The 288,358-nt window shown below is 37.3% G+C and overlaps 1 protein-coding gene across 1 annotated transcript; it reads left to right on the top strand.

Moving 5' to 3' along the window:
- The first annotated feature begins 74,836 nt into the window (after positions 1–74,836).
- On the top strand, positions 74,837–265,085 carry KCNH8 (potassium voltage-gated channel subfamily H member 8). The gene is made up of 16 exons (XM_054191617.1): positions 74,837–74,912; positions 136,558–136,791; positions 152,448–152,579; positions 166,678–166,805; positions 169,629–169,869; positions 188,400–188,557; positions 194,212–194,419; positions 218,235–218,432; positions 222,965–223,164; positions 225,183–225,432; positions 229,943–230,157; positions 245,126–245,164; positions 246,888–247,243; positions 251,160–251,266; positions 252,306–252,382; positions 264,375–265,085. The coding sequence occupies exons 1-16, from the start codon at positions 74,837–74,839 to the stop codon at positions 265,083–265,085; spliced, it is 3,330 nt and encodes a 1,109-aa protein (XP_054047592.1).
- The last annotated feature ends 23,273 nt before the right edge of the window (positions 265,086–288,358 follow it).

Raw genomic sequence — 288,358 nt, 5'->3', positions numbered from 1 at the left:
CACAAGACATTGATCAGAGACATCTCTGCAGGTTAACACGAGAGCAGTATTGTATGACAGTGTAAAGGAGATTAGAATAAGTCTCGATGTGTTTACGTGTAACGGTCTCTTCTTTACCTGTTACTGCCTCTTAAGATAAACTTCAGAACTGATGTGAAATTATTTTGACTGTGATGACATTGACTTTGTGATTTTTAAGGAAGATTTTCATTAGAACGTCTCCAAACTGTGCAAAATGCTATACTTTGTGGTGGTGCCAAACCAAAATATTAAGTTTTTGATTATTCAAGTGAGTGGTGTTATTAAGCAAAGTAAATCTATAATCTGAGTAAATATTACACAGTATTATTAGAAAAGCTTAAAAAAAGAAATAAAAAAGAATTGTACTAGACTTAATTAAGGCTTCAAGTAAAGCTTGCTTTTATTGGCAATTTTTTTGTTGCAACAAGAAAACTAAAAATTAAGAGGATGGTTGGCAGCAATATTGATATGCTAATGGATAAACATGCTAATTTAGAAAAAAACTAATCAGCAAAGACATTACTAATGGAAATGTACTGGAAAATGGCTAATGCTGTATGCAGACCTGGTATCTACAAAATTAAGAAGAACTCATTTTGTGTTTATAATTGTAACTTGAAAGCTAAGCCTTGATCTTCTCTCTGCTTTGCTTTGGTTAGTATTTAAAGATATTTCAGATGACCTGGCCTGGTACCATGACACCTGTTTAGCTTCTCTATAATTATGCTGCTAAAATTACATGTTCTGTTTACTGAAAAGAGAGCTAAAAATCTTATTTTTTTTCTATCATCTAATTTACCAGTGTCTCCAGACAAAGAGACCCTTCAAATTAAAGAGTATGCATGAGTCAGGTCTTCTGACTGAGGTGTGGTAGAACATCTCTGTTCACTACCTCAGGATTAGAAAGATACATTCAGGCACTAGAATAAGACTGAAAATACTTAGTGTTGGCTCTGCTTCATTTACATCATAATCAATGGCTTTAGTTGCATCTGAGGTAAACCTGTTCTAAGGATTTTCTGACATCCCACTATCACTGGTGTGGTTGGAAAGGGTTCTGTTTGGTGGAGAGGTACAGTTTGAAGGTCTGGATAACATGAACACAAGATCCAAGGGAACGTTTTAACTACTAATCCTGCATATGTACTTCCAAAACCACTTACACGCATGCTCTTAACAGCAGTGGAAGGAAACGAAGGAAATCTTTTCTCCCTATCACAGCCAACAGGTCTCCAAATTTTACCTTCCCCTAAGAGATAGCATGTTTCAAATGGCACAGATGTACATAAGTTTAGTCATACTAGTGCAGTTTTTTAAAGCTTATTTATTTTCTTTTCATAGTGTTGTATCATGTAAATCATTGAGGCTAGGCTTTCTTTAAATTGAAACACTCTTGTCTTAAGGCAATATAGATGTATTGCATAGAGTTAAATAATCTGAAATAATTTCAAAACAATCAGTATACCTTGTAACATAAAGCTAGATCAGAAGACCTGTTGACACTGGAAAATTGCTCCAGTCTATTGTTTATAGAATGCCTAAAAAGGCATAAATCCTGAATAATTTTCTAAGTTAAAAGAATACTAAAAGAATTTTCATGTCCTAATAAACCCCAGGATTTCAAGTTTTATGACCTGAAACAGCAAATCAATTAGTATAACTCCCCTGGCTCTGATTGAATGCATAGTAAATTGTCATGATTCTTTTTTAAGGATAACAGAAGATATCTATAAAATTATGAAGAACTAATCCTTTTGGCAGATTGGCATAGGGCTTAATAAAACTGAGTTCTTCAAGATTATTGTAGGTGTCAGAGATTTACTCAATCCTATATGATTAACCTATAAGCAGGAAAACTTAGGCTATAAGAACAAATGGGTCATTCACTTTGGATGTAGACATGGTATCTGAACATAGAAAGAGAATTTTAGAACCATTTTAATGAGACAGTATTTGAGGTTTGCTATTAAAGTTTACACAGCTCAGGCTATTAACTGAAAATAAGAAATTATTATTGAGTGCAGAAAAATTCTTGCCTCCCTGCAGATCCAGTGTAACAAAACCATTCATGGGTGCCTCAAGATTTGGAAATTTTACTTGCGTTTTCTCTTATTTATCAATAAAAATAATCTGGAGAAGAAATAAACAGCAAAAAGCTTGTTCCAAATAAATAAATAAATAAATAAATCATTAAGATTGATTGTGAGGAAAAATAGCCGCTGTTGTCCTGAATTGAAAATTCAGTGCTGAAATAAGAAGAATTGATGTTATTAACAATAGAAATTTAAATAAAAAAATATTAGTTATAATGAAATTACAGTGACCTTGTATGATACAATGAATATACTTGATCATCCTCAAACAAGTGATAGGACCCACAATGGATCATTTCCTTGAGCTTATATATTTCTAACTCCCACAGCTGAAACATTATTAACAAATGCACTTACATATAGCATGTTAAATGTGTGGAATAAATTATTAATTAAGTTGTTATGCTTATTTCTTTTATCACAAAATTAATTCAATTTATTTAATTCTGAATTTCCAGAGTAAAATTTTTTTGAAACAGAAGATAAATCAAATTTGTGTCTAGCAGATTAGTATCAGCAAATAATGAATGACAAGCTGCTTGGGGAATAGCTGCTGCTGGGGACTGGAGATGCAACACTATGGGCATTTTGGAGGTTTTAGTCCAAAATAGCTCTATTGTGGTCCTGTGACCTGAAGAGCCATTAACAACTGGAGTACATTAGGTGCACTCCTGAAGCACGACCACTGGTTTCATCCAGAAATAATCTATATCATATGTTCTCAGGCTGCTCATAACGCAAAGTGCAGCCTGGAAAAATACAAATGTTGTACCCATCTGAAAAAATGAAAGGAAAAAGAAACCAAGGACCAACAGGCCAGTCAGCCAAACTTCAGTCCTTTGGAATGTTATAGAACAAATCCTGTAAGCCATTTCCAAGAACGTCAAAGTCAAGAAGGTGACTGCAAACAGGCAGAATGGATTTGCCAAGGACAAAGCATGCTTAATCAACATGACTGCCTTCTATGAGGAGATGACTGGCTTTGTGGTGAAGAGTGGCAGCTAGGGAATGTTCTCATTTTAGCCAGGTCTTTGGTATGGTCTCTCACGGTATCCTTTTAGCCAGACTGATGAGATAAGGACGGGATATGTGAACAATTATATTCCTAGAAAATTGTCTGGACTGATTAGCCTGAAGACTGTTGATCATAGGGAGAAAGTCCAACCGGTCAAACTAATCGTGTCCCTTAAAGATCAATACTAGGGCCAATACTATGTAATGTAATTAATAAATCACATGGACAATGGAACAGAGCACACTCTCAGCAATTTATGGATGATATCAAATTAGAAGGAGCAGATGCTACGCTGGAGGATAGGGCTGCTGTTCAGAGGGACTTTAACAGGCTGGAGAAATGGGCTGACAGGAACTTCATGAAGCTCAATACAGGCAAATGCAACTGTCCATCCCTTCCTCCCTCCCTCCCAGCAGTGCAGGCTCAGGGCCAAATGGCAACTTTGCAGTGAAGGGCCTGGAGGTCCTAGTGGACAACAGGTTGAAGAAGTCAGATGCGCATCTTGACATCACAGGAAGCTGATTTGTATTAGCAAGAGAATAGCCAATTGGTTAAGGCAAATGGTTCTTCTCTGTTCATCACTTCTGACATCACTTCTGAATTACTACATCCATTTTGGTCTCTTCAGTACAAGAAAGACATTGACTTTCTGCAGCCATCTGGAGCACACAATGTATGAGGAGAAGATGAAAAAAACAGGTTTGTTCAGCCTTGAGAAGAGAAGGCTTAGGACGAATCTTATTGCTGTCTGACTAGCTACTGGGAGGTTGTAGAAAAGACAGAACCAGTCTCTTTGACACAATGTTGGTCTAAAAGACAACGGACAAAAGTTGAAAAGCTGGAAATTCCAACTCAATAAAAATAAGCTTTTTCTGACCATGGAAATGGTCAGTCACAGGGTCGGGTTTCCCAGAAAGGTTGTGGGATCTCCATTTTTTGAGATTTTTAAAACTTGGCTGGACAAAGTCATTACCAATCTGGTCCAAATTGACCTGCTCCAAGCAGGCACTGGACTAGGGGACCTCCAAAGAACCCTTCAAATCTTAATTATTCCTTAGTTCTGTGATTTTTGGTAAGTAAGTGGGGGACAGTCAGGACACCTGCTTCAGAAGTCGGTTTCTGGTTTGAAGTAAAATATTAATGTAGGTGCCTCCTAACTTATGTGATTTTTTTTTTTAGTGAATCATCTTTGATTTACTCTAACATTATAGTATTATAATACTATAATGAATTCCCTAAATACATTGTAGATAAATCAGGTTAGAAAAACATCAAAATTTACTTTAGGTAAGATTATAGTTTGCAATTTATTGATTATTACTAACTGTAGCTCAGTATTTCTAAAACACTTTTTCACTCATTAAGTGAATAGAAACACAAGCTTTGCTGTAGGTGACATAGGAGAATTTTCTGTTTCTTTTAAAGACAGATTCTGGTTAATTACTGCTTGGTTGGTGTTACTGCAGGTCAAGTGATTCAGTACTATGTGTTCTGTAATAATCTTTAAATTTAGAAATAGTGGATGTGTATGAATATGAAAGCTATTAGATGTAATCTTAATTCTACAAAACTATTTATTTATTTATCCACATCTGATAGACAATAGTCACTTGTCTCTTCACTTGAAATGTTCAAAGATGTATATATAAATTGTGTACCCATTCAAAGTACAAATCTCATCGACAATAGAATTGCAAAACTGTTACTAAAGTACGCTTATAGAAAGTTTCAATGGTAGTATAAAAGAAAGGATTAAAGCATGAATGGCAGCTAAATGATTGCCAAAGGATTGTTTAACCTAATCAGAGATAATGAGCCTTAGTGGATTTAAAAGTGCTTATAAACAGCCAAATATTAGTCACAAAAATTCGTACCTGGCTCTTCATTGTTTTCTGAAGTCAGAGACCAATTTTTCTCCCATTGTACACGTAGGGGTTATATTTTTGTTGGTCGTGTCAATGCATTTCATCTTTGTCTTTAGATAAATTGTTAAAATGTACAGTTGTTTGCAGTGGTTCTTCTGCAGAAATATAAGGATCATCCTCTTTGCAACTGGTTGACAGGCCACATGATCTATTGTGGATCCTTTTGGACTTTTTTTTTATTATTTCTATTGAAATGCCATCTTGTCTTTACCTCATTCTTTCCTGGAAATAGAATATTATTACACTGGATAATGAGTTACATACCGCCATTTAAAATGCTATTAAGTATGTGTGTCTCTCCCCATAACTGTAATTCTATAGGTACTTAAACAAAAGAAACACTGTAGACCTTTTTGAGGGATGATTTTTCAGGAAGGTGACACATACATTACTCAAGCATAAGAAATACAAATAGCTGTAAGATATTTATGCCTTTTACAGGCATTCTAACCTTTTTAGAAAATGGCTATAATTTGAAGATATAATGTGAAGGGAGTGTTCTTAATGCTACATTAATTACAAGGGCTCGCTTTCATTCCCTCTTTGGAGACATTTTCGTATTTTTATATGAAAAGATGCATATAATATTGTGGCAATAATGAGCTTAATGTAACTGGAAGCTATCAGATAAGATTGTATCAAAATTTCAAATACAAATAGCACCAGAAAATTCATCTGTATGCCTGAATATCTTTGTATCTCAGATACTGAAAACTTTTTTCCTTGCCACTAAGTGGCACTGTATTATTTGTAGTTGGCTGTTCAGGTCAGGTCATATTAAAAACCTTTGGGCCAAATTTATTCCTGATACAGCCTCATTATGTCATTGGAGTTACGTGTGAAAAGAATTTGGCCCAGAGTTTTAAAGGCACCTAATTCTAAAGCATTGCTATAAATTTCTGTTGTGGAGGCCCAGGAGAAAAATAAAAATTAGTTAGCGTTTAATCTTGCAAGCAGCTGACCCTTTCATTTGGTATTTAACTGTTTCATTATAATTTTTTCCTACCGAATTAGCCCTAGTTAAAAAGGATCATCTTATCTATTTCAGTATGACTGTCAGTAAATTTTGATTTAAAAATGGATGAGCTCTGTGCTCTTTGTGTTCACCCTTAATTTTCATTAATATTATATATTTTGAAATGTTTGTGAATATGAAAAAGTCTGCTATTGAAAACCTTGTTATACTCTAGCAAAATATGTCAAGGAATAAAGAACTGATCAGGTTTGTCCAGTGTCACCCTTTAGTCTCTTTCTTGTTTCCTTATAGTGATAGAAGACTAAGTAGACACATGAGAATTTTCAAAGCGATGCTTAAAGTCTCTTTTGTCTTTGACTTATCACTGTGCAGAAAACATAGAAATATGTTACGAAGTCTTAAGACACCATAAACATTTAAGCAAAACTGCTTATACCTTTGACAGAAGACAATCCTTTCCTTTGTAATATAAATTGTCACTTGCTTAGATAGCAAAAGAAAATGACAGCTATTTTCCTGAATCTTTAGCAAAGAGGTAGTTTATTTAGTCCTTTATATATGAACTGAGAGCTTTATTTGAGAATGAAGGGCTGTCTTCATATCCAAGAGCATCTGTCTCGTTGGCTTCACACAGACCAAGGATTGTGTGCATGAGAATGGAACATGGCCCAGGATCTCTGGCGGAGGAAAGGATGTCTGTGTGTCAAAATGTTACCTTTGGAGGTGGGACTCCATCAGTCCTCTGTCTGGGTCTGGCAAATATTTCCCTTTGTATCAGGCACCTACATTGTCTATTCTTCTTGTAATAGCAATACAAGTATTTATTTAATAGTAGGTCCTAGCACTGCATTATCAATATGTGCCAGGATATTTTGCGTCAATTTTGTATTTTTTTCTGATAAGAGCTAACTGGTCATTTGTAAAATGGGAGAGATATTACTCCATAATTCTCTGTGATGTTGGACTCCTTGCAGACTATTTCACTGTTACTTCTGAAAAACCTTGGGGATTTTGGGTTGCAGGTAACCGTAAAAGCATATGATTGCTGGGATTCCTCACTTTCTTCACAGTGTTCATTTTCTTAAAAACAGGAATATTTTTTTCTATATCTAATATTAACCCACGTTTAAGGATTACCATTTTTTTGAGAAGCCCAAAATGACAGAAATTGCATGAGAGTAGCAAGGCCAATTAGGAGAGATCTAACCTTTTATTAGGCCATTTTATATAGTGAGCTAAAAGAGAGGAGATTTGGGCACACAAATATCTCAATTGTACATAACCTTATTGGATATTAGAAGCAGAAACAATGGTGATTAAAAATGTTCTTGCAATGTGCATGGAAGACTTGGAAATCTGTCTTAGATTATATGACCAAATGAGGAATAGTGGGAAGATTTCAAAAGTTGCTTCTTTATTGTATCTTTAATCTGGCCTTAAAAACACAAAGTCATGGAATAAACTCAGATACCAAAATAATTCTTTCTCTGATATTAGAATTTAGAGTGCCAACAAATATACTTCTGTTTGTTTCTGTTTCAGATGTTGCATGTTTGTTTTTATTATGAATAAATATATGAACAATATATAATTGACAGGATGACGGTAGAATCTTTTGTAAGTACTTTCCTTTTATCAATGTCTGTCCACATCTGTTTTCTGTTTTAGCTGCCAGTATCAGCCAGAATAAATTCATATTCAGACATCTCAGGAAAAATGGCCTGACTTGGAGAACTGCTCCACTTCCATATTCCTCCCAGCTTTTAATCAAAACTTGAAAATTGTGAATATAAAATGAATGTAAAATATTGTAAACATTAAGAAAATTATCTGAAGAAGGTACTTAAAGGCAACAATTCTAAAAACAGCTTAAATTTGGAGTAGTTGTCTTGGTTCTTACAGTTCAAATCTATCCCCAGCAAAAAATTTGTTTGCAAAATGTGTGTTGGGCTAGCATGTGCCTACTGTGTACGCTGCCAGTCTCTAGCTGGATCCATATGAACTAAGTAACTTTGGAACTGTAATTGTGCACGGACTATGACAGTCAACAATGAGAATGGTGTAGTCGTAGCATCTTTGACACATGATCTGGTTTATCCAGCAAAAGTTTGACCGTCTCTGTACCGATGTCCATTTTAATATCATTCTTGGCTACGCTTTCTGCATGGATAGCCTCCTGTTACGTGAGGCAGTAACCTGAAGTTACATCATTACTTATCCAAGCTGAACCTGAAAGAGCAATAAATCCCATCATGATTCCTAAGTTTACTTACTGGGATGCTCTGTGCATGAAGTATCATTGTGCTTTTTCTCTTGCTCAGTACTTTTTCATATTAGTCTGAGCTACTGTAATCTTATTTCTGCAGAGCATTTTTTTATTAGGTGTCGCTAAATTGGAACGCTGACTATGAAATCACTGCAGTTTAAGGCCATTAATAAGGTCAGCCTAGCAACATTTAAGAACTGATCTGTTAGTTCTTTGCTGACATCTGTGTTCATGAACCAATTGCCATTTAAAGATCCCATCTGACATTTTCAGCTGATAACCATTATGCCATTATGATGAGTCCTATGAGAAAGTTCTATAGCCACTGTATTTATTATATTTTTGTCCTTCCCACATGTTAAAAAAAAAAAGCCTTCAGGTTCATTTTTGTATTGTTGTAAGGGTTGAGAAGAAAAAAAAATAATTTTTTTTTTTACTATGAATCTGCTTTTCTTTCGAGTGCTTCTCTTTCCCTTCTGAAAAAAAAAAAATGACCCCTCAACTGTAGCTTTTTATAAGATACTATATTTGTTTTGAAACTGCTGACTGGTATACACAGTGTTTCTAAATAAGAAGTAGGAGATAAGGACTTTTGGACTTTATGTAGTCCATGTTTTCATATAGGTTACACAGAGATGTTTTAAATTAAATAAAATCAAATCCAATATAATAAAGGGCTGTCCTTTTATAAATCACACATAAAAATACAAATAAAGTAATTTCTAAAACATATCTGCATAAAACAGTATTATGTCTCCAAACTGCCTGTAGTAAAAAGCTGCCTCCTCTCAACTGCCGTAGAAGTATTAACTTTATTCCTCCATCATCTTCCGGGAATAAGAACGGAAAAGCGAATAAAGTCTGCTGTATTTGGGTCATGGTATATAATAGTAGTAAGAATATTTATTAAAGAAGCAAAATCTATGTTAGCCAGTTTATCCAAGAATGAATCTTTAAGCTGTTTGCCCTTTGATGAGTATCTGGAGTTCCAGCTGAACTATCTGGGAAATACGAGCACAATTCTGCAGGCAGGCGATAAGTTCTGAATGCAAGAATACCACAGCTTGGCAAAAAGAAATCTACCACAAGGTCAGCTGGTGAAAGCAAGTGCAAATGCATGTCTCTGTGAGAAGATGCCTATGTTTAATATGTAGCATGAAACGTTTCTAAAAAAAGAGCCTTCACGAAGCATTTGTTTCATGTCTCAGATAGAAAGGATAATACAAGGTGTTATTTGAGTTTGTTTAGTGGTAAAGGGGAAGATGGCACACCACCTTGTCTTAAACGTTACACTGAATTAACACATCTCCGCCCTACCAGTCATCCCACATTGCTTTCTAAATATATTGTCTCTATTGACTGCACGCTACGGGTATTATCTCACATCTGCGGTAGAACATTCATTTATCGTACCGTTCGTATGTGGTAACAAGAGTTTTGCAGAGAATTCAGTACTTGCTTTCTGAGATTATGTATCTCAGAGTGCTGAATGCTGGTTCACACCAAGTCTGTGAGGAGGCTTGGAGTCATACCCGTGATTTACGAAGACTGCAGCCTACGCACACCTACAACTTACCCATACTTAGAGAGATCATAGAAACTTAAGTAGATGGCACGGTAACCTAAATATGTAGCACCTGGGGTTTTGTACGTTTTCTCAGGCTCTTTTAACTCTGCTCCTATACATTTGTTTTGCCATTCTATGGGTTGGCTGACCAATGCATGCATAAAACTGTGAGATGTGCTTATCGTTTGTATCAGTGACAGTATCTCACACACACACCTACGTAACCAGCAATGACCTACATAAATCTGCACATAAGTTGCTTTAAATTATATGTGTCAAGCTGCAGGTGTTTCTGCACTAGTCAATACAGCTTGTTTTTTCAACAGAACTTGTTTGTTTTCCTGATTCTTTCAGTTTAGAAAGCTTGATGAAAAAAAAACACCTCTCTATGATTTTGTAGAAATGAAGGGTTTTGCTTTTTAGTGAAAGTTGAGAATGTGCTGGTTCCTGATAGTGTAATGGCATGCCTTAATTATTTTTAAGCAAAATTGGGGGCAGGTTGTTGTTGCCAAAATTGATTCGCTAATGCTGTTTCTCTTAACGATTTAAAGTACCGAGCTGAGAAACTTAGCGCTGGGGCTTTTGTGACAATTCTAGATCACCGCTCAGTGTGGGTTTTGAATCTTCTTGTGTTTTTTTTTTAAAAAAGAATTTCTTTTATATAGGTAATTGTTAAAATGATAGACATTGCATTGGTTGTTTTAAACTTTTAAAAACCTCTCTGTTTTCAGAAGTGCTCTTTAGAGTCTGTGCAAATGTTGACACTAGGTCAGTCTTTGACTTGCATAGCCTGATTGGGCTACAGAAGAATTCAGAAGGAGGAGTTAGGCTTGGACACTAGTCAATACGGTGTGAAAGTGCACAGGAAATATAAAAAACACCTTCCTAAGAGCATGCAAACCTTTTTTTTTTTAAAACCAGCCTCACCACACTCACTCGCAGGCAATCTGTGTGTTCTGCCGTTTCAGCTTGTCTCAGAGGCAAAAGAATAAAAAATAGTTGTTCAACAGAAACTTCATTTAAAGTTGCGCAGAGCCTTATATATAGGAAAAAAGGTAGGAAAGACCAAAATAACCCACCACCCATTGAGAGGGTTAAAAATATTTCAGCTAGTGTTCTTTCAGGTGTGCTAGTTACAAGTGAAAACCCAGCATACTTCAGTGCTGTTCCCTGAGGCTGATCTTGAATACCAATGAATTCATGTGCTTTACTCAGGTTCACGTTATAAAACTGATTTTTATCATGGGCTTTAGTGGAGTTGGGAGCAAGAGTACAGTTGCCTTGAGTCAGATAATAACCAAAGAGCTTAAAAGTGAAAGCATACGTTATTTCAAAAGAACATTGCCAGGTATGAATTTTCAGCTTCCTGCTCAACAAACAAAAGAATAACAGCTTGGGCCTAATCCCCCTCCCTTTAAAGTCAATGGGAGTTTGGGCCCTAGAGTCTATTTTAGCAGTTTATATTATTTGAAATGAAATGTGAGAGACAGTAAAATTATCCTCCCTGACTAAACAGTCATAAAACAAAATTATTTTGAGGGAAGGGAGAGATCAGATGAGAACCGGAATTTCAGTGGTTGTGGCGCACTGAAGTATTTTCTTATTTAAAACACTTGCTCCATTTTGAGGTTTAAAATGTCAGCCCACCGTTGCCTTGTATATCAAGCAGGATACCCTCAGACAGCTGTCTTCTGATGGACCACGAGCACAGCAAGATGTGTATAGAAAGGTATTGCTCAATTGTAAATTTGAATGTTCTCCATGAAAAATTTCACTTGCTCTAGTACTTCATCTTTTCTCCCTACCAAAATATTGCATTTTCCCTTCCAATAAAGATGTTTTATAATGGCAATAAGGGTCTGTAATTCTGGAAGGTGGCATTGCTCATCTTTTCTTTGTGTTGTGCAACTCCCACTGTATTATGATAGCATATGTTACCTCTCTGTCATGAGCTATTGGCTGAGTGCAGCACATTTTTATCTATATTTAGGAAACAACCTTCTACTCTCACAAAGAACTGTGAGCAATGCTAGGTTGACCATATTGCGTAGTGGTTTCTATACTATGTAAAATAATTCCATTTGGTACTTCCTACTTGGTTTTGCTTCCTAAATCCTTAATTGGCAAATATAATCCTTAAATTCTATGGGCGTTTGAGGCATTTTGCCATGCTGTGTTGAAATAACTATTCAGGCTGTCGTTGTACATATGAGACTTATAATAAGAAAATTTATTTTCAGTCCCCCAGGAAAATAGCTGAGGTCAAATAATACCAACTCCAGAAAAAATAGAAACATTAATTTCCAGTTGCCTACTACTCCACTGTTCCACATATACTGAAAAAGGAATTATCAAAATGGCTTATCCTCAGTATTTTTAGAGCGATTTTTGTAATCTATAAAGAAGTTAAAGAAAATGGGTAAAGGCATAGTATTGATTTGCCACAGTGAAAGTTCTACAGATTCTGAATCTGTGTTCTGTGTTATATATAATACTGAAACTGGTAAAATTTTTTGTAGGGCATTTTGTATTTTCTAAATATAAGGACTCTGCACAGACAACAGGTGTGTGTTTATTTATTATCTCAGACTTCTGCCTGAGAAGGCTATAGTCTCTTGGAGTCTTCATTTTTCTTTTTACTTAATTTAAAATTAGCACGGAGTAGGATATTTAAAATTTGTTTATGGATAAACTTAAAAAAACCCACCTGCAGTCTCAATGTTACAGGATTGGAAACAGAATCATTACCTAAAGCTAAGATGTTCAAATGCACACTTTGACCTCCTCTAATGCCATCGTTCAAGTTTTCCTCCCAGGCAGTCACTGCACCCTCACTGTGTTTTTAGAAAGTTCTTCCACACTGTATTTTCAGTGTTTTTTGCCTTCTACAAAGTTATGAGTACCACTGGTAAATAATTCCAGGTGTCAAACTCAAGATGCTTACGACAGCAAGCCTCTTGTCATATAATAAATGCTCTTGTTCTCCTGGGCTACTGTTGAGGTGACTGAATGCGAACATGAATCTGAACACACTGACTGTGAGTCAAATTGTGTTGATGCAAGCCTGCACTCAGGCACAAGCTTTAGAGAAGCTTCAGAGCATGAAAACCAGGAGAAATCTTCATCCTGTTCCATCCTGAATGACGTTTCTCACTCATATGTCTACCTGGGACATAAATTTACCAGCTTCATTATGCTTGGTGTGACCATAGCCACACTTTTTTTCTGCGCTTGCAGTGCATCTGTCCTTACCGGTTGTGTCAGAACTGAAACTTTGTGAGGTCCGCTGTTCACTGGCTAGGGATTTTTGTTTAAATCATTTTGAAGCTGAAGAAGTTCATAAGTCATAGCAATTAAAACCAAGAAATACAAAAGACCTTGGGCAATAATAATTAATTTCAGAGATCTATAAACAGAGCGAAGATTTTTACAATTGGCAAGCAAGAAAAAGAGGTTCCCATCTCAAGAGTGGAAATTAACTATAAATATTCTGGGTACAAAGGAAAGTCAGAAATCTATTCAGAGAGAAGGTGCACAATATGTAACTGAATAGAAGGGTGGGTTTATTACAAAATACATTTCTGGATAAATGTAGAACAAGCAAAGGAAAACCTATTGGCTGGTAAAATTAAGAAATTGTGAGAAATTAATGGAGGTAACAGATTCTGCACAGTACTGCAAGGTAGGTTTCTGATTAAGTACGTTTGGATTTGACTTAATGGTTGGAAACAAGACAGAAGCAGAAAAACGTTAAGTTGTTTCTCATAAACTAGGACTGTATGAAATATAATGCCTGTATGATGTACCTGTAATTTCCAGAAACAGTGACAGAAATGTAATAGGAATGCATGCTCTCATTCTCCCAGTTGATAAGTAAACAAAAGTAATCTTGCTTTGTGGGTAGAAATATGATGAGCAAAACAGTAACACTTTTGAAACGTCAGTCTGTCAAGCTTGGGAGGTCAAAGGTGATACGAAAAGGAAATTAGGGTAAATTTTCAGGCTGGTCGTGATGCAATGTGTACTGAAATGTTTGAAAAGCCTTACATGTAGCTGATGCTTCCGATAATATATTGGTGTGATAATCAATGAGCTCATAGAGAGATAAGCTTTTAATTCAAGACCTGACAAAATGTCACTATTAAGAGATGAATAACTGCAAAAATGATGTGAACTGGCTTGAATTTAGTACTGCACTTAGTTATTAAATAGAATTGGCTTGTTACTGGTATATAACATTTACTGATATTTTTCTTTGTGTTTTAGTAAAACCAAGTATCTTCAGTAGTGTTCCCGGTAGTATTATATATGGTTATGGATTAATTGGTTCCCACTTTTGGGATACATACCATTGACTTCTGTCTTGGGGAAAAAATATCAGATATTTGGAAGGTAATAACCACAAATAACCTTTCAGCATCTTCTGCAGAGACCTCAAAAGTCCGACTGCTTACAGAATTGAACTGACACAGTCCCAGCCAGTTCACCACGGGTCATTTGTAAATATATAATCTAGTATAAAAGGCATTAATTTAAAAAAAAATCACAATTCTAAACTGCAATTTTTTCCATAATTATAAACCATGATGAACGAGTATTTTTAGCTATTTAAGAAAAATGAAATACCACTTAAAGTGCTGCAGTCTTTATATGTTCATTTCCTTCCTTTTAATTAGCAGCAGTTGTATGATACGAGAAGTCTAATTCCAATCTAGCAGAAATGGGTTACAATCACCATTGTATTCTTCTATTTCTAGGTAGGTTTCCAAGACACATGGTAACTTTAACTGATGCAGAGACAAATATATTCTATTTAGTTTGAAGTGATAAAGCTCATAAATTTATGTAAAGTGTAATAAAAAGGAAAAGTTGTTGCCATTATCATTAAAAGTAGATTTACCAGATTGAGCTGAACCGATTGCTTTTGACAGCCCAAAGGATATTTATATTTTCAGTGAACTTTTTATATCAATTTTTCATCACTAAACTATTTACTCTTGCTGGTTTAGCTAGATTTTGACTCCCTTGATTGTTCATATGGGAAGTAGATGATGACGTTATATTTAATTTTCATTACTCCTGTGAGTGTATAGAGTTTGAGGTGCTTGGTGTGATGTATTCTATTCATATCATATTACTTTAATTCCCTCTTATCCCAAAGTTTGTACTTATATATTTTTATTAAAAGAAGAAACCCTCTCAACAAGACAAAAAGTAAGGCATTAGGAAAGAAAAATTGATACAGATATGAAGAAAGGGACTTCTAACTATTAGAAGTTGCCTTTTCTATTCTACTGGGTGATATTAAGCCTTGATCCAACACACAATCAGTACTCAATGTTCCTAATAAATGCTATGAAGTTCCTTTTGCAAACTCAACAGACATCCAGAATAAGGAACTTAAAAGTGGATGCATTTGCTAAAGAGAATCTGAGCGTACTGCAATATGTTTTAAGCAGAGATTTTGTAGACCTTTCTAACAAATTTTGTTTGGCTATACTCCATTCACTGTTCCATTTATTTTCCCCAAAGCTGTTTTTCACACAGAAGAGTCGGGGAAAGATTGCGTATTAATCTAGCTATTAACAAAACTGAATTTTAAATTTCAAGATACAAATACATATACCAAAAATACTTACATAGTCATTCAATCAAAAAGCTATAATAGTATCAGTCGTTTTAAATAACCACTGCAGCTGATTGGATGATAAACTTCAAAGGCAATACAACCAGAAGAGCTATATGACAGCATGCAAAGCTATTCTGCCAGTCCTGTTGTGGGAGAGTATGAGAACATTTTTTATACCAGTTTCACAGGAGCTCCTAATTATACTCCTCATCAGCTTTGCCTTCAAAAGTGATCACTGCTGACCAATGACTTGTAATAAAAAAATATGGGATGGAAGAAAAGCCAGAGCCCCAGAGAGAAAGATGTCCTCATCTCAGTCCAGATATGGCTTTTAACATTCAAACAAAATTTGAGTTCGTTGGTTCAAATCCAGGGAAACAACATAACAATCTGAAGTCTTTTCTGAAGGAATTTAGCCAAAGTGGCCTGAGGAAAACTGTTAGAGGATGTTTCAGCTAGTGTTAAGAGAATGGTTTCACCATCCTAGCTAGAAAAAGGTTGACTCCTTGCTGATAGCCCAGATAATATTATGAGAGGCAGGTAGTAGGTATTCTCTAGCAGAAACAGAAGATATTTCTCAAGAAAAAACTCTTACAGTCATTCTATTTACTACCTTGAATATCCAAAACAATCAATCTGTACTGCACACGCTATGAGCAGTTGCCAGTTTCTTTGGAACACATAACCTGCTTATGTTTAAAGAGAAGATACTGTCTATATATGTCATGCAGAAAGTCATCAATAAAGACAGCTCAGATGTACATTTAGCAAGGATAACCTTTTAAATACTTCTGTGATGATTAAGCGAGACACCAAGACATCTGTAGAAAATACGTATGTATGGATATCACCTTTTAGTGTGATACTTGTGGGGCTCAGATTCTGAGGGAGAATGAGAGAGACCAAAGTATGTCTCAAAATCTCTCTTCAGGCACTGGAAAGAAGTCTGGGGAAGACAGATGAAGGACTGGGCATAACACCTGAACGAAGTAGCAGTGCTTGCTGCGGAAGGACTGCCAACATGCAGGAGAAAATCCAGATAAAACAATATTTATAGCCTGTTGGAGCAAAGGAGAGTGAGTATTTTGGCAAGAGATAAATGGTTCACGCTTTAGGCAATGATTTACAGTGTGAGGGATAGGAGAAGGATTATTTAGCCAGCGACAGATGTAAGGTTCAGTACAGGAAGTAAAGAAAAATAACTCCCAGTCTTTTATTTTTTATGTCATGCTTATGATGCTCTCATTCCTGATTTTCAAACATATCCAGTTGGCAACACAGTCCTTCTTAAAAACATCAGTCTGGTATTTCTTGAGGGGACTGAAACCTTCCTTCTGCTGTATCAATAAGGAAGAACTTATGAGAAAATGACACAGCCTGCTAACAAAATTAATCCAGTCCCTTCAGGACTGAGTAGGACTGAAGAAACCCTTTACAATAATGACATGTATCCAAGGTCTTCGCAATGCTTCTGGACAGTATGAGGTCCAATAAAATGAGGAGAGAAGCTTGACTTAGTTCGGATCTTAAGACTAGACATGTGGACTGCTGGACCAATCTGCGTTGTTTTTAAGAACAGATTTCTTCCTTTACTGGGCTTAATCATTCAGCAATGACAGAATACTGGCATTCGTAGAGGAGGCCTGATGGGCTAAGTGTCCTCTACCTCTTTACAAAAGGAAAAAAAAATGGTGACAGAAGAAAGCAAAATCCTCTTTGCTTAATGTGGACCTCTGTCTCTGGTGTGTAAGTCCTCCGTGTCCAAAGATAATTAGCACTTTATAATGCTAATTATTATAATTATGTCTGAGAAAAAAATCATTAGGGGGTAGGTCTGCTCAATGATTTTCAATTGCCCCCTCTATTAAAAAATAAGGTCATTTTTTGATTAGCAAGTTTTAGAAGCTTGAAGATGGAAACTGTGTTACAGAAAATCCTTTGATTGTTTATTTCATCATTTGAGATATTTTGTAAAGACTTAAATACAAAAAAAAAGTCATAAAATATGGCTGTCATAAAATTACCTCAAAACTTTCAGGCCTCATGCTACCAATATGAAAAAAAAACACCCCAAAGTATATATTTTTGTCTTTTTTTGGCATAAGTATATGAATCCTGTACTGAAAGAAGCTAAGAAAAGTCACCTTACAGTTTCTTCTGTCACTTATATATTTGAAATACCAGTGGTAGTAGCTGGAAATTGGAAGGCACACCTTGTAGAACATTAATAGGAAATATAAATGTGGACCAAAAGTAAAAAATCAAACTGGAACATTATACTGGTAGTTAAAACAGCCAGCTGAATAGAAATTCCTTGGGTTTTCCCCTCTCACTTGGCATAACATTTCTACAAAGATAGTTTAGTTGTTGAAAACTATGATTTTCAAACTATTTTTTAGATGTACTTTGAAAGCATTGTATATTCTTCCCAGTACTTATACGCTCAATGATGTCATATGTTATTTTTGTTCCTGAATAGAGTGAATTCATTTTTTACTGGGGAGTTAGACAGAGAGTTTGCAGTGAATGAATTTGGCTTAGTTTGATTGTAGAGCAGGGAACCAACTTGGTGGTTATTTTCCCAGGACTATAAAGAGATTATGAGAGAAGGAGGATGGTGAGGCTGAATAGGCTGTCCTGCAAATGGAGTGAAAGAGGTACTGATTTTAAAAATTCTGATAAATAGGTGACTTCTAGATGGCAACTTAACTTAGTTTTCAATCCAATAAATGAAGTCACTTGTTAAGATACCTCTGTAAGACAGTGCAATCAACTAGACATAGGGGCTAAAAGAAGGTATGTTTCGTTATTTATACAAATTCAGATTAGGGGAATTACACTAAAATGCAGCTTCTGTTTCTGACCAACACCAATTTTTTTTTCTGATTTGGGCTGATACATCATGTTGTCTTAAGTATTTGAGGGTAGAGAAGTGACTTCTGCTATATGGCTTAACTAATGTTTTGTGACGAAAGTAGCTCAACCATATGTACCATATACCATAAAAAAGGGCTGATAATTTTCCCACAAAAAAGAAGTGTTGTGAAAACTCAGAAATGCCCCAAGGGAATTCTCAAATATTCAGAGAACATGAACAAACCACTTCTGCAGATTTGCTTTAAAGTGGAACCTAGGATGAGTCCAAATGCTTTTGCAGCCTGGATCAGACAGTTCCTTACAGCTGTAGAGGCTGGCCCTGATTTGAAAAAAAAGGTTATTCAAGAGGAAAACATTTCCTTCCCAAGGTTGTGAAGAAGAAAGATCCTCACTGATAAGGTCTCCAGATGGAAATTAGCCCTTCACATGTAATTTGACATCTTAAAAGGAAAAGCTTCCCGGGAGAAAGCAAGATATTTGTGGCATAGACTGAACACTTTGAAAGGGAAAGGCTTGATTGAATTTTGAGAAGATGGCCACTTCACATTTTCAGAAGATAGGCACTGTCAAAAAAAGAAATGTAATGAAAGAGCCCACTAATTTTAAAAAACTCATTGGTTAAGGCCCTCCTTCCAAAAACATGTACTGAATTTTGTTTTGATGTAGTAACAAAATATGTTCCTCTGCAGATGTGCTTTATTTCTTTTTTAAAAAATGAAAATAAAATAACATTGTCTTAATGATTATTTCAGAAAACAGTTTAAGCAACCTAAGTATCTCAAGTTAAAGCATGGTAAAGCTTCTCCCCCCTTTCAGAATTTCCATTATTATGACTTTGTGGAACCATCAGAAATTCTATGTTGAAATCCATTTTAGTAAAGCACTCAAGCATGTTCTTTATTTTGAACACCAATGAAAGCAATGAAATTACATGTGTGCTTAAAGTTAAGCACACTCACAAGTACTTGCTCCATCCAGAGTAGCATCCCTTCATCTCTGATGAAGTCAAAGAGTCTCTTACACTTAAAAATGAGATGCTATTGCTTGTAGTAGTATCCTGTGGAGACTGAGGTCAAAAACTGATGTAAATGCATCAGGCAGTCAGGCATTCCAAATTGCCTAGAGCTACCCCTGATTCTAGGGTGCTTTACTTTTAAATAGCAATAGAAAGTAAAAGTAAGGATATTTTTTCCTTAGCTCTTTTCTTATTGTCCTTGGCACTTCTGATTTGTCTTTCTAGTGACCTTTTTCACAATGCACACCTCTATAGACAAAGAATAAGACCTCAGCACAAACACTTTCTCGCCATATGTGATGTCAGTTGCCTCACAAAGGTATTTGACAGGTATCAGCTTTAAGCCACAAAGTTTTATCATTTAAGTGACCTTGGTTCACCTAACCTATCAGTCTGGAGTACCTAAATGATTATGAATTTCATTCTTTGCATCAGAGAAACAAGATGGACAAGATTGGTTTCTTTGAGTTAAATTATAGCCATGACAGGGACTATTCTCAGAGCTAAAGGATGATTCATGAACGACTGCTATGGATGAGACCATGGCAGGTAAATCTGCACCAGTCCGCAGATTTAGTGTGAGCCTTTAACATTTATAGTTCAGCTGACAAACTGATGATAATGTTACTTGTCTGCTTGTGAAGAACTGACAGGGATCTCTTGATCCAAAGAGGGAACCTAAGGAAGCCAATTTGTTCCACCACAGACAGATTTTAACGTGCAGTGACAGAATCACAGAGTGGTTGAGGTTGGCAGGCACCCCTGGAGGTCACCTGGTCCAATCACGCCTGCTCAAGCAGGGCCACCTACAGCTGGTTGCCCAGGACCAGTTCTGGATGTTTTTTTAATATTTCCAAGGGTGGAGACTCCGCAATGTCTCTGAACAACCTATTCCAGAGTTCAGTCATCCTCACAGTAAAAAAGTGTTTCCTTATGTCTAGATGGAGTGTACTGTGCCCATCGCCTCTTGTCCTGTCACTGGGCACCACTGAAAATAACCTGGCTTCATTCTGTTTGCAGCTTCCCTTCAGGTATTTGCATGCATTAATAAGATCCTTCCTGAGCCTTCCCTTCACTAGGCTCAACGTTCCCAGTTCTCTCAGCCTTTCCTTACGTGTGAGGTGCTCCAGTCCCTTAACCATCCGTGTGGCCCTTCATTGAACTTCGTAGAATGTTGAATAAAGATAAATTTTCTGTTGAAAGAAATGTTGGCACCTAGACATGCCAGAAATAAAAAGAAAAAGTAGATTTTCAAAAGAAATGTCCATATACTTTGCTGTAAATTGGGCAACTCCAAGAAACTACTGGAAAGAAGCATTTCATACCTGAATTGAGTTCTTGGAAACATACAGTTCAGTCATAATCAACCGTCGTTTACTGGAAATACAAAGTAGAGGACATAGCCAACCTTTTTTAGAACCTTGTATTTGTGGACAGATCCTGACCATTATTCTGATCACTGTTGCTCACTAAGCAAAGGAGGACTACCGAAAGAGGTAAGAAATTCTAATACAGGCAGATGGTAGCTAGTCTGAAGAAAATATTGTTTATTCAATTTTTTTTTCTTTGCTTCATACAGTGATTCTGCTATTGCAGGCTGGTTGCCAATAATTCAGGGTGGTGACACATGGGACTAATACAAAATGTGTTCAGTTTATAGTTAGGTTAAAATAGAAGCAAAGTTGAAAACAAGCAAAGTTGAAGTCAGGCAGTTTCAACTTTATAAACTTCCCTGCTCTAGTTTAGAAAGATTACTTGTGATGAAGCAAATCTGTTGGTTCTGGTGGGTGTAGAGCCCCCAGTGCAAGCTGTGAGATCTCTAGCCCAAAGAATCAATAAATCTTCTAATTGTGTCATGCCACGTCTGTGATTCAGACTGGAATATATTCTGTGATTTGTTTAATAAACTTGCAAGCTTAAATACCATGCGTTTGTGGGATGCTCCCCTGGGATTCATCCTTAAGGTTGCCCAAATGTATCTCCTCTTCCAGTGACCTACGTAGGAAGTGACATGAGACATGTGGTGGTTTAATTAGCAAAATGTTGGCATCAGATTAATAAAGAAGAGAATATCCTTTTCTGCAGTTTCTGTTTCATACAAATATCTCTCTCAGAGCTTTAGTTCCATATGGCAATTAGAAGTACTTGTTAACATAGCTGTTTAGGTATATGAATAATGAAGGTGGTTTTTCTCCAAGCCTGTAAGAACTATGGATGGACAGACTTGTTCAGATTAAATTCAAACTCACCCATCTACACATAAATATTCATCCATTTTTTAAAACCCACACTTAAATTGGAATCTTCTAATATTCTCATTTCTGGTTGGTTTTTTTAATTATTATTTTTAATTAGTTATTTATTTCTGCATTGTTAAGGCTTGCTTGGAAATGAAAGTCATGATTCCATGAAAAAAAAAATCACCATTTCAAAGAAATACTCCAATAGTAATGGCAGATTTGATTACCTACATAAGTTTAGTTTTTAAATATAGCGAAACACTGGGTACTGGGTTTTAAATAACGCACAACTAATAAATGTAGGTTATTTATTCAGTTAAATTAACTTCTGCCTTTGGAACATCCATCAGAACATAAAAATTTTCTTGGATTTACATATTTTCGGTATGTTTCAAAGATGGTTTTTCAGCGTTGTTACTGTTTGATAGGTGAGTTGCAAAAGTCTGCATTTCACGCATAGTATTCAATGCTTTATTGATGACAACAGAAGTCATAGAAATAACATGACTGGGCACATTTGGGTGGACCAGAACTGCAAGAGGAAAATTCTTTAGGGAAACTTTAGTGTTCAGAAACCATGAATTAAGATTGCTCATGTATAATTTTTAACATTTCTTCCTGATTTGAAAAAAAAAAAAATCTTAAGCTTTTTTAGATCTAGGAAAGTATAGCAATGTTTTGTTTAATTGACACTAAGGCTGCTAGGATAAAGGACAATGGAGGTGAAACTATGATGAAATTTTTTCACTTTCTCATTAGCCCAAAAGTGGAGTTTGGGAGTATCGCAATCCTCACTCCATTAAGCTTTAAATTATCCTTTGCTCTTCCTTTTCTCATTGCAACTTATTCTTAAAAGATGGGAATAGCTCTGGTGTTTGTATGTTTTCCAAAAAGCAACTTTTGGCAACAGAAAAAGCGGACCTAAACAATCGGAAACAAATCTTGATGAGTTTCTGAGACTAAATAGCCAGGACTATTTAGAGGACTATCCAGAGGACTGAAGTTCATGACTGAAAAAAAGTCCTTTATTCTTCTCTCTCGCTAGAAAAGGGCTGCTTCGTTTCATTGGAGAAGTTCTATAATCCTCATGAAGTCATGGGCTAAAAGATTTTGGTATCTTTCCGACTGAATTCATCCATAGTTCTTTTTGATTCTCACATGATTATCAAGTAAATAAATTCTACTTAGTACTGTTTTGTGTTACTTCATTCAGAATTATATTCTTTTTTGACATTAATCTTTTGATTATAGATATCTTATTATCAGATTTATTTGTGGTTGAAAGCTCCTCAATTCTATTTATTTGTTTGCTTGTTTTTTTATTATCAGAGTATTATTCTTGTGCAGAATTTCAAATTGCTTGTGCCATGTGTCAAATGTTCTTTGCATGCAACGGAGTTGTTTTATTCTGCAAAGACTGTGCCCCAAAAAAGGGGAGGAAGCCCACTTTCTCTGTTCTTAAATGTATGTAGGTTAGCAAAAGCGTTCTTCAAAGGATTTGAGTGAGACTGGTGGGACATGTGCAACTAAATGATGATACTTGCAGAATCTTTCAAAGATTGTGCGACAGGATATGGTTTATATTGTTATCTATGTAAAACCATAAAATCAAAGAGCAACAGATCTGCAAGAATGGTTTTCTCAGAAAACATGCCACTTACACAAGTTAGAAATTTGCAGCTTGAACATTAATTTAAAATACTTGGGGTTATATTTAATGAAGATAATAGTAAAGAGTCGTAGTGTTAGTTAGTACAGACAGGCATAACATAGGCTTCCTCAATTTTTATGTCTATTCACCTTGTCCTGCTGTTCCACCACTGCTATTCCAATTTTGAGCTGTGAGAGCAGAAGCATTTCTGTGTTCTGAACTCTACCGGTTAATATAATAGTGACTCTGTTACAAAGGTAAAAGGAGAATAAAATAATCAGATTTTCTTTTTTCCCTTGTAACCTCACTCCATGTTTGAAGCCAAATTCCAGAAACGGAAAGGTTAGTATCTTCTTCTTCCAAAGAGGTCTTCATGGACTGACTCCCTTTCAAATCAATGGGACTTTGTGAGAATCATAAATGGCATTTGCAGGGAGTAATTGCAGGTCAAGGAACAGTGTGTCAGGGCACTTACCTCTGAGATATTTCTCTGTGCCTATCTGTTAGCAGCAACAAAAAGTATTTCTTTAATTTTCTTCCAGCAACTGGGCCTTTTTAAATAGATGAAGAAAAATAAAACATGAATTCATTCTTACTCAGATTTGAATTGAATGAATAGAACTAATGTATAATCTTCTTTCTGCAAAGTGATAAATATTTACAGTGTATAATGAGATTTCATGTCAAAAATTGATGGTATTTATTGTGTTTTAATAAAAGCAGATTTGAAAATGTTAGTTTTATTAAAGAAAAGAAGTGTTGAAAATATTGCCATTTTCACATTTGCTTTTTCTATGGAGACCTTATATGCAAAGACAGATTTTGAGCTAACTATATTACTATGGAAATCAGTTCCAACAGAGTAGAAATAGTATGAAATAATGAAAACATTAATACTTCTTTACACCTTGCTTCATTTATTTATCAGTTACACTCTCTATTTTTTTCCTTTGCTATTAAGGCTCACACATTTCAATATTAAAAAGGTTTTCTGTCTTTTCTCATAGTTTCTTCTCTTGATTCAAATATCCTGAAATTACAACAGGAAACAGGCATTTCATAATTAGCAGAAATCTAGAAGTTAAGGCCACTGCCATGCGCAGTGTCCAGGTTAAGTGCTGCACAGGTATTCGTATCTCAATGAAGAAATTGTTTTCAAGGACATGTTGTTGCTGGAAAGAGGCTGTATCCTCTCTCCTCAATGATGAGTCCGGTCATCAGTTACTTCCAAACTGACTTATGGCAATACCTTAACATATACTGCCATTAAGTAATCTGCTAAGTCTACAAAGCTCGCCTTTCTTGGGAGTTTAAGACACATTAGTCAAAATATCAGTACACAGGTGCTGAGTGCTTGGAAATATCTGTGTTGTTCCTTCCATTTGCATCAAACTTTTAATCATTTAATGTTTCACAAATAGATGAAGCAGGTGATCAGACTTGCTTTTAAAAGGGTAAAAACTATGAGCAAACTCTAAACTAGTTCCATAATATTTAGTTTCCAGGTCATGTAGCTGTAAAACCCTTGTTGGCTGGTAAAGTCAACAGTATTCCTGTTAAATTAGTAAACCATTTTCAAAAGGATAAATACACGAGAAAAGAAGTTTTTAATGTAAGTTAAAAAAATAAAGGAGGCAAAATGAGGGCAAAAATAGCACGAGATGTGAAATCTAACCTATTTTACAAAATAATAAATGTTTTAGACTGCATGCATGTACATGTATGTGTATATGTGCATGTGTAACTCTTTAGATAGGCATTTTTGCTTCAGGCAAACAGAAAGAAACCTCTTACAGCATCCCTTTAACTGGCATGAAGCCAGCCATGCTCATTTTCTGCAGCTGGCATGAAAATAAACTCATTTTTCCAGAAGTGACCCCCATTATTTCATTTTTCCTAGCTCCCAACAAGTTGATGAGCTATAATACAAAGCAAAGCAATTAATTGTTATATGGCATCTTTGTTAGAGTAGTAGTGGTGATCAGCAGTTGGGGAGGAGGAAATAGTCTTGAGCATGTGGTAAAATAAAGATTTTCAGCAGAATAAATGAGTAAAATGGCCTCAGATAGAAGATACGTACTATTTAGTATGAGTGGAGAAGGGAAGAGAGGTCTTATGTAAAGTGGACTAGAAATTTCTGAATGAATTGAGAAAGCTTTTTGGTTTTGCTTTTATGTTTGTTTGCTTTTTGCTTTCTAAATATCTTCTCTTTACTTGAAATGCAAGTTTCAGTTTTGGTAAGGATAGATTTCTCTTTTAAGAAGAGACATTCTCCACACCTGCACCTCCACACCTCACCGCTCTGCAACTGAAAATAACAAAACAGAGCAGGTAGTCACCCAGTCAATCAAAGTTAAATCTCCTATGGACTGACACCAGGCATAGCTTGAACTTCTGCCTTCTGGGGAGCTCCACCAAGCCAGTGAATCTAAAGGGCAGATTTTTGTTTTATTTCCTGGTGAAACCCGTTCCACTCTATATCAGTACTGAAATATTAGTTGGAGTTGTACTTGAAATTCAGTCTCTCGTCCTGTTTCGGCATTGCAAACATAGTTCGCTGTCTGTTCTGTCTGTAGCTGGGGTCTCTTCTCTCTTTGTGTCTCTCTTTTTCTCTGTATTTCCCATACTAAAAATGCACAGAAACTTCTAGGAAAATTTGACTCAAGATCTCACAGCACTGGAGTCCAACATAACTCTAGTCCTAAACTGTGGACAGTTATGGGAGGCCAAATTAGGAAGATCAAGTTAAAAGATAAGGCAATACAAAGCAAGTCAGTGAGGCAATAACACAAAACTGCATAGTCTTTGGAAGCAGAAATTATGACTCTATTGTAGACTAATGCAGAAGCTGAGAAAGGTGAAGGGAGGGATTTTATGGCAATGAATGACTAACAAGACAGACAGTGCTTCCTAGGCAGAAAATAAGAGTAGATAATAAAATTAAAAATGGAATATTGCAGATAACACATTTTGACACTTGACATTTGTTAATGTGAATAGAAGAGAAGAGCAGCAAGATGGAGGGCTGTTGAGGAAGGCAGTAAAGAGGCAATTGTGATCTGGATCATCTTCTGGATTCCATGGAAATGACTACGAATTAAGTTCACTCTCTAGGTTTCTTTAGAGGACACAGTAGAAAAGGGGCAGAGCCTGGGGAAGCAGGGATGTAATCTGAGACATTATTTTTATCAGCAGTATGACTAACAGGCTCATGTTAAAAAAACATTGGTTTTAACAGATTATTTTTGATCCTTGTCAGTTCATCACATCCCCCTTCTACTGGGTGCACAGCTGGAGGGTAGGAATGGTGTAGGAACATTAAGCCAGGGAGCCGGAGGACGAGAGGGAAGAGTCAGGCTGTTTAAAATAGTGCTACTGCCAAAATGGTGCTGCTACCAGGACCACTTCTCATCAGACTATGACTTTTCTAAGCGCTATGATGCAGTCCACATTTCTTTCCATGATGGAACAGGTAAAAAGTCTTCCTTCCCTGTACCTACACAGAGACACAGATGATCAGTTTGGAGTGTATAAGTCACTTGACGAGCACTCTGGGTCCAAAACATCTCTCCAGTTAAGAACAGGTTTTTTACTGATTAACTGTAGGTCTTTGGAAGCTCATCAAAATCTCTTAATACAAATCATATGCTAACATTTCTCTTGGTGCTTATGGAAGGAGTTATCTTAACCAGCAGTGATTTTCTTTATCTGAAGCCCTTTGTTAAACTGCAGAAGGAGCAGAGCTTCTCTAAACTGTATCTTGAACATGGGCTAGAGAGACTCTACTACAGGCATAAAGGAGATAGTTTGGTGTCTACCGGCATTCAAGGTTCTAATTATTTAAGATGACGGAACTGCAGCAGATGAGGTGGTACATACCATGTTTGGCACACCTGCCCTCTACAGGGTCATCTAAGAATGAGTTTTTTTCCCTTTTCCTACTGTATCTTTTGATATACCTGGCAAACACAACTCTGAACCATTAACAGCTTGAATGGTACGTGTACTTGTTTCCCATAAGTGATAATGTTCTCTGTCTTGCTGACAACTGTTTGAACTAACCCACCTCACTGCAGAAATGCGCAAGTTTGTAAGTGTAAACTGTTTGGTATTGGTGCATGAATGTAAGAATGACAGTCACTGTGTTCAAGTACATCAGTGAAGAAGTACCACAGCAGCAACAAGCAAATAATCTCTATTTGTTCCTTTATTTTGTGGTAGAAACCGTCTTCCTAAGGAAATCAATAAACATCTTGAGAGACAGGAACAAATGGAAAGACTGATCTTTTGGTTAGTCTCTGATAAAAAATAGTCGTTCCCTCCTATTAGAGGGTACAGCAGGAGTCTTGAAACAGAAAGGAGTCATGTGGAGATAAAGTCACACAGAAAATGCTGATGAAGGGTCAGTGATGCAGCTTCTTCCCTGTAAGATGGCACACAACAAGGAGGAAAGACCTTACCTCTATCAGTAAATCCACTTACGAGAGAAGCAGCAGCATGGAAAGCAACAATTATTCAGCTGAAAACCCGTAACAAGAACTCCGTTAATGGTTACCCAATGGGACGGCACTATAAATATTGACTGTGACCTTCTGCTTTAAGGGAGAAAGGGAAAAAGCCTGCTCTAATTGGAAAAGTAATGTCTATTAAAATGTTATTAAAATTTTGTTAGCATTGCTATTCTATTTAATAACATAGCATGCTAGATGACAGGACTTTTACAACACTACTAAGACAGACTACCTATTTTAAGGCTATACTGTTGCAAACAGTTACTATGGAGAATATATGTGACCAGTCCTCATACAGTTAATTCACAGTCTTGTGACAACAGTGACGAGAGTCAGTTACCCTTATTCATGGGATTAGTACGTCAGAAAAAACCTAGCAGCAGGACACAACAATGTAACGGTAAGTGCAGAAGATGGAGCGCGCATAAAGAATATGGTATTTGTGAAAATATTGAATGGAGTCTGAGTGCTTCTTTGTATATAAGGCAATAAAGTAGGAAGTCTTAAATTGTTAAAATATCTATGAATACTGACGTGATTTTCCACATTATTGAAGAACATTTCCAGAACCTAGTCAAGACTGTGAAACTTGTTCTTAGGAAAGCACTTTTGTAAACAGACACAGAGAAAGAGTCTGAATAAATTATGTTAAAGCATCTGTAAATTCTTTTTTATGTTCTCTGCAAAATACAGTTATGTTGACCATAGTCCACGTAGCAGCGGGAAACTGTTTCAAGATATTGTGCATGTGGCTTTACTATTGTGATAAATCCATCCTAAATTCAGGTGACAAAATTTCAAGTATGGAAATACTGCAAAGAAAAGGTTGTGAAAACTCTAGCCCACCAATGAGATAGCTGACCTACATACATCATAGTCTACTGAGTTTCTTCTCCTTCGTTATCAACCTGAGATTCGCCATTGCAGCATTGATCCATCACGTCTATCATCTTTTAACCATGGGAGCAGCTAATACCCGATAAACAGTTAAAACTAGCCAAACAAAAGGCCATTAATTTAGTTAGTAGTGCTCCCCATAGTGATTCTGTTCTGACCTTTCTTCTGATCATCTTGTCATATCATACGTAGGTTACAGATTTTGTTCTGATCTCTGGTGTAAATCAAGCGTAAGTCCATTTCAGTAAAGAACGATACAAGAGAGATCAGTGCTATGTGCTGAGACAGACAGGCTGACTGTCTCAGCTGGCATAAACTGGTGTGGTTGCAGGAGGGCTAAGTTATTTTACCCCCGATGAGAATCTCCTCATTGTGTCTCAGAAAAAGCCTTTATTGAACCAAGCCCAAGGGGCGGAAGGGAGAGAAGAATGATGCAAAGAAGGAGACCAAAAGGTATGCAGGGCAGAAGCACACAAAACCCTCTTCCCCTATCACTGATTACAAATTATTATACAAGCTGAGCCCCATATTGTATACTTCATTTACAGTAATTGTACAACAGCTGTATAATAGGTGTAGTTTAAGGTATGAGTGTTGCTCAGAGTGTAGCTTAAATGTCCACAGTGAGATGTGAATATGAATATGAATGGTCCTGACTGCATAGTAATTGGTGGTATTATGGGAGTGAATGGAAAAGCTACATATGGATGAATGGGCGGGGCTAGGGAAGGGTGCAGCACAAGAGACTAATGGTAGATTTTATTTTCTCACATAGATGCCTTTTCCTTTAAATAATTAGCCGGCGGCAATAGAAGCAAATGAAAAGAAAGAGAAGGAGACCAGTTTGGCATGCTGAAGCTCTATACTCATTATATTAAATCATTCCAATTTCCCTCTCTTCACCCCACCTACCTACCTATTGATCCATCCGCATTAAACTTATAACGTGAACAATGGAAAAGTTCCAACCTGGGGGGGGGGGGTGGGTGGAAAAAAGGGTCTTGAGAATAGGATAGCATTAAAACAAACTGTGGTTGTACAAAATGCCTTTGCACTCAGAACAAAAAAAAAAAAAAATTGGAACAGAATCATTCCTTTTCTTATGCACACATGCTACTGGCTTACGTGTTTTGCTTGTAGGGTGTTAGAAAATGAGGGGTGCATGCTGCTGTGAGGGAATAATGAATTCGGAGTCAGAGCTAAGAACCAATTCATATTGTGTCTGTTCATTTTTCTTCTTTTGTTACCATAAAATTTGGAAAGTATTGTTCTGGTTTTGGTTGGTTGTTTGGGTTTTTTTTTTCCATCCTTATTTCTTTATAATTTTTGTGAATTAAAGTGCATGGTAATCTGTCCCTTTGATACAGCTGGACATGCAGTTATTGGGCAAATTATGAAATTTAGATTACTTGGGTGATTTGAGCAGTTTATTGCTATATCCAAAATTCTTTAGGTGCAAAGCAAGGATTAAACTTCAGGACAGGAAAATGACTTAAAAAAGATTGTGAATTATTTTGCAGTATCACAGATAGCCAATTACATTGACACTTCATATGAACTCAGAGGCTGCTCCAGCAGATGTTAACACTTCAGAAAACTTGAGTTCAGTGTGATTTTCTCACCCAGTACACGTACTCATGTCCACAACTGTTTGTAGGTTCTAGCTCTAGCCAAACTGGACAAATCTAATTGTGCATTATAGATTGTAGTGTAAAGCTGTGTACTAAGAAGTATCAAATTATAAAGCAGCCAAAACTCATTGTGTATCCCGTTAGGACAGGGGATATATTTTGTGTTAAAAACTTGACAAATTGGTGTTGTATCACTGATCCTCCAAATCTTTGTCATTTTGAGAATCATTTTTTCTTTTACCAAAGAATATTTCCTAGAGAAGACATTAAAACCAGAAAGCCTAGTATTGCATCATGATACCTATTTATAAATTCTAAGGAATAAACACAGCAAAAATTAATTACAATTATTCATGTTCTTGAAAATGACAGTACATGACAAGAAAGAAGGGTCACTATTGCTCACTTCTTTTTTAAGACAATCTTTGTTTACCTAGTTCCCAAGTGTTAGGAGCCTGTACGGTACATTTGCATAGGATAACTAACATATACCACACCATTTTCACGTCTGCAAGTACACGTGAGTAACCGTAATTACACGTGACACCAATTACTCTATTACTTTGTATTAAATTATAATGGAAAATTCCACTAGAGAATTGAAGCCTAATTGCATCTTAATTTGCATAATTTTGCATATTAATTACATCTCAGATGAATAATAAATTTCAGCAGATTTTTAATTTATGCATAGACACAAAAACAAGTGGAGAAATAATTTACAAAAAAATACCAGCAACTATTACTTAGGGCATTCAACTAATTTTGCTTAGTTTAGCAAAACAAAACTTGGTTTGTTTAATATAGCATCTTTAGGCTGATTGCTGTTTATTGCTCAATATGTCAGTTTTGAAGCACAGAAAGAAATGGAGCCTTTTTAATACAAAAAATAAATGTTAATTCAGAGCATTTTAAGTTGAGGGATTTTACATTTTTGAACAAAATGTTTGGAGGACAGTGCCATTTAATTAATTTGAGAATGGGCTTAATTGTGATAGTTTTTTTACTTATAAGACATCTTATTTCGTTGCTTTTTTTTAATGAAGGAATAAAAAATAGAATATTAAAAGAAAAAAAATCTTGATGAGGAGGTTTCTCTGTTAATCAAATGCGGAATGTTTTCTTGTTTAAAGACAGCGGTTAAGCAACTGCAATTTTGATGACTATTAGTTTCAGACAAAGGGCAAAATTAAGGCCAGGAAATGTGTGGAATTTTAAATCAACATATATTTAAATAATTCTGGAGGTATTGTGTTTATTTCAGAGTCATTTTATATACTAGAAAAATAGCTGCATAATCAAAATGCACAAAAACTGTAACTTGAACCTGCAAAGCTTTTCTTAACTTTTGAGGCAAGATAATAGGAGTTGGCCCCATTATATTCAGCTGGACTATGCACATATATAAAGTTAGGCACACAGGAAAGAACAGAGTCTACAACCTTCTTTCCTCTTTTTTGCCTACCAATTTTCCTATCGACGTTAGTAAGAAAAAATTATATTTTATATGTCTCTGTACAGTTTATTTCATGAAAAAAAATTAACAGTACAAATTTCACAAAAAGACTTTGCTTCCATGAATTTCAGCCACATTATTAACCTACTTACTGCTCTTCAATCTATATCTGTAAAACTGAAGTCCCTTTATGCTGTCAATTCATCCCAGACCCTAATCTGGTATTACGCCTTTTGTACCTGGTGCCACGGTCAATCTGAGGCTGCCTGCACGAAGGATAATTCGATTGATCGTTTGCCAAATTGTACAAAAGGAATGGACGTCAACGCTCTAATAAATCAGGAGACTGTCAAGATGAATGAACACACTTGTCTTCTTTGCTCAAAAAAACCCCAAATCCTAAAGAAGCCTATATTTTTCCAACTTGTTTTGTAGTTCTGCCACTGTAGGGGCTGGGCAGAATCCAGCAGGAGACCGTGTAATCTCCAAGAGTCCACCCGATGTATCTTCTGCCCCCGTAGTCTGGATTTTGCCAGTTGCAATAGTCTGAGAGACTGTAAAAAAGAATACTTCGTAGCATATGTTTACATTGTACCAGTTACAGATCATTATTTTTACTTGTCAAGCAGGAATGTGATCTGATGAATACTGAGCTATTCTTTTTATTTCTTTATTTTACAATGACACGTTTTAAAATTAATACATCCCTGGGAAAAGTTTTCTTTTTCCTTACAAAGCACCAAACGCAGGAAATGTGTTCTTGTTATGATGTCTATTGCTATCATGTCTGTGGTTTGGTATCAGGCGCCTGTCACTTGGTTCCATCTGCACGGCACACCAAATCCCATTAGTAGCACCATCTTTAGTACACTTCTTGTTAAAAGTTAAAACAGTTTAGCTTTCAAAAATAGCATTCTAATGAGGATAGAGATTGTCCTTTTACTTTCTGAACATCCCATTTGGCAGGGTTCAGATAAGCAGAGGGAAATTGCTCTGAATGAACCGAAGTGGGGATATGAAGCTTCAACTGTTAAACAATAGTTCCCTCTCATGGACGATGTGGGCAACCGCAGTTTGTGACATGCATTCGGAGAGTCAGAGCATTTTTAAAAAAATAGATTTTACTTCTTTCCCGTACCAACCACGAAATATTTACTTACAGAAGGGAAAAGCAATAGTACCTACAACACTCGCCTTCATCAAAATCTGTTGCAAATGCAGCTGGGAATGCCAGGTCTTTTCTACAGCACTTTGCAAGGACATGCACTTTTCTCTTTTTTTTTTTTTTTTTAAGGTATTTAAACTGTAAGAATAGATACTTTTCAGGAAGTTCATAATAATATTATGTATTGTTTGAAACATTTTATTCAGTCCTGCTGATCCTAACAGAAAAACCTAGCATTTCAGTAAAGTACAAGTTAACATAAGTAACTCGGTCAAATGAAATTATGATGGATCGCGTATTTTGTAGTTATACTTACCAGCCACCTTTGACGGTAATCTTGAGATTGTGTTTGAGCCTGCAAGACAGAAAAGCCTGGGTCCCCTTTTGGGATTTGGAAGTGAAAAGTAATTCCTACTCTCTGCACTGGGCGTGGGAATTCTATTCCCGCAGCACCTTCCTTCCCTCTTGGATGCCCACTGCTGTATTTTGAGAAAAGCTTATCTACTTTTATCTTTCTTAAAGTGGTGTTATTTAGTTCTCATGCTGACTACTTCTGTAAAATCATGTTGCTTCATCCTTCTCCAGTTTGTACAGTACCACACAGGACCCTACAGAAAGTAGGAGTCAATTTATCAGTATATTTTCTGATCTGCTTGCCTTAAAGAAATTCCTTTTAATCTTCTACAAATCTGTTTGAGCTCTGAGTGTTAACATTCCTCGGCTTTGTTTTGTGAATCAAGACTAGGTTGAAACTGCACTCTTGGAGAGACGTGTTTCAAAAGCCCTGCATTATGTCTCTTTTGGAAAGCATAGATCAAGTTGACCAGTTAGCAAATACATATACAAAAAAACCGATGACTGATGACAAATGGCATTTTTCCTGGATATAATTTTCAGTATTTGACCTTATATCAAGACAAGTGGGATATGCTCTTCCTTACATTCAAATTTATCATGGTACAAGGCATTCTTGCACGTGTGTCAACAAAAATAAGTCTTAATTTCAGAATTGCAAAGGTCATAATGAAATTTTTGGAATTAGGTTTGAAACCTAGATTTTCCTCTAATGATGTTAGTATATTTTAGCATCATTAAATGTCTTTTAATGATTCTGCAGCTGGAAGACCATGAAATGCTAATGAAATGTTTAGGCTACTAAATTTAAAAAAAAACTGTTTCGGGGTTAAGAAATAGAAAACAAAAATTCCTGGAAGTTGAAGGAGCATCCTGTGAAGTACTATTGCATGCTCGCTCTGTCCTTACAGGTTTCCTGAGCTTCTGTTGCTGACTACCATTAGAGACAAGATCCTGTGCTAAATGATCTTTCAGCCTGGAGCACGATCTAACTTTTTAGAAAAATGATTAAAATTCAAGAAATTAAATCCTCCACATTTTTCAAAAAAGGTTTAAACTACTAAAGATCCAATGCAGCTATTAAAATGAATTGAGCACTGTTTGCGAGGGGGGGATTCCATTCTGACATATTGTGGAATATTTTGTTAATTTTCAAAACTGTAAGAAATTTGCACAAAAAGGTGTGCTTTTTAATGTAAATTTCAAAATTCAGGTAATGGATATCATTTTAAAATTAGTCAGTAATGCTTTTGACATTTTTAATATAATTTCATTACCAAATTCATGAAATGTTTGTAAAACGATATTGCATGTACAAAATAAGAAAATAATAGTGCAAAACCCATGATTCTGCAAGTCATGCCGTGGAGCTGTGTGCAGGTACGAGATACTGATTCAAAGGCTTGATGAATAATTTCTACTGTTTGTCTATAAAGCGTGAAAGAAGGTGTGTCAATGCTTCTCCAAACTGCTTTATCCTTGTTCTGATTAACTCAAAATTAGAAGTTAATTCTTGGCTTCTTTTCAGAAGGTGAACTATAAGTATCAGTTCCCACGTTTATATGATGTGGATGTCTAGCTTCAGGGAAATGAGTTAGAATAACAACTCATTTCACACAGGAGTATCATACATAGAACTGAATCCTAATTTCCCTCCTTTTTAACTCTAATTGTCCCATTTCACTGCACTATGCACCTGTAATACTAGAGATAAATAGGCTTCTTTCAGGCTGTAATGGTAATTTTTGTCATCCCTGTCCACCTCCAAGAGCATCATGTCTGTTTCCACTAGCAACAGGAGATGAAAAAGATGAATCACAAACCTGGGCATCCATGCCTTATGTAGGCATGATCTCACCCAAGTGACCAAGCTGGAGTGACCCAATGAGTTTCAAAATTCAGAACTTGTCTGATATGTTTCAATTCTAGGGTATTGCTGTGTTTTCCTCAACTTTTTGATGTTAGATGCCAGAAATTTGCCTGTTTTGACATTTGTCACATGCATTACAACGTTGTTGAAGGGTATGCTGTCTTTACAACACAATACATAAATCCATCTACTCTGGAGTTACGAACCTAGAACAGCAAAGAGTGCATCATACAGTCAGGGACTGGCTGCAACTCCTTGAAGCAAAGTAGATCTAGGGCATAGACCCCCAGCAGCAGCAGCAGCATGATCCTATCATTGATGTCAGCACCCTAGAAACCAGCTGGCTTTATGAAGCCATTTTGAATTAGATTAGGACCTGTGAGATAGTGTCTATAGCGTGGACTTTTCTACAGGAGTCACCTCTACCCCTTAGCAACAGTAAAACTACAGCTTTGACTACACAGGGTTCCCTTCATCCTATACGGACCACCTCTGCCTTTACCCTTGTGTTGATTTTTCCTTAGCAGGGCATCCTGGCTTTGAGTTAATCCTGATGAGTCATCTTTGGGGTTGCAAAACTCAGTATTAACTACCAGCAGAGAAGCCTGGTGGTGGGTCTGGTTAAATAATAAGGCAGTTAGTGTTACATGCTTATCCAGGTGCTGGGAAATACAGGAAACTTCTGGTTAGACATATGAGTATGAGGCAGAAAATGCTATAGAGATTTTGGATAATCCTTTGTTCTCATTTATTGTTTTGGGGCAGGGTGTTTTGCTTTCAGATGTATTTAAAACAGTTTTGGTTTTTGTTGTACCATTCTGGAAAGCTTGGGAGTAAAAAAAGGAGAAGTTTACAAGCAGATATAGAGAACCGAATCCAGGAGTTTAGCCGATTGCAGTATTTGTCATATGGTTTTCTTTTACTCTGTTTTGCTTATTTACTTGCTATGGACAATATAGCAAGAAACAACACCTCCGTCCCATTTAGTTAGAGAGTTGGAAAGAACGCTCAACGTGCAAGATAGGAAGACACTAGTATACCTCAGATGAATGGATGTTACTTCAGTCTTTAGAGACCTTTGGTCTACTCTTTTCCTTAAATTAGCCCCTCATTCCTTATTCATAACATTGCTATTTTCCATCCCCGCTTCTGCTTTCAAATCTCTCCTTTGGAAAGGCGAGATTTGCTGAGTCAGGCACTTTAACTGGAGTGGCTCAGTATTTTACTTTTTCCTCTAGTTTATTTTTAATATATAGTACCCATGAATGTTAATGAAGAAGGGAAGTTATCGGGGAAATCCTATCCTTCTTTTATATCAGCAAATTTTAGCTGCAGAAGACTTAAAAAAAAAATCACAGTCTGATTTATAGCTGCCAAAACATTTTTGGGTTACTGAGCTGCTTACCACATTCTTTGTCTCCTATCCAGTATATAAAGAGACTGTTTAAAAACTGTGTGAAAATTTTCAAAAACACCTTTAAAAGATTCCATTACTTAAAGTGATTTGGATAATTGTGTTCAATGGTAGCCATTATTTAAAAATATAATTAGTTGCTGAACTCAGAGAAGGAGGGAAATTTCTGCAGGTGTTTCTCATTATTTGCTATGCATACAAAATATCCGCATAAATTACCATTATTATTTCAATGTATACTAAGAGACAATAAAGCATTAGCAAGCAAAGAAAGATGTTGTTGACCCACAATCTGTGTTAGCAGCATAGAGTTCTGGCCTTCAGTGTTTTTGAGGCACATGTGCAACAGCATTGAAGATTGAAATTACAGTTTTGCACCTGTAACAACATTAAGTATGTAACAAAAGTGCATCAGAATAATACTGAAAATGCAAAGACATTAGGAGAAAGACAGTAGTACATGCCTGTAACTGTGCGCTACACAAAACAGGTATTGATAGGCAGAGCTTTTCGTTCCGTATTAAGGTTTCAGGCAAAGGAAGTCATCCCTTCTCATCGCTTCCGTAAAGATCTGAACTTCCAAGAATTGCTCTTGTGATTTATTGATGCTGCTACAGAAAAATTTACACATAAAGTACTGAGACCAGTTAGGACCTTCTGACTTCTGGCTCTGGTTCTGAGCAAGAGATCCTCTGAAACTTTGGGAAAGTTTCTATTTTTTATCCTGTGAAATGGAACAATAGTAATAATAAGAGAAGAAAAAAAAGCAGAGAAATTCAAGTTATCTACTAGATTGATCATTTCAAATGTGTGCAATTTTATGAATAAAAGTGAGAAAAAAGAATCGGATGACATTGAATTTCATAGAAATTCATTCAGTTTGAGAAACTTGAGGTTACTTGAGTTATTCACTGCATTATACATTAGTTTTTCAATGAGTTCTTGTAAAAATAAATTTTGATTAGTTTACTGGAATGCTAATGGAAAAATCAGCATTTACTGATTGTGATGAAAGTTTTATCTTTCCTGTCTGAATGTCTTTTATTTTTATCCTTTTGTTTCTAGAATTTTATCCCATAAAGCAGAAATGGTAACAACGCATTCAATCCATTCTCATTAATAGTAACTAAATGATTAATCTCTTATTGATTATGAATGCTTTGCATCTTTTCACAGTAAGGGGTATTCAAAGTGCCCCACCAGGTAGAAAGAACTGCCTTGATGGAAAGAGTAAGATTTCTCACAGTACACATTCAGGATGGAATGGTCTCCACACCAAGACTATTTTTACACTTTAAAGTTCATAAATTGATGATGAAGTTATCCCCTGAAGTATTTATGCTGAGAGCAGATTTTTTGTTTTACAATGCAATCCTGTGATGTTTCATTACATTAAGGAAGATGCAGTCTAGCTGAGATATGAGTCCAAAAGTGGTGAGTGAAGGATCAGAACTAGAACTCGTAACAGAAAATATTAATGACTTTTCCAAATAAACATTTGTCAGGTTTTAGACAAGATTAGAAACTTTTGCTTGCCTTTTTTTTTTCTTTTCCAAAGGATAATTGAGTGGTAAATGTCATGCATTTCTTATCAAAATAATGTGATATATGTAAAGGCAAGATAACATAATATGAATGAAAGGCCTTTGGAAGATGGAAATGATGCAGTGGCTATCTGCACAGGAATAAATTTCAATCTGTTCCTTTCCTTATTCCTGGGACAATGCAGGACCTTGAGCAAAGGTGTATCAGAAGTGGCTTTTAGCTTTTTAGAGTTCTTTATTTGCAAGGCTCCAATGTTCTTACTTGGATTAAATGATGGAAATTGATATGGGATCTTAAAGTCACTAGGAAGTCTTGATGATGACCTTCAGAATCAATTGCAGAAAATCTAATGGTTGAGTGATCTCTTATGGAACTCAAAATATTTCAGTTTTGAAAATCAATTACATTGGAAAGTAGCCATGTTGGAAACTTGTTAATCATTCACTAGTAATTTTAGAATAGCTTAGTCCATATACTCACCAGGTTTTAACGACCGTAGTCTCTCATTGAGCAATACCCTTCTATCTTTACTATTCTAATTTCCCTGTTTTCTGTAAAAATATTTTCTCTTTAGACTTTTTGAGTAGGTTGTTTACTTGTGTTTGCTTTAACTTGTAAATCCTTTGTAGTTTGGAAGGCCTGTGTGGGGTTTTTTTATAGAACATTGTTAAGAAATTATTTACAATTAGGTAAAATATCATTATCTAAAAATGTAACATTTGTAAAGATTAAGTGAAGGAAAGGCAAGATTTCCAGAGCACATGGCAAGCGTAATCCATTCTGACACTGTAATTAGGATAAGGACAGGGTGTATAAAGGTGTCTGGCCAGGATGTCTGTGCTACGTGAGAAAGACTAGAAAATACCGTGTCTTTTATTTGCCTAGAAAATAGCTCCATCTAAAGTAATGCATTTACAAAACTATTCCTCCTCTTCAAAAAAGCCTGTAACTTAAAATGCCATGTGGTATACTAATACTTTTAACAGTTCAAGAGAATAGCTTGATACTAGCCTTGAAATCTATAAAGGACTGTGATCTCCATAATTTTGGTGGTGTATCACAGTAACATGAAGGAACAGATTTATTCATTCTTTCTTCTGAGATTAAATGTAATTGGTTTAAAGAGATAATCATTCTTTTGTTTGAGTTTTATGCATTTCTTATGAAGAGCTAACACATTTTTCTGCAGTCTGACAAAGTGTACAGTCTTTTATCCTCATTTCCCAGTGGATAAATACTTTGTTAATTAATAAAGTATTATACTGGCACTTAGTGTCTGCATTTAACTGTAGAAGGATTTTATTCAGATTATGTTAATAGATTGTCCGCTTTATTTTTGCATTAATTACAACCTTTTCCTGTGATGTTGTCATAAGAGAATTGTCACTATAAATACACGGGGCTTTTTTGGATTATTTTTGTTTGACTGCTCTGAAATAATGCCTGTTACATATTGTTACTTATGCTATTAAGCTGGATGTTTAATTATTTGCTGAGAATTGTATCAATTGCAAATTCAACTTTTCTTCTGCTTCCTAATTGTTTACAAATATATGATGATATACATACATATTAGATAGCAAACATACATAGTACAGATAGCAAACAGATTTGAGAGTGTTTTGAATTTTATTGGTGCATTTTTTTTATGATGATTTGGCTTCTTAAATACCAGCTAAATCACATTGTGTAGTGCTACATTTGCTGAACAGAATGTCTGTGATTTATCTTAAACTAGATTAAGGAATGAGGAAGAATAAAAATCACCATGAAAATAAAATGGCACCATATATGTTTACCTTTGGAATAGTATTGTAATTTGGCAGTATTGCTGAATTGTGTCTGTCCAGACAAATGTGTAAATCCAGTGACAGATCTTTGCACCTAGTCAATAAGAAAATATATGTATGTGGGAAACAGAGGAGCTTCACATAATAGCACTGTGGGACGTTCTCACTTAGCCTTTGCCCATGTCTATCAAGTGAGAAGAGGAAACAGTTTCATTTTTCAAAGCTTTTGGACAAATATCCTTCAAACAGGAAATTATTGTCTTCGTCATGATGAGAAAGCAGATTGTATTTCTTATTTGTTTTCATATTTCACATCTAAAGACAGAGATGGAGAAGAAACATTTTCAGACACTAATACTAGTCCCTATCTTGCTGGACGCTTAAAACTTGTGGAACCTCTGTGGGAGACTGGTCATATCAGCCTGTACATAGAAAACACGTGACACTTGTAGATATACTCAAGTTTAGGAGAGACCTGGTGAGCCAACTCAAAATGAGCTGTGTTTTAAAATATATTGCAATTAATTAGGATTTTTTTCTTCCCCACTTCCCAGTGATTCTGCTGAATTGTTGATATATTGGTACTGAGGAAAAAGTTTTCTATTTAACCTCTTCGTATGCTGAGCTTGATGATCGTATTTTCAAATAAAAGGCTGCCTAAAGGCAGAGTTTATTTTTAAAAAACTGTCAGTAAGCATAGCAAAGATAATTATTATGTGTGCTTCATTCAAAATGTCTGAGGTACTAAAGATATGTTAGGGAAGTTTCCAAATTAGAGCTTAGCACAGGTGCAATATTTCATGACTCAGAAGGCAAATAACTACCAATGGTCTATCATTCTGCTACCCATGGCTTTTTTATAATTGCATCTACTTCCAGCATGCCTGAAAAAAAAAAATTAAAAAAATACTAATTTGCATATGTTAAAACTGGTGATCCGTGTATCACTATCTGCTACCAGGACATGATTCCCAGCACGCCTCGTGTATCTACACCATGATAACCCAGTAGATTACATGGCAACCTCTTCTCAGAGATGCCCAACCCTAGAAGAACTGAAGTTCTGCAAACAGAGATCAAGGTGCATTGGCAAAGCCACCTGCAAAAGCGTACACAACACCCGCCCGCAGTATGCCAGGACCTATCTAGACCTCTCTGTTGCTGCTTCTTATATCACATTCATCTACTTCATGTAGGAAAATAGGTGAAAAACAAAATGGTGAAAAATATGGATGCACCTGCAACTATTTTACAGCATATAACACACCTCTACCATCTAAATATTGGTATGTTTATTTGTTTTACTGACCACATTCAAACAAAACTCTGAACTGAGTGTTAGATAGGGCCAAGTAAGTTCAGGCTTGGAAAGTCCTCTCTGGCAATCCATATGATGGCAACTTTCAGCTGGTGAATCTGAAGATGTTTGCTTCATTTTTTTGGTACATCAGTCTGACTCTTGACTGCTTATAGAATTTGGGAGGCTAAAGCATGAAGAAGCTTTCAAAGGGTATGACTACACAAACATTTTTGTTCAGATCAGAAGCATGTTTTTGCAGTGTAACACCCGATAATCCTGATTTACTGTGCTTTTGTTTGCATTTTGGAGTGGTTCGTCCTTTCAGATGGAATTAAAGTGCTCCATGATGTGCACCTCATGCACTCTTAATAAATGTTCAGAATAGGACAGACCAAACCTAGTCCAACCAACCCCCTCTGAAACTTCTTATATAGTGTTGATGTCAGATGTTTAACATCAACTATTTTGTTCCACAGATCTGTTCCTAATGTATGACACCATTTGCTAATGCAGATTTCCCCAACAGCATAATTCAGAGGATCTGCTAACAACTGGATCCTCACATTGCATGAAATAATACCATCCTCACAAAACCTTGCCGCTTGCTCCAAATTGGAAATCTATATTGCAGAAAGCTCTTAATTTTCTCCTGTCATGCAAAGCGCTTAGTCATCCTTGAGAAGACGACATGTAAGATATCTCACCTGTGTTTGAATACTTCTCAGTTTCCTGGAGTACAGCTTGTGATGATGGAGCATTTCTCCAGTCTGAAAGCTGTCTGCCTCTGATGGCATCATCCGACCAGCTGCTGCTTCTGCGTCTTCTTGAAAACTCTGCTAGAGCTGTGAGGCAAAGCAGAAGACACAGGTAGGACTGACAACTACCAAGAGGGAGAACTAAAAAAAAACATGCCTGCTTTTTTTCATTAATGAAAGAAACAGGTGCATGAGGGCAACTTTACTCCTCTACATCAGTGGTATCGACTGAAGTGCTTGCTTGAAAGAAAACTAAATAAACCCAAAACTTAATGATGCAAAGGTGATCTTCTGTTAGCACAAAACCTAATATTTCTGTGGTACAGAACTGAGGAAACCAGAATGCGTTTGTTCTTTGAAATGAAGTCGTTTTTTTAATTACCGTGAAATGTTTAGAGTAACCAGCAGACCGGTATTAGCAACTTTTCTAGATAAGCAGGAATCTTTGTCATTAAGCATGTTAAAATTTGATGCTAACACATTGCTACCTTTAAAGTGGAACATTTTTCTTTACAAACCTCTAAATATTGTGATAGCTATCAGCTGCCATTCATTTAAGGACAGTGATGTAACATGGCTGGAATTTCAGAAGCAAATCTGCAGAACCTATTATATTTTTATAGTGTATTTGGAGACTTTCCAATTCACGCTGTCAGTATAAGACTAAGATGGGCAGTACCATTTGACTATTTTTTGATGATGCAGTTTAACAGTTTGTTTGGAAGGCCCTGGGCAATTTGATTAGCGCTGTTTGATGGAGCAGTGTCATCAGCATGAAGTGGAACAGTTCTGCTTGTAAGTGTCTGGCAGGAGATCCGAGTTTCTGAGCATCACACAGGCATAAGCAATAAACAACATGTTATTGTACATTCCATTTTATATTTTTATAGCTGAAGAAAATTAATAATGCATGAGCATCCAATAGGTTTCCATAAGACTCTGTCTTCAAAATAAAAATACAGACTACAGCTTGTGGTAGTATAAATGTCTGTACTTTGTATCTGCGAGCACACTTTCATGTCTCTTGAGGCAACAAGAACCTGGGCTGAATTCTGGCCTTGCTGAACTCAGAGCTCCACTAGACTCAGATGTGCCAATGTCTCACCCTGGTTTGTAGCGGTGAATTGTGGCAATGTTGCTGCTCGGGAGACTACATCAGGTGCTGCTGCTAGGCGTTGCAGATGGAGAAGCAATCTCTCTTTGTAATGCTCAGCTACCCTTTTGTTCTCCCAGCTATTGCATGGTTTCCTACATCAGAGGATATATACGAATTCAGATTTCTCTGTGACTAGACTCTGAAAATTTGCCCCTTTCTGGAGATTTCTTTTCCACCAGGAAAAGTCTTCCAGATTATTAGTCATGTGAATTTGCACTAGAAGAAGGACAGAGGTGTAATGGGGCTGTTACCGGGTAGAGGCTTCGTAGTGGCTGCCACTAACCATGCTTTTTTCTCCTGAACTGTTACAAATGGTTAACTACTGGCTGCTGAGTGTGCTGGTTTCCATACCAGGACCACTGCATGAACACTGCTTATCTGAAACTTTGGGGTAGGATTTACTGGTTGATGCATAAACAGAAAAAGAAACACCTTGGAAGTGAGCATTATAACTCAACGAACTAGTTAGTATTATTACCAAAGTAATATTCCCAGTATTTTCGACATCTTGCAGATGAATCTCTCTTTGTTTCATGAGATGGAACTTGGATGGATTGAAATGGCATGAGCACTTAAAGCCTTTTTCTACTCTTTATCATACAGCTGCAGAAAAAACTGAAATCCTAGGTGTTTATTTGCAAAACCTTGGATGATCTGCCATTGAATTACATCAAATATTGTTTTTCACTTGGCCTTACCCAGTTTCTATACAAGATTTACAGCTGTAGTTACATCGTCACAAGTTTGGGTGAAGTGTGGGCTTACTTCACAGAGTACACTTAACCAAAGTTCAGGTTAAATTGCTTAGAGTACATAAATTAATATTGGTTGTGATGGAACAGATAAAATCATATTTAACGTAACATTGGAGTACTGTACATTGATAATACTTAGTCTAGTGATGAAACCTGTCTGGAAGACTTACTTTCACAGTTTTTTGAACAAACATGAATAATCAGAAAAAGCATATTCTAGTTTAGGACTTGTGTTGCAGTTGTGGTGTTTCTACCCTACTTTGAAGTGCTCTGAAGCTTGGTTTACTATATCACATTGGCTAAAATAAGATAAATAATCTCAAAGGCAAAGCCATAATCGATAAAGTCATTGTCTCTTCCCTGCCTCTGGCAATGAGGCAGTCTTGGCTCTGTATCCCATCATTACCAGAAGTCAGGCTGAATTCAAGCATTCTTGGTGTTATATGAAAACCTTCATTTTCACTTCACAAGAGCTGATATTGGGCTCAGTGAAATTCCTTTAAATATTTAAAAAAACCCAAAGCAAACAATGAAAGCTGCGAGAGAGATTTAATTTTCATTTCTCGTGCTTGATTACATAGAGTGACACCTGATGGCTGCATAGAAGGTTGTCTTGATAACACACATTATGATACATTAACAGCTTTGCAAACCAGAGGGATTCTTCTCTCACTGTGAGTCACCTGCACATTAGCACAGACCTTATCATTTCATCAGGTGATTCTTGTCTAACACACCCTTAGTGAAACAGTGCCACTGATTGCCTGCAAAGACAGTGGAGCCTTCAACAGGTTTGAGTGTTTCTGTAAAAGGATATAAACTGAATTAATGTGGCCTTATGTCTAGGTAATTAATGGTCTAGGTGACTATACTGCTCCCTGCTTGTCTACGATTTTTTTGGTGGTGTTTTTTTTGTTTGTTTTTTTGTTGTGGTTTCTTTATGGAGATAATTTTGGATCAAAGACCTCAAGGGATAGAAAGTCTGTGACCTCTGTGGGTAAATTGCTCTGATATTTATGTACCCTTGTGGTTAACAAATATATGTATCTCATCTATTTATTTTCTCCTTCCATCAATTTTCTAATTGTGGCTCATAATTCTGGAACACAGACGTGATCATGTGGTTTTTTTGGATAATATTGCCTCCTCAAAAGGACCTTGGTGGGGGGGAGTGTGTAGGGGGAAGGAAGAAGAAGAACTTGCTAGGTATTTTCAGTGAAGACTAGAATTCCTCCTATTCAAGTAGGAGTAAAAATTTTATAATAAAATGCAATTTTGGCTCTATTCCCTTTTCACATTTGATCTCCGTGGCTGAACACCCAAAGCACATTCTTACATGTCTCTTCCCTGTGATAAACGGATAGATATTCATTTGAGACAGCATAACAATTTTCTGTCAATTTTCAGTCTTCAGTCTAATATACTAATTTCATTTCAGATTAGGGATTTGGCTTCATCAGAAGAAGAAAATTAAGCTCAAAAACAAGGGAGTAAGTTGCAAAATCTGGTTAACTTAGTTTTGATGTGCTTTGAAAACTGACAGCTTGTGTGTTCAGTAAGATCGATTAAGCTTTTAGGCTTTCAAGTATTATGTTACTTACAATAACTCTTGTATTTTATAATTGAAATAGTATTTTCTAATGTCTGTAGTCAGTTTAAATAAAGAATGATCAGAAGAGTATTTAAAAACAAGATGACTTTAAATGTAAATTGTTGAACTCACTGGAAAATACTTGTTCAACACTTATTAGCTGTGCTTCATTATAAAAAATAAGAGAAGACAATAAAGAACTCTTTATATGTAAAGTATAATATTTTCAGAAGTAGGGTCGTGCTTTTCACATCAATAGTTTCACACATTTCTTAATTTGGAAGGATTTTATAAGTAGGTGGTAATACATAGGTGTGCTATGATGCTAAAGATTTAGATTACTTACGAGTGAAACCAAACATGATCAAAAATACGAGGGACAACGCAAAGCAGAGTCTTATAAAAAGGCTGCCTTTGTAGCTCATCAGTGCAAATTTCTTGTCAAAATGCTCCTCGAGCTAAGTAAGGGTTACTTATTCATATGAACACCTGACTTATAAAATCAATCAGGCACTGATATCAAAGATGTCTGGCTTTTGCATCTATTCAGGCTGATGCTTCCATTAACTTAACTTCACACTCTAAAAGCGTATTTCATTTCTAAATATGCTGTGTATAACTCATTAACATCAGAGCCCCCAACAGTAATTGCCTGAAAGTGAGTAAAGAAAATCTGAAAAGATGAAGAGCTGAATTACCACTTAATGAAAGGGAAAAAAAAAAAAAAAATACAGACAGCCATTTAAATTGACTGTCATGCAGTAGGAAGCCTCTTCTCTATGAAAAACATTTAGTTTAGGCTTCTTTTAAGATTTTTTAGACTGCATTTATAGTTTGTGTTGAGATGTTTAAAAATGTGTTAAGTAATATTAAACACAACTTAAAACGTCAATGTGCTCCTAAATGGAAGTTTACTCAGGAATTCTGCTTGTTAATGATCTTTTTTGTGTGTTTACGATATCTTATACTTTTTCCCCTTACATAACGTTGTTATGTCAGTCTTGAGAAATGTAAGAATGAAGTAAAACTCGCTTTCGAGAAGGTGTGAAGTATCAAAAATCCATTTTTCAGAACACTTAATTTCAGGCAAAACAAAAGCATCACTTTTACTATCTGATTAACCTTCTGTAACTGAACTCTTTTGAGTCCAAGGTAGGACTAAGAGTGCGTGCTTGCATCTGTTTTGTGCTTGTAGCCACAGTGTGACAGCAGAGGTGGCCTCTCAGCAGGGTGTGACTCCACTGGCCATGATGGTCCTCACCTGGTGCAGATCAATAAGGCTCTGTTTGCCTCGGTGCAGCTGGACTGATTTCCACCAGCTGTGGATCTGGCTGGGTGTGTGCAGGGAGCATTACAGAGGCAGGCAGACTGCAGCTTTAAATATTTATACAACATGAAGGCAAATAAAGGTGAGGATAACTCTCTTTTTTTTGTCATTTTAGCAGGCTACTGTGATAAATGGTTGATTTGATTGTTATAGTGAAGCAAAAGGATGCCTCTTTGGTTTTTTTTTTTGTGCTAATAGAAGCTGGGTTGAAATATTTTGCAGGAACTATTGGATTTGGATTGTAAGCTAGTTGTTGTTAGTGAAATTTATACTGATTCCTCTGGTGCTCTTACTTGGTGCTTTGTGCCTGTGTTGTCAAACCAGTTCTTCCAAATTCCTTCAGCTGGCTATTGGGGAGAAACAGGTGATATAGCAAACTGGCATGGCTAAACTCTAATTCATTCACAACTTTCACAGGGACTCTTATTACAGGATGAATATTTGGTATTCTTCTCCTGGCAACTAACACTTCAGTTTAGTATTTGCTGTAAGATTTCTTTTAAAAACACCAATGTAGACATGATCATAACAGGAACTAAATATTTAGGTGTGTGTATCCCATGTGCTAGTAGTTCCTTGGGATGAAAATGATCACTGAAAAAAAATACTCTGCATTCGAGGTACAGAAGGATAGCATTTAGGAAGATACGTGTTTTACTGAAGTAGCTAAAGAGATTAATTTCTCCCTATAGCTTTACAGGGTGCTGTTCAAAGAGATATTTCAGGTAGCATGTTATTTTTGTTCTGGATTTCTCTCATGAGAATCAAACTCCAAGCTTGGTGGAGACGGGGGGATGGCGGGGAGGAACTTTGTATGGCTGCTGAAGTGTGTTTTTTTTAAAAAAAAAAAAAAAAAAAAAAACACAAGAAAAAAATCCAGTATTTTCAAAATAACAGTGAAATTTACCTTTTCATTTTAGCTGTGAAATGAGGAAACAAGCTATTTATTTTCACACTGCACCTGTTTCTGAGTGCCTTCCAGTCATGAGCAATATGATTCCTATCAGGCCACATGTCACTAATGGTGGGTCTTTTCTCTCCCTAGAATGAAAATTACACATAGATATTTTTTTTTTTCTTCTCCATATACAAATGTATTTTTAAGTGCGCCAAAACTGTACTGCTTGTCTTTACCAGCCTTCAACCTTCCCTTTGCTGCTAAGCCTTTTATAGGAAGAAACGGCAGCAAGAGCTTTTCGTTGTCCTTTAGACCTGCAAAGTCTCATTTCATAGTTTTCAACGTGCTCCAGCACAAGTGTGTTTTTTTCCTTGTTCCTACCCCTATTAATTCCTATTGTGCCTAACTGCCACTAGTGTCAGGGTAAGTACTGGTACCGTATATATTTAATAAACTTTCCTTGGATTTAAATATATTTTAATACTTCACTCCCTCATCCTTTTATCTCATACGTTTTCCAGAAATCCGTCTCTGGTAGTGCTGTGGTTTAATTACAGCCAGCAACTAGGACCATGCAGCCACTTGCTCGTTTCTCCCCCTTCCCCCTAGAAGGGAAGGGAGAAAGGGAGGGGAAAGGAAACAAAAAAAAAAAAAAAAAAAAAAAAAAAACAAAACAGCTCGTGGGCTGAAATAGAGACAGGAAAATAACAATAAAAATAATAGTAAAAGAATAATACAAGATAAACTTATACAACACAAGTCACTCTCACCACCTGGTGAATTGGTTGCCCAGCCCATCCCAAGCAGTGATCATGGATTCCCTCACCCCTGGCTAACCCCCATTTATATACTGAGGGTGATGTCTTGGCGTGGAATACTCTACTGGCCAGCTTTTTCTGTCTGCGCTCCCTCTCAGCTTCTCTGGGAAGCTGAAAAAAAGTCCTTGACTAATATAAACATCACCTGGCAACAACTAAAACAATATGCATTATCAACATTCCTTTCATAGCAAATATGAAACACAGCAGTCACTACAAAGACAATTAAGTCTATCCCAGCTGAAACCAGGACAGGTAGTTTCTCTACAAAGTCTTTTCAGGCAGCTGTCGAGCAGCTCCATTGTGGTAAATCAGTTTACCCATTTGCTACGGCATAGGCACAACAATGGAGGTGGTATGGCTCGCTCTGGGACCTGCACCCGCAGGTGTCCAGATCTTGGTAGCATATGTATTGTGGAATGCCATTTTGGAAGGACTTGATGAAGAGGATGGTGCTTCTACTGAGAAGACAAGACAAGCTTGTTTCCACTGCCTCAGTCATGCACTGTTTCTGGGCCTGTTTCCGGGCCTGTTTCCACTACCACAATCATACACGGGGCGTTTTTGGAGGTGGCACAGGAGATATGGTTTGTGAAAGTACTACTGTTTCTGTGCCACTGCTCTCCACTGTAGACAAATGCATGCTTGGACCTACGCTAAAGGGTACCATGGAAACACGATTTGTTCCTCACCATAACGTGGGCTTGCTTCCAAATAACTTGTATGAGATGAGTGTGAGCTCAAGCATAAGGTTGGACTCATGCTTAAAATCAGTCCTGAAGTAGCCATAGTAACCATTCAACTAGCAGGGCTAAGTTTGCAAGAGCTACTTTGTGCCTCTAAAATATAAACACCATTTATAGTACCTTTTCTTAGTTGGTAAGACTTATACGTATGTACGTGTCCTGATGTAGCTCTTTCTGAGAATAGCCTTTACATTGAAAAGCTAATAATACATTTTATGGGAGGTGAAAGTCCACAATGAATGAAAAAATAAGAATCAGCACTTTAAAAAAAAAATAAATTAATTATTTTAAATCTGCCAGTCTGCCAAAAAGCACTCTAATTATGAAGCTTATATAATTCCTTACAGCATTCATTAGTCTTAAATTGAAAATATGGGCCACAAATTTTAGTTCAGCAGGAGTCAGGAACCTGTTAACTCTTGTTTTCATTATCATCTGCTGTTTGTTTTATATGCACACATAAAGATTCTAATCTGAATGTCCAAGTGTTTCATAAGTACTTGGATAAATAAGACTTTTGCTCCAAGGAAAACATAGTCTAATTTGGAACAAAGCACAAGTAATTAAGAGGAATGAAAAAGAGAACAGAAAGGAGGCTGTAGATAACAGAAATGGGATCCTGCTGCTATCTGTTCCTGTGATATTTTTGCTTCATTCTGAAGTTGTCAAATACTAATTGATAAATAAAATCTGTTATTTCTGATTGTTGCACGAATATGCCAATTGCAGTTGGCTGGGCTTTACTTCTGGACCTACCTTTGCCATGATGCTTAAAAGGCTTTAGTTTCCAAGGGAATAGTTTTGTGGTCAATTTGGAAAGTATTTTAGAATCATGAGAAAATAAAGAAGAAAAAAGTGGAAATGTTGGAGGAACTGGTAATGGAACTTTCAAGATGTACATCATTAGTGGAGCAGTAAACATGTTCAAGTGTGCCTGCATAATACAAGAAGTAGTAAGAGTCAAAAAAAAGTGGGTTGCAGAGGAGAGAGGGACTTGCGAGGGGGCATTTTAGGTAAGGACAAAATGGAAGTAGAAGCAGTAAATGAAGGTTTGCATAGTGTATTGGGCCCCCTTTAGCAGTGGGAAATGACAGAAAAATATGGCGGGTGTTTTACTTCCCGTTCTGTGCTGAATTACTCCAGGGTAGACTCAGTTAAACGTACATAGTGTGGCTATGGGAGACTGGCTGAGACCAACTCTGTGTTAACGATGTGTTAGCCTGAGGGTGAAAGTTTAGGTACTCTGCTTCCGCAGGGAGTTGTCCTCGGATGGATTTACCTGTAGTGTGGAGGTGCAAGGCCTCCGTTTGCTACTTTGCTAAAGGCATCAGATTGGAAAGATGACCACAAGATACCAGAGACCTTCCTAGGTTCCAGGCAGACATTTTTTGCCACGTGGTAGTGATTGAGGTATGTAGTCATGAGCCACTCCTCACCCGTGCAGGACACTGTAACCAGTGCTGTGGATGCAGAGAGATTAAGAGCCAATGAATTCAGAGTTTTTACCCTACTTAATACTTCAGACACTCGCTCCCCCCCCCCCCCCCCCCCCCAGGTTATCTTCACTAGGCTTTGATTTCCACTTCTCATGAGAGAGTTGGCTGGAGGTCCAGGTGGGTCAGGTAGAAAGGTTTGTTGGTTTGTGTCGTGCAGCTACGTACAACTACCTGCCTTGGACGTTATCAGCCAGGGTCCCAGAGGTCTTTTCCCTGGTACTTGTCTCTGTCCATTCCTTGATCTCCAGGATCTTCCCTTCCTTCCAGGATCTTTCCTCCAATCAGGACCTTCTTCACCTTCTTTCTGGGCTCCCACCTCCCCCATTTTCCCCAACCTAAATAATCTATGTGCAGAAGTACAAGACATGGTCAGCCTCCTAAATGGGGGAGGTGCCACTTTTATTTGTTAGTTCAGGTGTTATCAAAATTTAGAAGCAGCTGGTACCAGTTGCAGCTAGCAAGCATCACAGAATCATATAGGTTGGAAATGGTCTGCTGAGATCATCTAGCCCAACCTCCCTGCTCAAGCAAGGTCAATGAAAGCAGATTATCCTAGGACACGTGAAGTTGGAATTTTAGTATCTCCAAGGGTGGAGATTCCACAGCCTCTTGGGGAAACTTGTCCAAGTGTTTAGCCACCCTTAAATAAAAAAAAGGTTTTTTTCTTCTATTTAGATGGAATTCCATGTGTTTTACTCTGTGCCCATTGCCTCTTGACATGTCACTGAGTACTGATGAGAAAAGTCTGGCTCCCTCTTCTTCATTCCCTCCCATCAGATATTAATAGACACTGACAAGATTTCCTCTCCCCACTCCTCCATTCCCCACCTCCCAAGCCTTCTTTTATCCAGGATGAACAATACTGTCTCTCTTGGCCTCTTCTTCCGTGTCATGTGCTCCAAGCTTGTCTGTGTTTGTACTCTTTTGCTGGACTTGCTCCAGTAAATTGGGCAGTCCAGATCTGGACCCAGAAGTGCAGGAGTGGCCTCACCAGTGCTGAGCAGAAGGAAAGAATTGCCTCCCTCAACCTGCTGGCAACAATCTTCCCAATGCAGCCCAGGATATGAAGGCACATTGCTGGCTTGTGGTTAGCTTGTTTTCCGCCGGTACCCTAAGGCTGTTCTCTGCAGAGCTGCTTCCCAGCTGGTTGGTGCTGGTGTGCACACCCCCCCACCCCCCAGCATGGAATGGTGCGTGGGGTTGTTCTTCCCTGCGTGCAGGACTTGGCACTTCCCCTTGTTGAACTTCATGATGTTCCTGTCAGTCTTTTCCTCCAGCACGCTGAGGTCCCTCTGAATTGTAGCACAACTCCCTGGTGTATCAGCCACTCCTCCCAGTTTTGTATCGCTTGCAAACATTCTGTCCTGTTGTCTATGTCATTAATGAAGAGGTTAAGGAGTGCCGGCCGCAGTACCCTGGGGTACACTCCTGGTGACTGGTCTCCAACTGGACTTTGCTGATCGCAATCCTAAGAGGTAGGCGTGTTTCTGAGAGTTCAAAACTTTAGTTTCTGATACTCACTCGCACAGCTGTACACACAATTATATGATATAGGTAAGCATTCACAGTTTAAGCTTTTTTTTTCTATAAGTTTCTAAGCCACCTGTAAAAAAGAAAGATCTTCACTTGTCTGATTATTTCAGTGTCTTTTGCTCATTCTCATCTTTCTGAAACATGAACCACCAATTTGACACGGTACCCTGTAGAGACCAAAAGCAAGACCTGCTCAGTCTTGCTTCACGCAGACACCTGGGCTGCAGTTGCATTGCACAGGGAAATTAGAGCCTTGCTGTTGTGAATCATCAGACTTCAATAATTTAATACGTTTGTGTTACATTGTTCTTCATCTGTAGTGTCTAACTGGTGACCTGTGTAACAGCAAAGCATAGACTGAGGGTTTTGTTGTCATTCCCTTGTTACTCTTGCCATTGCCACTGCCTTAAAATCAATCTTTTCTTTTTATAGCTCCCTCATCCTTCTCATGGTAAAGAGAAGGATAATCTGATGCCTACACTTCAGGTGCTAGATCATAGAATCATAGAAACTTCATGGTTGGAAAGGACCTTTGAGATCATCGAGTCCAACCATACACACACACAAAAAAAACCCAAACAAAAAACCCCCCAAAAAACCCCAAACAAACCTTACAATCTCTGCCACTAGAGCATGCCCTGAAGTGCCAAATCTAGATGTTTCTTAAATACCTCTAGGGACGGTGACTCAACCACCTCCCTGGGCAGGCTGTTCCAGTGCCTGACCACTCTTCCAGTAAAGTAATTCTTCCTAATATCTAACCTAAACCTCTCCTGCCACAACTTCAGACCATTTCCTCTGGTCCTGTCATTACTCACCTGGGAGAAGAGGCCAACACCCACCTCTCTACAACCTCCGTTCAGGTAGTTGTAGAGGGCAATGAGGTCTCCCCTCAGCCTCCTCTTCTCCAAGCTAAACATGCCCAGCTCCCTCAGCCTCTCCTCATATGACCTGGTCTCCAGACCCCTCACCAGCCTGGTAGCTCTCCTCTGGACATGCTCCAGCACCTCAATGTCCCTCTTGCACAGAGGGGCCCAGAACTGACCACAGCACTCGAGGTGAGGCCTCACCAGCGCCGAGTACAGGGGCACGATCACTTCCCTGCTCCTGCTGGCCACGCTGTTCCTGATACAAGCCAGAGTGCTGTTGGCCTTCTTGACCACCTGGGCACACTGCTGGCTCATGTTAAGGTGGCCGTCCACCAGCACCCCCAGGTCCTTTTCTGCCGGGCAGCTCTCCAGCCACTCTTCCCCAGGCCTGTAGCGTTGCTTGGGGTTGTTGTGACCGAAATGCAGGCAAAGTTACTAGAAATGATGTTTAAAAGGGCCAAATTGGAGTGAATTTTCAACTGCCTTCGCGTCGTCACAAAGCAGCCGCAGTGAATGTGCGGGGTGTGTGTATGTGTACGTGTGTACGCCTGGGGAGATAAGAAACCTGGCGTGCCGGGGGGCTGCGGGGGGGGACGGGAGCCGGCGGCGGGTGCAGTGCGGCGCGGGGGACACTAGGTGGCGATCGCGTCACATCAGCCACCGGGGCGTGAAAAACCTCTTCCTTGGCGGGTCAGGCGAAATCCTGGTGTCATCGCTCTTCAACGTTACTCGTGAAGGTGGTATGAGCAGAGGAAAAAAAGATGCTGAAAGTCTTCATTCTGGCTGAAAGAACGCCCGTGGTTACAATGAAAATATGTGGGTAATTGCTTTTTCCTTAGCCTCGTTAATCCTACTAAACCCATAAGTACGGCAACAATTTGTTCTTCCTTATCTTCACGGTTATCTAAGAGCCTTTTAGGCACGTGTGATAGAAAGTTAGTTCTTTGCAGTCGTAACATATAACCTAAGGTTTCCAACTTGAATACGTGCTAGACTTGCTGGTTTTCTATTGAACAACTTGTTTCTGTTACTGGCTTATTTTTGTGCTTACAGTGTGAAATAAGACTTATTAATCCTTGATTAATAAATAAGGCTTGCACTTCATCAAATGACTCATACAAAGAATATGATACGATAAAAGCAATTGAAATGTCTGTCCCTTTGATCTAAAATCAAACACTGCTGTACCTTTGGGGAGGGTTAGCTCAGAGCTACCTTACGCCTGCAGTGGGTCGATGCACGTTTTAGAGCGTTTGGATGCTGTTTCTGTAAGTTTAAGTCCAGATGTGGATTTCTATTTTGGGGTCATCCTTTCTGTTTGCAGGACACATGAAAAGCCATGCTAAATAAAGGGTAAGGTGGGTGTGGGAGAGAATAAAACAGTGAGGGAATTAATAAAAAGCCGTCTGAAAAAAACCCTTTCTTTTGAGCTCTCTCTCAAAAGAGGTTGTGAATGAAGCCTTCAAAGTATAAACACTGCTGAAGTATTCGATCTCTGAAAAGCACTAATGTTGAAAATCGCTCTTTAAGCCTTATACAAGTTTTAATGGAATATTTTCAGTGTTCAAAATTCCTAATTTTGAAAAGGGAAACCATCACGCGCTAGATAGAGCTAAGCTTCTCGCTTCTTCTGAAACAGAATGGGAATTAGGGACCAAAAAAATTTTTTTGAGGTAATGAGGCAAAATGTCAAAGGTTTGGGTTTTTTCCCCAGAAAATCAGATTCCAGAGCATAAAAAAAAAAAGGCTTTGCTCGAAACGCTTTTGTAATTCATGCTTGTTGGATGTAAATACATCAGTTCATTGTGCATAATTTCTATTAATTTCAGTAACTGGGATTGGGTAATTAAGCTTCTTACTAGGTTTCTCCCTCATACTTTCCAATCTGACAGTCAATATTTGGAATTCTTCCGCTAGTAATTCCTGAAGCTCACTCCTTGGGTTAACATAACTACCCATAAAAATGGGTGAAGTACAGGATGCACAGGAGGCCTACCCTGAGTTTTTGAACTCCCATATTCATGGAATTTTGTCTTTTCAGCCAACTCTTGCTGTCACGCAGCTTAGCAGTAAGGTAAGGTTGTTTCACTGAGCACTTCACACAATGTTTTCCTGTATATCACTTCTGGTCCATTTATGCACTTGCTTATAATGGCGTTCTCTTGATAATATCATCAGAAATCCCATTTTGGGTAGATTCTGAGGAAACATATATGGACAACCCCATCCAACACAGCAGTGAGCAGGCTGGTCCTGAATAAGCAGTGCAATTATGGAAGTGTTCTCACTTTATCCCCAATGGAAACCACTGCAGGCTAAGGCAATGCTATAAAGGACCAGAAATATGACGTTTAACTATTGCAATTATGCAACTGAAACAAAAAGCTCTCTGAATGACCTGGGGGACTGAGGATTCTGTGTGGTAGGTGATTAGATGCTAGACTAATGATGATGATATCTTGGTTCATTAGAGAGCTAATAATTTCAAAGTGAAAAACATGGTGTTCATTGCTGGAGAGTTCACAAGCTGTGGTATGTTTAGGTATTGCAGTACAGCTTGATCCTCACACAGTTGGTTGCACAAGTTTGGAACTTGTGTGCATGCTTGGCAGTTAAAGCATATGATAGGTGGAAGGTCATCATGGTATGCTTAATAAACTGATCATAAGTTATGTAGGAAGAACAGCCATTGCTTGGATTCCCTGGACCAAGCTGTTGAATGGCTAGGATGTACTTGGCATTACTGCAGGGCTGTAATTTAATGCCTTGCTTCCTCCAAAAGAGGCTTTGCACCCTTTTCTTAAGGTCTTGATTAATAACCCAAAACAAACTGGCTGTGTTTTTGCATTGTGAAGTTTAAGAAAATTTCAGCCTGTTGTTATCTCTTAATAAGTCAGTCCATGCGGTGAGTGATAGAACTTGTATGTGTATCAAAGCCACTCTTTCAGTATGCGTTATTTGTTGGGTTGTTTTGTTTTGTTTGTTTTTGGTTCAAATAAGAGAAGTCATCTGATTCTGTTGCAGATGTATAAGCCTGGTTTAAAACTAGTTGAAGCCAGTGGCAAAGTACTTCCCTGCACACACACAGCCCGCTTAAGGTCAGCAAGAGGAAAGATTTAAGATGGTCTGAACACCCTGGGAAAATCCTTAATTTAATTCTCCACCCTCTAAATCAGTAATTATTTTCCTTTATAAACCATCGTCTCTGGCAAATATGCAAATGCTGCACTGAGCAATTGCACTCAGGAATTACAACTGGAAGCGGCTGGTCTGCGCTCTTCGTGTGCTCTGATCAACTCTTCCCTCGTGTAAAAAATATAAAGTGTTTGTCCAATTACTGTGGCTCTTTCCTGAGTAGAAGAGGTTGCATATAATTAAAATGTGAAGAAAGGTCTGGTTTATTTCAGTTCATAAACAGAGGAGAACTTTGAGAAATGACACTGTGCGCTGCCTCTGGCAGCAACGGTGGCTTCAGAAATCCCTGTGCCACCAGATGATGTGCTAGGGATCCTTGCCCCCTGCGCTGTGCTAGTACAGATGTTGGCAGGGTTACAATATCATGTGGATCAGAGGAGCTACACAGGTGGGAAAAGAAACCTGGCTTTGGAGGATTGCTATGAATCTAGATGAGCTTGCTGATCTGACTGAGCAGCTACTCAACAAATCCTACTGGGAAAACTGAGACAGCTGAAACTCTTTCAGGGAGATGGGAAGGAGCACCAAGCCAGGAACTCCTTAAGCTGGTTTTTTTTGCCTTAGGCTAGCTTTCTCTTTGTTCGTTGACTGTAGTAGTGGATGAATTTTTTTTGTTTTTTTCCCTCTTAAGTTGTATGATTGAAGGCAAAGACTTACAGAATACTGTGCAGTTAGGAACGTTGCAAACATTTATGTGCATCTCTAGATATATTGCTAGCTGGCTTCTGAAGCTTAAAGTAAACTCTCTAGGCTTTTCTTTCTTTCTTTTTTTTTTTTTAACTGCATCAAACTTTCAGGTATCAAAGAGTCACCAAGTTGCCCACTGTTTGTAGGGAATTGATTCAAAGCCAATGACTGCCTCTGCTAACTTCAGTGAACTGGGGAGCAAACTTGCAGTTAAAAACTAATTTTATGTCACGAAGTAATGCTACTTTCCATAAGGAAAACCTTACCTTTTGTGTGCATATGTTCTTTTATGTTCTTTTTTGTTGGGTTTTTCTTTTTTTTTTTTTTTTTTTTTGATTAACCATGAAGAGTACCACTCCTCCAGCAGTAGAAGTCACACAGTACCAATTTTTACCTTATAATCTAGATGTGAAGCTCGTTACTGAGGGCTGGACTAGTTAGTCATGAGTGCTCTCACGTTATTTTATGTTGTTAGGAAATTGTTTTCTCTTATTTTTAATTCAGGGTATTAAGCAGTAGGTGGCATCCTACTTTAACATTGTAGTGAACTGTAGGCTTGCTAGCATGTGTTTTCACTTGGTCTAGAAATTTCCTAGAATTTCTTTTCTACTTGTGCAGTATGATCAAGGAAGGACTTTTTTTGCTTAAAGTAAACAAGAATCTGTGTGAGCTCTGATGCGAGTACTATATACTGAAAGCCTGTGAGTACTACATAACTGAAAATTCCTAGTTGAAACCTGAATTTGGAATTTGTCTTGCAAGACTAGAAGCAGGCCTTTATAGGAGAGATGAGCAAAATCAAATTATTAAAGACTTTTCTTAGAAGCTGGATTGGTTCCAGATCTCTTGAATACTCATTGTGTTCTGTCTGAAGTGGCAGTGGGAAGCAAAAATAATTAATCCTGAAAAACAGATTGAAAAGCCGTTCAAGTTATGATTCAAAGCAGTAGAAGGAAGGAAATTCATTGTTAATATTGGTACGCTATCCTTAAGTCATCTCATTCAATATCACAAAGTGTCAGGTTATGTGCTTAGGTAGAAACAAGTCAAAAAACCCCTCAGATATATTTAAAGGAAAGAATTTAAAATAAACTTTTGAAAGAAGAGCTACTAATAGACCTAAGCAATAATGCTGAAGAAAACTGTGAATGGTACGAGTCTTGGGGAGTTGATGGCAGAGAAATCAGATCAGTAACTGAAGCTGGTGCTGTAAGATCTTAATATACTTCACCAGTATCCCTCCGAATTTGATTAAAGGTCCTTATTTCAGACTCAACAAAGGTACTCAGGAGCGCTCCTCTAGCAGCCCCCAGAGGCTGATAAACTTCCTTTTTGTTTTCCCTCCATCACCCCACCCCCTTCTTTTTTTTTTCTTTTTTTTTTTTTTAAGTGGGGAGGGGGCTGTGTAGAAAAACACTTCCAGCAGGATTTAAGTATAGATTGCTCAGGGCCCCCTCAGAGTTTTCTTTGAAATACCAGGGTTCACTCAGGTTTGAATGGGGACTACTAGGTGTAGGTGACATTTGAAACTCGGTGACATGAACTGGGAGCGGTAACTCTTTTATTTATTTATTTTAGTGTCTATGTATTTGTATGGATTTGTGCCAGGACAGATTTACCTAACAGCTGCTCATTCTCTTTCTAATATGATAATTGTATCACGCTGAAAAGGAAGAATACTCAGTGCTTAAATGTGTTTGTGTATCTGGCCCTTGTGATGCAAATAAGCGGCTTTTGTAATATTCAAAATCACATGGGTGCTCAACGTAAAAATAAGTCATTTATTGTCTAATGTTTTCTCTTTAAGCTGATTGCTTAGATTTTGCATATGAGAGCAGCTCTGTTTTAATAGGTGGTTAAAGATTGAAGCCTTGTTAAATGTTACATGAAAACATACAAAGGCATAAAGGGTGTTTAAACACTAGTTTGATATAAATGATGTGCTTACCTTCATTATAATAACTCATGTGCTTAATATGGTTCACGTACTTATGTAACTACCTGAATCTGGGCTACGGAGAGACAGCTTTGTGAAAGAATTTACGTGGTGCACAGTTCTATCGTAGTATTCGTATTCGTATTTGTGAAAGGAAGGCACTGCTGTAAGATGATAGGTCTTGGGCCAAGGCACCTCAGGTATTGTTGTCTCTCCAGTCGGCTTCGCTACTGATGCTTTTGTGAAATACATCCCTTGCACATTCAATAATAAACAATAACACTGAATTACACACTGTTCTGTATTGCAGATGAAGCCTTGCTAACGTTATAAACACTGTTTAGTGAATCGGAACAGCACTCCTCAAATGAAATAATGTTTTCCTGTTTATGTTTAGTCCTTACTAATTTACCATACATAATATAATTAGGAAATAAGAGAAAATATAGTTAGAAATGGGGCATGGGAATTTCAATATACCTAGGCTGTATAAAAGGTGAGAATAATAATGAAGGAGATATGGAAGGGATTGTCATGAGAGAAAATACAAAGTATAAAGGGAGAAAAAAAACAACATTAGTGTCAATTTTATGTTCAGACTATGATTGGAAGTTGCATTTATCTTTTACCAAACTCAGCTGCTACGTAACAGTTGCTGCAACAACTTCCTTAAGGCTTTAAGGAAACAGAATGGATTGTTGGGTTAACAGCAGATAAATGAAACTGCTAAGAAAAATTCCTTCTCTAAAAATGTAATTCCATGTACATCTAAAAGCAGATAGGTTGATGGATCGTAGTTATTCTAGGTAGAAATTGAATCTACTGAGTCTGGGCAGCCACCCTAAACTTTTACATGTTACTCTGGTCTGAGCCCACGACGCCTGCAGTGACAGCCATAGTATATCGATCCAGCGTGAACTTACAAAATGTGTATGTTATGCAATGTTTAAAGCCATGGACTGGAAGCTGTGTTGTAACACCAGTGCCATCAGTGCGATTACACCAGCAGAGAGCTGGTCTTCTTGTCTATTCAGGAGCTTTCAAACACGTAAGCAACCAGGTCATGCGATGGCTGGAGGCAAACATTGACCACAGTCCTGGAAAAATGTATGTTGAGAGTTTAATACTTTGTTATGCTTATCTTACAAAATACACTTGAGCAAGTGCTAAAAGCATTTCACTAAATCGGAGCTTAATGTTAAGCATATTACCGGTCCTATATTAGTATATGTTTTAAGTGTTTTGCTGGATCAGCTCTGGAGAGCACAAGCTTGTTCTTACAGGACTAGAGCATTGATTCCTAGTTCATTTTTTAAAAAGTAAATTAAAAAAAAAAAAGCATGCACTTACCTCAGCATGTGATTTGAATTCAGAATACTTGCAACAGCCATGTATATCACTGTACTGAGGTGTTTGGTCCAAAGTATGAATATACAAGCTGTTTTCCTGTAGTTCAAACTGTAGTCAGTGAAAATAACAATTTGAATAAATTTCTGATAGTTACAAGATTCACAGTACCATATACCCAATTAAACTATGGAAACGGAGGCACAGCTAGCTGTGAAATTACTTTCTAATGGTTTGTACCACTCTTTCATAATCTAATAGTATATGAAAGATGCAGTTGATACCAATCAGCAGGTCATTAGGTTGTATTTTCACTTGAGGAAACAGTTTGACCAGTTAGTATTTCAGAGAATCTTATTTTTTAAAGCTGATTCTTTCCAGAATCTTTCGCATGCTGTTTTTATTCTCATTGAAAATGCTTTACGTGTATTTAAAGTAAGGCTGCTCTTTTAGTGACGTTATTTTATTGGAGAATAAGGGCACAGATCACACATGATCCAGGGGCCAGGCTTCCAAAGTGTTTAGGGTCTGACTGCAGCCTCCTTCAGCTGTTGCTGCTGGATGACTGAAGAAGTCACTGCCCCTAACCACTCATCCCTGCTGTCTGATGACTTCTTCAGACTTGCCCTCCCAGCAACAGCCTGCCTCACTCATCTTTGTCAAAATGGGTGGATAAATGAAGATAAAGGAATGTTTATGTGCAGGAATTAGGGAGATATTAAGATCCAGGACAAGAGAATGGGAGTCCTGATGGCTTTAAACAATTTCCCCCTTGCACAGGGGAGGAGAATACGAGAACACCTTCTCACATGTCCAGTGGGATTTACAGAAAAAACTGAGGTGCCCCCTAGGAGGCAAAATTACACAAGGTAATTAAACATTTCTGAAAATCCTGTACCTTTCCTACCTTCCTCTTTAAGCTCCTAAAAACCTTTGTAAATTTGGTCTTTAGCTGTTAGTACCTTGAACTCAAAATTTTACCTGAACTTAATTGAAGATTGAACAGGCTGAAGCTGACCCTTGTGCTTTATTTTAGTCAATAAACAGCGAAATAGGGAGAGGGAGGAATCAAAATCCATCTAATAATTCTCTCCTGTTAGTCACAAAATGCTTTAATAAAGGTACAAATACTCTAAAAGTTAGCAAAAAGAAATTGCAAAAATTATCGCATACCTTCTTCATAGTCAGAAAATAAGAAGGTAATACTTAATCTGAAATGTCACGGTGACTGCTGTTCTGGTTTAAAGGATATCAAAGTCCAAGTGCAGTCTTATGTTTCGTGCTATTTTAGATAGGATAAGAGGCACAGAAATCAAGAGGTGTTAAATAACCTTGTTACTATGTGAAGTTGAATGAGGTTGGACTTTCAAGACAAGGGCATCAATATTTAGCAGCTATGACAAACGTAGAATATTCATATCAGAATCTGTAAATGCACGAAAATATCTCAAAATTGGAAGATGCAATCAGTGTTTTGAAATTACATGTTTGTGAAGGACAACAGGATTAGTCAAAACTCATTAAAATAAATCTCTCTGAGAACCACTGTATCAATTCAAGTTGTTAACTTTGCCAAGTTGTTTTGCCAAAGAGGACAGAATTAATTCTGTAGACAGTTAGGAAGTTGTGAATGACAATCTAGACTTTGAGGAAAATATGGAGGCATAGAAAAGGAAAGGAAAAGTGTTGCCAGAATGAGGGGAGGAGGAAACATGACTTCTTGCTGAAGTTCTTCAGACAAGTAACTAGCTGGTCACAGGCAGGTACTCTGGGTGATGCTGGCTCCAACAACTGTTGCTCTGCCCCTATCTTGGAGACCTTATTGGGTAAATAAAGTGTCTTCCACCCTTAGGCCATGTCAGAGATAGGTGAGCTCTTTTGTTTTATCCCAACACTACAGAGTGCATTTGGTCTTGGGCTCACATGAAGAGGCCGGGCAGGCAGAGATGCAAGGGGAATTGTGAAGACGAGAAGGTAAAGACAAGATCTCACACTGATGGAGCTGTGACGCTTGGGAGTGTGTGAGAGATGGTTGTTTATGGGATCTTGTGTTTCCCACTAAGGAAATGAGCTTCAGCTGCCACAATGAGGCTTAAAAGAAGATGATAGAATAAGCCATTTAGAGTCTCATTTTACTTATCTAATAACCTACTTTCCCCTGTTGATTCCCAAATGCTTGCTTTTCATGTTTACCAAATGTTTTATGGGAACAATCCGAGGACTTTTTCAGCAGGCAGTTTTGTGGACTGATCATTCATTGTTTGCTATAATAATTCCCTTTTTCTTGTAGCTGAAATAACCCTCTGAGACCCTAGTTTCTGCAACAGTTATGATCACACGTGAGTTCTTTACAAATTGTCCAAGTGTTCATCCTCCATATGGTTTATCATAAAATATAAGCTATGAACTATACGGTTTGAGTATAAGAGAGAAAACAGCAAGGTGCTGCTTTCAACTGCCAAAAGAATATAACAAATTAAAACTTTTTTAATGTCAGAACAAAACTACTGTGACTAATTCTTCCCTGCATGGTGCAGTAAGTTCTATATTGTTCTAGCTGTATAAGAATCTCTTTTCGCCCATTTTCGGAGCATAGATAATATCTGTTTGTTAACCTGTCTAGTAAATACCTGACCACAGTTTCTAATAAGAAAGCAGATGTTTGGATTACAGGAACCTAAAAGTTTATTTGGAAAATACATTTTAGTAATATTAAATTTACTTTGAAAAATTGTAAGCAAATAATATCATTCAGATAAAATATACACCATAAACTGCACCTACATGTTTACATGTATATTCGGCGTCAAACAAAGCAGATGATAGATACAGAAATTCACAATTCCTAGCTCTTAATTTTGAATGTTTCTCCTCTTCTGACATATGATCAGATATTGGGGGAACATATAAAGAGCTGCTCATAACATTAATATATTTGTTAGCTCACTTGAGTAAAGTTGTGTTCCTTATTTTAAGGCTTTTAATTGTTTTCTGCAGATAATACGGTAGACCAGCTTCACTAGAAAAACAGTACTGAAAGGTGGGAAAATTAATTCAGTTCAACTCTTGAATATCAAGCTGCATATTGCAGCTCACCCTGGATTTGATTCCACATTATTTAATCCCACTATATTGCTAAAGATAGAATGATTCTCACCTCTGCTATTTGATACTAGATCAAATATATGAAAGTGATCATAGATTGCTGTCATTCAGTGTGAAACAAATTAAGGTTTGGGCTGAAATAATCTGAACAGGTTTTTAGTCCAAGCATAATAATTATCCTCTAGTTCCTGGAAAATAAATGTGTTTCAGAAGAACATAGAAAATCTTTTTCCATGGCTAGAAAACCTCCAAAAAATACTTAAAAAGTGCACATGGGTTTTAGTGTGCTCATTTATTTGAGGCTGGAAGAAGCTGTGAGCCTTCTCGGGACAATGTCTGCATTATCTACCTTTTAATACTTTAAATTCAGCTTTTCATGGGACAAAAAGTGCTGACACAAATTCTGTACTGAGTTTTAAACTGCACTGTAACAGCAAATGCCATCCTAGATAAAAGATTAGTCTTGAAAATTGTACCAAGAATATGCCAACTAGTATATGCAAAAAGGATCAGGATATTAATTTAACCTGACTAGAAAGTAGATTATACTATAAATAGGACTCTGAGACTGCATCTACTGCATGGCTGGTCGTTTCCTACAAAATCCATTGCAAGTATATTTGCCTTAATCCTGTAATGTGATCCTCAGTCTAATCCTTACACCTAGCTATTATACTATACTAATTTTGGACTGCACAAAGAGCTGTGCGTACATAAGGCTTTACTTGCTTGGACCCATTGCAGGATCAGAGCAAAGGCAGTGCTTATAGGTGGTACATATAGAAGTATATAAAGGATTTTATACAGAAGATAAGCTAACAGAGGACTGACACACCTGAATTCTTAGAAATATTGAAAATAATTGAGGGAGGTCAAAGTCTGAATAAAAACAAGGATTCTCCAAGTTCGAAGTGTCATGTGTACTAGCGCAACCTATTATGGAGCTGACTGGAGTTCAAGATTGATTTCTACATCCAAAGTCCAAAAATAGGCTTTTGTTTCAGCCCTCTTGGGGGTTACCTGTGAGAAGAGCGCACCAAAACAAGATGGACATGATTCCAGTATAAAACTCACCTTAATCCTGAATTCCGTATTCTCTCTATTGTTTCAGTTACAGGCAAAAATACTATACATCTTTTTTTTTATGTTGGTTTTTTTTTCCTGGGCCTCTACACAACTATGCACTGCCTGAATATGCTGCTGTTCACTCTCTTAGACCTGGTGTGCTGCCCACTCCTCTCTCCCTAGATATAGTCTCCTCCTACTGAGACCCCTTTTGCCTGACATCGCAACACAGATGTAGCCTAAATTCCTATGTCAAACACAGTAAATTTCACCTATTAGATGTTTCCTTCTAATTCTCCTTTCCTATCTTCCTGCTTAGGATTTCTTTGCCAATAATACCCTGTTCTTTGACTGTATATTTTTCTTTCTCCAAACTAACAATGGTGCTCTTTTTCTGCAGTGTCTCTCTTCCCAAATGTATAACTCAAAGTGTACATTCAGTGAAGACATATTTAAGATGATCTTTCCAAAATCAGAGCATAAGGTGTATGTCTTTCTAATAAGAATGAAAACAGAGGCAGTTTATTTAATTTATTTGTAAAGATACAGAGTATCTTCTAGGTGGAAAAACATAACATATGACTACTGAAGTGTCTTTACTAGTTCTCATGTTTAAATGGCCTCATGAGAAGAACTAATGAAACTCGGGAAAGAAGTTGATGAGTTTGGAGAAGATTAAAAAGCAGATCAATCAGTATTAAGGCTGATCTGTTATACTCTTGGTGGATCAGGTTACCCTCTTGTTCCTTAATTACTTACAGTTTATCTGTTGTCTTCTGAAGAACTTCTAATGCAGAAATAGGATTTACTGCACAGCAAAAGTTGGGGTTTTTGGGTTTTTTTTTTTGGTTGTGGGTGGGCTTTTTTTCCAAACTGTCATGTAATTGGCTTAAGTGGGAAGAAAAATATGGTGATCATTGGAAAAATAGAGAAGTCTTATAAGCTGAACAAAAGTTTTATCTACAAGCTGTAGAAAATGGATCCTATTTCTTTTCCCCATCTTTCAGAAAGGACATATGTATTGTCATATCTTTACTAATTTTACCTATTCTAGTTGATGCAAGGATTACTGAAATAAGTCTAACCCGCTTCAATTATTTTAAAATTAGTACTTTTCTTTTCCTCATCCTCTCCTCTTCACTCTTTTTCTTCTCCAATTAGGAAACAAGGTACTGTTAAACTCAGTGTGCTGAAAAATTTACCGTTGCGTCAATGAGTTAAGTGGAATACATGGAAGATTATCATGGGATACCCTTCCTGCTTTGCCTTCAAACTTTTCAGCTTTACCAGTTAACCAATAATAAGTTATTTGGACCAGAATGGTGCAAGTTGGTTTATACATGACTACACACACACACACTTTCTCTCTCTCCTCTAATATTCGTCAAATATATATATATATTCATAAATATTTTTTTAATACCGTACATATACCTGTGGTGTGTGGGAAGCTGTAAATATTTGAGTTTTGGAAGTAAGAAAGGAACTGAGACGTAAAACAAAAATGTGTAGCATTGCTTGCAAATTTGAAAGACTAAAGAAGGCTTTTGTATGTATGGGATGTAGTTGGCTCTGGTTTGTGTAGCTTTAACACACCGTAGTTAATCCTTTGTAGTGTGTCTTGAAATACTTGTATTACTCAGTTTTAGATATCTAGACACTAAGATAGATCATTAGCTTTTTTTGTATATTTCTCTTTTTTGGTACGCGTACTGAGGCTCCTGAGTATAGAATGACAGCAATGATTGTCTGATAAAAAGATGGAAAACAAACTCCAGACTGTGTTTAAAAACTAAAAAGCAGGGGAGGGGGAACAAACAACCCCCCTCTGTTTTTCAGCAGAGATGGCAAATGACTCGCAACTCTTGGCAAAGCATTTGATCTTGGTGAGGCTGTGTTTTTACAAATAATTGTCTTTTTTTTTTTTTTTTAAGTGTACTTAACACTTTATGGACAAGTATTTTGGAACTATAGTAATATAGTTTAAAGAAATAAACACATCTTTCTCTAGCACTTCATGGAGTTTTTAAGCTGCTACTTATGACATGTTATTGATACATCAAACACGCTTTTTGATCTCTGTGATCATTGTCTTTATAGTCTTCTGTAGCAAAGATTAAGGACCTCAGGATATCTTTAAAGTGTATGTCCACTAAGGTCACATACAATGTGTATTGAGATAGAAGTTACATTTTACCTGGCATGTGTATTAGCTCTGAATCCTAACTGTGTAAAATGATGCTTTAAGAACTGTAGTTCACAAATATAGTCCAGTTATTGTTTAGACATTATGAAAGATACTACAAAATACACTGATTATAACTATATAATGGGGGGAAACCTCAACTTTCCTAAAATAAAACTTATTATCTGGCTTCAAATATCACTGTTGACTTCTGTGAAGCTTGCTAATTGCGGATTCCAGAAAATGTCTCTTTACTGTTTGCTTCACACCAAAACAAGCCATATAATTGAGTGGTATCCATATTTACCATAAAAACCCTAAATGTCTAAGAACTTGGACCTATATCTCTGTAGTAGGACATTTTTGTAGAAAAACTATATCAGGTCTAAGTTATGTATCCATTTAAAAAGTCTATTAAAAATGCATTCATCATCATAGCACTAACTTCTGTGTCTTTATGATATGAAGTGATAGAGATACTTGTACATTACAAGCATGGAAGTCCTGAACGCTGTCTAGTGTGTTTTAGCTATGATCTTGTATCTTAATATGAGATAATTCACTTTTTAAAAATGCGGTAAAATCCAGGAGAGAAGAAGGAACAAAAACCAGTAGTGCCACCCAGGGTTTTTGTTAATGAATCTTCCGTCAAAGCAATTGCACTGGAAACAAAATTGAAGATGACACCTAGTGAAATACTAGTCTCTGTTTCCTTTTGATTTTTCTGTGTCTTGGTAGTCTTTTGTGACTTGCAGTGATTTATAAAAAACAATGTTGCCGTCGTTTCCTGATCCCTTGTCACTTCATGAATGGCCACCAAAATCTTAATTCGAATTAGCACCACAATACTGCTAGGGACAAGCATAGCCATACTGCTTGTTACTTTCAGCATTATCTGCCTTGTTTTGCAAGTTAGAAATACTATTAAAGGAAAAACAGCTGGTGGGTCTCATCCTGCTCTTTATTGCACTGATGTAAGTCAGGAAGAATACCACTGAATCATGTGAGTTATTTTAGTGATGTTGATATAAATTGTGTTCCAAAAACATCATGGAGGGAACAGAAGAAATTTAATAGAAACAGAAGAAATTTCTTTATTTTCAATTTGTCCAGTTTAATAATTTAAAAATAGGTGTACTTGTGAAGGAATTTTTACTGTCTTCTGAATTGTATGTTAATTATGGTGTTGGAAAGTCATCATGGAAATCCACTGACAGGAAATTTAGATGCTTATTTCCCACTGTTTGGGGATATCTGCATGGAAGCATGGTAGCATAATTTCTCATTAACTTCTGTGGATCTGTGGGAGGAATCACTTTTTACATCTGCATGTAGGAGATCATGCTTAAGGCTTAAGAGCAAATCTCATAGCTAGAGCAATGCTTGTGAGTACCGTCTTTATCCAAAGCATCCTACTGTAGCTCCTATAAAAGCAGTATCACTTTTTATACTTCTTAGCTGAATTCTCCTTTGCTTTCACTGAGCACAATCTTACCTTGCAAGTAATTCTGGTTTTGTACTCTTTGAATTCAAGCAGACAAATGTAATGGATTTGTTTTAAAAATAATGAAATAGTTTTAAATTCCAAATCATAAATTAGTGAAGTTGTGATATTACTATAAAGAATATTCTCAACACCTACATTTGTATTAACTAAGTATTCAAAGGAAAGAATTGGGAACAAAAAAACCACTCGTTAACAGGTGAACTGAAACAGCAACATTGTTTTGAGCTGTAGAATAATCTAAAAGATCCTTTAATGTCAACATTTCTTTCGATGCCACAGTGAGGTAAACAGGCACGTGATTTCTTTCATATCCAGAAAATCCACAAAAAAGCTATTACAGTCTCTTCTAAATACAGCATTCTCTTTATCTTTATTTTCTGGCATAGATTTTGAGAAGGAAAGGTCTGTTCCCATTTAGGTAACCATCAGCTTCAGCTTCATCTCCAGAAGTATAGTGTGATTATTTCTTTTACAGTGTTATCATTTACTTTTTTTTGAGTGTTTGAGCTTAGTTTTGTGGGTTTTTGGCTTTGTTTTCTGATGGAATCCAAACTTGAGTCAAACTAGATATTGTTTATTCAGCTTTGGATGCTAATTCTGTGTGTAGCGGTACCTTTCTCCTCTAAGCAGTGTTTTTCCTATGAGTAACAATGATTATTTTTTCCCACATGATGGTGCTCAATTAATGATAGAACAATTCAGTGTCTTGTTAATTCCTCATTCTTTGAAAAGTGGTTCCATAACTTTCTGAATGCTACCCAAACATCTCTTGAATGAAAACTGCTAATTTGTTTCTTGCTTTTTCTGATGTTTTTGTAGAATTTGGTTGTTACACAAACAGTAACGATATCCACACAGTTTTTAGAGATGAGAACTGTAATCCTGCTTTTATAGATAGAAAACCGGGGACAGAAACAGAAATTTTATAACCTTTTTAATTGTGAGATCTGGTATAGTCTATTCACCGTTGACTCATTTTTGGTTTGACAACAAGATTATCTTCAGATCTTAATTGACCTTCTACTTTCCAGAAGACATGAGGCAGCATCTCCTCTTTATACAAAGCTGATGCACACTTGAGACCTGGGTATGTGAAAGTATGATGAGCATTCTAAGTATACAAAGATGAAATCAAGACTTTAGAGACCGTAATTGTTCTATGTAGTTGAATAATATGAATAATGAAATTATTCATTATGTTGCGTGTGACCTCCTATATATTTTGAAAGGAAATACAAAACCAGAAATTGCAGCCTAATACGCTGGTGATATCAATACAACTAGAACCTTTTGTATCTACCATATTTATTTTTTTTCAGTACATTAGTGAACGGTGTGTATGTGAGCATTGGTAATCTTGCAGCCTTCATTTACACCAGCACAAAAAGGAAAAGGGGCTTCTGCCAAACATTTCATAGGTATTTGCCAGTAGCAGAGGAAAAGTGAGGTTGGACTCTTAATTTCATTCCAGGTACTGTCATATACGGATTCTTCTGGTTCCCTCCCCCGTACTTCGCTTGTCAACCCTTTCATCCCCAAATTGTCCATGATCCAATCCTGTGTTTTCCCCATGTCATTCTGTCTAGCTAGCCAGCTCCAGTTTCCTTTTTCATTTTTCACCCTGCTCCTGGTGTTTTGCCCCACTGTTTCAGAGCTGCTCTGCTTCATCTCCTGCTGTTCATCTTCTGTCTCTTTCCCACTGAGTAATTCAACTGGGTTATACTTCCTAATGACCTTTTTGTTTCTTGCTTCTGCTGACTTCTGCTTTCTGGCTAAGGCCCCAAGCATTTCCAAGTTCCCCACAGAGCTCCAGTTTTTCCTTACTCCGACATCTACATTCTGTTTGCCCTCACCCATTTCATCCTAATTACCAGTAATTTCCAGGCTGGTTCCCTAGAATGGCTCCTCCTTTGCGTTATGTTCCAATGAGTTGCTTCTTTATTTGCTGAGATTTCTAAACCTGTACTTTTCCTTCTCACTTGAATCTTGAATATGGATGAATTTTTTTAATTTTTTTTTAGCTGAAATATTTCAGGGAAATATTCTCTCTGAAGCAGATTGCTATGTTTGGCAAAGTTTTACAAAACAGAAAATATGGTCTTATAGTAGGAATTGCTGGCAAATAGGTAATCACATGTAGGTCTCTGTAACCAATATAATATCCGAGTAGCACTTACTGGGTCAGACCACGGGTCTGTCTAACCCAGTATCGTTTCTCCACTGTGACTAACAGCAGATAGTGGGAGCAGAGCATAGTAACAAGATGAGTATTGTGACCCTTTTTCTTGCAAGCTTTCCCGGCCTATAGCAACTTAGTCACCTCCTGAGCCAGAGGTGGTATCTGCATTTAAACCTCGACCCAGACTCTCCCTCCCTTGGCAGAGCTTCAATTATGCAGCTTTATTCTTGCAAAGTTCCGTTGTTGGATTATGCACGGTGAAAGAAAGGGGCCAGCACTTCTTTAAGCACAATGATCATTTATTAGGATAATACTCTTAACACACACTACTTCAGACTAAATTAGCCTGTTCGTGGCAGATGAACAGCAGGTTGCCATTCTTCCCCTTTTCCTAGTATTTTCAGACTCTCTCATAATTCCCTTTTTTTTCCCTTGGATGCCCAGGTTAACAAACAAATAAGTGGGTGGCAATTTCAAGCACAAAAGTAAGCTGTAGGCAGTCCTTCCTGACTGTTAATTTGATTTTCACTAACTGTTTTAATTTGCATAACTGTAGCAGGTAAGTTGAGGTCAAGTGCTTGTGCCAAGGAAGCAATAAGCAGCTCCTAACTTCTTATATTATGAGGTAAATCCTGGTACTGTGGAATATTAATAAAGAAACTTATAAAATGTGCTTTTGGTTAAATTATAAATGAAGAAAAGGAGGTGTGCAATTATGACCAAAAATGCTACAACGTGCTGCTCCTTGCATATGCTCCTTGCGATTCTGTGCAAAACTCTCTGCCCATGCCCTCATTTCTGCGTAACTAGCAATATCTAAAAAGATTATACAGTGCCTCAATGTAATGTGCTATGTTGAGTGCCCAAATAGCTGTGGATATGTGGGAGGAAACGTATGGCTGAGATTATGTTTTACATACCATTGAGTAATTTGAAGTAACCAACCTTATTTTCTCTGATCATACTTCTGGTCTAAATTGTGACTGACTAAATTTTGTTTGCAATGCAGACTCTAATGGCAACCTGAAGTGTAGCAGCAGTGCTATTAGTCCCTAGTCTCTCAGTTCTGGTACTGTTTTGCCACAATTTTTTTTTTTTCACATTTTGCATTCAGCAGAATGTTACACAGTAAACAAAGAGAGGAATACAGGGAGTGGGCTATTTACCTGGAGCAGATATAGATTTATATACAAAAAATCAAAGTTAGATTTTAACTCTTGTTTGTCTGCCCTTGCCAGCAAAGATATGTAATCTTTGAGAGACAGTGTCTAGGTATCCCAGACACTCAAATTCTAAATTAATATAGAAGATTGAAAGCTGATTGCCAGAAACAAGACTAAAGTCTTCTGGGTTTGTATTTTACCTCTTCTTAAACATTAGAGAGGGGGAAAAGAAAAAAAGAAGATGGGAAAAAAAAAAAGCCAAAAAAACCTACTTCAGACTATTCAGAGTCCCTAGTTTGCATTTTCCTCAAATCTTAAGAAATAATTTTCCAGGACTTGACTACAAATTTTCAGCTGCTCCTTCACCTCCCTTCTTAAATACTCTCAGCTCCTCTGTGTCTGCTTTCCTGAACTTTTTGTTCTCAGCTCACTGAAATTTCAACCTGCTAAATTTGTCTGCTTTGAACTACTCCAGACTTAATACTTCAGTGTTTTGCATCTAACTCTCTGAAGTATCAATCTGTATTAAAAAGGATTACTCTTGTGAGTAAAAGGTTGTAGAACCTGCCAAATTCAAGTGCAAAATAAGATGTTACACTTCAGTTTCTCTTCTTACATAGTTTTAGGCTTTTTGTTGTGTGTATAATTTTTGCAAAATGTTTCATTAGTTCTATTTCAGAATGAAGTTTGGGTGGTTGTTTTGTGGTATGTAGAACACAAACACGACTTTTTAAAAGCTTAGTTGTTACCAATTGTTCACGGTACATTATAAATTGGTGGTGACCATAGCTAACGGTATGCCATGTTTGCAAGTATTTGTATGAACTTCCTCTTTCCTGAAGTTCTCACAGTTGAAGAGGCCTTCAACACATTCTCCTTATAGAGAATTTGTATTGTCCCTCTGTCTTGTACATCACCAGGTTTTCATTGTTGGTAGAGCTTTCACTGCAGTTGCCATCACCTTCTCCTGGCCAGTGGTGCACACATTTCAATAACTGTAGTTTGTGCTTACTGCAGTTAAGATGGCAGTTCAGCTCCCCTGGAAAATTGTAGCATTTGTTCCTCTTCTGTGATGTTTTTTGGTGAGTCAAAATTGAGAAATCTTTAAATATACACAGGTTGTTCTCTCCTGACTGCCTCTAGTAGGATTGAGAATATATTCCTTTCTCTTTCACTGTATCCCTACTTAAATGGCATTTGGGGCAGGTCATGGAAAATAATACAAGCTGTAACACAATTGCAGCACATGTGCTACAACATATGTGAATCCCTTGGCAGATTTCAAAAGTTCAGATTTACCTTAATAACCTCTGTTGCTGAGCACTTTGACAGAAGTGAAAATTTGGTCATGCTGGATTTTGCAAGTACCGGAATAGGACTTTCTTTATTTCCCCAGTAGGGACATGCTGTAGCTCATGATAGCCATATAAAATTTAACTACAAGTGTGATACCTGTCAGTGAGACTAAATGGAAAACTATGAAGAGAAATTAATTTTGGGGCTCTGTTTATATTGAACAGGAAGACATGGGAATAATTTTGAAAAAAAAAAATTAACAATTGCTGGCATTCATTATTAAAAATTGCGCATTTTAAGGACAAGATTAGTGATTCCCGGTGAATGTAAAAGCCATGAATTTGAAGTTAATCAGCTAACTAAGAAACTGAGAGTTCTGTGAGATCTTGGAGACTTCCAAAGTAATAGTGACTGTAAAGCAGTCTCCCTTTTTCACGTGCCACTTCAGAAAACTGAGCTGGCAGCTCTATATCAACTGTTTTGTGCAGGGTTCCAGTACAAGGAGAACTGGACAGATTCAAGATCTTGGTAAAATACTGTTGTGTTCTTCAAAGCCAAGGTGGGGTTACTGTGGGTAGGCTCTATATTGTGCTATAAAACCTATGCCTCAGCGTTTTCTGAAGCTTTAGTTTGGGTTTTTTTCCTTTTAATTATCTGTCATAAAGAAAGACTTTTTTGTCCCTCCTAGAGCCTCTCTCTGTGCTGCTTATCCTAAAAAGTGGGAATCAAAGTCCTCTATCCATCTGGAGAAAGGGAGAAGTGCAAATAAATGGGAATAGCAAGAAATAAAAATAGCAATACTGTCAAATAGCCAGATACCAACAGGCTTCCCCTCCACAGTGTGCAGTGGCTTTGTAGACTGGGGAGTGTGCTCACACTTTTTTCTCCAGTGTCTTTTAATTCTGAGAGAACATGGAGAATTTTTGCCATTGCTTATACAGTAAGTGAAATGACTGTACCTTGGGGCATTATCTGGTAGCTTTTAAAGAGCCATGGTACCAGCCTGAGCAAGGTACTCATCCTAATGTGGGAGCAGCTTGTGTGCGTGCTTCTCCTTTTTTTTTTTTTCATTTGTTATTGTTGTTTGATTTAATTTACACATTAGACCTTCTGTGCTAGGATCTAAGTCTCTATTCTCTCTTCGGTTGGCAAAAAATCAATTTATCTCTTCTAGGAACTTTTCAGGGAGGAGTTTCTAAGAAATGATCTAGGAAATATTCACACTGAATTTGAAAATGCCCATCGCTTAAATAAATAAAGAAAATAGCTTCAACATGCAAATAGCGCATGAGACCACACACCTGATGGAGTATTCTCCATGTTCCAGTCTCGCTCTCCAAAGACCATCCTACAGGGGCACTTGCTATACATGTCAACGCAGGGTTTCTCCTTTCAGCAAAGTGTGGTCCCAAGCTTTACCCTGCAGTATTGTTGCTCGCAAAACAGGGTGCCTGTGAGCTATTATGCTTCAAGTCTGGGAAACTTCTTATGTGCCAGGGGAGCTGGAGGGGTCAGGCCGGGATGGGGGGGCGGAGGAGGGCCCGGCAGCCCCGGGGCGGCCGCTGGTTCCTCTGCTGCTCCCGCCCCGCTCCAGCCGCAGGTAGATAAACGTTGCTCTTCGCCCTTTCCCTGCCCTCCTCTCTCACCGCCGCTCTCCGCCGGCGCTCCGCGCTCCCACTCCGCGGGAGGCGTGGGGAGGGGGCGCGGGGGCTGCTGGCCGGGGGGCTCCGCACCTGTGCGCGGCGCTGGGCGGCCGCCCCGCCCGGCAGCCAGCGGCGGGGGCGGGAGCGCTCTGCTGTGCCGGGGCTGACGAGCGGGGGGCTCCCGGCGCCGGAGGCGGCGCGGCGGCATCCCCATCCTCCTCCTCCTCCTCCTCCTCCTCCCCCTCCCCCTCCCCATCCTTCTCTCCCTCCCTCCCTCCGCCTCCTCCCTCTCTTCCCCCGGGCGCCCTCTGCACTTTCTTCTCGAAACACCCTCGTAGGCAAACTTTGATGGGGAACCTCCAACCGCGCTGGAAAAATGCCGGTTATGAAGGGATTACTGGCACCCCAGAACACCTTCCTCGACACCATCGCCACCCGGTTTGACGGCACACGTGAGTCCGGGCTGGGGCAGCGGGCGTCGGCTTTGGGCGCCCGGAGAAGGAGATGCACGGGGGACACCGTGGGTATAGTGGGAGCCTCCTCTTCCCTCCCCTCCGCCCTCTGGGGGTTTCCTTGGTACCAGAAGCCGGTAGAGAGGAGGGGGAGGCGAGGGAGCTCCCAGCCTCTCCCGCTCTCCTGCCTGGCTTCTCCAAAGCTTTGCAGGTGAGGAGGGTTCTGGGTCCCCTCTCCTTCCGACCTCCCGTCCGGGGGGCTCCGGGAGGGCCGGGGCCAGGGCGAGCTGCCGCTGGAGCCCGGATTTCTGCAGGAAAGTTGTGCGCTGGGCTGGGGCTGGGGCTTCCCCTTCCTGCCCCGCGCCCCTGGCAGCCGAGACAAAGGCAGGCTTCAGAGCCCGGGCAGGGCTTTGGCAGGAGGTTTGGGGATTTTTTAATGTGTTTTTTTCATTACCCTCACCCCCGCTATTAAATCTCCCTAAAAGCTGAATTCCCGTAAATCGGGCTCAGCAGCTGTTGCAGGGTGTTAGCCGAGGGAGGAAGAAAGAGCCCCTTCAAGCGGCAGCGCGGCGCTGGCAGAGGCGTCCGGCTGCAGCACCATGGACAGGGACGGGGACCGGCCCCGCGCGGGTCCGGCAGCTCCGCGCCCAGCCGCGCACGGCTCCGCGCCCCGCGGCTCCCCCGGCAAGGCGCAGACTTGAGCTGGCTCCCCTGGGCGAAGCTGGCTTGCTCCCCTACGGGAGTTCGGAGCTTGCCGTGGGTTCGTTGTTGCCCACATCCTGAGTTTTTGTGTCGTCTTTTAACGGGGCTTCCGCATATTAAAGAAAATAAAAGGAGGGTGGAGAGTGCAGACTTGGGGCAAAATGAACTCCCTTCCCTTTAATTCCCTTTAAAACCCTTTAAAACCACCCAGATATCCAAAGCAGAGGGAAAACAAACTCAGATTTGAGTTGCTGTCAGCCGTTTCTTGACTGAAAAGCTTGCAATCTAATGGGTTTGGTGTCTTCTCGATTATTTGTCTATTGGTATTTTCTCAATGGTTCAGTTAGTGTGTGATTGAGACAACTGAACGGTGACTACTGAATCAATAAGTTGTAAAATGTCAAGAAAATTATACAGTCACTGAGATCAATTGCAGAGAAGCACAGAACTGCGTTATAACTGCTCTGCTAGTCTGAGGATACATAGCTAATTATGATTCAGGGCTGTATGTAATTGATACTTCATTATAAAGCAATCCCTTTTAAGACTATTTAGATGTACCTTTAAATTCCTTCCACTACGGAACTCAAAGTCCTTTTCCCCTGCCCTCCACTCTAATTTGTATAAAGCATATGGGTTTTATTTACTGCATATTGAAGCATGCAGCTGTTACAGGAGTTTTGTGGCTGATGCTGTCATTTGCTAGAAAAGCAGTTCTTCCTTCCTTTGTGCTCAGGACCCTCCTCCTTTACAATGGCTTCCTTTCAAAGGATGGAGCACACAGCCTGCGAACTGTACACACAAACATTTAATGAATTTTATATTGTTCTTCAAAGATCCAATTTAGCAAGCAACACCAGTAATGACAGGAAGGTCTTTATTTAATAAACACTAGAAAAGTATCTAATCCCCTTGTTGTGAGTGACACCAGCAGACACATGTGGTAGAAAGTTTATTGCTTAGCAGAATTCTATAGCCAAATGTAGCTGCTTTTTTAAATTGAAAATTCTACTAACCTTCATGAAGTCGGTTGGGCCAACCTTTTCTTAAACAAGAAGAAACACACCCCAGTGTCTTACTTTGAAATCTCTGATGCTAACAAGTCATCTATTTTTTTCCTGGGATGTAATTGAAAAAGAATGTAATTAGGTATTTAAGTACCTCCAGAAAATACAGTATATTGTATTTTATTACAGGCAGTGAAATTTTTCTTTTTAGTTAGCTTTTCAGAATTTGGCTTTAATATTAAACAGGCCTATTCTGGAAGCCATCATTGCGTGACAATCAGCATGTGAAATATTCCCAGGAATTCACAAGGAAGACATTTATGAACTATGTAGTCTTGTATCTAACAAAACTTTGGAGGATTATACTATTCTATGGAAAACTGGTATCATGTGTCTTAATTTACAGAATAACATAATATCTCTTTTAGAATTTTACTTAATGAATTAACTTAATGTTATCTGAAACAAAGTTGTGTATATCAATCCACATCATAATTCAATTTAAAATCTTCAGGAATAGCTCCTCTCTCTTGTTGCTTTGATAGCATTTTCCTTTAAAAAAGCTAAATTTAAATACAAAATTATTGCTTGTTTAACTGACAAAAAATTTTAAATAAAGAAGTACAATTTTGCAAAATGTGTATACATATCTGAGCATCAGGTAGAAACATTAAAGCAAATTTTCTTTTCATTTAAATTGTCCAGGTGGTATTCCTGAGGTTGTCCAAGTGGCTAAAGCTAGAAGTAATACTGATGGCTAATCCTTGCAGGAATCATTCCCATGTCTTACTAGTTTTATAGGTGTTGCAATCTGTGAAAGGGATAGAACTGATACATGGCACTGGACCTGAGGCTGTGTTTCACAAACTGTTTAGACCTCACACATGATATTTAAATGTTAAAATACAGTTTTGTGTCAAAGGGCTTTTTTTTGGTTTTTGTTTTAACATAGTCTGTAGTTAACAGACCTCCTTTCATTTTAAGCCTCTGGGAAGGATATATTATGTTGTCATCAGTGATAGACTAATCCACCAATGCATCTTTAATCCAGAAGAGGGATAATTCTAATTCTGGGCAACAGTGCAAGAAGGGATTCCATTAGAAAATATGCTTTGCTTTCCATAGAACTTTGCAAAAATTCATTCATGTAAGTCTTTTAATTTCACTATTACAATGATTTGTGTCTAATTAGCAATTATAAATCACATTATGAAAAAATTGCATATCTCAAAAAAGCGCAGGTAACAACTGCTTTAACAGTTACTTCAGCTGCTCAGAATTCTCATGGTAAATATTTTGTATTGTTGTATGTGTGTTACACATACACATTCTTTACATACGAAACGAGCAAATACATGCTAACCAAAGAGAATTAATGCTGGGGTGGCTCTTAGTTGTGCAGGAGATCCCAGAGATCCACGAAGTTCTCTTTACCTGTGTTGCATATGTGGAAGAACAGCATTAAGGGTTTGCCTGTCTGGATTTCCACGACACAGCTCTTGGATCTGCCTATGTGCTATTATACCTTCACCTTCTTACAACTCTCAACTGTCTTTTGTGTTCCTGACCTCGTAGTTTAAGTCAATACTTTCTTGAAAGGCTTCTCCCCCTCACCACCCCCGATAACTAAGCACCAGCTCATCCAAACACTTTTTGCCCCCCCTCTGTTAGTGGTTTATGTGGTTATTGCTCATTCAGAAAACAAACGTACACATTTGCAAATTAGCAAGTTGTGGTTGGGTGTGGGGATTTATTTTGTTTGTTTGCTTTGGAATTTTCAAGACAAAATATTATTTTCAAGTGTGAAAAATATTTAAAATATTTAAAATATAAGCTTATAATTAACTCCCCCAAAATATTATGAAACTAAATGTCTTAAGTGAGTTAATTCACTTCAAGCTTTTGACTGGAAAATTTGTACACTTTTGCTTCTCGTCCCTATTTATATTAGGAGAAGCATTCAGAAATGGTTGCATGGTAGAAAATTATGTTCCATTGCTTTATCATATATATATATAAAAATACATATTCTGTATGTACTGTTTATTTGTTCAAATAGATAAGTCCACACCAGATGTGGTTGTTTCTGCAAATTTGTGATACTTTCTCAGACAGCAAACCTAAAACAGATTCAGCAAATGGCCTCATTAATTTGTATTTTACGAAGTATGACAATTTTGTGTATGGTTATACTATAAAATGACAGCTGAAGTTCTATAATTATCTCTTGTGTCTATCAAATATGATCCATTTCCAAATTAAGTGTGTACTTCCACATCCTTATTAACAATCTTATATGATCAGTCTAATCTGAAGTTCAAACTGAGTTAATTCTTTCTTGCTCACTGTCAATGGTGATAATTTGATATTTCCCTATTTCTAGAGCAACTTCTACAGTGAGATTTGTTTCCCAATTTAAAACATGCTCAAGTATTAACAATGAGAACTTTGTACCTAAGCAGCAACTTTCATAACTTTTTTATTTTTTATTGTCCTTACTGATCACATGGATTCAGTTTTCTAGTTGCTTTAGTTACCCTTGAAGGGTGATCAGAAGGTACCTGATGAGAACATACAGATTTGAGCATATCAAATTTGGTGTCAGCGTGCTTCCACTGGTCATGGGTATAACCAGGTTGTCTCTTTCATATAATCAGCAGTTGGTAAAGAACTGAAAGCCTTCATGTACAGTGATCTTCCCAGATTGCAGGGGCAGATAGCTTGCGTTCCTCCATGGCCACCTCCATCATTTGCTTTTCTGTCTCATGAACAAACTGGTGAGGTCTCCTAGGCTGAGCCAATGCATTAATGCTTTCTGCAACTTTGTTGTCAAATTCAGCGTCTCCTTCAGATTGGGTCCTATCCTCTCTAGACTAGTCAATGTGCTGCTTAGTCATAACATGGTTATCACAAGAACTTCAAAGGCATCAAAGCACTTCTTGGCTGCTGACGCTACTCAGCAGTTCTCCCCCAAATAGGCTTAAGGAGTTGCAACAGTGTCAGGTGTAGGGAAACAAGGGCTGAGCTTTCCAACGGGAGGATGCTATTGATCACACTCCCAGGATCAGAATGGTCCGCTTCTCAAAGACAAAAGCCTGTGACCAAAGAAAGGTGAAAGACTCAAACTATGATAAGCCCTGATCAACGTCAAAGAGGCTTCCAAGCAGTGACAGTGGAAAAGCTGGTGGCCCGTCAAACTCTCCCTCTGAAGGAGTGGACGTGCAGTGAAGGTGGTCTAGTTCTTTCTGCTAGAGATGAAGTTAGTCAGCCAGAGGAAAATTTCCAAAGACTCAAATATAGTTGACTTTCTGTTCTGCAGGCTTGTTTTGGCGTTTTGCTTACATACTTGGATTAGTAAATAATGTGTTGTTTTGAATGAATCATGTATTTGTCAATGCAAAAGTATACTGTCAACACAGGAAAAAATCTTGCTTGTTCTCAGCTCAGAGCACAAGAATGCAAACGCTTTCCTTTCCCTACTTGTCTCTGCAAGACGTGGCCTGTGTTGCAGCTCGCTGTAGCTCTGTTACTAAAAAAAGGCAAATGTGATTTTTGAATATAAACCAGGGGTCAGATGTTGGAATCTGTGTTGTGCTGTTGCTCTTCGCTGGAAGTAAATGAGAGGCTAGATTAAGCAGCTACTTGAAAAATCTTTTCCTCTTCTTTCAGCACAAGTGTTGTTCAGGAGTGTAGAACCTCATAATTTGAGGTTGTTTTATTTGGATGATCTCTGCTTTCAGCAGCTACGGTAACTTCTGGTTCTACCTTGTGCTGAAGTTGGACCTGAAAGACAGAATTGGTGGAGTTCAGAGGCATCTTAAGACCACATTTCTTAACTAATTGTTGAGTTCTGGTCCTAAGGATCTGGTTCAAGGGAAAAAAAAAAGTGTGCAGGTGCCATTTTTAATATCCAATCACTGGATTATTCTTTAAAATAACCAAAACTTGCCATTATTGTATGTTTTATTCAGAGAGCATGTTATTGCTAGAGAAAATACTGGTGTATTTGAGTTGTCAAGTGGTGTTCCCTTATTTTTTGCTAGACAGAAAGAAGTTGGAATGATAATCTTTCAGCGCATCCATTCAGAAGGCTATGTAATTCATCAAGCACACTGCTTTTAAGTCTGAGGTTCCAGGTTAATGCTTATAAATGTAAAACGAGCTCAGTAACACACACTGTTATTTCAGAAGTAAACTCTGTATTTGAATTCAAGATGAGCATGTGAAATTTAAGACTGAAAAAGAGTCATTAAATAAGCGATATATTTTTTTTCTGAATAATACAAGAATATTGTCCTCAGTATTGTTTCTGGGTAGAATTTTATATGTGAGCCTAAGAAACCTGATGCTCAGTACAGTGATGAAAACAAATCTGTATACTTGAAGTGAATGAATATGTACTTTGTCAACGGATTACAGAAGAAACTCTTTAGAGGGTTTCTAAATCTTACATGATTATCAGGATTCCCACTAGAGATGTTCTGTAAATGTACTCTCTTTTTCTTCTCCAAATGTATGATACTATTTTCTTCCCTGATAAAATTTCAACGAGTAAATAGGTTTGCTCTGAAAATAGACTTATCTTATTGTTATCAATGCATATACACATTCAACTTCTATTTTATCCTGGTTTTATTTTGTTTATGCAGGTAGCAATTTTATACGTATTCCCAGTCTTTTTGTATGCAAAGAAAACATGCTCAGAGTATTGTTCAGAGCAACAGAACAGTAGAAACACAACAAAAACACTGCCTAAAGTACATGTAGAATTGTAAGCAAATATATATACATGAATATATTACAATAGATCAGGAAAGGTATGGGTTTACAGAGGATTAACTACCATTAGTCCTATTCCGATGTAACGTGCTTTTGAAAGAAAAGTAAGTGGCATGTGTTACATCAACTGTAGCCTGGAAAAGGTGAACACAGGCAATTGCTACGGTAGTTCTGCATTTTCACAAGTTAGCTTACCTTACCTTGTGTTAAAGTGACTAGAAGTAAGGAACAACCTGCTCCCAAAGTAATGTTGTTTCCTGCCCACTCAATCTAAAAATAAATAAATATGAAGGAAACAAAAAAGAAAGGGGGGAGGGATAAAGAAACAAACAAAGCATTCTCAAACTGCAGATGGGAGAGAGCCTTTCTCAACAGTGAGAAAAGTCTTCTTTTGGAGTTTCTCTTGCCAAGTGTTTCTAGCTCCTTCTGTTTTCCGGGACTGATAATAGTATTCAAAGGCTTTGGAACAGGTGTTGTTCTTAAAATACTAGCATATTGAACATTGAACTTGACATTAAATATCTTCTGAGCATCCCTAAAGCTTAATGCTTGGCTGTCAATCATTTCAAGGACAGCTGAAGACAATTGCGTTACGGAGAAACACCTCCTCTTCCCTGTTGATCTGAGATGCAGGACTTGTTTTAAGAAATGTGGTCCACTATCTTAAGATTACAATGATTTGCCCCTTTTCAAGGAAGGGTGGTTTGTTTGTTGTTGGATTTTTGTTTGGTTGTTTTTTGTTCTTTTTTTTTCTCTCCTCACGAGTCATCTATTCTATTTTCAGTGGCTGCTTAAAACTAGGTCTAGAGCTTTCTGATCCCCTGAGAGAAACATAGGTTGATTCAGTTGTCCCTGGGTCTTCAAAAGACGCTTTGCAGCAGAACATATTTTTGAGAGTTCATGGCCAGTTTAATTAATTTCCATTAATGTTTTTAATCAGATTATATAAAAAGCATTCAGAATTCTGATGTATTCGATTATTAAAGCAGCACTGCTTCTTTATGAAGATCAGTGAACTCTGATAGAAATGCACTTATGTGTAAAGAAGAAAGCAAATAAGCAGTAATGAGGATTGTCTAAGGAACTGTCCTAAAAGACTTCGAAAATGTTCCCTCGCATATGGAATGAAGGAGGTAACTGGTTCTGTAGCTGAGTTTGTCCATCTTTGAGAAATTAGGAAAAGCGCTGAAAATACAAGTAAACCAACTGCCATTACCATCCAGGTTTTTCCACAGAATTTTGCACTGGCAAAGTGTCAACATGTAAAGTCATTCTTTTTTGGTCAAAATGAAAGAAAATAAAGCCCAAATTAAAAAATTTGGCCTAACTCGACTTTCAGTGAAGCAAATATGAAATTTATTCCTGCTATAATCAAAGGTTTGACTTCAGTGAGAACAGAAGCATTCAGGTGCAACTTTTACCATGATGTTTTAGAATTTTGCAAATCCCTGCAACAACTTTTAACATTTTTGCAACTAAAGTCTGTCTTTCTTAGAACTACTGTAGATGTACCCTGCTGAGCTCATTAGAATTGTATCAGTATCTTATTTAGGTAAATGAATGAGGAGTCTGGACCAGGACTCAAATGACCTTTCTAAACAGTGCCTTAACTTTACCTATTTTTTCTAGTAAAGGCATTCCAAAAATACTGATGCACTAAATACAAAAGCTTTTCCTTAGTACCAAGCACAAAACAGAAATGCAACAAACTTGTTTCTGTTTCAGGAAATACTAATTTATATACTCTTAAGAAGAAAACATGAAATATCAGGAAATTATCTCCTTTAGAATTCACAGTATTTGACAAATAGTTAAAAGGAGTTAATTTTTAACAGAGAAAATTATTTATATAAGAAAAAAAGAAAATTTGTTGTCACAAAATGATTTATTTTTTTGCATTGAGTCTGGCTTAGACCTTTCTTGTGTCAAAAGAAGAGATGGAAGCAAAACAACTGTGACACAATCTAACTAGAATTTTCTTTAATAAAGACATTTAATTTATCATGACTATTTAATTTTACCATAAAGAAAAAAAATGTGAGAGATCTTGCTTACAGTAAAAGAATTAAATGTTAGTATTTGGATGTATTACCTTTGGGGAGACGTAGGCGGTTTTGAGGTATTATTATACAAAGCTGTAATTGTTCCCTTTTGAAGAGAAAACAGCCTCCAGTGTGCAGCACTGAATTCACTTTTTCTCTAGGCATTACTTCTGACTGCTAGAAGTCCACATTCCAGCTCTTAGGACTTTTAAGGGTTGAAAGTTGCCAGTGTTATTTTGCACTTTCTTCAATTTGAGTCTATCGAAATAAAGAAAGATTAATGTGGATAGTATGGACCTGAAAGTCATTACTACAGCTTTTTTTGGGTGCCCTTTTCTTTTTGCCCTCCATCTCCCTCAACAGCTTGTTATCATACGTGACTAGACATCTTATTCCAAATGTATGAAAGAGAACTCTAGGCTTGTTATTTTGTCATTTATTTGATTTCTAGAATGACAAAGTTGTCCTCAGACAAATAGCTTGATTTTTTTTTTCTTTTTTTCCTAAATGTCAGATATCTCTTGTGATAAGAAGAGTATGTTTTTGCATAAATTGTGCCCTTCCTCACATTTTGGAATTAACAATGATAAAAAATATAATTGGAATGCTGTATTATTTTAGAGGAAAATATCTTTGTAGGGAAAAGAAACTTTGTAGAAGATCAAATATCTTCCTTGGTGATTAAAAGAACTTAAATAAAACAATAATAATTACAGTATACCAGCAATAAGTTGATTTTTTTTTTTTGTGACCCAGATGAAAATACACAATAATTTAATCTGGGTTTTTTTTTTAATATATGGATTAAGCTTGTGAGATAAGACAGTCTTTGGATTTACTAAACTGGATTCTTTCTTTATTGAGTTGAAAGATCTTGAGACTAGGAGTTTGGACTTGTTATTTTCTCTTTTCCACTTCCGGAACAGCAGGAAGAAGCATGCATCTTGTGAAACCTGTAGTTATAGAGCCATGTGTTAGGTATTTAAATAATTAAAAGTTCAATATAGAAAAGTATAGTTAATTAATATTAATGGAAGAAAGTGAGCTACACATTTGCCAAGAATAAGGAAAATTAACAGGATCACTGATTTTCAGAGGAAAATATACAGCTATAGGTTGTGGCTGTTTCAGTGCTGTAGTAATTGGGTGACAGCGTGGGAGGAAAAAGGTGAGAGAATAGTGCAGTTAGACAGTATATTTTGGAGGCTACCCAAAGTCTTATTGTAAACTAGTGTTTGTGTTTTTAAAACATATTGTGACTTTAATGGCCCTATTTGCAGCACAGCTGTGCTACGGTATGACCAAATTGTCTTCTCAGTCATGCTCAAGAGCTGCCTCTGTGCTGGAAACAGAAAGCAGGATGCATTAGACATCCTGAATCTCTTTATCACCTTTTTGTATTCTTACAAGAATATTTACCTAAACTTGTTTGTTTGTTTTTAAAGTAGACTTGTGTGAGATTTTTAGAATTCATCAGTAGAGCAGCTCTGCTGATACCGCCTTGCAGACAATGCATCTGAGAGTGGTTAGAGCACAGCACGCTCCATGGATCTGTTACCAACAAATTTGGAACTAGGCAGACTAGTACCACCTTGAGTCCTTCTCTAAATAAAAGGGTGGTAGGTTTGGCTACTTCACCTCAGTTATGTGAACTCACTGCAGGGCAGTATGAGACAAAAGATGGAGGATTCATCCTCTCCACACTCACAGGTGTGAAGATTGTGCCTACTTCCAGATTTTCTTCTGCTGGGTGTGGGTTTGCGCCCAACTATTTCCAATAGCTTTGATATCCCTATGAGAGCTTGTAATTTTTTGCTGTTTAAAGCTGATTTTTTGTCATCAAATTCATTAGCAATTACAGATAATTATTTGTTAACTCATTTTCTTGTCTGCAGCCAGTAACCATAAGTGCCGTGTGAATTTTGAAAAAGCAGGCTATTCTCCTTTAAGATCTTTTAAAATCCTTAAGATAAACAGATTATAAGTGACCTTAAATGCAAAATTGATTTTTTTTTTCAAGTTTTATTTACCATATGAACTGAAGCGGTGATCAATTTTCAGAGGGAAGTGGTAGTCTTATGCAGTAAAATGTACGAGAAATCTTCAGCCAAGAAAGACAAAAGGAGGGAGCAGCTGCGAATAAGCAGTGATTGACTGATGGGATCACTGAGTGAGCAGCAGGTAGTCCTTTGGAATGAACTAAATGGCAGTAGCACTGTGGGAAGCTTCACTTCGGTGCAGAATACGGCCAGGGAAATGTTACCATGAATGAGTGTAGTTACAAGAGAATTAAAAGCACTGTCTTCTCTCTTCTCTGAGAACAAATTACCTGTGGCCTGGTCCTACCCAGCACTTGGTGGAAAGCCATCTGGCAGTCTTGGGTGTCATAGGCCAACATGTCTTCATTATCTTCTTGGTGAATGTTTAGCCACTAAAAACAATGAATTAAAGTCTTCGTTTCATCATATTGTAACTTCTAGCTGGTTGGTATGGGGGAAGGAAACAACAAAAAGTAGGTTAGGTAGCTGACCTGATAAAACAGCACAGTAAGAATTTATTATAGCAACTTGGTTTTGCTTTATTTTTTTTAAATTTTACTTTTTTTTTATAAGGGACCACTTTTATAAATGACTACTTTTATAGAGGGAATGAGGAACCAGGGGTGGGTTTGTTTCTTTTTGTTTATCTGATTTTAGTTTTTTTCTGTGCGGATGACTGGATAGCACATGATCTTATTTTTCATAAACTTGCTTATAGTATGTCTGGAAGCCTGCTGTGGTTTTCGTGTTTGCCGTCTCTGTCCTGCCTCTCTCCCAGAACTTCCCACTCCTACTGTCCGTGTGGATTGGGTCTGACCAAACATCTGCTCAGCAGCTACAGGTCGCGTCCCGGCAGTGAACGGTCCCAGCTTAACTCCACGCGTGCGGCTGGGAATTACAGCAATTCAGTGCTGCTTCCCACGGCAGCTGATCAATCCCCGCAGCGGAGGCAGCGATCAGCAAAAGTCAGGATGGACAGGTGGAAGTTACTGCAGACATTTAAACTCATTAGTCATAATTCTTATACAAATAAAACAGGCAGCGGTGGAGCTGTTTTCATACTGCTATAAGCAGGATGCAGATGGGGACTTGGGGTTTTCGTTCCAATTATGACTCAGTGCTAATAAGCGAAGCAGATAGTGGAAGCAGTAACTCTTGGAGAAACGCACAGAGACTTTGTTGCCTGTCTCCATTTGGAGCTATCTGAATTGCTCTTTTTCCCCAGCTTTTGCCGTAACTAAACAAAATATTATGTATCAGAGATGTGCTTCCTTTTGACCCCAGCAGTATCTTCAGAAAAGCAATTCTCTATCTGGACCTTCCAACACTTTGTATTGCAGGTATGTTTATAATTACAGAAACATATATGCAGGTCATAACCTGCTTTAATAACAGGAGAAAGGGTCCTTGTAGTGAATAATTTTAACATTACTGATTTCTGCTGTCTCTTTTGTGGGTTTGTTTTTTAAACATAAGTAATCATAATCTGATATGCTGTTATTCTCACCTGAAATATAACGAATTACTGAAGTAAGAACTTTATCTAAATAGGTATGATCACTCACAGAAATCACAAGACAAGGAAAAGATTTCTTCCAATGCAGACAACAGTCAGAGGGGGGAAAAGGAAAAACAGCCACTGTATGCATCATTAAGTAAGGGACAAAGCATAGGTAAATTGTCCAACTGACAGTCTCACAAGTGAATAGCACAAGGAGTGTCTCTTCCAGGAAAGCAGGAGACCAAGTTCAGGGAATTATTAGTCACCTAAATAAATAAATAATCTGGAACTATAGTCATTCATTCACCCTTTACCCTTATTCTGCTTTTTAAAACACATTTCCCTTCTATGAATTCTTTGTAGGCAGGGTCTTCCCACTGAAAGGAAGAAAGACAAAGGCCAGAAAGCCCAACAACAGAAATACTGTATGACCCACACCATGATGGATAGATCTTAATAAGCTGAGTTTTGGGAGACAAGTGAAATAATTGCAAGTAAAGCTAAGAGGTTAGAATTAATTGGGGGGGTTACAGTAGGTTTTTTCCCCAGCCTGGTGTGGCTGATGCGTCATTTTATACGAATTGTCATTGAAAAAAAATACTTCCAGGGGTACAATTAAAGGTTATGAGACATCTTCTGCCACCTTTACACATTCTGTTCTATGTTGGTATGACTTTCTAAGACGAGTGTGAATGAAGAGAGGGAAAGAGTTTTTCATATTTATAGCATGAAGGTATTGTCTCCTAACCTTTTTATGCTCAGAAGTCCGTAAAATTGATTGCTCATGTTTAATTAAAATGTACGTAGTAAATTTTCTAATGAAAATATTTTTTCTGAAATGAAGTTAATGAGAAAGAATCATTGTAATAGTGTTTCTTAGTTTGAGAGTTGCTCTTTTTCTGGCTATTAAACTTTAACATATGTGATTTTATTTCATCTGTTTTAATGCTCAGAGTATTGTTGCAGTTTGCCTAGCACTTGAATGTTTTGGTGTTCATTTATCATCATTAATTCGTGGCTTCCAGGGAAAGTTTCCGAATGGCGCAATAAACTAGATATAATAACAGAATAGTTTGCTCTTGAAAGCAGGTGCTTCCTGATAGCTTTTCAGGCTTGGCAAGCAAAGTTTGTGGCAGTAGAACACTGTAGTGAGTGTTCTGATAGCTTGTTATGAAAAAAAAACCCAACACCCTGTTGACAGACCTCACCAGTATCTTCTTTGGTACACGAGACAATGCCATCCTGGGCCATGTGAATGGAATATCTCTCGGGCTGAGGATGCCAAATGGGAAATGCTCTTCAGCCAGACTCGGTCCAACTGCGTGACATGCTGTTCTGCTGCAGGGAAGCACCAATGCCTCTCTTGTTCCAGGAACCCATGTGCCAGTTAGTCTGTGATTAGCAGATCAAATATCAGGGCTGGCAGCTACATATACGATGTGGGCACCTGACAGGCGCTGAAGTATGGCGCTGTATGATATTCAGGCCTGTGTGCTGGGATTATGACGCAAGAGACAAGAGCTGCTCTCTGTATTATCAAGGCAAAATAATCCTCAGAAATAAAACAAATTGTATCCATAGATATTCTATTGCTTTCCGACAGTACTGCTACTCCACACTAAGGGCTATGTTTGTCATCGTTGTTAAAGTCCCAGTGCTTCCTGAATGAATTTATACTTGCACTTATAATCAAGCATATGGCGTTACTATGGAAAACAAAACCAAAAATACTCCTGTGGTTCTGAACCAAAACATTTATCTTCAGTTTTCGATTATCTGAAATTTTGGATCAATTCTGCAATTTTATCAGGTTTTAAGCTTACAGAGTGATTTTCAGAAGCCTTTTTTATTTTGTTACTTAGGAAAGGTCATGCTGATTAAAATAGTTTCGGGATCTCTAGTAGCATCTAAGTAGTTCAGTTGCTCCAGTGTAGTGGTAGAAGACTTGGTAACTGTAACAGCAGTGAAATGGAGAAGCTAGAAGAATGAGGGATATCTCTTATTTCCACAAGTGCATACTACTACCAGAGTAACAGATATGCGACTTCCACGACCAAAAGCCACCCTTGCACCATATCTGTCCCATTCTTGCCTTGAAATGGGTGTATTTCACACCCATAATTCTTTGTGTAGGATAGTTACTTCAAGTGAATGGGTTATTGAATCTGAGAAGTGTGTTTCCATCCTTACCCTATATTTCCAAAATTACTCTCATAAAAAGCTATCCTAACAAGACCAGGCTAGCAGAAAACATTAAACTTAGCTTAAATTATGCTGGTGACCAACCTGAAGGAACAAAGCACAGAACTAGATAGGCTGGGTCACAGAAACTCATCCTGCATTAGAAATAGAAAATATCTCTCTCTTTCTAATCTTGGAATGTTCTCAATCACAGACTTAGAAGAAATGAAGAGGATTTTTCACGACAAGGGATTTGTAACAACCTACACTATGATGAAACAGCACGTCTATAAAGAGGAATTCTATCTTTACCTGCATCACATGTCTTTCACTAACATTAATGCTCAGTCAGCAAAACAAGAACTTTTCATATAAATGTTGTCTTAAATATCCGGTAGAAAAAAATGTTCCTATAAAAATGTACTCCCTACTTTCCAAAAAATTCTTCTAATAATGCAGCTTTCAGACCAAAAGTAAAAAGAAAATGACTTAAACGTTTAAAAAGAAAAGAAACCCCAAAACTAAAAGAGAACCCAAACAAGCTTAACACCTGTAAAAATGTGGCAGTAATTAATTTCTGCATTTTATCACATTGACATGTTTGTTATGTCATAGCTTCAGGATTGCTCTCATTGCTCGGTTGTGTTCTAGCTCACTTTGTGAAGCATCAGGTGCGCATGAGGATTCAACAGTAGGTTTTACTGGTATTGACTCCATTTTCTGAGGCACAGCTGAGTTTGGTTTTGGTCCACTGAAAACAAAAATATGATTACTTTAAGGTGTCACAGTGTGTCTTCCTGTTTTCTGAATCATCAAGACTAGAACCTCCTAGCACATTAGCCGTATGCACTTATTTAATTTATTCCTTCAAGGTAGTATCTTTTGTGGTTCCTTCCACTCAGACTTGGCACCAGCAGCCCAACCTGCCTTTTTCCCAAGACGGTTCTTGACTCAGCTCAGCTCAGTTGGAAAATTCCTTTTGCTGAGTATGAGTGGGCTGTCCTCAAAGCGTGGGGAGGTTTGGTTGCTTACTGTTCACCAGGCTAACTGCTTAAGTTGGCTTTTTATTTCCACGAATAATGCACAGGTTTCATAGATGTCTCATTGGAACTACAGTGCTAGCCCGAGTTCTTCTCCATAACTGGAATATAAACTAGTGATGAGAAATATGAACTTTTAGACCCTAGCCCTGAACTGGTCACTTTTAATAAGCAGTGGTATTTAATCAAAGGGGCATCTAGAAAGTTTCTTTGTATAATCCTTTATTTTTAACGAATATTTTTTGGTGCTTAATTTCACAAAGTGTTGAAAGTCTAGCATTTAAAATTTGTTAAAGTATCGGATACAGAAATCTCTCTCAGCTCTTGCAAGTATGCGAAAGGGGGAACAAGTGATTTTGTGTGCCAATGAACCAATGAAGCCCTGTTTCCTCTTGCGGTTGAGCTCCTACATGAATTTTCTGAAATCCAATAAAGCCAAGCTGACACTGAAGCTTTGTGAAAACAGGGCATGAATAATTTCTCTCCTGGATGTTTTATGAAGCTTATAGCATCTCAGCACCCTTCAGACCTCTTCTCTCCAGTTAAGTGTTGGTGAAAACAGGCAGGGGATTTAGTATTGAGAAGGGAAAAGTTGGGGGGAGGACTCAGATGTGCATGGGGAACACATTCATTTATTCTCCGTTTGCTTTATTACAAAAAGCAACAACAGATTAAATCTTTCTTGAGAGATGCAGCAAGCATGGGCAATCAACAGAAGTTTAAGTACCTCCCTTTATAACACTCTGAAATAGACACTTAACTGACCGCGTTGATGCTTTCTGAGTTCAGATGTATTTCAGTATCCTAAAAGAAATGCATGATACAGTAATTCTGAATCTGTTGCTGTGGGTGAAGAAACGACTCAGTTGAAATGCTGAGAAGATGTATAGTAGTCATATGTGCTAGTTGTCCTTCTTACTTTTTTAGATATGAGCCTTTTCTCAGAACTGCCTTCCTCCCTTTTAGCTAACAAATTTTGCAGTCAGTGCCCCTCTCACTAATGTGAGTAGAAAGACTGAAGATGGGTTTTGTGTCAATTGGATATTTGGGACTGGGCTTTGAGTGATTCACTTGATTCACTTCCCTGATGAAAGAAGCTCTGAAAGGTATGATGAACTTGGCACAGTTTTTTTTCCCCTTAACCATTTTTTGTTATTTACAGAATGGAGAAGGGGAAATTGCTTTTCTCTCTTTTGACTGCAGAGGGAATCTTGCATTCCTAATCTTTAGCGCTTCTTGCATGTGCTTTAATTAAAAGTCTAAAATAGACTGTATAACTATCCTTCATAACTGCATAAAACTTATGATAAGATTCTCTGAATAGGTCCTCTGAAATCTCTCACATCTGGAAATAGCGGAACTAGTTATTTTTGAGAGTTACCTTTTTTCCTGTTTTTATGGAAGGATCTCGTATAACACCATCAGAATTATGCCTCTTTCTCTTAATAGGACTAATGCAGAGAGTGAAAGAGTGGTCAAAAGCAAGGCCACTTTGTGTTTTTTCTTGCATTTTTTTCCAAGCATCTGCCTGAAGCAGATGGAACTGCTAATTTCATCAATAGAACGTACTGCCTAAGTTAACCGGAATAATTTATTTGTTTGAAACAGTTTAGAAATAAATTACACTTAAGTTATCTAGCAATGTTCATTTTTACACAGTTTCAGCTAAATCATGTATTAGCACACAAAATGAAACAGCTGGGAATAGCTATGACACTTGAGAAAGGAGCCAAATTTGTATACATAAATTTAACCCATCTGGGTATGATGGCTTTTTTAAGTACATGTGATATAGGTAGCAGTCTCAATATGCACATAATGCATTTGTTGATCGTTAAACCATGACTGGAGTTATTTAATTTTCAGTTATTTAATGCCTTTAGTATTGCTGAATAAAGTTTTCTTTTTGCCCAAAAGTATGAATTTAACTGGTTTAGTTATGGGGGTTATAGTCTGGTTCCTGTTCATATATTTTCTTTTTAAATACTAAAATAACTGCTAATCTAATGACCAGTGAATTGCACTTTGTAAGATAGTTCTAATCATTCATGCAATCTTTGGTGAGTTATTCCCATGAAAACCATTTCTTCCTAAAATAGCAACACTATCTGGCATGCAGTGTCAGAACATCATGTACTTAGTACAATCTCAGTTTTCTACACAATGTTAAAAGTGCTATCAAAGTAGTTTCCACATAAACTGAACCACCTTGTATACCATTAAATATTTTAAAATAGTTTTATCCACTGTTAGGAAAAGCTATGTAGTTATATCATGCATTTATAACATAAAAATCAGCATAACAAAAATACTTGTTAATATTATAAAGATGTGCGTTCCAATTTTTCCTTCAGAATTGATGATTGTAGAATGTCAGAGATTTGTTAATAGGGAGTAAAATTAGGAGAGTTTTACTGGCTTGGCCTGTATTTATACTTCCATGTGTGGAAATTGGGTGATAAAGAACAAGCCCTCCTGACAGTTCTCAAAACACAGGTACAAAAATTAGTTTATAGATAATCATCCATCTCTGATGAGTCAGCAAGCAATTTATCATAGAATCATAGGGTTGGAAGGGACAACTTGGAGTGCATTATTTTTTATCAGTGACTTCATTTTTTGTGAATATTCACCTGTAATTTTCAGATAAGTCTAAGGAATGAAGTTGATTTTTAATTAAACTTTGAAAATTCTGGAGGATCGAATGTTTCAGTGCCTTGATTATGAACGCACTTCCTAAATGAATTGCCAGACATGGGAAAGGGACAGGCAGCTCCAGATGGTGTTTTCACCATCTGAAGTGTCCATCTCTCCAGTCATTAGAGAAGGGAAGTAAGGAACAAATGCCTGAAATTTGATTGGGGGGAAAAAAGGGAGCATAAGTGGCCTTTTCTCCCTGTGACTAAATGGCCATACAGGAGGGTAGTTGTGAAGTTAAGTCACTGAAGAATAATGTCTTTAAAAAACAAAGCAAAACAATCCCAAAAAAACCTATCCGTTTATTTATATATAAATATTACAGCAAGTTCTAACTGCTGCAGTGATAACATTTGAAAACAGTTCAAAGATAACATGCTGTTTCAGACAAACCATGTTAGTATTGATATTTGAATGTAAATCTACAGGTTATACTTATCATCACCAGAAGTTTACATCTGCGGAGCAATGTATTGAAAGCTGTTGGCCAAATTAAAACTGGGGACAGTATTTCACAGGGTTGCACTGATTTTACGCTCTTAATGAAGCTGAATTGAAAATTAAACCCCCATTATTGCCCTTGCCTTTCAGTGCAGAGATAGCTAAATAGAATAGGTGTAGAGAGAGATGAACATAGGAAGCTGCACACCGCAGGTTACAAGGAAACGTAAGTGGGTCAGGAGCGATTGGGTTGTTGTTTACCATTTACCTCGTGTTAGTTTGTAATCCCGCAGGCCGTTGGGAGATTACAGTGGAACAGAGCAGTCCTGTAACAATGCTTCACATCATATTAGTCAGGAACGAAACCTCTTTTCCCAGAAAAACAGAAGGAGCACTGGGCACCCACCAAAGCGTATCCCTTTTCAGAGTGAGCCCTGTCAGGTTTGAAATACCACTTGCTTGTCACTGCACACTCTGCATCACAGTTCCTCAGGAACTTGCAAGCCCAGCCTTCGACAAGGTAAGAGAGCTTAAAATGTAGCTCCCCAGATAAGGTCTTTCCCAGCTAGAATATTTTCCATGGGATTGTCATCCTCTTCTCTCTTGATATTGCTTGCAGCTGCACGGGTGTTTCATTTTATATTGTGAAAATACATGGCCAGTAGGTTCATAGGAAGTATTTGATGTCTGTGTTTTGTAATGTTATTATTACCTTAATTAAAATTAACTTACATCATGTCTGTTAATGAGTTTGCATTAAAGACTGAGGTGTGGTCTGAATAGGTCTCCTATACATCCTTTAATTTAGACAAAAGTTTTATTGTGTGAGCGCTGTGTCTGTAGGGTGTTTCGCGTGCCCTGGATGCATTGCACCAACCAAGGTGACCTGCCATGTCCATACAGTCTGCAAGGGAGTCAGAGTGGGCATGGAGACCTGGTACGGCAGGTGCTCATCAGGCCTTGAATGGCAGGAAGCATTGGCACGACTGCCTGTGATGTCGTGTAGCAGCATATCAAATTAAATCCAGTGAGACCAGAGTAATATGCACAGGAGACTGCATGTTTTCTGAAGGTGGTAATCCAAATGTTGCACTAATGATCTATCCATCAGTAAAGATTTTGTCCATGATCTCTGGATGTCCCGTGGTCCTGCTAGCCATCTGCGCCTTCAGAAGTAAGCTTCAACTGTTGTTCAGTTAGCACATCCACTATTCTTGCTTAGGGAGAACTTAATAGGTTACCTGTTGATAAAAAAGCTTATTCAACGCTACTGATTCCCAGCTCCTCATGGGCTGGGGTTTAGGCTCTTCCCTTCTATTGAGCTATATGAGTTTGTCCAAGCCCACTCTTAAAGTGTTTGTGTATAAATCATGTGAATGCTGGAGCTGGAAGCCTTTGTCTTAATACATTCTTTAAGAATTCACCAAAAAGGTCTTTAAAACACATAAAAATAAGCTTTTATGTAATCTTACCAAGAAAAATATCTTTTGAATTGTAAAGGAAATAATTATTTCATGTTGATAAATTTTAGAAGTTCACGTTTATTTAAATCTTAACCTTTAAACCCTATGAGGAAGCATAAGTATCCACAGGACACTGCAGCAACAGCTTATTGTTCAGACAGAAATATTTCAAAAACTCCTATGCCCATGTGCAGCAAGAAAAATACGTATTAAACCCTGAATTGTAACCTTAAAGTCAGATTTCTATTTGCAAGGCAGTAGGAGGAAATACCTATTTATTTTTTTTTTAAAACACAATACAATAAGCCTTGTTTGCTATCCATTTTTAATAATAGGCTTTCATGTTAAGTGTTGCTATTTCTGCTGTTTCTTGGGCAATTTCATACAGACTTTCAGATCCGGATGTGCCATAAATATCACAGTATAAATAATCTGTCATTATACAGACATTTCATAAATAATGCATAGCTGTGACATGAATGAGCATGCATAACTTGCAAGGTAACCTTTTGAAACATTGATAAACATATGCAACAAAAATTTGTAAAAATTATTCCCATCTTTGCAACACCTACACACTGACTTAGTAAGGAGACAAAATGGAAGTTTTAATACGCAGAAACAAAAGAATATTCTCAGACATTGTTAGTTGTAAATGCAGACCATAATTGTAGTTGTTCTTTCAATCTGTTGGGATGCTAGGTGAGAATCTAACTACACTACTAGTAAATCAACTTACGGAAAAAACTGATATATGTCCTTCTTCTGAAGATCACGCTGTTGACTAGCAACGCTTTGTGCAATATTCTACGCAAACTTTTTTGGGGTGTGTTATTGCCAGAAGATGCACATATCAAAATGATAAAAATAGCACTTAAAAAGAATGATTCTGCTCAAATACTGATTTAAAATGCAACTAAATTGTTTCTTACTGTTATTGATTTATCATAGAAGGTCATTTTCATTTGTTTTGTGAGTATGAATCCTGAGTACTTCTTTGTCACTATTTAGATTTAAGTATATTTTACATGGAGAACTTCTTATTAAAAAAAAATTCCTTTGCCTGTTATCCCTTCCAGTGATATTATGTTCCATTTGCTTCTGAAATTCTGTAGAAGGTTTTCTCCCTGAAAACTTGTTGATAGTTTCAGTAATTTATCTTCGTGTTTGCATTTTTGTTTTAAACAATACATCATGTAAAACAACACAAACTAGAGGCAGAGGCAAAACTGTGTGGGACATTATTATAAAAAACACAGGCAGGGGAAAATAAGGCAAGGTATCTAGAATAGATACTGTAGAATTAAGGAAAAATAATAATGGATAGAAGAAAAGGCAGAGATCATGAGGTATGGGAACTGCCATGCCACATGCCTATTTTTAGTGTGTATTGCTACTTGTGTGTAATGTTTACTCTGATTAAATCTACATGTACTATCACATATTTATAAAGACATTTTCCCTTTGTTGACCAGCCATTTCACATCTTAATTTTACTTTTTAATTTTAACTAGGAATAATGGAATTGGAAAGGTGGATTACACTACAGTCAAAAAAAGATCCCAGAAAATATAGTTGAAAATCTCGCACAAAGCTGTGAGTCAAGTTTTCCTAAATATCACATAGGAATATCTCTTAGAGTTTTTTAGTCCTGTTAAATGACACGGAGAAAACTGATTTTAGTAGAGAACCAAAAAAAAATGTTTAAATATCTTGCAGCATGCATGTCCTTAAGGAGGCAGGTATTCAATCACCTGCAGTTACCTCCAAATGATGCCATGTCTAATTTATGATATACTACTGCTGAAAACCAGAATTGTGATATACTTTTTGCTTTAATGATGTGCAAGGCTCCAAATTCTCCAACTGTTTATCACTACACAATCATTCCTGTTTATTGTCATTTGTGTCTTTATACGGGGTAGGTAAGACATGCTTTTGGAAATTAAAGCACCTTCTGCTTCTCTCTACAGTGAGATTATCCATTTAGCTTAATTATAGTGTAGAAAAAACATTACAAAGATATTCTATTTATTAAGAGTTTTTCAATGCTGAAAGGAGTAACAAGAACGAGCAATAGAGCAAAATTACCCTTCTAACTGTTTCCAAAAACTGCGGTTAAAAAATATCCAGAGTTACATGTGCTTCTTGAATATAGCAATGTTTCCTCTACCAGACAGTGCTATGTGTGGTAAATGCGGGGAAAAATCATCTGGGATTGATTGCATTGAAAAGCATAGTAAAATCCTGCGTTTTTAGAAAACAAAGTGGGGCTCTGATTACTTTGCCAGAGCACACATCCTTTGCCTATACTCTGCGTCCCATTGCTGGTTTTCAAATTCGGTTCAGCGATTTGGTTCCTTTGATAAGCGGCCTTATTATCAGCACTGACTTCTCTCACAAAGTTGTTTTTCTTTTTGTTCTGCTTTATCATCACACCAAGCATCTTCCCACTCATCTGTCCGTAGGGGTACTTAGAATGGGTTTCTGTATGTATTTCAGATCCCAAGGGATCTAAGGACATCTTAGGAATGAAAAAATCACATTTCTTGTGATTAAATTGCTTTTCTAAGTCCTGATTTAAGAAAGGATTTAAGTACAGACTTGACAGGTACTGTATGTAAAAATCTTGTGTCTTCGTTGTTTGTCTGTTTTTCTTTAATTTCTACTGGAGTGGTAATGTGGACTTTTGTAATACAGATATTGCTTCCTGATATTTCAATGAGAAAATGTTAGATATTACTTTCGTGGCAGTTAAGTCTCTAATTTTTACCCCACAAAAAAGACAGTCCTCCTAATACATCTGCCTGATTTTTTTTTCAAACTTTTCTGTATTATTTAACTCAATTATCTTTGCTGTTTGCAAGTTACTCAGGGTTTGTATTGCTTTGATGGTTGGATCTTTATTGCCTATGTATGTATAAATATGTATGTACATTTCATAACTTCATTTTATACAAAGGAATTTGTATGAAACCTTTGAAATAAGGCTATGTGAATAATGGATCCTTTAGTTTGGGGAGCCTAACAGAATTTAAAAAAAACAAAACCAACCAACCAAAACAGAAAAAATTTGGGAGATTTAAACCACATTTTTTAGGGCTTTTATGAAAAAGTTTAAAAGACTGTGTCTGTTTTTAAATCCTTCAAAATAAAAACTTTATTTTGAAGAATACTTCCTTTTACAGTCGCAGTCTCTGGGATGAAAACCAACCACAAAATTCAACCAGTCAATGGAATTAGTTCACGTTTATGCAAAGTGGCTCAGGGAGCACTTGTTACTTACCGTTCTTACTGTTGTTTGTAGTTTAGTTTTTGCTAGGCTTAGCTTCAGTTACAGAATATGTCAAAAACAGTTTCCTGGCATACACCGCATCCTAGGGTTATCTTCTGCACTGTGGTATGTCTCGGTAATGATGGAATAACATCCCCACGGCAATTACGCTAAGTAGGGTTGCTGATGTATTTAATACTCGCTTATCTATTTTAATACAGTGTAGCAGGTGGAAACCGGAGACAACCTGCCGTCACCAGAGCAGGCCTCTGTGGTGTGTTAGCGTTTCTATGCTATATAGACAGTAGATAGATTATAATAAATACAAGTAGTTATACGAAGTTTAAGGATCTATGTCGAAGTGAAGATAAATAGATAAAACAATGCTCGCTTTCTGCTTCAGATTCATGGAATAGATTTAGAACTAGAGTCCTAAATGACAAAAGAGTCCCCAAACAAGAAACCATCGTATGGTTCTTTTAGTCTATGTCACATAGTTATTTTTGTTTCATTTAGATGTGGATACAAAGATTCGTTTAGAAAGTGAATATGTGAACTTACAAATAAATAACTTGGATTTGATTATATTTTTATGAATATACTTTTAAAAACAAATTTAATAGAAAGTAATTTATCAGAGAAGTATTCTGCTTTGGTGGATAATCTTTAGAAGAAGAAGGTAAAAAGTCTGTGAAAACAGAGTTTAAGGAATAAAATTATTAATATTGGTCATAAACCATAGATTTGGGTAGGTTCTGAATGCTAATGGAGGTTGGCATGCCTCCTCTCTTCAAATATGTCTATATGTTGCTGTGATCCTCTATATTTTTGAATACTCAAAATTCAGTGAAATTATCTCTCCCTTCTCAGTACAAGATGCTTTTTTTAATAAAATAAAAGAAAAAACAAACAAAACACCAACAAAAAAAAACCCACAACCAAAACAAAAAAAAACCCCAAAAACTTAGTTAACGAGTGTTTGCTTTCAATTATTTTGTTTTGGTTTTTTTGTTTCCTTTCCATATGGTTGAGGTTTTGAGTCACACACTAGCTGCTGCAATAGTTAATTACCTCAGCATTCAAGATAGCTCTGGAAAGCGAGCTTCTTCATGGAACTTTCCCTGGCGACATGCAGAGACAGGAGCTGTCTCAGGACACTACTGGTTGCTAGTTCAACTACAGTTTAGTGAACGGATGTTTTATTTCTTTTAATTACTGTGAGAACAACATAGACAACTGTCTGGATGAACAATTCACAGCAAAAACAGTGTTCATCCAATACAAGTTTTTCTTTTTTTTTTTTTTTTTTTAACTGCACATGAGACGTCTGTGATCAGATCGCACTGTAGCACATTCAGTATCTGAGAGGTTCCACACTTGGGCCTATTATTTTGTTTATCTTCCTGAGCTTGATTACGACTTTGGGAAGGCTCCTTGCAGGCATAGCGATTAACGAGATCGGGCCTAACTTATCTGCAATTTTGATCTGTGTCCCAGTGCAGAGCCCAAGTACCTGCTCATCAGTGTGATTAAGGAATTCACAGCCTCTCAGTCATTATGTTCACGGCTCCAGCTGTGTAGGGTGAGATAAGCTATGTTTCGTTGAAGCACGCATGACATTTCTGTAGAAGGGGACAAAAATCTTTTTTTCAGGTCGAGAGAGTCTGTATTTCATGTATAATTCCAGCAAGCTAACTCTGCTGGAGAATTATTTAAAATGAATTTCAGTTTCACAAATAATAACAACAGGGCCAGAGTCTGCAACCGTTCCCTTAAGCCGTGGTCTAATGATTATTGCACAAACAGCCGTGGAGATTTACAGTGTTTGTACTCTCTCGGGGGTGATTAGTATCTTCACAGCGCAGCCAGTGTAATGGATCTTATTAGTGTTCTTGATATGTTTCTGTGCAAAATAAACCAACATGGCTTAATCTACCTTCTGTGAACTTTGTAGTGGAAGTGGTGAGGAGCGCTCAGGTGCTCTTTCTGCTGATTGAGACAAGACATCATCGTCTCACCGGGTGGAGACAAATTTGGGGAGGAAGGCAACAACTTAGTACTGATCATCTTATAATGACTCTGCTTAGTACCTTATGCCATTAATAATTTAATTCATTTCAGTGGCGCCATTTTCAGAGCAGACGTACACTAATCCAGAAGTGATGAGGATTGGTGATGGTAGTAAATGATCTGCGTGGAGCTCTGTTTCTTCCCGTCGTGGTGTCTTCCATTGCTCCCAGTAGAATCCTGGAAGAAAAGCAGCAGCTTCTCTGGTGCTGCTTTTCTTCTGTAGAAGCAGGCAGGTACTTGGAGGAAAATAGTAAGGAGCAACTGAGGCCTTGACAGCTCCATTCTCTATCATATATTACCGACTGTGAGGGAAAAATAAAGGAAAGGGGCTGGGACATTTTTCTTTCCTATCCTCCCTTTCTTTCCCTACATCCAAAGGTGATGGAAACCAGATTTTATACGGAGGGAACACATATGAAGTGCTCTCACCTGCTTGGTGTAGTTATTGCTGCCTGTTACCCAAGGGGAACTGCGAATTGCAAGGTGCAAAGCCAATTCAGTGTGAAGGAGTGCAGAATACGGCCCATTTATTTTTAAGTTTGAGGAAATAATTAAAGCAAATTTGTTGTGGTTTTCACCCTGCTCTAATTACAACACAGAACACTTCAAATGTAGTTATTGCCAGATCTATTTGCATATTCAGAGTAAATTAAAATAATCATCCTGATTATCTGTCAAGATATACGTAAAGCGATCATAAAATAGATGGAATACAGTATTCATTTTCTTCCTATAATATGGTGCCTAAAACTGAAGTGTTATGGTCCCAGGAGTGATATATGGATAAATATTAATCTATGAACTTGATATTGCTTTTTCACATTGTGCTTGTAAGTCACAGGAAGGTACATAAAATGTTTCATTCTGCCTTTGTCAGTTTTGAGCAGAATGGCTATAAATCTGTAACCTGTCACTATGATCACTAATAACTGAAGAGTATAGTTAGGAAATCAAGTTTTTGAGGAAAGTAAAGTCCCAGCTTACTGAGCTAAACTTGTAAGGGTTTCTTTTGAAGGAAGTTGAAAATGTGAAATGAAAGACATAGTAAGGAACACATTCATTTAAAAGGATAAGTAAGGGAATAACTAATTTTCCTTTCAACCATTTGGATGTATGGTTGCAGTGAAGAATCTGGCTGTAGAAGTGCATAAACGAACAACATATCCACCTGTACTCTTCCTGTTTAAAACTCCCTGTGGTATTTAAAAATCGTAGCTTTTTTTTTTTTATTTAGACTTAAAGATATGTTCAAAATTAAAATAATATTGCTGAAAATAATTTTGGTGGACAAAACAAAGCTGGTTAACTAATTTTCAACTGAGTAAAGCTCTGTTTGTGTACGTTCTAAAGGCAGTCATTTTGATGCAGAAAGAAACTATGTTTTTTCCATTGCCTTCATTACCTCCTTTCATTACTTCTCTATTTCATCCCAAATGGATTTTTTTCAGAGATGTACACAATGTAAATTTAAAGCACAGATTCTTCTAGACCTGCCTGTTCTCAACTTATTTGTTTAAAAAAGGTGGAAATAAAGGCACTGACATATCTATTACGGTGAATAGCAAACTGTCAGCAATTATGTAGATGCAAAAGATAAAGTAGGAACAATGGAAAAATACATTAGAAATTACTGGCTTTTGATTAATCTTTCATGCCAATTTTATGTTGGTACCACTTAATTATTTTTTCAGTGGAACTTGTTTACACCGGATTAGAATAAAATTTATTTTAAAATTCTCTGTGAGTACTGAGTAAAAGTTAAATCTGCAAACTGACATATAAGATAGTCACATAAAGTCATGCAAACATGATTTTCTGTCTCTGAGTTCCCAGTAAACATCTCTACACATATCCTTAGATTTACGGCATATACAGTTACAATTACAAGTATAATGAATGTAAGTACTAGACAAAATACGGATATTCACAGTTCCATTGAAGAAAATGGGAAATATGTCTGCTGCTAGTAGCAGGATTTAGCCTGTTCAGATTTCATTTAATTTCTTGTTGGCAGTGGAATCAGCCTCTGCTTCTCTTCAAATGTTAAACTCTGTGCTCCTGCATCCTGGCGTAAGTAGAGGAAATGAGCAGCAACCGGAATGTTCTTATACTGGCTGGCGTGGAGAGGTAACAGCTACTGGAAACTGCCTTGGTAAAATATAGAGCAGAACAGCCCCATGCGGACCCTAAAGTAATACTTGAGGTTTAAGATTAGAGCATAATCACTGGGATCTTCCTAAAAGATGCTTAAAAGGTCTCGTATTTTGAGGTTTGTAAAAATTACTAGGTTTACGTTTTAGCTAGATTTTTGTGGATTTTATAGATTAGTGTTTAGGCGGTATTGTTAGATTTTATTCAGTAGAAATTACTAAATTCATATATATTTCCATCGTCGTCTTGAAGCATGCAAGATTAAATGAGGAAGATAAATATAAATCCATAAAACTCGTCCTTTAATCAACAACGTCATCAGCCAGTTCTCATGGAACTTCTGAGGCACAAAAATACTGCTTATACATTTTGGTAGGAAAAATGGGTCATGTTGGTGGTACAAGGAGCACTGAATAGATAGACTTAAGTTTCCACATCTTCTCCTACCATGCTATTAGATCTAGGCAGAAAGAAATTAAAAAAAAAAGGGGGTGGGGAGAAGAGATTAATATTTCCTCTGAGCAGTCAGGAATTTAGGAAATTCTGAACTCCAGGGTAGAAGAGATACTGTTCCATCCTAGCAGCTGGGATATGAGAGACGGCTAAGAGACAAGCTAAACATTATTAACATTATTTTTGGTGAAGTTTGCATCACAGTATCAGATAATATGTATTTGTGACGGTGTCACTAGGAGATCTTGTGTTCCAAACAGAGCAACAGGCAAGACTGTGCTGGGTTTTTTTATACCGGTCCTTTCAGAAGTTCAATAGGCTCAAGCATTGCCTTTCCATCTCTGCAAACATTCATAATCACTCCTTTATGGCTCTTATGCGATGCCTTTTTGGTATGACGTTTTTATTTTTGGGGACTGACTAGTTCATTTCATATAATACCTGATAAACAAACAGGAGACAAAGAAATTACTATATAGCCGTAACTTTTTTACAAAGAATATAAGCAAGTCTTGGCGAGGCAGGGTTTGCTACCAGTCTTTGAAAGGTGTATTTGTGAGGTGCTATCCTTCATGTTCCATCTTCATATATCTGTTTTTTTAAATATCTTTGTAGTTCAAGGGTAGTGAATTATTTGAGAAACTCTATAATTACCACATCTATTATTAAATGATCTCCTGAAAGATTTATTATGTTGAAAAGGAGGATAACTCCCTTCAAAAATTTTTATGTTTTATAAATTTTTCCTGTGTTTGAGAGTATGTTTTTCTTTCAAAAAAAAATCAGGAGTGGCTTTAAGAGATTATGTCATGCAGAAGAATGAAATAAAATTACGTGGATTACAGGTGATAGAAGTAAGGAGAAGAAATGTTTAGAAGACAACAGTATCTGCCTCTTACCTACCTGTAAAGCATTTGATACCAAGTTTAGCAAAGTAGCTATGTTATGACATATTTAGGTGGAGGCTTTGGTCCAAAGACATTATTTAAGAAATTTTAAATACTGACAGTCTGATCAATTTTAGATGTCAATGAGAAAAGGATGTGTTTAGCACGTAGGCATGGGAACTGGATGAAGTGCTATGGAGGACTATGCTTAAAAAAATGGATAAAATGTGACCCGTTTAATGAAAGCATTCAGTTTAATTTATTGGCGATTATTCTGGTGTCTATCAAACTCCCACATTTCTTCCTCTGTACATGTTACTAGCTGCTTCTTTGTAGAAGTGTTCAAGATTAAATAGGCTAAATTTAACACAGCTTTTGTGATCATTTTGAAGAAAATAATTTGCAAATTAAATAAACACACTAATAAACTACACAGCAGAGGAGGGACTTTTTCTCTCTTCTGATTGTTTTTCCTTGCTTTGTTTCACACTGCAAACCTCTACGAGCCAGGCTTCTTTTATCACCTTATCACTTTGGCTCTTGATGGCAATGAACAGGTAACAAAGTGAAAGGTAAGGGACGCCTGTATAACTGCTGAATATTTATTTATGACAGTGCATGTACTTGAGAAGATGAGCTGCTGTGTCCTGTTGAACAGTAGCAATTTGGGAACCAAAGGGAGAGAGAGAAACACTCAGTTTTGTAAGAAAGGTGAATGAGTAGGTTTTTTGCAAGTCCAGTATGTGACTGTGTCTGTTTTTATGTCAAGAGAGTGAACATGAAACTGTGAGCATGAAAGTCAATGTCAGATTTCAGGAATACAAATATTAGAAGTAAACTTTTATGTTTAAAGTAGATAACAAAATCACTTCTGTCTATAGATAGAAGTTATTAATGTGTCCTACTGTAAGTCAAAGAGTAGTTTTGAAAAACTATTGAGTTGGCTTCACTAAGTTACAATGCTGCCTGTCACCCTTGCTGTCTATTAGTTGGGGTTTACACATTTGTTAAATTATTTTCTTTACTGTTTCTAGATAGTTAAAATTTGTCCATTTCATCATTAATTCATTAATTTATTTCATCAGGAAACACAGAATTTGAGTTTGGAATTTTCTTCTTTTATCCCTAATGCAAACTTCTCTTCAAACTCTTAAATTTCTCCATGTATCATGAGTATGTATTTTCATGCTCATGTGTCCTTAGTGGCAAATTAGGATATGTTGTAGGTGAAGAACATTACATAGAATTGAGATATGTTAATATAAGTGGCAGCTGTGCAATCACAGCAAGTAATTAACGAACAATACATCAATATGAAATTACATTATATTTCAATGAATGATTTCATTTATTTGTGGTTTTAAATAACTTTATTTATTAGTAGATAATTTGTGACTAGAGAGGCATTTCCAAAGGGATAATTATTGTGAGTGTTTTTCCCAACTCTCGAGAGAAGTAAAACTTCATTGGTATTCTGAAATAGGAGACTTAGAAAGCTGTGACATTGCTGTATCTTCAAATAAGTATCCAGGACAGAAATACCAGCCATATATTTCAGTAGTACTGCACAATAAAATGGGAAAGACCCACTGTGGTAAATACAATCCAAGCACGTCTTAAGGGACTGGCATGGCCCTGAGAAACTAGTAATTTAAGCAACTGGAAGGAAAAGAAACAATATTATAAAAAGATGAAATTGCCTACATGTGGTGACACAAAAAATAATTGGTCATAATGATCAGAATGGGACAGTGGGTGTCCTTGTCTCACTTTGCCAATTTGGCTGCATCCATCAACATTGATGTTGAAGTTTCTCTTCTGGAACAGAATAAGCAACCTTTTAAAAATAGACACAAATCCTCTTTGACATTATTAGGTATTTAGTATTCCATGTTAGTGTTAGAACATTTGCTTTTAAGACTCTTGCATTTTATTTGCATGAAATGAATGCCACCGCCCCACCCCTTCGTACCTCATTTGCCGTAGAACGGGAAATTCTGCAGGATGCTGCTGAGTTCCCAAGACCTGCCAAGTTCCACATTCAGCTGATTCTAACGAAGCTGCTCCTGTTTTCAGGAAAGGGAATGCATGTCTGTAGGTACTTGCTTACAGAATCTTGTTTTCATCTGCTTTTACATGAATCATACCATGATTCCACTGGGTTGAAGGAAATGGGATTATTTTATTTTTGAGTTGTCTTTTTATGTACACTTTACTGCTTTCCTGATTATCACACAGTGTATTGTAGGAAATACAAAATTGAATAAAACCTTTCACTCTTCTAAATTTAAATCTTATTGAAACAGAAGGATAAGAAGTAATATGACTGAACATATCCATTTGAATGCATTAGTTTTTTCTAAGTTGCTCTTTCATTACCCATTTTTGACATTTTTCTCTTTAATATCAATTTACCATGCCATTATGGGTTGCTTTGTGGTGCCACATAGGTGCTGTCACTTTTCTGAACTGTTTCTTTAGGTCTTGTGACTACTACCCGAGTTCTAAATAACTAGTTTAGCTTGACCAAGAAAACTGTTTAAGGAAAGCTACATGCAGACTTTTCTCCTAATCAAGCTCATTATACATGTCCTAATTAAAGAAGGTCGTGCATGATATTGTTCCCATCGAAGCTCATGGCCCAGCTCCCACTAGACAACTTTCAATATATCATCATATCAAATACGCTTTGACTCTATACACTGGGTGAAGAACTGAAAAGAATTCAGGTGTTATCAAAACATTCACCTTAAACTTTCCTGTATTTTGCTGGTGATGTTTATTTTCTGATGCGAAATTCTTGTTCTCGACATGCATGTCACAATTGCCATAGACTGGAAAATTTTACTGGTTGCTACTAAATTTCCAAGATCCTTTACATTTCTACAATTAATTTTTAGTGTATTATTTACAGCGGTTTACCTTATTTTCAAACAGTATGCGCTAAGGAAATGATACAAGTCTGCATATGCAGAGCTGTCACAGACCGTCAAAGGAAAACAGCGTAAACTCTCACACTTTGGCTAGCAGAGACGTTCCATTACGTCTGAGCGGAGAGGACAGGAGCTCAAGGTAGATATGACCCGTTAATGAGTGAGAACATTACTATGTCAGGATGCTGGTGCGCTTGCTGTATTTTCCTCTGTTGCTGCTGTGGTCCACATCAGCTTCTGTTGGGTGACTCTTGACCAAGTCTGTTGGGGCAGATTACACCCTGTAGATTCTGGGATTGGGACTTTTTTCGTTGTAGAATGTAGAATACTTCTTATTGAACATCTCGGACTGTTTTCTAGAGTGTGCCTATTTGTGATGTGCTTGTGGGGAAAAAAGCTATAGCAATACGTTGTACAGATCTGCTAAGTAAGTTTTCTAAGTAATATATTGGCCTTTGATGTCAGCAGAAATCATAGAGAATGACTACATCGGTGCAAGTACATATTCAAAGTTAACACGCACCAGAAACATAGCTGAGAGTATCAGAGGTATTCAGGTACAGAACCTTTTGCGGTGAATTAAGGAAGATAAATTATCATATTTTTGTCTGTTTCAAAGGGAGTCATTTAGTTCTGGAGATGGAGAGACCACAATTTAAAACCCATATGCGACATCCCGATTCTTGAAGTGCTGTTATTGTGGCCTTGATGTAAATCAGAGTGGTTTAAAAGATGTTTATGTTAGCTGTTCAACACCTGCTGAAAATTAACATCACATAGCTGTAATCTTCCACTTCTTTATGCTCCCTTCAAGCACCATTTCTGTCTGGGATGGAAGCGTGTGGGCTCTCATTGTTGACCCAGTTAATATTTGATGAATTTGAGAGTCAAGAGAGGAAAACTCGCCTGGGCAGCAGCAGCCAAAATCCGGCATCTATTTGTAGACTGCATGTGAAGTAAATAGGAAGGGAATTTAATTCAAACGCAAACAGGTGATGATCTTCTATAAATGTTTTTGCTGATAAATTAATTTTTGAAAGCTGTTTGCATTTATAGTCAATCATGAACTAGAAAATGTCTTCTCAATGATTTTCAGTTAACATTGAAGTCTTTCATATCGTGTTGATCTAACAAATTTCACAGTTAAACCACATACAGGCTATATATCAAACATATGATATGCAAGGGTGGAGTGCCCAATCAAAGGGGTGAGGTAGAACGTTCCTGTTCAGTTTGTGTATGTATATTCCTTTAGATTATGGTAAATCTGTGCTTTGTGATATATAACCAGAAGAACAGGGATGGATGAATTATGCAGATTTAGCTGTGAATACTAATTATAAGTTTTATATGGATTTTATTTTTTTAATTTCCTTTGTATTTTTTAACAGTAATATACCTTACACTGTCATTCCATTTCATTATAGAGGACTCTCTATAGTCTTCCACTGAAATTATTATTGCCATTGTACTCATACATTGCAACAAGATTTGTTGGCAAATGTAGACTTGCAGTGAATCAATTTCCTTCCTATAAATCTAGACTTATGGTGACATTAAAACAAGACTAACTTACAATCAAGATTTGAGACTTTTTTTTTTTTTCATTGCAATCTTACAATATAATAGCATAACCTACTGGAACTTCACTGAATTTTTCTAATGTGGATTTCATGGATTTGAAGTATTGTCTCCATAAAATTTTGTATGAATCATGAATTCTCCAATTTTTCATTCACAATTTAATTCTTTTTTTTTGTTGTTCCAGATTATAAAAAAAAAAAAAAAAACCAAACCCAACCTGCCCATATTTTAGTCAAACTGCAAGCTTTATTGGTCATTAGGATTTTAGGATATAATTTATTTCACCCAAATATCTGAAAGGTATAAAGCTCAGTCGGTAGTGAAAAGTCAGGGGGACATTCGGAGGATGGTGCATACTGTCCTCATTTATGTATTTCCACAGCGCAATTCATCCAACCTCTCCCTCCTGTTTGGCTTGTAGGTGTAGACAGTTTGTGATAGAGAAGATGGGTTTCATTCCTACCAGTTGTTTTTTTTTTAATTGCGTAGGTTTTCTGAGCATGACTTCTGTTTTTTGTTTGGGATTTTTGGTGGAAGGGAGGACATAGTAAGCATTTGTGGGGGGATGGAAAATGAAAGGGACTAAAAGGCAAAACTGACTCAGTAGAGATTATTTGTGAATAGATGTAAAAATAATACACATGTTATTAACAATAAAATACATGTTATTAATAATAAAATACATGCTATTACCAACTATGGTAGGGGGGTTGGAACTAGATGATCTTTAAGGTCCCTTCCAACCCGAACCATTCTATGCACATACAATTTCTGTCTTAATTTTGTAGTTACAAGGTTAAAATTTCTAGATACCCAACTGCTGTTCAGATGCATTAAAGGACTGGAAAATTAAAATATATGTTTCTCATACTCTTGACTTTTGGATTGCTGTTTATATAGATCCTAATAGTTTTTAAGTGATGCTGGTGGTGTGGTTTAGCCCTGGTCAGCAATTAGAACCACGCAGCCGCTCGGTCCCTTCCCGTGGTTGGGGTGGGGAAGAGAATTGGTAGATTAAAAGTGAGAAAACTTGTGTGTTGAGATAAAGACAGTTTAATAGGTAAAGCAAAAGTCGTACATGCAAGCAAAGCAAAAAAAGAAATTAATTCACTGCTTCCCATCATCAGGCAGGTGTTCAGTCTTCTCCAGGAAAGCAAGGCTCCGTCACACGTAATTGTTACTTGGGAAGACAAACACCATCACTCCAAATGTTCCTCCTTCCTTCTTCTTCCCCAGCTTTATATACTGAGCACAATGTCACATGGTATGGAATATCCTGGCTGCGTCCCCTCCCAACTTCTTGTGACCTCCCAGCCTACTTACTTGCAGGGCCATGTGAGGAGCAGAAAAAGGCCTTGAGAGCTTAGCAACGACCAAAACCACCAGTGCACTATCAACACCATTCTCATCCTAAATCCAAAACATAGCACTATACCAGCTGCTAGTAAGAAAGTTGACTCTGTCCCAGCTGAAACCATGCCATCTGTTTCATATCAACAGCTAATGAATTATACCCATGTTCCCATGAAGCTGAGTTAGGCCTGACAGAAAGGAATTGTCAAAGGGTTTTCTTTTTTCTGAAGTGGTCCTTGCACCAACTGCAAGAGAGAGAGTTTATTTTATCTTTTACCTCTTAGTCATCTTTTAGAGACCTGGGAGTGCCTTTAACGGGTGCCTAAGTATATTAGCTACATCTCTACAAAGCTGTAGTGATATAAAGTTGCTTCAGTGCACAATACAATTGCAGCCATAAATTCTGTTACTGTAAATGAGAAAATAGGCAACTGAGAAGTAACTGAAAAATATTGTTGTAACTATATCAAGGAGAATTGCAAACACATATCAAAATGGTCATGTCTTAGTGTCCAGGGACTATTAGCATGTAGGAGACCGCAATGTGAGATACGGTGTTAGATAGTAGAACTTGAAATGTAAAGGTTTTAATTTAGAAGCAGCCTATTACAGCCTTTTAAACTGCATGATATTTTTTATTATTCTATAAGAAATATTTAAAACATACACTTGATAGTAGTAACATAAAAGATGTACCTTCTATTAACTAGTTTTAAATTATTTAACCAGTATTTTTAGTGTCCTCATTAATGAGTGAATTTTATAAATTCAGGTTGCTGGTGCATCTCACAGATAGCCTTACATGTTAAAAGTATTTGAGGACAGAAAAGAAAATGTCTTGCCAATGTGTTCTCAATAGCCAATCTACTGTCTAGACTCCTGGTAAAGCCAAGATATTGCCAGTGCAGCACAACATAAAGTTTAGTGCATCCTGTAGGAGACAGTGGGAAGCCAAGGCAGAAATCTAATCTTGTGTTATGAGCAGTACATGTAATGCTAACCAAATAAAAGGATTATTGATTATTTTTTTTCTTCTGTCTTCTCTTTGCCATGTCCAGCCTGTCTATCAGTCTAACTTCTTGTACTCATCCTCGTTATATGTATGTCATTTTTTACATACAGGAAAAGTCCCTTTATTTATAAATAAAAAGCCTCAGCTTCATGTAAGTCAATTTTTTAATTAACTTATTTTCAGAAAAAATTATCAAGATAAATCACAGCACATAGAAAACAAGGCCATATTGAGCTAGAGTTGAGTCCTTTACCTTGTCAGGTCTGCTACTGTCTGTAAGAAAATATTTTGTTTAGGCCCTGTTCTGCAAATAGTTTTACACAAGGGCATATTCAGAATTTCTGCCCCTATTTATAAACAACATGAATCATGCAAGATGATTCATGAGCGTATGCAGAAGTGTGGGACTGTACTTGTAAGGTTAGAGAACTGTTCTTGCTCAAGAATACGCCTTAATTTATAGATTACTTGAATGATTCCTTGCCAATGTGATGCTGTGTGCTATGCCTGTGCGGAGTTCCCTGGAGTAAAGGAATCAGGTGCCCAGGGCGGAGAGGTGTCCTTTCTTCAATCAACCACATGGGGCAACTACTATGAACCAGCTGGCATGACCATGCATATTAGCTGGTGCTCATCAACAGAGTCTTGTTCCTGACTGTGTTGAACGCGTGACCTCAAGTCAAGGCGTTTGAACCACCTTTTGAGTTTACAGTGGAATAGAGGAGTACCAAAATGTTTGTGCAGGTATGCTCTGGAAGCAAATATTTGTTACTAGCAAGGACAAAATGGAGCTTAACTTTTCAAAGGCTTGAACTGAAACCTCTTTTCAGTGACAAAAAAATTTAAAACACTTCTGGATAATGGAATTATATGCCTGGGTGTTGGCACTGATACCATGTTTTAATATTTGGCTTTAAAAATATGGTGTGATAGCATTTTACCTGACATAATCATTTTGAGATCCTACAAGAAGGAAATAGATTAGTGTCAGAAAAAAAACAACAAACAAATCCCTCTACCACATCAACCCTACTTTTTTATTCGTTATCCAGGTTTTCATAGACCTTGGTTCAGCTTCTCAAACAGTAGAGTGGATTAATAAATGATAGCTGACCTCTGGTTTTCCATGACTTTTTGGAGCAGATGAAATATGCTGCTTCTCTCACCTAACTACCCACCTGCAGTTGAGCCATCTTCTCTCTTTATAGTTAGTGTATAGAAATAGACAACTTCAGGGCATGATTCATCTGACCTATTTTTGACATGTACATTAAAAGAGATAAATCATGACCAGGGAACACCCATTGACCTTCCAACTATAAAGGGAGACCAGATGTCTCTTTCAGATATGAAGTACATTTAGTCAGATGAGACTTAAGCAAGGTTTGAGGAATGGACACTTTTAAACGTACAGTGAATATATATAGTCTGCCTTTTCTTCCAGGTATATAACTTAGTACCTGTTGTCGCAGGCATACTTTGGGGAAAAAAATAGCTTAAAAGGTTCTGCTATACAAATATGTCAGAACACACTGTAATGTGGGTGGCAAGGACATGGGATCCTGAAGTCTCTGTTTATAATATTTATTTCATAAGACAGGAATTGGAAATAATTCATATCAAAACTAATACGCTTTTAAATGTTTGTTATTACTGTCTTCGTTCTTGCAATGAATTTCACCATGCTTCCTGCCCTTGCTTTTAAGTGTGCAATAGGTACATTTGTCAAGGGGTATCGTAAAAGGGAGGAAGAACATTCTATGTTCATAACCAGAGACATTCCTATCAAAAATTTTATAGAATTTGAAGTCTCCATCTTTCAGTGTGTTCATTTTGCCTGTGAAGGCTTTAAGGTCAAACTCCACAAGTATTTTTGCACCCTGCCTTTCCTGTTCTCCATAACTAAAAATGTTAGACTGCCGAATTCTTACTTCCCTATTCTTTAGTGACGTCTTAAAAGACTGTGTGGTAGGATTATTATTTTTTTTGTGCGGTTTCAAACCAGTCCTAATGGTTTGAACATACCTAAACTACCAGCAATTTCTCAAAATTATTTATTTCTTTCTATCTAAAAAAGCCAGAAGTTTATTTTACATGCAAGTATACTTTGCAATTTATCTGTCATTCTTGCATAATAACTCACAGAGCTTAAAGATAATCTATCATATTAAAAAAAAAAATGCAGCTTTTGAAGATTAAGTTGGCAAAATTATTTTTGCATCCGGAACAAGGGAAGTGATAACTATTATTGGTTTCCTTAGAGTGTGACTGAAGTAACACAGAACTATTTCACTCCCTATAGATCATTTCTAAATGCCATTGCAAATGAAAATATACACTTGATACAACTTTACACATATGGGAATTTAGCAATTAATGAAAATGGAGCAGTGGACATGATGGAAATTAAATATTCATGGTCTTAAAAGCTCAGGGTGTTGCTAACTCAGCAATGAAGCAGATAAAAGTTGTTACTGTATGTTTTTTTAGAGACTATATATATCCAAAGCTTCTATTACATGATGTAGTCCTTTTTCATTCTCTTCCTAAAAATAGTGATGCTAGAGCAGGCGCTAATGGAACAGATATTAACAGATACTAACGAAAAATACTATGAAGAAAATATTTTTGAAGTTTGACTGTTCTGATGGCTACTGGGGACAAGAACAAAATGTCTTTCTCTGACATTATAAGAAATCTGAAATGGAAAAATACTGCCCATGTGTTTAAAAATGTGAAAGTCTTTATTGATATTGGAAATAATTCATTGAAAACATTCTAACAAAGAAATTTCCGTGAATAACAGGTAGCTCATCCCCAAACCTTTAGTTAAAAAGTTTTATTTGTCTCATTCAAAATAAGGTATTAGAAGAGTACTGCCTAGATCCCTGCAATGTTCACCCTGGTAAGACAGCTAGAAATATCCCAGTTTTCCCATCCCAGGGCTGACGTTTCCAGCGCTTCTGTCCTGTATCACAATTACTTCAGTAGGACCAGGATTTTAAGTCACAACTTTTTGTATTTAGCAGTTTCAAAAAAGAATAGGAATTTAGAATTAGAACGGATTTCCTCAGTCCCTGAACAAAGTATCTTACTATTGCAGACAACACGTCATGTAATTTCTTTAATTTTTTTCAGTTTAATCTTTGTGAGGTTGGTGGTGTTCTGTTTCAGAGAAGGTGTTGTCCCTTTACGCTGAGGATCCTCTAGAGCCTGACTTTGGATGGAAATTTGGATAACATTTCCAATGCATAACTACATAAAGACAAAATGTTTTTGTAGTTCCTACCTTTCCTTACTCACCCTGCTTATACACTCTTTCTCACATACAGAAGCCATATGTCTTCTCAGTCTTTATTTTGCTAAACAAAATTCTGATCTTTCTCTTTCTATTCCTGCAGTTTCCACAATTTTCGTAGTTTTATACCTGTATAAATTTAAAGCAGAGTAAAATTCCCTGTTAAAATCTCATAGTGTGGCTCTAACGTTATTCAGGACTTCTAGAACTCTGTCATAGAACAAGGTGAAGTCAAGGCAGTGGGGCAAAAGATTTGCCTTACTCATTAGGAATTTATAGAATGTATATCATAGAATAAATACTGTCTGTATAGAGCTAATCGTCATATCAAGTAAAGACATCTAGCTAGCTGCAATCAATGGTTGTTGATTCAAACAACTGATAGGGTTGGTGCTGATTTCTTTACTACTGTTGACTGCTTAGTACTTGGCATTGATGCTTTTAATTGGCCTGGTTAATTTATCAGTACCGACTTAGTCAAAATTCCTGAAACAGGGCCTAGGTGCAAGCTTTTATCTTATAGAGTATGATAGTTAATAAGATTTATGGTATGTTTTTTGTCCAAACCAACCTCTGTTTACACATATAGTGCCAAAAAGAGATACAGGAAAAAGGCTTGTTCTCAGTAGGCAGTAAAAATGAGGCTGCCCTGGCATTCGTTGCCTAGGTTTTTTGTCCGTTGGTTTGTTTGTTTGTTTCATTTGTGGATTTGCTCTTTTTTTTTGGGTGGAATCTAAATGAATAGGTGTAGCTATATGAATAAGAAATGTACTGTACCAGTCACCTCAGGGACAGAGAACAGTCCTTGATTTCTATTTTTTAAAATATAGATGCAACCTTTCAGATCTGCTTGGTCTATGATTAACTGTTGCCTTCATTTTTTTATAAAATCCTCTGTTTATTAAGTCTGAGGAGATGCTCTTCTGTGACTCTGGCTAGAAGAATAGGTCTAGAAGATTTAAATAACACAGTACTATACAAGTCCGGTTTTGGTACATTTCCTATTCGCCACACTACAAAAATCTTGAGCTTTGTAGAAATAATTATGCTGCATGCCAGGCATCAGGGAATTAACATCAGATCTTAACAAAGTTGGGTTTTATTCATAATTACTTGTAACATCAATATGTGTGTAATGCTTTTCTCTTTCAAAACACTGCATAAATACAAGCTAATTAATTTTGGAATCTACTAATAAATATTCCTTTGTGCTCCAGAATTCTGTGGAGTCAGACTCGTGCGGGACAAAGAGGAGCCTTCAGTGGCAGCCATGCCACAGGAGGACATCATTTAAAAGGCAGACAGTCAAAATTATCCTTTGTTCCAATTATTAGAACATTTGAAACTATGGTGCTGTCATTTTTACTAAAAATAATATTATATGCACAAGGCAGCCTCTTCTTGTGTAGTCTTTGAGGGAAAAAAAGAAATAACAGAAGCACAAGTGATACCCATTTCATTCTAATTAAAATATTCGGCCAGAAATAATGAAGAAAAGGTGAGTGATGTTAGGCGACAGACGTAAGATATTTGGCGGTTTTATTTTTCTTTTAAATGTACCTAGCATTTTACAGCAAGTTTAAATATCAGGAAGAGGTTGAAGTTGGAGGGAATAATTTCTGTTTTGAGACCTCAGCAAAGAAAAATGCCCATGTCTACCATGCTGAATAACTGTGTTACTACTGGGACAATACTCACAATAAAATCCAGTTGAAAGAGAGAAGTTTGTATGGAACGACTTAAAGAATACTGGGCTTTGAAAACCCCCAGAGACAATTTAGTCAGTCCATTAGCCTCTACGTAAAATTTCTGGAGAAATCAGAAGAGTTTGGGGTGACTCAGATCCAAAATGCACAACAGCCTGGGATACTGATGACTGTGATCGGCTCCGTCTCCCTCTGACTCAGTGAATATTATCTTTCATGTGGAAGAGACAAGACTGAGAGACAGAAATTGAACACGTACTCTGATAATTCAGGTACTTACGGATACAACCCGTTCGGGGATCAAATCCTGCATGCCACATGATTGCCCCTTCTTCTCAGCTTCTGATTATCACGGAAAAAAAAGGAGAAACACAATCAGGGGAAAGATATATGCATGTCTCCCTTTCTACTTTGGGGGCAGGAGGGAGGCTTCTCATGTGCAACAAAGTCTGTGTTTCCAGACTCCAGCATTTCTTCTAAAATTGGCTCTCCATTCTCAGGGTGCTCCATCCTATGGGGTTACAGTGCTTTGACTGTGAGTTTCCAGTCTAACTCTTGTCTCAAGCTCACTGTTGGACTTATAACTGACAGTCAGTGCTGTGACTTTTTTACATGTGCCTTTTTTTGCCACTCAGGTTTATGCTTCTGTGGTGTAATAAACTTGAATTATACACTGTGTCTAGAGACCACTTTCAAACCAAACTTAATAAATGCAGTCCCTCCATAAGCATTGCTCTTAAATCGGAACTGACAAGGTAGAATCTGTAATAAATGCATACTTAATTGACTGAGCAACTCTAATTTTCACTCATTCATAGAATTAAATCCAGAACAAATAGATGTCAGTTTTAGAGAAGAGATGTCCCGCCTGTCTGCTACCTCTCTTCATATGTAACTAGCAGTCTGATCATGCAGGAATGAGCTGCTGTATCCTACTCAGTTTATTGATATCTCTGCTTATATCACTCATTTTAATGCAGATAATTGTTGCATTCCTAGAAGTTTTTATTAGCTACCTTGGCAAACATTTTTAAATAATTGGTAAGTAGTTGTTGCAAGTGACATAATGACTGCTTCATTAGCACTTACTTCTGTCTATGTACTTCAAGAAATGTGAGAACACATTTTCTGTTTGACCCAACTTCAGTTAAGCCTATTCTACTTATTCTTTTTAATCGTGAGGTTGAGCACAATGTCTCATTACCTGTAGCTTAAAGCAAGCTATTAACTTCATTCAGCTTTCCCCAGTCTTGATGAATCTCCTCAAGATGACAATCAACTTGCAAGACAGAGGAGCAGGTAAATATTAGTAAGGAAAGCTGCCTCACGTCCTGTACGCATAGCACAAAGATGTTGTTTTATTAGTGGATAAAACAGTTGGCTGTCAGGAAAGTTATCTGCCCTTTGCTCTCTGAAACTGTTGTAATTCACAATACAGCTAGCTGGAGGAATAGGTCACAAACAATTAATTTCCAAGCTCAAATAAAGTCCACAAACACTGACTTCAGTCTTTATCTTCCAGTTTTCAGCTCAGTGGCAGGCAGCGCCTTTGAATCCTTGTTCAGTGATCTTCTGACTGGGAATGTGGGAACGGAAAATGGTTTGAGTTAGCAGTATGGAGCTGGAGAAAGTAATCAAAAAAATTAGGGAGGAAGTGAGGAACGAAAGGGAGATACTAGAAATCAGAAAAGTAACATAAACATGAGAAGGGAAGAAGTATCAGTCTACCCCATCTGAAATAAAAAAATCCCAGCCCCTAACACAAAAAAGTCCAAATGACATCCCCAACCCCAATATAATAATCCGGGGGAATCTAGTGATTTATTTGGGAAGACTGAAACCCATTTTGATGTAATTCAGTCTGAGCACTGATTCTCAAGCACAAATCTACTATAATTGTTTCTGTGTTTTGATTAGTTTTGAATTTTCTGTTTACTTCAGTTCTATTTTACTTAACTTCTGGCAAAAGAACAGCTGCTAAAATGGCAAAATAATCTCTAATAATCAGGCCTGTGGACTGAGTATTAAACGACGAGTCTCGTCCAGCAGATCTTGTATGCTGGAGCACAGTCAGCTCAGACAGCGCAGTTTCATCCAGACATGGGTCACTTAACAAAACCCATCAAAAGTCCTTCTACCTCTTTTCTTGTAAAAAGGCTGCATTATTAATAATGAAGGATATGGCCTTGCTTTCCAAAGACTCTTTGTTTTTTTCTGCTGTTAGTGATTTGCAGATACAAGCAGTACCGCAGAGGTTTGATATCTGTAAGAGTGAAGAAGTTGAATTAACTGCTGGTCTGGTGTCAGAGAAAATGTTGTTGGAGAGAAAAAATTGGAGTTTTTAAGAAATTGAACCAAGAGAGTTATTGTTCAGCATGCAATTGCAGGGGACATCTCAAAACCACAAATGCTCCAACCTAAACTTTATGTAATGCTCAACGTCTTAGTGATTGGAAAAATCATATTATAAATGAAATTGCAAAAGTTGCAAAAGTCTTTTATCTATTTGAAATGCCTTTTCAAAGAAAAATCTTTTGAACAGTCTATTGATGTGCTTTTAGGGGTGCCGCTGGTGTTGCTTTTCTTTTAGAGTTTATATATGTTCAGAGTTTGTCCGCTTGATACTATCTTTCTTCCCTAAACAAACCCAGATGACAAACCTATCAACACATGTTTTAAGCTTGTCGTATATTTTCAGATTGACAGCTGAATGTTGTTTGGCACCATTGTTTTGCAGGGAGAAGGAATTTAAAAAATGAAACAACAACAAACCAAAACCAGTAAGAGAATAAATAGTGTAACATCTGTTCTAAAATGGAATAAAACAGTTTATAAAGGAGAGAATATGGAAGTTTAGAAACAAATTCTATTTATTGACACTAAAATTAGCAGCAGCCTAAAACGATTATCGCCTTAGTTACCATTTCACTGTTTCCCTTTGATAACAATATTATAATTTAATAAAAGTGGTTAATTGCTAGATTGTGATCCTAAAATTATTGCCTCTCCTTGAGTCTGCACTGAAAATATTTTCTATGAGATGCAAATGGATATTATCGAAATCGGAATCTAATTTGCCAGCTGCCAGGGAAAAAAGTGCTGGATTCAGCTGAAATACTTTTGAAAAGTACTGAAGCTTAATCTAAGTTTCTAGATTTCCATCCCTTCTAGAGTAAGATAAATTTATTACTGTCAAATGAGTTGCCCTGGAGATGCATGAGAGTAACTGAGAGCATGGAAAATGAGATTTTAAATACATATATCTAAGGATGAAGATGACATCTATTTTTGAAAATGGAAAAAACATATATTGATTAAAATGGCATTAATTCCTTCTCATGATGAACTTGATTCTTTAGCGAATAAAGGAGAGGAAATTATGATGCATATCAGGAAAGGTTTTTGGGCGCCGTTCCCCCGCCCCTTGTTTCTTACCTTTACATAAAATAGTAAAGTACATTGGAGTAGTAATAGCAGAGCCTTATTCTAATTTTTATATCATGATCTTGGTCTGCATGATTGTGTCTCCAAAGAAACAACATGAAAGGTCAAGCAGGTTGCACTTGAACAAGATTTTATTAGGATCCATTCTACTCAAGATTTTCAGATAGACTAAGTTCTGTTACGTGGAAAATAATTGTGGGAAGGGAAGGTGTAGAGTTTAATCCTAGGTTGCCAATATCATACTCACAAGAATAACATTTTTAAATCTATATTGTGACAGGCAATATAAGATGATAGGCCTAGAGACAATTTTTGCAGCAGTTTGAAATCAAAGTAAAAAAAAAAAGGGTGAGAAGGAATAGTAAGAATGGGAACAAAGGGGTACTTCAGCACCAGTGCTCTTGGTACTTCTGCATCAGTTCTATGAAGGAGTGTAACCAGGATTTACATCTCCAGTCAATAGCAAGCTTGAGAGTTTCTATTTTACCTATTACTTTCTAGTTATGGGATGTGCTGCCTTTGAACCATTAACAGTGGCATTTAATTTTGAGCAGATTAGCATCCCAAAAGAAGAATTAGATTTCCAAATCACATTTTAACTTTAAAAAAAAAAAATCACCCTAAAAACCCCAGCGACTGAAATAGTTTACATGTACAGTATGAAAAATAAGTTATCTGCTTGTGGACAAATACTCTGAGGAAAGTCACATCTGATCTGGGCTCTTCTGGCCAATAAAATTACAAAAGTATAGACACTGGACATTTAAACTGTGGAAAAACACTGTGCAGTGGTGAACTAAAACAAAAGCCTTCAGATTAGCAAAGACTGAGCATATTTTAACAATTTCAGAATGCTATTTTTAGTGATTCTGTACAGATCAAACATATATTAAGAAAAATACGTATTTAGAGATTTTCACTTTCTCTGTTTTCATTACATAATAGCATTGCCTCATACTAAAACTCTGAGAGAAAGATTAAAACTAATATAATCATGGCAAGCACTGCTTTTTGTCCCGGTTCCAAGAAAACAAGATGCATGTTGTATTATAATCTGTCAGTTCCCTCCCCCTTCCTCAGAAAATAACCTTGAGAACCTGCTGGATGATTTAAGAAATAAGAAGTGTGTGCAATAGGCTTGCAGAAGAAGCAACCAGAAGCCATATAAAATGTTTAAAGCCATTTGTTTGGTTCTCAGAAGAAGTTCCACTTTGCTTACCCGTGTCTCTTGGGTGGAAGGTCTCCTGTTCCCCCAGCAAACCAAGCAGCATGCACACCTCGGCAAGCCAGGAGAACGTGCTCTGCCTCTGCCTCATGAGAACTGAAAGCAAACTAAAATAGAAGATAGGGAGGAACTGGAGGAATCGTGAGGGGCGTATGTAGGGAGCAAGGAGTACTGAGGTAGAGAAGGAAGAGGATTTAAGTACTGTGGCATAAGAAAAGGAGTTATGAAGATGCTCTTGCCATAGTGAACTGCAGTTAAGAAGTCAGTGGCTAGGAGATGCAAATCCCATCTCAAGTTTTACTTCTCTCACAGCTGACAGTTAAGGAGCTTCTATAGCAGACTTGCTATGACTCCTTTGTGGAAGGTCTCCTTAGGATTTTCTTTCCTTGCAAATATTCCTAAAGTTTGAAATCAAATATAGAAAATGCAAGTCCAAAGCAGCAAGCATGCATGTGCCTCATCTTGCTTTCAAAGCAAAGCTGGCCTGTGCGTGGTTTGGTGGAAAGCGCCAGGCGGTACGTCACTAGCGGTGTTGGTTAACCATCAGTAATTCTGCGTTATGAGAGATGGGGTGCTGAACGCGGCAGGGCATCAGTGGGACACATCTGTCTCATGGCTGAGAAACAGTCTTCTTCTGAATTATAATGCTCTTGAAATGTTTTATAGATTGCATATTAATTTTGTTATGAATGTGTTCTCTCTTTACTTGTCATTTAGCAGAGAGAAAACTCTTTAGGAAATGAAACATCTCAGTTACAGAAATATCGCTTTATGATCAATACAAATCTCACTTACATGCCTGTGTAATGACATAAGTGTTTGGCCAGATATTGATTTTTAATTTTATTACTTATTTTTAAAGGTTTTTTTTTTTTAGAAACAAATCATACTGGGTTTGGAAATAAAAAAAAAAATAAATTTGTCATTTGTCTCTTTTAATTTGGTTTCAGTTACAGAAAGTGAAGTAAGACTTAGTCATTAGTTTTACCAGCTGAATAGGACTGGCTCAATTAGCATCAGCTCCCATGTCAAACGTGGAACAGCGTAACTAAGAGCAGTGCCTGAAAATATCTGGCGTGTTAGTAAGAAATGGAGCAACAACTAATTAACAGAAGTTAAACATTCAGATTCTTGCATACAAAATATGTTGAAAAATGTGAATGTTGTTGGATTTTAATTGAAAACATAGGGATGCGGTACAGAAATATATTTGTAAAGTGAAATCCTTAAGGTTGCCTCTCTCACAAAAGAAGATATTAAAAGTATGCTGTATAGCTTCCTTCACTTCTTGTGGAAGCTGAAATTTATACAGATGATTGCTAGGTTATTCGGTTTTCTACTGTGGGCATATAGCTGATAGCAGATTATGTTTTTGTTGTATCTCTTGAAGACTGGGGTAAGATCAAGGAGCCCAAACGCCGAACAAGGCTACTCATTCTTTTCTAGGAAAGCCGAAATGGAAGAGAAAATTGTTCACAAAGATTGGTTGTTAAATGCTGTGAAGGCAGGTGTCGACGTGACTAAACTTTGTGTGTTACAACCTTTTAGTACAGTAGATTGAAGACCAAGGATATATGAATCTCAGATCCTTGCTTAATTCAAGTTTGAGGCAAATGCTGTTTCTGTTCCACTCTAATCAGTTCCCGTTTCCTAAATCCAGTCAGAGACAACTACCATAGAAATCAACATAAAGCCCTTTTCTTAGGGATTTAGACTGCCCAAAGAAATAGTGATAGTTCTGGGGACTGTAATGGCGGTGGAGGCCACAACAGGTGGGTAAATGGATGAGAAATAAACATCTCAGTTGTTTAAAGCTGAGGACCTGGATGACTTCTATAACTGGAAGAAATTGCTGAGAGATCCTCTGAAGAAGGAAATGTAGGGCCTATGGCATGGATTTTGGTCCACTAAATGCTCATTTATGAAAAATGTGGGTGGAAAAAAAGCCAAACTGAACATCCTTTCCTGAAATATCACCCGTGTATTATTTCCCAGAGGTCCAAGCATATTTACTTTCCTTGCATGCTGCAAGGATGTTGGTTAATCCGTTATTTGAGGCTATATCCTGAGAAGAACAAACGCTTTGGGAAATGGTTTTCTTGATTTTCTTAATTGATTTTTTCCCTGTGTACTGTTTTACATTTTCATTACTATGTCATATGAAATGGTAAAAAGAAATAGCTTATTATTATTACTTTTGGTTTCTTTTTTAAAAAGCCACAAAAATAATTAGTGAAAATCCTTTTATTTGAAACTGATATATCGGTTTAAATTGTTGCATTTCATGCATGGTTTTTTTTTGACCAATTTTTCTGAAGAGATACCCTTCTGAAGCAGAGGTTATATGAACAAGGAATTTTTAAAAGCAAATTTAAATGTTAATTAAATCTAGGTAGAAGTACTTCCAGAGAAATAATGAATGTATTTCCTGCTTCTGAAGAACCCTTTGAAATACAGTGGATTAGGTGGTGGGTTAGAAAGATGGGGAATCACTGCTCCTGGACAAGTTTGAAAAACCCCAAACTTAGTCTTATGATAGTATTCCAATTAATTTTGAAGGATTATAATCAGCTGAAGACTTCTATATATTGAAAAATAAACTTCAAGATACTATTGAAAAAAACTACCTCCTTTGATGGTATTGATACTAAAAATATTTTAATAATATCTAAAAAACACTGTTTATGTAATTTTCCCTTTGGAATTTCTTTAATGAAGTAGAGTGAGGAAGCAAAGCAAAGAGGTTAATGATCTGACCTGTGCAGACAGCTGTATCCCACAGCATCCTCTAGAAATGGCAAGCTAATTATGTTGATAGCAACTGTCTTTCCTGAATTCCTCTTTTATTTCTTTTTTTTTTTTTTTAGGTCTCCAACTCTTTATTGTCTCTTAACTTGCATTTTGGTTCATGATTTAGGCAGTTTAGAACTTTTTTTAAAAAAAAATATATGCTCATAAAATGTACTAGAACATAAGAGTCTACTAAAGTGCATGTAGTTAATAATACTGACAGAAGTATGCCAGTCCAACCAACTAGCAAGGAATAAAATAAATAGCAATTAAAAAGGGGAGCAGAACCAAGTTTCAGAGTTCTGTCTCTCCATTTCTTCTGTCTCCTAGAATGAAAAGAGGCGAGTCTTGCTTATGTCACTGTTGAAGGCTTTGTTAAGAGAATGGGAAATTAAGGCAATGGACTATCTGTCTGTCATGAGAGAGAGAAGGCTGATCAACTTTTTCTGAAGCAAGAGAAGTTCTTGGGCAGCCCTCTGAAGGGTCTTTCCATCTAAGCTGAGGCTAAAAATGATTTGAAAGTCTTATGAAAGAGAAAAATAAAATAAAAAAAAAAAGTAAAGCCTGGAAGTGTTCTAAAAGGGTTTAGAGACTTTTATCTCTGTTCTGAATGAATCTCAATTTATTACTGCGTCAGATGCTGGCTTGTTATTTAGTGCTTGGATGATTGCCTTGATGAGAGACTTCATTTTTCCCTGAAACATATTTTCTTTTTGGCTCCTGCTGTGGCTGCTCAGTTTTCCACTGATGTGACTCCCACACAGGAGTCCACATTAATATAGAAAACAGTGCAGCAGTATTCAGGTTCTGACATGTTTGTTAAAAGAAGCCCTTTTTCTGGAATATTGTGTCCTTGAGCTGCTCCCCAGATTGCTCCCCAGATTGCCACAGGCCGTGTTGACCCGAAGTGGGTTATATTTATTACCGTACAAAGAATTAACAAAACTGACCTACCACCTGCTGACCTCTAAAGGAAGAGATCCCATGCCGCTGCCGCGTCCTCCTCCTCCATGCCGCTCTCCCCTTGTCCCTTGCACTGAAGTTCTACTGTCACCTGACCAGAGGATTCAGCCTGCTAATCCAGCAGGACTTCAACCCAAGTTAAAAAAAAAATAATAAAAGAGCACACTTCTTTACTGAGTTGGTGAGGTCAGCTGGTTGACACAACCAGCATGAGGGACTGGGAAAGCCCGCAGAGGAAAGAGCAGAAGCTGAGAGTGAGGAATGAGTAGGAAGTTAGTGTTGCACAAAACATGTTGAGACAGGTTTACGTGCTCAGAGGTTTCATAGTGGAGCCCACAGCTAACGGCATACATTAACTCTGAAAAGCTGATTTAGGAGAAAAGTAAAACAACAAAGGAGAGAGAGGGAGCACAAAGGGAAAAGGAAAACCCTTCCCAGTGGCCAGCTGGGACAAGCAGTGACAGGACCCCAGGAAAAGCTCTGGGCATTTCTCCAGTGCAGCAAGCGGCAACGGGGAAGATGGTTTTTCACCTTGTTGTCCCCTAGTGCTGTACACTTTTATCAGGACTTTCTCTAACCCCTCCCCCCTCAAACTGGTTGTTCCCATTAAATGATGGCATTAGTGCTGATGGGGATACGTGAATTAGCTGGCAGTGAAGTGTATTTATTACTTGTTAAACTTGTGTGTACACCTATTAGGGGTTAATAGTTATTGAATACTTGAATTACTATTAGTTAATTGGTTGTGCACAGTGTTTTGGTTCTCTCTAATAAACTAAAATCTACGAATCAAGATAAGGAGACAAGGGGAACCGAGGGGTCATTCTCAGACCAGTGATAGGTGTTTCCTGTCAGAGCCCACCACTATTCAGGCTTGCAGGTGCAAGGCTGTGAAAACAACAGTATGAGAACAAGAGTATGAGAAGGATAAAGAAAGAATAATACTACAGAGGCTCTGGAAACGCTGCCTCAACAGTGCAGGTAAAGGTTATGGGGCTGCAAGTAGCAGTCCCATAGCATTACTAAGACTAAGGCACTCTAGTACCCAAGGCACTGCATAATATTTGGTGCTATTTCTGATGTAAATCCACTATACCATATGTTTTCTCTGCTTGTGTGAGAGTATTTGTTTTAACAGGTCAGGTTTCACACACTTTTTATTTGTTATTTTTAACCAGCAAATGTAGATTTTGTGAAGTTTTCATCCAAGGCTTTCAGAGTTATCATTATTGCTATTGTAACTTAAGAATGTTAATTTACGCTGTTGTGCAAAATATGTGTAATGACCTGATTTACTCATATTTACACATATGGGGAGGTCTGAAATGGAGTGATTTTCCTGCACCACAATATAATCCATGAGGTCAGTCTCCTACTTCATGCACCTCATTTTGTTAGAATAAAAAGAAAACCGACAAAAACAGCAACAAAAAGCGGTACCTTTCTTTCTCTTTCCTTAGAATAATTTCCAGTTAAGTAATCAGTTCTACAGTATCTCACCTACAGATGTTCTTTGCCCTTTATTTGCAAGAAGGAAAGACATGGGCAAGGTCAGGTGCTTTTACTCAACATTTAGAGCCTACCTGCATAGACATACTATGGAAGGGTTCTTCTAACTTCTTTCATGGCTTGTTTACTGATATTCCCCCGTTCGTGTGCTTTAAGAGAGTGTTCAGTCTAGCTTAGTCATAAATGAGTTTAGTCCCCATATGCTCCCCATATGATAAATATAGGTTCTTATTCTGAGTAACCCCTTGGAAGAAGTCACTTCCCACCATTGTTGTGGAGATGAGGCTCCTGACCCTGATGCGCAGGTTCAGTAGACTAAAGAAGAGGTTTACGCTGCTTTGGTATTGTGGCAACTTGAATTGCAAAAGGGTATGAAATGGACAAAGGCATTTTTGCTGGTGTATAGGATGCTGCTGGTTAAATTCTCCAACTGACTTAACAGTCTCTCTGAATTATTTTTATATTCAAAACAGTATCTAGAACAGCAATGAATTTCCAAAATTATAGCATCACGTCCCATAGGAAATGTGGCAGTATGATCATGTTGTAATTTACAGCTTTTTTCTACTTTTGGTGTTTTCAGTAAGTGTAATTTATAGAACCTTGCACAGTTTATGCAAAAACTTGTTTTATTTGTGTATTTTTAGTATTTTTCTCTATGTTTGCTCAGCGCCAATTCTACTTGACGAGATAGAGGACCAATCCATGGTGTAAATACCCGGCTTTCTACAAATCATTTCAAAACTCTCCGAATGAATACGATTTTTCTCTCTTGCATGAAAACTTTGCAACTAGATACAAGCATCTGCTGCCATTTGGTCAAGACATTCTTCAGCATTTTCTTTAGATTGGGCTTTGGAGAAACAAGGCAAGACTTCAAACTGTCTCTTGTAACAACAGTGGAAGTTGATTGCAGCATCTTTAAACTTCACTCCTGTGGAACAAAAGTAGTGCTGACATTGTCTTGCAAGTATAGTGGCAACATTTTTTTTTAATGTGAAACTATTTTGGACAAGTAAGAGGAATTTAGTCAAAACCCAAAATGTGATTTGTATGTTTTGACCAAAAAATTGTTACTTGGTTCCCTGATGACACTGATTCACTGCAGTGCAGTTAATAGATAACAATTTCCTGGCATGTTGGAGGTTTGGGTCTTGCACTAATTACTTAACACCGGCCTATTCTTCTGATCTGAGTCTCTTTCTGATGTAAGGTTTGTTTTATTAAGGCAGTATTTGGGGGGCAAGGGGGTGGGTAGGGGAACAGATTTTCTTCCGCAGCAGAACGAAAATAACATTTGCTATAGAAATGACAAAGGTTCTTTTGTGCTATTTAGCGTCTTTATTTCCTTTGAAAAAGAACTAGAAATAAAACAAAACAAGCAGACATAAAAAGGCTTAGGTTTTGAGTAACAAAGTGTTTTCAGTCCCTTCATGATTTTGGTGTGTTTCTTCTCTTATCTGCACTGTTCAAGTTCTTTGAGGTTCAATTCAGGGAGTTTTTTGATTTTCTTTCACTGAGACATCACTTAGTCCAAATTTTTTTTTCTTCTTCTAAGGTAATAGAAATCCTGACAATTTTACTGTGTATTTATATCTGTACTCCTTACTGCAAGGAATTTCCAGATGCTTTGAATTTCCAAGACCACATTCCAATTTGAATTTCCAAGACCATATTTAGCCAAAATCCAAATTTTTCTCCAGAAGACCATATTATGGCAATGTTCACTTCAAGTCTTTAAGGTTCCCCAGGCAGCTACTTCCTTGATTATTTGGATATCTTACATAAATCAGTAAATCTAAGCTTAGGTACTCCTGCTTTAAGCTATACCAATCACTCAGGAGGTCCATAGTAGCCACATTATAAGAAACAGTAGCCTATGTCTACTCCAGGCATCTACTTTACTTTTCCATTAAGATTATTCTGCTTTTTTTTTCAACAAGAACACTGGCACTTCCACAGTTTTCAGCATTTTTCCCTTGGGTTTTTTCACAAGATCATTCTCAGCTGGGTAACCACTACAAGATGGCTTGTTTTCTTTTGAAGGTGGTAACTTAATTACATTCTCACCTGTAACCTCCCTCTCATCCCCTTCCAGCCGCAAAATGTGTTTTTCTTATGGGTCTTTCTCATGTCAGTGAGCCCTTTTTTGTCTCTGCCATTGAGCCCTATTTGAGATTCTTAGAATTTTTTTGATTCAGAAAGTGTGAGTTTGGGATACACAGTATAATTCTTTGTTATGGTAAGTAGCGCAGTATAGAACTCTACCTTTTCTGGAAATGGCATTTCCTGGACACTGCTCATCATTTTCTGAACTATTTTTGACATGATTTCTGTCAATTTGTCAAAAGAGCATGCTTTGTTCAGACTCTCTTTTCCACAGCATCATTTTAGATTAGTGTTGCTTCTCTGAGAAATCTGCATGAAAGAATTCTTGCAGTTTACAGAAAACTCATTTCACTGGAGTAGGCACACGGGAATCTTCTGCTTCTCCCCATTAAAATTAACTCAAGATCACTCTTTAGTTTCAGGGAGTGAAAGAGGAATGTATAAACTGCAAAGGCTCAAAATGGTCACTTTTAGCCATAGAGTCCTGGTACTGTATTGGCACATTAATATTGAAATATAATAATCATAGGTATAAATCAATACTGTAGAAGTCACAACAAAGTGGCTGAAATTGTCATGGGGCTCATAGAGGATTGTTAAAGTGACAGTGAACAGCCCAGAAATGATGTCTATGAGCTAGCATACATGAAAAGCAGCTGTGAGCTGAGCTGCTGTAAGTAACAACTTCAGGGTAGTATAGCACTTACATGAAATGATGAATGTTTCTTATTCCGAGAATGTAACAGTAACATGTGATAATTAAACAGCCAGTGGTTTTGACATGAGAAAGGTATGGATGTTGTTATTTGGGTATCTCGCATGTGGAAATGAAAATCATATGCAAAAGCTGGGTGGTGTTACTATGGGCAGGTCCAGTTGCATCTGCGGTAGTGATGGATGAAAAGCTGAGGATGCTGCATCACCCACTGTGGAACACAAGCTCTGCTCTGGGCAAATAGTGCTGGGGAAGGATGACTACTGTCCCTTCTGCCTTCACGTTAAACCCAGACCTGGGTCTGGGTCTGTTTTGAGGCTAGATCATTTTGTTCAGGTGAAGAACAGTGGTGTGAGATGCCCCACTGTCACCAGAGGAGAATTAGAACACGTACGACTCATGCCTCACTGGAGTCTCCAGCATCCAGAGGGCATAGCCTGTTTGCAGTTTCTTCCATGGCCACTTCCAAGGCTGCAAGTGTAATCTGTTCTCCTCCTTTTTTTTTTTTTTTTTTTGGTGAATAGTGGCTGAAAGTTCCCTGTGCTCAGCATGTGGACAGTAAATAGCTTCAACTGGACTTGCATTGTAGAAGCAAGGGGAAGGACCATGAAGCTTTTGCACTCTCTTTGCACTCAGATCCTTTTGTATTTCTATGTTGAGAATATTTTCTTTATGTACTTACTGACAACTTTGTTTCATATATAGAATCTTCTGTACCTCAGTGTTTTTTCCAGGGTCACTTCCAAAGGGGAAACACATTTCCACAGAATCAACTAATTTCAAGTGATAAGATGAAACTTTCTCAACAGTAGTTAAATAGTTCTTCAACTTCATCACATTGTAAAGAAATCCAGTTCCTATTGTTGGCATCAGGATATTTCCCAAGCCCCTGAGTTAGTTACCACTCTATAACAAACATAGTCTCATAAGAAGAGAGGAGCATTAGATTTCAAAGAGGCAGGAACATGATCTTTCAAAGGCATTTCACGCTGGGTTCAAAATGTCTAGCTTATGTTCTTCCCCTCAGGTGTGCAGGAATAACAGCTCATTAATCTATTTCCTGTGTTCTTCCACTAGCTCAGTCAGCAACATCCGTAACATCTGGCTGCTCAGATATATCGCAACATCAGTAGCAGAACATACACTGCGGACAAATATCCAAATGGCTACCTGCTGCACTAGTATTATAAACAGGTTCATCAGGCATGGTATTTGGTAAAGGCATGCGTAAGACACTAAACCCACAAAATATTATGCAATGGTGAAAGTCTGATATGTCTGTAAACTGAGCACCAATTGTGAGTAGGTGATGTAGTTCTTAAAACAGCTGTAAAAAAAAGAACTTTCAGCTCCTTATTTCATTCCTATTTTCAGATGGGTGATTAAGGAAGGTATGGACAGGATTGCGTTGGTAAATGTTTGACAAGGATGTGGCTCTTGTCTTTGAAAATGTTTCTCTTCAGGAGGACTGTTCATCTGCAAACCTTTCTCTCAGTTGAGTACTTGAAACCAAATTGTGATCCCAGGCTCTTAAATCATTGGGCTGTATGATTTGAGTGTATGCAAACTCAATGTGTTAGTTTGACTTACAGGAATTCCATTTCTACTATTCCGGGTGAATTTTAAGTCTACAGAACAGTCTGAAAAAATCAGCAAATTAAGTATAGTTGAGTTACACAACTGGCCCTTCTGCCTGGTGGATGAACTTAAAATTTCCATGTATCTTATTGGAGAAATTGCAAAACATGCTTCTTTTGGAGGCGAGAACCTGTGCTCTCTGCTCTCCAGTGGGCGCCTGCAGAAAAGCAAACAGCAGCTGAGCTCCCGTCTCAGGGACAGAGGGTTCAGTTCTGCCGGGTCAACAAGCACCTTCGGTGCCCATTGAGTAACTTCTGGATGACACCATGCGTTGTTGCAATGTGCTGGTGACTCATGAGTTGCAGGGTCTCTTCACTGCAAATGATTTCTTTTTCCCGGCTCTTCCATCGGCAAGTGCTGTTTCACTTGCAGCGTTTCAATGCACATAAAACCGCGGGCTGGCGTGTAAACATTTGACCACTGCAATATGGCTTTTTTAGCTACATCAGCACTGTGTGCTGGCAGTCACTGCACAATCAATAAGAAATAAAGCCAGTCAAGTAGAATACAATATTTTTTAATTTAAAAATAAAATTTTGACAAATTTTGGGAAAAGAAATATTTCATTGTTGTTGCACATAATATATGTCTAATGTGAATATAATTTTAGGGAAATAAAAAGAAAAAGTAAAAAGACATATCTTAGACTAGTTAATATTTCCTTCTGAGGAAAACACTTAGATGTCTGCTTCTCTAGTGGAGTTTAATTTTGAAGAACTTCAAAGACATCTCTGCTAGAATTTCCTCTCCTTTACTATAGTTCACTCATTACAATTGCACTGACTTTTGGTTTGAAAGGTTTTATAAATTATAAATTAGCAGTAACAGTGTCACTATTATTTGAACTAAGTCCTTCTCGGTTCTTATACTTTAGAGTTCAGGTAGATGCAAATGAGATTGAAATTAGAAAGGGAATAGGAACAGAGATTTCTAATGGAGAAGCAAATGATTTTCTTTTTTTTTTTTTTCTGTAGGATCCCAGAAGCCCATTTCACCATGAGGGTTATTTTTGGGTTTGTTTTTTATTTTGTTTTCCTGTGATACTGTCCGTGTTTTTAGTCTGCTTTGTTCTTGGAATACATACTTTCATTGGTCGTGAAGAAAGCTGCAGTCATTATTCCAGTGTTGACCTTATGCACTAATGGTACTGAAGGCTGGGTTTGAGATCGTTAAACATTGAGTCTTAAGTGGCTTATGATCTATGTTTATCATTACAACTAGGAGATGATTTAGCATCCAGAGGCCCAAGTTTTGCATGGATATCTCTATACTGAACTTCACTACAGATTAATTCTTTTTGTAGCTATAAATATTGTATACAGTAAAGCATTTTCATTTCACTGTGAGACTAAATATTATTTTAAATGCAAAGTGAAAAGTTGATTTCTTAGCTGCTGAATTCAGAACTTTTCTACATACTGGAAATTCATTTTGGCAATGCAGGTTAAGTAGGAGCTATGGCAGCTCACCCTTGAGCCGAGTCCATAGAGCTAGGTACTTCAAATATTGTTTTGTACCCTGAATTAGTAACTGTTACATGAATACATTTCCTTGTAACGTCAGCCTTTATTTGAAATGACTTGGACAATTAAATCAATTATATAGCTTACAGTGATGGGTCCTTTGTTCATCAGTCCATACATGAAGTTTATTATGCAGTAGTTCTACCTTTTACTGTACTATTGTAAATTCACTGGAATATACGGTATTTTTTTAGTGAAGAGTGAGAAGAGGTACCAGTATAATCAACTTTCTTTCTGACTCACCGAGATCTGGATAAATCTTAACCCAGTTAACTGCACTAAGATTTTCAAGAGTAACTTTAATATTTGGAAGTGTATGCATTATAAAATCATTTTGGCCTCAATCAGATTCAAAGGTCAGTAGTTGGTAAATGGGCTTGAACTCTAATTAAACTCGCATCTAAATGTGCTGACAAAAAGATAAATGTTTTCATATACTATTTTAATCTTCTAATTAGGTAATCTTAACTGTTAAGGTGGTCATATTCTCTGTAACACTAATTTCTGTGAACCTGGAATGAGACTTCTTTTGTTAAGTTGCCCATGTAGGAACTGTGGAATCAAACCTAAATGTAGTAAGTCCTTTCATCCAGAAGAATTATGGACGGTTCTCCATGCAATAGAGTAGCTACATGAGTCACTTGTTTAATTAATGCAGCTTCTTTGATTGCTAGGGATTTTTTTCTTTTGTAGGGTTTTTCTTCTTCCTTTTTAATTCATAAATAATTTAATATTTAAAATTAGAATGGTGGTTGGCTGTGCGCAATTGCACAAGAAGTCAGATAGATGTTCTCTTCACTGATAAAGATGAAGACTTGCAGAAACTATCTGGACTTTGATTGAAAAAAACCGTTACAAGAACTGGGGAAGCATAGTCATGAGATTTATAGCAGGCATAGCTACAGTATTAAAGGAGAAACCCTTTTGTAATTTTTTGCTAAATAGGATGACAGTAAGATTTATCAAGGGAGTGCTGAGTTTAATTGTAACATTGTCTCATTACAAACAGTCAGATAAATTGCGTGCATTAATTATGAAGCAGAGAATTGCATAATGGCCTTTTCCTTTAATTATCACAATTCTAAACCTCTGTCATGGTATATTTAACAAACCTGTCTCTCTGTACTGGATGGTATGTGATATAAATTTTTTCTCTTTCTTAGGTTATAATTTTTGGGTGTCACTGTAGTCATTGAAACAGGGCAGTGGTGTGTAAGCCTGTGATTGAAGGTGTAGTTAGCATGGTTCCGGTTCAGTTTCTTTAACTGTCTCTGAGTTTATGTTATGTGTCTGGTAGAGGTTTCTGGAAACAGTATGAGTCTTCTGTTGATCAATGTCCTATCCACTCCAATATGTCCTACTTCCAGAGCAAATGCAGACATACAAGCTCCTAATATTCTTCCTTCAAAATTTCATGTGCAAAAGTCATTTAATCTTCACAGAAAATGAACATAAAGGAAAAGAAACATAGTTGAAACAAATCTGCTTTTAAATTGTACTGAACATTTGTGGAAATACTTCTGTTGTATTCATCCATCTCTGCTGACTTGATGCTAAAGGAAAACTTAGTGAATGTTGTTGGATTTTTTTGTGTCTAGGCTTCTTGTCCCATCTTTAAAAGAAACACTTTTAAATCATCCTTTACATATCACTTGATGGCTTGAACAGACAATGAAGTATTTTTATCCAAAGCTATTATACAAATAGACAATTTGATTATTTTTATTTATTTTGCACAGACTTACAGGACTGAGCTGAAGAATGCTACTCATGGTTTTGTCAAAATCTGTTCTTTCAGGTTGTACACAGATACGCAAAAGTTCTACTCTGTTGTTGCAAATGCCCTGTGCTTCTAAATAGTCCAAAAGGCTATAGGTTAAATCTTTCTCACTGCATCTTGAATTTAGCTTGGATGTGTTTTCTTGTCTAAATTAAAAAAAAAATTTAAAAAATCCTACCGTACGATGATTGAATAGATAGGTATGATAGATACGATAGATACGATAGAATCCTATTGTACTGATTTAAAAAATCTAGTACCATCTCCTGACCATCGAGCCCAACCAACCTGAATAAAATAACTTAATATTCATGTTGATGTGCTGAAAGAACAATATGGAATTGAAAGAACAATATGGAATTCAACATCCTCTTTATTATTATGGAAGTGTTGCAATCTACATATAAACAGATGCCAAAATGTACAGACCAATAGGTTTGTGTCACTCATTGCAACTTTCCTACTGTAAGTTCAAAGATAAGAAAAAATGCTGTCTTCCAGTCCATAGATTTCTAATAAATTATTCTAAATAAAATGTCATTCTTCCTATTCTGCATTTTAAGATCCAGCTAGCTATCACCAAAGATCATAGAATTAAATGCTGGGTTTGTTATTTGTGTCACACTGAAGCCTGAATGATATAAATTTCACCCTCAGTTCTTGCTTTTTGAAATAATTTATGGCACTTTCTGGGCACTAGGAGTAGCAAGCAATATTAGATATTCCAAGTTATGAAAATAAATTACAGAAGTAAATAAACTTTGAACAAGACTATTTTAAAATACGTTTTAAGATGAATTTTGCTGTCTGTAATAGGTAAATGTTAATTATCGCTTGATAAATATTACTGAAGAATTCAATGAAACCCAGATGATTATTGGTCAAAATTATGTTGCTATTACAAGGAATTTTTTCAATAAATTATTTAAATATTTCCCTTAGTCCACTAGTTTGTAATTACAGGTGCATCTTTCATCATTTGATTTGAACTTCAAACTCAAGGAAAACAGAAAACATAATTCTGATTATATTTTCCTGAAGCTGATGCTTTACTGTCATACTCAAAAAGTTCAGCAAAATTAGGCTTACAACCCTTATCAGACACAGCTGATGTTAATGGAAAGACTGCCTCTTATTCTAGCTGGCACTGGATTGGACTTCTAGAAGTAAATTGTTTTCTGCTATGAATGATAAAGTAACCAAAAGTATTCTGGGTTTATTTTGATGTAAATGGCAGCAGATTTTGGCCATCTTAAATTTTTCATAAAATCATTATATGCTTGGTAAGCTCCAGTGTATTCCTGTTCATAATGATATTCAAACACTCCTGCACTCCAAGAGCATTCTCCCTGCCCTTTCTGTCCTTTCAGTGTTCCATATTCTGCTTCATGCAATTCACAACAATTAGAATTTTAAAAAAAAGAGTCTTTGCATCACATAATTATATCTTAAACAATGAGAAACCCAGGAGTAAATTAATTTGATAGCTACAGATGCATTTGGGATGTATGATCTGCAGGTCTTACTCTGTAACACCGTCATTAAATTGCAGTGCAAGCATGTGATTTTAATTCTTTTGGCAGTGTGGGGATTTAGTTTTGTGTTGACAGGGGGAGCAGCATGTCAGTGCATGAATGGTAATGATACTTATTCCCTAGTTAGGTAAATAAAAATGACAGGCTAAGTCAAGCACTGCACTGAAGCAGAATGCATTTTTAAATCACATATTTGGTAAATGAGAAGAGCCTGTTTTAACATTTTAGTCATTTACTGAAAGACTTTAATTAGATTTAAGCAAAAGGTGGGTAACTGAAGCAAAGTCTTAAGAGCAAATTGATCACTTAATAAATCTCAGCATTGTCTTTAAAATACTGAAATCTTAGTATCAGCCATAGTGTTTTATCCCTTGGGTAAATAAAGAGTAACTTAGCTGAAGTTTTTGGAATTTCATGGATGAAGAACTCTTGTGGCAGTTAAGGCTGAAACAGACCTATTTTTCCTCTTTTAGTTTATGAATTCTGTCGCTCCCTTCCCCATTCATGAATAATATATCCCTGTGTGGGGATTAGGCATATCAACCTGAGTTTTCCATTAAAATAGTTAATTTTTTCCTCTTTAAATTTATGAATATTTATCAAGGGATTCTGGTTTAGTTAATAGTATTTTCCCTTAATACATACACATGAATCCACACGCACATGATTCTGAAAAATGAGAGGTATCTGTCTTGGGAATAGACTGCTCCTAAGTTCCCGCTAGCAAGCTGTAAGATAAACATTCTTTAATAAGCAGTGGGCAAAAAATACTCTTTCCTCCCTCGATGTGAAAGGTAGACAGATTCCTTGAATAAAACTTTATTTTTTTTTTCACTTCAAGATTAGGAAACACAAGCAAAAAAACTGTGTGAGAACTTCATATGTTCTCTGGAAAGGATCTCCATGCTAATTTAAAAAGGCCATAAAGTGCTATAGATGAAGATGAGAATCTAAGCAACAAAACCTTCAAAGACTCTTCAGCAAGGGATGGAAATAAGCTATTAGGCTGTAAGATTTGCCAAAGATTTGAAATTGGAACATCGCTTTTTGTTCATTGATGTCCATGTCAATATACTATTCTCGAATTTATCAAAGACGACAGTTGCATCTTACAGACACTGAAAAATTATAAAGTGCATTAAGGTGTAACAAGATGGTAAATCTTTGATGTACCTGTTTCATATGGGAAAAGTATAGTGGGGCTCTGGAAGACAGCTGACAGTGCTTTTGGATGAAATCTTTTTCCCTCACCAAAAAAAAAAAGTGAAAAAAAAAGGACAAACAATTCCATGTAGCCCCACAATGTCCCTCAACTCTACTTTTCAGGATTCCCTTGCAAAATTGTACAAAAAAAATTAGCTTGACTGTTGATAAAGGTCAACTTTAGCTTATGGAGATCATAGAGTGATTAGCTTTTTTTAAGATATAGCTGTGTCTGTTCAGACTGCAGAGTAGTCTGAGTGGTAGCATAACACAGCACCTTTGAAATTTCTCCAAAGCTTCCATATTTGTCATGAGTCTTTGGTCAAGTGGTTGTTTTAATGTGCTGACATCCACCTCAGAGGCAGTCCATAGCCATGAGTAACCATCGTATGAAGGTGCTCTGTGGACTGTCAGACTTGATTTTTATTTCAGGCTAGTGGTCTAAAAACAGAAGTTGCATTCTTGTTTGCAGGCAGTTGGGACTTTGCTTTTAAATGTATGTCCACTTGTGCCTTCCTATGAAGCTAAAGGAAGTATTATATCAAATGATGTAGCATTCAGACTGTAATTCCTGTTTTACTTTTGTGTTCTTCTACAGACAGTAACTTCATCCTTGCAAATGCTCAGGTGGCTAAGGGATTCCCTATTGTTTACTGCTCAGATGGCTTCTGTGAGCTTGCTGGATTTGCACGAACTGAAGTCATGCAGAAGAGCTGCAGCTGTAAATTTTTACTTGGTGCTGAAACAAATGAGCAGATGATTCTTCAAATTGAGAAATCGTTGGAGGAAAAGGTAGAATTCAAAGGAGAAATCATGTTCTACAAGAAGAGTGGTAAGTTTTTCTTTCCTGTTTTGTTAGTCCCAAAGAATGAAATTTAGTATTAATGCGTACAATACATAGCATGCATTTCTATGTAATGATTTTGTGTGTCTATAATCAGACCTACCAGAACAGATCTGCATAAAGACAGTTGAGTACACATTGACACTATGTTTATATTATTGTTACTGATTTTATATAAGTAGACGACAAGTTACGAGTCTGCATAGAAGAAATTCAGGGTCCTGAACTGCATTGTGAGACACTGCTGTCTGCACTCAGTATGACACTACATTTTCTACTTTTTTTTTATACTGAAGTTCTTACCTCTTATTGCTGAAACTGTAATTAAAAAATTAATTTTCAGTCCCATCAGTAAAATGCTGAGAACTTTGAATGATCCAAGGGTCTCGTTCTCCACAGACACTACATATAAATACAATGATAATGATTTTCAAAAAGTGGGTAAGTACTCTGAGTGAAATTAATATTTAAGTATGTATTGTCACATAAAAAATTCTAGAGCATTAATTAACTCCATAGACTTCAGTGAATTTCAGGTTGCACTGTCAAAGCTTTCACTCCTATGTTTGGGCATTTTTAAGGACAATTTTGCAGTGAAGATGAGTGAGCCATGGAAGAAAGGACCCCATGATGCACATTCATCAGCTCGTTTCATTTATATCAGGCTCCTTCAGTGTACCTATTCTGCAGGCGTTTACACTACCATCACCCATGTCATCTTCAGACAGGTGACACTAAGTGTTGAAATACTGATAGGATTGCAACCACCCCAGTGCCATAGGAGCCTTCACGTGTGCTTAGAGGTCCATGGGCTCAATGGATTCATGGGTCTTAGTTGAGTATCACCTCCTGTTTTATTATATGGCTAGAATTTCTAGGCTTATGCTTAGGCCACGTGCTTTCCTCATAGTCCCTACTTACGTCTTTATTAATGCAACATTTCCCCCTCAAATATTATTACTATTCTATCAAATACTTTAAAAAGGTATTTTCTAAAAGTAATAATTATACATTGACAAGAAGATAGTCGGTGATTTAGAGTGTTTGGAGAAGGCAGCTTCACTTTCCCTGACTTATACAAAAAAGAGAAATGTTGCTTAGTTGGCTTGTGTTCATGACTGCTGTTTTTCACAGTATGAAATTTTGAGTTATTCTGAAGATGCTGCTAAATGCTTCCTCCTCTTGCCTTTTTGGGGAGGCTTAGGTGGGTGGTTTGTTGTTATTTTTTAGAAGAGACTCCCATAGTTCCTTGAACTCATGTTTCAGGAAGGTTACTCAAAGCAAGTAGTTTCAAATTTGGGCATCATGTCTGAATATAGCGAAAAAATTATCTTAATCTGGAAGGATAAGAGCTGCTTTTCTCCAGTATTGTATAGTGATGAGTGGGCACGGTGAGAAGAGGTTTCAGTGTATGTAAATGAAAGAAGTAAAGCTAACATATTCATTTCACTGTCTGGGTCCTGAATGATAAATTATGATTCCTTTGCATTATGAAGGGGTGCTTCAAATCTTTAATAGATATGATTAATGCAGGCAGAAAGAGATTGCAGGTCAATCTGCTTATCAGAGAAGTAGCTGAACCACAGATAAATAGGTAAAGAGAAATTGTTTAGGATAAAAGAATTCCATCCTACTTGCATCCCTTTGTATAATTTGACTGGAAGCCATTCCAAGACATTTTCTGAGCATGAATAAATTTCCCAGACTGCCTATTATATTTTTGATTTTCACGTATTTCTGTACCACTGGGAACCAGAAATGAATAGGTATTAAAATAACATGAGACTCTTCTTGAATAAAAGCAATATCTATCTTAAAAAATAATCTTGTTTTTTCAAGAGAGCTGCAAAGTGCAGACACCAAATTTGGTAAATCATCCATTTTAGCTAAATGTTTTTTGTTTGTTTGTTTTTTTTTTTCAGAGCAAAAACTGAACTTCTGAAGTCGTTAGGCTTATTCAACATTGGCAGAGAAAAAAAGAAAAAAAAAAAAGTTGTCCTTGTTGCAAAAAAGGTTTTAAAAATACTTTAAGACATAAGAACGTTGGGAATAATGGCCCCCAAATGACTGTATGAATACGTTCAGGTTTACCTGATATTGAAAATAACTGTCAGTTGGGATAGTGCCCAACGTAGTGCCAGGAGCATGGGCCAGTGGGAGACAAGTAACTAGCAATGTCTCGTTATCATCATGTCACATTTCTGTGTCCCGTTAGGACTTTAGGGTATAAGAATGAAATGAGGTATCTGGCCTTAGTCTACCATTCAGAGGTACAACCTTGCTTTGCAGGCCTAGCTACAGGACCAAAGGAACACTTCCAGGGATAACTTCAGGGATAGCAGTTTAGCTTCAGGGATAATTCTGAGCTCACAGAATAAACTGATGTCCCTCAGCATACTTAAAAGCTTAATAATGAGTAAAACATTATGATAAGAAATTACTATGAGGGAAACAGATATATGAACACAATAAATTATTCTTGGTTTCTTCTTTTGGACTTGATCTAGAATGTAGAAGCTTGAAATTTTTAATTAATCATTTTGTTTGTTCCATGTGTGTCTCATCTTTTGGGAAAGAAATTCAAGCTTCCAAAGCTGAATATGGGTTGATTTCTTAATTGCCACATATTGTGATATTTTGAATTTGATTTAAACTCAGTTTAAAACTGATTTAGGTTTTATCATTAAATTAGATTGTTCATTCTAAACAAGTAGCGATTCAAACTTGGGACTTAAATCTCTTAGTAGTTTCAATGTGAATTTAGTCAGCTTGAATATGGGGCATTTCACAGTTACTTAACCATCATTTATGAATCCACATAGCACTTGTTAGTTAAAGGAATGATTGTTATAAGTGAAGCAGCTCCAGCAACCTATATGCAATTTCATTGGAAGTTCCAGACTGCTCCAAGCTGACACTGCAGCAAGTAAGAGTGGCGTGAAAGGAGTTGGGTAGAGAGCTGAGTAAGATGGATTACCCGTCTGTGGGTTAAAACGCAGGATTTCGTTGTCTTTGACACTTGGGTTTGGATCTTAACAGAAGGATGATCTTCAGCAGTTGTACTCTGACTAAACTAGAAAACAATCCTCCTGGAATGACTAGAAGTGGATAGGAACTTTTCTCTATGTGTGTTCTCCTTTTGGCGTTTTAATGAATCCTTAGAGTAGGTTAAACTGTCTGTACCTTCTCATTCAGGATATTTTCTGCCATGTTAGCACGGAGCACTATTAGAACTGTGGCAGCAGCCACAGCAGCTTCAGAGATAGATGTCTTGAAAATCCCACTCAAAATACGCTTCATTTATTTTGGTTCCTCACTTCCTAACTTTTTATGCGTCAGAGCTACATTTTTTTTTCTGAAGACAAACAAAAAAGGAAGCTATTAAAAGGCAAGGAATTTTATGATTGTTGCCTTCTTCAAAACGTTTTAAAATTATATAGCTTAGGAGCTGATTTTTAATTTTTTTTTCTCTTACTATTTCTACACTTTCTTCAAAACATCTGCCACAAATTAAGTTGTCAATTATGATAATGGCAATGCAAAGCAACCTTTTTGAATTCAAGTGAGTTGTCAGAAAAGAACTCACTCCCTGGATATTGTTTTTAGAGTTGTCTGAAAGCAGATGGACACTACGCTAAGGAACTACATTTAGACAAACCCTTCTTTTTCTCCCTGCCAGACCACTGCAGAAATTCATCAATAACAAGCACATGTAGTTAAATAAGGTCTTCACACTGCTCCAGACTGAAGTACAAATACGCAGCAGTGTGGATTTTTTTTCTTTTCCCTTACAGCCTAAGAGGATGCTACAATAAGCCCTATAATCACTGACTTAGTCTAGTCTAAGCTCTCCATCTTCAGTTGCTGAGAAGGTCATACCTTGCTTCCCTTACAACCCCCAACCCCTTACACCCCTTATTTCCTATGTCTCAAAAATCAGTTTGTAGTCTTTAAAAAGGGGTCTGTTCTTACACACCTCCTCTTAAGACCTGCAGTAGTCGTACAACCTTCCTTCATTGAAAAGAAATGGGCCTCTTTCTGTGTACATGTCACGTGTGGGAAACACTATGTAATAAGCGATGGCCGCTTGTGACTTGCAGACATTTGAGAGGCTTCACTGTAGTGTCCATCATGTCTGTGCACCCCAGCAACAGGGCTGTTTGCACAGGCCTTTCTCAGCAGTTAAAAATCCCTGCTATAAGAGGACTGGAGGGAGCGGGTGTTGCCGGAACCACCATTACGAGTTTCCTTAGGATTCTGCTGCAAGCAGAGTTTGCGTCATCTGTGATAAACCATGGGGACTCAAGGGACACTTCGTCATCTTCTACATGCAAACTCATTCAAGCACTCTCTGAGTTTTGTCTTAGGCATGTGTCTTGTAAGTCTTGGCCCCTAAAGATTTGGGAAATAACCTGTGAGGCCAGGAAGAAATGGTATATTTATTTTCTTGATTTTTTAATTTTAAGAGTCAATATGATTAAATCCAGGTATTTTGGCTCTTCTCATCAGTGTAGGAGAATATGTGTTTTAATAATTCTGTATCCTTATCTGGAAGGTCAGGACCAAGAAATTATTTCAGATGAGTGGAATATCAGCAGAGAAGGAGTGAAAGTCAGAGCCCCTCACTGAGTTACTGGATAACACCAGGTAAAAGGCCCTTTGAAATCTAGGTGTTTTCACATGAGCAGCAATGACAGCCACGGGCAAATACAATAAACCTCAAGCCATGAGGCATCATCTATAGCTTCTGCCATGGTTGCAGGTGAATAATGTCACTACAGGATAAGAAAGGCTCCATTGCAGTTAATGCACGACTTGCGTTAAGCAAACAAAGCAAGCTTTTTATAGATGATCAGTTTAATCTTATTTAAGATTATAGAAGATTTAATTAATTACAAAGAAATTTAAGGGAAGTTAATTTCCTTTTAAATGAAAGAAAACTTGGTTTTCTTAAAGCTTTTCTTCTCTACAAAAAGTATTTGGCTCTTTGCAGAAATGGTATCCCTCTTTTCCACCAAGACGTTTAAAAGCCTACTTTTTATGCTTGTCCAAAAATACCCTGTAGCGTTTTGAAACATGGGAGTTGTATGGTACCTTTTTAATATGAACTGACACCCTGCTTTAACAACCTCCTGAAATCTACCATGTCTTTGGGAAATGTTAAGGCCAGCAGACGGAGAAGAGGCATTTATTAGAACTTTCTGATGGGGGGGGGCGGAAAAATCGGTATAGAGACACCAATTTTCTAGTGACGTCTATTTACTAACGTAGAGGTAGTCCCCTGACAAGTTGCTTGGCAGGATAGTTCATAGAAAGGTGACCTCACTGCTGCTCCACTGCTGCTCCACTGCTGCTCTGCCTTAAAAACACGGACTAAAAATAAGAAAGCTGAAAAGCTTTTGTGGTTGGTTTGCTTACATTATCTAAATTATAGTACAAAAATAAAAGAGAAGGGGAATAAAAAGAGCAAGCAACACTGAAATGGTAATATCTAATTGTAATTACAGGAACCATAAACAATAGGTTTTATCTTCATAAAAGCCTCCTCTTTTTTCATTTTTCTTCTTTTTTCCTTTTTTTCTTTCTTCTTTTTTCTTTTCCTTTCTTCTATTTTTTCTTTTTTCTTTTTTCCTATTTTCTTTTTTCTTTATACTATTTTCTTTTTACTTTTTTCTTTTTTTTTTCCCCTGCTTTCATATAGCTCTTTAGGCATTAAGAAGTTTCACTGATCTTGTGGAAGTCTTCCTCTTAAAAAGCAGTATAGTTGTGGATGTAGACAAAAGGCATTTCCTTATTTCCTCTATTTCACAGAAGAGGGAATTTTTTGGCTTCTTTTCTCTCCAAAACTTCATTTGATTGACCCATGGCCTCTGATGAAAGGTAATGGGTAGTCTTGAAATGTGTAGTTGTTTTAGAGACAGTCCCAGCTTCTGCAGCGGAAGAGGAAGACGGGACAGACTTCTGCTCCTCCAGAGAGCCCTGGCTCTTTCGGTCAGCGAAAGCCTGCGAGGAGACAAAACAAGGGGATGAACTTCAGTTAGAAGGAAAAAAAAAAAAAAGGCAGTAGAATCCCCCATGTGCAATGTGATCTAAAACATCTGAGATCTTTTGCTGTAATTTAATGAGACTTCAACAAGACTGCTGCTTACTAACTGACAGCACTGATGTTTTGTTCTGATGGCACTTGCAGTGACATTGGCTAACAGCTTCTTTCAATAGTAACGTGATTTATTAAAAGCATAATTCACTGAGAAAAGATTTGTTCTCCTAGAAGCACATTGATAAGTAAATAAATCCATATGAGTTTCCTGCCGCTTACTGCATTGTTACAAAGTGATGGGCCCTTCATTGCTTACAGATGCTTATAGATTAGTGTTTCTACACAGGCACCCTGGGTTTCCAGCTGCACTTAATATGAATGGCTATTAGTAATGCTGAACACACTTTTTGATTTTTTTTAAGATATATTTCATTAAGCTACTTTTTACACATCCATTTTTAGTAAGAGATGTAGGTATTCATTTTGCAATGGGATGTTTGTACTACATTAGACTGCTCACTCTTCAAGTTTTCTCAGGATTTTATGGTCACGCTGAGGTGGCTGATAGGCTGCCTTTTATTTTTATGAGTTTTAATTCAAGATTTAGCTCAAAGCTGACTTGTGTCTCTGTGCTTCACCATGAGTTAGGCTGTTCTTTGGATAAAGATCAAAGTACCATTTCTCCTGATGACTACCTGCCTCCCATTCTGCTGACCTTTCCTTATTTTGTTTGTGATCCCCAAAACCACATACTGGATCATGGGGCAGACTAATTGCCTCCTCCTGTGCTGACAATAGCAATGAGTTCTTGCATTAGCTCCATAGCTTTTTGGAAGAGCGGCAGGAGGCTCACGTTAGCACTGTCTGTTGAACCCTCTCAGTGAGCTGGCTAGGGAATTGCAAAAGCAGTCAGATTTTATAGAGCAGTTAAGTAATTAAAAGGTTAAAATCTACCACTTTCCAACTGGCAGGGTTACTGTAATTCTTTCCAGTGGGCAGGCTCAGAGTCTGCTTACAGTTTGTGCTCACATGGATTCAAGCGGTGAACTGGGAAGATTAATCCTCTCTACGGCGTTATGTAATTCCTCAGTGTGTGTTTCAAAACCGTCTGTACAAAAAACCATAAACCTGACAGGAGAGAGGTATCAATCCAGGTCCACGACTCAACCCCTCCTCAGGTCCCAGCTTTAGGGCCTTCCTTCCAGAAACGTGCCAGCGGGCAGCACCTCGGGTGCAGGTTGAAGTTCTTGAATCCTGGGCTCAACAGAAAATCCTCAAACTTGCTTAAAACCGATGATTAATATTAACAGATAAACCCAAAATAACAGGCAGGAACTATAGAGGTACTGATATTCCTGTTAAGCAAAAAACTTCTCTGACCCAACCTTGTGGAAAAAGCAGTGGAAAATAAATAATAATTTTCTAAAATGGAGTTTTGCAATGTAAGTGTGCAGCTAACTAGCAGAATCCCCTCTTTCTCCACGTAATGCCTGTTGAAAGCTGTATGAATAAGCATGAGGCTGCGGCCAGCAGCTCACCCAGCGCTGGGAGATGTCCCATTCTGCAGACGCCAGACCTTCTGCTTCTAGGGGCTGCAACTGCCAGAGACGCCAGAATCAGGGTCATGAAAATATCTTGCATGCAGATATTTTTTGGTTATATTGTTATTACTTGTTATTTGAAACTGAAAAAGTGGAAAATTTTCTTTTTAAGTGTAGTGGTCTGTTGTGGTATTGCTATGGTTTTGCTCACAGGAAAGTTTGTGGCATCTTCGAAGCTTCTTTTTAAGAGAATACAATAATGAGCTTAAAAGCACATTAATGTCATTTGCAAACACGGTTGTGTTCAGATGAATGTGGGCTACACCACTTCCTGGAGCCAAAAGATCAGACAATTTCAAAAACATCAGGTAGCTTATAGGGTGAAACTGAGAGAAATGAAAAAATGTGTGTATAATGTTTTTTCATATATATATATATACACACATGTATATATGTAAATATATATATATACACAGTTACATACATACACGTGTATGAGAGATCATCCTGGCTTAAGAAAATTTCTTGCTTTTTTTGCCAAGGGACAAAATTGCATCCCTCAGTAAAATAAGAAATCATATTTGCTGCTGCAAATACCTCTACAAGTTGGATTAAGAGCTCTGAAAGTCCAAAGGAATAAGGACTGTAGGCTGTAAGCACAGTTCTAACAGATTTCAAAAATACAGTAATCAAGGGAAAGCAAACTTTGCTCATTTTGGGATCGCTCAACTCAAAGCAATATCAAAAGCAGAATTCAACGGAAGAAAGTAAAGACTAGACTGCTCAGGAAAGATTGAGCCTGACTGTTTCTGAAAGAGTCCATACAAAGATACTGAAAAAACAGTATTTTGGTTTGGATTTTGTTGCTTGTTTCTTTGGTTTTTTTTTTCACTTTAACTATAGATATTGGATATTTGATTATATAAATAGACTGCCTCAGTTAGTACTTTCCCAGGAGTTAGCTGACAAATGCTGAATGCCTTGTAATATTATGACCGTGACAGAGTGATGGTCTTTGGGGATGAAGGGAAAGTAAGTTGCAGGCTGCTAATATTAATGAATCTGCCCTGAAACCTTTTGCATTTAAACAGAACGCATTTCATTGACTTCACTGCATTTTTAGATAATCCTGTGTATTTTGCTAATTGTTATAAACGTAACCTGGTAAACGTATTACATCAGGGAAGTACTTATCTCCTTAAATGAAGTTTTCTTTTCTAATCTGGATGGAGATAGGAAAAGGAAATTAGAGCGGACAAAAAGTAAGTAGTACACATAAGGATAATGAATGTTACATGGGTTTAAAAGGCATTGCTTAGCTTCTCTGCTTTTGCTCAATGAAAACTCAAAAGTAACTAGGGGATTTTGAAATGGAGTTTCATTAAGTAGGCAAGATAGTGGAGTTATAAAAAGAGAGACAGGAAAGCTGAGTAAACAAAGCTGAAATGTAGATGTGGTGGAGCCCATACATTAGTTTGCATACAAATATGCACTGCAGACTGTACAAACTGTTGCATAAAAAAAAAATGTAAAGAACGCTAAGGTTGGAAAAGTGACACACTCAAACTAGGAGCTGCCATACCAGAGGCAGTCAGTGTCCATGTAGTAATAAATGGAGACTTTGAGGTGGTGAGTTAAGCCTCTCTCTGCTTAACAGTGGCAGTTTGCAGGAGAGGCAAGGGTAGGAAACTGCTGTGCTGAAAAGTATCTCCTCTTAGAGCATCCTTTTTCTCTCTCCATCATGGCAGTGATAGCAGATAAAGTTAGACATGCTGGGCAACATGACATATGAGTCACTGAGTTACTGGGAATTGGAGGGAGCAGAGCACAGGGGCATGGAAAAGAGGGTGGAAACACATGGAGGGGGGATTTGCACAATCTCTGATGAGATTTGATAGATTTGAATAATTTCATGTGGTTCTCCATAGCCTATACAGAGGGACGCAGGGATACTTTTAATGAAAGTTTCTAAATCAGTTCCACAGGATTAACACTTATTCATACTGAAACACAATTTTTACTTTGTTATTAAGGTATCTTAACTATCACCTTTCCTCTGACAAGTTCTTGGGATACCACTGTATTTTAGTTTAAGACATTCTGGAATGGATTTATATTAACTGTTAAAACTTGTGGGGAGAGTTACTTGCAGGATACAAGCATGATCTGTTCATCATACAGAACTTGGGTAAACAAGTTCTTGAGCCTTTTTTACTACTCCTATGAAAGTGTTAGCACAACCGTCAGTGACCTTACAAGTCATTTACCTGATAGCCCATGTGTGTTCTTGTTAGTTTTCTTGCAAGTATCGTCAGACCAAAGACTGTCACTAGGATGTAGCACACAGGCTGTTGTCTACAGTAGCAGAATTCAAGGAAAAAATAGATAGATTTTGTTAATACATACGTGTGATTTCTGCAGAGATAACAGAGAAGAATAAGGTACTTATTTGCTTAAGGCAGCAAAACCTCGCATTAGCTATGTTAATTGATCATTGTCAAATATGTGATATTTTCAAGGAAGCACTCTAATTATAGCTATACTTCTTCTTCCAGCTCCATTCCCTTTCTGTTTAGTTCAGTTGCATTTTTTTAAAAGCATTGTTTTCTTCTTTGCACTTTGATCTCCACAACAAAATGTTGACACCTTGTCAAAACTGCTGAACATTCAAAATCAAATGTTATCAGTGACGTTGGGAATCTTTGGATAAGCTGAGGAAAGAATGAGTTTGGTTTCCCCAGGCAAAATCTTTGCCATCCTGATCTGTCAGTCTTGGAGTTCACACTTTCTGAAGTGGAGAAGTAGAAATGATCAGGCTAAAACTTCTCTGTCAATATCATGTATCCAGCAGCAGCTTTATTTTCCTAACAATTAGTAATGCTGTAAATGAGACTGTGCTGTAATGCTGAAGGTTTAGCATCAACCTTATTGACAAGTTATTACAGTTATCGATAAGAAAATATTTTTATCTTGTCCTTTTACATAACAAATCCCTGGAAATAAGATGGTGTGTTTTAATATTTTTTTAAGGCTTCATTTGCATCTGTGTAAAAGAACATTTAGTTTATTAAGTCAAGTGCTGAAATGTAAAGAATTGTGCCAGATTTATGATGTCTTGTGCAGCCTAATTCTGCCCTTTTATGCATACGTATCTTGATAATTATTACTTGAAGAGCGATTGTTTTGTGCCACAAGACTTGTATATCTAATATGCAAAACATTTACACTTTCTATTTTTTCTTCAGGTACTTGGTTTCTTAGACTATAAAACATATAATTTGGTTAGTCTGGCGTGTTATATGCAGAAGCAGAGCTTTGTGAAAGAGCTCTGCATCTTGTGGCCCGCAGGCCGAGGGAGGTGATTCTGCCCCTCTACTCTGCTCTGGTGGGACCCCACCTGGAGTACTGTGTCCATCTCTGGAACCCCCAACACAAGAAGGACATGGACCTGTTGGAATGGGTCCAGCGGAGGGCCATGAAGATGATCAGAGGGCTGGAGCACATCTGCTGTGAAGACAGGCTGAGAGAGTTGGGGTTGTTCAGCCTGGAGAAGAGAAGGCTCCAGGGTGACCTTACAGCAGCCTTCCAGTACCTGAAGGGGGCCTACAGGAGAGATGGGGAGGGACTCTTTACGAGGGAGTGTAGCAATAGGATGAGAAGTAATGGTTTTAAACTGAAAAAGCATAAATTTAGATTAGCTCTAAGGAAGAAATTCTTTACTGTGAGGGTAGTGAGACATTGGTACCGGTTGCCCAGAGACGTTGTGGAGGCCCCTTCCATGGAAGTGTTCAAGGCCAGGTTGGATGGGGCTTTGAGCAGCCTGGTCTAGAAGGTAATGTCCCTGCCCATGGCATGGGTGTTGGAACTAGATGATCTTTAAGGTCCCTTCCAACCCAAACCATTCTATGATTCTATGGTCTTAATCCCTCTTCCTCTCACCACAGAGAGGTGGAGGTGAATCACAGGAATTTGTTCGTTTTTTATTTCCTGACCTTGAGCGATGGAGGGGGCAATACAACCTGGCTTGGTGTCTGTCTGGAGAGTGGTGTGGCAAGCAAAGGTCTGAGGAAGTGGAGGTCTGGAAGTGGATATAACGACTGATTGCTGACACATGGCAAAAAAAAGAAAGAGTTAAGCTTCGCTGCCTGAATAAAACTACTCCTAGGCTGTCTAAAGAGAAAGGACAACATAGTTTGTATCAGTGTCACTGGTTCCAAGTAACTCATAGGAACATGTGTGGCTAAGAAGATTCTTATTGCAGAAAAGCTCAAAATTTTGAGATGGATGCAGAATTTATTTTATTGAAGAATTAAAAAAGCTGGTTGTCAATAATCCCATTCCATTTCTATATTATGATACTTCTGCAATACTCAAATATCCACTAAAGATTTCCATTCTGAGTATTTCACTGACCATTGTCGAGGGTGGGCATGACTAAAGATTGAGTATTATTGTACATTGAGTACACATAGCTCATCAATAGTGCTAATGGTCTGAATCCGTTCCTTGGTTTAAGCAGGCCTTATTTTCTGGTGAAAGGAATGCTTGCCTCTGAAGGCTACTGATGGGAGGGTTTTGTATAAAGTCTCCCTTTTAAATTCCTTGGTCTGTTGACCTTTTTTTTGATTTCAGACTGGGGACAGACGTCGAGCTGTTGGAACAAGGAAAGGTAGAAAGGGTGGTTGAGAGAGTGACCATAAAGCACTCTCTTTTTTATGTATATATAAAAGGTGGACTATAGCCAAATTGCTTTGTGATAAGATTATGCTTCATTTGGTCTCTTTTCTGCTTTCCTGTGATGTGCTTATATAAGCCTTGAGGATATTAAAATATATTTTGAACCTTCAGTTCATAATGCAAGAGAAAGATTAGGCTCTTTTTCCAAGAGTGGTGGCTTGGAGCAATAAAGGGAGTCTGTACATAAATAAACCTCCAAAAGAAATTTCTTTGATAGACGTGACTCTTGACAATACAGAAGACCTTTGTATGCACCATTTGAAGCAGGGCAGGAATTTCTGTCTCACAGATGAGTGCACTCAAAAGAACTGTAACAAAAGAGGGCACTACTTTTTTGATGAGTAGAAAGTTCTTCTTTTGGCTTATAGAATTATATGATGCTGTCTTTCAGTAAAAGCTATGTAATGGATTGCATTGGATCAGTATATTTTTCCAAGAATGCTCCCCAATAGTGAAAGACAGCACACTTCTGTCCTTGACAGAGTGCAAGCACGTATTGACCTAGTCCTGACCTAAGCTGGATCATCTCCTCTAGTCCCAAAGAGTACTTCATATTCATTTGCTCCTCTCAGAGTAAAGGCAGAAAAAAACAAAAAAACAAACCAACAAGTTCAGCTTAGGACTTCTGAAAATTGGGTGCATAAGTAATGCCAGGACTGGCAGCTCCACCATGTTGGGCACTCTTCAGGAGAGAAGTAGGCTGTACACGTCATGTACTGGACGTGTGTTTTCTTTAGTGGTGCATATCATTTTTTTATCCATATTTGCCTTGCTTACTCAAAATATTTTCAGACATATTTACAGGGGAGGAGGAGAATGAGGACAGATAATGAGAGAAAACATGATTGAAGAGAAACAGTGAATGACATTAAATGGTGACAGGATGTGGAATGATTTCAGTGACCAGTGTTCACCTGCAAAGAATTCAAATGCACTTTGATTATACAAAAGAGGAAATGCATTAAAACATGAAACAATAAATTGATTTGTCTCCATTTCTAATGATGAACCATGTTACAGTAACTTCTCTAACCCTACAAATCTATCATTTCAGACAGTATTACCGGGTGTGCTTCTAAGCACAACTGAATTAGGTTTGTTTGAACATGGCTGATGCCTACAACTTTCTTCCAGGAGCAGTCTTAACAACTAATTTTTGTGTGTGTGTGTGTGTGTGTATGTGTAGAAAAGACATGAAACAATTGAAAAGAGTAAGATGTTTCTACTTCTGGAGGAGATAACAACAGCTGTTTAAAAGAACATTGCAGCTATTGGTGTGGTTTAGAAGAAGGACTTGAGAGTGACTTCTTGTCCAACTGAAACTACTGCTGGAATGCAGACAGGCAGAATGTAACTTTACAAGAATGAATTTGGCCAGTCTAAGAGTCATAATGATATTCTGTAGAGATCTGTGATTCTATTTTTAAACAGGAAAGTAAAATTGCTTAATGCTGCTTCTCTTTGAATGCATCACTTCAGCTTGATAGGGTGGCGGCTCTCTGAAACATTTCTGATAGTAACAGCACTGAGCACTTTTTCCCAGAAGTTTTGATAAAAGAGTCAAATCTGTACAAAAATGAATTAAGGACAGAAAATTAAAATGGAAAAAGGAACAGTAGAAATACCTTGCTTCTGACATCAGTTCTACCTTCTTTTGCTTACTCTGTCTTCAACCTCAAAATGGGAGTATTTAAACCCAATTAAAGGCAATCTGCTTCTTCCCATGGTTTTTCTCTCCTTTTCCAGTCTTTTTTCCTCCTGTTCCCAATTCTCCCTGTCCCTTCTTTAAATACCTTAAGAGGAAGCATTTCCTGATGACTGAACTAGTAATGTTATTTTCAAAGCTGCCTGTCTGCCTCTTGGAAAGTTTGGACAGGATGGATAGAACCAGATGGATTTCCTTTGAAGCATACTTTTGGACCTTCAACTGTGGTGGCCCTTCAAAAGGAAAGTTGCTGTTTCACCTCCAATGCTTGCCTATAGCCTTCAACAGGCAGTCAGGGAACTTCCAGTTGAAAATTTAAATTAGAAAGCTGAATTGTGATCTTGGTGTGTCCATTTTCAAGACTGCAGAGTTCAGAATATAGAGAATAGAGTGGGAAGTGACTGAGCTGCTTGGTCTTCCTAAGGAACCCTCCAAAGCTCAGCTGATCATTTGGCAGCAGTCAGTTGTGACAGCAGTGGTCCAGGGAACTGTTCCCGTTTCCCTTTATGAACGAAAGTAGATGAATGCCGAAAATAGTATGTTGTGAAGGAACATGATTATAGAAGTGTAAAAAAAGTAATGCTCTAGCAGTACTTATATGTCTTATAAATAATATCAGTAGACTGATGGCGGGTGGAGGTAGTCAGTGTTGATACCCAAAAGCCAAAAAACACAAAAGCCTGGCACTGAGCTGAATTATCCCAGAATGGATGGGGATTGGGATCTAAGGTGTGTGCCAAGATCTCCATTATACTTCCAGTGCATTACCAGCACCTAGGCATGCATTATCTTCTGTTGTGAGTGGTCTGCATTAACAGCAAACTTATGAATGATGTCATTGGAACTGAACAACATACCTTGCAAACAGGACATGTGAAGCAATCAGTAACAACAATAACAATTTATTTTAAGCAGTATAATTATGTAGCAGGTGTGGGAGAGAAAGGTTAACATGAATTAAAAATATCGCCAAAATCAGCGTTGTTTAACTTAAGTTTTAGCAAGGTCAACATTATAGACAGTAAGGAAGATAGCTGATACTAATTTTACAGATGATGTGCGGTTTATAAATCTCACCATCTGTAAGACACAAGGAGTTAATTTTATTTCTATTCTAAGTCTGATGTCTGATTAGTTTAAATATCTTTGAATTAGTGGAATGATGCTCTGACTATCAGGTCTTCTGTCAAGAGATTTTAATGAGTATCAAGTCAGATGATTAAGGTAGAATGATTCTGTAGTAAATATGGAAGCTTCAGATGTCAAGTTAACAAAGTGAAAGCTATTCCAGTAAAATAAGCAACATCAGTTCAGAGTTCAAAGGAAAGCACGGTTTCAGAGGAGTAAGCAGCTTCATTAAACTCTATTAATGATCCCTGTAGACAAATTTTGCATTTAAATTAATGCCTTGCTTCTAGAGAAAGCGGTATTACTGAGCTTCAACCAATGATGCAAAGAGATTTACATGAGCTGAACATCTGTGATTCCCTGACTACTGACCTCCTAAATAAGATTTTTTTTTTAGAATTACGTTAGTTGTAGATTTAGTAGTTCACTTTTTTTCCCCCTCTCTCTGCTAAAAGACAGCTGTTTGAATTAAATTCATTCTTTATCCTTGCAGGGTCTTCATTCTGGTGCCTACTGGATATTGTTCCTATAAAGAATGAAAAAGGAGATGTAGTACTCTTTCTGGCCTCTTTCAAAGATATAACAGACACAAAAGCGAAGATTGCTGCAGAAGACAAAAAGGAAGGTTTGTGTGAATTGCAACAACATTGATAAGAACCCACACTGATAAGTTTTTGAGAGTTGCACCTACATGAACTCTCTCTCTCTCATGTACACTTTTCAATATAGAGACCTTCTAGCTTTCCAAAGAAGAAATTAATATATGACATGGAAGGATAGATAATAAGTTGAAGTTCTTATTTGTAATTTTTTTTATTTACATAGTGGTCCACATTCTGTAAATGTGGAATCCAGGGGTCAGAGTACTTTGTCCTCAAATTAAATTTGTTTTAATGTACCATGATTTGATTTATTTACTTTCTGGGTTTTCAGAGGTACATGTTGGAAAGGCTAAACTTTCCTTATGTGAATCTGATTTCAACATGACTGCTAGATGAATCAATGCATTTTTTCTTGTTTTTCTATAAGCAGAATATACATCTTTAGAAATTATTTTGCCTATTGAGAAGCATGACTATTCTTGTGTCATCTAATTTTCATGACATTATATGAAATGATAAGATTTATTATGTCTTTAGGAAGAAATACATTCTCACATTTATTTGCTTCTGAAAGGAAACAATGCAAGGATTCTCTCATGAATTTGGAAAAAGATTGTGTTATGCTGATTCACAGCCACCATAAAATAGTTTTGACTGTATAGCGTAGTTAAATTTTGCTAAATTCTGCTAACACAAAGCAAAGGCAGTGTGGGGGGATGGACGTTGTGCAGTCAGCATTGACCTGTGTTGTGTATCAACGGCTGTGAATTTGTTCCAGGTTTACATTTTGTAAAGGTATACTGAACCCACACTTTAGGTTTGCAATTTTTCAGTGTCGAAGGAACTGTCTAGAAAAAGTTTATCCGTAGATGGTAAACGAATTCTGTAAAATTTCATTACTGTTGAATTTTCCAATCTGGTACTACTCGGGGATTAATTTTAATTTTCCACCCTGTAACAGCCATTTGATCTCTGCATATCTCAGAAACAGCATAGGTATGGCCTTAGGACTCCTTTTCTCCTTATGGGTTTTTGATGTAGGGAAAAAATTAGGAACAATTAGTATTCAACTTCTTCTGATTTTAAATATTAGCTTTTCAATAAAATAGTTATATTTCATTTAAAAGAAGTGTAATTCAGCATTCTTTTACAACATTTTAGTACTTCACCACAGAAAATATTATTTTTCCCTGTGCTGCTGAATATTCTTCAATCAACATTTATGCCAACAACGTCTGCCTCTTCTGTACATTTGGACAAATAATTTCACCTTTGTCTTTTCAAGCCATGAATAATGGAGGGGTTTTTTTCCATCCTTCACTTTTTGCACAGAACACATTTGAGAATTTCTGAGCTGGAATACTGAAGAAAGGCTTTGAAGCACACAAGCACATTTTGCAGTTTTCTTTACATCCAGTCTCAACTAATCACTTCATCTCGAAGTAAAATAGTTAAAATATAAAACATATTTTATCTAGTTTCACTATAAGCCTTAAAAAGCCTTACACTTAGGAAAGTTTTAGGAGAGTAGTTTATTAAAATATGATATGTGGGGCCATGTAGAAGAGAGGCTGTCAGAACATCTGTGCTCTAAAGGCTAATGATTTACCTCATGAGAGATGCAAATTTTCAGGATACATTCAGTGAGAAATCACACTCAGTATGCCAGTGATGATTTGAAATAGGTGTATCGCTGATTACTGGTAAAATGACAGCTATTGTTTATCTGATAAACATTTTGTAGCTGTATGCTTATTTCAGGAAGGGTTAAAATGATCTTCAGCTTTTGATGTGGGTTCATGTTAAATTGTAAATCTAAGAAGATTTTAGTTCATGTTTCCTGTTGCACATTTAAAAATTAATACTCCTCTTACTGCATACCGACAGAGGAACGCACTTACTCAGAGCTACATTACACCAGCAAATGCCCATTCAATTGCTGTGACCTTATGAATACTGACCTTTGACTGTCCTGCACAACGTACTCTTTAGAGCACAATCCTTTAACTTGGTTTCTCCTTCCCTTTATACTCATTTTAAACCCATGGCAATCATTTTATGCTATGGTGATATTTGTTTGCACCATGGCAGCAGAAAGTAGCACTTAGTGTGGGCCTTTGCCAAATAATATATTTTATATTACATACTGTCATAAAAAGCAGGATTTAACCATTTATTCAAAATATTTACAAACTATTCCAGCATTTTAATTTTATGTAAATCTACCTAGCTGTATAAAAACAAATTTAATCTTATGTTAGCTTTCTGAGTAACATTCAAATTCTTCCTATGCAGTGATTCACTAGTCTTCTAGCGGTGAACATCATCTCATCATTGTCAGAAAAGAATTCCCAGTACAATCTATGCAACTGATTCAGTATCTGAAATTTCAGAATGTTTAGCTTCTAGAAGTAATTGGTTCTTTACTTAAACCACAACCACTGTCAGGCATGTAGGATGTACCTCGTATTAACAGAACATTGAGTTTGTGTTTTGTTTAAAGGTATTAAAGATGTTTTTAAATGTTCAGTGATTAGCATCCATTGCAGAGTGATTGATACACAATGCCAGATATTATTTTCACCGTTATTATTGCTAAAAAGATAATTTTACTTTTTCAAAGATAAATGAATTTGTCCTTTCAAAAATCAGATAACTTGTAAACTTGGAGTTGAAAGCCAGCTCTTGCTATAAGATAATTGCCATTACGCACAGTTATTTATTCCCTGTTTGGCATATCTCTTGCCGTTAGATTGTGTAAGGGAAGCAGAACTTAGATACAAACATGCTCACTGTGAAACTCTTCTGCCCATGCAAGGTTGTATAAATGTTTTTGTTTCAGTCTCTCTCTTCTCTGTTCTGCCCAGAACAGACTGATAATTTGTATGGAAGATTAATAGACACACTGCATCTCCCTTTAATTTCTAAACCCCTTAGAAAGCTTATCTAACAAAATTCCTTCGTGTTCCTTTTCTCCTAAGTCATCCCTGGACCCACTGGCATTCCCCCAAGACTCTATGGTAATACAATCTCAGTGGTTGTGCCTCCAACAGTCTTCTCCAGGCTCATTCTTCCTCCTGTCTTTCCTACCTTTGATACCATCTGTTTCTTCTGTAAAATCTTTTTCTCCTTGTACTTTCACAATAACACCTTCATGAACTTTATATCCTGGTTTTATGGCCTCTCTTTTCTTGTGGATTGTCTTTTTACTTTTGCAGATCTCAGGAGTTGATACCCTCTTCGATTTCTGCAGACCTTCTCTTATCTATTTTATCTCATCTGTTCACACAACTTCAGTTGCTCCTTTGCGCCAGTGTGCCTTGCAAAAGTCCACTTTTTTGCCTGATTCACTTTACCCAGCCCAAATGTCAGATGTCGTCTGTGACCTTTTCTTTTGACTGCTTCATTCTAAATACAAATTTAAGAGAATTTATTTCTGTTCTTCTTCTGCATAAAAGTTTCCAGTGAAATCAGCCCTATCAGTCAATGGGAAAAGCAGACTTTTTCCTAAGACTTTCATAAATGAGAAAGGCAAAAACACATGCCTGAGAAGCGTGGCAGACTTTAAGAAGTGCTTTGACAGTCAGCAACTCTAATATGGCTTCTTTTGTTGGTTTGTGTTTTTTACGTTAATTTACCACCCTCCTCCCCCAGCCCCACACCCCTTTTAATCATAATGTTCCTAGAGGCTTCAACTTTTCAATATTGGTAATTTCCTTTCAACAATACGTTTCCCCTACCTGTAAGTTTATTGTAGAAATATGCTCTGCTTTCCATCTGCTTAATAATACCTATAATAATTTACTGTTGTGTAAAGCAACTCAACAGCTTTTCTTCCTAAACTTGGGCTCTTTAATCAAATTGATGGTCTTTCCTTTCCAATATACACGAAAAGCGTTTTTTTATAAACACAATGATTCCTTCAGAAAACGCTTCTTAAACAGTTTTATGGGAGATTTATTTTAGCATCCTAGCTTACAATGAGCTACATTTTGGTAAACTGGTAAAGGAGTTCCATTGTCCTCTTGGGGGAAAACTGATTAAAATGAAAATACCAGACGATAAATCTGGACTCCCATATGGTATGGCTGGGACAGTGTTTTTCTATTTCTGCATATGAGCTTTCCATAATATATGTGGACATGTGCTGGAAGTTAGTGAGATCAAAAGAATCCAGGCAGTGAAATAAGAAATTAAATTAGTTGGTGACTACTTTTAGATCTCTAAATAATCTGTATGCAAATATGTAATTATTTGGGTTATATAGGCGTGGAGTTCTACTGTTGAAATCACTGTTAAAATTCCCCTGTTGAACTCCCCTCATTCCAAAAAGTTTCCTTTAGCCTTCATTGCTAATCTATTTGTTGGTTTTTCCTTTGAGAAAATTTTTAGCTCTTTGTTTGAAAACATTATCTTCGGACAGATTATCTCAACTTTATTCCAGCATTATTAAAAAAAATGTGTACAATAGATAGTAAGCACAGAATCACATGATAGTTGAGGTGGGAAGGCATCTCTGGAGATTGTCTACTCCAGTGCCCCCTACTCAAAGGAGGGTCAGCTAGAACAGGTTGCCCAGGACCATGTCCAGATGTGTGCTGAATATCATGAAGGATGGAGACTCCACAACTTCTCTGGGCAGCACATTACAGTGTTTGACTGCTTACAAAGCAAAAAAGCTTTTACTTATATTTAAACAGAATTTCATGTATTTAATTGTTGTGCCCGTTGCCTCTTGTCCTTTCACTGGGCACCACTGAGAAGATTCTGGCTTTGTCTTCTTTACCTCCCCCCATCATGTATTTATACACATTGATAAGCTTCCCCCCCGAGGCTTCTCTGCTCCAGGCTGAAAAGTTCCAGCTCTCCCAGCCTCTCCTCCTATGTCAAATGCTTCAAACACCTAATCATCTTTGCAGCCCTTTACTGGATTTGCTCCAGTATGTCCATGTTTCTCTTGTACTAGGAGCCCAGACCTGGACCCAGCACTGCAGATGTGTCTTACCAGTGTAGTAGAGGGGAAGGATCATCTCCCTCAACCTGCTGGTAGCACTTTTCCCGATGCAGACCACAATGCTGTTGGTGTTCTTTGCCACAATGGCATATTGCTGGTTCATGTTAAACTTTGTGTCTACCAGGACCTTCAGGTCCTTGCCTGGCAATCTGCTTGCCAGCTGGTTGGCCTCCAGCCTGTCCTAGTGCATGGATTTATTCCTCCCAGCTGCAGGACTTTGCAGCTTCCTCTGTGGAACTCAATGAGGTTCCTGTTGCCTCATTTCTCCAGCCTGTCAAGGTCCTTCTGAATGTTCTTGCAGCACAAACATCTGAAGTAACAATTCCTTGCTTCCAGGTTGTATCATCTGCAAACTTTCTGAGAGAACACTTTTTCCCATTTTATAGGTCATTAATGAAGACGTTAAACAGTATTTGCCATAGCATCAATCCCCAAGTCATAATGCTACTGGGTGGCTTTCAGCTGGACTTCATGCAGTGGATCACAACCTTCTGAGCCCAGCAGTTCAGCCAGTTATCAGCCCACCTCACCACTTCCTCACTTGTTTGTTGGCCATTGTTTTCTCCCCATTTTGTTCCTAGTTTGAAGGCCTCCTTGCCAGGTTGGCCTGCCTGTTGTCAAAGACACTTTTTACTCCAGTAATAATGTGAATTAAAAACTGGACTACACCCTTTCCCACCACGGATTAAACTAAGAAGCAGTGTTACAATTTAACTGGCTAGCTTTTTCTGGCTTCTTATTAATCCTTAAGTCTCTACAAATATCTATTAAAACCGTTTTTGATTATGCATCATTTGTTAGAGGGAGGGGTTGTTCTTTTCAGGGTGCCAGAAGTGAAATACCATGTGCCAAACATTTTGCATTCCAGATTTTCATGTAAAAATTGTCTGTTGGGGGCAGAGATGGGCTCTGCTTCTAAGAAATTCTGCAATGTGCACTTTGATTTATTCTGATTAATTACTGTCTCAGCTACTTCATGATTGCTCAAGCTACAGCAGTGAATATTCAGGGCGTAACTTTTCATTTTAAAGCTCCTTACACCTGCCAAGAGGCAGGATATTGAGAGAGGGGACATACTCTCACCTAGATGTACAGTATTCAAAGCAGATAAAATTGTTTCAGAACGCATGAGGCACCATGTAGTTCTGTCAATGGAGGAGGTGGGATACAAGCACAGTTTTACCCCAACTTTCCCACTGCCCAAAGGAACAACATGTTTGGAAAACATTTATTCTGCAATGACTCGGTTACTTCTCTAGAATGACTTTGCTCCTGGCTGACCATCAAAGTAGGAAGGGTCTGTGTCTCTTCTGCCCTCAGTAAAGAGAAACTGCTCTCCTCCTGGTCAATGCATGAGAGTGTAAACACTTACGGGACAAAAATAGAGCTGCCTTTCTACTCCCTGTTCCTGCAGATACATTTTGGCACATAGATGCTCTCCCTCTCCCCTTTTCACCTTCTTATGCAAGCAAATAAGTTGAACCTTTAGAGACGTATCAATCTTTATGGCCGTTGCTTTAGCTTTTTACCAAGTGTTAAATGCAAGTGGCAGCTCCATTCCAGCAGCTCTCAGACAGGCACAGGGTATGTTCTGCAGGCAAGGAGGAAAGTGTCCTTTATGGTATATGTGGAGTGAAAATGAGAAAAAGAAAGGCAAATTCTGATTCTTGAGCCAATGCGGAGGAGCAGACTGTATTCTGGGATATCATGGAAGGGTGAGAGAATAAACGCATTAGCAACCAAATAGTTCATTGACTCACGAGTTCATAGATAAACTTTTGCAATCACCTCTATATTTTTCTTAGAAACCAAGTTATCAAATTTGGGGGAGGGAGGGAAGTTTTTGGGGGTTTTTTGTTTTGTTTTGGTTATCATTTTGGTGCTTTTCTGTTTGTTTGACTAGGTTGATGGCAGACTTAGTAGAAAATATATTCAGATTTTCCTTTTAGAGTTTGCTAGCTCAGCCATGTAAGATTGACAACAGAAAGCATGGAAGAAACAGGGAATATGTTTAGTATGTACTTTGCCGATTAGAAGAGCTCTTCAGAGTTGTGTGTGTGGTAGGTGGGTTTTTTGAGGGCGTTTTGAGGGGCAGAGGGATGTTTTTTTGAGGAGGCAGAGCGTTTGCAAGCCTTTGTACATAAAGGTCTTATTTCTGTTGAATAAATCTGAAAAGGAGGGAATGTCTTTGAAGACTTTCACAGGCCTAGAAACAGCCTGGTGTCTTACATTTTCTTGACAATGAGACCATGAGGACTAGAATGCATATTGCATATATACTTTGTGTTCAGAAGCACAAATAAAGGGACTTGACCATTTGCTGAATTCACCTGTAATTGCAGTTATACTGAATGTGGTTCACATTGTAGCTCCTCAGAACAACTCTGAGGTCCGATAAACACTCAGCAACTAAGACCTATTACAGGTGAGTTTTGCCTAGCTGTAGCAAAGACGGTTTTACAACTGCCAACCATCCATCCTACCTTGTATAATTAAGGTTGTAAAACAGTTTTGGTTCATGACCAGTAGCTTTTGTACTCTGAAAATCTCATTCCTTGAGAGATAATCAGAGATACTTTCTGAGTGTTTCAATGACCACATGAAACATATACACAGACATTATAGGTTTTTGTACTTATCTATGTCTTAGCTCTCTAAATGTTTCTAAAAAGCCGTTTTCCCCCCTGTTTTAACTCTGGACAAGTTTCATTGACCACAAAACATTTTTATAGGTGACCGATCTTGTTCTGAATTGTAGATAAATATATTAAGAAAACAAGTCTTCATTTTGAAAAGACTTGCCTTCATTACAAGATAGAAATTATTCAGGTGTGTATATTCCTATTTTCACTTAAGTGAGGAAGGTTATACTTTACCGTCAACTTCTGTGCAAATCTGTTTCTCTTTTTTCAATGATTGTGAAATTATGAACTCATTGGATTGCAAATAACGTTCCTTAAATATTCTGGAGAACAAAATATTAGTAAATAAATTATGTGACTGAATTAATGGAATTAAAGGAAAAAAGAAAACCTTTAGGCTCAGTAAGATTATGTCCTTAAATACTACGTCCTTGCACAGAAAGACAGACCTGAGCACTTGTTGAAGTAAAGAAAAAGTTTCTCAGTGACTTAAATAATTGGAAATATTTAAACTCTAGGCTTTTTTAAAAAATATTTTAAATATTCTCTGTATTATTACAGTTATGTTTTTGTTCATGATGATAAATGAGCATATCACTTTGCTATGAGCTAGCATTCACTGTGGGAAATACAACCTATTCCAGGAAATAAACGTCACATCAAAAAACAGCTGAAAGAGTAAGTGATGACCCAGCTGTAAATTCAACACTACATTTTGTTCTGTAAGAACTATATATGACCACTCACTTCAGTGAAATCAATCGAAAAGTTTCAAATTTGGTGGCATAATAAAAATGACGATTTTCCCTCTTGTGAGATGACTCTCTCTAATTGTGTAGTAATAAGCTGGTAAATAAATTATTTTTGTTATTTTCTTTTGTTATTATTGTTATTTTTAGTTATTTTTGTTTTGGAATATTTACTTCATTATAAAAGATTCTGTAACTTTTTAGGTAAAACCTGAGAGAAGGCAATAGTATTAATAGATGGGGAAATACCTTAAAGTCAATCCATCTTCGGAGTTATTCTGCTGAATCTCAGTCTGTTAGAAATAGTTGAAGAAAGGTGTGTCTACTTGGATTTTTTTTTTTTTTTCAATTCTGAATTTTATGAGATACCCAAATACTGGCATCCAAAAAAGCAGATTTATTTATTTATTTAGGAGCGTACACCCATCAGCCACCAAAATGAAGGTGGAGAAAGATACTTTCTTCTGGTCTTTGTGTGTCTTTTCCTCTCTAACCTTTTTTTCTTAATGAAAGAAGAATCAGCAGCCCAAAATGTGGCTAAGAGTTTCTTATTTCATAAGCGTACCACTATTTAAAGTCTTTCCGTCCATGAAACAGTAGTAGTAATGTATGCTATTGCTGCTTTTCTCGGCCAGTTCAAAGCTGAATTTTCTCTGAAGGCACAATATTAAAGTGATGAAAATCATACAATTGACTCTGTGTAAAATTGCTCCCTTTAAAAAATATTCTGTAATAATGTTTACAGTTTTTCAGATGGTACGTGCATTAAGTACATCTTCTTATTGAATCAGTTAATCAGTTAACAGAATAAAAAAATGGCTAGAGGCTAGCCTGGATCCACCATACAGCTAATAGTTCTGTGAGTATTTGGTTATTGTTGACAGAAAGAATGTGTCATACAACCAACAGACCTCCTGCAGCCTATTGCCCATGGTAGTGCTTTTATTCTGCCATTAATCCCAAAGCAGGCTTTTATCAATTTTCTCTTTATTGACAACTGCCGGTGTGCCGTCCCCTAGAGAATAATATCTGAAAGTTAGCTAAAGGTTTTTAAAAGCCTAAAAAAAATCATACCAGACTTCCATGCAGTCTGTTTTTGAAGAGGTTTTTTGTGTTCATTCAGAACCCTTTTGTATTGCTTTACCCCAGTTGTCTCCTTTGGGGATTTGGGTGGGGTTTTTTTTTGAGGGCTGCCTATGACATGTATTTTGTGTTAATGATACTGTGTGTGATTCAGTACCATTGTGTTTTCTGTAGACATCATTTATTTTATGTATTTATTTTATGGTATGTGGGCTATTCATAGGCGTCTATGCAAAGATTACACTTTCTGCTGTGTTTTTTCTTACTTTATGATGCAAGTGATAAGGGTTTCTCAAGACTTGTATTAAAGGGACAAAAGAATCTTGACTGCACTTCTTACAGGGCTGAAGACCTAGAACAAGAGCAGGGTGGTATTCAGGTGCAGCCTGCTCATGCCTGTGGAAAAGTTCCTGGGCCACGAGCCGGTTCCTGTCACCCTCTCAGCTGTCCTGAGAAGGAAGATCCCCGGGAGCTGGCAGGCTGCAGTGGGCTCCCTCGACCGTGTGCTGGGCACCCCTCCTCCAGGTCTGGCTCTGCCTGAGGAAGGACTTGTGGTATCTTTTATTTGTTACCACCTGAACTTCATGACTGAAAGAACAGTATGAGTCTTGTCTCCCGTTTGATGCTTAAACACTTTATTTTACATTTCAAGATTTAAATGTATCATACTTTATCTGGGGAGTGAGAATATTATAAACCATGAAGTACTCTGGACTATATCCAATGCTATGCTCTGACTACTCTGATGTGCTTTGAAGGAGAGCAGACATAGATTTGGTTTTAATTTGGTCAGTAAAGCTGAGTTTACAGTTCTTTTGCATTGCTAGGGCAGTGTATACCTAGTAGAGCTTATTAGAAGTTGTTGAGTTTTATTTTTCTGATTTATGCCTAAGCAGTAGATTATTTTTTTTTCCAAAGGGACAAGCAAAGAGTTATGCCTCCACTTTCTATTAACTTTAAGTGGAAGATTGATGCCTCGTGTTCTTATAAAAACACAGACAGAAAAGTCAACAGTTACAAAGGCATTTGTGTCTGATTGTACTTCTTTTACTGCAACCTTTCCTTTCAAGACTGTAAGAAGTTTTAAGCTGTTATGAGACTAATGTTAAGATTGGCAGAGTGTTGTTACTTTCTTTTCTTAGAAAAGACTTGTGAGATTGTCACATGGATGATTGTGGCACTATATGTAATCTCATTTGAAAGAGAAAACAACACAGAAGGACAGCAAGAAGAGTTAAAAAATGTATTACCACTTTTCTGATCAAAGAAAAGGGGAGTTAAGACTGAATTGCAAAGCATCCTTTTTAACAGCTATTTTTGGGGAGGGATTATCATCACAAGGGAAGGGGTGTGTAGAAGCGCCAGGAGTTAGAGCCCCAAATCTGAGCTTTTTTTAGAACAATGATTTCTCACAGTATTTGGGGAGATGAGAAATCCTTTTGATTTTAAGCACAGGGTAAAAATAAACCATCTGTATTTAAAGTGACTTTCTGTTTATGGTTGGATTTATTATTGTATCTTTTCGCTAAGATCAGCCATGGAAAAACAAAAGCAAGTCTTTCAGGTAATTAAAATTTTTTTAAGAACCAGAAAGAAACAGCTGGGCTTTTATAAAAAATAAACTGTCTCCTTCAGAATAGTGGGTAAAAAACCTGAGTATGACAGGAAAAGAATGAAAGTGACAGACAATAATTGCACACATAAAAAGGCGCACCTGGTGAACAACGCAGTTTACTAAGGATCAGGATTGCCTCTTTTCCTAAAGGACTGAGAAGATCAAAAGCAGGAGAACTCATAAATGTCATTAATTGATTTATGTTATAAGCTGTTGACATGTGCTCTACTGTTGGCATTGTCCGATGGCATCTTATCTGCATAGGCAAATCATATTTTTCTCCCTGCTAATAACTACAATAAAAAATCGTTACCATTTTTATTTAAAAAGAAAAATATTATTACTTCATAGTGAATGTCACACCTTCCTTTTTGATCCGTGCTTTGCTGTCTCTGGGAGTTGAGTGACTTCCAATATTAACAGAGAGGTGGCATTAATCCTTTGCAAATAGTGGAATCGGCATGTGATGAAAGTCGCTTTCTGTGCAAATATGAAACTAGTATGATTCTAAGTGCCGTATGAAGCCCCACAGCCTGAGAAGGTTAATGAGTAGAGAATTCTCAGTGGCTGGAATGCTAGGCCTACATAGGAGAGATGGGATCAATCTAAAGCAAAACATTATGAGGCTGCTGGCACATAAAATTGAAAATCTTATAAGGAATTTGTTTTTATGTAAAGAGTGGACAGAAAGTGAAAAATCAATATCAATAAATGTATAGGAAAAAAGAAACAACTTTAACTAAATATACATATACCAACTGTCTCTATAGTAATTATTGCCATTCTGGAAAAGAGAGGGGGTTATGGAGAGCTTTCATCTCAGTGCTCAGCATGCAAGAAAAAGGAGGTTAGGAGTCATTAAGAAAAAAACTAAAGGCATTATTATGCTATTGGATCAAGAAATTGTGTATCCACATCTTGAAAGTTGCATGTTATTCTGGAAAAAGGAGCTACTAAAAGGATATCTTTAAAAAGACACAGGAGATCCAGAGGGATAACGAGGTCTTCAAGGCTGACGAGAGGTAGAGAGCTCTGCTTCCACACAGGAAAAACCTTGTATTGCTGGCAATGCTGAAAGTGTTCAAATTCCATCTGAAGGCACCGTGCCTACCTTCTGCAACACGGTTCAGTGTGGGTCTCACAACGTATCACATCACCTAGGCTGTTACATCCACCACCTACCAGGATGGACTGTCTTCTGCTTTGTAGGCTAAGGACATGGAGAGGTATTAGATATGAGACATCATCAGAATGAAGCCTTTGCTAAAGACTCCTGAAAAGTGTTCTGGCCAGAAACTTGGGCAAGGTATTTGCCCACTTTCTCAGCCTGCCTCATAGGAGATCTGAAGCATATGTTGTTGACTACTTTGGGAGGCAGAAGCGTAAACTGAATGGCCTCATCCAACATGATAGTTTAGGTTGAGAAGGAGGAGAGAGGCCTGTAAATATTTTTAATGAGAATTTCAAAGTCGTACGACAAAACCAGACTATTCTAGCTGTCCCATACTACAGGGAAGACCTGATTCAATAGACTTAAATTCGTTTTTGCTCAGAGAAACAGATAAGCACTCTGCTCTCACCCTGAGTTCCAGAAAGCTTTTAAAATTTAGTTTGAGTTTTAAATTGTTCGATGACTCAGAGATGAAAATTAAAAAAACCCCACATTCATTTAGTTGAGTACTTTCAGAAATAGCCCCTTTTGTTTTACCTTTCTTCGTTGTAGCTGGCACCTGTATGTGTTGTAGCTTTTTAAACCACCTGCAGGCACCCAAGTTGGAGATGGGGAAGTATGGACTTCTCCATCTGCCTCCTCCAGTTTTCGAGTAGCTATTTGCTTTTGCAGTGTAAAGGTTTTTTCCTTCCCCTTTTTTTTTTCCCCCTTCTCCTCCTTACTGACATGTAAAAAGTCCTCAACTGGAGAGGGCTTGTGCATGAATTACGTGAAATATTCTTCACTGAAAAGTTTGGAAAGTTTAGCTTCCTACACTTTTTGTTACGTATGGTTTTGTGTTGTAGAGCCAAAAATACATCAGTCTTCTACAATTCAAATCTTTCCTGCTTTTCAAGGCAGGTTTTAAGATGTAGCTATTTTGTTTGTTGTTAATTTCTGGCTCTGCTCATTGGTTTTGGGATTTTTTTCCCCCTTAATTTGTATGCATTGAAATGACTTTAATTAAACCTGTTTGACAGACAGCTTCTTCCATTATTCCCATAATTCCTTTTTTCTTAATCCTGACACATCACAAAATGTCTGCTTTCATTTACCCTGGCATCAATTCACTGTAATTCCTTTGGAGTCACTGGAGTTACTTTGAATTTATTGCTGTATAAGCAAGAACAAAATTTGATCCCATGATTGACAACTACAGATATCTGAATCAAGGGAAAAAACATAAACCTTTCCAAAACAGTGTTCAGTCTTCACTCTTAATGGATTTCATGTCACCAAGGAATGTGTCAAGTGATTATGCCAGTGACCATGTGGTGGGAAAAGAAATCTAAACACATGAATGTAAGAACTGGATATTACTAATGAGCAAGCTTGCAAATTAGCAAGTTCTGACATAATGGAAACCTAGTGCAAGTCAGATTCCTTGTTTTTAAAAAGGACACCACGAGAGCTTTTATTTTTCTTTCCCTGAAATAAGAGAGAGAGTAGGAACACCTTAAGGACATTTTAAGTTGTTACTCCTAGCCTTGATTGCCTCTGGTCAGTAATCACTATTTCATTTTCTGAAACATTAAAGAGTACATTTTTCTTATCCATAAAATCATATTTTGTAATTAATTGTTTCTGAGTTGCATGAAGGCATTTGACAATTAAAACTTTACAGTGATCCCTTCAGGAAAGTGATTTGTTTTCTTAACTGCAAAAGATTAAGCAAAACTAAGAAAAGGTGTGTATAATCTTTACACCTAGACCTATTTCTTCCAAGGTCTAAAATGTCAGTGGTTCAGCTCCCAAAGATTAAAGTGCCATTTCCTGATGTTTATTGAACTCTCACTTCTGTTCTGCAGAAAAATGGAAAGGAAGAGGAAGAGCGGGGTCACATTTGGAGTCAGCACGAAGACGAAGTAGAGCTGTCCTTTATCATATCTCTGGACATCTACAAAGAAGAGAGAAGAACAAATTAAAAATTAATAATGTAGGTGTAATTCTTCTCTTTTTCAAAAATGTACTCTTTGTACTGTCATTTGTTTCTTAAAAAGTGCTGTAAAATGTCAGTGGGTACCTGAGAATTGTCCTCGTCATAATTTTATGGTAACAAAAAGAGGAAAGTGCAGTTCACTTAAGTGCAGTTCTGCCTGCTATAGTACTTGTTACACTTCAGATAGCAGACAGTGTATTTATCCATATTGTAAACAGACATTTATTTAATCCCAGGAAAGCCACATTATAAAGTCTCTCGGAACTTAATTTTAGGTTCCAATTTACCTTACCATCCCAATTATTTCATTTCAATAATTACTATTTGCCAAAACAATAATGAAAAAAATTCAAGGTATTGCTCTAACTGAAAACACCTATGCTGTGTAAGCTCCAGAAAGTCACACTTCATTTAGGCAGCTTTTCATGTGAATGCCTCCAACTTTGTGTGGAGTAAATTTATGTTTTCATTTCCTAATTGAAGTAGTAATGTTCCGTTCTTTAAATTACTCCTGTGTTCTCTTAGTTCGTAATTATTTATGAACTTAATAAGTAAGTTCATAAAACACCCCGTGACTGTTGCACGAAACAAATCAAACAATAGACAAAGGCAAAAATAAAGCAGCATATTCTGAAGAAATATGCTCAGGAGAAAGAATAACTCTCCTGCTCTATGGAACTATGTTTCAGGAGAAAAGTTAATGCAGAGATGCAGAGGAAAACTAGAAATGCACGTGAAATCAGTATGTACATATAAAAATTTGCTAGAATAGTATTTTTGAGCCTATTCCAAGGGTGAGTGCCTATAGTTATTAGAAGCAGGGGTAGCAAAAAGAAACAGTTTTTCTTTAAATCTCAGAACAGTATTTAGATTCTTGTTTGTACATCACTAGCATCAAAAAGCTGAAATCTTTGAGCCACAAAAATAAAAGTATCTTTTTTTTTTTTTCCTTTTTTATGGTTAGGGGGAGGATGAAAGACAGACAATGGAAAAAGTAGCCAAAGGATATAGATCATGAACACCTTGAAAATATGATCTGCTGCTGCGCATATTCCTTTTATTGGTTACCAAAATTAAGCAGCAGTGCAGATACATCCTCCCAGATGTTATTACGTTAGAAATTAAAAGCAGAAAAAACTTGGTATAGGTTAAGGACATGAAAATACACAGCTGGTATATACCTCAAAGGGCAAACAGTCACTTCCATTGAATGTAAATGTTAAATGTCAAAAGACGTTAAACGTTTTAAAAAAAAAGTTAAAAAGCTAAAAATGTTAAAAAATGTTAAATGCTAAAAAAAGTCTAAAAGCTAAAAATGTTTAAAAATGTTTAAAAATGTTAAATGTTGAAAAAATGCAAAAAAAAATAATCTGCCAAATATGACCATGTCTTCCAGTGATATTTTCATAGCACAGTAACATTTTTTAGGAAAGTGACTTTTAAATAGCTTTTGGTGACTTTCCTGTGCTGCCAAAATCCTAGTGCAGGTGTTATCATACTGGTTTCAAACACTTATTGTCAGACTAATTTACTACCTTCAGTGCATAGATTTTTAGAGCTATGAATTGGAAGTCTTAAGAGGAGCGTTTCCTTCTCTGTGATTAAAAATGGGCTGATGCTAACAACAGTCAGAATTCAGCCCCTAAGATTCACAAATGAGAATCAAGAATGGAGAAGGCAAGAACATTAGTATTTCAAAAGAAACACACAAAGAGAAAGGCTGTCACAGGCAAGGCAAAAGTAACTAAGTCTGCTGTCACGCAGTTGATGTCTTTTATGTTCATAGTGAATAACTTTAAGATCAGAAGTAATCTTAGCTTGCTGAATACACAGTATTGTTCTGTGAGGCTCTTCGTTACTGGAACAGCATTAATCAGGGGCCCAATGACAGTGAGCAAGAACTTTGTTGGTAAGTAATACCAGACAGTCCATGTAGCACATGCTGCTTTTCAGGAGGGTAGGTTTTTTTGTTAAAACTCTGAAGGAAGAAAGCTAAGAATTTATAAAACTGATGCTTAAGACTGAAGTCTTTGTTGCAAAGACCTTTGCTGGTTAGATGACAAAGACTCAACACACATGACAATGCTAGGTACGGTCTAATGATGAAGGTAGTCAGTTCTACAGCCATATTATGGTGGGTCTGCATCAGTGTTTTGATTTAGATCAGGAGTGCATTTTTAAAGAGAATCAAAAAGTTATTCCTACTAATTGTGCTTTGGTTCGTAGCAGTCTCGGGCACATGAAATGTATTCCCTCAGATGAAACTAAACCAGGAGAGGTGCTCCAACTGCTAACAGCTGTTCAGTCCACAGGACCAGGCTGTAGTTGGAGGAAAAAACCTCCTCACAGCTCTAAAATATGTATAGGAAGGTTGTTTTGTCTTCAGCACTATCTATTCCAATTCTGTAGGTTTATTTCTATTTGTAGTACTATGTCCTTATGTATACAAATCTTTAGCCTGTCTGTCCAGTAGGAAAGTGTTGCTCTTAAATCAGAATTCACCCAACAGAGGAAGAAATAGTTTGACAGATTCAGTCCCCTCCTGATTCTATTTAATCTGTTCTTTATTAATCCTCTTCCTGCCCCAATATTCACAAAAGTTATTCCATCAACAGAACCATCTGTCTACATAAGCGTGAGGACTACATTAGAAAAAAATTAACATTCATTCTTGCCTGCATATGAGTATATCATAATTCTTTATGCTTTTTTTTAAAAAAAAAAACAAAAAACAAAAACCAAAAGGCTGCATTGGAAGAAATACGTATATATTATCACATTATTGTTTTGTCTCATTTCATTTTTTTCTCTCTTTTTCAGAATGTTTTTGTAGATAAACCAGCATTTCCAGAATACAAAGTTTCAGATGCAAAAAAGTCCAAATTCATATTGTTGCATTTTAGCACTTTTAAAGCTGGCTGGGACTGGCTTATTTTACTGGCAACGTTTTATGTTGCTGTGACTGTACCTTACAATGTCTGCTTTATTGGCCATGATGAGCTGTCTACAACTCGAAGCACAACAGTCAGTGACATTGCAGTGGAAATTCTTTTTATCATCGGTAAGATATGTTTTGGGTTTGTTTGGGATCTCTCTTTTGACATTTAAGGTTTTCACAGAATGCATAATATAGAAGAGGAAATAATCATTGCTATAATGATTTTAAAGAAAATAAATTTTAGCTGTATAGTTTGATTTTTATCTGAACTTTAGATTACATTTTTAATTTATTTTTTTTTTAATTTTAAATTGATTCAGGTAGTCCTGTTGTTACTCAAAAGGGACCTTTGACTGTAAGGCAGATTGAAAACCATTGTTTTACCCTATGGATGCAGGGGTGTGCCCTGAAATTACTGTAGTGTTGTTCATAATGTACTTTTTTTTTTATTACTTTTCACAGATACTTAGAAATCCATGAACCATAAGTTGACCATCACTAGATTTTAAAAACTAATGACATAAGATTAAAACTCACATTGCAATAATGTAAATGTACAATATCAATATGCTATACTGACAACTGGGATAGAATTTAAGAAGCAGAGGTTACAGCTTGCCATCTGCTCTGTTCTCTAACTTTTTATTTCAATGATCCATTTAATTCTTATACCTTTAAAGAATTAAAAGGAAGACAAGGTCATGTCTAATAGTGGCCTTGATGAATAAATATTTGTGTTTCCTCCTTTTGACATTGATTTCTCATTAGTTTTAAGGTCTAATTTTCCTTTCTTATGCTCACTGTTAGATTTGGGTGGACTCTTTCATGTTAATGCACACAATCCACATTGAATGATACTCAAGCACTGCGATGATATGCGATGATATCATTGAATGATACTCAAGCAAACCCATGTTCTGCAATGCAGATCATGGAGGAATATTTTTTGTCATGTAAAAAGAGCAAGGCTATGACAGTAGCCAGTCATAAATGACTCCACATCCCATTTTAAGGAATATAAAATAAAATAATTCCACTTGATCTACCTGGGTGTCTTTATAAAAACAGTAGACTCAAGGTTAAGATACTTTGATAACGGTTGTATCCTCCAGCCCACACCGGTGTAGATTACTGGTTTGTGTTATGAATGTGTTTATTAGAATCTGAGCACAAGAGAGTGTAATCTGTATCTAACTGATTTATGTGCTGTAGTAGTCATTTGAAGCAAGACAGATGGTGTACTGCTCAGTGCTACTTTTCTGTTTATATCCTTTGCTGGAAATATAAAATTCTTATATCAGTAAGTCAAAAGCAATGGTATCTCTATGATCAATAGAGTGGTTGGGTAAGAATAATAAAAGGAAGAAGATTTTCTATAAATTTTACTTCATGTTTTCTGGCTAGACTTTTATGTCTATCATTCAGGAAACTTAACTACGTTTGTAGCTAAATACATTCAAAGAAAAGTGTATAAATTACTAGAGAAGACTTTGCGTAATTATGTTACTGATAACCACAAACGCTGTATTGTAGCGTACCAATATTCCTTCCCCACAGTTTCAATAACGACTCCATTTTGCCCAAAATAATTATTTCTAAAGCTATTATCTGTTTTTAAATTTGTGGCTCTGGGGAAATGTTTATGGAGTATTTTCGGGACATTCTCATACTGGGTTTAAATCTCTGCAGTGAATTTAAAGAAAACAGTGTGTTTATAGTCACCTCTCAATGGTCCCTTGTCTGTTAAAATATTGAATGAATATGCCTCAGAACATATGTAAGATTGACAGCATACATAAATTTAAACATAAGTTTCAGGGCATTGTTGCATTGTGACTCTGACAAGCACATCTTTGATGGATGATCTACGTGCTTTGGGAAAAGTCAATGAGAAGCATTGAGTAAAATTCTTTTTATGATGCTGCTACCTCAGAAAGTCAGTGGGGAGATCTGTCTGAGATGGGGCCTTCAGCTGTATTACAACTCTGTAATCACGGACTGAGGCATTACACCTCTGTAATCATGGATTGGAGAAAAAGGGACTATCTGCTCTGATTTTATTCGTATTTCTCAGAACATAGAATAATATTCCTTTTACGCACATAACTTGCATAAACTCTTATTTGGACTTAACAAGGGCTTCATTTTTAGCTGTGTTATCAAAGGGAGCAGAGGCATGACAATAAAAGGGAGGGATGTCTGCTCATCCGTTCAAGAGAAATAATAGGGTAGAGGTTAAGGGTTTCCTTTAAGCAGAAGAGTTTGAATAAATGTAGGGGCTAAAAAAAACTTTTAGGCTTATCCAATTTGTGATTCAGCATATGCTTAAGCGTGGTGAAAATACACATGGAAGTGTTCTACTGACTTGGGGTGCTTATAATTAGGAGTGTTGATCTGAACTAAATTATTTATGAGAAAAGAGCACATCTAGCTAGAGGTTTAAATGCTTCAGCCTTTTAAGGTTTCTAAAATATAAGCAGAAGATAAGAATAATAACCCATTTTGTGATGTCTTTGTGGTTGGAGGTTGAAGAAGGAACATAATAAAGGCTTCTCAAGTCAAGTTAAAATTATTTTCCACTAGATGTTTCCTTTATATGCTAGTGTTTTGATAACTTGCGGGATGCGATGTTTGAGTGCACTCTTTTCCTCTGTAATGTGTGCAAACTTTCTCTAACATTCCTTTGTAAATAAATCTTTTGCTTCCTCTTTCCAACGCCAGTTGAAAACTAGTTTAGTTTTAGACTTTTTTGACTGTTTTATATATCTTAAAATCATAAAGATGTGGAGAGAAAAACTTGTAAACATTAGTGTATTTAAGCAAATGCATAAAAAAAAATACCTTAGAAAGTGTTTCATCTGGTGAGTGAGATTACTTGCTTAGATGCATGATTTACTTCAAAGTTTATGCCCCTCAATTGGCATAGGCGTAGCTGGGTCCTTCATTTGTAGATTGGTATGTCTGGGCGGCTGAAGTTTCAATATGTCTAAGAAGCATAATGGATCTTCATTACTTTTCAATAATATTTTTAAAGTTTTCTGTCTTTCGGTGGAAAAGCTGGGAGAATCTCTCACCCGGTTCATTCCACTTTATTAGTAACAACCTCCTGAATGCATAACTTTTACTCTTCCATAACTATCCAATATAGTGCTCTTGTTTCTGCAGCAGCTTTTTCATTCCAGTTTTCAGATATTGTTTGGGTTTTTTTTTTTTCACTTTTAAAATATTATTGAACACCTTAATTGAAGAGAATAACATTACCAGAAAAATTATCAATACTTGATTGCTAAATGCTCAGACTCACTCACGGGACTGTTTGAATAGTATGCCTTCAACAGAAGTTGAGATCAAGGCGATGGTTCAGAGAAAATATGTATAGGCTTTCAGGGTAATGGTAATACATTATTTGCTGTATGAGATCAAAGGTGTCTAAGTATTTTGTCTCCTAAGGTGGCCAGGAACAACTATAGGGAGAAGAGCTACAAAAATAAGTGACCTTTCACTTTTAATTTTAGTTTTCTGTTTGCGGGTCATCCAGTTTCTAGTGGAAGATGGAGAACCCTGGATAATAATTATAGCTATAAAATTATACTATTTATAAACATACTGGCAACGGTAATTTGAAATGATTTTCTGCAAAGTACTCCTTTTCCTACCTGTGGAAAAACTGCATAAGCCACAATAATTTAGAAGTGATCATTTCCATGGAAACATTTCTGTATCTTCAGGTAGATGCAGATAAATGTTATAATAATGGAGGAACCCTGAAAATTTGACTTGTGTTGGCTCTGCTGACTCCTCTCTGTCTGTAGAGATGTGACGTCATTGTTACACATTGTCAGCCAGCTTCTCATAGAACGAAAAAAAAAGTATGCTTGTAGATCTAACCAAAGTTTTAAGAAATCACCCCGTCAAAATGTTGGTTACTACTCCTGAAGTTGAGAAATACAGTTAAGACACAAAAACTGCTCATATGAGCATTACTGCTTTTTCTGAGGCCAAAATGAATGACATTGACTTAAACCACCAGTGAACTGGTTACAAGAGGGGATCCTTGTCTGTTGTGTCATGTTCCGTCAAAGTTAAAGGTAAAATCCAAGAAAGAAGTACTTAAAGAATTACTGAACAGGCTCCATTCTGAAATCTGATTTTGTGAAGAAATACCTAAAACAAAGCAAGTGGATTATGCAGGATAAAGGCCTTTTAAAAAACACATGTAAGATGATGGGAACCTCATGAGTACAAGCTGAAATACGCAGCATTTACCATATGTAATTCCTTACTATTCCAGGGAGAGCTCTGTAGGCAGCTTATAGCTGAGTCAAGATATTCTGCATCTGTGCTTCTGGCAAATATAGTCACTGTTCCACTTCTCAGCTGTCCTAAATGAATCTCTTCAGACAGATTATTTTTCTTTCCTACTCCCTACTTCACAATGAGACTTGTGACAGGCTTCTGAGCACTTAAGAGTGCTAAGAACACTTAAGAACTGACTGTTCATCTTTTTTGTCTAAGCTGTGGTGCTACTGTAATAAAAATTTAAAAAGAAGATGTGTTGACAAATCATTTGTTTCACCTGTAGTCAATCCAGACATCGGGAAATGCTGTAGTAATAGTTTTGTAAGTAATTTTTCCTCTGCTATGTTTCCTTTGAAAAGGTATACAAAGGCAAAACTACCCTGTTATACAGAGTACGACTGACTTGCATTGTAGCTACAATCAGACGTTGGTTTGTATTTAGATTTAATGGTAAAACAACACTATATTTTTCAATAAGATTAAAGTCTTTTAATTAACCATCTAGGTCATTTACAAGGAAATGATTAGATACTTAATGTTTTGCCATATATTTGTGAGCTTGCATGTGGTCTTTTTCACATTTTTTTTTACTGACTTATAGGTAAAGCCCTATGTATGTGAGTTGTTGTCAAGCTGCATGAGGTAATTTCTGAGAAAAATATTTCAGATTTCCCCCTTGGAATTGGTCAAAAAAAATTAATTACCTAAAGAAGTTGTCCCATTGCCCACTGAATGTTTTACTTGTTCGATCTTTTCATTGTTGTCTCCATAATTTGTGTAAAGTGAACTGTGTTCATGAAATATCTAAAAACTGCATTTGCTTCACACACACTGAATTTAGTGAAAAGTTAAGTCATATGATTGATGTTTCTTCACTCTTTGGAATTGCTTCTTTCTGCCCTATTTCTGCAAGTTCTATTGAGAAAATTACCCATGTAGAAACTTTCACACGCTGCAGTCACCAATACTAACTTCTTTTAAAAGCAGAGCTAGCAGTTCATTTTTCAGAAATATTTTTAGTTCTTTGCTTTTCTTTCAAGACTACAAACTCTGTATTTTCCGTTGTAGAAAAGCCAATATAATATATTTTAGTTACTCAATATGTTCGTGAATTGAGTCTGGTTTTAAAAGGTAGAGCATAGTTCATAAAAAAGAAAATCTTTCCAGTGTTTAGTATGTTATTGTAAAGGTCACAGTATGTGATGCTTTTCTGGCGTATCAGCTACTGAAGAACTGAGATTAGCTAATCCTGTTTAACACCCTCATAGTTAAGGAGGGCAACTTGAAAAGGTGAACCCAAAAGGCTGAAAATCAGGGAAGCAGATAAAAGAATGTGACTTTTCATTTTTTAAGTTTGTGGTCTTTTGTTCAGCTTTGTGATATTGGAATTTGAATTCATGGGCTGTCAGCACAGTAAAGGGTTGCAATTAAACCCCCTGTTTTAACATTGGTGTGCTGGTCATTCTGCGTGCCCCAGCATGCCCACAGTAACGGGTACAGCAGCCTAACTAAGTACGGTGTTTGGTAGAGCATACCATGCTAGTGCATTAATGCTGACCATACTAGACTCCTGGAGGGAGTGACGTTTGTTACCAAAATGGCCATTCAAACCGCTAATGCCTTCAGATTTCAGTTTTTTGTATTAATGGATAATTTACTCAGTAAAACAGTATTTCCACCTGGGTGTGACTTCAATATCCCATTACCTTCCACTGTAAGAACAAATAGTAAGGAAAAGCAAGTCGGTCTGTCAGTTACAGATGGATTTGGGGAATCAGTTCTGCTATGATCCAATATACCTGAGAATAGATCTTGCACCATTAAAATCACTAAAAATGTTGTGAACTGTAATGGAACAAGGCTGAGGACACAAGTCATTGTGCTGCCTTAGGAGAGGGACAGTGCCACTCTTCACATACTGTACAGTGATAAGCATCATGGTGTCCATCATAAACTCTTTTCATTGGAGAAATTTGACTGGTAAAACAGCTTAGTGTATTCAGTGGTGACTTTGACAGAACAAAGAACAAAGCCTATGAGTTATATTCATTCCACCTTAGCAGAAGCTTTTTTTCAGAGGTCCATCATATTAAATGAGTGCAATACCCTTGTGCTGAGGATTTTAAGAATTTGTAGCTTTAAACTACGTTTCCATTATTCATCTGAATGCTAGTCATCCAACTAAAGCCACAAGACCTCTAAAAAAGTGCTTCTTTGAATGCAGGTGCAACTTGTCTCTGAAATGAGGTTCCCAACCTCTCTTACAGACCAAATGGGGTTGTTTCCACAATATTCTGGAGTGCTAATGGCCAGGAGAATATGGTACTAAGGGTTGCACCCAAGGAAAAATAGGAGGGAGAGGTGCATTTGATAGCCAGATTTTCCATTTTAAATGTATATTTAATCCAGATATTCATTCCAATAAGCTGTGTTTGGCTCAAGCATGTTTTCCTGAAGGGCATCTGCGCTTGTTCAAAGACCTCAGAGTAAGGAGAATCCACAACTCCTCTCATCTATTGCTGCAGGTGTCACCTGCAGAAGTGAGGTCTTGTTAAGCCTTGAATACTACTGGTTTAAAACATCACTACCCGCTGATTCTTAGTTAGGATACACTAGATTGCAATCTGTCATCTGATATGATACAACCACACTTTGCTGCTCCATTCCAAAATTAGATAAGAAGTATTTATTGAATTCATCTGGTTTTTTTTCTACAAGATTATTAATAGCTTCTTTCATAATGGGATGCCACTAGCACAAAGGAATTGAAGTTGCAGATTAGTGTTTCTTTCCTAATACATCTAAAACTGTAATTTTCCTCAATCCTGCCTACCAGTGATTTCTTTCTCTTTCCCTAACAGGTCTAGATTTTCATGACAAATTTTCTGTAGTTTATGTTGATTGTTACTTAGTATCTATTCAGCATTTGTTGTATCTTTCTAAAAAAAATATGCTTTCCTTCAGCAGCTGCAACAGGCTGTTATAAAGACTTATTATTTTGTTATATGTTATTATTTATACACTATATATTTTATTATATATTACCTATTTATCATACAAAGTCCCTACTTTTAAGGGTTTTGTAGTAGCCCAGATTCCTAAGCAACAGGTGTTCAATAAGCATTACTTTAATGTTTAAAACCAATATCATCTCCCTCACCTTATCAGGTCAGCATATAAAAGAAAATCATCAAAGTAATTGTGGTAATAGACATTTTGACGGGACATACTGAGCTGAAAAATCACACTTCCATTTGAATAAATTGTGCCCAGGAGATTTACTAGGAACATCTAGGTTTACAGCAGAATAGAAAAAATAAGAGTTTATATAGGGAAAGATAAATTGTTCTTCAAGCAATATAGCAGTAGTATTTCCTGGAATCTTTCCTAAAAGCTCTTTGGCCAGGTTCTAATACCATTATCCATATGTAATTAAATAACATTGGCTCAAATAATCAGATAGATCAAAGAGCTTGAACTTTGGGGAAAGTGTTGCTAGCTGAAGACAATCAATGTAAAATCACGTAAAGGAAAATGGAAAAAATAAAAGAAATAAGAGAAGAGCCACTTGTAACATCTAGGAGAGGGAGGTGGTGTAGGAAACTGCTCTGAAAATCGATGGGGTTAATATACCTAAATCATCTGGGTCTCAAGCACAGGATTGAATTACTGTAGTCAAATATGAAATCATGCATCACCCAATTCCCTGGTTACTGCTTATATGTATACTGCTTGCACTAAAGGTGCAGGATTTTTCATCTTCATTTAGTTCACAGTAAAAAGAGAGGTAAACTGAGTTATATTACCGAGCATTTGCTGCAATCCAAAAGTGTGCCATGGGCAGTTACTGAATCATCTGACTGATCCCAAATTGTTATTTTGCTGTATCTTGATCATATGTCTAATCCCAGCAGGATTTATATTTTAAAAAATAAAACCCGAAGAGAAAAAAACCGTGTTGGTACAGGAAAATCAACTGCTTCAGGTAAAATAATCCTGTTTATGGGTAAAGAGGTTCAGATGGCTACCAGATAAATTTTTACCTCTGGATTATGTCTTTTTTTCTTTTTTTTTTTTTAACAGGGATTAGAAATTGAGATTATACAAAACACATATTGTGCTTTCGAAATTGGAAAAGAGGTATTATTCTGGAAAACATCTCAAGGATTAATAGGATAGTTTGATGAATATCACTTTATGGTTTTCACTCTTTTGATGTCATTTAGGATTGCAAACTGCATTATGCACTAAATAGAACCTCCATTTTTAATGTAATCTTTTTTTCCCGTTGTTGAGTACCAGTTTAAATTGATATTTTCATGCCATTCACTGAGTGGATTTGTCTGTGTGTGAATGTGATCATGGCAGATATCTAGAAAGGCAAGGCTTGGTAAAAGATGTGGCATGTCCTACAGAGCTTTAATTCAAGAGAGGTCACTAAACGTTTCCAAAACCCTATGGATTTGCTCAGGGTTCCTAGCTCATTTATGCCCAACTATGAAATAAATTGTCTTTTCATTGAAACTGAGCATAGCTAGGGCATGGATTTTCATGCTGGAAGCTTGTGAAAAGGAAAAGGCTCAACAACATGCTAGTAAAAGCCTTTAGATAACTCAAATAAGGAAAGGAATAAGTTAGAGCTTTTCAGTTAGACCACGGTATTGGCTTTAGAAATTTTGAATGAAAATATCACAAAAGCATGTAGCCATGGTAACTGCAGACTTGGAAGACATTAGGGTAATGTTGATCCCAGCCTTATGATGTTTACTGCTGTGAATACTGTGTAAGAACTTAATTGGAGCAAAATATCTAAATAAATTAGGAACTGCAACACATGTAGATTAACATCTTTTAATGCAGACAGTTTTGTAGCTGAAACAGCTGGGTTTTGTTTTTGTACAAGTTCATTTTCCCTAATCTTTCAGTGTAACTCCATGAGGGTTTTAGAGATATCACGTTTCCTACAAGAATTTATATATTTTTTAAAAAGGTTGTGTGCCCATGTCTTATCAGTAGTGGAAATAATAGGCTGAGAGAATCCAGGCAGATTGAGCTAGTTAGCCATGGGATCCGACCAGAAGATAAATCAGAGTCAAGGTTTAAGTTTGAGGTTGATCGTACCAAATGGTACATTTGTTAGTCGCTGTTTATTTGCTCTGCGTGCATTTTAGGGACTTAGTGCCTAAACAGGGCTTCTGCTGTACCTTGTGTGGGGTTGGTAGGGGAAGGTGATCAGTCTGTGGGCTGGAGAGAAGGAGGAGGAGCACTGGACAAGCAGAAAGAAATTGCATCAACAGGCACGTATGGCCAGAGGTTGTGAGGAGCAGAAGCCTGTGTTCAGACACCACAGCTCAGTAGTGCTGGAAGATGTGGGGTGAAAGCAACAGGGGTGTAAAAGAGAAGGTGAGGGGATAGGGAGGGAAGAGATTTGCCTAGGGAAACTAGGCAGAGCAGTCTTTCTGAGGGTGACTGGCCATTGATTTGCTGGTGAATTTTTCGTAATATGAAGTGATTCTGCATGACCTGGGTGTGGAAATTAGAGCTGAAATAACTGAAAAAAATAATGATCTATTTAAATCTTTGCGGGGGGCGGAGGGGGGAGTGGAATGCATAGGTGATATGATTGCTTGTTGCAGTCATATGCTTGATTGGTTGATATGATTGTTTCAAACCTGTTGAAATTGGACATCTTGGGTTCTCCCTATCGAGTGCTGGCCAGGCCAAGTTCACCTGTGTGTTTGACAGCAGCAAAATTACTTGCTGCTTTGCGGACTGACACACTTTTCTCTGTTAAGCTCACAGGTTCGTCTGCACAGCAGTAAGTGGCGAAGGAGCAAAAGTCTGCAACACAGGTCAGGGCTGGCTTAAAATGCATGGGTGTTTGTTAACAAAGCAGGTGTATTTATGCTAAAATAGGGCAAAAATCTGTGGAAAAGTGGCACCTTGTAGTTTATACATGACTTGAAGGCCTTTCTTAAAATCAGTAGGATAGTCTAGACTTTATCTTGATCTTTAATTCATTTGAACTCTGACTTTTTGCCTTCTAATTTTAACTGAAATTGGATTACCTAACTTGAAATAAGAACACAGCTATTTTCATAATGAAGACAAGAATACAGAGGCTTCACCCTTTTCTTCCTCTCTACATCAAGTATAAAGATGATATTTTAGATATGTGTGTGCTGTGTTGCAGCACAGAATGTAGTGAGTCAACCAATTTGATATTATCTGCTGTTATTCCTGCTTTAGTTTTAGGTAACTTTTTAATGACACTGCTCATGTCAGAGACATCATGTATGTCCCCTGTTATCCTTTCCTGAATATGTGGCATGATCTATGTAGCTTGCAAGATCGTTTTAAATGGTGCTTTTCTAGCTTACATGGAAAAAAATTTGCAGTGAGGTAACTTCAGAATTTTTTTTTCTGTCGTAGTAATACTGATAATGATTTGTGTTATGAGAGCTGCTGAAACAAAAAAGAGATTGTAGTTCTTGTCCCAGTCTGAAACAAAGATCAAATACTGCTGTACGTATGAAGTTTGCACAGCTTGAAGTTTGTTGTTACAGTATACTTAGTATATTCAAACATACCTCTTGTAGACAACTTTTGACTCACTGCTTGTCCAAAGATATTAAAGTCACTTCATGTATGCTTAAACAATCAGCTCAGAGATTAATCACAGAATAGTTTGGGTTGGAAGGGACCTTTAAAGTTCATCTAGTCCAACTGCCCTGCAATAAGCAGGGACCTCTTCTACTAGATCAGGTTGCTCAGAGCCCTGTCCAACCTGACCTTGAATGTTTCCAGGGAGGGGGCATCTACCTGCTCTCTGGGTGACTTCTTCCAGTGTTTCACCACCCTCACTGTAAAAAATTTCTTCCTTACATCTAGTCTAAATCTACCCTCTTTTAGTTTAAAACCATTAGCCCTTGTTCTATTGCAACAGACCCTGCTAGAAAGTTTGTCCCCATCTTTCTTATATATCTCTCTTGCCTGTTTTACAGCTGTAATCTGTAAAATTCTTGCCCTTCCTGCTGTAGAAAATGTTTAAAGCCCACCACATGTCAGGGCATTTGGAACACAAATTCACCACTAAAGAAAACCAATAGTTTTGATGCTGTGGAGTTGTCTGGAATCTCCAAAGCTTTACAATATTGATGCTTATGTCTAATTTTCAAATTTTTTTTTGATAAGTTAGTGTCATTGGTAGGTAGAAGCTAGTGCGCAGTAAGATTCACAATTTATAACATTTTAAATATTCCATGAGTACTCTCAGAATAGATTCTTGCACAGCTTTTTGATGTTTAACTACTCTTTGTTGCCTCAATTTGCTTACCATTCTAGTTGATCAAAGTCTTAATGATAAGAAAACATTTATTTAAAAAAAAAAAAGAAGTTAATCTTCCACTTTTTAAACAGCAATCCCAAAAAGACCGTGGAACATGTAATTCCCAAAAATATAATCCACTCTTTTAAGACAGATGGTCATTTCTCCATTTGTGTTAAAGTATTTGTTGTGCTTTTAGAAGTTTCTTACCTCAGGAGTTTTGTTTTAGTTCTTGGCTTTGGTTTTTTTTTTCTGTTACAGCTTTCTCAGTAACTACTTTAGCACAGCAGTTAAGCTGTAAATAAGGTTGCCCAGATGAAGAAACCGTTTACATCCAAGTATAGCTTAGAAAGCTGTCAAGAAATAAAAGATGGATCACACTCATCTACCTCCCTCTGGATTTTTACCTGATGAGTTGGTTGCAGAAAGAAGCACTTACCATTTCCTATTCAATTTTATATATATATAAATGTTATCTGAGGCTGTTGTCCTAAATTGCTTTGATAGGAAGGCAAAAAGGGGTGCTGTGCAGGAAAACTTTTAATCTCCTCAGTCTTGAACAGTGAATTCCATATGCGCGTTGATAAGCATTTGGTGTACTGGATGGCTTAGGGGAATTTAAAGCAAGCCTTTATCACCTTTTCTTGTTAAAGCTTTAGTTGTTTCACAAATGCTAATGTACAATAAGTAAGCAAATCCTTTCTCTAACTTTGATAACTACACACTGGAGATTTCTGAGACAAACGAGAATGAGAAGTTTCAAAACACTAGTGATGTAAATATCCTGATCTCTCTTACCTATATCAAGCAAATCTGCGTGAAGTAGTTATGTATGTGTCTGGTACTACCATACTGATCTGTAAATGTGAATGGTGACCAACTAACGCTACTAAGCTCCTGTAGAGCTGAACTGACCTCCTTGCTCATTATGAACCATATGAATTCATGCTAATTCCACATCTTAATTGTATTAGTGAAAATTTCAGAACATTTTTGTAGCTTGAAGAATGCAGGGCCAGCTGAGACTACTTTGTAGTCTAATCTAAAATTTTTCTATCTCTGCTTTTACTTATATGTTCTGTTCAGCCTGAGGATTTTGTTGAATGAAAACAGTAGTACTTAAAGCATGAACAAATTATAACCTGCAAGACCTCAGTCCATGGAACCAGATAACCTCAGATATGTGTCTAAGTCACTTTGTGTTAAGGCTTTGCACTAAATCTTGAAAAATTTTGTGCCAAAACAACAAGAACACTCCCAAAGATTTCATTCATCAAGAGGCTCAACTGTAGCGGGTAAAAGGGAGAGAATGACAGAGATCAAATTGTCAGAAATACCATAGATCCACTACTAGCAGTGTATAGGTTAACTAGTGTATGTCAAATGATCTTAGCAGACTGTCTAGCTTCAAACTGCAGAAGACAACAAGTAATTCTTTTCCAGACCCAGATTTGGGATTAGAACTGGGCATTTGATCAAAATGCATCATAAAGAAATCTTTTCTGATACCTCAAAGGAATGATCCAGCACGATCTTCTCTGTGCTGACTCTCTGCCTCTTCGCTTTGTCCTCAGTAGTGTATCAGCGTGGAAAAAAATTGCTTCCTGGCTTCTTGAGTGTAATAGCTCAAAGACTTGAAGATAAGATCTTACTTTACCCAGTCTTAGTGTAGCTACCTAAAGAATGTGTAGGAAGAAATGCAAATCAATACTTTTTCCCTCCAAAGCTATGAAATTAAGGGAAAAACAGATTAACTCAATGCTGCAAAGGATGATCACGACAGTCAAACCTGCCTTTCTTCTCCCTAGCAGATCTACATACATACATTCACCTCATGTACATAAGTTACATCAGTCCCTGTATATAAGCGTTGTGTACTTGAACGTAACTTAGATATCTTTAGTATGACATAGTATAAGAATGTTTTAACATGAATCCAAATGGTGCAAGTTCATCCCCTTGTTTGCTAAGCCACATTTGATTTCCAAAATGTGTTTACCTCATGTCTGCCCAGTGTATCCTGTTGTGCCTAATTAGCCTATCAGTGGATGAAAACAAGTAAAAGTCCGTTCTCCTGTTAGTATTCTGGAGCTGAGTAAACCAATTTATAACATCATGTAAAGTGAACTCCAAGTATTTTTTTGTAATTTGTCTCTTTTCATTTGTCTTGAGGTGTGGCTTCTAGAGCTGTACGGCTGCAGTTGTTTCACCAATGGCATGAAATATTTTCTGTTCCCAGGTGATAATCTCTGTTTTGCCACAGCTTCATACTAAGCCCATGCTGTCACTCCTAGCTATTAGAAATCTCTTTTGGTGTCTTTGTTTTCCAAGCCAGAATCTCTCCTCCTACAGATACGTTTTTCCTTATTGTGTCTTAGATGTGTTTTGCCTATTATACAGATATATATGACCCATTTTATATTTGGATTTGTGTTGGCCACAGTCATCCATCTCCTTTCTTCAAAACTACCATATCACTGTGAACTTAATCAGTCAAGATGAATCCTCTAGAAACAGTTTTGTTTATAAATAAACCCATACCAACAACGTTTTGAAACTGAGCAGAAAGCTATTGTTTTCTGGATCATCACTTTTAGTAGGTTCCCCCTCCAAATTATTAAAATTATCATGGAAAATTCCATTTCCTTGGCATTTTTCCAATTTTCTGAGATTTTTATTAGAAGTTAATACTGGTGATTCGGAAAGTGACTCTCAGCAAGTTCCACTTAGAATATTAGGTGGAACTTTGTCTTCAAAAATCTCCTTGAACGGTCTAATGCCTCCTTTATTATATAATAAACTTCTGTACCATCTGCAGCATCATTCGGAGATCTTCCTACTTCATTCCAAAACCACAGTTTTAGTTTTCTTCTTTTTAGAAAATAAGAGACAAGAGGACTGTAATATTCTACATGTCTTCAGTTTTATTAGTCATTTAAACTTAGTTATGTTTTGTTCTCAATTTCAAACTTGTAATTTTCATAGTCACTGATCTTTTCTGTATTTCAGTTACATTTTCTGGGTTATTTTGTATCTTACAATTTTCTGAGGATTTTTGTTTGTTTAATTTGGTTTTGATCTGAAACTGAAGGCACCTATGATGCTGTGTTTATCATCCTACATAATACGAATAGATGGCATTTTTCAGTGACTGTGTCTCTTTTTGTGGGCGTAAGTTGTCCTTGCAAAAAAGCAGACATTCATTGTTTGTGCCTGTGTTTCACTGGCAAAGCAGAACAGCCATAAAAGGGAAAGGCAAGATGAAATATAGCTGAAAAATCATTTCTACTATCAACATTGAAGAATTTGAAAATAGCACACAAAATTAAAAAATGTTTTAGAACTGGAGTTATTAACATTTATTTGTTGTAAAATTGTAAAAATAGGAAACAGTTATACATTCTTTAAGGGTGAGGAATAGGCACATGACACATTAAAATTGATTAAATATGCATTTTTCTTACTACATGTTAAATGAAAGTCTAATTAATATCTTATAGAAGCTCATCTGTCATAGATGTGCTTCTTTGATTATGTTACAAGAACTTTAAGAAAAACTATAGGGAGATGAAACTTTGAAACCTGCTTGAGTTTTTTTCAGTTAAGAGGAAAAAAGAAATCAAGTCTATATAATGAAACATGACTGTTTTATAGCAGCTATGATTTTCATCAGATCCTTTCGTGGTTCAGAGCATCATCTAACATAAGATCAATTCACAAAATGGGTATCTCAATGCAAATCTGAGTAGAATTAAACGTGATAGTAAAATTGACACTTTTGTAACACATTGTACCAATGTTTGGCAGTGCTTTAGGCAAACATTCTTATGCCTTGTGCCCCAGAATGTAGGGGTCTTCAGCTCCAATTCTTCATAGCTTCCATCATCACAATGTCCAAGCAGTACATTACAGCAAACTGGAGTAAAGCATCTCTACAACTATGCTAAAGGAAACACAAATTTGATATTGCCATTCCTAAAATGGAAATGCTGTCATGGAAACTGAGTGACCACAGCAGCTCTCCTACTCAAACCTGGATAATAGTAATTCGTCTGAGTGTCGGCTACTCCATAATGTTTCAAATGAAGTGTAAGCAACAGGGTAAAATTAGTAGGTGGATGGCTTTAATTTTCAATCTCCTTTGCAAGAACATTAGTGTAAACTCTGTTGTAGGACTTCAACAGTAATTTCTGTGTGGATTGGGTGGCTACTCTATTTGAGTACCTGTGGTCATAAGGCATGAAAAAGGAGTTATAAAATACTGTATCCGCCTGGTCCAAATGTAGACAACACCAGCTCTAAGCATTTGAGTCCTGTAGGTACCACTCTCCAATGCTGCCTTGGTACAGTGAGAGTCAAGCCTTTTCCATTAAAAATTTCCATTGTTAATGTTCTTTTAGTACCAAAAGATTCTAAAATAAAATTCTGGAAATGAAAAATTGTTTTAATATAGACTAGTGGTAATCCATGCTCTCTCAACGAGGCAGCATTTTCCATTGAGCTTTTATAATGTGTCAGATTGTTTTATACCAAGTTGATTTACTCAGTTAAGATGAACCTTGTCAGATACTTTTTCTCTTGCTCTGCTGTACAGTGTTCTCTTTACTCTAAGTCTATGTGTTGGCTGTCCTTATTATACTATCAACATTGTTGAAAAGTGTCATTTCCAAAGCCGCCTTTATTCAGAAGTAATGGCACAGAAAACAAAAACTGCAATAAAAAAGAGAGAAAACATGGGGAAAAGTGAAAAACAATATTCTTGATAAATGGGAAAAATCAGGAAAGGGGAAAAATACCTAACAACCAGAATGTAATAAAATCTGTCTCACTTAGAGAGAGCTGCATAAATGTTAACTTATTCCATTTTCATTGTACATGTTCTATATAAGCAAAAAGTTTTGTTTTTAAGATTCTTGGTTTTCTCATAAATCATAGGGAAAAAATCTTTTAATGCTCATTTTTGCATTTTGCTGTCTAGGTTGTACAAAAGCTTGCAAATAGGACAAAGCTCACCCACTAATCTTTTTATGGCTCTAGTGGTAGCAATGCTTTGTGTGTCGTATTCTGAAAAATCTATCCTTCGATTTTGCTGTCTGAGGGGAGTCTATTTGTTCAAGCATGCTGGTCTTTGCAGCCATTTCTCATACATTGAATGAAAAATGCAGGATAAAAGGTATATCAGAAATTAGGCATTCATTCTCATGCGTGTATAGCAGGAAGAAAAGTTCTCAGGCCCCAGAAACTGCATACAAAACCAAGAGTAGATGAATCTACTACTCCTAGATTCATCAACTAGTAATCCTACTACTACCATCTTTTTAGTTCTAACTTGACTGGCATTAAAACCAAGTTACAATACTAGTACTGTTAGCGTTCATTATGTTTAAATTATGAAGAGGCAAAAGATGAGATATGTTTAATTTTTAGGACTTGAAAGCTTTCTTTTTTTCCAGGAATGTGCTGATATGGATCAGGTTTACATAGCACACAAGAAACCAGCTGTAAGGAAAGGAAATATCTGCATCCAAACAGAAAACAAATCCCTTGAATAGACTGAAACTATTAAAAACTTATATTCTGTGTTTATTTCCATTTGCTAGAAGTAAAGAGGTGGGCAAGAGGCTTGTAGGTGCTTCCATTTGGCATTTCCAGAGGCTGTAAGAAATATCTGTTTGGTCAGCAAACACTTCCCAAACATCTGCACGCTCTATGCTGTATATGGTGCGGAGCCAACGCCCAGCAGCTCCTGCTGCTACCTCCCTACAAGAGCAATGTGTAGAAGGGGCTACTGAAGGCATTTCCTCTTTTGCATCATCTAGCAGATGGAAAGGAGTCAGTGCTGCCATTGCTGCCATAGACAGGGAGCACAGGGAATGCAGATCCCTCCTTGTAACATTTAAGAATAGGCTACCTAGATTACACATAACACAGCTGACAAGTCTGTTACACACTGGACTAGTATCTAGAAAGCTGCCTCTCATAACTTGGGCATTAAAGAAAGTCCACTGACTTTGAGCCTGCCAAGATCATCACCCTGCGGTTGTTATTTTTTAATGAGAAAAAAAGTCTATCACACTCTGAATGTCTTCCTAACACTTGGGATCACTTCTTTCTCTTTTATGAGATGGTCTTCAACATGAGGCATTACAATTTGCAAGGCAGCAGAATAATTATCTTGCTCTAAAACACCGGCCTTGATGGTTGGCTGCACCCTTTTCTGACATTGTAAGAATTATACAAGTAGTTCTCGCTAATGTTGGTAGAAACTGGGTACATCGCTTGAGGACAGATTATAGTCTTTGTCTTGTAGGACATGAAAATAATTGAGACTCTGTTGTCAAGACCTGAGCTTTTCTTTGAGTGTTAATGTGTTTTGGCAAGACATGTCAAAACTATATCTCATATTGAAAGACACTCATCCTGGAATGTTAGATAGGAACATGCAAAATGCACAAGCCACCAAGAAATTCATATCTCCACCATAGCCCAAAAGCTGTTTTTTTCAAGTGAGTTCAGCATTTTTCAGTTGATAAACAAGTGGTTATCCTTGAGGATGACATTTGCTTTCTGTGCTGGACAGTTATCACTAAAACAAAGTTTCAGTTACACCTTTTAAATAAAGTAATTAATGATTTTCAATATTTCAAAAGAGACATAAATGGGTTCTATGCACAACGATCATACCCTCATTTTTCATTAAGAAAAATACTGTACCAATATTTGGTGCTGTTTAAAGAGTAATGTGGGTTTGGTTTTCTTTTAATTCAAGCTCCCTTTGAAATCAGTGAGTTTTAAATGTTTTAAACATTCTGGTTTTTCCTTAAAAAGAACACCATTGTGCATTAATTGATTTAACTCTATGTATGTGTATCTCTTACCACTATATTTTATTTGTTTCTGTATTAGATTCTGCATCTGATTTTTGCCATGCATAAGAAAAACAACCGGTGTTATGGTGGATTCCTGGTGTTATCCCCAGGAATCAGGAAGTCACTCTCTCTGATTCTCTTCATTCTTTGTCAAGCAGATATTATTTTAAATTTCCGAACAACATATGTCAGCAAGTCTGGCCAAGTTATATTTGAAGCAAGATCTATTTGTATCCACTACGTGACTACCTGGTTCATCATTGATTTAATTGCTGCACTTCCTTTTGATCTTCTTTATGCTTTCAACGTCACTGTGGTAAGTACTAACATGTCTTTTTTAATTGTTCTTTATTCAAGAGGCATTTGATAGTTGTTTGTTTCCTCCAGATCTGGAGACTAAAACTGAATGAACTAAAATACCCTGGTATCTTTTTCAGCTTTGTAGTCTATTTTCACATCGGATGCTGAAGGCCGGAATACAATGTAATTGTACATGTTGATTAAAATTATTACAAGGGTGGTGTGTCATAGTGGCCATTCATTATTATGAAACACATATGTACCATCTTTTTTTTTAATCAATTATCCTTACTTTGTAAACAGTTGTACCTGTTTTAGCTTCATATTTACTTACTGTACTCAAGTTCATGTCCCTGTGGCTTTTGCTGTCTTGTGCTGCATAAGTTCAATTAATTTTTCAAGACTCATAAATTGTTACTGTGGTAAAGTAAATCATTGCTATGGTCAATATAGTCAGCATTCTTCATTCAGCTGGAAATCTTCTTTCTCTTTACCTCTGTATTCTAGTGCAAAAATTACAGCATGATCGTGAATTTTTTTGTGTGCTAATATGTATTACTTACAATTGTCATTAACTTTGGCTTTGGTTTCAAATAATCTTTTTTAGGAATATAATGACAAAATGCTTAAGCCGCTTTGAAAAAAAGTGTGGATCTAATGTTTGGTGATGCCACAATCTGATGTATTACATTTGTATTGGTTGATTTATGCTAGGACAAAGGTTTTATAGCCTTATTAGATTTAAAAGAATCTACTAAGCAACAAAAAAAACCCCAAACAAACAAAAAAACCCAAACAGCCCCCTGCCCATCCAAATCAGAAAGTTTAATTTTGGAAAAAAAATGTTGGCAGAGCTTTCTCAATTTTGTGGATTTTTCACATAAGAGACTTAGGCTTTTAAACTGTTCACTTTCTAGTTCTCAGAATTTTGATCTTTTGTGAACAGATGCACTCAATCTCATTTTCATTAAATGTGAGTTACAGATAAGTACGTAGATGATAGGACAGACGCACACCAGAAAAAAAACATAGAACACTAGACAGCAAGCTTCCCATGTAAAGTATCCGCTTTGGTTTTAGTTCCGTTTCCTTTGGTGATCTCCCTTTTCACTCCATTTGTTACATTAAGAACTGTCAATCTGATGCTAGTGCAGTAGCTTTTAAAACCAGACTGTTAATAGTTCCACATTTTTCAATAACTGGTGGGTTATAAAAGCCCAAACCACGACAGTAATCTATTTAAATACACTACTGTCTCAGTTTATCGCTTACATTAAAACCAAACAGCCAATATAACTGTGTTGCTTTAATTTCAATTAAGAATTTTTCATTGAATGAACCAGGTCTGATCTTTTCCTTCAAGAGAAAATGAAAAAAACCAAAATTGATATATTTTTTCTTTTTTTTTTTTTTTTCATTGGAAAGACTGATATGCTTTCCATACTGAATTCTGGAAAATAAAGAATTGTCCAATAATTATTTCTACAGTTAAAATGTCACAATATTAAGAATGCTACTATAACATGATTAATACACATCTATCTCTTGTACTTTTAAACCTTTTTTACCCTAATAAGATCACTTATATGGTGACTGAGAATATCCAGGGACATTGAAATGTCCCTCTGCTAGTAGTGGATCCTTAATGAGATAATTAATGATAGATTAAGTCCTAACACTAAGCCGCAAGTAATAAACGATATATAGCCATGTTGATCTCATAATTAACATTGACTGGCAGGCATAGCTCCCTGCATGCTCCAAGAGTTAAATACCTTGTTAAAAACTTTTGAAGAGTCCAATCTGCTTCCTTCATTTGATTTGGCCCAACTTTGGTAGCTAGCTGCTATATGGCAAAGACCACTACCTTGCAGAGAGTCAAAGGCCGACCTTCTTTTCTCTCTAGTAACTGAGAGCAAATCCAGAATTCAGGAGTCTGCTCCCTGCGTTTACCCCAGCAAACTCAGTCAGTTTGTTCTCTATATGATTCCTCAACGGGAACACAGTGCCTTACTATATCATATTTCTTATTGTGCCAAGACTTGGCAACTGTTAATATAATCCTCAAGATAAGAATGACTATCAATTGTTTCAAGAGTGGGGGGCGGTGTTAACCACAATCCACTGTTTTCAGACTTTATGATTTAATAAGCCATTTCCTCATGTCTGTTCTCAGATTTTCACTTCATCGACCCTCAGATGTTGCCTCAACAGAACGGTGAGAAGGGGCATCAGGGAGCATCTCACTCCTTTGCTGTTCAGGCCCCAGCACAAAGGCTAAACCTTTAGGGATACTCTAAATTCTGCAAGCTATAGGTATAGTGCCATACATACCTACGTATGTATGGCACATAAATGTCCTCCTCCAGTTGGAGATTTGTAGAGTTAGAGTGCGTGAAAGAGCTGTGGTCTCTCACCATCCTTGGAGATATTTTGAAAGAAAAAGAGTGAAACTGTATGAGTTGGCTCCTGTACCACATGACACTCTGGAGGTCTGAGACCTCAGGCACATTCATGCCTAACCTCAGCGCCTGCTGAGACACCAGCTCCTTCCATCCTTGTATTCATCTGACATAAAGGATCCCTTTAGCTGTGGAAATGTGGTGCAAAATGCTGTCAAAGTAAAAAACAGGCCATTAAGCACTAAGTATAATGATTGAATTTGCTCCTCTCTGGGTAACTATTGGTAGTTATAGAGCAAGAGTATCATTTTTTGAGGAAAACCAACTAACCAAGCAGACAAAAAGGATTAAAGATCCCTGCCAATAATCATTTCTTAAAATGTATCATGTTTCCTTATTAATTCCTTTTATGTTCTAGGAGATGATTCTTCCAAGCAGAGAATTTCATCATTTCAGTTTGTAACAACTTTATTTCTCAGTATTTCTCAGCACTATGCTACAACTGAGTTTGTGTTCGTTTTAGAGAAAATTCTGTCTCTGTCATTTTGACAGAAAAAGGTTAACCCAGCTAGTCTAAAATGATTAACCAAATGGAAAATTTAGATGTTTTTATATCTGTGGGCAAAGCAAAATCTATGCAGGCACAATTATGAGTGCTGACTCCTCGTTTTGTCTTTCTAAATTTGTGATGTAGAAAAGAAAGCTGCCTGATAGCATTTCAGGTCTTCCATTGACAGATTGGACACAATACAAGAAGAGCATTTGGCATGATTAATGAGAAAATTCAGAGTAATTACATATGATTAATCACATCTGTGTTCAAATTTATGGAGAAATTATTTTGAAATTAGGTGGTCTTTAGGCCTTAAAATGAAACATGTCTCCACATTAAAAAGAATATTATGATATCTGATTCACTGTTTTTATATCTGTCAGCATTCTGTATTTTAATAAAAATGGTCAGAATTTAGTCACAAGTGATAATTGGCCTCGCACACTTATTTTAACAGCCCTTTTGAAATTTCTTATTTGTAAGAATCTAATAAAAAGATAATTTCACCTAGGTCATCATTATTTGGATGTGATGTGGTAGAACATAGGCACCCATGTAAAGATGAAGGCTCCAATGTGAAGGCCGTAGCACATACACAATCATTATATATGTGTTTATATTACTGCAAGACCTTGAAGAGTCAGTCACGAATAGGGATCCCTTTATGTTAAGAGTGCAACAAAACCATGTTTGCTTCAAACAAGCTGATGAGAGAGAAGAAAAGGAGACTTTGGGAAATGAATTACCACAGAAAAAGAGGCAGTTGGTACTGTGGCATGGCATTCAATTAGAATAATTATATTTTAATGGTTATATTATTATATTAATACAAACATGGCAATTCCTTCAAATATTTTACAGCCTTCTGCCTCAGACTTGCAGATATTCTTGTGCTTAAAGCCACAGATGTAACTAATTTCGCTGACTTGTAGATGACGTAAGACGGATAAAAGAAATGCAAGAAGAGAGGACCTTGTAATTGTTTGTATGCTCTAACATCAGATCTTATTCCTGACAGTACTGAACTTCAAAATATTTTTTAAAAAGTCATGTTTTTGTTGATTTTCTTTTTTCCCCTGCTACATACATGAGAAAAAATGTAAAGGTTCTTGAGGGAAGAAAAAAAAAGAAGCAATGGGCAGTAAATACTGCATGAAGAAGCTCATGGGAAAATTACTTATGCACTGTCAAAACTGTAGTAGCAAAAACAAAAAGTTTGTGGATTTTTAAATTTTCTTTTTTACAGATTTCCCACCTACTTAATTCCTGAGATTGGAATAAAATCAATGAATTGTTAAGTCTTCATGAATAAATCTGAAATACCCCATGTTACAGAATTTATCGGTCAACCTGGACCTAGCTCTTAGTGAATGCACACCTATAAAATTAAGTTTTCTGATTATTAGTTTTGGTAACAGAAACAGAAAGGCTTAGCTTCAGGTTATTCTGGATTAGGAAAAGCAAAAGGATGTTGATTGAGCTGTGCTTTTAGATTTTCTTTTCAGAGTGCTCATTTGAGTGTTCTGGGAAAGCTGTGGGAGACATGTCAAGTTTGATGTTATTTTTCTAGCTGATGTGTGTATCCTGTGTCAGCCAGGTACCTAGTAGGCATTAATCCTAATGTCTCATTAATGAAAGGGGGAAAAAAAGGTTACTGTTAATGAAAATTATGCCTATTTAATCTTCAAAAAATTAAACTAAAAATATTTAGGATCTTAATCTGCGTATTGTTTGCTAAATCTACCCAACAGCTGAAACATGAGCCAAGTCTATTCCATGCAAAGCTGGGAGCTGTGCACATTCCGGTGTGGATGTAGGTTGGAGGATGCTCTGGAGCGGATGGGGTCATCCAGGGACTGCTCGCTTTGGGCATTGCTGCACCTCCTCGGAGGCCAGAGACCATAAACTTCGTAAACTGATGTATACTTAGGGTGCTGAGCACCTTGGGTGCTGCTTTTGCCACATGTACTTGAAAGGCAAAAATATTTTAGGTAAAGGAACTTAAGCAGTAGCATTAGAAGTTTTAATACAAGCTTTTTTGGATCCCAACTTGGTATAGTGCAGTAAAATGTGCCCAGGCTCTGGAACACAGGTTTAAATCTGAAGAACAAATCTGAGTCTCCACTTACTTCTCTGCTTCCTTGTTCTGCAAAATATCTGCTATAAGTTATTGCTTCTTCTAGGCTTAATTATTAAGCTGGTTTCGTCTCATACATAGTTGAGTTAGGCGTACTCTTTGGCTGTTATCAGAAACTGAAAATCATCCTGTGCTTGAAGATGTTTGTTGTGTGGTATCCTATGGGAATCAAATGAACACTGGTCAGTTTGGCAATTATGTTTCTATTCTAGAGCAGGGAAGGACCTATTTTTGCACAAACACAAATTTTTAAGTTAAATCCAAAAGAAGATTTTGCATGAAAAAAAAAAAAGACAAAATGAAAGATCTCCCAGTATTTCAAGTTTGCTTCATTTAAATCAGAAACTGTAAATAATTATGTACACAGCAGAAGTAAACACTTTTTTTAACTATCCTTTTTTCTATTCTCTGCTGTCTTAAGATTTAGTCTAATCATAACACGCAGCTATGTGTCTGAATGAAGAGTGGGCAAAAATTCAGACAGCTTATAAAAGATAGAGTTTCTGTTCATTGAAGCAAGAGAACTATGTGATAGAAGTCAACTGCTGACAAGTTGTTTTCTCTCCCTGTGCTCCCAGGTTTCTCTTGTCCACCTCCTAAAGACAGTGCGGTTGCTACGCCTCTTGCGTCTCCTTCAGAAGTTGGATCGTTACTCCCAGCACAGCACAATCGTTCTCACGCTTCTCATGTCCATGTTTGCCTTGCTTGCTCACTGGATGGCCTGCATTTGGTATGTCATAGGGAAAAGGGAGATGGAACAGAACAACCCCCTTACCTGGGACATAGGTAAGTTCTTCTTTTCACTGTATACATACACATATATATGTACACGTGTGTATATATACATATGTATGTATGTAAATATATATAAACACATGTATATGTCACTCAATATTTCCTTTTTTTGTTTAATCTTATGCAATTATTTAGTGTTGTTTGTAGAGAAGAGGAAGAGGTTGGTGCTCTGAATTTAAGGTCAATCTGAAAAAGTTAAAATCAAAAGAAAATGGGCAAAGTAGAAAACAATGAGATTTTTAAGGATGATTCAACGTTTGGGAAATTGAGGTTCTGAATACAAAAGGGATATATGGACTGTGTAGAAGAGTAGATGAGAAAGTTCATCCTGTTTTTGCAAATTAGGCAAATTCTTCAACAGAGGCATTCCCTTGAGTGAGCTGATTATTCCTTACTATACATTGAAACAGATAGGCCCTGAAATGCCTTCAAGTTAAAAACTCCCTTCGGAAATATTGTGTAGCTGTTTTGCAGGCTCTTTTGCACAGCAGACGAGGTGTTTATCAGTGGAGAGATGGTTTTGGAATGCTTAATTTTGATTCAGTGTTTAGTTTCTACCCCCCCACTTCATCCTGATTTCATTGAGTGTTCCAGATTAACTCTTTAGATTTTAAGCTTCTCCTTTTTTGGTTAAGGTTTATTATTGCTTCTAAGGGTTGTACCCATGTATGATGGTACAATGGGGAAACAACATACCTCGTATAGGAGCCTGGCCTCACCAGGTACTTGTACACTGTTGGAGGTGTGTTACCTGCTAGTGCAACAGCTGATGCTCCACATCTTCCCATGTGGGTCATTCTGGCTTTACTTTAGGGGTGTATTTCTTCTGCTGTCTTTCTCAGGCGCCACATCAATATCAAGCATCCCTTTTTCTCCCTTCTCTTTCTGGTTCCTTTTGTTCTGCCTTTTTAATTCTACTTGTATTTACCTTTAGCCTAAATCTATTATGCGTTCACTGAAGCAGGAGAGGAAACAAGGCCAGCAATAAAATTAATTGGAAGGGGGAAGCCCTGCTAGTTTTCTTTGCTGCTAGATACTAAAGACATGATTAAAAACTATATGAATAATTTAGAATATGTATCTTATCTGTGAGAGGAAAAGAAGGCACGTCTCTCTTCATAAACAAAGAGTATCTAATGGTGAGACAGCATTTCCCAACAGAAAAAAATATTTGTTGGGGGAATGATGCAAACACCTGTGACTAAAGGCTCAATGACGTGCGTTCAAGCTGCAGTATGCCCTACTCTTGTCTCCTTTAGTTTCTTTCTTCTCTCTTCACCCCATTACCGTCTATCTAAATATCATCTAATAACTGTAAATCTGAAGGAAAAATTACAAGCATGTTACAGGTGCCTGACCTCAGATGAGGTGAGGATGCTGTGTCAGGAAGGGGAAAAGAAGAAAGGAAGCCCAATAAACACATCTTGTCCATAGGTTACTGAAAGCTTTGTGGAGTCTTTTTATTCTTCTAGTTGGTTGTTTATTTCTCCTTCCCTTTGTAAACCAGGTCTGTGACCTGCTGCTGAACTCCTCATAGAGTGCCAACCTCTCAAAGAAAAGACTGCAGCTGTAGGGGAGCATATACAAAGAAAGCCCACTGTGCACAAATTGGTCAAATACTGCTAACAGAAAAACAAATCTAGATAATAATAATAATAAAAAAAAAAAAAGAAGAATGTCTCTGGCAGGAAGAAGCTATGAAGACACATTGTCAGCTTATGTAGGCCACAAATGATAGCTGATTTCAAAGCATTCATTGTAGTCCCAATGATGAGGATGGGCTGCGTCCCTGCTCCCCAGTGGGGCTGCTGACCGCATTCCCCATGCAACCTGTCCCTCTCCTTTTTCCCTGAGCCAAGGCCACATTCAGGAAATTGTCCTCGTATCCCCTAGGACTCTTGGCATTTATTAGTACGAAAACATTAACTTTCACCCCTCAGTTTTGTCTTCTCTTGGGCAATGGCAGTAATAAGCAAATGTACCAACAGACTCATTAGAACAAACCCCAGTTTAACCGGAACGGAGCCGTTTCATGGAAGTCTCATCCCACAGTGAAGAGTGGGGTATCTGGGTTACCACACGCTGATCATCTTCTAGCAGGCTTCCTAGGCAGGAACTGCTCCTTAAAAGCCTCTCACCACTGGCTCATCTCAACGTGAGACCCGGTGACCTTCCCTGGACAGCTGCAGGCAATGCACCTCCCCAGCAATGGGCCAAGGCACTTCTTGGTGGTGTGTCCTGCTAGGCTTTAGACTCCTACCTGGCAAAAGGGCTTTGCTGTTGAGCATACAGCCTCATCTTATTTTAGTCTTTTTCCAAAAGTGTGGTTTTGCATTCTTGTCTGGAAAGCTGTTCTGCTGTCTTCATGGATAGCGTCTAAAATATTTAGATGCTATAAATGTATAATAATAATTATACTGCAATGACTTCTGCAAAGCTCCTACAAATATTAGTTCTGTATCTGACAGAATGGCTAGTTCTAAGTTTTCTCTAGCACTAAGTTAAATATTTTATGGCTTTGAAGATTTGTTTGGGGTTTTTTGTTTGTTTGTTTTTTAAGGGAAATGCTTTTAAAATGTTTAAGTATTAGAAACTGATTTTTTAAAAAAGAGGTCATAAAACTCCAGATACCTGGCATGAAGCCACTATTTTGCAAAGACCACGTCAACGTTGATAAAATTTCTGTTTAAGCTTGTGTCACATATAAGAGCAGAAAAATAAGATTATGTAATTTCTTCAATCAGTGCAAATTCTATTGCTCTCCACATGCAAACTACTTGCTGGTGAAACACACTGAAGTCAAGTCTTGGCCCTTTGTGTGCTATAATCTTTGCTGCTGTGGTGCTACACAGCTGATTATATGTAGCTAGCTTTTCTTTTCACCTTAAGAATACTTCGAATGACCAGTCTGCTACACCTCACAGCATCCATGTAGGTGATATATTGAGGGGCGAACAGTAGGTGTGATTTAGGGTATGAGTGAGTAAGCAAAGTAAAATGAGATATGGAAATCATAATAAATCACAAACAAATAACGCACACAGTAGAGATGTTGCTTGGGGTATAATAAAGGTAGTGTTATTGTAAGGCACTGAGGATATTCTGTTCTCCTGTATGAAGGCCTTAAGCGGAAATTTTTGTGCCGTTTTGTGGATGTAAAAGATTTCTTACTGCAGGCAAAGTAATAGAATATGATCCTTACTCTTGTATTTACAGGTCTTAATTTTTAAACTTTTAATTTTATTACATTAATATCAAAACTGGATACTGAAGTTTCCATCAATAGGTCTTATACAAAGTTCATTCCAGGCATTAGGAGGTTTTCTAATTGTCAGCATTAAAAAATACAATGTAAAAAATGTAATTACTATACTTTTTTATTGAAAGGAATGTGTCTCCCCCTTGGAAAGTATGCTTCTTGTTTTCGGTGTGTCTCAGGTGGTGTCTGCTTCAAAAACGGGTACCCTGGATATGGATCCTTCAATGAATACAACAGCTGAAATATAGGGACAGGTTTGTTCTAAGAAAGGAAAACCATGCCTGGAATAAAAAGAAGATTTCTTTGCCTTTTATGTTTGCTTCTATTTTGGGGGGGAGAGGCAGAGGGAGAAAGAAGCTTTTAGCAACTTCCTTACCCCATTTAGTGCTTCCTCAGAATGCCTGTGGCACAGATTTCAAGACCAAGATTTTTCTAACACATAAAGCAAACATTTTGAAGCTGCAGTATTGTTAACATAATACTTTGGACCTTGCTGTGCCATCAGATATGCACCATAGCCCAGATCTCACAACATTGACTTTAGTGGGAGTAGCATTTGCTTCTGTGTATCTATTTCTCTGGCTAATTTAAACAAATGAGGTCCTTAATTTGCATTTGGGTTGGGGCAATGGGAGTGATAAAGTTCTCCCTATGAAAATACCCTGAACCGAAAAGTGTATTTGCTTTGTTCTTGCTGGGCCTAATTATAAGCCTTTATTTCATTTTTTGTCCTTCTTTAGGCAACATTCTCATTGCAAATAATTTAAAAACTTGGTTACATTCACAAATTTAGCCACGTGGTTGCACAATGAAAAAGATGTAGTGTCTGGGAACGTTATTCATGAACTGTCAAGATGTGGTAGATTGGGACATATACCTGTGTAATATAATGTTAAAATCTGGATCTCTTGCTTAGCTCTAGTATTGCTATTTTAACTGATTACATGAGGTATTTGGAAGATATGCAGTATGGCCGCTGTTTTCAGGTGCTAGAAACCTTTACCTCAGCAAGTTCTTCCATCTCAGGAAACAGTTGTTCCACATGCAGCAGCTTGACTCTAATGTCTGATGAAACCCTGACTCCTGGACTGGTCATTCCCACCCGCCTGTACCCACCCGGTACGCTCCATGTCCTGCTTTTCCATTCTAGCTTTTTCAAATCCCTGTCTGTTACATTCCACCTTGTTCCCCTCGTTTGTTCTCATTGGTGAAACAGATGTTTCCCTGAGACATGGCATGATTTTCAGCAACCTGTAAAAATAAGATTAATTTTCTGTTAGCTGATACAGAGTAGAGGCTAGACTGTGTTGAGGTTCCTGGCTGATCCCACCACTCTAATTCCATTGACTTCAACACATTGGCTCTCGTTTCGATAGGTTTAACTGGTATCAGATTTAGGCATAGGTTCTTTATTTGCTGTCTGCTGTTTTGAATTAGTATATACTGAGCTATTCCCCTTCAAGTTCTTATCAAATATGAGAGATGACTTTTAGATCTGTCTCTATGGGAAACGGACAATATTGAAAATGTTTCCTGTTGCTAAAGGCATTCATTCTGTGGGAACCATATGAGCTGTTGAAATTCAGCTGTCTTGAGTGTAGTGAGAAGATTACGAGAAGGCCAAGAGTCAGGATGCTGGTTCCCTTAGATAGTCTAAGCTGTCAGTTATAATTTGTGTAATTGTCTTGAAAATAAAATCCTTCCTGTCCACCAGAAATTCAGCTGCAACTTCTTATTAGTCCACCCACAGTACCACTTACAATATTCTCACTACAGAGGAGTTGTTATCAAAGCAAAATTAAAAAAAAAAAATCCAAAACCAAAAAAAACCCCACCTGTGCTTTTATAGAAAATAAAGTATATGTGTTTACTTTGGGAGAAGCTTTGAAATCAGGTCTGTAAAGGCTATTCTTCAGTTATTTAAATCTTTATTTCAAGGAAATACCTTCACTCTCATCTCAGGATTTTACTCATTTTCTATTAATTTTATAAATTACAGCACTTCTGAAAACCAGAACTCAATCATGACTGAACCACTGTACTTTCACGTACTCTGCAATAGATATCTTCCCCCACACACACTTTGTTTATCACACACTTGCAGCCAGACCCTCTAAAGGGACTTAAATGCCTGGCTCCCAGTGAATGATGTACGCCCTGAGTTAGGTCTCAGGGCAATGGGTGGCAGATTTAGGTGCAGAATGAGGTACATAGCACCTGAGTGGAACCAGTAGGAAATGCTGAAAATAGGGTTTTTGCCATCAGGCTCTTTCACTCGAGGTTTATATGCCTCACACTGGGCTGCAGGGAAGTTATAATCCCTTTTCACAGGTACAGAAGGACATATATGTTTTATGTAATGGAATTTAACATAGAAATGCCTCAAATAGTGTCTATCCAAACTGGTAAACCTAGCAGCGTTGAGTTTTCTGAAAGTTTACTTGTGTTTGCTCAGCGTTGCACCTCTGCTAGTCAGGATTGCCCCTCTCTGCAGCAGTTCATGCACTCTTCTGAGCCTGCACAAGCAGCTTGGGTTTGTCTCCATCTAGAGCACAGATGTGAAGTAGGTGAAAAGTAGGCGAGAAGTTCACCAGTAGATTCTGATGAAAAACAAAACAAAAGGCCACTGATTTCTTTTGGTCACAGAAGGAGGGAGAGGCATTGTTACCGAATTTCACTTTTCTTCAGCATGGGGTTCAGGCACTGGAACTTGTGTTTAAGGTACAGAAAATACAGGTACATGGCAAACATCTTTAAGAGAGCACCATATCCTGGTGTATGGGTTACTTCATTTGGCTTTCTTTCTGGGCAGCTCTCTTCTTGAGTCCTAGTTGTTTTTTTCTTTCCCAAACTGATGTGATTTGCACAGAGGAATGGCCAACGCCTGAGTCTCTACACAGAGTCTCCAGTGTCCAGGCGAAGCTAGAGATGAAGGCTTGGACTCTCCAAGGCTGAGGAGAACAGAGATCTTAAGTCTTTCACATTTCTTTTTACCAGTGAGGTATTAGGTGAGATGACGATCCACATACTCATTTGCAATTAAATTTGCTAGAGCTATACAGTGGTGGGTGAGAGAAGAAGAAGAGTTCACAACTACTTTCCCCATTGAGTCCTTCAGGGAATTTAGATGCAGGGGCAAGGTGACTGAAGGATCCCCACTGCGTGCAGATAGGAGAGATGCTCTGAGTGTTTTAATCACACAGAGATGGTGGCATTTCTGGCCTGATGCCAAAGTTGGCTGATACCGACTGTCCAAAACATAGACGTCTAATGTCTTAGATGAAAACTTTATGTTACACTCTTGAACTTGGGTTCCTAAACTCTGTCCAAATCCTTTGTGGCTCCCTGGTAGCTTCAGCCTTATCAGAATTTCGTAAGTCAGCATCAAGCTGGAATATTCATTAAGAGAGTCATCGCCCTGTAACTCCCTCGAGTTTCAACAGCTTGGGAAGTTTTCAGTGCTTTGAAGCCTTTTCCAAGCTTATGCTAGGAAACCTGAGGCAGCCTTTGTTAGTTTTCTTAAGGTCCTGAGATATTTTGCCAGGAACTCTGAAGGTGCAGATTTAAGCATATCCTTGACAAGGGATACTTGCGGCATCGGTACATTTATTCAGTTTAAAACTCAGGCTGTCGTCTTTTCAAAAGAAAGACTGTTTTTAGATATGCGTATCTGCTAGTTCTTCCTCAAATAATGTATGTTAGTGAGCTGACACAAGTTTCTGTTGCTCTTGGACCCAGCAAAACCATGGAGGAAGTAATAATAGAAATCATATTGGAAAAATCAGCATCATTACTCCCGTTCTTGGTCAATATAATGTATAATTTGTTAAAAAAATAATTAGTTAACTCTTGATTCAGCATTTTCATGTTATGTTAATCCTCATAATGTATTTAGAAGCAGGTAAATATCCATGTATCATGAAGTTTTGCAAAGCAGTTTAATGACTTAAATGGCTAGATGGGACAAAAGAGTTGGTATAAAACTTGAGATAGAGGCTTGGGTTTTATTTTTCTTTTTTTTATATATGAATTGTCTTAACTATTAATGGTGCCAGATCATTCCAGCTCCGTCTCTGTACAACATCTCCTACTGTTAGAGAATTAATAAATTTGTTTCTGAATGTGATGTGAGTTTTTACCAAATCCAAGCATTCAAAAAACAGAAAAAAAAGTAAATAAAATAGTGAGATTTTAAAAATGCGTAATTGTCAGTCTACTTTTGAACCCTCTGAGATTCCTATTTTCAACATATTCTTAGCAACATTGGTGACCAGGAAGTTAATTTTAAGAAGTTATGAAAAGCTGAGATTTTGTGTGATCACAGATCTCCAGGTACTGGGGCTGTCAGGAAGATCAGCTAACAAAAGACATGGGGTGAAACTATAGTGCTCAGGAATGATCATGTTTTGGACCCAGTTGATGTAAGTGTTTGGTGCGTGCAGGTACATGTACCTATTTCTGGATTCCAGACCTAGGAGTTTGAGTCTGGACCTAGGACAAAACAGCTTCTAGTAATTTCAACAAATGTTCAACTTATTAAGAACTATTAGTAATGAACTACGATTGGAGTCTTGGGAAAGACTGAAGCTGGCACCTGCCTTTGCATTGCCAGTCTGGTGGCAAGGTTCAGCATTCCCAGCACTCCCTGGTCTGTTTTGATCATGTCTGTTGAGGGTGGGAACAGCAGTTCAGTTTGTTTTGTTGCATTCATAGAACTAAGTGGATCCTTTTCACTGCCAGAGAGAGTACTTGTAAATTTCCAAGGCTCTTGGCCAAGAAATCTGTACATTAGTCTATAAAATATTGGTCTAGTTTCACCCCTCCAAACACACACATCCATCAGGTTAGAATTGGCACGTGTAGATTTATGAGTCTATGCAGGGGAAGAAATAGCTTCATGCTGACTAAATTGTACAAGGCATCATTCACTTGCCGTGATTAGTTGCTCATTTCAGTCTGTCATCTCTGTACCTGAATGTTTGATTTTAATCTCTCTTTCAGTCTGCTTGGTAATGTTTTTGATTATTGGTATTCTTAATTCTTTGTCATCGGTAATAACAGAACCTGTTACTTTGGAACGATGGTCCTTTCTGTTTTTTAAGAGGCAACTTTAAGAAAAAGTATTTTAAAAATATAGTTGTGTCATGCATTAGTGCTGACATCTTCAATTTAGTAAAATGAATTACAATGCTCTGTTGACCTGGCATATCTGTATTGAAGGTCCATTGTTGCGTGGAATATACATACCTGTATACTTCCCTGTTTATTTTGTATGTCGAGGCAGCGAGGCTGAAAATTCACTTCTAATTAGTATATTAAGGAAATGGTTGATGGTTACCACTCTTGTGAAGTATTTTGGGGCATCAGTATCTAAGAGATTCAGCCAACTAGTTTCCATTATTTCTTGCAGGACTTACATGAAATAATTAGCCCCTGGACTGTCATACACAATTAATAAATAGGAATAAACTAGACAACCAAAACAAGATGATTACTTTGAAGCTATGAAACTTTTTAAAGCACTCATCTCACAAATAATTACAAACAGCACTTCTTAATGTTGTACATCCTTTGAAAAAGACAAGAACATACCACAGTACTGAAGAATTTCGCACTGATGATGTATTGTAAGGCAGTTGAAACAGAAATTTTAAACCCCGGGAGAATATCTTACACTAGAAGGCTTTTAAATACTTGCAGTGTTTTTTGAATCCTTTTGAGTTTTACTGCTTAGTAAAAGTAATGCTTTTATTGTACGCACAATGTGTACATTTTCCATGAATTAATGTTTGAGGTTCAAAATTTCTAGTCTTGTAAGAACTAAAATAGATAAGTTCATTAAAATCATGAATTATAGTGAATAAATGTACTTATTTGTTTCAAAACAACTAAAAAATATTTCTTTAAATTCTGCTGGATATCTTACCTGAATGGTTGAAACAATTCTGGTGTAGAATATGATATATGAGGCCCAATTTGGAGAGGCTTACATATGAAATAAAACTTCTTCTTTTAGCTGATTGTGTTACACTTTTGAATAAGTATAATTAGGGAGGGAAAGGTCCTTCTTTTTTTTTGAAGAGGAAATCCCATTTGCAGAGAATCAGTTATGCACAATTATTAGTACAATGCAAGCAGAGGCATATGTTTTTTCATTCATCAGTCTGCTAGAATAGACCCAGATAAAAAAAAAACACAAGGTGGTTTTATATGCACAGCTGTAATCACCTGGACGTGTGCTGGAAGCGTGTGTGGAAACCTGTCTGCACATGGTAAAGACCTACGCTTACAAATGAAGGTCTCATAAAGGCTTACCTGAAAACCTGGCCCTACTTTTCTGCCTGCTATATATGTAAAACATACTTTCTAGGAAAGATTTTCTTTATTAACATCCCTCATTTCAGACCTGCGTATACCAGTCCTTGTCAGGATTTAAAATATAAATTTAAATTTTAAAATATCCATAGAAACTAATTGTGTGGAAATAATTCAGTTTTGCATTTGAAAACCCAAAACACTATTTTTGTGATGGAGCTGTGCCAAACCAAAATGTCATTTACTGAACTGAACTGAAACTTTTCCTTTGCATTTAGTTTAACATTAATTTGTATTTCAGCTGCTTCAGGCCATACTAGTTTTTATTCTGCCATTCTTCCACGCTGTTCTTTTCTACAGGCTCAGTTCCTTGATTAAACTATATTTTCCTTTACATACCATACTTTGCCTTCTGATTGAACCCTTTTAGCAATCACAAAATACCCCAGGACTGAGATACCCCATTGGATTTGCAGCCCAGAAAAAATAGGGATGAAAGTACCTTATAAAAGGGAGTGTGAGGGTTTTATGTAGTCATTAATACATTTCCAATATTTCGTACCTAGGACAAAAATTTTAGACAATTTTTAAGTGAAAAGTAAAAATCTGGTGTATGGATGAAGCCCCTGAGGTTTGACAAAGTTGAAAGTGTCCTGCTGTGTCTAACTGCAGATTACCTTCATGTTGTTCATTAATTCCACAAAGCAGTTTTTATCGCAGTGGAAAAGCTGTATCTGGACCAATTTCTGCAGCCATAATAGAAATTCTCAGCACCACGTGTAGGGGGAAAATCTGCTCAGTATAAACCCCATAAGAGGGAATAGTCCCAAGAGGTAAAATAACACCATGATCTTTCCACATGGCTTCTGTAATGAGAATGCCATAGGGTATAATTTATTGAAAGTTGCAAATAATGTGCATAAAAGCCTCGCTCAGTCAATTAGAAATTACATCAGAGTCTTTAAGCCTTAACTGCTGTACTTTGCATCAAAGAAATGTTGGCTGGAGAGAACCTCTGGCGTTTATTTAGTCCAGCCAGGTAGCTGAAACAGGACAATCACCAACCAGGTCAGACGCAGCTTGCTCCATCCAAGCCCTGACAACTAGCAAGGCTGGGGAGGCCTCCATCTCTTTGCGTAGCTTGTTCTAGGGTTACACTACCCTCCTTGGAGAGCTTTGTAGCAGTTTGCTAAAACATTAGTGTCTATTGCACATTGGTGTAATAGGATGTTTTGTTAGGATTTCTCAGAAATTTCTACGTTTGGTTTCAAAGCTCATGGCTTGGCTGTTCAAATTACAATGCCTCAATCCAGTTTAAACCCACAAAACCTTTGCTATATATTTTGAAATCTTTTCAGCAGCTTTAATATTTGATTGTACTGCCTCTTTCAGCCCCATCACACAGGTAGAGATCCTAGGGTGTTAGAATGCCACACTGCATTCCATAGACATCCCATAATGACTAAAATTGGTTTTCTTTTCTTCTATAGTGCAAGCATGCCTTACATTTTTAATCTAGAAACCTCCTTTGTGTATATTCCTATTTTCTATTTATTTATCCTTTTTCCTCCCCTTTAACTGAGCAGGTGCTTGGTAAAAGAAGGGTTTTCCTGCTACCAGAGTAGAAAAATGATTTCCCTGTAAAAATGAGAAAATTATTCAAGACTCTTCTCTTGCCAGACTTTCTTCCATTTTCACATAGCTTGGAAAATATTTGTGTTTCTTTGGTACTTTCAAGTGACAGTGCTTAAAGCTAACTAGTAGCTACTTTTAGCAAAAGAAACGGATGTGGAGTTGTGAGAGTATGTCATGGCGTTCTACAGTCTGTAAAGTTTTATGCAAGCCAGATTCTGTAAAACTAATTATACCTAGTTATTCCAAATAGTTTTTCTTTGTCAGATCTAAGATAGCTATAGATAAAAATGCTAATGCTTAGGATTTCCTTATGTCATGCACTTCGTAAAGACCTGTCAGATCTGCAGATGGTATTATTTCAGTACTGCTGTAATTTACACAAACTTTAAACACATAGTGTGCTCTCCCATTAAGACACTGGCTTTCTTCTTTATTTTTTATTCCTTTTTTACATCAGGCCTTCGTTACATTGCAAATTCTTGTTTTGCTATTATGTTAAGATACCATCTGGAATAAAATAGCCCCTGTTGTTGATTTTCCCCTCACAAAAGCCAAATATCAACTTCCTTGATTCAAGTGACGCATAGGAAAAAAACAAAAAAACCCAAAACAAAACAGATTAAAAAATGTTACTTAGGCTCTAGGTTCAAGGATTAGAAAATTAAGGCAAGGCAAGAGCAAATAAAGTGTTAACACTGTTTATCATATGGCTGCCTGACTGCAGCAGGGTCCTGGGCCAGAAAGCAACACGGTGGCTCCTGAGGTAAGAACGCAGAGATGATATTGCAAAATCTATGGAGCAAGCAAGGAGAGGATAATAGGGAGGGTTAGCACACTTAGCTGTTATCTAACTAGCATGGACGCTATTACTGTAGAAGACAAGGAGAAATGGATGTCACGTAGACGGCAAGAGTCTACGCTGACCCCAACTGAACTCCATCCTGTCATGTCGTCCCCTGTGTGATTACGCAGGCCATGCAGGCGAAAACTAGCAAGGTTTTGTTGCAATTCCGCGATTACTCTTTCATTTGTAGTTAGACCTACTAAAGGAAATAGCTTCTGTGCTGAGGCACCCACCCCTGGTTTACCAAGTTGGGAGGCTGCATTTGAACCGGTAGAAGCTGCTGAAAATAGTCTTGATGGCTGGAGTGGGGGAGACGGGGGGAGCGGGGAAGGCATTGACTCCCAGGGACCACCGATCGCATTACTCAGCTTTGAGAAGTGGAGAAAACTCTTGCAGAGGAGTCCAAAAGTAAACAGCCCCACTCTCGCAGATCGCAGGGGGTTAAACAGGCAGTATGAAAATACATGTAGCATATTTTACTGCTTTTATAAAAAATATAGTCCTCTTGATATCTTGCTGTTGCAAATAGTACCTTCTTTTACAGAGATTTTAAGGTATTGATTACCACTGTCATTGCCCCCAGGAGAAACTATTTGCAGATTCAGAGTCAAGACTGTTAATATACTCGCTGTTAGGACTGAGAAATTGCCATGTAAATAAAGTACTGAAGGACTTTAGCATGAATTTCTCTGATGGTGAAACCTCAGGAGGTGAGAACATCAGGGCGGATATCACGTTGCACACATACGGACCCAAAGTTTTGCTAGCAACCTCAAAACTGACATTCTTCAAGGTTTTGTTCTGTGGGAAATTTTGCATATTTTGATAATAAAGGTTTCATTTTAATGTGATCTGTATTGCTTATGGAGGAGGGTACTTTATTCTTAAAAAAGACAGGAGGAAGGTATCGCATGTAGTAGCTCAAACCCTTTTTGTCATGATTTAGACTTCAAACACAGAAAACTGCAAAGCAGGTTTGTAACACTTCAGCTGAGAGCATTAAAAAAGAGTCATTACCATTAATTTTATTGCAACAGCACCTGGGATCATAGTTATGAGTCAAGACCCTCTTGTCTCCATTGCTGAATTAACACAGGATAAAAAGGCTGCTCTTGCCCAAAAGGGGATTACACTCTAAATATAAGATAAGAAAGGCTCTAACAGATGGGTGCAGATTGTTGGAGCGCAGGGAAGCAAAGATAGACGTGCTCTTTGCACTGAATGGACTAGAAGCACTAACATTTCTAATTCCAAGCTTAGCCGCAAGGCATTTGATAGCCCGGAAAAGGACAGTAACAGCCAGTTTGCCCAGGGAGCAGTAAGGTTAAAGGCTGAGACTCTGTGAAGTGACAGTGACCATCTCCTTGAAGGAGATGATTTGCAAATGATTGCTATATTTCTAATTATATATTTGCAATTTTATTACTTAAATTAGCTATATGTTTAGACTTGCATGTTTTATCTGTAATCTAAAACTTATATGAACATTATAAGATATTACAAAAAGGCAGTTAATTTAGTTATGTTATTAATTTCTCTTGGGTTAGGAACCCTAAAAAAAATCTTACCTTTTTTGGGGAGGAGGGGAAAAAACAGGAAAATAAAATTTAAAAAATGTTAGAAAGCATTTATCTTCACTACAAATAAATTAATGACAATAGAGCTGTTTATAAACTCTTCCCAGTAAAAATAAAAAGTTTAATTAAAATAATTAGCTATATATAGTACTTTCTATGTATTGACTGCCACAGTCATGGAAAGTTGATATTGAAAATATCACTATCTATTTCTTTCAATGAAGTGGGGAAGAGAAAAAAACCTGCTGACTTGCAAAAGCAAGAAGGATTTAAATCTTCCACATATCCAAATATAGCTATCTGACAAATGACTGTTCAGAAGAGATGTACATGTTTACCAGAGAGAAGAAGGTTTTCCAGTACATTTCTTTTCTAAATTTACTTACTCTTTGATAAATGAGACCTAGTTCTGCAGGAATGCAGGTGCACTTACCATGTACACTGGAGCATCTATGCAACAGTATAAATGTTTAGCAAATTATCATAAAATATCAAGAGGAGTATGTTCCTTGCAGATCTGCTGAGTTAGCTCTGAAAACTCTTATACATAACTCTTATATGTAATATAGTCAGGTCTCTACCTTGGAATAAACCTTTATTGTGTGCTATGAGACTATTGCAAAGGTATATTGGAGGCTTCCTCATCAAAATGGACAAAAGACCTGTGCAGCTTTCTGATTTGTTTCGACACCTACAGAATAACAGTTGCATGTCCCAGAGGTGCAATCTGCAGCCTTATGGGGCAGCAGGGTAGTAACGCAGAGTAGGGGTGAGAGGGACAACCCACTCAAAGCCTGCCCAGTCAGCCTGCATGGCTGGCCCACCAAACGGGACAAGCTCAGCTATCCAGTTCACATTCCACATGGCAAACGGTCCTGGAGGAAAAGTTCTCCAGTAAAAACCACTATGGTCATGCAGAACACCAGCTAGCTTTTTGGAGACGGTCTTGGAGCTCCACTCAAAGGGACACGTCTCCTCCCATACCATTGCCTTCTTTTCTCTCTCACCAGAATATACGATAGTCATAGACATAAAATAACTTCGCTGGAAAGAGAGGGTTTTTTGCCATGTGATGAAGAAGAAATATAAGTGGCTAATTCACATGAACTATCCACCATCTTAAGAAATATTTGGGGCTCTGACTGGAACTGCATCTGGGCTGGTCCCCAGGGATTTGTCCAGCCCAGTAAAAGAAAAAGTAAAAGAGCAAAACGTTATTTTGCAAACAAAAGAAGATCGGACTTCATCTAGAAACGTTAATGTTTAATGCATGAACGTGGTTAGGTTCTGGCTAGAAACTGGGGCTTGAAATGGGTGAAGCTGTTGGTAATTCATGTGCACTGTGTTTTGTGTTGTGCAGCATTTTGCATTAGATGGAAGAGCTGCAGGACTCCACCCTATTTTTACATGTGACTAACCAAAGATTTTTTAAAAGATATCTTCCTAACATTGTTTTCTAATAAAATGCTGGCATTACAAGTATTTCATATCTAGCCTATTGCTCTACCACTTACATGAATGTGCTCAGGAGTGATCAACCAGAGAGACTTGGGAAATCGCATTATAATCCGTGCACCTATAGTGCCTTCACTGGGGTGGATTACAAGCTTCCCATGGGATAAAAAGTATCTCTCCTTGCACTTATGGCCTTCCAAAATGAAAATATAAATTATTTAACAGACCACACCTTGCCAATGACAAGAAATTAAATGCTCCCCACAAAGGAATTGTGTCATTATCTCCAAGGGGGCATCAATTTTACCATGAGAATACAGAAATTTTACTTTCTTATTCTAAGCAGTGATACTTGCAATTTAGAGTTGAGTTTTGCCAGATAATTAAAGCTTAATTGTCAGGTTTTCAGCATTTCTTTGGGCTCAGCTGTGTTTTTGTTGTTACCAGCAACATTACAATTAGATCTTAGATTTTTTTCTTTTTTTTTTTTTTGATTCCTTGATGGAGCACCTCTTCTTCCTGAAACTACTTAGTTCATTGAATATTTATTGCACCATGAAAACTTCATTTTCAGTGAGCACAATGGGTCAATATCTTATTATGACTTTGTTGAGTTACATGAGTTGATGCTCTACAAAATGTAATTATATTTGTGACAGCTTCTATGTATATATTCAATTAGAAATACAACAGCCAATTTATTTACAAAGGGTATTAGTCAACCTTACAAAAGAATTACATAGGATGTTACCTTTCAAATTGAATTAATTTTTGGAAGACCTGGCAAAGGTTAAGCTTGTATCTAAAAATGCTCTAACCAAAGAGACTATGCATTTATTTTGGAAAACTCCATGGGTTTTAAAAGGCTTTAAAACATCTGTCTCACTGTATATCTCTAGATGGTTACAAACTTTCTCTAAGGATCTAGGGAAAGATGCAGTTTCTTCTAGATCAGTGTCCAAGAAGAACACCAGTCAATGTATCTGCAAAGGGTACTCCATCGTTTAAGGCAGGCATGCAAAAGGAATGAAACACAAAAGTAACGATTTCACCTAGATGCCTTTGACTACAGAGGTTGGTGTATATTGAGTGTGCAAGCCTGATGGAGCAGTGGGGCATACGCGGACCTTCAATTTTCATCTTTGTTTTTCTTTTCTGACTGCACTGTGTCCAAATTCAGACTTTCTCTGGTTGATGCTACAGATGCTCGAAAATCAGTGGTAGAATTCCCAAAATCTAGCAGAGGGTTACAATTTCACCTGACATTTTTTTATTTGATCCGTAAGAACTAGAAATTAACTAGATGCAAAGATATGGCCCAGATCTCAGCATTATTAGAAGCATGTTTGTGCCTTGGATTTTGTCTCATGTCCAGCTCTTACTTCATTTGTTAATTTGGGAAGAGGTGTAATACAAATTCTATCCAGTTTCTCTGCAATGGAAGTCAAATGGCATTTTAGTTGAATCTATCCATTCCTTGTGTCCACTTCTAGTATGACAGCGACCCTAAAATTTGCTACTCGTGAATCTTCATATATAATTTTGGAGAAAAGATGTCTTATCAACATATGTTTCTGAGAAGGGCATGGTTTTGAAACTCTCAACTATTTTTCTTCTCATTTTAAAATATTGTATTTCTTGTCACTGACATTGTTTGCAAGTTCCCCAAAATATGCTGTTAATTATTTCACATGGAGGTTTAAATTATATATATAGCATTTACATAAATGAAGGCTTTATTTTTGTTTATGCATTAGGCTTTAAAGAGATGAACATCTCAGATCTGAAGCATGAAATCTTCTTATAAAATTTGTTCTCTCCCCTCTAAAGATTTTATCTACTTAATAGAAAGAGGCATAGAGTACTTGATAGAAAAGGGGTCATTTTTTTGATCTTTGATTACTTATTACAGGGATTTTTTTGTGATTTTTATAGTCTATAATGTGGGTGTTCATCAAGCAAAAGTGTATAAACTTTTATATATATCTGTAGAAAATGTTCTGTAATTTCCATCATGGTAATATCCACGTGCCTCACTTCTATTGGCACTTAAAAGTCCACTGAGCCCAGAGGTTAAGTATAATCTGCTTCTACAAGGTTAACGTAGTTAACTCTTCATTATCTGGATAAACTGGTGCAATAAATGCACCAGAATGGTACCAAGAATTATGACCCACCCAAAGGAAAATGTGGGGAAATACTAAAATAGGCATAAATTAGATTTTAAAATATACCGTTAGTGTGTCACAAAGGAAAGAGAAAGGTGATGCTATGAACTGTGGAGGGTAAATACCTCTGCCATGCATTGATCTGCAGCACTAATCTCCATATTTGCTGCGTGCATGGCAGTTCCCAGGCAGCCTCACTGGTGCCTGGGCTCTGGTCCCAGGGTCACAGAGGACAGCCTTGAGTGGCTTTGCGTGCCCCTACCACAAGGACTCCAGCCACAGGCAGTTGAGGTAAAACTGTGTTTCATATAGACCAAGTTAAATCTATTTCTTTTCTATGTCACGTAAAGAATTTCCCTCCACAAAATTTGACTATGTGGATGTGACTGCAGTAGATGTTCCTCTAGTTCTGTCACACTGTCAGTCTTATTCATACCCATTTTATGTCTCTTTCTAGTTTAAGAAAAATATATATAAATAAATCCATCATAGTAAAGAATGTACTCCATTAAGGACTGTGTTTCACAATGCAAAAATAAGAAAACACATTTTTAGAATAAATTATTTGGGGAATGACTTTAATATTTTTAAGCAGAGTTTCAGTGCTTGAGAAAAATGTTAACATCTTTCCTTTATCATATTTGTTTTCTGTCTCATTTTAGATGTCTACAGTTTACAGGAAAGTGTGCTAGCAAAATAAAGACCATGGGGAGCAGATTAATGCTAATGGTTCCTCATTGTCATGCAGCCATTATGCTTGTGTCTGTTGTACTAATATTGAAGTCTTTCTAGTCTAAATTTCATGCACTGCCACTTAACTTTTACTGATTTTGAATGTCAGATAATTCTCTCCTTCAAATATAGCCTCTAGGCCAGAGCTGTTCCTTTGTAGCCTGTGCTTATTGACACGTTATATAGGTGCACCTCAGGTTTCCTCTTACACGTGTAACAATAATTTATTATCTTCATTTTGAAAGGAGCATAAACTCCTGCTGTATTTTACTATTGTGCAATTATGCCATTTGGACACATATGACGGAGGTGCATTTTCACACTCCTAGAACCTGCAGCTGTGGGACACCGTCAGGGTTGTGGGGTTTTCTATTTTTAGTACATATTTTTTTTCTAATCTGGGTGAAAGAAAAGCCTGATTCATGCCTTATTTGTGGCCTGGTGCAATAAGGTCTGCCACGTTTACAGTCATCCAAAAGCAGTGGTTAAAAGTATGATTACTCCTGTCATCTCTGGAGGTCTTTAATCCTTAAACCATCTGCTCTGGTACCTGGGAGCCTCTCCTAACATGACAGGCAAAATTCCATCGTATAACCTATAACCTATAGGTTATACGTATACCTAACATATACATATAACGTATAAACCTATAAACAAGTGAGCAAGTTTTGTAACCAGTGAAAGGGTAACAGCAGTGTTCCACGGTATTAAGTGGTAGGAATGGTGCTGTTTAGTGTCCAGGGAAAAATGCAAATATTTTAGCAGGAAAAAATTGCAGATGTCAAAACCATCTTGACTAGACAGGGATTAAAAAGGCTTTGAGGATCCTGAGAAGAAATTGAATACTTTAAATGAGTAATCACCATGAGAACAGAGGCAATGATCATTCAATAATGCAGAGTCGTGCACACTAAAGTAGTAAAACAATTTGGTCTTCTTACATACCTCTAAATTTTGAATGCATTGTATCAGCCAAAACCAACTAGAGAGTAACTGTGAAAAATCCTTTGGAAGCAATCTTAAAAGCAAAACTAGTGTTTTAATGTCTAATGAGTAATAATTAGGGTTTGATAAGGTAGAGTATATTCATTATACTGTTATATAAAATGATGATATCATTTCATTTAAAACACAATGTTAGTTCTTGTCTCCCCTCAAATGATCTTTAACTATGACATGAAGAAGCACATTCTGAAGAAGTGACATGGACAGTTGATGGCAGTGATTTGGACATGTAAAATCTATCTCACAGAGACTGTAATCACAAGTGCTTTTACGTAAAAAGAAAGGAATTCACTTACTTGTTCTATCTTAGCAACTGTCTTGCCCTAAGGTTTGTTTTTTGAAGGTTAATATTTCAAGGAAACAGAGTAGACATATAGGCTAAAATCTTGCCTTCACAGTGGGATCTTTGCAACAGTTTTCACCCATTTAAAATTGGAATACGAGATGACCTTTTGCAGAGTCGAGTGTACAGCTATGTAATGAAGGGATGGTGTGATTTCCCATGCAAACCTGTAGCTCCTCGCTGCCTGACTTGAGATCTGAAATGAGGAGCTATCAGCAGTGACCAGGGACTGCTTGCAGTGGGAGCTCTCAGGCCACATGGTGATTTTCATTTAAAAATGCGTTCCAGTGATGAAGGATCTAATTTCTCTTGTATAGTTTTTATCTTTTCCTTAATGACCCTAAACGGTTCACTGCAACACGTGTTAGTAGGCATAAAAAATACAGACTTCTATGTTAAAAGTTATAATCTCCTTATATCAGAAGGCTGTATGTGCTCCAGTTCAGGACATTTTTTATTATTATTTTTCAGTTTGGTGACTTATTTACACTTTTTGTCTTTTGTTCTCCAGTATTTTAGGTTTTGTTTGGTTTTGGATGGTTTTGTATTGCCTGCTATTTCATAAGGTACAATTCCAGGGTTTTGAGAAGTATAAAGAACACGCGTCATCTAATAAAGCCGCTGCCATCTTTTGTGTTTGCATTTAGAGCCCCAGGGTTCTTCAGTTGAGCCAGAAAAACAGAACTCAGCCTGAAACATAGCCTTAACAGATAACCCACATTTGACAGTGTCCTTTAGTTTATCCCAGCATTACTCATTACATATTCTCTTTCCCTGTTATCAGCATAATATTGCTTACTCTCTTCCCTCACTAGCGTGAAAATAAGGTTCAAATACTGTTTAAATACAAAAAGGTGACAATGCGGGAATGGATAGTCTTTTCTACCTTCGCATTGCCCCTAGGAATACTTGAAAGTCCCTGAATTTGTTATGGAACCACAGCTGAGAGAAGGTGGGCCTTTGTGTCACCCTTTCTCTTCTAATATCATCACCACTGTTCTATTGGGGAACCATTCCTGCATTCAGGGATGTTCTAAGAGATTCTCCTCATCCATACCTCTTTGCACTTCCAGTCACAGTAGTCCAGAATAGCCCAGAGAATTTGGGTCTACTTTTTAACTGGAAAAAAATGTCTATCTGTTTTATAGAATTAATGCTGTAGGTACTCAATGCATTAGAAAATGCAGCTATTTTCTAAGTTGTTGAAATGAAGCGTCAGACAGGATGTTGTTATGTTAAGTGACTGGCATATAAGGAAAAACTAAGTAGTAGTATTGAATGAATCTGCAAATTATAGGGAGTGATGTACCTGCTCAACGCACTACAAGCACCAAACTGAGGGAAGACTGAGTTTCTGGATGTCCAGTAAATGAGGTAAATGAGATAACGTGTTTTACATCTAATTATAAAGTATGCCACCTATGGATGCTTAAGTGCTTGTTTATGTTTCTGCTGGTACTTGAGCACTTCCCAGATACAGTTAAATGAAACTCAATACAGATTATTCCAGCAATTTTCAAAGTAGCCTAATGGAGCTGGATATCCAATTCCTACTGACTTTTCTAATGGGACTTGGTTACTTAAGTGCTCTTTTTCCCTTTGAAAAAAATCTTCCTCTTAATTATACTAATTGGTGCTTAAATATGTTTTCAAAGTCACAGAGCTATATCTAGATAATGCTAATTCAGAACCAAACAAGATTCATAATGCCAAATTCTGGGAAGCTCCCTCTGACTGCAAGGTATGTTTCTTTTTTCTCTTCTTCCCTGAGGGCAGAAATTAACTACGCAAGTTTGCCAGCGAATCTGCTGAGAGTTGTTACCTACAGGAACCAAAAAAAGTAAAAGGCATCAGTCAGTCATGCTGTCTCACAGCTATTTTCATTGGCTAATAAAAGTGTTTACAGCCAACAGTATCTTATCTCTATCCCCAAATGGAAAAAAATGTACAGCTATCAACAAAAATATGAGAAGTATAGTTGATCTGGAATATCTTGCAACATTTTATATACTTTGGCTGAAACCTCATCCTAAATAATTTCTTCAAAAGGTCCTGATTAGGATCATCTCTAACAGCCAAAATAGAAATGAGAAGCTGTAAACATGCCCTTATCTACAAATCAGAGGAATATATTTATTGGGTTTTCGCTTTCAGTTATGTATTTTCTGTTCCAAATCTCATGGTCCACCTCTAAAGAAAGTTACTTAATAGTTTTTCTTTATATAGTGGTAATTTTTTTAGCAATTGTTAACAATTGCTAATAATTGCTAACTGTTCCTGTTGTAGCTCAGTGATAAGCCATTCATCTTACTGATCAAGATCATTTGTCTGACCCTCAGTTATGCCACAGAACTGGGCACAGAGTGCTGAGCTTGTCTCAAATACTGACACTGATGTTCTGGCCAGAAGGGCTCGTTAGAAACTGTAAAATGTTAATATTGTATTTTGAAATATTGTAGAGACTTCTCCTGTTTGATACAGTGTAGGCATTTACTTTTATACCTTACCTCTGCTAGCAGCAATGCATCCTTTGGGAATAATGATGTCTCAGTAGGGTTGGGTTTTTTCCTTGATAACCTTGAGCATAAAGTGTGCTGTAAAGGAGAAATGAGTTTACAAATATCTATCAATTAAAGAATAGATACATCTACCTTTTCTGGATAGCAACGAAACTGTATTTGTCAGAAAGTGAGTCCCGTAATGTTTCGTATAAAGTTACAATAGGTAAACCCTTTTACTCTTTTTGTTTGTTTGTTTGTTTGATAGCTGAACTGAGGTAGAGAAACTTGCAATCAGGTGCAATATGACAACCAGGAACAACAATTGTGAAATTCATTCAGATAACAAAAGGCAGAAAAATGGGAATATAGAGGCCAAGAATCAGTGGCTTTTAGAATACTCCCAGGAAAGAGATTTTCTCCTAAGAGGCGTTATTTCAGTATTCACACATCAGTTACATTTATTTAAAATAACTTATTTGATTTGTTTCAGTTTTGCCATTCTTCAAATGCAGTAGAATACTTTCAAAACCAGAGACTTGAGTATAAAATAGCCTCATGTGATTAATACTTTCTATCAAGGCAAAATCAAAGAGATTTTCATATGCTTTCTTGTCTGTTGACAAGGTAACCAGCCCACCCAGTACTGGCATCCTATGAAAATACAGAGTGCTTTCATTGATGCTTTTGATTAAATTCACTGGCCCTCATAGAGTGGGTCGGCAGGGTCATGGCTAGACCTTGCGCTGTCATCACCCAGCCCTTCTGGCTTAGCTTTCTCTGTAGGAGGGCATGCAAGAGAGTATGGAGCTGAGGATGGCAGGAGGCATGGCTCAACAAGTCTGCTGTAGGTGGTCAATTCTTACAGACTTTTCCCCCAACTTAATTGGAAGTGCTGGGACAGATGTTTTAAATCTGCCCCCTACTTTTGCAGATATTCTGTACAAGGGGATTTTTCCCATTTCATACTTGGATTCATTCAAAATGAAGAAATGGATGCTGATTGAAGTGGAGAGAGAATAAGCTTCAGAAGGTGATTCAGTCTGTCAGGTCTCAGTTTACAACAGGAGGACCTCCAACCAATTTTTCTAAAATAAAATTCTGCCTGCCAGGAATATTATGTTTTGGTGGTTCTCCCTGAATACCTGGGGAAGATTCCCGTTCTCCCAAGCACACTGCTTAACAGGCAAAACTGGGCACAAAAATTGATTTTTAACTTTTCTTACCCCATCTTGATTTTTGTGAAGCATTATGTTTATGCAGTTTATTCAGGTTGGTTGTTTTTCTTTTACAAAATAGGAACTGCATCCTGGTTTGTTGCTTTGGAGTTTTCTTGTTGGTTTCTTGTTGGTAGTTAAATATCTATGAGGCAGTAGCCAATTCTACTTGCTCTAACACACATGGACTCATTTAGCAAAATTAAAGGAAAGATTAAATGAACAATTTAGAAAACACTTACTGAAGCATCTTTTGAAAATTAATTCTGGTTTGTAAGTTATGTTGTTTGAATCTTTTCTACTGTAAAAAGAAACATGTAAAAAGCTCTAAGTATTTAATTATTATTATAACAATTTAGTCTTAGAATCTCAAAAAGCTTTCCAAGCAGTAATTAATGGAAAGAATCAAATCGATGTTGCATTCTTGCTGCAGTGTGATGATTTTTTTCTTTTCAGTGCCTTAATGGATTTTGTGAATTACCTAATTAGACGTGTAATATGCAATTCCAAAACACTTGATTTCCATACAGAAATACAGTTATTATCATAAATAATAGTGCATAAGAAAATACCCCAGAGATACAATACTTAACGTGCTGTATAAATTCCTACAGTTTAATGTTCTTTTATTCTTGAAATTGTGTGAATAATGCAGCGTCGTCCAAATAATTTATTTTGGAATTATTTTGGTTTACAGAATATGTAGTTTTCATGGTGCCAGTATTCCTTAATAGTTCTTTTTATGCTTTGTTTTTCAGGTTGGCTTCATGAGCTAGGAAAACGTATTGAGTCTCCTTACTATGAGAATAATACACTAGGAGGCCCATCAATCAGAAGTGCCTATATAGCTGCCCTATATTTCACCCTCAGCAGCCTCACCAGTGTTGGGTTTGGAAATGTTTCAGCCAATACCGATGCTGAAAAGATCTTCTCCATTTGCACAATGCTGATTGGGGGTAGGTACAAATGCTAAGCATCATGTAAAACGTTTTGAGGAGGTAGGGACATGTAAAATAAGAGCTGAAATTTTGCTAGGTTTCTCGAAAAAAGAACCAAAAACCAAACCAACAACAAGTTTAATTTTAAATGGTAAAAGAAGTAAATTTAATTTTAAATGGTAAAAGAAATAACTTTGCTGCGTTTACACTAGATAAACTCTCTTAAGCTGACATACTTCTAACCTGTTGATCATTTATGGTGACAAAATACAGTTGTCACCCAGTAAAATGTAAACTCAAATTGTTGTCAGTGTGTGACCCAGCCACGTGCCAGGGGAGCATTTTGGTTAAGTGCCAGGCACTTTTTGGGTCAGCCAAGTAATAGGTGCACGTTGAGCTCCAGTTCAGTCCCCACAGCATCCCTGGGGACAACGGCGCGGGGAGCCGGCCAGCCCAGTGGTGTATCTGTCTGTGAACTGGTGCGTAGCCGCATCTGAAAGCCCAGACCAGAGATAAGGCAGCAGAGATAGAACAGAGCCAGGAGGGCTGTTTGGTGAGACGTATGTGACTCTATAATAAACAAAAGCAATTTCATTATCACTGCTTCAGATTGGAATCAAAATGCAATGTTTTGGTCATATTTGGAGCTTTTAGTAGTATTTTTATTTATGTTAATTACCTAGTCATACTGTTGGGGAAAGCCAGCTGCTCATTTATTGTCACCTCCTTTCTGCTGAGGCACCTGGGCACAACCAGTGTGCTGGTGGCACCTGCAGAGCTTAGTAAGCCCAGGCCAGTTGAGAAACTACCTGCAACTCTCTCTTTACTGTCATCTTCCTCCTCCCAAAATTTATCTGTGCTATTTCATAGTGTGTACATCATACAACACAAAGATATCACAGTGGGTGTGAAGGGTAAAAGCAAGTCACTCCTAGAGTACTTCCGCCCTCATTTTTTTTTTTCTGCTTGCCTAATTGTTCTGGAAATACTAGTAGGTATTTCTCCAGGGCTAGTCAGTAAGGCACTGATTGTCAGCTTTGCAGCACAAATTTTCCTGGGCAAAAATAAATTGGCAACTTGACGCTTGAAAGTCAGGGAACACGATGAATGACCCACAAACTATATACGTGCAGCATCAAGTGGTATAAAAAGTGCCCAATGAGTTATTGTCATTTTTCCCAGTCTTGAAAATGAGTGGCAGTAATATAATGACTCATCCAAGAATGATATCATTATGATTTTGACAATGTCACAGAAACAAAAGCAGCTCATTAATTGCTTTTGCTGCGTAGAAAATAAAAATTATAGTTTTGAAATACAACGTGGTCTCTGTGTTTTGGGGCTTTCACTGCATAAAATCTGTTGGAATGAAGGAAGGAGGTTTCATTTCTAGCAAGAAATCAAGAGATATCCTGTGCAAGGCAATAATGAATATTTAATTCACTTTGATATGGCAGAGCTTTCACAAACTTTAAATAGAGTAGAATATAAAAGTATCCTATGCTTTTATTTAGTCCAGTTATAGCAATTCTTTTTAATTTCTTATATTATTGAGCGGTAGAACAAATATGCTTATGCACTGAATAAATTGTGAAGAACTAGTCAACTGAATGTAGTTAAAGGGAACTGAAAACTGAAAGGTAAAGTTGCTCACAGACAAGCAGGTAGAAAAATGATTTTACATGTGGGAGAATCCACTGAAGAAGGTATATCCAGGTAAGAAAGCAGAGCAGGCTGGTTTGCAGATATTTTCTTGAGGAACTGTATTTTAGATGGTATTTGAGAAAATAAGTACAGCGAGGAAACTTGAAGGAGTTGGCATCGTATAGTGCAGACTGGTTAGCACACCTCAGAAAACTCTGAGTACTGGTCTGTATACTTTAGGGCATAATACATTTTCATTTCTTAAAACGTGTTTTGGTGTATAGTTTTGGCTGATATTTAGTTTTCAAAAAGTGGTGTCTTGAGAAAAAAAGATGTAAGTTTTTTACAGTTCTTAAACCAAGACATTAGTATCACATTTCAGGTGTAATGGATATCATGATTTAGTTTAGCCATAGGAATGACATGAGTTTATTGCAACCCTAAAGAAAGTTGAAGCAAGAAAAAAAACCAAAAACAAAACCAAAAAACCCAAAACAAACAAAAAAGAACAAACAACAAAACCCCAAGTGCTAATTTAACAGCTAAATAACTTCTAATATTCTTGTTTGATTTTTACCCACCTCTTGGTATTAATTTTTGTTTTGCATTAATTTGAAATTACAGCCTAAGACGAGTAATATAGTGAAGATAAAAAATCTTATTCTACACAGTATTTCTTCTTGAAGTTGGAAAGAAAAGTTACTTATTAAAATTTAACCAGAATTCCTAGGATACCCAGCATCTGTAAAATATGAATCACATCTGTACTCTGCAGATGACTGTACCATGTGCTGTCTTGTATTCTGAATGTTCTTTGAGCAAAGAATGTACAGTTTTGTATTAATGAGACCGGAGGCCCATTCTAGTAGCTGCAGTCCTTTCTGGACAGGTGTTCTTCTGTCCCCTAAACAACAAAAAAAATAATTTCAAATACACATTAGAATCAAGGCCACTGTATGAAATATGGCTCCTAGAAGTTTTTGACTTGTCCTGCTTGGTTTTAGAGAATGGATTAATAGATTTCTTACAGAAAGTAACGTGGGTCTGTGATTATTTGATAAAGAAATCTCATGCCTATCACAGCCAGGAATAGCTTGTTATCATCAGTAGCAGTTGTCTTCTTGATTATATTTGTGCCTATAATAATATCTCGGAGCTCTCTACACTGCCCAGCTCCTAACCTTGGAGCCTGTTGGGAGACTTACAGTAACAGAAGTGATTTTCACTTATGCATCCATACACCACCTAACGTTTTATCCCTCCCCCCTTTTTAGACTGATTGTCACATCCTTAAAGAGGCTAACCTATCTCTTTAGCCTATTTAGCTATGTCTGGCTGAATTGTTTCAGCCCTAGCTGACATATTTCTATTATAATATCCTGTATCTGGCATTACACCAGTCCCGCACATTTTGTTGCCCAATTCTGATGTTAGTGACTTAGTAATTCACTGCAGCATCAGGAACAATACGTAGTTGATCCAGCTGATTCTTCTTAGAAATAAATTTTCAATTATGCATAATTTTTTTTCTAATATTCATACCTGATCTGTTCTTCCTGCCCTGCTTTTCATCTATCTTCTTTTACTAGCAGACTTGTATTGACCTCGTCATATCATTGGATCACCTCTGCAAGAATGCATGCTGTATTGTGAAACCACATCACACTGTGGTGCATTCTCTGTTTTTCTGCACTCCTTTCACAATGAAAACATAGGTTCCTATGCTCCTTTGTGTTTTACTCAGCCTATAAAAATTCTAAGCACTCCAAACTAAAGAATTTTCTGCCTGTTTCTACCAAGTAAAAGCATTATTAACGACCAAAATGCATCCTTTCATCCTCCTGTTCCCCCTTGTCTCGCCTCACTAACCCTGGACTCCCGTAAATTGCCTTAGAAGGTCAACTTCTTATTTGTCTTGTTTATAAACCAATTCCTTTGCCACTCTGAGGAGTCTGTCTCCTTTCTTTCAAGCACTAGAAAGACAGATGTCCCTTAAGAGTAATAATCAAGTTCCTTAACAGTTTTTTCAATAAACAATTTGTAAATTTGTATTTTACATGCCTCAGATCGATACCACATGACAGACAATCTAGCAGTGATTTTTCCCACTGATAATCAGCAAGCACATTTCTGCACAGACAGACCCAGGCAACCTCTATCTGTAAGCATTTCTTCAATTTTGCTTCTGGTCTTTTTATTCCCAAGCCAGTCTCTAATTGCAGACAAACTCCAGGATGTCAGAACTTTCTGATGAGCAATTTCACACCATATTTGACCTTCTCAACCAACATAAGAAATCAGATTGACAGTTTGAATATATCTTTTTTTTTTTAACCTGAGTTTCTGCTTTACAATGTGGGTTTTTTTCTGTCTTTTTTTTTAACATCTTATTCCCTAGAATACGATAGATCTCTAAATGTCGTTTGCAATCTCATTCCACTACACGTGGTCCTCATTAGTAATTGGTTTTATTTATATGAGTTCTCTGAAAACTATTACATTCTATGTAGTTGCTAACTGACCATTTGAGTCTAGTTTTCATACTGATTGATAGTTTCTCATGATTTCCTGAGCATGCCTGCCTACATGTGTTCATCTGTTTTCCTTTTTTTCTTAGACTATAAATTAATTAGGCTTGGGTATTCTTTTGCTTGTTACCCTGACTAGATAGCATCAGATGTGGTTCTAGCCTATCACATGGCTGTGACTGCTAGTGACACAAAAAATGGAAATGGATAATCATATGAATACTACTGTTTATTACTTATGAAGTCTTATATGCAAAAGCTTTACTATATCTATCAAGCAGGAAACTGGTTTGCTGTGAAGATCCTGTTGATTTTCTGTGTTACTTTTTAACGATGAACAAGTGACTCCATATTGCACATGATTGCTGTCCTCCCTAGCTCTGATGCATGCCTTGGTGTTTGGCAATGTGACTGCCATAATTCAAAGGATGTACTCCAGATGGTCCCTTTATCACACAAGAACCAAGGATCTGAAGGACTTTATACGGGTCCATCACCTGCCACAGCAGCTAAAGCAAAGGATGCTTGAATATTTCCAAACCACGTGGTCTGTCAATAACGGAATTGATTCCAATGAGGTAACAAAACGAGGGAGATCGTATGTTTAATGGTTTTGACTATTGACTTACAGTTGGTGTGGGTGTGTGGGTGTGTGTATGTAATTTTCCATTTGTGATGCTGTGTTTTGTGTGAAGTAACATATAGAAAAGAACATGCCTAAAAAAAAAGTTAGGTTATCCCAGGAAGAGGATAACCTATTGAAAAATCTGGTTTAGAACGTCACAGTGTATATTAAGAATTCAAAGTCCTCCATAATGCTGAAGAGGCATTCATCACAAACCTTTTTGATAGTCTCAGCAGAAATACCCCAGGGAGCAGTTTTGCCTTTCATCAAACAAAAAATCTACTGAGTTTTTGGGGTGTTTTTTAAAGGAGGGACTTCTTTACTGCCCTCTCCTCCCTCCTTCATTTTCTTTTGTTCTTTGCAATACTGTAGACAAGTGGTTTGGCCTGAGTTTTTATGTTATTCATTTCCCTATATTTTTGAACGTTGCAGAATGTACCATGAGAGTAAAATCAAAAGATGTATTTCTGGTCGTGTCTTTGCTTGCTTGTTTTAAATGACTTACCCAGGTTATGTATTACTATACTCCAGGAAAAATAATGACTTCTCTCTGCTGGAGTGTTATTTGAATGAACCATTCCCTTCAGAGCTTTCATTATACATGTCATTATAAAACTCAGTGGCCTCTAAAGATAATGTGGAAATAAGCAGAAAGATTTGGGTTTGCGAGTATTCTTTTCCTGATAAATTCTTTCTGTGGTGTGCACAGGACAAATAATGGGATTTTTCAACAGCATCCTAGCAACAGAAGGAGCCTAGTAAGATTTACAAACGTACAAAAACCACTTAGATGTTGGAGCTTTCCTAGATTTGGTTAAGGATCATCTTCAACTTCTGTATTTTCTGTATTTTTAGTCGCACTGAAGGTGAGTGACTGCTGTACTACAGTGGCAGCCTTTGAAGAGACCATCAGTATTTCATGATTTCATGATCCACAAACTGCCCTGTCTAAGCCCACTTGGTCAAGTGTTGTCTGATTGCATTGCTCAGATGCCAGATCCCTTCAAACTACAGAGAAAACTATGCTTGTGGGCCTGCAGCTTGCATGGTCCAAGCGTTGCCCACAGGCAGGCAATATACTTTGCATCAATGGGGTGGATACTTGAAAACACTTAAATATTTTTTTAAAAACTCCAGCTGAAATTTTTGATGATTTGAGCAGGTTTATGTCATTCTCAGAAGATTGTCTCTGACCAGAAAGTTTTTTCTCTCAGTTTTGCCATCCTGCAACAGATCTTCTGTAAAACATACATAGATATCATTAAGTGCTGGCCAGGCTATAACAGGAATTTGCCTAAAATTAAGGCCAAGGAAAAACAGGAAGACCTTATGGTCTTTTAGTTTCCATAGGTTCTTCCACTGAACATGCACCTTGTCTCCTTCAGTGTCCAATTGCATCATTTAAAAGAAAAGAAGGAAAAAAACCAAAAAAACGCAGAAAAAAACCCTGTAGAGGTTTGCCATATAGACATTTTTTGGAGTTATTCTTCTTCCAGGGGTTTTACCATAGAAGAAGCAATATAGCCTATTGATGAATTTTATACAAGCATTTTAAAGGAAATCTAAACTAAATTAATTTTTGCTCTTTTTTCAGTGTATATGCCACTGTATAGAATGGTATATACTGTAAGAGCCTACTGTGTTCTAACAGCTGAGAAAAACTTGAACGAGGTTAAATTGGGCATTAGTGGGAATTCCAATGCAGTGGTGTTGACTTTTGTTCCTTGTTTTTGTTTAAAGGCACATTTTTATTCATGTTTTTCCTGGAATTTATCAGTCTTTATGAGTGCAAAGATTTATTAAAACATATCACACATGTCTTATCAAGGGGATAAGAAAAATCAAAGGGAAATCTTTCAATCAGTACAACATGCGCAGCACTACTAAATCAGATGACTTTTGCAAAAGAGGAAACAAATTATTTCACGCTTTTTCTTTTTTTTTTTGCCCCCTTTTTTCTTTTTTGCACAGCTTTTGAAAGACTTCCCAGATGAGCTGCGTTCAGACATCACCATGCACTTGAACAAGGAGATTTTGCAGCTCTCCCTTTTCGAGTGTGCCAGTCGCGGTTGCCTCAGGTCTCTGTCTCTGCATATCAAAACCTCCTTCTGTGCTCCTGGGGAATACCTCCTCCGGCAGGGAGATGCCCTGCAAGCGATCTACTTTGTGTGCTCAGGTTCCATGGAAGTCCTGAAGGACAGCACGGTGCTGGCGATTCTCGGTATGCTCGTAATCATAGCTTCAAAGAGAAAGAATGGTCCTCCAATGTAGGAGGACCTTCACTATTAACCGATGGCTTAGCGTGTCCTAGTAGCCTGATGAGAAAGAATTAATTCGATTTTAATCTGCCATTCATACTCTATGAACACCCCTAATTTTTTTTAGCTTACACTTCCTCATTTTTTGCCCTAAGGAGCATTCGGTTGCTAGAGTGTTAGCTGTGCAGTATTTCACTTGTATCCTGATTTTCTTTTACTTATTCTCTCTCCTTTGCATGTAAGGAGGTACTTGCTAGCTTTTGATACAAATTGCTGCTTTCAACTAAATTTGATTTATTTTATAGATTTTATCAATTGAAAATTGAGTATTGACACCTCAAAGGACATTGGTTATTAGTTCTTAAATCTTTCATGAAAATTAGTGTCCAGGCAGTGCTCCTACTAATGCTCCCAAATGAAAGAAAGCAATGTGAGCCTACTCTCATTCTTTGATGCATGCATATGAACACCCCTTGCAGGACAGCCATGTGGTGAAAAACAAACATTGTTGGCTCTGCTCCCCAAATAGTTACTTCTTCAAGCTAATTTATGCTGCCAACAGTCATCTGAGTATATTAGAACAGAGAAAGACCAGAAGTCCTGTTCTAATAAATTTTGTTTAGTTGTTCTTTGCTAGATGACTGCTTTGACTTATCTAGGGTTAAGCATCTCTATCTGTAAATTTCAATGATTGGCCTCAATCTAATGCCTACTAAAGAGATTCCCTTTATCATCAGCTAAAGGAAGATTAGACTTGTCTGAGTTAATGTTTGATAAAGTAAAATATATAATTTTACTCTAAATGTAAAGAACTATTTTATTGTGGATTTAAATGTATTTTTCTTTCTAATAACTTTTAATATTCTTATAAAGCAGAGTTAAAAAGAACATTTCCTTTTTTGCTTTCCTTCCTGTTTTGTGGGATTACACTAGACTGTTGATAATGCAAGCTTCTGGTCTTCTGTAATTGAATTTCCTTTATTTTACTAGCATGCATTTTATTGGTCTTTTTTTAGAATATAAATGTGATACACATCCTATTTTTTTCATAACTCTTTAATTCCATTAGATTGACAGTCCACATCACTCTATCACTCATTTGTAATTAGGAAGTTTTCGAATGCCTCTATTGGATCGCATAGATCAAAGCTATGAAATAAGGCTTAGAAAAAACATAAGCTTATATATAGCAAAAGGTCAAGAGCTGTCCCTGTTGGAACTATGATTTCATTAATGATTCCATTTTCAGGCACTTCTGAAAATGTTAACGAAAGCATCATTGTGTAATGGTGACAATGAAAACAATAAGAAAGAGATTAGTGGATTTCTGAGAGAAGTTAATGAAATCGTAATGCAAAAACATAAACACAATACAATGAAATAATGTTTTGTTACAGTGAATGGGAGCTTCATCATTTAAAGCCTAATTGACACCAGCAGAAGGTGAATGCATCAAACCTGTAGGTCCCTATGAGAAACTGTGTTACTGATGGGATGTAAATCCAAGAGCGCAGTTTTTTCCCTGACAATGCTGGGTTACTTACAGTTCCCAGACCACTATTTTATAATTCTGATTCTGATTGTAGTGGATTAGGTTTTGTTTACTGAACCATTCTCACTAACAAGCAATACAGCAACAATACAATGAAATGCTCTGATTAAATACAGCTGCTTGGTTCCTCTTGAGACTAATACTTGATATCTAATAATGATGGCCAGGATATCTTTTATAGGACCTTTTTTTTTTCTATAGCAGTTATGTACTGTTTGGGCACACATCTTGTTAAAAAATATTAGCAATAAGTGATTTAAAAGATAAAGAGAAGAAGTTTATAACTGTGACTCTATGTCCCAGATATATTATCAAGCAGATGTGTCTGCATACACATTTATAAATAAATTTGTTCTCCAGTGAAAAAGAAAGAAAGAACTAATAAAAATACCTTACATGATTCTGTTCATGTAACAATTGTTGATATTCAAGGTACAATCATTTCACTACTGCATTAATTCTACTTGAAACTTCAGCTTACTACCTACAGCCTTTGCTACATGATTCTCATTTGAAAAGAAACATACATTAGCATTCCCGGATCAATTGTAGTGTCTTTCAGGCTGACGTTATGTCATCAAACACTAACTACAATCAAATACAACACTAACATTTTTTCCAAATTATTTATGCATTATTGATACTAATACAGTTTGTATGCCTAAAAAGTTTCTAATTAAGGTGTTTAAAAATCAGCCTTGGTATATTTGAAATAATTTTTCCCTTGTCCATATTTACACAGCCAGAAATAGATTAACATTGCCAGCCCTCTGCTTAATATAATCAAAGAAATCTAAAGAATTGTCGATATTTACAGTAAAAAATAAAAATGAATTATTGTTTAGCTTTACAGTATATTTGTTTATGTAGGCATTACATCATGTGATGAGCAATGACAAAATGTATTGTCTATCAGATTTACCTTTCCCAGACTGACCTAAGCTAGTGCTAGTTATCATTTATACTAATTGATATTTTTAAGAGACCCCAAAGTAGCATTAATGTATGTATATTCCTAGTATAAAAGAAAATCCCTCCCTATGCTGGGTCTATGGTACTTTTAAGAAAGTTTTACAAACTCCCTATAAAGAGAAAAAATTATCAGTAGTATTTTCAAGTATAAAATTATCTTATTTAAGCAGCTTCAGGAACGGTTGCCTTACTTAAAGTCAAGAGTAAACTTACTCTTTAACTGCACCGTTTCCTGTGTAATATGCAGTTGAAATCACATGCTGGGTGGATTTTTAGAATTTACAGTCTTCTTTTTTTAATCACAGAGTAATGTAAGATTGGAAGGGACCTCCTGAAGCCACCCATCCTAAACCTGCTTAGAGAAAGGCCAAGTTAGCTCAGCTTGCTCAGGGCCATGTCCAGGCAAGGTTTGAACATCTCCAAGGTTGGCGATTCCACAACCTTTCTGGGCAGCCTGTCCCACCGTTTGACCAGCCTGATGGAGACTTCCGTGTCCTGGTTTCTAATCATAATTTCTTTTGTTACAACTTGTGCCCAGTACATCTTGTTGCACTTAGCATCCTGACAGAGGAGCTCAGGTCTGTCTTCTCTAACACTTTTCCATTAGGCTGTTGAAGACAGCAATAAGGCCTTTTCTTCTTAAGGCAGAACAATACAAAGTTTTTTCAGCCTCTCTTTGTACATTATGGTCTCCAGTCCCTGATCATCTTGGTGGCCTCTTCTGCACTCACTGTAGTATGTCAATATTCTGTCTTGTACTGGGAACCCCAAAACTGGCCATGGTACTCCAGATATGGTCTGACAAGTGAGGAGGAAGAGTGACTTCCTGGGACTTGCTAATGCTGCCCAGGATATTCTTGGCCTTCTTTGCTGCAAGGGCACATTGTTGGCTCATGTTCAACTTCTTGTCCATAAGGACCCCCATCTCCATTCCTGGAGAGCTGCTTTCCAGCTGGTCAGTCCCCAGCCCATATTGCTGCCGGGAGGTTTTCCATCCCAGGTGTAGAACTTGGTATTTGTTTTTGTTGAACTTCATGAGGATCCTGTCAGCACTTTTCTCATTCATTGAGGTTCCCCTGAATAGTAGCTTTGCCCTTCAGCATATCACCCACTTCCCCCAATTTGGTATTGCCTATAAACTTGCCAAGAATGCACTCCATCACAAGTATTTAACAAAGACAATTAACATTTGAGGAAGACAATGAAGTTCGATGGTTGCTCTTTGGACTTTATACCTCAGATCAGATATTTATGGAAGCTTTTCGTTATAAAATTTTTGTGCTCTTCATTATAGGGTCAGTTGTGTTTTTTAATACATCCAATATTCTAAGGCAGTCTTGCCCATAAATGACAATATAATGGCTTAAGAATTAATACTTTTTTCTTGACAGAAGTGCCATTGAGCTACACATCTATTAATAGCCCAAACAAATAAGATAGCTACATCATGAAGTGTAGCTATGCAGCCATAGCTATCATAGATTGTGAATGTTTTGTGATCCAAATTCTAAGTAAAAGGGTCATTTGAACTGACGATCTACACTTAATCATGTCATTGTTAAAATGGTATCTTAACACCTGCCTGTTCTAACAAAAAAAAACACAAACCACCAAGCTACAAACCTAATGTACACTTTTTGAAATACAAAATTGAACCTGCTATTAATTACCGGTATAAATCCTAACTTTATACGTATTTACTTGACTGATCCCTTAAATCTGGTAGTTACAAGTCTGGAAATCAGTCTTTATATCTCCAATTAATTGCATATAAGATTGCACCTGCAAAAAAAAAAGACAGCTTTTAGGCAAAGATCTTTTAGAATGTTATTATTTAAACAATGCAGTAGTAGCAATGGAATTTAAGATTTAGAAATTATATTAAACAGATTTGTGATTCAAAAAAGAAGTAAAGAATTCATGCTTTTTAATTTTGTATTTTCTTTCAGGTAAAGGAGATTTAATTGGAGCAAACCTATCCATTAGGGATCAAGTTATTAAAACAAATGCAGATGTTAAAGCTCTAACGTACTGTGACCTCCAATGCATTATCCTCAAAGGTCTCTTTGAAGTGCTCGACCTTTACCCAGAGTATGCTCACAAGTTTGTTGAAGACATACAGCATGATCTCACATACAATCTTAGAGAAGGCCATGAAAGTGATGTAAGTATCTTTAAAGGTCTCTGCAACTATTGTTACCTTTAAGATGTTTCTCGTACTTTAGCCAGTTCTCATAACTTTTTCACAGTAAAGGAATAATACACAGATTGCATTAAAAGGACTACTCATTCCATTTGTTTGATAATTCAGTCATTACCTACATGAATCCTTTATCAATTGATCAGATCATAAACAGCGAACGCGTTCTCTGCTTCTAATTTTCCCATAGAAAACATCATCTATGAGAGAACATTTTTCTTTAATATTTTGTCATTTTTTACTTGTGTTTAAAAATAATTCATATTTATGTAAAGCATGCATCCAAATAAAGGTATTTAACTATACCTTTTCTAGAAGCTCATGTGCCAACCTAATGAACATTCATTTCATAGATCATTGATTATCACTTCTTAGTTAGGAATGTTGTCACATACATTCAAAATGAGAAACAGTTGTTTCTCATCACGCTGCAACTAAAAAGTGGTTTTTTATTTAAATGAGAAATTTAATGTGAAATAACAAGAAATTCCAGATAAGGCACTGCTGAAACACTTCTGTATAGATTTACCAAAGTACATTCACTGATATTATGTAGCAAATATTTATATTCAGGTTTTAATAGTGAAAGAATTTTATGACAGCTCTCCTTTTCTGACCTAACCATGTGAGTGAACGAACATAGCGATAGCCAAACTTTCAGTTTGGTATTTAACAGTTCAGGTATTTGTCTTTGTATTTTGCTTCTTGTTACACACAGAGAGAAATAACATTGAAAGCACATGACTGGGGACAAGGATACTATCAAGCCAGGGGATGAATGTAACGCCAAGGAAGCATAAAGTGCAAAAAAGGTTTTCTGTTCAGGCAGACACCACAAAGAGCTGCAGAGCTTGAAAACTCCACACCCTGTGTGGCTGTTATCCTCCATGTAGTGTAGGCAGGCACTCACTGTTACGAAGCGTGGCCTGTTGCATGGATGGTTTGTGAAGAAAGGTGTCAATGGATGCCCTGCATGCATGCCACTCCAGCACGGTCTTCCCTGCTCATGCCTACGCACACACTTTTCTGTGCAGAAGGTTGCTGGCCTGAGGAACCTCTTGACTGACAGAACTGCTCTAATGCATACAAGAACAGTGGTCCAGAATCCTTTTTTAGCTCAAACCCTCAATGAATGTGATATATAGGTTGATTTTTTCTATGTAAGCTTCTTACTAGGTGTACTTCGGCACAAGTGTTTCCACAGCAATGCTCTTTAAACAATTGCAGTAGAAAGGTGTAAACATATAAACGCAAACTTGTAGAGAGGAAAATAATCAGGGCATCTCATTTGTTTGTCTCTTGAAATGTCCCCAAACTGAAGACAGCAGCTGAGAGAGCACACATCTGTTCCGAGTGCCTGAAGATTAATTTGTAATAACACATTTTCCTTGGGGAGGAATGCTTAATCTCCTCCTACATGGAGAACATCTCCATGCAAAGATAGGGTTTGGAGCTGATTGCATTTTCCTCTCCCATTTTGTCATGGACCTTGATGAACCCCCATAAAGTATTGCTTCATGGTTTCTGTATGCTGACAAATCTGGGGATCACCATACCAGTTGCATACACATCCAGCTTTTATAAAATCGAGGACAACTTCTCCCCACTAGAGTCGGCTGGGTGACGTACAGACTCCCTGCTGAGAGCAAGCCTACACCAGCCGTGAAGGTGAGTGCACAGACAGGAAAAGAACCTGCTCACACTTACTGTGCAAGATGGGATTTAAAGCAGTGCAGGACATATCAAAGGACCTTTTTGGCTTTAAAAAGGAAAATAGTTGCAGAATTTGTGAACGTATGCTGTATTTTCATGGTAGAATCCGTTACCTTAAAATTAAAGGGGGAAAAAAAAAGATCACTGAGTAGGATCCAGTGTCACAGGCAAATGTAGAGAATCCAAGACAGCCTGCCATAGTGTCACTTTCTCCTACATCCTCAGGTTAACCATGCCCTCCACTAGTATTTCTCCTCCAGCACAACTAACCTTCGTCATGTGCATCTCATTGCTCATCCAACCATTTTGCTTATCAATAAGGATAAAGAGCAGGAGTAAGCTGGCCAAAAGTCGTACCACCACAAAAAGAAGGCTCACCAAATGAGGAGAGGTACCTATGGCAGTAACAAGTGTGCCTGGTCACTCACTTGCTCTGCTTCACTGAGAGAATACCAGGTCTTCATGAATATAACTTGCACACAGAAATAATCTGAGGGTTCTTTGATGGTTTACTCTCAAAAAAATAGTGAGAAGAAAGTTTTCAGAAGTACAATATGTGGGTATGAAAATACGACTTTTTTTTTTTTAAATATAGCATTATTTCTTGGGAATGTTGCTGTGGGAGAGCTTGGCAGCTACAGCACTGTATCTTGATGTCTCTCTCCCTAGGACAGAGAGATTTTATTTTTGCATGCATCTATGACTTCTGCAGCTTTATGGAAATTTTGGATTTGGAGAGTTTTTCCATACTTAAAGAGTAGATTAGATTGATTCATTTGAATAAGTTAGTTTCTTAGTCTCTTTTTCCTTGGATGTTTTAAATGACTGCAAATTTGCAACTGGATATGACTTTAATGTTTCTGAAAATGGGCCAGTTACAGCATTTAGGGTCAGGTGAACTGGAGAGTGAAATAGCATGAATTTCCCCACTATGACTTGCCAAGTGCCTTTCAGTCCTGACCTATAACATAATTGCATTTTCAGCCACAGCCAACCAAAACTGCCTTAGGTTGTAGATTTCCTAACACCTTAAGCCAGCATTAAAAAGGTGAGACTGCAGAAAGATGCAGTCTTGGTGATCCATTTTCCTCTTACTTGTGCTGTTTGAACTGTTCATTGCGCACAAAATTGAATACGAGGTTTGCATTGAATTAAAAGTGGATCAAAAAGGACTGGAAGTTTCCTGATCCTGGAGTATCAAAGTCGGACACTTAGCACTAGTTCACGTAACTACCTTACCCACCCAGAAATCTCTAGGAAAACTTTTCTGATTTGTTTTCTTGGCTCATGTACAGGTCTAAGAGGGTATATAATGATGTGCTCCATGTGCAGTAAATTCCAAGTGAGGTGGAGTGGTGGAAAAGTCTCCTGGACTGCCATAGCCGTGTTACTGTGCAGTAAAACAAAGAGGAGCTGTAACCAGATTTCCCAGCAACAAGTAGAAACCACAGCTGTCTGGTTATACAAAGATTTAAAGTGTTGTTTAAGCAATCTTGGGAGAAATGCTCAGGAGGTTTTAAGTAGAGGAGCTGGCAATTGTGTAACTATTTCAGCTTCTAATGACTAAGAGAGAGAGAAATGGAAAGACACAAAAACAGGGAGATAAAGTTTCAGAGGTTGCTCATGATAGCTCTAAACCCAGCTATCGTTAAGTGATTTATGATTATAACCATTAATGTGTGTGCAATCATACTGGCAGTGCTATTATGCCATCTTTTTATATATTCCCATCACAGCAAAGCGTGAATTAGAAAAAAGTCTTTATGTTGATTATATATGTTTTCTGTCCTTTGCTGAATTTTGCTCGAGAAACTCGTAACTGTTTTTGTAAATGTGCTAAATGATTTCAGGACAGTTAGGAAAAGCTAATCTGCTTGGTAGCTGGAGTTGTGACATTAAAACAATTCAGCCGTTCAGGTGTTTCAACCAATTTTTCTAGGTCTGGGACTATGATGTCATAGTCATGAAATTAGTTTGCTAAGTGTCACAGATTTTGACACCCCCATCCCCCTACCCGTATAATTTTGCATTATCAATTAGAGATTGCTTATATAGCAGGCAGTAAGAGAGTCAGATATCTAATTGGATAAAGATAAGGACTCACAAGAAAGTTCTTACAACATATAATACAATTATATGAAAGAAACTGGAAATTATTTTGCTATCCACCAGCCCTGTAAAATGTGCTATTTTATATATTTAGAGAGCAGTCACAGACGTTCATAACTGAATAATCCTGTGAGAAACTCAGAATAGGTAAATATTTGCACAATACCTTTGTGGGCTTGGTAACAGTTTCTTGTTTCTGATTATTTCATGTGTCTATGCAGAAGTGTCTACAGTGTAGACATCATTATTCATCAAAAAAACCTGAAGGCTGGTTACAGCCAGACTGACACAAAGAACAAGAGGCCTCCTTGACACCTATGCCATCCCTCAAGCTGTAATGAAGTCCCAAAGGAAGAAAAAACTCATGCACGCACAATCTTTGACTCACTAGAACACTATCAATATGTGTCATTTTCAAAAAGAAGAGATGATATTCCTGAAATATATTCTATTCTAAATGATATTCTATTCAGGCTCCTTGATAATAAAATAAATAAATAGACAAATACATTTTAAAAGGCAACCAAGAAGCAATAAAAACATTGACTTTTATTTTTTCCCCCAGAAAGGCATTGCCTGACAAAACAGGGCCTAATTCTTGTCCTTTGGAGAGGCTGGTGTTTAGAATTTATTAAATTTTAATTATTGAGTTGTGATTTTTTTTTTTTAATATAATAAAGCTCAGGTTGCTATTAGCAATACCAAACAAATTACAAGGGTTGCTCCTCATTTTCTACTGGGAAAACTGACAATTGGCCAAACCAATTGTTCTTAAAGGTGAAAACAGCTCTAAGCTCTGCAGCATACAACTGAGAGCACAGACTGGGAAGAAAAATGTCTACTAATTCTAATCTAAAATATGCTGACTCTTCCGGTTCATTCCAGCTAAACATTAAACAAGTATTTTAAGAGCACATATGTAAGCCCACCTTATTTCTTTTTAATTGGTTTATTTCTAGACCTTTATGTTTCTTTAGGACAACTATTGGCATTGCTCCTGTAGGCAGAAAAAAGGATAGCAAAAAATATTATGAATGCAAGCACAAAATTCAGCTGAAAGTCTGCCTAGCCACTGTCTGTTTTTTCAGCTAGTAGATTGCGTTTTTGACATACATTCATTCTTGCGCCTTTAGTCATGCTTTTTTCTAGATATTTTAATATAGGTCTGTTGAATTTATGAATGCTGCTTTCCAATATAGTAATAACTCAGAAGGGATTCTATCTGTTACATATTTGATCATCTATTATGAATCAGCAACAGAAGCAGCATGACATTTCTGATTTTAATGTGTCTATTGTCTGCATAATAAACAGTATTTTGCTTTAAAGAAACAAATCAAAAGTTATCCTATTTGCAGTTCTGTTGATATTAAGGAAAAAATAAGTATGTTTTTTTGGAAATAGTTCCTCTTAATTTTGGCAAATATTGTAAGGTAAGAAAACCTGATAGGAACTTCAGTCATCTAATTACTTATTGAGGTGTTTAACTTGCCAAAAAAATCCTATTTCTTGGCTATTACCTATGTGTTTATAATAAAACCTATGCATTGAAAAAATCAATTTCCAACCCAACTCTTACTACACTGCTACACTTCCTTCACCCCAACTTAGATCATAGCTCATCCTGTACACTGCAGAACAATCACAGGTTGCAAAATATTTTCATAATAAATAATTTTCATAGACAATAATACCAACCACCTTCTAAATAAAGAAGACGGTTTTGCCCTGTTACCCAGCAGCTGTGTAGAAAGAAGTGGCTTAGTTTAGAAAAGTTAAAAACCCCTACTTTTAGTCATTTAGAGTGGGGTTGGATAACTTTGGGGAAAACTTGTCATTTTTAAACAAACTTACATGCAGTTAAACACCCACCTTTGTCAATAGCTCATCTGGCAGAAGATCATGTACTATTACTGCAGGTGTAACTCACTGGTGTTTATTGTCTGTAGCACAGTCGGTATAAATTCTCCAAAACAAGGGACCAGTCAATGGCAATTTTTGTGTTTCTATAGAAGCATGGTTACAACAGGTGGAACAGAAAAGTGAATAAATCACCTAAAGCGACAGATGTCTAATACTTTATCTGCATGATTATTCCAAAACCAAAAAAAAAACCAACTTAGATTCCTGGTTATTATCTTTCTCTTTAGCCCATGTGTGCTTGGCAGGCACATGGAACAAATTCCTGCTGTTCTATTAGAGATCCTGAGCGGCTGATGGCTGGGCATCCACTGCTTTCTGCCTGTCAGCCACCATAATTCCATTTCTTCTTTATGCCTTTTTTGATATGAGATGGAATCTGCAAACTATTCACCTTCTCAGAGCTTATAGTATAGAAGCGAAGGTACTCCTCATACTTGCAAAACCTAGAATAATTTAAAAACTGTGAACATATAATTAATGTAGTGGCACGGCTCCTTGATGTGTTCACTGGAGTAAGTCTCTTACCTGCCTCTCTGTGTGGCCTACTCTGCAACCAGTGCTGCTGTGAAATACTGCTCAGTGCTCTTTCACATTTTACAAGCTACTCAGACATTTTGTTCATGCTTCTGGCACCACATGGAATATTTTTTTTTCTTTCTTCCCTCTCGTGCTCTCTCTCTCTCTCCATCTTCCCAAAATAAATTACCCTATTGCCGAGCAAGGCAGCACTCATACTACTTCACTTACGCAGCTCAACTTCTGTATTTCTGTGAACAAATAACAGGACTGTGCAGCTGTAAAAGGGCATAACCATTGACAAAACACCAGAGCAGTTCCTTCACCAGTTTTACACTTCGTTTGTAATTTTAAATGAATGAGAAGCAGTTTGGGAATGGGCTTTGTCTAGCTCCCTGCAAGATATTTCACAGGTCTCCTACCTATATGCATGACGCTAAGCGTGTTTTGATGGTTCTTTGGCTATTGAAGGTGGATGCTAGGTTCAGACAATTGATTCTCCTGCAATACCCTCCTCCTTCTGCAGCGTTACAGTCAGTCCTTCCTCCACTCCCTCAACCTGGCAATTACCTGCTTCACGCAGCATGGGAGCAGGGCTGACCTGGAGCTATATTGTGAGCCAGGTTTCGCTCCTTTTTTTGTTGTCTGCTAACTCATAAAGCTTGTTTACTTGCAATCATTGGTGAGCATGATGTGCGGTGCCTCTGAGCCATCAGTTCACCCAGTAGCCCTCAAGATAATCATCTCACTATCATGTTTCTAATATATCCTTCGATATGGTACACTGCTGAGAAATAATGCAATAAGGAAACACGTAATTCAAAAAGGACAGGCTGGTATGCCTGCCTCTTGCAGCCTTGATGGCCTTTTCATTTTCTTTTCCTTCTTTACCTGAAGAAATTTTTTTTTGCTGGCATGCTCCTGTGTCATTTCTGTAGCCTTCAGTCATTCCAATATTTTTGAAAATAACAACACACAGCCACCAATGCTGTCTGGTTTTGTCTCCCTAACAGTTTATTCTTCTGATCTGTGGTCATTTTCCAGTTAGAGGATTCATCTCACCACAACTTATTGATGCAATTATGTCACGTTTTCCATTAACAATTTTTTTCTTTTATTATTGTGTTTTTACAAGTCTTCTTCATTTTACAGCTAAAACAAATAGATGATTGGCTTTAAGGATGAATCCCACAAGATGTGGAAGAGGCCAAAGGGGAGGAGAGGAGGATAACCCATTTATTTTTCTCCAGGAATATATTACATATATATGTGGTCCATATTACATACATATCTGGTCCATAGTTGGACCAGATGATCTCTAGAGGTCCCTTCCAACTCTGAAAAATTCCATGATTCCGTGATTCCAAAGTTCTTATCTCTGTGGTCACTCTTTTGTGCATGGGTTAAGAGACAGGAATCATGATCATTAGTTATACACTATTTACAACAAGGCTATTCAATGCATATATGTAATTAAGATCTTCACAATTGGACCTTAGCACTTTCTTGACCAATACAAACAATTTTCACTGTAACTAGAATTAAAATGGTTAAATAATTGCCAAAATTTTACTTCTAATTTTAGCTTTTGAATAATTTTCAATGCTCTCCGTTCTCATTCATTCCACTTCCTGGGATTATTGCATTCTGCATCAGATTATAAAATTTAACCAGCGGGTTACATGTTGAAAAAAAATCCAGGCTAGCAAAGCAGCTTATTGATGTTTTTAGACTGTGCTGTGAGGAGGGTATAAAACACTGTGTCAAACAGAATTTCAGGCAGGAAAAGCTCCTGGCTTGCAGAGAGTATTGCCTTGGAATGTAACCATATTTCTATTTTAATTACACAGAGATGCTAGATCATAACTTTTTCCAATATGCTTCACTGTGCCTTAGGAAACAAGATAATGTAGCTTTTACACTATTAATATTATATCTTTGTCTCTACATTGGAAAAAATGGAGAATAAAATTAGTCCTAATGTATCTTAACCTTAAAATATTATGAATTTAGAGAGTGGATATTTTTTTTTTCCATAAATACTTTTATTTTGCATTGATAGAGCAACGACCTGATAGCGGCCTTAAATTTAGAAGCATTCTTACAGTAACCTATCCTTTTATTATTCTGTATAAAGTAAGAGTAATTTATGAAGGAAATTACAATACTTACCACAATTTCGTCTATAAGAACATTGATTCTGAAGGCACAGGCTACCTTGAGATGTAATGAACATGTCAGAGTGGCTTATATGGTAAAGTTTTATATCACTTGTAGAGTCATTATAACCTCAGGATACATGCTGAAATGTGTGAAATTAAATACGATTTAGTCTTTGAGAAAGCTGTCTACAGTCAGTGCAATCTGAGTAGCAGGTAGGCATTCCACATGGATACAAGAACACATTCACAATTTTATTGAGCCGGTAGCACTTTTAGTGCAATTTTAAAAAATATCATAGAATAGCAGAATAGCTGAGGTTGGAAGAGAGTTCTGAAGATCATCTAGACCCACCCCTCTGTTCAAAGATATGAAAGCATATAAAAATGAAAACCAAAATCACTGATGTACAAATACAGTCTAAGCTTTTAGTGATATAAAAATAAATATATCAGCATATTTTTCTTTTAAATCATCCATTCCTTCACTCAATAAAACCAGAGCTACAGAAGCTACCTGTGTAACTAGATTTCTGCTGAAAATTCAGTTCCTACCTAAGATCACTTTGTCAATGCTGTGATAAATAATGACATGAGCATATTAACAAATATAAACATACCTATAAACTGTATATACAGTACGGTACTACATATATACTAAGCGTTCACGGACAGGCTCCATTCATAATCACACTATGTTCATTCCTTCAGCAAATTTGATATTGGGTTTCTCTGACATTGAGTTTTGTTTTATTCCATGGTTACTTTGAAAACTAAAGCAATTTTATTCACTTATTGAGTGTTCATGTTGTCTTGATTTCTAACCTATGCAGAACTTCTTGAATAACAAAGCTGCCAGAAGCTCCCAAAAACCATGTGCTCAACTTTGCGTATTTAGAAAACACAAATTGAATCTCAGGGGAAAGAAATTATGATGGCTTTCTTAGTTAACAAGGTTATATACTTAGACTGCTGCTGGTATCTTCGCATGCCAGGACCTGACCTCATGCCCTGAGGTGAAATCATGCAAATCGCTTTCACAGATACTGTATGTCTGCTGTCTTCCCCAAAGTTTTAACTCTGGATATATCCAGGGGACAGACGTATGCTCAATTTGCACTTTTTTTCCTTCTGGGACAACTGACTAGAGGTTAATCTACTGATCAAGTTGCCACCCAAAAAGCAAAATATTCATTATTTAGAAGAAATGTTTCTGAGAAGAAAAAAAAAACACCAAACACACAGATTTTAAAATAAGGAAACAGATTATACCTGTCCCTGCCATCTTCTTTGTAAGGTTTACCCTGAAAGCCAGACAAAGCTAGACTTTCTTAAAAAGTCTCCACATATTTTTTGCTGTCCTCAGTGAGTCACTTCTTATTAACATTTGTCCCACTAATTTGGCCTCTGAGTGCTAGCAAAACAGCTGGGCAACACTGGAGATGCTTGGAATTTCGCAGGTAACAAAATTGGTTGGGAGAATATTTTTCAAGATTCATTTCATTGTCTTCCTCTTTTCAAGAGCCTCTCTGAAGTTAGAGGCACATAATTACATAAAAAGTAGTATGAAGTTTTATTTAACAATAAAGCTAACTTAAAAGCTACTCTTTCACAGTACCTACAGCCTCGAGTTGAGGAGTCTAATTGGGTATCAATCCAATTAGGGCCAGTCCTGCAAATATTCACAAGCCTGCATGAAATTTCAGAGTTGCATGAAGTTAAGCATGTACCTGAACATTTTCAGGAAGGGGAAGAATTTTGAGTTTTAGTGCTTTGAAAGCTGTTAGCATCCATTGTAATTTCTATTAATATTATGTAAATTACATGACTGTAATTAAATTGTAGGAATATTAAAAAATATATCTTTTGTCTGTAGTAATCTGCAAGCTTTTCCAAAAATGCAACCTGCCAGAGCCATGTACAGTCAGTGCCAGGTCTATTGTCTATTTTAACAATTCCTCCTTTTGTCGTCTTTTGACCTTATTGACAGTCACTTCCTAAATTTTTTTTTAAATTTTTGTTGGCACAGGTTTACTATGAAAAAGATACGTTAAGAGCAGTTTGGGACACTATTTTTTTTCCTGTTTTGGGGTGGGGAAGAGGAAAGTGCGAATATAGAAGTAAAAATAACAAACTATACCAGACACATTTACCATTTATTCGATTCTTGATTTGGAGCAAGTGACAGAGAGGTTAGTTTTTGTTTCTGTGACATGTTTGATCTTTTTAACATGAAATGCAATAGATCCTGTGTTGTTAATAAAACAATCAAAGTTTAGTTAAAAATTTTTGCTAATGAATGCATTGAACTTGACATCCAGGTTTTAAATAAATATATGAAAAGTAAATATTCAATACTAAATATAAAAGCTCATGTGAGAAATTTGAACCCAAGGACCTATTAATTTAAAAAAAAACCCAAATCCAAAGCTAACCAGTTATTGAACACTTGTCCTAATTTCATAGGCTACAATAATTTATTCAAAATATAAGAATGATGTAGGATCATGACTTAACAGAAGACCGAAGAGCTCATGGAAATTCACAGTTATTGGTCACCTAGGACAAAATACTGGTGACAGATCTGCTGTTCAACTTTTGCTGCTAATTCAATATACTCTATACTGTAAGCAGGATCAGAGAACGCTGAAAGCATCTGCTTCCACAAAATACATTTTCGTTATCTCTCCATTAAGCAAGGAAAAGAGAAATGCATAAACCTGAGAAAATGTGGGAACAAGCCAATGAAGTATAGAAAGACTTAAAAAGAAAAAAAAAAAAGCAAAAAGAAGAAGGGGTAAATTGCTCAGTAAATGTAGGTATAAAACAATTATATCTAACCTGAGAAATTCTTTGTGAGGGATTGACTCCTTTGTGATTTAAAGGATTTGTGATATTTCATTGAAAAATTTCCTGATTATGGAAAGCTGAGGCCTGAACACATGTGAGGCATTAAGATTTTCAGCAGTACAATAATCCCTTGTTATGTATTTGTATCTTTTCCATTACCACACAGTAAATTTGCAAAGCATAGAACATACGGCATGTGTTCTTGGTATTTTTTCCCCACACTGCCAATGCTTCTAAATGTTTTTTCCCATTTCCAAATGCTGACTAAGAACATTAATATTCTAGTTTGATTTCAAATCCTTTCCTGAAAGTGTATTTTATCCTTTTGACCCCTCAAATACAAAAAATTATTCTTATGTTTTAAGGACCCAAGAGTTACAAGCAAATCAGTGAAATTATGTTTCTGTTTTTGTTCCTATTTCTCACAAAGGCAACAGGAATCAGGCCAGTAAAAGCCAATAACATTCTTTTGAGCCCAAAAATGCAAATTTACTTCTCTATTAAAGACTACATTTTCTTGACCCTGGAAAAAAATCTTCATATCACTGGCTTCCAACAGCAAACTGCCAGTGTTTTCAGATGGGGAAATGTTCTTTTTGTGCTTATAATAAGCAACGATAAAGATTACTGAATTTTTAAGCTCTATATATTAACATATTAAACAATTACGAGATTATAGCTTTGAGATTACACACATTAAAGAATTCTATACAAGTCTGCTTTTGGTACATGATCTATTATTGGTTTATCTTCTGAAATTAAATTTAATAGCTGGTTTCACAAGACATAAAGCGTCACCAGGGCTGAAATTAAAAATTGAATTAGACCCTTTGACAATATTTCACATAACTCATGCTAACATCAGGTTTTTTTGGTTTTTTCCCCTAACGCATAGCAGGAGAGATACCCGTGGTTTTCTTTCATCAGCCTTTAGCCTTTAAGAGTTGTACTTTATTTTAAAGGACTTGAATGTGAGCTATTTTGCATCCTCTGTCTTTTTGTATAAGGAAAAAAAAAAGGCATTTTATAGAAGGCTACGCCAGTGTGTTGCCCTACGTAAAAGGTTTTAGCAGATCAGAAACAAGGACAGAACCTCATAATTATTTTCTTTGTTACTATATTTTTACAGAGATAAAGCTATGTGCATGGTGAGGTCTTTAAATTTACTGCCCTTTGATTGGCTTTGTCCATGTTCTTGTGTTTATCTTTCCTTTTTTCTTTAAGAATGGTATTTTTGCAGAGACCGAGAGAAGTGAGTTGCTGGAGGAGGTTTAAAAGCCAAACTCTTGAGAATTCTCTCTGGTCATAGATGATTAATTACAGTTTCTTTTACCAACTTTCAACTACCAAGCCGTAAAGTCCAGGCCTGTGTTCTATGTGTGCAAAATACAGTGTTCAAAGTTACGAGCAATAAACACGGCTGCAGTGTATTAATACAGAAGCAATTACAACGCTCCTTACTATGGTTTCTGTGCTAAGGAAAAAATAGTTTATAGGCCCAGATTTTACCTCAAAAGTATCAATTTATCCAGACTGAAGTTTTCCCCAGTGGATTAAATGGGTCAGTTTGGGGAAATGAAAGAAGAAAGTCCGACGCGTAGTTTCTCACATCTCCAGCGCCCTGTTCATACTTATCCTTCTTTTCTACTACCCTTCCTCCCGAGCACACGCCTTCCTTGCCCTGCAAAAAGCAAACTGCCTTCAAAAATCCCTTTACGTTTCTCTTGGTAAGGTCATAAGGCAACGAACTGCTGCCACCAACCCCGTTTTCTCTGCAGCCAGTTTCTCCCAGCTGCAGCAACCAGCAAGGGTAACACTGAGAGCCGAGGAGGACCGATGGGTGGCTGTGGCTGCTGTGTTGACGGGCAGTAGAGGAGTCCTGCAGCCAGGGGACAGTGCTACCAACCGGTCACGGAGCTGAAAGCCCAGCCCAGCTGAAAGATCCCGCCAGGACACCTAGGAGACACCGATATAATGATTTCTTTGGCTCTGTTTTCAAGATGTGCACTTGAAAACTACAAATGACAACTCACTTCTAAAGCCTTCAGCAGGCTGTTTTGTGAAGCTGCTAATGTTTGGGATTGACTTGGAGTTTTAATTAAGGCTGCTATTTAACATTCATACTGCAGCTGTGCCTGGAAGCCAAGCAAACTGGTGCCCCAAAATTCTGGGCACTATTGTAAATTAATCTTCTTAAACATATGTGCAAAGTAGTCTGTTAGTACTTCCTAATTATGACTTCAATATTTTAGTACATTTCCAGTTTTCTGTTCTCCCGAATCTTGAAGGAGATGGTGTTTCTTCAATTGGCATAGATTACAGTGCAAGGTGGGAGATTTCAGTATCTGAGACCTTGTTCTCTATTAATATCATCTAGTACTTTATCTAACTCAGGAAGAACAGAGCAGTTATTTTATTTACATAGCCTAATTATTGCAGTTGTTCTGTTTGGTAGTTATTAGGGTGTTATTGCTCAATTTATTGATACACCTGCTACTGGCTTGGCTGCTGTGGAGTAGGATTTCTGCTTACAGGAACTTAAATATTGTTTATTTGTATATTATACCACAACTAGTACCCTCCCCCTTTTATGAGCAACTGCAAAACACTTTCCAGATAAACCTGAAAGACTTGTGAAGAAGCAAAAAAAAGGGGAAAAAAAATCACAAATATTTTTTCCAAATCTGTGCCTAAAATTTGTGTATTTAGGTGTTCTGAAAACTTTTATCAAACAAACGAGGAAGTCCCAGTGACTTCCAGAAAGGCTTAACCTCTTCCACCTGAGTTTGGAGAAAAACAAACTGATACTACAAATTTAAAATTGATGAGTGTTAAGCACTTTTTTTCTTGACATGTGCATTTAGGGAAGCTGAAAATCACTTCTGAAAGTTCTACCTGGCAGACTAAAATTTTCCTATAAATACAGCATGTAGGCTGTCAGAGCCTTGACAGTGGTCAAAGTGTGGACATTCAAATAAGCAACAGAATGTTCATAACAGATATTATTCAGCAATTCCAGTGTTTTTTATTAGAAGTAGTTATACGTAAAACTTGCATGACTTTTTTCTTCTTCCTTTTCTTTTGTTTTGCTTTCTTTTTAATCCAGGAAGGAAAAATGTCATGGTCTTGAATAGCAGTTAGGCATGTATCTCCTTTAGGATTATATTGGTCCTACTTGCTTCAGTCCCATTATTACCTTTGAAAATTCCACAAAGATGTTACAGTTAGTTAGATCATCTACATGTAAGGACTAGGCTGGCACAGGAACTAAAGCTACAAAGCGTTAGGGTCAAAGCAGAGCACGGTTCCTGTGTGGGATTCCAACAAATTAGCACTGAAACCCACCAGGCATACATTCACCCATCTACACTCATTCACAGGTTTGGAGTCTTGACCCAACTTTTTATTAAAGTAAAATGTTATTTCTGCAGGAACTATCATTTTAATAAAAACACTTTTTTTTCCTGACAACATCTGTTTCCAATGAGTGTCCTTAGTTCAGTGCTATGTCACCTTTCAATTTAAAACAGCTGTTTTATCATGAGATTCTTTTCTTGTATCAACATAAATGTTTTGGTTTAGATGTTTGTATGTTCTTGGAAGCCAATATGTGGGCAGATGCACATATTTGCTACTGTTTTGTTTTGTTTTGTTTTTTTCAGGTAATATCAAAATTATCAAACAAGTCTACGCTATCTCAGGTATGTTAGTGACATTTTAAGTATGCCAGGCTTGATTTTGAAACATGCACACAGTCATGGCCCGAGGAAAGCTGGAAAAACTCCAACTGACTTCCGTGGTTTCAGAATGAGACTTCAAATAGCATCCTGCAGATAGTTCCGCTACTGTCCATTTTATGAGTAACAGCCTATGATATTTTCTTCCAGGTGCTGGATTTGGATGTCCTTCTTAGCACCTGGATTTTAAATACACGGTTACCCAAGCCAAAGTTTTGAGTCTGGGTAATGCTCATTCTCTGTAGAGTATAGGCTGCATCAGTGCCACGTCCTGTACAATTTGGTCATCATGACAGCCTTCAGATGACTATTATGGTTGACAGCAAGGCTATTGTATTTTATATAGACTGGTCTCTTGCCACTGTTTTAAATTTTTACCTTTTGATAAATCTCAAATGGAAAGAACCTATTTCACTAAATCTGTCAATGTATGCTAAGAGAAAAGCATTCACTCAATGGAAGTGTGCTGTAGCACACAACAAAATTAAACCCACATTACAAAACATTTAGACAGATACTAATAGGGGCTTAGAACAGTTGCATAAATTCCCCAAATCTGCTTTTTCACCCAGCCGATCTTACCTGGCCAGAATGCGGGGAATGTCACTACACAAGCTCGTCTGAGGTTTTCTATCTAAAATTAACAGTGCCTTAATCAAGGTTGATTAAGAGGAGTAGCCTGAAAAAAAAAAAATGAACAGCAACCTTTTCTGAAACCATGAAGTTGCTTTTGGCTGTACCTGTCACTGAGGTGCGTGGAGTTTGTTAATTTGACCTGGAACCTGATTCTGACTTAGTTCATTCACCTACTACCAATAAACACAGTAAGTCATACCATGGGAATAAATGGAACTATTTTTGAGTTATGGCCTGATCCTGACATGAGCTCCGTGTTGACATATCTCAGTGCTCATGACCAGTGTATTTAGTTACCTTAAAACTATAACAAACAATACATTGCTCTCTTACACCATGTTTTAATTAGTACATAAAGTACAGAATCCAGGTATATGTTGCCTCTAAATTGCCTTGATTCCAACATCAAGCATTCAAATTGCATTTTTTTTAAAACCAGACGTAGCTCTGCTTTTTGATGGCTCAGTTCTGAAGTTGACACTGTCACACCACTGGTGCATGAATGGGACTTCATACAAACTGAAAAATCTGTCTACTATCCTAGCAGTGGTTTCAGTTAAAACAACTAAGAGGGATACAGAGGACATTTGGGCTTGAGCTGAACTGGTATAAATGCTATTTATATATTATAAACAGTTCCATATGAAGATGTGAATTATATGAATTACCAGCCTCAGTTCTTCCCCTTGGTTCAGCAGTCATCTGAGAGCGTAACGTTCAACAGAAATAATGCCTCAATAAAGCAAGATTAGTCTACTCAAGTGGCCTGTAAGCACTAGTCATGTAATCTTTCTTGGTAACAAAACATATTGCAGTGAGTTCACTGTCTATGTCACTAGTGACCTTTTTATTTTTTTGTATTTTTCTCACATATGCACATATAGCCATAGTTGAGGAGGGAAGCTGTGGAAGAGTTCTAAAAGAGCTCTCTCTGATGAGAAATGAAAGCTGTGCTAGATCTGGATTTGTTCCAGTATGGAACAGAAGAAATTGTGTTTCTGCAACATCAGGCTCTGAATTTTACGCTGGTATGTTTTATCTGCTATTTTAGACAGAGCTCAAGGGAAATGGAAATATAAAGAAGAGACTCCCTTCAATTGTGGAAGATGAAGACGAGGATGAGGAGGGAGAAGAAGAGAGCAGCACCCTTTCACCAATCCATACAAGAAGCACAAATTGCTCTCAGCAGAAGAAGGCTGGAAGCAATAAAAGCCACTTAGGAAGAAACTTGAAGCAGTTGGCCTCTGGAACGGTGCCCTTTCATTCACCCATTCGTGCTTGCAGTTCAAACCCCTCAAGAACCAAACACGAAACAGAGATTCATTACTATTCCAGAAGGAAGGAGAAAAACCTTAAGTTACACCTTTCAGCACTGACCACCAGTGGCCCGCCTGACCTGAGCCCACGGTAATAGTTACGAACGGTTATTTTCTTCTTTATCATGTAACTCCTATTAAAAATATCATTATTGTAACACTGTAAAATATTTATTTTTCTTTAATAGTTGATACTTTTGTTCATCCCACAGAGAAGGAAAAGTCCTCTTATTGTAGGAACTATTGCAAACTATGCACAATGTTACGACTTTAGGACTTTATTGCAAAATAAAGTATTTCTATGAGTAAAAAGGGAAAGTATTGACCAATTACAAAAATGACTATTTGAATAGTCTGGCTTTATGGTATCATTTTGTCCTTCTAAAATAACATGCATTCCCACAATAGCACTGTGAAACATTCTGAGTCCAACAGAGAGACAGCAATTTAGAAAGCAAGTAGATGATAATACAGCATAGCTATGCAAATACAAAAATTACTGGAGTAGAGGACTACAACGGAAAACTATTGCCTAGCAATTTAAGAAAATATTTAGAGATTTTTTTACATATAGATAAAAGATTATACATATAGAGAGAAAATACGGAGTTGAGAAAACCTGTTTTGCTGTGAATTTTGACATAAATCAGAATCATAGAGTAGTTTATTGTGGTATTATTAGTGTATAACTAAATATTTTAATTTTTTACTTGTATGTTACTTGTGATTTATGTGTCTTTCTAAATTGCTGCAATGTAATAATTAACTATTATAGAATTTTGGGATCAGTTCTTTACAGAAATCACAATCGCTTTTTCGCATACAAGGAGCTGCAGCAGTTGATCTTCAGTTTAAGTTTTCGTTTCTATAATTTGAAGTATTTTACATGTTCAAGAACTTCCTTTGTTCACTAGAGGCAGAGTGGTGGTTTCAGCAATTTGCCATTGCAAACACAAAACAGCCACATCTTGACCAGTATTTGTTTAGCTCTGTCAAGATACCTGTCCCTAAGGATGCATTCATAAAAAGGATATGGAAGACTATGTAGAAATCTTTCTTCCTCATCACAAATTTGATCAGTACAGTCACATTTCAAATAGCAGCAGGATACAAACTGATTTTAGTTTTGTCAATAGAGGGGAAAATAATGTGTGGAAAACCAGCTTCTATACTAGCAAAATTGAAATGCATAGTGGATATTTTCTCATTACTTTCATAGATCGTATATGAATTTCATTCAGGTCAGCTATGAGTAAAGGTCATTATCATTTGCATAACAAGTGGTAATTCAAGGAAAAGCTACCTTTCATATTTTCTGCTGAAATGTAATCTTGCTTATTATTGTTCTGAACATATGCGGCAAGACATTGGCACCCAAGACTGCAAGAGAAGATGTGAAACAAGTATTGCTACATATACTGTTATTTCCTACTTCCATTCATAATTTTATAACTGCAGAATAATCCTGTTAATAGGCTGGGAAAATGACCAAAGATGTATGTGTTTTTCAGACTTTGTTTTCCAGCTAAAACGCTTTCATATTATTTCCCCAAATGCATTTATATTATCAGAACATTTAAACTGACAAGTTAAAACCACTTTAAAAAGATCCTGAAATGTTTCCTAGTAAGTATAAAAAAGAAAATAAGACCTTCATTGAGGTCCTTACTTTTGTTTGGTGTTGGACAGCAGAGTAAGGGGAAAGCAAGACTCTGGTTGAATGTCCAGTCAGTGCAGTTGTGAGGTGTATAACCACACTTTGTCGAGAGAATATGCTTTGTCTCCTTAAGAAACTTGTTCTACTGTGGACGTTCCCTAGAGTAAGCCAACCAGAACTCTTCACTGGTGCTCCAGGTTCTTTCCTTGCACACCACAGTGAAAGCAATAAAGCACAGAGACTGGGTGAAATATTTAAATAGTTTTTGGTGAAAGGAATAGAAGACAGCATCCTAACTTCTAGGATACAGTCACAGTTTTCCCAATCACTTTTTGGGTACTGCCTATGAAGTAGAAGAGCATCAAAAGGAAGAAAGTGTAAGTGATAATACAGGCAATCCTGGGAGGAGGCATTTATGCATTTCAATTTCTTCAGACCCACATGGGTGAGTGCACTCTAGCACTGATCAACTGGATAGAAGAGGTCACATGTTAAGCTCTTCTGACTTTTTGCCTTCTAGGAATGGAGGCGTCTGCATTCAGGAGAAATTTCAGGGCTGTACAATAGCTAATTCAGAAAGGGGTGAGATTTACCAGTTTTGTCCCCTCACGTTTTCAACTCACTAGATTATGTCACTCCACCACCAGTTCCTTGTGTATGAATAAGCATCTTGCCCATTACATATTTCCCACATAGAAGCCTGTCTTTTGGCTCTCCATAACTAGCTATTTTCGTTAATATGATTTCTTTTTAGTCTCACTCTTTAAACACTTTAAAGAATATAGCGTCTATAAATTCCAAGTCACGTCTGAGTAGGTGTTCCCCTGTGTGCTTTAAAGGCAGTTAAAATGTTAACATTGTGTATAATTAGAAATCTCTACAAAACGGATATTGGTGTTTAAAATTTGCTTTTTGAAGCAGTGAGGCTAGATGACATTAAATGGGTTTTATAACAAATTTCAAAGAAAGTAATCATGCAGGTTTTCAGCTGCAGATAACAGTATAGGCCAGAGAAGCTCAAGCTTGTTAAGATTAGACCGAAGTTTAGTAACATCCAACTGGCATCATGAACTCTCAAGACATGACACAGAGCCCTAAACCCACATGAAGAGCTAAGAAAGACAAGAATATGTGATATGTGCACAGAGCTCGAAGTTACGTGGGTCTTTCAAGTCAAATAATTCACAGATATCTGTGTTCTCTGTCCTTCCTTTCTCCAACATTTCCAGTCAAGAGGTTTGCTTGAGAATATCTTTATTTGATGAAAAGTCTAATTTCCATCATTGCAATGTTATCAGCGTTGACTAAGAGGCCAAGAACTGTCTGCTTTAGCCCTTCCAGATTAGTATTTAACTCATCTGCCTAATATAAGACAAATTCTGAATCTCGAGTCTGGGCAAAACGAGAAACTGATGCTCCACATCTGTCAATTGGCAGTTTGCTGGGTCACTTTCATTGACTTTAAAACAGTTCTTTTTATAACACAATTTATTACAAATGAGAACAAAAAATATTCATAACTATATATTTTTAATAATGTGTATTGATTCCTCCATCTGATACCAGCTGTCTATTCTTTGTATGCAGCACTTGGTTATTGTATAAAATACTTCTTTTGTTTTCTTTGGATTTCTTGACACTGCAAATTGGAGGTTAACTGCAATGCATGACCAGAAATAACTGACAAAAATGCCTTTTCTAGTAGTTAGATCCAATACCAATACTAACGTAACTGGGACATTGCAGGATGGTCTACACATCTCCCTATACCCAACTGCAAACTAGATTGGTCTGCCTGTGATAGTTATTTTTAATCGAATTTGAGAATAGCTATTTGCATGGCAACAACACTTTTGACTGTGGTTTACAGAGATGCTTTCATAAATATATTATGTTCAGGCTTAGGCTCTGCCTAAGTAAGCCTAATATATAAGAGCCTGACTCTTATATGCAGGGAGATTTAAACTTCTCAAGAGCATAGCGAAGCATCTTTAGTTTGTGTAGACGAAAGGATGGCAACAGATTACTTTAGATATGAAAAGCAAACTACATTCAATACCGGTTCTGTTAGGACCCAGAATATACTGCAGACGTCATGAAAATTTTGAAACTTCAGTTAATTATGTTTGGCCTCACGTTCCTTCCTCTAACAGTAAGTTTAATCTTTAGTGACTCACAACAAGTTAGACCAATATAATAGTTTTTACTTTTCTCTAAACTTAATGTTGTGCAAAATTTAACATTGCTTAAAAATGTGCCCTTTAGGAGTAATTTTGACAACATAATTATGAATGTGATGTTTATGAAACTGTTTATGAAACTGCTCCGTCACTCTGATTTTTCTCAATAGAATCGTTGATGGGATTGAAGATGGAAACCATAATGAGGAAAGCCAAACCTTTGACTTCAGCTCTGATCAGCTCAGGCAGGAATCCCGGTTATCTCCTACAATTGGAGGTGAGTTTTGCCTGGGAAAATCCCTCTTTAGAGAAAACACGTTTCATAACTGCTTTTTGTTCCCCTTTGTTTCTTCAAGTCTCAGAAGTGGCATAAATGGATTTAACATATATCCGTACTTTCAGTACCATTTCAGTACCACAATTGGTACTGTAGAAAAATACAACAGGGTCCTGAAGCCCATTTGTTGTTTTCCTTCTAACAGACAGTCATGATAAAACAGCTTGCAGAGTACTGTGTTATATTTTACCAGCCGTACTATCAGATCAGCCAGGAACCGCATGCTCCCAGACCCTTGGGCATGGAAGGTACTAAACACAAGGACAAAATTCAACATAAAAAATTCTAATACCAAATTTAAAAAACACAATTCATAAAAAGCCATATGCAAACTTGGCTCTCAATCCTCGTGAAAGATATTTACAGAAGTGGAGGAGTATGGAAGTACTTAGATTTTTAGAAGTAAAGAGTGAAAACCTTGAATAACAAGAGGTTTTAGGAAGCCTTGAATGACCTACACTCTGAAAAGGTTGGTAACGCAGCACCACAGAGAAACATGGGTGAAAAAAGACAAAAGAAAGAGACAGAGGGGGAAAACAGTGGACTAATGCTGAAATGACACAACTAGTGCAGCTCAGACTGTCTCCAACATCCCTTCTTTTATGTGTAAACAGTCCTCACACAGTCATGTACCATTTGCATGGAGGCTATTAGCACAGATTTTTTTCCTTTTAAAGCCAAACAGAAAAATAATTACAGAAGCTTACTTGTGTCTATGATTTTTAAAAACAGTTGACATGTCACATGGTTGGCACCAGGGTTGTAATTTTCAGGGTGAGACTGAAGAGAGTAGTATGTACTTCATTCGTCACATTTTTCTTACATGTTATACACTGAACATTAAACAAAAGATTTTATTTTCATTCAATCCAAGTGCAAACTAGCTTTAAATTTAAATCATTTGATACATGCAAGAATAGCATTGCTGTTTCCAAGTTATTATACTTCTCTCATTTACATGCATTTGAACTATTTTCAGAGGCCGAAATTGGTGCTGCTGTGCTTGTTATCAAAGCAGAAGAGACCAAACAGCAGATCAGCAGGCTTAATAACGAGGTAACGAGCTTTTGCGGGAGTTGAAGGATATTAACAATGACTCAAAGAATGTGGGAGGAAAACTCAGAAAACTTGGGAAAATGATAAATGTGTGATAAATGATAAATGTGTTTGCAAAACTGGATGGCATTCCTAAATTTAGAGATGTGTCGGGCTTTTAACTCTTTCCCAGACTGATTTTCTACACATAAGCTATATAAAAGTTTGTGTCACGTGCTAGAGCTAAAAACAAAGTGAGGTTAGCATAGTTAGTATATCTAATTTTCTTAGGATTTTTTCTGTACGTGCTTCTGTTTCTCTCTTTCCTCTCATCCTTTTCCCAAGCCCCTTCCTTCCAACTTTTCTTGTTTTGGTGAATGCTATGCTTTTGGAGAATTTCCTTGAAAGAAATGCAAATCCAGTCATGTTCAAATTCACATCAAATGTTTCAAATCACTTTACCTGTGCCTATTTAGAATGAAACAGAAGTTCATCCATTCCTGCTCAGGCAATATGACCTGAGGAATGCAGGGTCAATATTGTTCAGTGGTGTTTTCTATTCTTCCCTTCTAATAGCTTCAAACCTGTAATCAACTATCAATCTGACACAAGAGGAGATGTTCTCTGGCTAAACTGTTTCGTCCAGCCAGCCACTGCAGTACTTTGGCTAACGAGATGAAAGCATCATACTTTAAATTCACAGTTATACTGCAAGACTGAAATCTGTTCCCAGCATACTCTGTCTTTCATTATTAGAGACAATTTCTTATGATTCCACATGAGGAAACATTTAAATAAGTCCAACCACAGAGTTTCACTTCTTTTTTCCTGATCTCTTTGGTTACCAGAAATGTCAAGTTTTATTTTATTTTTTCCTTTTATATTGTGTACACTTAACCTAGTTATTCTTTATTTCCATATATGAAATACTGGGCTTGTAAATATTTTTCATTCTGCGTCAGGTTAACTTGGTCAGATAACTTAAATGTCCTAAGCTAAGAGTTCATGCATGGTTAGTTAGTCACTATGAATGCATCACCTCATTTGTATGGCAAACTGTAGAGTTCAGACAAAAGTCTCATGCCTCATTGACTAGTTTTTTATAAGGCTTGTTCAAAGAACTCAAAGACATCTACAAGATATTCGTTGACAACACTATTATGACAAAAAATTGTATTTCTTTGTGATACATTTGAAACAGACAAGTCATGTTGATTCATCCCTTTTGACTTTGAAGAAGACAGGTATTTTTAAAATTTGAAGATGTATTACATGGTTATCTGCGAGAGGCAACTGGAAAATACATCAAGGTGGCAGATGTGCTAAGGCAGGCACCTTGTGGATTAACCAAACATTTCAACTGCAATAGTTCTGCGGTTGTCATTGCTTTTCTAGTAAAAAGCAATAAATAAATCCTGGAGCAGGGCAGTATGTTAAACCAGAAAGAGAAAAGACATGATGAAGGTCATTTCTCTCCATGCACAATCTTCATTTTTCCTCGCTAACACACTCTGAACAAAATGTTACACAACTTGCTTGCTCACACTAACATAAAAAAGGAAGTATGACCACATGCAGTAAAACATTGAAGTCTCCACATGGGGAAACAGAATCCAAAATCCAGAGACAAACATTTCACTGTTCTGAATATGGTTCACTCTTTTATTTTAAAACTGAGAAGGGGGGATCAGTCCATTTTTTCTCATAGCATGCTACCTGTGAGACTTCACTTGAAATAAGAGGTGCTAACCTCCCAAGACTTCTGCAGTCTCTCCTGGAATAGAGATGGATTTGAACCACTAATTCTTGATTAAACAAGTCAACCACTAGGTTGTCAGACAAAAAGAAGTCATCACCAGCAGGTCCTCCTCTACTTTCCACAGGAGTGTGACAGAAGGTGGTTCATCTATAGTCTCTGTCTCTTGAACAGGTATTAGGAGTCCTGTAAGTAAGAGGAAGAGAATCTCTGGAGATTTAAAAAGAGTAACTGACTGAGGTCTGCATCAACACAGAGTACTAAGAACTAAAACTGGAAGCCAAACAAGGTTTTGGTAGATTAAAACATCTTTTGGCAACACTTGAATTGATTTACATCTAGCCTGGTTAGTGATAAAACAGCATTAATCATGATGCTACCAGAAGATACAAATAACACAATAATGTTGAAAAAAGTCTCAAAATAGTTGTACTTACTGTTTAGTCACAGCAGAGAAAGATACCTTTCTCTGATTACAGAACCTCATAGAACTTATAGAAGGTTATAGAGCTACATGAGGCTACATGAATGATTACAAAACTCTACACTCTGGAAAACACACCAGACGTAGTCTAGGAACCTCAGGGAACATTTATATTCAACTTTGCAGTATCTCCAAGATTAATTTACTCCATGCTGTATAAAGTACGTTACATTGAGTACATCTACACTAGTGTAGACACGTTTAAGATAAAGACTGTTGGTGCCTTGCAGTACTTGGAAGGAGTACTCTCTACTTTCCAAGCTCATATTTTGTTTTCTAAGTCCCCTAGCAAAGAAAACAGTGCTCTGCATTCTGACCAGGCAAGAGTCTTAAACATAGAAACATTTATATGCATGAGAATTCTCAATTCAATGTGACAATGCATGGGTATACAATATGGACAAATGTTGGACTGAGACATTAAAAATAAAGTATGAGGAGCAATTCCAAACTGGTTTAGATTTTGATTTCATAGGTAACATTCTGGGTTCACATCCCAGAGACAGATGAGTATTCTCCAAGTCCTCCCATGGATTAAAATTTACACAGAAAAAAACTGCATGACTGTAAGGGTGCTTGATTGCATATTCTATATGTATTCAAACATGCCCCATCTGGAATTTCTGAACTGACAGTACTGACTTGGTACTTACCCAAATGAGCCTTTGAGTAGCCTTGCTGGAATACACTAGCTGTTTCTTGGGTTTTTTGTTCTTACGTGTTACATTCCATCACTTGATGATGACCGTTAATGGAAGATTATGACTGATGCTGCTATCAGTAGTTAAAATACCAGCATTTATAAACTAACTTCTCTATTAAGATATGCGGCCTCCTCCTGAAAAAGAGAATACAAGAAAACAGGTCACAAGTAGCCAACAGCAGCAAGCACTATCATTAATACATTTTCCAGTGGAGATCAGAAGTCAATCAACAAATGCAAAAATAACTGCTTTCATGAAAGGCAATTGTATTACATCAGTTCACTGGTTAGCTTAAAAACTCTTCAGCTGTTCATTGGGGGAACAAAGACATGCATCTTCCCATTCATACGTTCAATACAGTCTGTTGTTAGCAAAGCAAAAAGGAGTTACCCCAGAGATAAATCTACAAAACAAGCTATACCCAGCTTAGATATCCAGTGTAGCTCTTGGCAGAATTTTAGGCATGTGACATTCACTACGTAATCCAAAGGAAAGTTCATTTACTTAAGAATTGCACTAAGAAGACAGAGCCTTGATTTCATTTCTCAGAGTTTGATACGTATTAACTTTAGGACTAACGGATGCACAGATTTCCTCTAAGGAGCGTAAGCTCCAAAGTCAGCACTGCCGCTTTACTATGTGACGTGAGAGAAACTTGAACACACCCCAGATTCCTATTGCATAGCTTCATGGTTTGGCTGCTCAGCTGGTTACCGAGCTTCATCATTACCTCACCCAACCTCGCTTCTCATTTTGAGCCTGAATGAGATCCAAGCTGATAAAAGGGAATTTCCATCAGGTTCAGTATTGCAAGGTGGAGTGGAATAGGAGTACTTAATCTCCTACCCTACTTGCCCGTTCCACTTATTCTACATAAGCATGGAATAAAAATGGTATGACTTTCATTATAGTTCAGTATGTTCGGTACGTGGAAGGCAAGAAAGTTAAGGTTCACATTCTTACTCCAGTAAAAATGCAATTATTTAAGCAATATTTTCAAGATTAAGTGACTGAATACCCAACAGCGTGGCACATTTTCTGAGCTGGGGAAAGCTTAATTCAAGTACCTCCTCCAAATTAGGCAGAGCAAGAATTTAGGAATAGATTTTCTGCCTTATAAGTATGTATCTTCCTTTGCAGAGATCTGTATACTCAACCTGGTCTTTCCAATGCATTTGTCTGCAAAGGCTGATTGGATGAGTGTATCTAAACGTTCCGCATTTTTTCAGAGGCACCATTTACCTGGTGCAATCATACATAACGACTAAGGAGCCCAGAAGTAAAAATAAGAAACCACTAATCATATTTTCCAAGATATACAGATGGCCATAAGTCTAGATTAAAGCACCTGCCTATCACTGTCCCATTCTCTGTATCCTGATGGGCTTTTAGCTCTCTATCCTGTGAATGCAACTGTATGAAAAAAAGCATGGAAATACTTCTACTTTGATCCAATGTGCAAAACCCAAATCTGAATTATTTAAAACCCAGAGCACTTAAAAATAAGAAAATACCCACATTTTAGTCATAATTTTTCTCCTGTAATTTGCAGAGTGCACATGTACGCGTTCTCCATTCAGATACACGGGTACAGGATTTCACGCTCAGATATCCAGGACATCTTGCGTGGTGCACGCAGACAAACTCAGATTTCTTTGTCATGTCCCCTGTTCTTCCCATGTGCAACCCAGCTGCAGCGCAGCCTCCTTCAGCTTCAGAATTTGGGGGCTGATTTCCTGGCTTTACCACATCAGTAGATCCCGCAATTACAGTACTAGAACAGTATCATGAACAGAGTACTGATATTTCTCCCATTCAACTGAAAAACAAACAAACATGAGGAAATATGAATAGGGTCAGGTTTTGTACTAGAAAAATGCCTTCTATTTAGCTGCATGTTGGAGCACTTAGTGGAAATTCAGCTATTTTTAATTTTAGGTTTTTTAGATGCAAGTGCTTAAAATACTCTAAGCATTTGGCACTTACTTAGAACAGAAAGAATGAGTTCACAGAGATATTTTGCTTTCATCTAACAAAAGGAACAATCCTAAATAAATATGTGTATTTTCTAAATCACCTAAAGAAATTTTATAAATAGATTATTTAAAAACATATTTTACATCCAGCTGCCAAAAATCAGTCTCATTCTCCTCTCAGGACAGGAAAAAAAGCATTCTTTTTTTTAAGCAAAACATATTCCTTAATGCTAAAAATGCATACACACAATGGAAACAGTCATTTTATAATCAGCACCAATGAAGAAAATTTGGTAAAGTTAATCAGGCCTTCAGTTTTACATAGGGGATGTACTGTTGAAGTTCAATTTGCAGCTTAAGAACTTCTCTGACTTATAGTAATTAAAAACATGTTCTTTATGAAAAGTTCGTAACTACATTATCACATGAGAAAATTATTTTTCAGCAAGGCTATCCCAATAATTCACTTTGAAAAACATCCTTCAATCAAGAAAAAATGTGTCAAAAAGTGAACTAATGACATTTATTGGTGACAAACACTAATTACAACCAATTATCCATTCTGGATTTTAGCTATGTAAATTTAGCATAAAAGTCAAGATATAAAACCTAGTATTATTTGTGTTAAGAAATAAAAGCTTTCTAAACCATAAACACCAAGTAAGCACATTTTTTGTCTACTGAGATTTGTAAAAGTATGTTTTTCCTTTTAGCATTAACATTCATATTTCCAAAGAACTCTTGCATTCTTGTTGTTTTCCCTCTCTCTGCTCTTGTACTTTGATGATTATAGACTAGCCTTTCCAGATATTTTTTTCTTCCTTTTAGTGTTAGCTTAATAGCTGTTGGCAGATGAAGGTAACAAAAATGCCTGATGCTCTAAAGCTTAGGTTAATTTCTTTTTTAAGCAGGACATACGGCACATACATGGCATAGGTCCTATACGCTGTGGCGTCTCTCTTGCACTTTTCCTTGGTGGACAGGCACCTGAGACAAATAAATGAATCAAAAGAGGAAGCCATGCAGTGTAAAAATCAACTGGGTACCAAAAGCTGATTTCAGATTTGAATAAAAAATATTACTACCGTGAGAGATGATGACAATTATCCAGTTAACTCCCTGACAGTCATTTCAAAACCTTCCTGTACTGAAAAGATCTATTTTTGTTGGTACGCAAATTCACTGTTTTTTCTCTTATGCCTAGGAGATATAACAAAAAGCTGATTGCCATTCTCCTTCTAAAACCAATTTACACTGGAAACATACTGTTCAAGCAGATCTCAACAACCAAATTCGTCTTTCTTTGCCCGTCACATTTTCTAAAACTCTTCATAAGTAGCATTTTCTTTTGGATTGTCTTTGGTTACATCTTTTTAAGTCACTGACAAAGTACATGATATCAAGCTTCACCAGTCCTAGTAAAGAGAATCCCCTTCCTGTGTCAAATAAAAAAAATACTTTTGATATATCTTGAGAGCATGATTAATGCCTGCAAATTGTGATTCAGCAAAACTCCACAGGTATTTTTCTATCATACTCTGCATAGGCAGAATATTATACTTATATTCATGCCTCTGACATTTTCTTTTCAGATGTAATGTTTAACATTTATCTTTGTTGAATTTCATATTAGTGATATTTAAAAGTGAACGCGAATTCCATTTAGCCATTAAAAAATGAAAATTAAATAAAAACAGATCAGGATAGGCTGCTAAAAAGAATGGCTTGAAATCTCCATGAGTGAGAGCAAACCACTACTCATAAACCATTTCAGTCATGTATGAATCCAACTCACCGTGGTTACATCTCAGTCATATTTTCTTAGTTGGTTTAGAAGAATGTCATGCAGACAGTAACATCTGAGAAATATTTTGACAAGATATATGTCATATCTACAGTTTCTTCTTATCTATTAAACCAGCCTTTCAGTTAAAGAAGAGTTACATTGTTTTGCCATGGTTTATTCTAGAGAAACGTATGTTGCCTGTTCTCTTATAACTATTCCTTTAGATGTTTATAGAAATTTTTTGCTTAATATTTTTCCCCATATCATATATACAACCTCAAGGTTTCTTTCAAGAGTACACAGCAACAGCTTCTCCTCTGCCAGCCACCTTGGATATCCATGATCCTCCATTTGCTTTCAGTCAGTAGCTGGTCAGTCAGTTTGTCCCTGATACTTTCTGAAGTCTTGCAGTAATTTCCAGACCTGGTTTCCTTATTGCCACCATCATGCTGACACTGCCCTGATTCTATGCCAACCTGAAGGCAGCATCCACATCCAGCAACAAAGAGCCACAAATTATTATTACAACTGCCGTTTAGGAACCCTTTTTCTAGACTGAATCTCATGGGAGCCCTGTTGACTTGAATACGCTTAAATTATCTAGTCCTTCATAATTTTCTGTTCTGCCCTTACCTGTTTGGTAGCAATAGCAATAACCTTAGTGTCCTAATTTGCCCAGACAGACTGGTTGCCCTGGAACTACCCAAGAGCTGGCTAACAAGTCAGAAGAGAAATCAGCAAATTTTCTGATACACGATAAAGGCAATTTCACAACCTTCCAGATTTCTGGATTTATTTCACTGAAACTGACCCGTCGTATCATTGTACAGATCCTATATATTTAATCTGAACTCAGATTAGCTGCACTGGATTTTTTTTTTCTTCTGCAACTAGCTTTTTTCCTAAAGTGCCATTAAATCAGAAGTGTCTGTCACCATAATACCAATGGCCACAGAGATGCTGACAGATGATCAGTGAAAAGTCTGTCTCAGCTCAGTTCTCATTTCGTTCATTCAACAATGCACTTACTGGGAAACAGTATCAGCACCTACGTAATCTGAGCCTCAAAAGACAACTCGTCCTGGCTGAAAGTCTCCTTGACTTTATGAAGCACCCAATTTTCTTCTTCACTTCTCTGGGTGCTCAGAAGGAGTGATGGGAGGAAGATGTCTGGGTGAAGTTTGAATTGCAAAAGGGAGCAAACCACAGATTGGAAAAAATAGCATTGTATCCAGCTTCTAATCAGAAATCAAAAGGCTTATTCCAGATTTATCCAGGAACAGTGGCGAGAGGTAGGAATTCTAGTAGAAAGTTTAACATTAAAAAAAAGTTTAAATGCTGGAAAATATAATGGAAAAACAAAGAAACCTGTTTAGACGATATTTGCCATTTAGCAGTAATCACCATCATCAATTTACATCATATAAAGCTTTTCGTCACTTTTATGGCAAGGTTTAAATATGATCATCTCCATTCCTACTTAACTACATGGAACAAAGTATTCAAACTGCATAAGTTTAATACTGGTAGTAAAGAAAAATACTCTCTACTGAAACTGTTGAAGTAATTTGAAAAAGCAAAATACAACTACTAAAACTCATATTGGTCACAGCATCAGAAAGTGTTATTATTAAATCAGAAATTGTTATTATTAAAGTCTGTATGTTTAAAAAAAAAAAAAAAAGATTTGGTTTTGAAAGTTATTCTTTCTTTAGAACAGTCTGCTAAAAAAGTACCAGCCCACTGCTTTTGACCAGCCTGAGAAGTACTGCTTCCTAATTCAAGCTAAATCTGTATAAATCCCAGTTTCTATATCAGGAAACATTGCAGTCTCTTTTTCAAGTCCTAGAAACTGTTAAGGCAGCATTTCAAATATATTTGGGATCTCATAGATTGTTTTAAAGCTGTCTGCCTAGCAGAGCAGGCACCATTTGTACAACTAGCTGTACTGCCTAGCAATAATCACTGAACTCCGGAAAAGAGAACAGCCTTACCAACATGCAAGGAATTAGCCCTTTTGCTCAGAAGGAAACTGTACTGCTTTCCATTTCTGTTTCATAGGCTTAAAATTCTTTTACTTTTAATCTCTGTTCTTTTGCACTTTCTGGAGCACTGTGAAATTAACACTATTGATAAAATTGTTCCCTGTTACACCTGCTTACTTGTATCTTCTCAAGAATCTCAGCAGGGCTTAAAAAGGATAGCATAAACAGTATAACATTAATAGTAACAGTAATAGTATACTAGGTCAGTATATAATAATATATAGGCGGTAATTAATTGTAGTACAGATATCAGAGGTTTAATCCAGTAAGATTAAGAGTCTGTAAAATACAGAAAAGGTTTTAAATGATCCAGAAAATTACATAATAGCTTTGCCTATGTGTCAAGCAGTATTGGTCCAAATAGATCTCACTAAATGGTGGCTAATTTCTAATGAAGTTTGGCATAAAAACTTTGGATCCTAAACTATCACACTACTGGAAAGTACTAAAGCATACAGCAAAGGCTGGTTTATCAGGTCAGTTCCTATGACTGTGCGAGAGCAAGCTTATGAGAAGACAGCACTCTAAGAGCTAGCTGCTATATCAAAAATAGTGTCTGGGCACTAGAGCAAGTTGTAATTAACAAATTCAGGACTGCCACAAGTCCTGATGCTGGGATTGATTTTTGCCGTATTATCTCAAAGAATTGGCAAAAGAAACATGTTAAAGAATAATTAAACTTTTTAAAAGTCTCTAAGTAATCAGAAATACAAGAGAAAAACATGGACCAAGCCAAACAAGATATTTTAAAGTTGCAGATATTTTCACACAGCATTCAAAGTTTGGGTGAGGTGCGTACTCATAAGGTAGCATCAATCTTCCTATCTGCACAACTGCAGAAAACCCTGTAAAATGGATGTAAGTTGGGAAATTAGGAACAGAAAACAAAGTTGCTTTATCTACTAGGAGTAGGGGACAGTGATGCTCCTAAAAAAATTTATAATCACTGAATCTAGGTAGCCATGGGTTTCGTTGTCTTTCTCACTTTCTTCCCAAAGAAGCTTTTGGAGGTTTTGCAATGCCATCTCCCAGTTCCCAATGGAGCACAGAAGTTCTTGTATGGCTGATTTGTTCTGAAATCTCATGGTGTGTTTCCCTACAGTCTGACGGTACCGAGAACCTTCTCTGGCTGCTCTGACCCCACAGGAAGCCTGTTCACAAATCACTTTCTTAACATATTTTAATCCCTCACGTTAACTGAAGTTCAAATGAACTACCAGGCATTCAAAGCTTAATCTCAGCTGGCAGAAGGAGATGTCATGCTCATTTTCTATCTACCATGATTTAAGTAACAAGGCAGAAAGAAAGAGAGGTAGAAAGAGAGACAGAGAGAGATCCTGTAATGTGCCACTCAACAGCTTCCTCCCTTTAAGCATTTTCCGTCCAGGGGTAGTACGATTATTACAAAACTATTAAATAATAGCATGGATTTGAAGTCTTAGTTCAGAGAAAGGAACAGATACATAGGAGCTGTAATTGCAACTTCCTACTTTCCTTCTAACTTGGAACTTCTTTATAGTTATTGTGCCTGTAGTAAAGTCCTGTGTAAGATCACAGAATCATAGAATAGTTTTGGTTGGAAAAGACCTTTAGGATCATCAAGTCCAGCCGTTAACCTGGCATTGCCAAGTTATGACTAAACCATGTCCCTTAGTACCACACGTACACGTCTTTTAAATACCTCCAGGGATGGCAACTCAACTACTTCCCTGGGCAAATCATAATAAAGCCAAACTCAGCCTGAAATGTCTTTTTCAACCTTTTCAATAGATTTCTTTGGAACTATCCTGTCAGAAAAATGAAAATTGTATTTCTGAATACATGAAAGTTAATTTGTGTTGGGCACCCGATTGGTGGGGTCCTTACTTCAGGGCAAAGAAAGGCCCCCTAAATTAGGCTTTTTTCTTTTTGACAGGTGGTTTAGCCTTCTGAAGATAAATGTACAGTCATGTCTTTTTTTCAACAGTGTACTTTCCCTAACATCAGTATAAGAAAATCTATTTTAACAGTAACGACAGTGGCTTGACCTAAAATAGATTGATTAGCTACCATGGAGACAAAGTTGATTTCTACCTCTTTTCTTCTCTTTATTTCTCTTTATTAAATTATTAATTAAATTAAATTAATTAAATTAAAATATTAAATTTCTCTTTATTAAAAATAATTGACTGGTTTTAACTTCCTGCAAACTTTTCCTTAAGAAGGAAAAAGAAAAGGCAAACACAATTTAAATGGTGAGTGGGTCACATAAAAAAATGTTTGAGTTAGGCTTTTCATTTCCCAAAATGGCCTTATCATGTTCTAATGAACGTCCCCATCAACATTCGTATATCAATTTATTTTAAAACACATATTCAGAACCGGTGAATCTGATCCCCATCCAAACCGCAAATCTGGGGAGATTAAAGCGTTCATGTAATTCATTGGATGCTATCAGTGGTTTTGGCATTAGGGGGAAAAAAAAAAGTCTAATAGAAAATATGATTCTTCCTTTTGCACGCACACCAGAATGACCTATGCTGTGGATTACTATCTCTTTCAGTGTTATACGCAATACCTTTCAAGCACACACATAACTATATGGAAGAAAACTGTTTCACAGGCTTTTATATTGTTTAAATGTTTAGAGGTAGTGAGTAGTTTTTAGAGTTTCCAGTTTCTTGTCTTCTTTTATTTGTTCGTTTTGTTTTAAGTAGTAGTCCGCCAGATTTTCATCTAACTACTACTTGGCATTTGACACCTTCGGGTATGGGTTTCTTTTATTTTACTATGAAGATGGCAGCATATTTCACACGTGTATTTCTGAACAAGATTTCACAAGACCTCATTTTTATATCATTCATCAGTATGAAATTAGTTAATAACAAAGGTTTATGCATTAAAATATTTAATGATTGATCAAGAAGCTATTGATATCATATTGCCACTGGAAATCGTCTCAGTTCTGACCCTAAGGCCATTCTTCATACACAGAGTATCATTTAACACCAGGTGAATTACGCCCACGGTGTTTCCATCATACGTTTTTATTGAGTTGTTTTAATTATTTCAATATGCCACCAGAAGTGTAACATGTAACTGTGGTAGGGTAGATGGATGGACTATTTCCCACACATATATTAGTAGAGTATATTTCTTTAAAGTAAAGACACTGTGTCAGAGACCGAAGCTGATATTGTTAGGAGGAAAAAAGGTACGTATGTGCGCATTTCAGGTACAGCAGCATAAATAAATACTGCAATATTTTGCCCTGCCGTAACAGGTGACAACTTTAACTCAAGAAGTCTCACAATTAACTAAGGATATGAAGAATGTGATGCGCCTTCTGGAGAACCTGCTCACATCCCAAAAGCCTCCAGGGCTCTGTGCTGTGCACGGCATATCTCGAAGTCCTACCATGGAAAGTCTGCAGTCTCGAAAGTCTTGGACTACGCATCAACCTTGTACACACATGCAAGCTGGGAACTTTACTTGTACCAAAGCACAAATTTGCCGTGGCAACACGTTATGTGATATTTGGAATACAGATCTGTCCTCTGTAGGCAGCAGCCCCCAAAGAACTGAACCCAACCTTCAAAATTCTATGGACAGTGAATTTTATTATACACCGGGCCTTCATAATTCCCCCTCCCAGTATCAGGTAATTCAGAAAGACAATTTGCAATTTTTGAGATGCACTTCTCCCCGTTCAGACACTACCTTGACTCCTCTTCAGTCTATTTCAGCAACTCTTTCTTCTTCAGTATGCTCCTCATCAGAGACATCGTTACACCTCGTGCTCCCCAGCAGATCTGAGGAAGGTAGCTTTAGCCAAGGAGCAATCAGCTCTCTAAGCCTTGAGAACCTGCCGGGATCGTGGGACCTGGAAGGAACAGCCGGAGTAGTTTCTGCACAGACCCCGGATTTCCCGATAGACATTGTGACAAGCACAAGGGATGTTAAAGATAAAGATTACCAAGCCATAGACGTATAATGAGACACAGTGAAGTGGTACTCGAAGCATGTTCCACAGCTGCCAGTTTTCAATTTAGAGAGTGCTGCATGACTGCTTTATTTGACCTTTTCTCTGGCGATCATGGAGACTTACAGACATGAAAATTCAGATTTATAGAAAGTAAGAAAAGGTATTGCCGGTTCATACTATAGGAAGAAAAAAATTTTTAGATTCTAGAAGCATGTTGAAAAGCATTTTGTATACAGATATAACTTACTGGTCTGTTTGGCAGACTTTTGTGATAGTCCAAAGACCCTGAGGGTCAAAGCAGCTGGAAGTCTAGGACAAAAGAACTGTCATGGGTGGCTTTTGTTCCTCGAAGCAAAGGTTTTCCCTGAGTGTCTGACTGTTGTTCCCAAACAATATCTATGGCACTGTTTGCTTCAGGTGATCGTGGGTCCTGCTGGTCTGTTTGTCAGTTTTGTGAAGGCAAAGGGACAATTATCGCTGCATGTCATCTAGACAATCAACCAAATAGAGCTGGTAGAGAGTCGTTAGTTGTTGCACGTTATTTGTCATGTAAATGAAACTTCTTAATTTATCTAAAAATACTATTTTTATATACTTGGTATGAAACATGTACTTAAAAATTATTTAAAATATTTATAAGGAGAAAAAGAGTTTGTTTTCATTTTGGTAAAGGCTTGCAGTTTTAACAAGAAATGCACTATTATCATGCATTAGATCAAATACTATTTATTGTTAAGATATTATGTAGTTTACAAATGGATTCCCTTTTATGTGCATGCAATTTGCAATGAATGTATTCATGCTGGTGGAATACAAATAAATCAAGGTATTATTTTATTAAAAAAAAAAAAACAAAATAGCTGGAATGTTGTATCCTATACTAAGTCAGCTATCACTATGTGAAAAGTAAATTGTTAAACTGATAACATTAAGTATGCTTGGTTTGTGTCTTAGTATTGCAGTATTATTGATAAAGCCAAGTCAAACACATCCCAGGTTTGGGATTTTAAATCTGGACAAGAAAATTAAGAGGGATAAAAACCATTGTGTAAATTGAGGCATATTAAAGGAGAAAATTAAAATGGTTTAATCAGAGACAAAGAAAAAATTTTACGATATTTATTTGATGATATTAATTTACGTATGTAAAAAGTAGCTTTGACCTTTAGTCAAAAATAAAAGAGTCTATAGGTTTGCAAATTTTTTAATCCAGAATGTGATTTAATGCCTAAAGGAAATTTGAATTTTTTTTTTTCAGTATTTAATGTATTGGAAACTTGCTACAGTGCAACCATATATTTAAAGATGGGCAGTGTGCATCATATTTGCATGCTCTGTAGCAAGTTTTCTAAAAAAAAAATTTGGCGACCCAAAATAAATGTTCTAAAATGGAAAAGTAAATTACGTTACATTCACTAATTAATGCAAACTGGTGATTGTTATCAAAGTAAAATTTTTACAGAGCACAGATTTGTGTTTAACTTCCTTAAGAATTTTTTTTTCCTGAAAACTTCAAAGATTACATTCATTGTTAACATTTGGATCTGCACAGGAACACAAATCCCAGCTGATACTCTGTGCCCGACTTACATCCTTTCACATCCTTTTTCCCACCGGTACAAATTAAGGACAGAGTGTCATCTCTCATTTTGAGCTGCCTGAATTTTGTCAGCGTGTCTACGCTTCAACATGAGTGTTTTTTATATAGAGTTTCTTATTTCCCCTCCATTCCAGTTTTTACTAATTTAAGGTTAAATAGAGAAGTGCTGATTAAATGAGGCATACCCCAGAAATTAGAAAGTGAATAACAAATATAGGTCTGTGGTATTTCTGCAGACAATCCTGGCTTTTTTTTAGCAATCTGCCATCGTCCATCCTGCTGCAGCACAGGGCAGGAGGACGGGGCTGGGGGAGGCTGCCTGACCCCACACCCAGGGCAGGCACACGCTGGCAGAGCCCCACGTTGCCAGAAGCCAGGAGCTGTGTAATGTGGGGCAGCGGGGACGAGGTCCCGGCAGAGCAGCCAGAAGCTCAGTGGCAAATGCGGCACTGCCTCGCCGCAGCTGCCAGCCGGCACACTGTATAGCCATGCCCCTCTCCTGTCATCATCAGAAAGCACAGATGCTGGTTCCTTGGGATGCTCGGGCACGTGCAGCACAGCTGTCTGCAAATCCTGATTCTTCACTGCCGCCTTCCTCACGCCCCGCAAGGTAAGCTGCGCTCAAACTATTGCATTAATGAAATACACAGGCTAATCTAAGCTCAGCGTATCTCAACCACTGACTAGGGCTGCATAAACATACTATTTGTCTACCTTGCTTAGATCCCAGTATCATTTAATAATTTCCATTGCATACATAAATCGGGAGTAGCGTTTCCTTTCTCATTTTATAAGCAACACATGAATCATTATGTATATGATTTAAAGTTTTGGTGGTGTTTTTTCCCCAATGTAAACGCTGATGTTGTGAAATTAAAACTGGATGTTTTCTGGAGTTTTTATGTTAGTTTTATATAGAGTGTAAAAAGGTAAGTGGAAACAAAAAGCCACTTTGCATAAATAGCTGGAGCTTTACTGTGTACATTTAATTCTAGAATAAAAAAATGCATATGCAGTAATTAAGAAGCAACAGCAGCAAAGTATCTGGCCTAAGTAATTCCTTGTTTCCGCAACTGTCAAATATATCCTACACAAAGCTGGCAAACACTATGCCATTTGTATTGGCTAGAGTTTCGAGGAACATACATAGCCATTACTTGGATTGCAGAGAGTCTGTAAAATGGGCATGGCAGAGATGAGTGCACTGCCTCCCAGGGAAAAGCTCAAGGGACTTGGCACAGGACAAGAGTTCATTCCAGGCCAAAATCAAGTAAGGAAAGAGGAAGGTCAGCAAAAGAGAAATCTGGATTTGAAGGGTGGTTCTATTTTAAACTCCCTGACACCATTATATTTCGAAAGCCTCAGGAAAAGAATATCCCAAGCAGCTTTTCTTGGAAAATATCTGGCAAGCAATGCAACAAATTTCAGTTTTGAAGGTAAAATGGCAATTCGTAGGGACAAATGAGAAGGCACATACATTTTGTTATGTAACAGTAATTTCCAAACAGGATTACCACAAGCAGAATAGTTCCATACACAGTGTGGCCATAGAGGATTTCTGGGTTTAAAGCGAAAACCACTGTAATATTCAAGTATACCCTCAAAAGGTGCTCATTATCAACAACAGTGCAAGCATCCCACACTCTAATATCCAGCAGCCCAGCTCAGACAATGTACTGTATTCTTTTTTGCACTAAGCTTTACAAAAATAAAAAATAGAATTCATTTTTGTCTCAGGATTGTGCCTCCCATCTAATTCTGCATGAATTTACTTCCTAAATTTCCTACATTTTTTTCCTATTTTGCATTTTCCATTCACTGACAGTTTCTTATTCTGTACAGTAACTGTTCTATCTTTCTATTTATTTATTTTCCCTGTGTTGGGCTTTTTTTCCTCACCTGTTCTCTTTTTCATCCCCTTTAGAACACCATCAATCTCAGCCATTTCTTTCCTCACTTCCTGGTCATTTCCCAATAAAGAAACATTCTAGCTTGCCACTAACGGACTAAGTGGTTACTGAACTCCAGTATGCAGTAGGACAGCAGATTTGGACTGTGTCAAGATTCCAGCAGTAAATGACCAATCTCTAACCAAAAATCTTATGGACTTTTAACTTCTTACAATGCTGCTGCTGCCGATATTGACAATCGGAAAAAACGTGCTGAGAAAAAAGAGGCATCGAAAAAAGCAAAAAAACCACACCCCAAAGTAGTATCCCCCATTAATTTTCTCCTATTTTCTACTTTTATACCTTCAGATCTATTTTTAAAGACATGCATTTGTGTTGTGCTCATGATAACTGCTAGATTCAATTTAAGAAACACAGCTTATCATTAATTCTGCAAATACTCATCATTTTTTTACAAGTCATACCCAGCTCTCACGATAACCTTGCTTTGACCCATCTACTGGTTATCTACCACAAGTAATTTACTCTCTAATGAGTCCATCTGCTAATTGCACATGAGATTTCAAAGCGTTTTATTTTATGAGCCAATTTTGCAACACACTGTGTCACTAGCCTCACCTGGTAGCTTGTAAAAAAACTATGTTTTGCAAACAAATTTTTGGGATGAAGTAAACTGTTCTTGACCTTTTCTGCATCTTCTTTCCTTAACCTAAAAGCACTTGGTACCAACACCTCTCTCGGTGGGACACACTGCAGATATTTAGTGCTGCTGGGCCTACCACAGAAAGTGCACAGTCACATTCCCCTTTTCTAGAAAAACGCTTCTAACAACTTCCCTCAGCATTAAAAGAATGAGGCTATAGCTGGGAATTCGGGCAGCAATGGAGGGAGTGGTGAGAACAGGGAAAAGGCTGATTCTTGGTTCCCTGCCTCCATCCCCCAAATCAGTCCAGGGAATTTTCACAGCAGTCGCCAATTCCAACAGACAACGTGTACTGAGTCTTCACTCAGAAAATCAGATAACCTATCACAAGAAACCTAAGCCCATCTCCCTCAGTATCTGCAAATCATCAAAACAGTCAAATCCTATTAAGAAAAATGTATAGCTGCAAATTTGTTAGATGATGCCACACACAATATCAGTCTTATCCCTTCCAAGATGAGCATAAAAGTCGTATCATGATTCCTAGACGAACGACTGACCTCCTCTGTACTTCATAAACTTCTCTCCCAGGGTGTCTGTTTTTCTTCTACTGTGCACAGTCAGTGGCAAGAACAATGACATGAACAGCAATTTCCTGCTTCAAAAACATCAAAAAATGCCACAGATCTGATCCTTTTGTATAGAGAAACTGGCTGAGGTACCTTGATGCCAGAAGTCTCCCAGACTTTGGAAATTTCTCAAAGCAGCAAGTTAATGAAGGTTAAGAGTTGAAAGACTCATTTCAATCTGAACCACAAAAGTTGTGCAAGAAGAGAAGCAGCACCTTCCTCTTTCAAGTTGTTTCAATGTTTAAGATTTAGTATATAATCTTATATTTATATCTTGATGGTGTGTTTTAAGTCTTGGCATGTATGTACAAGAGATTAACAATTGAATTTATTCTCTTTCCACAGCTCTTCAGGAACCTGTTGATTTTTGCCATCGTAAATCAAAACATCTTATACTCTACCAAGAAACAGGCCAGTACCACAGAGGCAAGGTAGAAAAAAAGAATAGTAAAGATCTTTATCTTCAATGACACTGAATTGTACAAATGATGTATTACAATGGTAAATGGCTGGTATTTATCTAACCATAGGATAAAATGTCAACAGAATTAATCTCACATGGAGTAAATGCTTCCACCAACTAGCTTATAAGGACTATTGAAAAGAAATATGTTTCCTCTGTTTTCTGATTTTCTAGATGTTGTGTTATCAACCTCACATATTAAAAATACTCTGATAAGGTCCCTAAAAGTTACAGCTTAAGAGAATTATTTAAAATTCATTCTTTTTTTACTTACCTTTGACCTATTACAGTTGTTTTTCCACAAAATGTAAGGGACAGACGAGTACAAAAGAGATACTTAACACTGTCGTAAATCACAACTGTAGGAATTACTGCATTAAGGACACTCAGACACCACAACCATCACAAAGAAAATGCTCAGAAACAAGCAAAACTAGAGTTTGCACAGATGAATGCTAGGGTCTTACAAAACAACAATGGAAGCATTAAGTAAATCAAAAACTGGCAGAAGATTTCTCAGGGAAACAGGCAAAGACAAAGAAGGATTTTATTTTTTTTTTATTATAAACTCGCAAGCCTTCACACTTAACAGTCCACACATCCTAAGGATTTAGGACAGTCAGCACAAATCTCCAAATGTGTAAGTCCATCTTATCTGCACTTAAATTTCACATTTCATATGTAGTGGGTGATGTTATATGTATGTATTCACCCTGCCCTGGCCTACATGGTAGCTATTCTGATTCCTTATTTTCAGTGTATTCTACCTCTAATCTCTTTGTGCAATTAAATGGATGACTACTTCCTTTGCTTCCCCTAATAAAACACAAGATAACTGTGTAGTCAATTAAGAACAACGTATTTGTAGAATTTTTTTGTTCATGAGGCACCTTAATCTTGTTCTAAAAATCAAAGCTTCCTTCAAGAGGAAAAAAAAAAAAAATAACAGTGTTAACCACCCTATGTACAAACAATCAAATCCCACGCACCGGTTTCTTTCTGACTCTGCAGTCAGACATAGGACACAAACAGCAGCACCATGAGACAAATTGGAACCACAAGTCTCAATAGGCAGTAACTGTACAGACTAATTATGCCTTCTTAAAGGCCAACATTGTCAATCATTTACTTCCTGAGTTTCCTTCCACGATGTTGGAACTTAGCACGTACGTCTAGTGTTGCTGGATTTTTTTTCCACCCCTACATAGCACTGATCCACAGAAATACAGCTCACATTCTTACTAGGAAAATTTCAACATTATTTCAGTAACCACGCAAATGGCTGTTAAAGAGAATTTTAAAGCCTGTAGTATGCAAAAAATTTATGGGTTTCTTCTGTTAGATGCGCTTATAGGAAAGGAATATTATAACCACACAAATGAAAACATTTTTCTTCTCACTCACATCAGTCTGAAATTGTTTTCCAAAAGCAAATGGCAAAGTCCTCTTCTGCCCCTTTGCTTGCGGTGAAATCTAATGGATGTGGGGGAAAAAAACCGCAACACATTCTCTGAATGCTACACTGTCATAATAGTATTTTAAAACGTTACTGGGTCATGCTTGTCAAGCAGCTACTGCGGGTTTAAAAAAGCGTGATCACCTGTTTATTTTTCCCTATAGAAAATTACCAGTTTGCACTACAGGTTGTGCCACAGAATCTCCGATGGATGTATATATGTAGTGTATTAATAGCTACTGGCACTTCTACCATATCAGAGACAAGGGAAATCTTCCTTATTCAGCATCTCTCTAACAACAGGCAAAGCTTTTTTTAGAAAAGAAAATTGCTGGTTAGTCTTTTGTAAAATATTATACCTTTTTTTAAGATCCTTAATAATCTCTTCTAGGACTCAATTATCTTAATAAACAGCAGCAATATGAGGTGTATAGAGCATCCAAGGCAAGAAGCTGCCTATTTCTGTTGCAAACCAGTATGTAAACGTAAGTATTCTTTGAACCGTTGGTAAAAACAGAGCCTTTCAGCAGCTGGCTGTTATGAAAAGCTTGTGTCTGTATAGCTACTTCCTAGCAAAAAAAAAGAACTAAAACAGGAGAATTGTAAAAACTCTCAGGGACATTTGACAATATCCTCACCAGAGCCTGAGCACACAAGTCTTTTGAAGCATTGGTTGCCCTTCGCTTCAATAAGGAAATTGTATTTGAAAACTAATGGCATCATATGGAGCTTAGTTTAGCAATTATTCACATTGAGGTAGAAACTGGAGTGCCTAAAAGAGTTCAAGGGTCTGTTGTATTCACCACAGCGTATGGGGATAATACGAAGTTCAGAGAGCTTTCAGCCTAGCAAAACAAAGAGTAGCACAAAAGGGAGAAAAAGGAGCATGAAAAGTTTATCCAAGGTCCCTTGGATATGGGGAGGCAGGAGTGAAGCCCCCGGCTGCCTGGGCACGGACCTGCCCAGCCCAGTGGCACCGGGCAGGAGTGTCCTCCCCTCCCTGGTGGCATGGAACAGAGCCCTAGGAAAGCAGAAATTGTTCCCAAGCACCAACACCAAAGGATTCCCAGCGCTATTCTTTGTTACAAAAAATAGGTTCTCTACCAACAAGGCGTACGGGAGGGCTGTCTGTGGTCTGAGGGACACAGCACAGCAGGTTCTGTAACTGTGCTTGCTAAGTAACTGAGGACAGGTGCTTGAATTATGCCAGCCAGTTTGATTATTAATTAGCCTTTTGGTGTGCGCAAGGTGGAAAAAAAACGCAGCCTCTGAAGGACTTGCATAACGTTTATATCGCACCTGCAATCCCAGGTTAGCAGAAGCAGCAGAGCAGCCCTTTTCCTAAACCTGCCCTCAGACATATAAATCACTTCTGGACAATACCTGCGCATTTTAGTGCCTGTGAGGATTAACTTTGCCTCAGTCAGGTATTTTCAGGGGCAAGAAGACAGGCAATGTGTCCCAGCAATACACAGCACATCTGCTGACTCTGCACGTACAGCTGTCCGAGCCTCACTGCTGCTATGGTCAGCCTTCCAAGCAAAGGCAGCCAAGAGCCTTCCAAGCAAAGGCAGTCTAGTCCTTGAGAGATATTTTACATCCTGAGCTTTCGCTTCTTTTATACCCTTTCCCCCCGTCATGGTGCAACCAGTACTAGAAAGACCCCAGGCCCCCTCTGAAACCAGAAACAAACTATAGCTTGGGAAACATTGTAATCAAAATTAAACAAGCTGGTAAAAAAGGAAAGAGGATGTGGTGAGGTTATGCAGGGAGAAAATCAGAAAGGCCAAAACCCAACTTAATCTGGCTACTGCTGTAAAAGACAATAAAAAATGTTTCTATAAATACATTAGCAACAAAAGGAGGCTTAAGGAGAATCTCCATCCTTTATTGGATGTGGGGGTTCTGTCTATGCTCCTTCTCAACTTATATAGGATGCTTAAAAAAGTCCTTGAATGTTATAAATATCACCTAGCAAGAACTAAAACAATATACATTACTGACATTCCTTTCATAACAAATCTGAAACATAGCAGCCACTAGAAAGAAAATTAACACTACCCCAGCTGAAAACAGCACAAGTCTTATGAGGAGCCGCTGAGGGAACTGGGATTTTTTAGTCTGCAGAAAAGAAGGCTGAGGGGAGACCTTATCGCTCTCTACAACTACGTGACAGCAGGTTGTAGCAAGATGGGACTGGCCACTTCTCCCAAGTAACAAGCGATAGGACAAGAGGGAATGGCCTCAAGTTGCACCAGGTAAGGTCTAGATTGAATATTAGGAAAAATTTCTTCACTGAAAGAGTTGTCAAGCATTGGAACAGGCTGCCCAGTGGTTGAGTCACCATCCCTTGGAGGTATTCAAAAGATGTGTAGACATGATATTTAGGGTCATAAGGTTGCATCAAAAGGAGCGTGGCCAGCGGGTCGAGGGAGGTGATTCTGCCCCTCTGCTCTGCTCTGGTGAGACCCCACCTGGAGTACTGCATCCAGCTCTGGCGTCCTCAGCACAAAAGGGACATGGACCTGTTGGAGTGGGTCTAGAGGAGGGCCATGAAGACGTTCAGAGGACTGGAGCACCTATGAGGGCAGGCTGAGAGACTTGGGGTTGTTCAGCCTGGAGAAGAGAAGGCTCTGAGGAGACCTTATAGCAGCCTTCCAGTACCTAAAGGGGGCCTACAGGAAGGATGGGGTGGGACTCTTTATCAGGGAGTGTAGTGATAGGACACAGGGTAACGGCCTCAAGTTGAGAGAGGGTAGATTTAGATTGGATATCAGGAAAAAATTCTTTACTGTAAGGGTGGTGAGGCATTGGAACAGGTTGCCCAGGGAGGCTGTGAATCCCCCATCCCTGTAGGTGTTCAAGGCCAGGCTGGATGAGGCTTTGAGCAGCCTGGTGTAGTGGGAGGTGTCCCTGCCCATGGCAGGGGGGTTGGACCTAGATGGTCTTTAAGGTCCCTTCCAACCCAAACCATTCTCTGATTCTGTGGCATAGTTTAGAGGTGGACTTGGCAGTGCTAGGTTAATGGTTGGACTTGATGATCTTTTAAGGTCTTTTCCAACCTAAGCAATTCTATGATTCAAGGTTGCCTCTGAGTATAACCTTCGTATGTGTCGAATATACAATGAGGCGCTCACCTGGCTAAGGAAAAAGCTGGCAGTTTTGGGAATGGGAACAGGTTCCCCCCACATCAGCAGCAATGAGGTCCTCTACAGTAATTTACAGCCAACCTTCATGTTTACAATCTGAATAAATTCAATATTGTTAACAGAGTTTGATAACTCACTGTTTATCTGTTTTGCCAGATGTTGCTGAATAGGCTAACATAGTCACAATTTCTTGTGTGAATGAATGATGCTAATACCGGACAAAAACACTGTCATCTTTCTAGGAATATGGAGTCTAGATTTTTTTGTTCTGTCTTTGATGTGATGAAAAGCAAAGCCTCCTCAGTTTTCATACCCTTGAGCAACTTAGGTTCAACTAACTTCAGACTGTCATATGCATATCCTTTCAGATTTTTATTTTCCATTTAATTTAAACTCTCTGTATGTGGTCAGTTGGTCCAAGGTTACCTTCTGCAACGCCCCTGCTAAAAGTCTAAAATAGACCTGATACAGGACCTTCCTCTTGTTCTTTCAGAGACCATTTGGTGATTAAATCTGCCAGCTGTCATCTCTCCAGCGTGTTTTTCGCCTACCACTGTTAGTGGCATTTGTTCTCCAAACTATATTTGGGAAGTGAAAGTTTCCCACAATGAAACAGTTCCCAGCTCTCTCTCTCTCTCACTAATAACAGCACTGAACTTTCCAGCCATATCCAAGTCTAGCCTAGAGAGTTTATGACAAGTTCCCAATATTTCTAGGGTCCCTTGCCAGCTCCAGGCTGAGTTCTACAGAGTAGAAGAGCATTTATTTTTTTTTTGCAGTCGTAAATGTCAGTGGCAGAAACCAATCTTTTTTTCGTTAACTACAGTTTTATTGTAGTTCTCCAGCCAGGCTATGAATTTCATCCACCCTGAACTTTCCTGAGTGAACTCTTAATTCTTAATATTGATGTGAATCCATTTTCACTTTCTACTTTCCCACTATTGTTTGGTTTAAACCAGAATGTGGTGACTTAGAAATAACCTTTTTCCTCTCTGCAGGGACAACTTTTCTGATCCTGAGCTTGTTTTGTTTTATCTTGTGTAAATTCTGCCATGTGAGTAACATCAGTGTAAAATAAATGGCTTAAGCACAAGATAAAAGGATTTCATTGTCCTGTTCAGAACTTCAGCCAAATATTGAAGCTGCTGATCCACAAAGAGCGTAAATATATTATTTTTAAATTGGTGCCAAGCAAACGCTAGTTTTATTATTCATTGTATGTGTGTTAAGTGTCTGTTACAGACTTAATTTATGACACAGTTGCAAGATAGCCTGGAACAACTAATGATTATGAGAAAGCCATGGATTTCTGTTTGTTATTGTTCTTATTAATAAATAAACAAGCCCTCAGAACAGTGGAAAGCAGAACAAAGCAGCACACGATGATTCATTGCCGGCTGGGAAACATTTAACAAGAAAAACCTGTAAAACAACAAGCAAAGCCAGAGACTAACTGCAAGGGAGGCGAAAGAATCTGCACCACCCAGGAAGAGGACTGCATGAGCCTACTAACTCTAAGGCTCGACAGCAATCTGTAGGCATTATCCTGAAGATAGGATGGATACAAGAACTCTCTGTGATACAAGATGAACCTCAGGACTTAAGTTTTTAAGACTGAATTCTTCTCTTGTCAGCGTCAGTAACAAAAATCAAATTTCAGGAAGGCAATGACAGAAAATGAGGACCTGCTCTAAGTTTCCTAATGGTTTAGGGTACGTCAGAATGCGACTATTCAGAAAGTCTTCTCCCCCCCCCCCCCAGGTCATAGTTTTTTTGATCTTGGGTCCTTGTTTTGTTTTTCTGCATAAGTTCTGCCATATAAATGTCACCACCACAGTGTAAATAACCTAAATGTGAGACAGAATGCTTTTATGGACATCCATAATAATTACCCTTCTATTTTCACTTGAATTACGCTACCGCCTAGTAGTGGTTACCACAAGGGAAAATTAATTCTGGTGTTCAGCTTCCAGTTCATTTCAGAAAAGTCCTATTTATAATCTATTTTTAGTATTTTTTCTTTATTATTTGTGTTTAGTATCTTCAAATGCTTGTAAGGCATATATTCCCCTTGAGCAGGCACCGAGTCCGTGTATTAAATCTGTGAAAAGCCCAGCTTGCCTTAGTAAGAATGCCTGCCACAAAACAGTGCAACAAGAGAGACCTGCAGGCTACTTGGAGCTCCTCCAGGGGAATCCATGCCTATTAGATTATTGTCAAGCTTAACTCGCATTCCAGTTTGTTAGATTACATTTTACTAAAAGCACTTTTGTGGTGTTTCTACCTTTGCTCCTAAATCCTGGGTTATTCTGTTCCATATCTTCAGTGCATTTTTCTCCTTCATGTTAGTTGTTGCCCATAAGAAAAAAAGTTGCTTAACTGTACGTTCTCCAGCTCACTAAAGAGGGAACATCACTATCCATCAGCAGGCTTTAGGGTTTCCATATTAAAGCTAACATAGCCTCTGCTTCAGATAAAGAGAAAATTGACGTCTGTCTTCTGCTTTCTACTTGTAATTCTTTAGGGTGCAAGGCAGAACTAGCATTGATGCGCCTCAAAGTTAGCCACATGCAACTTTCAAAGGCACCAGAATTAGATTTACACTCAAACCGGTGGGTTAAAAGTTGTACACTAAGAACTTAAAGACAACTATAGCAATTTATTTTATGAACTCATAAAGTGTGAAGTTCTGACAAACTCAGACACTACAGAAGTATGCTGAGTACAGCTCACTGGGAATTTTCAGGTGAAACAGAGTTAACTGGAGAACTTGGAATTATCGAACCTGAAATGCCTTCTAAAATTATCTAAGTTGCCATTGATGTTTAACAAAATATAGACAGTTCCCAGAAAATGAACCTAACAGTCTTTGGGCTTTCCAAGTCTGCTTTCCCAGGGCAGACCCTGCTGTACAGAATATCGCAGGTTTTCACTTTTGTGATACCAAACTGGACCATGTTTACTAAAGAACCGTAAACCTTAATTCCTAGTCTCAAGGACTTTGAGAACTCAGCTTTAAAGTTTCAGAAACTATGTCATATGCACATTGGTAAATACTTTCATTTCAAATAACTAAACAATAAAAGGTTTCAAAAAGCTTTCAAAAAATCTACTGTTTGCTTCAGATACAGCTCAAATACCAACTCCCCAGGTTTCCCATAGAACAGAAATTCCAGCTTTGGACCCCTCTAGCTCAGGTATCTTGATAATGTATACTTTACCGATACTACCTCAATAAATGCATGCGTCCTTCTTTGTTATGCTTTTTCTCTCCAAACATTTTAAAAAATCATTTTGAGCTGTTCTTTTTCCATTAACAATCACTATAGAGTGACTGAAAAACACTTGCTGTCCTTGCTTGACCTATTGTGAAAAGACCATTTTCTTTTCGCAAGTGCTTTCAATTAGCTGGGTGTTTGAAGGTCAAGGAAGGACGCGTTCCCTCTGCAAGCAAAGCCAGCCTGCGCACCACAGATACCACTTTCCTATTATCTTCTGGTACAAGTGGGAGGATGCATTTTTTGTCTTCTACAGGAGGCATAACCAGCTCACTGTATAAGCAGCAACTTTTTGAGGAGACCTGAAAAGTTATGTTAAACCATTGTCTATGGAGGGACATTTTTTATACGCCAAATAGAATATTTTGCTCAGATGGCTGCCAATTAAGGCCTTATAGTATGTAAGTAATCTTTTTTCCTCTACACGTACAGTCAACACGCTGCCAAAATAGACTTTTTCACATGATTCACAAAAACTATTTTCAGATAGATTTCAATTACTTGGGCGTTATTAACAATTTCATGGTTTTTTTCCTTCGATAGTTCCTTGCCTTTCACAATGTGCTGTAGGGACAGGAACATAAATTTCCAACCTGCAGGTAGTTTTCTGCTTGTCTACTTATACAGTACTTTTGTCATCAGGTGCAGTTCCCTGAGAAGCCTGAACTGTCACAGCAGAGTATTTGATTAGCTAAGGAAAGAATCAGATTCCACACTGGGCAGACCCATAACAACAACAATAAAAAACCTCACCTCTCTCACCTTTGTCCCTGAGCTCTCTAAGGAAGCATTAGGCATCAAATGGAGAGAGCAGTCACTGGAATAGCTAATAATTGTCATTATAACTGGAAACTAAAATTTCCTGAGGTACTCTCCACTTCAGGTAAAATCACCGAGTTACAGCTTCCAGCAAGAGAGACAGGACTTCTAAGGCTCCAGTGCTGTACCAAACATATAGCTGTGCTGTTAAGACAAGTTTCTTGCTGTTTCAACAGCTCCTTTCCGTTCATTATAAAATCAAGTGTTAAAAGCCTGAAAGCAAAACACTGCACATCTACACAAAAGATAATTATTTTCAAACTTCCAGTTCAGCAAAAATTTCAAAGCTAATTCATTCTTGCTCAAAATGAGATAGTCCCTACCCCCACCCCAGGATTTACGTTATCAGTGAACTTAAAATGCATTTATTTGTTTTTGCCTTCTATGTACTTCTGCAGATGATGATAGCTGAAATTTAAACTACAAATAATTTGAGAATAGACTAAAATTTGATTCTGGAAAGTCGAGCCAACTTAAGGAGAAAAAAAAAAAAAAAGAAAATTCAAAGCAAAATCAAAACAGGCTGCCCAGCTGGAGCTGAAATCCTTTCTTACTTCTTAGTCTCTTACTTATTTTCTGTCTACTCCATTTCACACCGCACTCCATTTCACAAGTGAAGGAAACAACCAGGTCCCAAATTAAGCTTCCTTAGGGCCATTAACAACTGGATCAACTTCCATCAAATTATCTCAACTCAGACTCGATGGCTCCTTTCCCCACACAGTGGGTTTTGTCACTGGGATCTGGATATGCCTGTGTCCAGGATGTAAAGGACTTTAAACCCTGGGTGGTCTTTGGCTACCATTTTAATTTGCTTCCTAGCCAAAAGGTTTCTAGTCAATTGTGATAATCCTCCAAAAGAAGAGCGACAGGAGTAGGTAGCAGGCACGGCGATAAGCCTCTGGGGAGGGAGACACTTCTATTACAAGAGGAGAGGAGCAAGGAAAACCAGGAGAGAAGCAATAAAGCAAAAATTCATGGGGGAGATTTGTGTATGTTAAAAAATAAGTGCAGCAGAGCTGGTAATTGCAGAGAATGGCAAGAAGCAGGCAGAAGCCCCGAAACAGGAACGGCTGCAACAAAATATTCTGCCGGGGAATAACGAAAGGTTTTGACAGTTAAAAAGTCTCCAGGATTTTTGACAGGACCTGACAGCAAGGCACAAATGAACTGTGTATGCATTGTCTGTGACAATCCATACCTCCAGAAGCTTCCTTCTTAATAGAGAGGGTACATAAATTGCCGAAGAAGCAGCAGCACAGGCAGGAAAAGCAACTTGCAGGTAACAGATATCCAGCAGACCGGTGATGAAACCAAACACAGGCATGAGATCTCCTGAGCCTCGGGCCAGCTCCCCTCCAACAGCCCACGCTGACTCTCCAACTTTGCTAAGCAAAAAACATGCTGGGTTGCTCTCACCCCACCTTGGTACCCGTGTACATCCTGTGTTTTGCTGAGCAACTGGCTGTCCACCAACACCCACAGCCTCGTCCCCTGCTAGTTTGCACTATTCAAGCCATTCAAACGCGCAAGAATCACACGATCCATCTGAAAAGCGCACCAGCCCCCAGCTCTGAGTTGCAGGTGACACTCAAGGTCGAAGCTGTGACCTTGTTATCTTACTCAATTACAGTAAGGAAAGGATGCAACATCTTTCTACTGCTCTTCGGGCAATTTGCATGTTTCCTGAAGGCAATTTTGACTGCTAATAACACCCAATCCCTGCCATGGAGCAAGCAGCAAAGTGTAATAAAAAAAAAAGGCAAAAGCAGACAAACAACAAAAGCATGGGCCTAGAAAGACAATAATGTTTTGAGTGTCTCTATCCTATATGGATAATAGGAAAATAGTTAGAGCTACACAGTGATAAGAAACCTTGAGATAAAACAAGGGTATTTAACAAGGTCCGATACATCTAGGCATTGGGATTGTTTTCTTTAATACTACATAATTTGTAAGATGACAGTATCCTCTTTCATAGGGTGCATGATTTTGATGAAGAGGGGTAGGAAAAACATACACGGAAACTCACATGAGGACTAGCTGCAGTGCAAAAACTGCTGACATCACATTTGCAGTGTAACCTCACACTTATTTTTCTTTTGTAAATGAAGACTGAATTCACTAAAGTTACAAAGCCATCACTGAAGGCTCTTTTTCAGCCTGACACAAACAGCTTGCACTGTGTTACATTCAGGTGGCACCTAACGGCCTCTCTTCGACACAACAGAAGAAAACTTGCACACATTTCACAGGTCAGAAGAGAATTTACGCTTCCTGACACAAGTTTCTAGTCTCGGCTCCTCTCTTGGCTGCTGTTAGCATTCTGCCCTCCTCGCGACCTCCAGTCCACCATTCCTTAGACGCCATCACGCACTGCATTCACTGCAGTCATCTGCAGTCTAAACCACATCCGTGTGATCTTTATTTACACAACTGAAAACTCATTTTCCCAAGAAGCCCTTGCTTCTTTTGTGGTAGAGGGATGATGCTGAGGTTCAAGGAAGTTGTACATTTGTTGTGTCCCTTGAGAGGCTTATGAACTTCCAATGAAAGAACAAAAACAACCACCATGTTTTCTCTATGACCTTTCCTCCCTTTAGTACTCTCCCTGTTGCCACTCGCTTACTATAGTTTTACCATATTTTATGTTTCCTTATATATCTATCCTTATACATTTTTCACATCCAAACACTGTCCAATATTTTTTGAATATTAGACGCTACCAAGAGGAATAATTCTCGCTCACTCATGCATCCCTAGCAAATGACTTGTAATAGCAGTTTGTAATAACGCTGTGTACTGAAGCATTCTGAGTGCTTTTCAAAAGGACCTTGTCTAATTTACCCCCTTTTTTCATCTCTGACTTTCGTAGGAAATCCTGGATAAGAAGGTTCTCATTTAAGTGTCTGCCACTTATTGTAAGCTACCTGAAGAACGAAGCAATTACTGCATATGCCTCTAACAATTTTGCTTACCTTTAGGCTGCTCCTGAAGTTCTACTTCCAGTTATCAAGAGAACCACCACATAAAATCACTATGTGAACCATAAATGCACAGTAGACGGAGCACCATGGCATAATGAAAAGCATCCAGAAAATATCTCCAAGTTAGTTAGTGTCTGAATTAAATACGCCCTGAAACAGAGTCGTGATGTTCTCTTCCCCTTTTGCTGCCTTGTGTAATAATTCGGAGAAACTCAGATACTGAGAAATTAGAACCAGGTAAGAAACCTGAGCCTGCACACATAAAGAAATTTGTGTATGGTGACAGCTGAGAAATAGAAATCAGGTAGTTGAATCCAGTACCTATCTACAGTATACAATGAACAGGAAAATTTCTTGCAATAGGCTAAGGATGCAGTGGAAACAATATCTTTAGTAAACTACTGAATGGAGTTTAAAAGAATGGGCTCTATACTTCATATTTGGAGCCTCTCCAGCTCTCTGAGGCTGAAGCTTGTCTCCTGCTGACTATGCAAAATGTCGTCGTGCTTCCAGAGAAGCAGGGGCAGGTTTGGATGCAGGCCGCTAAGTGGTATGCATAGTTTGGTACCCTTTGAAAGGACGGAGATCTTCATTTGTCTGAAAGGTAAATACATTCTGCCTTCATAATAAGCTGAGCCCTGCCCTAGTGGGGCTGACTGCAACAGGCTTGCACAGAGAGCCGTATTAAGAGATCAGCAATCCATACTGCTGAGCCACCTCAAATAGCCAGACCCCTGGAAGTCTGAAAAGCTGCCCAAAAGGCTTGTTTCCCTGTACTGAGACCAGTCATTATGACTACATTCTTCTATAAGTGTGCCATGTGCAATGCCGTATTCAAAATAAAGCTTACGATACTAGGCATGGAAGTGGATCAAATCATTTGTTGCTTTTTGAAATCTTTCCACAACTCACTACTGTTCTCCCCCTCAGCTGGCCCATCCTTTATATGGAGTAATGATATGAAGATGTTTTTGTTAGATTTTGATTTTGTTAGAATTTCAGGGTCACTTTTCCTTCCATGTGAAATAGTCTTTTTATCAGGTCTGTTCTCTTTTTATAACCTTCTACGTTTCACACTGCCTTTTTTTCCACCTTCACATCTTTTTCCTAGAAATCTATCCATCCACAGGCACTTGCACACTATATGCCAAATTATTCCCATCATCATGTTACACAAATGACTGTTACAAGAGAAAAACCATGATGACATCCATATCCCCTTAGCACCCTTATTATCTCTATTACACTCTATACAGTACTCTATAACTGCAAGGGCATGATTTAACATGCAAGCCCTGCCCCAAGACCCCAGTGGGCAATGTCATTTACTACAACACACATGCAGTTGTAGGTGATCTCTGTCCTGAAGAAACAGACAAGCAGACAGAAGGAGGACAAGGCAGGAAAGGTGAAACACAGGCCCCAGCCTGCACCGCTTCTGTTTCCACTCAACTATTTCTCCTTGTGCTAAGTCAAGTCTTGGATCATTGAACTCTTTTAATCATTTTGTTCAGCATCTAGGCAAGGTTATCTAATTCTTAAAGGACTGTTTGTTGATGAACTGTTTTTATACCTGCATGCCATCCCAAGCATTTGAAAGAAACATATGTTTCATCTGAGGCAAAGACAACTATCACTGTAAGAAGACTCCAATACTATGGCTTTTGCATGATAATCTGCTTTACTGGACATAATCGTGGTTCTCTCTTCATAACACACAACTACCTTTTTCTTAATGACCTTTGTATTACAAATATTTCTTTTTGAGCTGTGTTAGCGTAATCATCTGAGTTACGGTACTTGAGCACATTATACTTGCTTAAAGCTTCTAATGACTGACTGTCAGAGTAGTTAGGCAAAATTCTTCTGTGAACTTGCCGACTACGCATGACAGATATTCAGATCTGAGTAATTCACAGGGAACAAAAGCTTGCATTTAATGCAAGAATTACTTGCATTAACATTTTACACACTGCATTTAAGCCTAACCTAAGAAAGCTATCTTGAAAGGGATTAAATACTCTGAGTGGAATACCTTGTCTCTTGCTATGCTTGACAGACTTTACTGTAAAGGGATTACTGGCTGTATTAAGAGAGACGTGTTTGTTTATTTACCTTCCGTATTTTGTATTTGAGTATTTCTAGTAATTTACTGTTGTAAAAAGCATAGCTCAACCTCCTGTCAATGAAAGCAGTCAGCAGATGAAACGTGATGGGAAACTTGCAAATAGGGTAGATTGAAAAGCACATATTCTTGAAATCCATGGTAGTCTTATGGTGTTCAGGTTATTTTTAATTACAGCAGTATTGTCAAGTGGTGCCATATGGCAGTTGTATGTAATACATCGCCCCACTACGTTGTGACCTTATGATAAGAAACAAAAAATGCTGCCAATTTTGGCACTCCCTATAGAGATGGCCTGTCTTCTTCATCTGTGATCAGCACCAGGGCTGTCAAAGAGGCTGCACTATGGTCCTTCGCTCCCATCTCCCTTCAAGTAACTCATCTTTTCCAAAGGGTAAGCAATAAAGTTAAAAGTCCTTCTCCTTCCTTATTTTACCATGGACCTAGTTATTTGCTTGCTGACCAGGGCTCACTAAAAATCAATCTCAAGAGCAGGTGTTTTGCTTTGATGAAAGAAGCTGAAGCCTTCAGTCAAAGTTCTTGGTGAGACAAAAGACTGATCTTCTCCTGACATTCTTCAGTTGCCATTACAGACAGGGGAAAAGCCAGTCTCACTCCATGATATTTCTGCTTTCTGTGCACCTCGTTAAGCCACAAGCAAATGAGCAGGTTTTGCGCTAGCCTGGCCTCATGGCACCGGCCTCGTCATTCAGACTAGCAGTAAATGCTAGTCTGCATTAGGAGAACACATTAAGCAGAGAATGCGTTTAACTCAGCCCAAGAAAGAGACAAACAACCTGAAAAGGCTGCTACCAACCGGTGGGCAGCTAATTACTTATCATTACTGGTTACCTGTAGTTCACTCACAGGAGTCTCCCTAAACTCCCAGAAACAGAGTCAGTGTGAGAATCTAAGCGATATGAACAGCTTGTTCAACCTTGACTACTTTTACTTAATGTTATAATAACCACGGTAATGTGAAATCTGGTATTTTAGAATTTTTTTAAAAGTTTGCAAAAAAGAGGTCTCAGCCAAATATTTAGCGCTATTTCCTACTACCTTCTCAAAAAAATAACCCACTTCACACATATTAGGGATATTTGAAAACCAAATATGGAGAAGAATTGAAAAGAATTAAGAAGTTAACCAGAAGGCAAGGCAAGACAAAAAATCCTGCACAATGTCAATCCCACACAACGAGCTACTGCATAACATTGTTCCAATACATGCATCATGACCCAAAACTTTTAATTTGCAGGCAGATCATTAGACAAAGCATATAAATCATGCTTGTGTTTAATTTTATTATATACTGTTAGAAATTACTTTATCCAAAATTGAATTTGATACATTTTCAGTACCTGTATTTTATCAGCATAAGTCATACTTCCCAACACTAGTGTGGCCAAAGGTGTTTCATTACTGTAAACAGTAATGTAAAAATACCTTATTTAAAAAAAATTCACTGAGAACAAACACTTTATTTAAGAAATTTAAGAAGAAACGCAGTATCTCATTCAGTTGGCTTGAGGCAAACCAGATAAAAGGTATAAATCTGAATTACATGACTGTTCCTTCACTCACTCACAGAAAAATGTCAGATTGCAGATTTAGATTTTTTAAAAAATTGACAAAGACATGGTGTTATCAGAAAGGACAACGCATGAGCCTAAAGCAGTTCCAAACAAACAGACAAAAACGCAATGAAATAACTGGGGACTTGAATGCTACCTTGCCACTCAGTTCTACCATGCCAAGAAACAAGACACAAAAACCAGAAAACAGATAACACCCTTCCTGCACTATTTGTTATTATTAAGATCTATTAATACTCAGTAATTAGGGACATGCAGACCTTCGAAGGCTTGCATGCTGCCTTTTTCAGCTTTGCATATGTACTAAACGTCCCTCCTTTTGCCTCCGTGACACTTCTCTGTACCGCTGATGTTAGCATCAGCTTCCTCATCTCTTCCTCCTTCCCTCCATTCCATCAGGATGATCAGCAACAACCTGTCCTTGGCATCCTTAGTCCTTCACTGTTAAGCAGAATGGCTGTTTGTTTTTTAAGAGTCACAAGCTCAGTTTCTTTTCCACAAGCTTTCACATTTTAAATGCTCAAGACAATTTAATAAGCATGAGTCATAACCTGATAAGTTTTCTCCCACTGAACAGAGCACAAATGGCATGCCAAAACAAAGCAATGTTTCTTCAGCTTCATACCAATATGCTTTAGTCCTCAGATATAAAAGCAGCTCTGACCACCAGTCATTTGGCCTTGAAGAAAAGCCACAAGAATGGTGAATGAGGTCCATGTATTATTCAAGGTGCTCTGAGCCAGACTTCTGGTGAACAGACCTTGGTCTCATTTAACACAAGCCACAAGATAATGAACAGTTAGTAATCATCCAGCAGGTGTTCTGCAAGTGTACAGCACATAAAGTGGTAAGAAATTTCTATAGAAAGTTACTCTTCTACGAGCCATGCCTTTTTTTAGCATGTTTCTTTTATAGGGGTGGAGGGTTAAGTTCCTCACAAATACTACATTGCTTTTTAAAATCCTATAATAAGTACTTTCTACAGATTATATATTATATACGTATCAGCAGTTTCCTTCTTGCACTGAGAAGTGATGTACGACTGTGCAAGAGGAGCCGCAACAGCATGTGCTTGGCTCTAGGGTTTTGATTTATTACATTAAGTTGAGAGAAAACAAAGGTTTCCTCAAAGTACTTTAGCACATATGTTCATAGAGTTATTTTTAGACTTGCATAGATTTCATCTAAGAAAACAGGTTGGCGTATGCTGTGCTGTGTGTGCACCATAGACTACGGACCTGAACATATCTGAAGAGTCAATAAACTGTGTGATTTCATTTAAAAGGTGAGTTAAATAGAAATGATACAACAGGGAAAGATTCATAATTACTGCTGTATTTCCAGACATCTGCCAACAACTGTTCCATATTCTGACAAACAACAAGACGGCATTGATGCTGTTACTGTTAATTAAACTTAAATTGATGTCTGCTATGTTTGGGAAAGATGATTTTTACTTTTAGCATCGTTTGTGCTTTTGAAATCAAAATATTCCAATTTAATTTTATTTTTTCTTTAATTATAGACTGGCAATATTTAGTAAACATTCATTTTTCCTCTACTAAAGAATTTGGTCATGGAAGAGAATGACAGATTAAATAGCATTTCTACTAACAAATATACTCAAGGGTTGAAAAAAATGGGAATATTATTGCAAAGAGGTTCAGTTCAACGCATTTGGTAAAAAATTCCAGCACTTTCCTGTTTTCAGTCATTGCACTATTAAAAATTTGGGTCAGCGATGCCAAATTTTTCAAACCTTTGTTTTTGCTTCAAGTCAAAAACGTATTTATTCACTTAGGATAATCTCATGAGACAGGCTTTGTGGTTTTCCAGAACAAGGTTGGGAATCCATGTTTCTATGGCTTTCTCAGATTGGAGGGCTTTGTATCATAATTAACTAAAACTTTTATTCTTTAAAACAGAGGCAATGCACCTAACAGCAAAACAGATTCAAACAGGTACAATTAAGAGCATCTGGGAAGAAAAAAACCAAACCACTATAATTAACACATGATCAACAGAAGCTTGCCTAGCACTTGTGTTCTCATTAAAGTTCCCTTTGTACTGGATTTGTTCTAGCGCAGTGTTTCCCCTGCAATTTTTCCAGCAAAGAAACTAAAACCAGAAGGATTGTCTCTGCTGCTTGCACAACAATTCAAGCTCAAAACCACGAAACAATATACCGGGACAAACGGAGACTGAGATGCCTTAAGAAGAAAAAAGATTGTGCCATGATGCACATTCATGAGAGCTCACAGACAACCTAAATTCTTGCTTTTTCCAATTTTGATTGCTTGATTTTGTAAACTTGAATTGCATGTCACTATAATATACTGAAATGAAGATTTGTTCTAAAATGCCATCATAAAAAATGACTTCTTTTTACCTATGACTGTACTTTTCAAGAGAGTTGCCCGCTGCCCTTACATACCTGCACTTTTGCTTGGAAACACTGGCTGTTCCAGCTCTAGCTAAGGTACAGGGAGTTTAAAGTTTAAAGCCCTAGTTCTGTAAATTCAGTTGCCTGAAAACACAGCTGTGTGGCTTGCCTTACTCTAGTATTAACAAATACCCCAGTGCCCCAGCGTTACCAAAGATATGAGTCTGACGTTTAGCCAGTTAACC

The sequence above is a fragment of the Rissa tridactyla genome, chromosome 2 (assembly GCF_028500815.1).
Source record: "Rissa tridactyla isolate bRisTri1 chromosome 2, bRisTri1.patW.cur.20221130, whole genome shotgun sequence".
Lineage (NCBI taxonomy): Eukaryota > Metazoa > Chordata > Aves > Charadriiformes > Laridae > Rissa > Rissa tridactyla.
Note: the sequence above shows the minus strand (reverse complement) of the source record. Positions and strands in the feature narration are given on the sequence as shown.

Coding starts and splice junctions, on each gene's coding strand:
- KCNH8 (XM_054191617.1), top strand. CDS start 74,837: ATGCCGGTTATGAAGGGATTACTGGCACCCCAGAACACCTTCCTCGAC. Junction 152,580..166,677: donor TGCAGAAGACAAAAAGGAAG/GTTTGTGTGAAT, acceptor TCTGTTCTGCAG/AAAAATGGAAAGGAAGAGGA. Junction 252,383..264,374: donor TCAGCAGGCTTAATAACGAG/GTAACGAGCTTT, acceptor CTGCCGTAACAG/GTGACAACTTTAACTCAAGA.